This window comes from Pristiophorus japonicus, chromosome 3 (genome assembly GCF_044704955.1).
Source record: "Pristiophorus japonicus isolate sPriJap1 chromosome 3, sPriJap1.hap1, whole genome shotgun sequence".
NCBI classification, from domain to species: Eukaryota; Metazoa; Chordata; class Chondrichthyes; family Pristiophoridae; genus Pristiophorus; species Pristiophorus japonicus.
The window spans coordinates 219,543,879-219,832,236 of record NC_091979.1 but is presented as its reverse complement, the minus strand read 5'-3'; the positions used below and the strand labels follow the sequence as shown (position 1 = coordinate 219,832,236).

The 288,358-nt window shown below is 46.8% G+C and overlaps 1 protein-coding gene across 1 annotated transcript; it reads right to left on the bottom strand.

Moving 5' to 3' along the window:
- Positions 1-76,374: 76,374 nt before the first annotated feature.
- LOC139255231 (SH2 domain-containing protein 4B-like) lies at positions 76,375-244,464 on the bottom strand. Its single transcript, XM_070873892.1, has 11 exons — positions 244,287-244,464; positions 235,420-235,438; positions 231,032-231,181; positions 162,202-162,349; positions 157,940-158,087; positions 143,071-143,240; positions 138,944-138,979; positions 133,718-133,722; positions 132,011-132,141; positions 84,421-84,641; positions 76,375-76,482 (listed from the first exon to the last, which is right to left on the bottom strand). Exons 1-11 carry the CDS (start codon positions 244,462-244,464, stop codon positions 76,375-76,377), a joined length of 1,314 nt encoding a protein of 437 aa, XP_070729993.1.
- Positions 244,465-288,358: the final 43,894 nt, after the last annotated feature.

Below are 288,358 nucleotides of genomic sequence, written 5' to 3'. Positions count from 1 at the left end.
GGGTCAGTGAGCATGGATGATTAGGGTCAGTGAGAATGGAGGACTGGGGTCAGTGAGAATGGAGGACTGGGGTCAGTGAGAATGGAAGACTGGGGTCAGTTAGAATGGAGGACTTGGGTCAGTTAGAATTAAGGACTGGGGTCAGTGAGAATGGAGGACTGGTGTCAGTTAGAATGGAGGATTGGGGTCAGTAAGAATGGAGGAATGGGGTCAGTGAGAATGGAGGATTAGGGTTAGTGTGAATGGAGGACTTGGGTCAGTGAGAATTGAGGAATAGGTTCAGTGAGAATGGAGGACTGGGGTCAGTGAGAATGTAGGACTGCGGTCAGTGAGAATGGACGATTAGGGTCAGAGAGAATGGAGGACTGGGTTCAGCGAGAATGGAGGATTAGGGTCAGTGAGAATGGAGTATTGGGGCCAGTGAGAATGGAGGATTGGGATCAGTGAGAATGGATAATTGGAGCCAGTGAGAATACAGGATTGGGGTCAGTAAGAATGGAGGATTGGGTCAGTGAGAATGGAGGATTAGGGTCAGTGAGAATGGAGGATTGGGGCCAGTGAGAATGGAGGACTGGGGCCAGTGAGAATGGAGGATTGGGGTCAGTGAGAATGGAGGATTGGGGTCAGTGAGAATGGAGGATTGAGGTCAGTGAGAATGGAGAATTGAGTTCAGTGAGAATGGAGGATTGGGGTCAGTGAGAATGGAGGATTGGGGTCAGTGAGAATGGAGGATTGGGGTCAGTGAGAATGGAGGATTGGGGTCAGTGAGAATGGAGGTTTGAGGTCAGTGAGAATGGAGGATTGGGGTCAGTGAGAATGGAGGTTTGAGGTCTGTGAGACTGGAGGATTGGGGTCAGAGAGAATGGAGGATTGGGGTCAGTGAGAATGGAGGATTGGGGTCAGTGAGAATGGAGGTTTGAGGTCAGTGAGAATGGAGGATTGGGGTCAGAGAGAATGGAGGATTGGGGTCAGTGAGAATGTAGGTTTGTGGTCAATGAGAATGGAGGATTGGGGTCAGAGAGAATGGAGGACTGGTGTCAGTGAGAATGGAGGATTGTGGTCAGAGAGAATGGAGGACTGGGGTCAGTGAGAATGGAGGATTGGGGTCAGTGAGAATGCAGGACTGGGGTCAGTGAGAATGGAGGTTTGGGGTCAGTGAGAATGGAGGATTGGGGTCAGTGAGAATCGAGGACTGGGGTGAGTGAGAATGAAGGATTAGCGTCAGTGAGAATGAAGGACCGGGATCAGTGAGAATGGAGGATGGGGTCAGTGAGCATGGACGATTGGGGTCAGTGAGAATGGAGGACTGGGTCAGTGAGAATGGAGGACTGGGGTCAGTGAAAATGGAGGATGGGAGTCAGTGAGCATGGAGGATTAGAGTCAGTGAGAATGGAGGATTGGGGTCATTGAGCATGGAGGATTAGGGTCAGTGAGAATGGAGGACTGAGTCAGTGAGAATGGAGGACTGGGGTCAGTGAAAATGGAGGACTGGGGTCAGTCAGAATGGACGATTGGGGTCAGTGAGAATGAAGTACTGGGGTCAGTGAGAATGGAGGATTAGCATCAGTGAGAATGGAGGACTGGGGTTAGTGAGAATGGAGGACTGGGGTCAGTGAGCATGGATGATTAGGGCCAGTGAGAATGGAGGACTGGGGTCAGTGAGCATGGAGGATTAGAGTCAGTGAGAATGGAGGATTGAGGTCAGTGAGCATGGAGGATTAGAGTCAGTGAGAATGGAGGATTGGGGTCATTGAGCATGGAGGATTAGGGTCAGTGAGAATGGACGACTGGGGTCAGTGAGAATGGAGTATTACAGTCAGTGAGAATGGATGATTACGGTCAGTGAGAATAGTGACCTGGGGTCAGTGGGAATGGAGGATTAGCGTCAGTGAGAATGGAGGAGTGGGGTCAGTGAGAATGGAGGACTGGGGTCAGTGAGAATGGAGGATTAGTGTCAGTGAGAATGGAGGACTGGGGTCAGTGTGAATGGAGGACTGGGGTCAGTGAGAATGGAAGACTGGGGTCAGTTAGAATGGAGGGCTTGGGTCAGTTAGAATTAAGGACTGGGGTCAGTGAGAATGGAGGACTGGTGTCAGTTAGAATGGAGGATTGGGGTCAGTAAGAATGGAGGAATGGGGTCAGTGAGAATGGAGGACTGGGGTCAGTGAGAATGGAGGATTAGTGTCAGTGAGAATGGAGGACTGGGGTCAGTGTGAATGGAGGACTGGGGTCAGTGAGAATGGAAGACTGGGGTCAGTTAGAATGGAGGACTTGGGTCAGTTAGAATTAAGGACTGGGGTCAGTGAGAATGGAGGACTGGTGTCAGTTAGAATGGAGGATTGGGGTCAGTAAGAATGGAGGAATGGGGTCAGTGAGAATGGAGGATTAGGGTTAGTGTGAATGGAGGACTGGGGTCAGTGAGAATTGAGGAATAGGTTCAGTGAGAATGGAGGACTGGGGTCAGTGAGAATGGAAGACTGGGGTCAGTTAGAATGGAGGACTTGGGTCAGTTAGAATTAAGGATTGGGGTCAGTGAGAATGGAGGACTGGTGTCAGTTAGAATGGAGGATTGGGGTCAGTAAGAATGGAGGAATGGGGTCAGTGAGAATGGAGGATTAGGGTTAGTGTGAATGGAGGACTGGGGTCAGTGAGAATTGAGGAATAGGTTCAGTGAGAATGGAGGACTGGGGTCAGTGAGAATGGAGGACTGGGGTCAATGAGAATGTACGATTAGGGTCAGAGAGAATGGAGGACTGGGTTCAGCGAGAATGGAGGATTAGGGTCAGTGAGAATGGAGTATTGGGGCCAGTGAGCATGGAGGATTGGGATCAGTGAGAATGGATAATTGGAGCCAGTGAGAATGCAGGATTGGGGTCAGTGAGAATGGAGGGTTCGGTCAGTGAGAATGGAGGATTAGGGTCAGTGAGAATGGAGGACTGGGGCCAGTGAGAATGGAGGATTGGGGCCAGTGAGAATGGAGGACTGGGGCCAGTGAGAATGGAGGATTGGGGTCAGTGAGAATGGAGGATTGAGGTCAGTGAGAATGGAGGATTGAGGTCAGTGAGAATGGAGAATTGAGTTCAGTGAGAATGGAGGATTGGGGTCAGTGAGAATGGAGGATTGGGGTCAGTGAGAATGGAGGATTGGGGTCAGTGAGAATGGAGGTTTGAGGTCAGTGAGAATGGAGGATTGGGGTCAGAGAGAATGGAGGATTGGGGTCAGTGAGAATGGAGGATTGGGGTCAGTGAGAATGGAGGTTTGAGATCAGTGAGAATAGAGGATTGGGGTCAGAGAGAATGGAGGATTGGGGTCAGTGAGAATGGAGGTTTGAGGTCAGTGAGAATGGAGGATTGGGGTCAGAGAGAATGGAGGACTGGTGTTAGTGAGAATGGAGGATTGTGGTCAGAGAGAATGGAGGACTGGGGTCAGTGAGTATGAAGTATTGGGGTCAGTGAAAATGGAGGATTGGGCTCAGTGAGAATGGAGGTTTGAGGTCAGTGAGAATGGAGGATTGGGGTCAGAGAGAATGGAGGATTGATGTCAGTGAGAATGGAGGATTGTGGTCAGAGGGAATGGAGGACTGGGGTCAGTGAGAATGGAGGATTGGGGTCAGTGAGAATGCAGGACTGGGGTCAGTGAGAATGGAGGTTTCGGGTCAGTGAGAATGGAGGATTGGGGTCAGTGAGAATGGAGGACTGGGGTCAGAGAGAATGAAGGATTAGCGTCAGTGAGAATGGAGGACCGGGATCAGTGAGAATGGAGGATGGGGTCAGTGAGAATGGACGATTGGTGTCAGTGAGAATGGAGGACTGGGTCAGTGAGAATGGAGGACTGGGGTCAGTGAAAATGGAGGACTGGGGTCAGTGAGAATGGACGATTGGGGTCAGTGAGAATGAAGTACTGGGGTCAGTGAGAATGGAGGATTAGCATCAGTGAGAATAGAGGACTGGGGTTAGTGAGAATGGAGGACTGGGGTCAGTGAGCATGGATGATTAGGGCCAGTGAGAATGGAGGACTGGGGTCAGTGAGCATGGAGGATTAGAGTCAGTGAGAATGGAGGATTGAGGTCAGTGAGCATGGAGGATTAGAGTCAGTGAGAATGGAGGATTGGGGGTCATTGAGCATGGAGGATTAGGGTCAGTGAGAATGGACGACTGGGGTCAGTGAGAATGGAGTATTACAGTCAGTGAGAATGGATGATTACGGTCAGTGAGAATAGTGTCCTGGGGTCAGTGGGAATGGAGGATTAGCGTCAGTGAGAATGGAGGAGTGGGGTCAGTGAGAATGGAGGACTGGGGTCAGTGAGAATGGAGGATTAGTGTCAGTGAGAATGGAGGACTGGGGTCAGTGTGAATGGAGGACTGGGGTCAGTGAGAATGGAGGAATGGGGTCAGTGACAATGGAGGACTGAGGTCAGTGAAAATGGAGAACTGGAGTCAGTGAGAATGGAGGATTAGCGTCAGTGAGAATGGAGGACTGGGGTCAGTGAGAATGGAGGATTAGTGTCAATGAGAATGGAGGACTGGGGTCAGTGAGAATGGAGGATTATGGTCAGTGAGAATGGAGGACTGGTGTCAATGAGAATGGATGATTAGGGTCAGTGAGAATGGAGGATTAGGGTCAGTGAGAATGGAGGACTGGGGTCAGTGAGAATGGAGGATTAGCGTCAGTGAGAATGGAGGACTGGAGTCAGTGAGAATGGAGGATTAGGGTCAGTGAGAATGGAGGACTTGGGTCAGTGCGAATGGAGGATTGGGGTCAGGTAGAATGGAGGATTAGGGTCAGTGAGAGTGGAGGATTGAGGTCAGTGAGAATGGAGGATTGGGGTCAGTGAGAATGGAGTACTGGGGTCAATTAGAATGCAGGATTGGTGTCAGTTAGAATGGAGGATTGAGGTCAGTGAGAATGGAGAATTGAGTTCAGTGAGAATGGAGGATTGGGGTCAGTGAGAATGGAGGATTGGGATCAGTGAGAATGGAGGATTGGGGTCAGTGAGAATGGAGGATTGGGGTTAGTGAGAATGGAGGATTAGGGTCAGTGAGAATGGAGGATTGGTGTTAGTGAGAATGAAGGATTCGGGTCAGTGAGAATGGAGGATTGGTGTTAGTGAGAATGGAGGATTAGGGTCGGTGAGAATTGAGGACTGGGGTCAGTGAGAATGGAGGACTGGGGTCAGTGTGAATGGAGGACTGGGGTCAGTGAGAATGGAGGAATGGGGTCAGTGACAATGGAGGACTGGGGTCAGTGAAAATGGAGAACTGGAGTCAGTGAGAATGGAGGATTAGCGTCAGTGAGAATGGAGGACTGGGGTCAGTGAGAATGGAGGATTAGTGTCAATGAGAATGGAGGACTGGGGTCAGTGAGAATGGAGGATTATGGTCAGTGAGAATGGAGGACTGGTGTCAATGAGAATGGAGGATTCGGGTCAGTGAGAATGGAGGATTAGGGTCAGTGAGAATGGAGGACTGGGGTCAGTGAGAATGGAGGATTGGGGTCAGTGAGAATGGAGGACTGGGGTCAGTGAGAATGGAGGATTAGCGTCAGTGAGAATGGAGGACTGGAGTCAGTGAGAATGGAGGATTAGGGGCAGTGAGAATGGAGGACTGGGGTCAGTGCGAATGGAGGATTGGGGTCAGGTAGAATGGATGATTCGGGTCAGTGAGAGTGGAGGATTGAGGTCAGTGAGAATGGAGGATTGTGGTCAGTGAGAATGGAGTACTGGGGTCAATTAGATTGCAGGATTGGGGTCAGTTAGAATGGAATAATTGGGTCAGTGAGAATGGAGGATTGGGGTCAGTGAGAATGTAACAATAGGGTCAGAGAGAACGGAGGACTGAGGTCAGTGAGAATGGAGGACTGGGGTCAGTAAGAATGGAGGTTTGGGGTTAGTGAGAATGGAGGATTAGGGTCAGTGAGAATGGAGGATTGGTGTTTGTGAGAATGAAGGATTCGGCTCAGTGAGAATGGAGGATTGGTGTTCGTGAGAATGGAGGATTAGGGTCAGTGAGAATGGAGGACTGGGGTCAGTGAGAATGGAGGACTGGGGTCAGTGAGAATTGCGGACTGGGGTCAGTGAGAATGGAGGACTGGGTCAGTGAAAATGGACGATGAGGGTCAGTGAGAATGGAGGATTAGGGTCAGTGAGAATGGAGGACTGGGATCAGTGAGAATGGAGGACTGGGGTCAGTGAGAATGAAGGATTGGGATCGGTGAGAATGAAGGTCTGGGGTCAGTGAGAATGGAGGACTCGGGTCAATGAGAATGGAGATCTGGGGTTAGTGAGAATGGAGGACAGGGGTTAATGAGACTTCAGACCAGTTTGTTTGATGTAGTAATTGACACAGATGGAGTACCAATGTTTTATATGGTGCAAATGACATTGGCTCGTTTACTCTAGCGCTGGCAGTCACACACTTCTTTACATTGGTCCTGGCGATCTGGTCCACTGTGCCCTTGTTCTGGTTATGATTTGGAGTTTGTCAGCAAATGGATCTGAAGCCACAATTGATGATGGCAGCTTCCGACCATTGCTTTAGTTCACCATGTTAGCTGCACATCATATAAGTGAACTTGATCTCCATTGTATTCGAAGCTCCAAAATCGCTTAAAATCTGATTTAAAGAATTCATTAAATTGGATTATCTTGTTCAATCAGACTTGTAAACACGCAGAAAGCTCCCAATTTGTTGGGAGCGTTACATTGGAGAACCCTAGTTTTTAGCTCGTATTAGTGGATAGGTTTGAGAAATCATTGTTCCAGAACAGTTACATGTCAACACTTTTATACATAATGATAATGCCTAAATCAACTACTTGCATAACCCAGTCTGCAAGATATTGGGTATTAACCAAGCAGATTGTTCACAGGCCATGTCATGTATGTATGCTTGGGGCTACTAGCCACCAGGTGGTGTGACTGTCGGAGGTCATTGGACTGTATGCACATGTGTGCAGCCCAGGTATAAAAGGCAAGCCATCATGTCATGTAATCACTTTGGGCCCTAATTAAGCAGAGCCAGGTTTGTACCTGTGTGAGTTTACAGTATTGGTGACGAGGTAACTTAAGAACCTTCGCATGCAAAAATGAGCACAATTGGAATTCTGGAGGGATTCGTGGAGGGAGAGGACTGGGCAGATTTTGTAGCTCGCCTGGACCAGTACTTCGTCGCTAACAAACTGGAGAAACCCACTGACGCAGGGCGGTCTTCCTCACGGTTTGCGGTCCGAAAATCTATGGACTCATAAAGAATCTTCTCTCGCCTGCAAGTCCAATGGACAAGGACTATGAGGAATTGTGTGCTCTTACCGTGACCATCTCAAACCAGAAGAAGGCATCATCATCTCACGATATTGATTCTACAAGCATGTTCGGTCTGAGGGCCAGGATGTATCGGAATTTGTTGCCGTCCTAAGACGTATAGCTGGACCGTGAAAGTTCGAAAACGCTTTGGGAGACATGCTGCAGGACTTCTTTGTAATCGGCATCAACCACGAGGTGATCCTGTATAAGCTACTGGCGGTGGAAACGCTGGACTGGAACAAGGCCATCACGATTGCCCAGGCATGCATGACGATGGACATACACTTAAAGCAAATATCATCGGAAAATCGGAAAATCGGAACTCGGCAAGTACTGTAAACATGATTGCATCGTTGTTTGGCAGAGCTGCATATGGCAGGGCCTACTCGACTGCGTATGCGAAACCTGTGGTTGCTCAAAGTCCGCCAATGGGAATGAATCCGATTTCACCGTGTTGGCATTGTGGGGGCAATCATCGGCCTCATCAGTGTCGGTTTAAACAGTATATTTGTAAAGGCTGTTTGAGACAGGGGCATCTCCAGCGCATGTGTCCGCAACTGAGCAAGCGTGCTGTGACACACCACATGGAGGATGATGACCAGTATAGCACGAATCCGGATATGCAATCCGAGATACCAGAGGAGGAAGTGTATGGACTGTATTCTTTCCTAACAAAGAGCCAACCGATAATGATTAATGTGAAACTTAACGGTGTGCCGGTACCGATGGAATTGGACACGGGTGCGAGTCAATCAATAATGAGTCAGAGAACATTCGACAACCTATGGGACACTAAGGCTGTGAGGCCTAAGCTGAGTCCAGTCAATGCCAAGTTGCGTATGTACACTAAAGAACTCATAACGGTGATTGGCAGTGCAGTAGTCCGGGTGTCGTATGATGGTGCGGTTCATGATTTACCGTTATGGATTGTTCCAGGCAATGGTCCAAGGCTGTTCGGCAGGAATGGCTCGAAAAAATCAAATGGAATTGGAACAATATCAAAGCTTTGTCATTGGAGGATGATACTATTATGTTCCTAATACAGATGAGGCTGCACACAGGGAGGTTAAAGTAACAGTGACTTCAGTCTTTATTAAGACACACCAGAGTGAGGAACAGGCCTTAGGAGCTGGCTTATATACAGTGCTCCCAAGGGATGCTGGAATCCCTTGGGACTTCAGAGGATGCGCTCCCTGGTGGCGGAACATGGGAGTGCATGCTTTACAGATCCACATCACTCTCCCCGCCAAAGTCAAAGTGAAAACTATTTACAAGGTGAGGCGGTCGGGAGCCTTTCTTTCCCTGGTGGACCGCCTCGGTACAAATATCTGTTCTGGTGTGTTGGCTGTGCCCTCGCTGGGCTGGCGTGTTGTTGGCCCTGCAGGGCTGCTGGGTGAGCCTGGCCTTGCTGGGCTGTTGGGCGTGATGGGTTCAATTCCCTGGTCCGGGGTGGTGTCGTTGATCCTTTGGGTGTGTGTTGTGGGCTCGAAAAAGGTGGTGTCTACTGTGGGTTGTTCAGGACAGTCTGTGAACCGCAGCCTCGTTTGGTCCAGGTGCTTTCTGCAAATTTGTCCATTGTCTAGTTTGACTACAAACACCCTACTCCCTTCTTTAGCTACCGTGCCCGTGATCCACTTGGGACCATGTCCATAGTTTAGCACATACACAGGGTCATTCAGATCAATTTCCCGTGACAGAGTGGCGCAACCATCGTTTACATTTTGTTGCTGCCGCCTGCTCTCTACCTGATCATCCAGGTTGGGGTGAAGCAGCGAGAGTCTGGTTTTAAGTGTCCTTTTCATGAGTAGCTCAGCCGGGGGCGCCCTGTGAGCGAGTGGGGTCTCGTGTTGTAGCTGAGCAGTACTCGGAACAGGCGGGTTTGGAGTGAGCCTTCTGTGACTCGTTTGAGGCTCTGTTTGATTGTTTGTACTGCCCGCTCTGCCTGCCCATTGGAGGCTGGTTTAAACGGGGCCGAGGTGACATGTTTGATCCTATTGCGGGTCATGATTTCTTTAAATTTGGCACTGGTGAAACATGGCCCATTGACACTGACCAGTGTGTCAGGCAGGCCGTGGGTGGTAAACATGGCCCTCAGGCTTTCAATGGTGGCGGTGGTGGTGCTTCCCGACATTATTTCACATTCAATCCATTTTGAAAAAGCATCCACCACCACCACCAAGAACATTTTACCGAGAAACAGGCCCGCATAGTCGACATGGATCCTCGACCATGGTCTGGAGGGCCAGGACCACAAACTTAGTGGTGCCTCTCTGGGCGCGTTGCTCAACTGAGTGCACACATTGCATTGCCGTACACAGGACTCTAAGTCAGAGTCGATACCGGGCTACCACACGTGGGATCTGGCTATCGCTTTCATCATTACTATACCTGGGTGTGTGCTGTGGAGATCGGAGATGAACGCCTCCCTGCCCTTTTTGGGTAGCACTACGCGGTTACCCCAAAACAGGCAGTCTGCCTGAATGGACAACTCGTCCTTTCGCCGCTGGAACGGCTTGATTAGCTCTTGCATTTCAATGGGGATGCTGGCCCAGTTCCCATGCAGTACACAGTTTTTTACTAGGGTCAGCAGAGGATCTTGGCTGGTCCAAGTCCTAATCTGGCAGGCCGTGACAGGTGATTTATCATTTTCAAACGCTTCCATGACCATCAACAAGTCTGCGGGCTGCGCCATCATCAACAAGTTTGCAGGCTGCGCCATTTCCACCCCCGTGGTGGGCAATGGCAGCCGACTGAGAGCATCCGCACAGTTCTCGGTGCCTGGCCTGTGGCGGATGGTATAGTTATACGCTGATAACGCGAGTGCCCACCTTTGTATGCGGGCTGAGGCATTAGTGTTTAGCCCTTGTTTTCAGTGAACAGGGATATGAGGGGCTTGTGATCGGTTTCCAGCTCAAATTTGAGGCCAAACAGGTACTTATGCATTTTTTTTACCCCGAACACACACGCTAATGCCTCTTTCTCAATCATGCTGTCGGCTCTCTCGGTCTTAGACAAGCTCCTGGAGGCATAGGCAACAGGTTGCAACTTCCCCGCAACGTTAGCTTGTTGTAACACTCACCCGACTCCGTACGACGACGCATCACATGCTAGCACAAGTCTTTTACACGGGTTATAAAATACAAGCAGCTTGTTGGAGCATAAAATGTTTCTGGCTTTCTTAAAAGCCATTACTTGGTTTTTTCCCCATACCCAGTTCTCACCTTTATGCAATAACACATGTAGGGGCTCGAAGAGGGTGCTTAACCCCAGTAGGAAGTTACCAAAATAGTTGAGGAGTCCCAGGAACGACCGCAGCTCCGTGACATTCTGTGGCCTGGGCGCATTCTTGATAGCCTCTCTCTTGGCATTTGTGGGCCGAATGCCGTCCGCCGCAATCTTTCTCCCCAAAAACTCCACTTGTATTGCCATGAAGACGCATTTCGATCTCTTCAGCCGCAGCCCTATGCGATCCAGTCGCTGGAGGACCTCCTCCAGGTTTTGTAGGTGCTCGACGGTGTCCTGACCCGTGACCAATATGTCGTCCTGAAAAACCACCGTGCGTGGTACCGACTTGAGTAGGCACTCCAAGTTTCTCTGGAAGATCACTGCAGCCGACCAAATTCCAAATGGGCATCTGTTGTAGATGAACAGTCCCTTGTGTGTGTTGATGCAGGTGAGGCCCTTCGAAGACTCCTCCAACTCCTGCGTCATGTAGACCGAAGTCAAGTCGAGCTTGGTGAACATCTTGCCTCCTGCCAGCGTCGCAAATAGGTTGTCTGCCTTAGGTAGCGGGTATTGGTCCTGTAGTGAAAAATGATTAATAGTTACTTTATAATCGCCGCAAATCCTGACCGTGCCATCACTTTTGAGTCCTGGAACAATCAGGCTGGCCCACTCGCTGAATTCCACTGGGGAGATGATGCCCTCGCGTTGCAGTCTGTCCAGCTCAATTTTCACTCTCTCCCTCATCATGTGAGGTATCGCTCGTGCCTTGTGGTGGATCGGTTTTGCCTCTGGGATCAAGTGGATCAGCACTTTCGCCCCGGAAAAATTTCCAATGCCTGGCTCAAAAAGGCAAGGAAATTTGTTGAGACCATGGGTACATGAGGCCTCATCGACATGTGATAGCGCTTGGATGTCATCCCAGTTCCAGCGGATTTTGCCCAGCTAGCTCCTTCCAAGCAGTGTGGGGCCATCGCCCGGGATAATCCAGAGTGGCAGTTTGTGCACCATGCCCTCGTAGGTGACCTTGACTGTGGCGCTGCCCAGGACAGTGATAAGCTCTTTGGTGTGCATTCTCAGTTTCATGTGGATGGGGTTCAGGGCTGGTCTGAGTGCCTTGTTTCACCACAGTCTCTCAAACATCTTTTTACTCATGATGGATTGGCTAGCACCAGTGTCCATTTCCATGGCTACGGGTAAGCCATTTAATTTTACATTTAGCATTTTAGGTGGACATTTCATCGAAAATGTGTGCACCCCGTGTACTTCAGCATCTGCCTCCTCTCTCTGAGGCTCGAAATTGCTTTGATCCACTATGGACTGATCTTCCTCTGCCACGTGGTGGTTAGCAGGTTTTGCAGAGCTTGCAGCTCATTGCAGCTCATCTGCAAGCTCGTTGGAGGTGCCCCATTGTTCCACAGCTCTTGCAAACATACCCTTTGAAGCGGCATGAATAGGCTGACTGAAAGCCTCCACAACGCCAACAAGGTGCGAATTGCCTTGCATTCATCCTTTGTTGCGGGCTCTGAGTCATATGGGTCACCTGAGGCCTGTTGGCAGTTGCAGACTCATGGTTTCTGCATGTACATTTCTGCTCGCAAACACAGTTCCAGTTAATTCATGAACATTGCGAGCACTTGTATGTTGAGAGATTTGTTTGGTGTTATCACTGGTGGACATAAACGCCTGTGCTATCGCAATGGCCTTACTGAGGGTCGGTGTCTTTACAGTCAAAAGTTTTCATAGGATGGTCTTGTGGCCAATGCCCAGTACAAAAAAGTCTCTGTGCATTTGCTCCAGGTAGCCATCAAACTCACATTGTCCTGCAAGTCGCCTTAGCTCGGCGACATAGCTCACCACTTCCTGACCTTCAGATCGCTGGCACCTGTAGAACTGAGACCTCGTCATCAGCATGCTCTCCCTCGGGTTAAGATGCTCCCAAACCAGTTGACACAGCTCCTCATACAACTTATCTGTGGGTTTCACCGGAGCCAGAAGATTCTTCATGAGGCTGTAGTTCGGTGCCCCGCAGACCATGAGGAGGACCGCTCTCCTTTTTGCAGCGCTTCCTTCTCTATCCAGATCGTTGGCTACAAAGTACTGGTCTAGCTGTTCGTCATAGGCTTCCCAATCCTCACCCTCCAAGAACTTCTCCAGGATGCCCACAGTTTGCTGCATCTTTGCGTTGGATTCATATCCTCGTCGCCAGTTATTGTGTTCCTATCATAGATGAGACTGCACACAGGGAGGTTAAAGTAACAGTGACCTCGGTCTTTATTAAGACACTCAAGAGTGAGGAACCAGCCTTAGGGGCTGGCTTATATACTGTGCTCCCAAGGGATGCTGGGATCCCTTGGGACTTCAGGAGATGTGCTCCCTGGTGGCGGAACATGGGAGTGCATGCTTTACAGATACACAACAGATACTCCATGTGCTGAGCAAGTTCCCCTCGCTGTTTAACCAGGCATCGGCAAATTCACGGGAGCCAAGTTGCAAGACCCATCCATCATAAAGCTCGGGCAGCTCCGTACATAATGAGGGAGAAGGTCGAAATCGAACTGGACAGACTCCAGCGTGAAGGGGTCATATCACCGGTTGAATTTAACGAATGGGCCAGCCCCATTGTTGCTGTGTTGAAGAATGATGGCACTGTCAGGATTTGTGGAGACTACAAGGTTACGATCAACCGAGTTTCGAAACAGGATCAATATCCGTTACCAAAGGCTGATGACCTGTTTGCAACGCTAGCCGGCGGGAAGTCATTCACTAAACTGGATCTGACGTTAGCCTACATGACACAAGAGCTGGTCAAGACGTCGCAGATACTTACGTGCATCAACACTCATAAAGGACTGTTTATGTACAACAGGTGTCGTTTCGGAATTCGCTCGGCTGCAGCCATATTTCAGAGGAACATGGAGAGTCTACTGAACTCCGTCCCTGGAACTGTCATGTTCCAAGATCACATCCTGGTGACAGATTGTGACACTGCCGAATGTCTGAACAACCTGGAAGAGGTTCTATATCGTCTGGACAAAGTGGGACTCAGACTGAAACGTTCAAAGCGCATCTTCATGGCAACGGAAGTCGAATTCCTGGGGAAGAAAATTGCTGCTGACGGCATCAGGCCGATGGACTTAAAAACCAAGGCCATCAAAAATGCACCCAAGCCTTAGAATATCACGGAGCTGCGTTCATTCCTTGATCTACTCAACTACCTTGGTAATTTCCTATCTAGATTGAGCACTTTATTAGAGTCACTGCACAAGCTACTAAGAAATGGCGACAACTGGGTTTGAGGTGCGTATCAAGACAGAGCTTTTGAGAAAGCTACTAATCTGCTTTGCTCTAATAAGCTGCTGGTACATTATGATCCATGTAAGCGTCTAGTATTGGCCTGTGATGCTTCGTCATATGGAGTTGGTTGTGTGCTCCAACAAGCTAATGAGTCGGGTAAACTACAACCTGTTGTGTATGGTTCTAAAAGGCTGTCAAAGGCGGAAAGAGCCTACAGCATGTTAGAAAAAGAAGCATTAGCCTGTGTGTATTGGGTTAAAAAGATGCATCAGTACCTGTTTGGTCTTCGGTTTGAACTGGAAACAGATCACAAGCCACTTATTTCACTTGTTTTCGGAAAACAAAGGTATCAATACCAATGCATCGTCCCACATCCAGAGGTGGGCACTGACATTATCTGCCTATGATTATGTCATTCGCCATAGACTTGGCACCGAGAATTGTGTTGATGCACTGAGCCGTCTGCCGTTGCCCACACCGAGGTGGAGACGCTACAACCTGCAGACCTACTGTTAGTTATGGATGCTTTTGAAAGTGAAGGAACCCCTGTCCTGACTCAACAAGTTAAGATCTGGACCAGCCAGGACCCGATATTATCAGTTGTGAAACATTGTGTCCTTAGTGCTGATTGGTCTGCCATACCCAAGCAAATGGGTGATGAAATCAAACCTTACAACTGTCGCAAAGACGAACTATCCATTTATTCAGATTGTTTACTGTGCAGTAATCGTGTTGTTATGCCTAAGAAAGTCAGAGAGAAATTTGTACATGACCTAAATAGCACTCATCCTAGTATTGTCATGATGAAAGCCATTGCCAGGTCTCATGTATGGTGGCCTGGAATTGACTCTGATCTGGAATCATGTGTGCATCAGTGCAACACTTGCATGCAGTTAAGTAAAGCACCAGCGGAATCGCCGCTGAGTCTTTGGTCATGGCCATCCAAACCATGGTCCAGGATCCACATCGACTTTGCAGATTCCTTCCTGGGAAAGATGTTTTTAGTTGTGGTGGATGCATATTCTAAGTGGATAGAGTGTATAATCATGTCATCTAGACATCCACAGCTACCATTGAGAGCCTTTGTGTCATGTTTGCCATTCATGGTCTGCCCGACATCGTTGTAAGCGACAACGGACCTTGCTTCACTAGTCTGGAGCTTCAAGAGTTCATGAAACTCAATGGTATCAAACATGTGAGGTCAGCACCATTCAAACCTGCATCTAATGGTCAAGCAGAGCATGCTGTCCAAACCATCAAGCAGAGTATGAAACGTGTAATTCAAGGTTCACTGCAGACTCGCTTGTCACGCATATTGCTTAGTTACAGGACAAGACCCCACACACTTACCGGAGTCCCCCCTGCTGAACTATTGATGAAGAGAGGTCTCAAGACCAAGCTCTCTCTTGTCCACCCTGACTTGAACGATCATGTTGAATACAGACGTCAAAGTCAGCAGTGGTATCATGATCGCGCTGCCGTGTCACGCGATATTTCTGTTAACGATCCTGTGTATGTACAAAATTATTGTCAAGGTCCCAAGTGGATCGCCGGTATTGTTACAGCCAAGGAGGATAACAGAGTGTTTATTGTCAAGCTCAAGAATGGGCAATCATGCAGGAAACATGTTGATCAGATAAAGCTGCGGCCCATGGATGAACCGGAACAGTCTGAGGAAAACACAATCAGTGACCAACCAACCTACCCCCAGTCATCAGAGGACTCCGTTATCATCAATGAATCTGGACTTTCAATCCCTGAAATGGTCATTGCCACTCCCATCAGATCGGCTATCCAGCCCTCAGTCATAACTGGACTTTGGACTTCCGTGGCTAACTAAAGAAATAAAGGATAGTATTCAATTAAAAACAAGGGCATACAAAGTGGCCAAAACTAGTGGGAGGACAGAAGACTGGGAAGCTTTTAAAAGCCAGCAAAGAACGACTAAAAAAATGATTAAGAAAGGGAAGATAGACCATGAAAGTAAACCAGCACAAAATATAAAAACAGATAGCAAGAGTTTCTATAGGTATATAAAAAGGAAAAGAGTGGCTAGAGTAAATGTTGGTCCCTTAGAGGACGAGACCGGGGAATTAGTAATGGGGAACATGGAGATGGCAGAAACTCTGAACAAATATTTTGTATCAGTCTTTAAGGTAAAGGACACTAACAATATTCAAACAATGAATAGTCAAGGGGCTATAGCGGGGGAGGAACGTAACACAATCACAATCACTAAGGAGGTGGTACTCAGTAAGATAATGGGACCAAAGGCAGATAAATCCCCTGGACCTGATGGCTTGCATCCTAGGGACTTAAGAGAAGTAACGGCAGGGATTGTGGATGCATTGGTTGTAATTTACCAAAAATTCCCTGGATTGTGGGGAGGTCCCCTCAGATTAGAAATCTGCAAAAGTAATGCCCTTATTTAAAAAAGGAGGCAGACAAAAAGCAGGAAACTATAGACCAGTTAGCCTAACATCTGTGGTTGGGAAAATGTTGGAGTCCATTATTAAAGAAGCAGTAGCAGGACATTTGGATAAGCAAAATTCGGTCAGGCAGAGTCAGCATGGATTTATGAAGGGGAAGTCGTGTTTGACAAATTTGCTGGAGTTCTTCGAGGATGTAACGAACAGGGTGGATAAAGGGGAACCAGTGGATGTGGTGTATTTGGACTTTCAAAAGGCATTTGACAAGGTGCCACATAAAAGGCTACTGCACAAGATAAAAGTTCACGGGGTTGGGGGTAATATATTAGCATGGATAGAGGATTGGCTAACTAACAGAAAACAGAGAGTTGGGCTAAATTCTCTGGTTGGCAACCAGTAACTAGTGGGTGCCGCAGGGATTAATGCTGGGACCCCAACTATTTACAATCTATATTAACGACTTGGAAGAAGGGACCGAGTGTAACATAGCCAAGTCTGCTGACAATACAAAGATGGGAGGAAAAGCACTGTGTGAGGAAGACACAAAAAATCTGCAAAAGGACATAGACAGGATAAGTGAGTGGGCAAAGATTTGGCAGGTGGAGTATAATGTTGGAAAGTGTGAGGTCATGCACTTTGGCAGAAAAATCAAAGAGCAAGTTATTATTTAAATGGAGAAAGATTGTAAAATGCTGAAGTACAGCGGGACCTGGGGGGTACTTTTGCATGAAACATAAAAGGATCTAATGCAGGCACAGCAAGTGATCAGGAAGGCCAATGGTATCTTGGCCTTTATTGCAAAGGGGATGAAATAGAAAAGCAGGGAAGTCTTGCTACAACTATACAAGGACATTGGTGAGGCCACACCTGGAATACTGCATGCAGTTTTGGTTTCCATATTTACAAAAGGATATACTTGCTTTGGAGGGAGTTCAGAGAAGGTTCACTAGGTTGATTCCGGGGATGATGGGGTTGACTTATGAGGAAAGGTTGAGTAGGTTGGGCCTCCACTCATTGGATTCAGAAGAATGAGAGGTGATCTTATCGAAATGTATAAGATTATGAGGGGGCTTGACAGGGTGGATGCAGAGAGGATGTTTCCACTGATGGGGGAGACTAGAACTAGAGGGTATGATCTTAGAATAAGGGGCCGCCCATTTAAAACAGAGATGAGGAGAAATTTCTTCTCTCAGAGGGTTGTAAATCTGTGGAATTTCCTGCCTCGGAGAGCTGTGGAAGCTGGGACATTGAATAAATATAAGGCAGAAATAGACAGTTTCTTGAGCGATAAGGGGATAAGGGGTTATGGGGAGTGGGCGGGTGGGGAAGTGGAGCTGAGTCCATGATCAGATCAGCCATGATCTTATTGAACGGTGGAGCAGGCTTGAAGGGCCGTATGGCCTACTCCTGTTCTTATTTCTTATGTTCTTATAACAGACTCAGAACGCTTGCCCGAGGCTGGAGTTGAACTGCGATGATCAACTCTGGAGCGGAAAGCCCAGGACCGTCTCAATTTGTAAAGAGTATGTTACTAATATCTTAAAGGGGCATATTGTCATGTATCAGAGACGATTCACTAGGCTGATTCCGGAGATGAGGGGGTTACCTTATGATGATAGATTGAGTCTTTACTCGTTGGAGTTCAGAAGGATGAGGGGTGATCTTATAGAAACATTTAAAATAATGAAAGGGATAGACAAGATAGAGGCAGAGAGGTTGTTTCCACTGGTCGGGGAGACTAGAACTAGGGGGCACAGCCTCAAAATACGGGGGAGCCAATTTAAAACTGAGTTGAGAAGGAATTTCTTCTCCCAGAGGGTTGTGAATCTGTGGAATTCTCTGCCCAGGGAAGCAGTTGAGGCTAGCTCATTGAATGTATTCAAATCACAGATAGATAGATTTTTAACCAACAAGGGAATTAAGGGTTGTGGGGAGCGGGCGGGTAAGTGGAGCTGAGTCCACGGCCAGATCAGCCATGATCTTTTTGAATGGCGGAGCAGGCTTGAGGGGCTAGATGGCCTACTCCTGTTCCTAATTCTTATGTTCTTATGTATGCTTGGGGTTACTAGCCACCAGGTGGCGCCACTGTCGGAGGTCATTGGGCTGTACGAACGTGTGTGCGGCCCAGGTATAAAAGACAAGCCATCATGTAATGTAATCACTTTGGGCCCTAATAAAGTAGAGCCAAGTTTGTACCTGTGTGAATTTACAGTATTCAGTTTATCGAGTTATTACAGACATAACTGGCCAAGCACAGTGTTTGCAATGAGTGAATTGCAGCTTAGCCTTTACCTGTCAGATCAAGGTATCACAGAGCTGGGCACAGATCTCTGCAGCTCAATATAATCAGCAGCTTACTAGTTCACCGTCCCAGTAAAATGAGGTGGAAGCTTTAACACAGTCATTAGAATCTCATGCATCAAAACCTCAATAACTTTGCAATTGGGCTACATTTTGCTGAGTGGGGCATCTATCGACGCCCATCATTAGTTACCCTTGCCCAGCACCCTTCAGCTCAAAACATTTTTGCCCACAAAGTGCGAGCTGGGCATCTGGGACCTGGGTGACCAGGGAAAGCAGCAGGATATCTCCTTAAGCAATCAGATTGAAGGATTGAGAAATAAACACAGGAAGGACTGAGAAGGAGGGTATATTAGAGTGGATAAATTCAATGTCGAAACAGGTAAAGAAAGCAAAATAAAAAGAGGGAATGGCCTCTTGCGCATCTCCAGTTTTAATCGCTTCACCATCAGCTGCCTAGGCCATACGCATTGGAATTCCCTCCCTAAACCTCTCCACCTCTCTCTCCTCATTTAATAAGAACATAAGAATTAGGAACAGGAGTAGGCCATCTAGCCCCTCGGGCCTGCTCCGCCATTCAACAAGATCATGGCTGATCTGGCCGTGGACTTAGCTCCACTTACCCGCCCGCTCCCCGTAACCCTTAATCCTCCTTAAAACCTACAACTTAGACCAAGCTTGTGGTTCAGTGTCAAATTTTGTTTGGTAACCACTACTATGAAGCTCCTTGTGACTTTTTATTATGTTAAAGGCGGTATATAAATACAAGTTTTTGTTGTTGAAAGAAAGATTGGATTCAGATTGAAAAAAAGAGACAGAGAGGAAAAGTAAGATATTAAAAAAAATATATACAACATGTTTAAAATCTCCCCCAAAAATTCAAAACCTGATGGAATGAGACTCCACACTGATGATAATTAATCTTCAGTGCCAGAGAGGTTGATTGGCAGCCATTAACATTATTACATTGTTAAGAGGGTACTTATGCTTGTAATTACTAGCCCCAAATATTTGCGGCGAGTTTAGTTTGTGCCTACTGTGCAAATACAGCAACTTCACACCATTCAATGCATGTCAATGGTGAGGCAGTCAGTGAGATGCTGTTTTCGCAAAGCTAATGGTGGATTGACGCAACTCGGACAGCAACTTTTAGATATTTGGATTTTTCCATGAAACTGCCCCTCGCCTGAAATTGCTGTAGGATTCATTCATAAATAATGGCGAACTATTATTTTAACAGCAGAATCTGGCCCAATATCTTCAAAATCAGCTGGATTTCACTGAATAGCAGAATTCTGTGAGATATCCAGGGCTACAGTGCAATCTCACTCAGTTTATATCCTAACTCTTTATTCATGGTGTATCGCAGCTCAACCTCTCGTATTCATTTCGTTAGTAGGGAACATGAGCAGAAACTATAGAATTATAGAATGATACAGCACCGATGGTGGCCATTTGGCCCATCATTCCTGTGCTGGCCCTTTGGTAGAGCTATCCAATTAGTCTCACTTCCCTGCTCTTTCCCCACAGCCCTGTAATTTTTTTCCCATCAAGTATTTATCCAATTTCCTTTTGAAAGTTACTACTTAATCTGCTTTCACCACTCTATCAGGCAGCGCATTCCAGATCACAACAACTCACTGTGTAAAAAAATTTTTCCTCATGTTACCTCTGGTTCTTGCCAATCACCTTAAATCTATATACTTTTGTCCTCTACAGGGCACAGCAGACATGATTTTTGCAGTGCGACAGCTACAGGAAAGATGCAGGGAACAGCGCCAGCCTTTCTAAATGGCCTTCTTTGACCTTACAAAGGCCTTTGACACTGTCAACCGCGAGGGTCTATGGAGGGTCATCCTGCGTTTCGGATGCCCCCAAAAGTTTGTCACCATCCTCCGCCTGCTCCACGACGACATGCAGGCCGTGATCCTCACCAACGGATTCGTCACAAGGGAGTTAGATGAAGTCCTTACTACTCGGGGGATCAAGGGGTATGGCGTGAAAGCAGGAAGTGGGTACTGAAGTTTCATGTTCAGCCATGAACTCATTGAATGGCGGTGCAGGCTAGAAGGGCTGAATGGCCTGCTCCTGCACCTATTTTCTATGTTTCTATGTTTCTATGTTTCTATCACAGACCCAATCCACGTCTGGGCCGGGGTCAAACAGGGCTACGTCATCACCTCAACCCTCTTCTCAATCTTTCTCACCGCCATGCTCCACCTCACAGTCAACAAGCTCCCCGCTGGAGTAGAACTCGACTACAGAACCAGTGGGAACCTGTTCAACCTTCGCCGTCTCCAGGCCAGATCCAAGACCACCCCAACCTCTTTCGTCGAGCCTGCATCTGCGCACATACAGAGGCTGCACTCCAGGACATAGTCAACATATTTACTGAGGCGTACGAAAGCAAGGCCTTATGCTAAACATCCGTAAGACAAAGGTCCTCCACCAGCCTGTCCTCGCCGCACAGCACTGCCCCCAGTCTTCAAGATCCACGGTGTGGCCCTGGACACCGTGGACCACTTCCCTTATCTCGGGAGCCTCCTATCAACAAGAGCAGGCATCGACGATGAGATCTAACACCGCCTCCAGTGCGCCAGTGCAGCCTTCGGCCACCTGAGGAAAAGAGTGTTTGACCAGGCCCTCAAAACTGCCATCAAGCTCATGGTCTACAGGGCTGTAGTAATAATATCTGCCCTCCTGTATGGTTCAGAGACATGGACCATGTACAGTAGACACCTCAAGTTGCTGGAGAAATATCACCAATGATGACTCCGCAAGATCCTACAAATCCCCTGGGAGGACAGGCGCACCAACATCAGCGTCCTCATTCAGGCTAACATCCCCAGCATTGAAGCACTGACCACACTCGATCAGCTCCGCTGGGTAGGCCACATAGTCCGCATGCCAGACACGAGACTCCCAAAGTAAGTGCTCAACTCGGATCACCCTCATGGCAAACGAGCCAAAGGTGGGCAGCGGAAATGCGACAAGGACACCCTCAAAGCCTCCCTGATAAAGTGCGACATTCCCACCGACACCTGGGAGTCTCTGGCCCAAGACCGTCCTAAGTGGAGGAAGTGCGTCCGAGAGGGCGCTGAGCACCTCGAGTCTCAGCGCCGAGAGCATGCAGAAATCAAGCACAGGCAGCGGAAAGAGCATGCGGCAAACCAATCCCACCCACCCCTTCCCTCAATGACTATCTGTCCCACCTGTGACAGAGTTTGTGGCTCTCATATTGGACTGTTCAGCCATCAAAGAACTCAATTCAGGAATGGAAGCAAGTCTTCCTCGATTCCGAGGGACTGCCTATGATGATGATGTACTTTGGTTACAACCCTTCTGCCACTGAAAGCAGTTTCTCTTTATTTACTCTATCAGAACTATTCATGATTTTGAACGCAACTATCAAATCTTCTCTTAAACTTCTCTGCTTTAAGGAGAACAATCCCAGCTTCTCCAGTCTCTCTACTTATGCCTCATCCCTGACACCATTCTGGTAAATCTCTTCTGCACCCTCTCTAACGCTTTAACATCCTCCTGAGGTGTGATGCCAAGAATTGAAAACAATACTCTAGCTGAAGCCTAACCAGTGATTTATATACCACTGCTTTTGTACTCTATGTCTCTATTACTAAATCCAAGGATCCCATATGCATTGTGAAATGTGTTCTCAACTTGCCCTGCCACTTTCAAAGATTTGTGTATATATGCCTTGGGGTCTCTCTGTTCCTGAACCTCCTTTAAAATTGTACCATTAATTTATATTGCCTTTCCTCATTCTTCCTACTAAAATGTATCACTTCACACTTCTCTGCGTTAAATTTCATCTGTCCATTTCACCAGCCTGTATATGTCTTCTTGAAGTCTGTTACTATCCTCCTCATTGTTTACTACATTTCTGAGTTTCATGTTATCTGCAAACTTTGAAATTATGCCCTGTATACCCAAGTCCAGGTCATTAATATATATCAAAAACAGTAATGGTCCTTATGTGGACCCCTGGGGAACACCACTGCGCACTTCCCTCCAGTCTCAAAACCAACCGTTCACCACTGCTCTACTTTCTGTCCCTTAGCCTATTTTGTATCCATTCTGCCACTGTCCCATTAATCCCATATACCATCTATCCTTTCAGTACCAGCCTGACCCTGGTATCGTTCGAGGGAGGGAGCGAGAGATCGGTGCTTGGGGGGAGGGTGGGACCTTAAACAATTATTTTGCTTCGGTCTTCACAGTGGAAGACACAAAAACCATGCCAAAAATTGCTGGTCACAGGAATGTGGGAGGGAGGACCTTGAGACAATCACGATCACTAGGGGGGGTAGTGCTGGACAGGCTAATGGGACTCAAGGTAGACAAGTCCCCTGGTCCTGATGGAATGCATCCCAGGGTATTAAAAGAGATGGCGGAAGTTATAGCAGATGCATTTGTTATAATCTACCAAAATTCTCTGGACTCTGGGGAGGTACCAGCGGATTGGAAAGCAGCTAATATAACGCCTCTGTTTAAAAAAGGGGGCAGACAAAAGGCAGGTAACTATAGGCCGGTTGGTTTAACATCTGTAGTGGGGAAAATGCTTGAAACTATCATTAAGGAAGAAATAGCGGGACATCTAGATAGGAATAGTGCAATCAAGCAGGCGCAGCATGGATTCATGAAGGGGAAATCATGTTTAACTAACTTACTGGAATTCTTTGAGGATATAACGAGCATGGTGGATAGAGGAGTACCGATGGATGTGGTGTATTTAGATTTCCAAAAGGCATTCGATAAGGTGCCACACAAAAGGTTACTGCAGAAGATAGAGATACGCGGAGTTAGAGGAAATGTATTAGCATGGATAGAGAATTGGCTGGCGAACAGAAAGCAGAGAGTCGGGATAAATGGGTCCTTTTCGGGTTGGAAATTGGTGGTTAGTGGTGTGCACAGGGATCGGTGCTGGGACCACAACTGTTTACAATATACATAGATGACCTGGAAGAGGGGACAGATTGTAGTGTAACAAAATTTGCAGATGACACAAAGATTAGTGGGAAAGCGGGTTGTGTAGAGGCTGCAAAGAGATTTGGATAGGTTAAGCGAATGGGCTAAGGTTTGGCAGATGGAATACAATGTCGGAAAGTGTGAGGTCATCCACCTTGGGAAAAAAATCAGTAAAAGGGAATATTATTTGAATGGGGAGAAATTACAACATGCTGAGGTGCAGAGGGACCTGGGGGTCCTTGTGCATGAAACTCTTGCATGAATCCCAAAAAGTTAGTTTGCAGGTGCAGCAGGTAATCAGGAAGGCGAATGGAATGTTGGCCTTCATTGCGAGAGGGATGGAGTACAAAAGCAGGGAGGTCCTGATGCAACTATATAGGGTATTGGTGAGGCCGCACCTGGAGTACTGCGTGCAGTTTTGGTCACCTTACTTAAGGAAGGATGTACTGGCTTTGGAGGGGGTACAGAGATGATTCACTCGGCTGATTCCGGAGATGAGGGGGTTACCTTATGATGATAGATTGAGTAGACTGGGTCTTTACTCGTTGGAGTTCAGAAGGATGAGTGGTGGTCTTATAGAAACATTTAAAATAATGAAAGGGATAGACAAGATAGAGGCAGAGAGGTTGTTTCCACTGGTCGGGGAGACTAGAACTAGTGGGCACAGCCTCAAAATACGGGGGAGCCAATTTAAAACCGAGTTGAGAAGGAATTTCTTCTCCTAGAGAGTTGTGAATCTGTGGAATTCTCTGCCCAAGGCAGTTGAGGCTAGCTCATTGAATGTATTCAAATCACAGATAGATAGATTTTTAACCAATATGGGAATTAAGGGTTATGGGGAGCGGGCGGGTAAGTGGAGCTGAGTCCACGGCCAGATCAGCCATGATCTTGTTGAATGGCGGAGCAGGCTCGAGGGGCTAGATGGTCCTACTCCTGTTCCTAATTCTTATGTTCTTATGTTCTTATCAGCTGGAACGAGAGAGAGGCCACGGTCAGTGAGGGTCGGGGGGGCGTGGGGAGGTGGGGGAAGGCCAAAGGCTTTCTTGAGGGGTCGAGAGAAGCACTCCCACTCCTCCTGGCCTGCAAGGAGTAAAATTCACTTACCTTCTTGAGTCAGCAGTTCCCTCTTCCCTTTCAATGCTGGGTTTCCCAACCCCTGGGAAACCAAGCAGCAACTGTTAAATTTAAATCAGGCTCCCAATTGCACTGTGGGAGCCTAATTTACATATGTTAATGAAACATCCCACATCTCGACAGCAGGACACTCGTACAGCACGGAAACCACTGCTGTAAATATGGCAAGGGGTGCCCCGCTGCAACCTTCTCCTGCCCATTGAGGGGGGGTGGTGGGGGGGTGGGTAATATAAGAACATAAGAAATTGGAGCAGGAGTAGGCCATGTGGTCCCTCGAGCCTGCTCCGCCATTCAATACAATCATGGCTGATTCGATCATGGCCTCAGGTCCACTTCCCCGCCCGCTCCTCATAACTCCTTATTCCCTTATCATTTAAGAAACTGTCTATTTCTGTCTTAAATTTATTTAATGTCCCAGCTTCCACAGCTCTCTGAGGCAGCGAATTCCACAGATTTACAACCTTCTGATAGAAGAAATTTCTCCTCATCTCAGTTTTAAATGGGCGGCCCTTTATTCCAAGATTAAGCCCCCTAGTTCTAGTCTCCCCTATCTGTGGAAACATCCTCTCTGCATCCACCTTGTCAAACCCCCTCATAATCTTATACGTTTCAATAAGATCACCTCTCATTCTTCTGAATTCCAATGAGTAGAGGCCCAACCTACTCAACCTTTCCTCATAAGTCAACCCCCTCATCTCCGGAATCAACCTAGTGAACTTCCTCTGAACTGCCTCCAAAGCAAGTATATCCTTTCGTAAATATGGAAACCAAAATTGTTATGTATGCAACCCTATGTAACCTGTATCACACTGTCACCAGAGGGCATACCTGTTGGAGTCCCAAGGATCCCAGCATCCCTTGGGAGCACTGTATATAAGCAGGCCTCACATGCTATACCAGCACTCTGGAGTTTGAATAAAGGAGCTAAGGTCACACTTACTCATGGCTACAGTACTCAGTCACATTAATTTATTATGAACATAACAACTGGCCTTGAGATAATGAACAATCACGCGAAAATGCAGCGAACTGTTGGTATCCTGGAGAAATTCTCAGAAGGGGGCGATTGGGAGGCCTCCGTGGAGAGACTCGACCAATACTTGGTGGCCAACGAGCTGGAAGGGGACGAGAATGCTGCCAAACGTGGGGCAACAACCTTTCATGAAGAATCTTCTTGCTCCGGTGAAACCAACAACCAAATCATATGAAGAACTGTGTACGCTGGTCCGAAGGAAAGCAGTCTGATGGCAAGGTATCGATTTTACACATGTCAACGGTCTGAAGGCCAGGAAGTGGCGAGCTAAGTCGCCGAACTAAGGCACCTTGCAGGACATTGCGAATTCGATGGATTCCTTGAGCTTGGCACTGGCCATGAGGTTAGCCTTCACAAAACATTGACTGTTGAAACACCGAACCTGAGCAAAGCTATAACGATAGCCCAGGCATTTATGTCCACCAGCGATAACACCAAACAAATTTCGCAGCATAAAGAGGTTTCGATAAGTACTGTACACAAAGTAACATCGTTTTCAGGCAGGAATGCATATGGCAGAACGTACACGCCTGCAGCTGCACGACCTCAGATGACCCAGAGTCCGCCATCAAACATTAATGCGACGCAGTTAACACCTTGTTGGTGCTGCGGAGGTAATCATCGAGCCCATCAATGCCGCTTCAAACACTATGTGTGCAAAGGCTGTGGAACAATGGGACACCTCCAGTGAATGTGCAGACGAACTGCAAGTCCTGCCAACCACCACGTTGCAGAGAAGGATCGATCCATGGCGATCAAACTGAACTAGAGACTCGAACCGAGGAGGCAGAAGTGTACGGGGTACACACCTTCACCACGAAATGTTCACCAATCATGCTAAAAGTCGAACTGGACGAAATTCCAGTATCCAGGGAACTGGACACGGGTGCGAGTCATTCTATCATGAGCAAAAAGGCCTTCGACAGGCTGTGGTGCAACAAGGCACACAGGCCCAAGCTTAGCCCCATTCACACCAAGCTAAGAACTTACACCAAAGAGCTGATCCCTGTAATTGGCAGCGCAGCAGTAAAAGTCTCCTATGATGGAGCAGTGCACGAACTCCCACTATGGATTGTACCAGGAGATGGCCCCACACTGTTCGGCAGAAGCTGGCTGGAAAAAATCCGCTGGAACTGGGATGACATCCGAGCACTCTCGTTCGTCGACGCCGCCTCATGTGCCCATGTTCTGAGCAAGTTTCCGTCATTATTTGAGCCAAGCATCGGAAGTTTCTCGGGGGCGAAGGTGCAGATCCACTTGGTTCCCGGTACACGACCCATCCACCACAAGGCAAGGACGGTGCCATATATGATGCGAGAGAAAGTGGAAATTGAGATGGACAGGCTGCAACGAGAAGGCATCATCACACCAGTGGAACTCAACGAGTGGGCCAGTCTGATTGTTCCGGTCCTCAAAGGTGATGGCTCGGTCAGAATTTGTGGGGACTATAAAGTAACGATTAACCGTTTTTCGCTACGGGACCTGTACCCATTACCCAAGGCAGACGACCTATTTGCGACCCTGGCTGGAGGAAAGACGTTCCCCCAGTTGGACCTGACCTCGGCCTACATGACGCAGGAGCTGGCGGAATCTTCGAAAGGCACCTGCATCAACACGCACAAAGGTCTGTTCATCTACAATAGATGCCTGTTTGGGATTCGATCGGCCGCGGCTATTTTCCGAAGGAACATGGAGAGCCTGCTAAAGTCGGTTCCACGAACCGTGGTTTTCCAGGACGACATATTGGTCACAGGTCGGGACACCATCGAACACTTGAAGATCCTGGAAGAGGTTCTAAGTCGGCTAGATCGCGTGGGACTCAGGTTGAAACGCTCGAAGTGTGTGCTCCTGGCACAAGAGGTCGAGTTCTTAGGGAGAAGAATCGCGGCAGACGGCATCAGACCCACCGACGCCAAGGTGGAGGCCATCAAGAACGCGCCGAGACCACAGAACGTGACGGAGCTGCGGTCGTTCCTGGGACTCCTCAACTATTTTGGTAATTTCCTACCCGGGTTAAGCACCTTGCTAGAACCCCTACATGTGTCCCTACGCAAGGGAGATGACTGGGTATGGGGAAAATCACAAGAGGCTGTCTTTGAGAAAGCCAGAAATCTGTTGTGTTCAAACAAACTGCTTGTTCTGTATGACCCATGTAAACGTTTAGTGCTAGCTTGCGATGCGTCTTCGTATGGGGTCGGGTGTGTGTTACAACAAGCAAATAGGGAATAGGGAATAGGAAACATTGCAACCGGTCGTCTATTCGTCCAGGAGTTTGTCCAAGGCCGAAAGGGCCTACAGCATGATTGAAAAAGAAGCTCTGGCATGCATTTACGGGGTAAAAAAAATGCACCAGTATCTATTTGTTCTCAAGTTTGAGTTAGAAACTGACCATAAGCCGCTCATATCGCTATTCTCAGAGAGCAAAGGGATTAATACCAATGCCTCTGCCCGCATCCAAAGATGGGCGCTCACGCTGTCTGCATATAACTATGTAATCCGCCACAGATCAGGCACAGAGAATTGCGCTGATGCTCTCAGTTGGCTACCATTGCCCACCACCAGGGTAGAAATGGCACAGCCTGCAGCTCTTGGTGATGGATGCATTTAAAAACGAAAAGTCACCCGTTACGGCCCTCCAGATCAGGACCTGGACCAGCCAGGATCGTTTCCTGTCACTTGAAAAAAACTGTGTCCTCCATGGGGGCTGGTCTAGCGTCCCAGCAGAGATGCATGAAGAGATCAAACCGTTCCAGCGGCGCAAAGACGAAATGTCCATACAGGCGGACTGTCTTTTGTGGGGTAATCGCGCGGTTTTGCCTAAGAAAGGTAGGGAAACGTTCATATGTGACCTACACAGTACCCACCCAGGCATAGTAATGATGAAAGCTATAGCCAGATCCCATGTGTGGTGGCGCGGCATCGACTCAGATTTGGAGTCTTGCGTGTACCAATGCAACACTTGCTCTCAACTGAGCAATGCACCCAAGGAGGCACCACTAAGTTTGTGGTCATGGCCCTCCAAACCGTGGCCTAGGATCTACGTTGACTTCGCTGGCCCGTTTCTAGACAAAATGTTGTGGATGCTTATTCAAAATGGATTGAGTGTGTAATAATGTCTGTAAGCATGTCCACTGCCACCATCGAAAGCCTACGAGCCATGTTCGCCACACACGGCCTGCCTGATGTCCTTGTCAGTGACAATGGGTCATGCTTCACCAGCGCTGAATTCAAGGAATTCATGACCCGCAATGTGATCAAGCACGTCACATCTGCCCCATTCAAGCCCACATCCAATGGCCAGGCAGAACGGGCAGTCCAAACCATCAAGCAAAACTTGAAACGCGTGTCGGAAGGCTCCCTGCAGACCTGCCTGTCCCGAGTCCTGCTCAGCTACCGCACCAGACCCAACTTGCTCACCGGGGTTCCCCCAGCCGAGCTGCTCATGAAAAGGGCGCTCAAAACAAGGTTCTCTCTTGTCCACCCTGATCTCCATGATCTCCATGATCACGGCGAGGACAGGCGGCATCAACAAAGCATGTACCATGATCGCGCAAACTAGTCACGCGATATTGAAGTCAATGACCCTGTATTTGGACCCAACTATGGGCATGGTCCCACATGGCTTGCTGGCACCGTCATAGCCAAAGAAGGGAGTAGGGTGTTTCAGGTCAAACTTTCTAATGGACTAACTTGCAGAAAGCATTTGGACCAAACCAAACTGCGATTCACAGAGAGCCACGAGCAACCCGAAGAGGACCACCAACTTCGACCCTCCAACATACACACAAGTGGCAACCGACATCACGATTGACCACAAAGCTGAACTCACCATGCCCAGCAGCCCAGCAAGGCCAGCTGCCCAGCAGCCCAGCGAAGAACCAACCAACTCATCCACACCTGCATGAGATGATCGACAAGGGAGCGAAAAGCTCCAGATCGTCTTACCCTGTAAATAAGTGTACTATTGGCTTTGAGAGGGAGTGATGTTATGTATGCAACCCTATGTAACCTGTATCACACCGCCACCAGAGGGCGTACCTGTTGGAATCCCAAGGGATCCCAGCATCCCTTGGGAACACTGTATATAAGCAGGCCTCTCATGCTGTTCCAGCACTCTAGAGTTTGAATAAAGGAGCTAAGGTCACACTTACTCATGTCTACAGTACTCAGTTACATTACTTTATTAAGAACATAACAAAAACTGCACGCAATATTCCAGGTGTGGCCACCAATACCCTGTATAACTGTAGCAAGACTTCCCTGCTTTTATACTCCATCTCCTTTGCAACAAAGGCCAAGATACCATTGGCCTTCCTGATCACTTGCTGTACTTGGATACTATCCTTTTATGTTTCATGCACAAGTACCCCCAGGTCCCGCTGTACTTCAGCATTTTACAATCTTTCTCCATTTAAATAATAACTTGCTCTTTGATTTTTTTCTATCAAAGTGCATGACCTTCCAACATTATACTCCATCTGCCAAATTTGCCCACTCACTTAGCCTGTCTATGTCCTTTTGCAGATTTTTTGTGTCCTCCTCACACATTGCTTTTCCTCCCATCTTTGTATCATCAGCAAACATGGCTACGTTACATTCAGTCCCTTCTTCCAAGTCGTCAATATAGATTGTAAATACTTGGGGTCCCAGCACTGATCCCTGCGGCACCCCACTAGTTACTGATTGCCAAGCAGAGAATTAACCATTTATCCCGACTCTCTGTTTTCTGCAGGCAAGGAAGTTATACTAAATCTTTATAAGTCAGTGGTTCGGCCTAAGCTGGAGTATTGTGTCCAATTCTGGGCACTACACATTAGGAAGCATGTCAAGGTTTTGGAGAGGGTGCAGAAGAGATTTGCTAGAGTGGTACCAGGTATAGGGGACTTCAGTTATGTGGAGAGACTGGAGAAGCTGGGGTTGTTCTCCTTAAAGATTCCTGGCTACAATGTATTCGGGAAGGATATGTAAGAAAACATACAAGGGGTGGGGAGGGGGCGGGGCCGGTGAGAGGGGCGGGGTGGCAGTATTGATTAGGGTAATATTGCAATTCTACACAGGGATGATATACTAGAGGCTCAAAGACTGAGAGGGCGAAATTTGGTAGCACCCAGGTTTGGGGCATTAAGTTTTAACTTTTTGAACAATTAGCACCCGACGAGATAGACTGCAAAATTGTGGGAAATTGGGCATTTTCGCCTCAGAAGTGAAGTGAGGCTGTATCTGAGGTGCTAATTGTCTCAGTGGGGTGCTGCAGGAGCGCTATTACCAGAGCTGCAACCAATTTCAGGTGACTTTCACTAAGCTATAATCAACCTCCTGCTCATTCCAGTTCATAAAGGGATGTCGTTTCAGGCAGCACCTAGTCATTTTCATCATTGCCGGACTTCACTGAGAGCTGGAAGGAAGTTCTGAGATGGCTGCTCCATATCCTCTTAGAAGATCCACTTGGTTCAATTACCTGGTATTGGAGACATTAGTGGGGGCAGTGGAGAGAAGGAGGGATGCACTGTTCCCTCCTTCTGGGAGAAGGCCAACGCCACAGTTTTTTAGGGCCATGTCGACAGAAGCCCACCACAGTGCTGGAAGAAATACAACAACCTCAGTCGGGTGATCAAGGTGAGTACATGTTTGCACAACTCTTACATACCAGCCTCTGAGCCACTAACTGTGCACACCCTGCAAACCAGCATTTAACCCAACAAGCACAGTCAAATTCTCATTTCATGCCTTGCCTACATTCACAGCTATTCAATCACCGAAGGCATATCTTCCACATACACAACTGGACTCAGATTCCTTTCTTTTGCAGGCCGAGACGGCACATAACAGAATAGAGCAGCAGCAGATTAGAGGCGGGGGGTGGGGGGGCTGTGGCAGGCAGCGGGGGAAGCTGAACTGCACCAGCTGACTGACTGGGAGGAGCAAGAGCTGTGGCTCATTGACCCGCAGGTGGTGGGCTCCGTGGCATGCAGAGACGTCAAGCCCGCTGGCGACGACAATGATATCTTTATCCTCTCTACTCATCCCATTTCCCCATTAAATCAGAAGGCTTTATCAGTTCCTCATACTGTCTGCCTTACTTGCTCCATTCCTGCTCCCCTGCACTCACCTTAACATGACTCTTGACCAATTTAAGCTTTCAGATAACCATGCAGCAGTTGACCAGCCTGTACCTGAGGCTCCCCAACTGAATCACGAGGGAGAAGAAGAGGGGGATGAGGATGAGGAGGGGGAGGAGGAGGAGGAGCCAAGCACTGCCTCACTGCTTCTCTCACCCGCAGACACCAGCTCAGATACTGGCACTACGCGGTCCTTAGAGGTTAGGTTAGTAGAGGGCTCTGCACTGGGTGATGCATCTGGGCCTAGCAGGCTGCAGCACGGTGAAGGGGAAAGGGAACCTCGGGAGTATCTCCCCGGAGGGCGAGTTTGCACGCGAGTTCTGTTGCACAGGTCTCAGATGAGGACCTCACTGGGGAGGTGTTCACACAAAGGGCGATGGCCATGCACTCCGCTGTGATAGGTGCAACGGCAAGGGTGACTGAGTGCCTGTTAGCAGTGGTAACGAGTGTGGAGGAGTCCGCCTCCTGCATTGTACAGATCTCTGTGCACACCATGGAGCCCATCATTGCCAGTGTGCAGACGATGGTGGATTCCCAGAAAGCCTGTGCAGATCCAGACCTCAATGACGTATGTTATGGGCAATGTGGCAGCTTCCATTGCAGCACAAGTGGAACCAACACAGCGTCTTAGTGCTGTAATGGAGTCAATGGTTGCTTGCATGGAAGCTCAGCCTACTTTCATACAGTCTCAGCTGGATGCCACGCAAGCTCTGACTGCTGCCATCGCTGCTGGGTCCACCACAGTCGGCCGGGGATCTCACGGTGTCGCAGCAGCCCAGCAATCTGTCCTGCAGCAGATTAGTGGGGATGCTGAGATGCTGCCCCGGGGGAGTGGCAGTGGGTCAGTGGAGCAGGAATCTGCTGTTCTCTCTCAGGGTGACAGCATTTCTGATCCCACCACTGCCGCTCCGCCATTGCCCATGTCACTGCCTGTCACCCAACCAGCCCAAACTGCCGCCGCCAAGCCTGTGGTGGTGCAGTCTACAGCTGAGCCTTCCATATTGCAAGACCATCTGTAATCTCTGGCCCTGATACACAGCTGCCTTCCGCCAGCCATGCTGTAGCGGAGGAGTAATAGAATAGGTCAACGAAGGAGCGGATATATGGAAATGCACATCCATCATAGGCAGTCCCTCGGAATCGAGGAAGACTTGCTTCCACTCTAAAAATGAGTCCGTAGGTGGCTGAACAGTCCAATACGAGAACCACAGTCACAGGCGGGACAGATAGGCGTTGAGGGACGGGGAGGGTGGGACAGATTTGTCGCATGCTCATTTCGCTTCCTGCGCTTGATCTCTGCATGTTCTTGGCGATGAGACTTGAGGTGCTCAGCGCGCCCCCCCCCCCCCCCCCCCCGGATGTACTTCCTCCACTTAGGGCGGACTTTGGCCAGGGACTCCCAGGTGTCGGTGGGAATGTTGCACTTTATCAGGGAGGCTTTGAGGTTGTCCTTGTAACATTTCCTCTGCCCACCTTTGGCTTGCTTGCCATGAAGGAGCTCCGAGTAGAGTGCTTGCTTTGGGAGCCTCGTGTCTGGCATGCGAACGATGTGGCCTGCCCAGCGGAGCTGATCAAGTGTGGTCAGTGCTTCAATGCTGGGAATGTTGGCCTGGTCAAGGAAGCTTACGTTGGTGCGCAGAAGGGTGATAAATAAATACACATTTATACATTATATTGTTGTTTTATAAATGTTGATTGGTATGTTTAATGTATGCTGTTGACTCTCATTTCATTATTGGTGCTTTGGTATGGAAAGGCAAATTGATGTGGTGATGGGAATGTCCAGAGGAGCCGGGAAGTGGAATTGAAATCAATGGAATCGAGCTCTGATGAGACTATCGCGGACCTCTCTTGCAGGATCGCGATGGAATTGCTGTTGTTGTATATGTATAATATAAGTATACTCCCTGTACGCTCAAGACTATTGGATGTACTGGATGTACCTTCACACTGTATATACTATGCTTGTACCACCAAAGGGTGCAACTGGTGGAGACCTAGGGGTCACCTGTACACGACAGGTAACCAGGTATAAAAGGGAACTCATTATGCTGTACCCTCACTCAGGAGCTGCAATAAATGGACTAAGGTCACAACAGTTTAAATACAATATCTTACCTCATGGAGTTATTACTAGAGTGCTTACAGACACAATAACTGGCAATGAGATTACGAACTTCCACGGAAAATGGCTAACCTTAGCATGTTTCAACAATTTGCCGATGGGGAAGATCGAGATGCCTTTGTGGAAAGGCTCGAACACTTCTTCATTGCGAACGACCTGGCGGGAGACACACCGACCTTGCTGGCAGATAAGTGCAGAGCTATCCTGCTCAGCAGCTGTGGGCCCACCGTCTATGGCCTCGTCAGGGACTTACTAACCCCAGCGAAAACAATGACCAAAATATATGATGAGCTCGCAACGCTGATACAGGAACAACTCAAACCTAAGCGGATGATTCATCTCCAGGACTCTAACCCGGCAAGTCCTGTGAACCGTCTAGCGCCTTTTAGACGCAAGGCTGCTGCAAGCAGTCTCTCTCAGGGAAGAGAGAACAGAACCCCGAGTCCCGCAACCCTGAGTCTGCCACATGGGGCCAACCAGCTAACCCCATGCTGGCACTATGGGGGAAATCACAGGGCCCACCAGTGCCGCTATAAAGACTATACATGCAAAGGCTGTAACACGAAGGGCCTCCTCCAGCGAATGTGCAAGAGAAATTGTACTCACCGAGTCGATGAAGAGAGAGTCCATGAGGCAGCTCAGCCCCACGATGAGGTGTACGGAGTGTTTACCTGCACCACCAAGAGTTCCCCATTAAATGGAAGTTGAAATCAATGATGTTCCAATCACGCTGGTGGTGGACACCAGGGCGAGCCAGTCACTGATGAATCAGGCGGCCTTTGAGAAACTCTGGGACAATCCAGTCGCACGACCTAAAATGATCCCGATCCAAGTGAAGCTGCTCACCTACACAAACGACACCAGCCCAGTCGTTGGCAGCATGGATGTCCAGGTGTCCCATGACGGCGCTTTGCACAAGTTATCTTTGTGGACCATTGCTGGTGATGGTCCAACTCTGCTAGGAAGAAGATGGATGACAAAGATCAGATGGATCTGGGAAAACCTCCAGTCTCCGGCGATCGACGTCCTCCTGAAAAAGATCCGTTGGAGCTGGGAAAACCTCCAGCCTCTGGCGATCGACGTCCTACGCGGCCCCAAATTTGGATCCAGCACAACACCTGAGAAACCAGCCGCTCAACTCGACTGCGTGGAGACAACACAGACCGCTCAACCCAACGGTGAGATGATCCAGCCCAAATGACCCGACATCACCTCCCAGGCTCCAGTGGCAGGACTCCGGAGGGGGAAAATTGGCGCAGAAGGCTACTTCCCTGCTTCCATGGCAGAACCTGGGGAGAAAAGGATCACCGCAGCCTACCTCGTGGAGAGAAAGAAGATGGTGCCCGCACCATGAGGTGAGGCGCCTGAAGTAAAGATGGCGGTGGCCGGACCACGAGGGGCAGCGTTGATGGAGCAACACATGATGCCGAGCAGTGAACCAGATTGGGGTAAAGATTGCAAGACCCTCTTAAAGGAGACAGTTAAAGGGACAGTTCCACTCTTTATACAGCGATGCCGGTGATACATATGTAAGTGATGTAATTGACAAATGCAAGTATGTAAATGTAACTAACCGTGTTAAGTCGGGCAATTGCGGTCGGAAACAATGTATTATGACAGTAAATGAAGTAATGATGTGCGATGCCGGGTTCTACATGTACGCCAACAAAACCAAGGGCAACCTCCCGTCGGAAGTACCCAGGTCCAATGAGCTACCCGATCATGTAACCTGCGCCTCCGGGACCAATGTGATGCCCCAGGGAGCGTGGCCACACACAGAGGGAGCATACCAGCTGCAGGGCCAGCGATCAGCGGACGGCAAAGGCACCATTACCGGTACCCTGTCCCTGATCAGCTCTACCTCTCTGGTCAACAAGGCCAGTACTGGGAGCAAGAGGCTCGCACCCTCCAGCTCTCCCAATGGGACCTGGGATGACCAGGCTCCCACTATCGCTGAAGGGCAGCAGGGAGACACCACAGCCCTCAAAGGAGGGCAGGGAGGTCACACATTCCTGTGGCTGTGCCCACCATTAGGCAACGGCAAAGGCCCTGAGACGCAGCCAGGTGAGTGATCCGAGCCCACCCAGCAGGCAGGGGGCGCAGCGCCGCCATCAGACAAGCTGGACACAGTCCGGTCACTTTGGAACTCGCGTCCTCACCCATCTGCACCTACACAACCCAGGGGCAAGAGTGTGATACCACGTATGTACCTTACCTGAAAAATGTACTTGTTCTACTACTGCAGAACCCAAACAGTGATATAATTAATCCTATGTTTTTTTTTGTTCTTTCTTTCTGTACATGTATGCACATGCAGGTGTTGAGCCACACACATGGTCTATGTATGGAGGGGTGGGGGGATGGATGTATGTAGCCATGGACACACAAGGATCACACCCAGAACCCACTCAACCCCCACTGCAACATCAAACCGTCCACTGCTGACCATTTCCCAATGTTGTGGCAGAAAGGACTTGGGGATCAACAGGGAGAGAGCCAAGCCAAAGCATAGACAAGGTGCAAGGGCTTTGGGCATTCATTTGGGCTAGGGCCAGAGCACACAATGCAAAGGCCAGTGGCACAAGACTTAGGGGAGAGTGATGTTGTGTATGTATAATATAAGTATATTCCCTGTACACGCAATGTACAGTTACATAAGACTACTGGATGTACCTTCACACTGTATATACTATGCTTGTTCCACCAGAGGGTGCAACTGGTGGAGACCTAGGGGTCACCTGTACACGACAGGTAACCAGGTATAAAAGGGAGCTCACTATGCTGTACCCCCACTCAGGAGCTGCAATAAATGGACTAAGGTCACCACAGTTTAAGTACAATACCTTACCTTGTGGAGTCATTACTAGAGTGCTTACAGACACAATAGCTGTCTCCTCCGTCACGGCTGTTGCTGCTCCTGCTCCTCCTTGTCCTCCTGCTGTTGCTCCTTCTCCTCCTCCTCCTGAGCTGGTGTGGCTATACCTGGTGGCAATGGCTGTGCCCTCATGATGGCGAGGTTGTGCGGTGTGCAGCAGACGATGACGAGTAGGGACATTTGCTCAGGCTGTGGTTATCCCTGACCTGCTGCCTGTCTTTGTCTGTGCCTCTCCCTGTGCCTTGCTTCTTGGGCATCTCCCTGGGCCTCTCCTCGGGCCTCTCCCTGAGGTGCTCCCTCTCTTTGTCTATGCCTTTTACTCTCCCTCTCTTATGACTTTCTCTCTGTAATTGTCGCCGCCTTTATCTTTGCCTAAGCATCCTCTGAAGAGAGGGAGCATCACAGGGAGAGGCACAGGGAGAGGCACAGACAAAGACAGGCAGTATGACCTTGAGAACCAGAGGCAGCATGACAGGGAGAACCAGAGGCAGCAGCACAGGGAGAACCGCAGCAACATGTTGCCAGAGGAAGAAGGTGCCACGGGGCTGGCAACAGGAGCCCTTACTCTCCCAGGGTATTCCAGCAGCAGTTCTCCTACATCAATTTCACTGAGGAACAGTGTGTGCAAAGGCTGCACTTCAGCAAGGAGGTGGTCACAGAGCTCTGCCATCTGCTGCAACCAGACCTCGAGCCTCACACCAGGGTGAGGATGGCTCTCTCAGTGGCAGTCAAGGTCACCATCGTGCTCAACTTCTACGCCAATGGATCTTTCCAGGAAGCAACAGGTGAGATCTCCAATATCTCCCTGTTTGCCATCCATTGCTCCATCCACAAGGTCACAGATGCTCTGTACAGAAGAAGGAGGGACTACATCTCCTTCCCCATGAGCAGAGAGAAGCAGCACGAGCTTGCAGGGTACCATTGCCTACACCCACGTTATTATGTATGTAACCCTTGGCAACCTGTATCACACAACCACCAGAGGGCCTACCTGTTGGAGTCCCAAGGGATCCCAGCATTCCTTGGGAGCACTGTATATAAGCAGGCCCCCCACGCTGTACTAGCATTCTGGAGTTTGATTAAAGGAGCTAAGGTCACACTTACTCATTGCATACAGTACTCAGTTGTATCACCTTATTATGAGCGTAACACACATCACTTTGAGGGCACCACATCACAATCCTGAGATCTTCCGTAACTGCAAAGTCTACCACTCACTGAATGTCCAGTTGGTGTGCGACCACTCACCATCAGTGCCTGCTATCCTGGCAGCAGCCGTGATGCCTTTTTCCTGCACCTGGGCCAGCTCTGTTCCAGCCCCCAAATGAAACTGGCTGCTCGGAGACAAGGGCTATCCGCTATCTACCTGGCTCATGACTCCCCTCCGCATCCCCACCACTCCTGCCCAGTACTCGTACAATGAGAGCCATGCCACCGCCAGGAACATCATTGAGCAGACCATCGGAGTGCTGAAGCAACGGTTCCGCTATCTTGACCGCTCAGGAGGAGTCCTCCGGTACTCGCCTGAGCAGGTGCCCCTATTCGTCGTCGTCTGCTGCATGCTGCACAACCTCGCCATCATGAGGCACAGCCATTGCCACCAGACATAGACACACCACCTCATGAGTAGGAGGAGGACCAAGAGGAGGTACAGGAGGAGGAGCAACAGCATGAGGAGGAGGAGGAGCAGGAGCAGCAACAGCTGCGTCGGAGGAGGCCACTAATCCATCGCGATCTTGCAAGGGAGGTCCACGACTGTTTCATCAGAACTCATTTTCACTGATTTCCATCCTACTTCCTGGTTCCTCTGAACGTCCCCATTACCTTATGTTGCCCTTCCATGCCAAAGCCCCAAGACTGAAATGAGAGACAACAGCAAACATTAAACATTCCAATCAACATTTATCGAACAACAATAAAATGTATAACTGTGTATTTATTCATCACCCTTATACATTTCCTTATATCCCTTTTTTCGTTGACCTATTCTAATACTCCTCCGCAGTGTGTCCCCTGTGGTTGCAGCATGACTGGTGGAATGTTGCTGGGTGTCATGGCTAGAGACTACAGATGGCCTTGCAGGATGCCCTCGACCAGCTCTGGGCCTGGAAGGCTTGGCTGTAGACCGCACCATCACAGGCTTGGCGGCGGCAGTTTAGGCTGGCTAGGTGACAGGCAGCGACAAGTGCAATGGCGGAGTGGCAGTGGTGGGATCAGGAATGCTCCACTGACCCACTGCCTCTCCCACCGGGGCAGCATCTCAGCATTCCCACAAATCTGCTGCAGGACAGATTGCTGGGCTGCTGCGACATCGTGAGATCCCCGGTCAACTGTGGTGGACCCAGTGGCAATGATAGCAGTCAGAGCTTACGTGGCATGCAGCTGAGACGGCATGCTTCTGTCTGTGCTGCAATGGAAGCTGCCACATTGCCTGTGACACGCGTCATGAGGCCTGGATCCGTACAGGTTCTCTGGGAGTCCACCATCATCTGCACACTGACAATGATGCGCGCAGAGCTGAGTACAATGTGGGTGGCATACTTCTCCACGCTCCTTACCACTCCTGACAGGCTCTTGGGCACCCTTGCCATTGCACCTGTCATATCGGAGTCCATGGCCATCACCCTTTGTGTGAACGAGGTCCTCATCTGAGTCCTGTGCAGCAGACCTCGCGTGCGAACTCACCCTCCGGGGAATTGGCTTCCAAGGTTCCCTTTCCCCTTGACCATGCTGAATGAAGTGCGTCTTCATGGCACCAAAGGTCGAATTCCTCAGGAGAAAATCGCCGCTGATGGCATCAGACCTACTGACATGAAAACTAAAGCCGCAAAACGTGACGGAGCTGCGTTCGTTCCTGGGTCTATCCAACTACTTTGGTAACTTCCAACATAAATTGAGCACCTTACTTGAACCACTGCACATGCTATTGAGAAAAGGCGAAAATTGGGTGTAGGGCGCATTGCAAGACAGAGCTTTCGAGAAAGCCACCAATCTGCTTTGCTCGAACAAGCTGCTGATGCATGCATACTTCCTGTGGTGTATGTAGCACACAAATCACTGACTCCACACGGTCTGGTGTTAATCTAACTGCTGTGACCTTCGTCCTTGAATGAACAGCTCCAGAGTGACTCTCAGGTGTGGTGGTCAGCCTTTTATATTGCCGCTTGCAGGTACTTGCAGGTCTCCCACCACAGCGCCCTCTGTGGTGTATGTCATGTATCTTACATTATTATATATAACTGTATCCTAACATGCTATACATGACTGTAATAAGATATGACCTGTATCCACCAGCATACCTTACCACCAGGGGTGCACTTGCAAGAGACAGGTATATAAGGACAGGTCTCAGGTAAGTGCAGCATTCCAGAGCTGTGAAATAAAGGTGCAGGTCCAGAGTGACCTTGACTTCACTACATGCCTCGTGTGAATCTGTACTGAGGGGACAGGACTTTACAGTGGCGATGAGTTACGGGATTACAGAATCCACAGAATGGCGAACAACGGATCAGATGAAAAGTACAATGCTGGAGACAATTGGGAGGCCTTTATAGAAAGGCTCCAGCAAAACTTTGTAACCAAAGACTGGTTAGGAGATGACAAAGCAGACAAGAGAAGAGCCCATCTCTTGACCAGCTGTGGCTCGAAAACATATGCTTTAATGAAGGATCTGCTGGCACCCGAGAAACCAGCAAGCAAGTCGTTTGAAGAATTGAGCATACTGGTAAGAGACCACCTGAAGCCAGCGAGCAGCCTACACATGGCCAGACACAGGTTCTACAACTACAGACGCTGTGTGGGCCAGAGCATACCTGACTTCGTGGCGGAAATTCGGAGGTTGGTTAGTTTATGTGAGTTCTCCGATGAACTGAGGAGAGAAATGCTGAGAGACTTTTTCATTGAAGGAATAGGCCACGCAGGCATATTCCAAAAGCTCATAGAGACCAAGAACCTGACCTTAGAGGCAGCAGCACTGGTTGCACAGACATTCTTGTTAGGGGAAGAAGAAACGAGGTTGATTTACAATGCAGGTACGACAACTAACGAAATATCGGAACAAGAAGTTCACAGCACTAAACAAGCTGCTACCCCCATACACAGACAAAACCAGGAGAACAGGCTCTCGACAGCAGGCAGTGGCACCAGAAGCCATCAAGGGCCACAGGAACAGCCGTTCACACCTCATCAACTCACAATGTGAGCAATCAACTACAAACTGAGAGAAGCTCAAGAGAGATCAGCCAGACGCAGCTCATTCTTTGGGAACACTTTGAACAATGGAACCGGTCTGTGCTGGAGATGTGGGGGTGGGCACTCGTCAAGGGGATGTCGATTTCAGCAGGCTGTTTGCAGGAACTGTGAATATACAGGGCATTTGGCCCGCATGTGCAAAAAAACGGCAGCTCGGCTGGTACACGAATTGGATGGGTCGGAAAGCGGACCAGAAGACGGTGGGGACAGTACCCGGGACACCGATGTACAGCGGGTCAACACGATCAATGGCCGCTGCTCCTACAACAGGATGCCTCCTATAATGACGAGGATCCTACTCAACGGGATACCTGTCAAAATGGAGCTGGATACGGGAGCGAGTCAATCTCTCATGGGCGCTCAACAATTTGAACAACTGTGGCCGCATAAAAGAGACAGACCAAAACTCACAAGGGTCGACACCACACTAAGGACCTATACCGAAGAAATCGTACCAGTCCTCGGCAGCGCCATGCTCTATGTCACACACAAAGGGACAGTGAACCGACTTCCCCTGTGGATTGTCCCCGGAGACCCCCCAGCACTGCTCAACAGTTATAAAGTGATTTGAACATCTCTTTCAACCAGGTGTGGGCACTTTCAAAGGGGCCAAAGTCAAAATCTACATCACACAGAATGCTAGACCGGTCCATCACAAGGCCAGAGCTGTACCCTATGTGATGAGGGAAAAGATTGAACACAAACTAGACAGGCTTCTGCGGGAAGGCATTATATCACCTGTGGAATTTAGCGGCTGGGCAAGTCCCATCGTCCCAGTCATGAAGCCTGATGGATCCGTACGAATCTGTGGGGACTACAAATCTACTATAAACAGAGTCTCCCTACAGGACCAGTACCCGCTGCCCAGAGCGGAGGACTTATTTGCCACATTGGCTGGAGGTAAACTTTTCTCAAAATTAGACCTCACATCTGCGTATATGACGCAAGAATTGACCGAGGAATCCAAGCTACTCACCACCATCAACACATACCGAGGCCTTTTCATGTACAATCGATGCCCATTCGGCATCAGGTCGGCAGCTGCCATATTCCAGCGCAACATGGAGAGTCTGCTCAAGTCCATCCCGGGGATGGTTGTATTTCAAGACGACATACTTATCATGGGCAGGGACACCAACTCCCATCTCCGTAATTTGGAGGAAGTACTAAAGCGGTTGGATCGGGTAGGCCTACGAGTCAAGAAATCCAAGTGTCTGTTTCTTGCACCCGAGGTTGAATTTTTGGGCAGAAGGATTGCCGCTGATGGAATCCGCCCAACAGAGTCCAAAACAGAAGCAATTCGCCTGGCACCCAGGCCCTAGAATGTCTCAGAACTGCGCGCCTTTCTCGGGCTACTCAATTACTTTGGGAACTTTATGCAGAACTGAAGCACGCTGCTGGAGCCTCTCCACGTGCTACTCAGGAAGGGGGAAGGGGTGCGATTGGTTTTGGGGGGACGCCCAGGAACGCGCCTTCAATAAGGCACGCAACCTTCTGTGTTCCAACAGTGTTTTGACTTTCTTTGATCCAGGCAAAAAGCTAGTTCTCACATGCGATGCGTCAGCGTATGGGGTCGGGTGCGTTTTGCAACATGTCAATAGTGCGGGCAAATTACAACCCATAGCTTATGCCTCCAGGTCACTTTCGCGGGCGGAGCGCGGGTACGGAATGGTAGAGAAGAAGGCGCTCGCGTGCGTGTACGGTGTCAAAAAGATGCACCAATAAATTTTCGGGGCCAAGTTCGCTTTAGAAACTGACCACAAGCCCCTCACGTCCCTCCTATCCGAGAGCAAGGCAATAAACGCCAACGCCTCGGCGCGAATTCAACGGTGGGCACTCATGCTGGCGTCCTACGACTATACCATAAGGCACAGACCAGGCACAGACAACTGTGCCGACGCGCTCAGCAGGCTACCCCTGGCGACCATGGAAGGGTCTGATGAACAGTATTGTGAGATAGTCATGGCAATCAATGCTTTGAGTCCACAGGTTCGCCCATGATGGCTCGCCAAATCAGAGCCTTGACGGCCAGCGACCCCACGTTATCCTTAGTAAAAAGATGTGTCCTAACCGGTGACTGGGCAGAGGCTCGCGATGCCTGCCCCGAGGAATTAAAACCCTTTCACAGGCGCATGCATGAGCTATCACTACAAGCAGACTGCCTGATGTGGGGCAGCCAAGTAGTCATGCCTCTGCGAGGCAGAGAGGCATTTGTCCGGGAGTTCCACCGCGAGCACCCGGGGATTGTTCTCATGAAGGCCATAGCCAGATCCCACATCTGGTGGCCTGGTATTGACGCGGACTTGGAGCTCTGCGTCCGAAGGTGCACCATTTGTGCCCAACTCAGCAATGCCCCCAGGGAGGCTCCACTGAGCCCCTGGCCCTGGCCTACCAAACCGTGGTCGCACTCATTGACTGGGATCCCCCCCGCGCAACTGTTGATGAAAAGGACTTTAAAAACAAGGCTCTCATTAATCCTCCCAGACATGCACAAAATTGTTGAGGCAAAGCGCCGTAAGCTGACTGAGTACCATGACAGAAATTTGAGGGGGAGGTGGAATGAGATAGGGGACAAAGTGTTTGTACTAAACTATGGCAGGGGTCCCAAATGGCTTGCAGGGACAGTAACGGGCAAGGAAGGAAACAGGCTACTGGTAGTTCAAATGGACAATGGCAAAACCTGCCGGAGGCATGTAGACCAAGTAAAAAGCAGATTTACCAACAACACTGCCGAACCAGAGGCAGACTACAATGTGGAACTCGCACCACAAATGGTGGACAGACAGAGGGAACAACCTGAGGAAAGGGCAGACAGCCCAGGCGAGTCAACAACAATCACACCAATTGAAACAGACAGCCCAGGCGAGATACCAGCAACCACACCCAAAGAACAACAGACACCAAGGCAAACAACTGAACCACAACTCAGACACTCCACGCGAGAGCGTAGACCACCTGAGAGACTGAATCTAGAAAGACAATAAGACCTTGGGGGTGGCTGATGTCATGTATCTTACATTATTATATATAACTGTATCCTAACACGCTATACATGACTGTAATAAGATATGACCTGTAACCACCAGCATACCTTACCACCAGGGGTGCACGTGCAAGAGACAGGTATATAAGGACAGGTCTCAGGCAAGTGCAGCATTCCAGAGCTGTGAAATAAAGGTGAGGTCCAGAGTGACCTTGACTTCACTACATGCCTCGTGTGAATCTGTACTGAGGGGACAGGACTTTACAGTGTACCATTGTGCTTATTATACATTTAAGGTACCAGGATGATATACACATCAAAACATAACATCTCACTTCCCCCCCCCCCAGGACGCAGGGCGATACACACATTGATACATAACATCTCACTTCCCCCCCCCAGGACGCAGGACGATACACACATTGATACATAACATCTCACTTCCCCCCCAGTCCCGAAGCCGTTGCCAGGGATCTCGACCTTGATTGTCCAATGGAAGGCAGGTATACATAGATAATGCATTTATATGGTACATGTTATCTGGTACAGATGTTGCGTCAACGAGTTGCGGGTACACTGAGCAGTTACATTAAATAGTTATTAACTGGTAACGGATCCCTGATTTCCTTATTAGCTCTTATCATTAATTGTACTTCATATCCATTATTGTACACAAACACAGTGACCATTCAGCGTTAAAATATTAATTCTTATTATAAATCCGTCATCTCACATTAACATAGCTCATTTTAGACTCGCTCTTGCCTTACAGAAGTCACTTTGTGGGGACCACCATGTGATAAGGCCCTTTTAAGACTCCCGGGTGCATTTGCTTTTTAAGGCGCCACCTTTGATGCAGCAGGATTCCACGAGGCTTCTCCTTGGGCACCGCCATCTTTGATGCTCTGCTGCTCTGGACACAAGGCCGCCGCCATCTTGCTCTCCGCCGCTCCGGATGCCCTCCACCACTGCAGCTTCTGCTCCCCTCCGCTGCCACCTGACTTGCCGCCTCTCCTGTGGCCGTCGTCATCGCTTCTCCGGTGGCCACCGTAGCCGCCTCCTCTGCGGCCGTCGTGGCCTCTCCAGCCGCCGCTCTTGCTGCCTTCCCTGCGACCTCCGTAGCGGCCTCCTCTGCGGCCGTCGTGACCGCCGACCTCCAGCTGCTGCCGCTGCCCGACTCTCCCTCTACGTGGGCCCCTCCGATCCGCTGGCCATCCTGGATCCCTCGCACCCAGCCCGCAGCGCCTCGCCGGCTCACCCCCCCCCCCCCCCAACCCCACTGGACCCGCCTCTGCAGGGCTGCTTGCCTGTGGGGGCTAAGGCTGCAGGATCTCTGTGGCTTGAGGTCCGGGGCTGGGGCTTGCTCTGCTTGCCTGTGGGTGGATTGAGGCTGCAGCTCCAGCTCGGTCGGCGCTGCTCTCTGGGGACCCGGGGCACGGCAGCACCCTGGGGAGCAGCAGCCTGTGGAGTGGTGAAGTCTTCCCAGCTCCCATGGACCGCCCCATCCGCCTCCGGCCGAGGAGCGTCAGCCCATCGCCTGCAATGACCCACAAAGGTAAACCGTGCGTCTCGTCCCCGTGGGATACCTGCACCATCGCTCTGCCAAGAACAGATATCAGTTCCCTGGTGTAGGTACGCAGCTTCGCCGTGACCGGGACCAGCTTGGGTCGTGCAGCTGGGTTAATCCACAGTTTGTCAAAAGTTCTCCGACTCATCAACGACGGACCCGAGCCCGTGTCCGCTTCCATATTTCACAGGGACTCCGTTGATTTTTACTTCCATTATCACTGGGGGCGAATCGTCGGTGCACGTATACAGTCCCAACTTCTTCTGCCTGCTCCTCGCTGAACAGTGGATCATCCCCCATCTCCTCAGCCACATGGTGAGTCCAATTTCTTTTACACATATGCTGAAGGAGGCCTTTCAGGTGGCAGATATTGCACATATACTCCGCAAACCTGCACCGGTGAGCCCCATGGCTTCCTCCGCAGCGCCAGCATGGTGCTGCTTGATTGGCCCCCCTCAGTGGACTCTGAGTTCCAGGACCCCGAGGTCTGTGCTCTCTGCCCCGGGCAGAGCCACGTTCTGCAGTTTTGTCCGTGGTGGGCGCTATCCTGTGGACAGTGGCTGCCGGGTTTGAGACTGTGTGGATCATTTGTTTGGTGCTGCAAGTCGAGGTCATATATGCCCGGCTGATGGTGATGGCCTTTGTCAGGGTGACTGTGGGTTCCGTGGCTAGCAGCTTGTGAAGGAGTCCCTCGTGGCCAATCCCCATGACGAAAACGTCCCGCACAGCCTCGTCAAGGTGTGCACCAAAATCACACAGCGCCGCGAGTCTCCTGAGGTCCGCAGCATATTTGGTGACATCCTGGCCCTCGGGTCTGCAGTGATGGTAAAATTTGTATCTGGCCGTGAGGATGCTCTCCTTCGGTTTCAACTGGTCACGAATGAGTTCAGTCAGCTCCTCGTATGACTTGTCCCTGGCGCTCCCGGGTGCCAGCAAATCCCTGACGAGACAGTAAACCTCATCGCCACAACTGGAGAGCAATATCGCCTTACGCTTCTCTCTCATTGCGTATGTGTCCTTCGTCAGGTCATTTGCTGTGAAGTAGTACTTGAGCCTTTCCATAAAGGCCTCCCAATCATTGCCCACAGTAAAATCCTTTAGCGAGCCCAGAGTAGCCATGGTTGCGTGGAGTTCGTCCACTTCCTTGTCGCCAATGTGGTGTATGTAGCACACAAATCACTGACTCCACACGGTCTGGTGTTAATCTAACTGTTGTGACCTTCGTCCTTCATTGAACAGCTCCAGAGTGACTCTCAGGTGTGGTGGTCAGCCTTTTATACTGCCGCTTGCAGGTACTTTCAGGTCTCCCACCACAGCGCCCTCTGTGGTGTACCATTGTGCTTATTATACATTTAAGGAACCAGGACGATACACACATCAATACATAACACTTCCAGCTCAGAATCAATTCCTGGCCACCATACGTTGGACCTGGAGATGGCTTTCATCATCACTATACCAGGATGTGTGCTGTGTAACTCACGCACAAACTTCTCTCTCCCTTTCTTAGGCATTACAACTCAATTGCCCCACAATATGCAATCTGCTTGAATAGACAGTTCGTCCTTGCGACGAATGTACGGTTTGGCCTCCTCACACATTTGTTTAGGTATGGCAGACCAACCCCTTTGAGGATGCAACCCTTTACCACTGATAATATCGGGTCCTGGCTGGTTCAGGTCTTAACTTGTTGAGCTATGACAATGGTATCTTCACTCTCAAAAGCATCCATGATTAACATTAAATCTGCCGGTTGTAGCGTTTCCACCTCTGGTGTGGGCAACGGCAATCGGCTCAAAGCATCGGCACAATTCTCTGTGCCAGGTCTGTGGCGAATGACATAATCATAGGCAGATAATGTCAGCGCCCACCTTTGGATGTGGGATGAAGCGTTGGTATTGATAACTTCGCTCTCGGAAAACAACGAAATGAGCGTCTTGTGATCGGTCTCTAATTCAAACCTCAGACCGAACAGGTATTGATGCATTTTTTTAACACCGTACACACAAGCTGAAGCTTCTTTTTCTACCATACTGCAGGCTCTTTCTGCTTTAGACAAACTTTTGGATGCATACGCAACAGGTTGAAGTTTCCCCGACTCATTGGCACGTTGTAACACGGAACCAATTCGATATGACGATGCGTCACAGGCCAAAACTAAACATTTACATGGGTCATAATGCAGCTCAGCAAAGCATCAGCAGAATCGCCGCTGAGTCTTTGGTCATGGCCATCCAAACCTTGGTCCCGGATCCATGTAGATTTTGCAGGCCCCTTCCTAGGCAAGATGTTTTTAGTGATGGTGGATGCTTATTCGAAGTGGCTAGAATGCATAATCATATTATCCAGTATGTCCACGACAACCATAGAGAATCTCAATGTCATGTTCGCGACACATGGTCTGCCTGACGTAGAGGTGAGCGACAAGGGGTCGTGCTTCACCAGTCAGGAGTTTCAGGAATTTGTAAAACTTAACGGCATAAAAGATGTCAGGTCAGCACCGTTCAAACCTGCGTCCAAGCAGAATGTGCAGTCCAAATTATCAAGCAAAGCACGAGGAAATAACCCAAGGATCATGTAAAGTCCTTACTCTACAGCATGAAACCACACGAGGCACATTCCAGGGACAAGGCCACTCAGTGACCTTAACTCTTTATTACAGCACTCCAGAAGTGATGACCCTGCGTGGGACCTCCCTTTATATTCCTGAGTGATCAGGTAAGGAGTGTCTCCCACAAGTTCACCCCCTGTGGTCAAGGTGTGCATCTGTGTTGAGTGTATACAGTAATACAATGGTGTTACACTGTAGTTACAAACATGACAGGTCACTGCAGACCCGCTTGTCTTGCATACTGCTGAGTTACAGGACAAAACCTCACACTCAGAGGGGTCTCGCCTGCTGAACTCATGATGAAAAGAGGTCTTAAGACCAAGTTATCTCTTGTACACCCGGATTTAAGTAATCATGTTGAATACAGAAGACAGTCAACAAGGTTACCACGATCGCGCAACTGTGTCACGCGAGATTTCGGTTAATGATCCTGTATATGTGTTGAATTATGGTCAGGATCCCAAATGGATCACTGGTACGGTCATGGCCAAGGAGGGCAACAGAGTATTTGTTATTAAGCTCAAGAATGGGCAAACTTGCAGGAAACACATGGATCAAACAAAGCTGAGGCAAACAGACGAGCCAGAGCAGTCGGACGAAGAAACCGTCGACGACCAACCAACCTACCAGCAGTCTTCAGTGGACTCAAGGGTCATCACTGAACCCGGAATTTCCATCACGGATTTGTTCAATAAAAATGGACTTGCAATTCCTGACACCCCCAACAAGTCAGCCATCCAGCCACCAGCCACAACAGACTCCGCACATTCACCCAAGGCCGGAATCGAACTGAGACGGTCAACCCGGGAACGTAAAGCACCGGACCGTCTCAACCTGTGAAAGACTGTGATAAGATCTTAGAGGAGGGTATTGTCATGTATGTACATTCTGTTTGTAGCCACCAGATGGTGTCATTGTTGGAGGCCACTGAGCAGCATGCACATGGTGCTGCTCTGGTATAAAAGGCCAGCCATTTTGTGAGTCAGGCACTTTCGGTCTAAATAAAGCAGAAGCAAGGTTGTACCTTGCTTAGTTAAACAGTACTCAGTTTGAACCTTTATTGCATATATAACAGTTCCAGATATGAATCACTCTGTGTGAAGCTAACATTCCTCACCTAGGTCCTGAATTTGCCTTTGCTCACTTTGTTGCAGATGTGGTTTCATTTGAAATAGTGATTCCCCATCTCCTTCTGTTTAGCAACTCCAGATAGTGGGTCTGCCATATCTTTGAGTCTTTCCAAATCTCTGAATCTTAGATTGTTTTGGCTTTGATATTTCAGATCGAGCTCATGGGCGATCCAACTCCAAAAGCCTTCGAGAATGTCTTTCCTTGTTTGGAAGGTTTCAGCAGGGACTGGATTCTCTGATGTTGCAATATGATTTTCATTTAGTATTCAGAAGTTAATAGAGACTCACAGCAAGACTTTTTTTTAAAGTATAAAATATGAAATGAATTTATGAAATAAACAATGAACCAGTGAGTGATATAATAGAGTGCCAGCTGTACTGAGTTAGACATTTCCTCCAAAACGTTTTGCCAGGGATAACATCCTTTCCAAACAATATCAGGCAGCTATAGATGCGCACAAAAGTCCTCTTGCTCAGGGACAGAGTTTTAAAATGATAGTTACAGAACAACTTTAGACAAAAATGCTTCTCTTTTTATCACGGCACCCATATTTAGACCTGACGGTGGGGACAGAGGGACCAGAACTACTCGAGTGCTCAGACCTGACGCAGAAGGAGCAGCACTAGGAATATAGCAACAGAGGAACAGGAGTAGGCCTTTAAGCCCCTCTAGCCTGTTCCGTCATTCAATAAGATCATGGCTGATCTGTATCTTAATTCCATCCACCTGCCTTGGCTCCATATCCCTTCGTACCCCTGTCTAGCAAAAATCTATTTGAAATTATTACTTGAGCTAACATCTACTGCTTTTTGTGGGAGAGTGTTCCACACTTCTACCACTGTTTATGTGAAGAAGTGTTTCTTTCCTGAATGGCCTGGCTCTGATTTTAAGGTTATGTCCCCTTGTTCTGTGCTCCCCCACCACCGGACAAAGTTTCTCTCTGTCTACACTATCAATTCCTTTCAAAATTCTAAAAACCTCAATAAATTACCCCTTAATCTTCCATATTCCAGAGAATGCAGGCCCAGTTTATTAATCTCATAATCTAATCCTTGGAGCCCTGGTAACATTTTGGTGAATCTGTGCTGCACACCTTCCAAGGCCAATATATCCTTTCCTAAGTACAATGCCCAGAACTGTACAGAGCACTCCAGAGGCTACAAATTTTATCTCTGTAGCGCCCAGTTCGTCAGCGCTACAGGTGCCGCTATGTGTCCAAAATGGTGTCCGAGCAGCGCATGCACACTTCTGATGTGGGCTGCGCCGGACGCCATTTTGGTGCAGCGTTAGTGTTGGCACTGGAAGCGTGCGCTGTAATTATGCAGAGTAGGCAGATCATGATGTCACTCAGCGTGTAACCCTGATTTGACTCCAGCGCTGCCATTTTCGATCGCAACGCTGCAGCTAATGCCCTGTTTTAACCTCGCACAGCTAAACATGCATTCAGCAGCAGGAAGGACCCCTCACCAGCGCTATTTAAAGAGATCATCACCTACTTACAGGTTAGTTATTTCTTCTAGCTGTTGCTGAGTTTCTAGAAGTGTTTGGTGGTTTCTAGACTTCTTTAAAGTTACCTAAAGTCTACAAGGAGTGGTGTGGCACGTGCTCAAGGATTAGTACTGACTTGCAAGGGGTCTGCTCAGACCAGTTGCTCTCAGACATGGTTGCAGTAATTTGTATCCCCCGCGGCCTGCAGCAAGACGGGGGGAATGAACAGAGGCAACACCGAGCAGGACAAACTGTTAGAAGAGGCAGGAGGAGGAGGGGGAGAAGGGATTTCAGCAGGCGGATATATTCACCCAGAGTCTTCAGGGGAAGCAATTCTCCTACCTCAACCTCAATGTCGAACAGTGTGCGCGACGTGTCCTTTTTATTAAGGAGGTGCTCACTGAAATCTACCACCTGGCTATAAAGGTGACCATGGCCTTGAAATGCTTCGCATTGGGCTCCTTCAAGGCTGGAGCAGGCGACATCTGTAACAACGCCCAGTTCGCCATGCACTCCTATATAAGGGAGGTGAGTGAGGTTCTGTATGTAAGAACTGCGTGAGAACACCAGCGGCAGGTCGGGGCCATAAAAGAAGCGGAGGTGCAGTGGCCCGGGAGCAGCGCGGAGGCATACTACTCCAGAGAGCAGCACGAGCTGGTGCAGGAGGGCGACGGCAGCGAAGAGTGACGTCATCAAGGTCCAGGTCGGTGATTGGAGCGCGGGCAGGTACAGCAGGAGTGGCAAGGTCGGGGCGAAGGAGCGGCGAGAGATTGTAGAGGGATGTGATCGGGGCCCAGGGGAGGTGTGAGTTCGGGGCCAGGGGCCCAGGGACAGCACCGGCCAGCCCACACTGCAATATGGGTGCGCACTAAGTCAGTGCAGCAGAGCAGGTGTCCAGTCGTCTTGGATAATCCTTGCCACTGGACCAAGACCTAGCTCTGTCAAGCCTGTGTGGTGGCTGGTGTGCAAAGGCCACTACACGTTAAAAAAATCCACGCACAGGCATCTTCCACCCTTGAGGATGTTGTTCGGGTCCTTCTTTCGAAACACTTGTGAACTCATCCTTTTTTGGCATGGAAGCAAGTCATCCTCGTTTCGAGGGACCACCTATGATGATGATGTAAGAACATAAAAACATAAGAACATAAGAAATAGGAGCAGGAGTAGGCCATTTGGCTCCTCGAGGCTGCTCCGCTATTCAATAAGATCATGGCTGATCTGATCATGGACTCAGCTCCACTGCCCTACCCACTCCCATAACCCTTTACTCCCTTATCGCTCAAAAATCTGTCTATCTCCGCCTTAAATATACTCAATGACCCAGCCTCCACAGCTCTCTGGGGTAGAGAATTCCACAGATTTACAACCCTTTGAGAGAATAAATTTCTCCTCATCTCAGTTTTAAAGGGGTTGCCGCTTATTCTAAGACTATGTCCCCTAGTTTTAGTTTCCACTATGAGTGGAAATATCCTCTCTGCCTCCATCTTGTCGCGTCCCCTCATTATCTTATATGTTTCAATAAGATCACCTCTCATTCTTCTGAACTCCAGTGTGTATAGGCCCAACCTACTCAACCTATCCTCATAAGTCAACCCCCTCATCTCCAGAATCAACCTAGTGAACCTTCACTGAACAGCCTCCAATACAAGTAAATCCTTCTTTAAATACGGAGACCAAAACTGTACGCAGTACTCCAGGTGTGGCCTCACCAATACTCTGTACTGTTGTAGCAGGACTTCTCTGCTTTTATACTCTATCCCCCTTGCAATAAAGGACAACATTCCATTTGCCTTTCTGATTACTTGCTGTACCTGCATACTAACTTTTTGTGTTTCATGCACAAGGACCCCCAGTCCCTCTGTACTGCAGCACTTTGCAATTTTTCTCCATTTAAATTATACTTTTCTTTTCTATTATTTCTGTCAAAGTGGATAACCTCACATTTTCCCACATTATACTCCATCTGCCAAATTTTTGCCTGCTCACTCAGCCTGTCCATATCCCTTTGCAGATTTTTTGTGTCCTCCTCACAATTTGCTTTCCCACCCATCTTTGTATCATCAGCAAACGTGGCTACATTACACTTGGTCCCATCATCGAAGTCATTAATACAGATTTAAATAGTTGCGGCACCTCACTAGTCACTGTTTGCCAACCGGAAAATGACCCATTTATCCCGCCTCTCTGTTTTTTGTGAGTTAACCAATCCACTATCCATGCTAATATATTACTCCCAACCCTGTGAGCTTTTATCTTGTGCAGTAACCTCTTATGTGACACGTTACTGAATGCCTTCTGGAAATCCAAATACACCACATCCACTGGTTCCCCCTTATCTACCCTGCTCATTACATCCTCAAAGAACTCCAGCAAATTTGTCAAACATGATTTCTCTTTCATAAAACCATGCTGATTCTGCTTGATTGAATCATGCTTTTCCAAATGTCCCGCTATTGCTTCCTTATTAATGGACTCCAGCATTTTCCCAATGACAGATGTTAGGCTAACTGGTCAAAGTTTCCTGCTTTTTGTCTGCCTCCTTTTTTAAATAGGGGCGTTACATTTGCAGTTTTCCAATCTGCTGGGACCACCCCAGAATCCAGGGAATTTTGGTAGATTACAACCAATGCATCCACTATCTCTGCAGCCACTTCTCTTAAGATCCTAGGATGTAAGGCATTAGATCCAGGGGACTTGTCCGCCTTTAGTCCCATTAGTTTATCTAGTACTACTTCATTAGCCCCTTGATTATCCACCATTGGGATGTTTTTAGTGTCTTCTGTCTTGAAGACCAATACAAAATATTTGTTCAATGTCTCTACCAAAGTGCGCTAATGGATCGGCCCACCTCTTCCACACTATAAAGGATGGACTCCAAGCTTGGCGCAAAGCCCTGTACAAGGTCGGTGCTGGATTCCTCCATGCTCCTTGACATTGCATTCAGGCTTTCTGGCAGGCCTGCCAATGCATCAAATATTTATTGTGTACACCCATCAGCATTCTTCTGTAGGCCGCCCTGTTGTGTATCTGTAAAGCATGCACTCCCATGTTCCGCCACCAGGGAGCGCATCCCCTGAAGTCTCAAGGGATCCCAGCATCCCTTGGGAGCACTATATATAAGCCGGTCCCTAAGGCCTGTTCCTCACTCTGGAGTGTCTTAATAAAGATTGAGGTCACAGTTACTTTAACCTCACTGTGTGCAGTCTCATCTGTGTTGGGATCGCAATGCGTCCCACCGGAGTTCTCATCTGAGTCCTTTGCAGCCGAACTCGTGTACAGTCTCACCATTCAGCGAGTTGTCACCTGTTCTATCCTTTCCCCCTGCTCTGGCTCCATGCCACTCGTGCAGATCCCATGTTTAACATATCCTCTAACTACGTCAGTATCTGAGCTGGTGTCTGAGAGTGTGAAATGAAGTGACGGTGCTGTGCGTTCTGCATCACTGCAGTTTTCCTCTTGCATTTCGTGCTCCTGCAGTTTGCCAGGTTGCAGTCTGAAAGGAGAAATGATCAAGGGTAAAGTTGTGATGAGGGGAGGGGTGGAAAGCAAGAGATACAAGCTTACAACATCTGCAGCTTGTAAATCAGAAGAGATTGTGGGATGAGGGGGAAGTGGGATGTGAGAACGAAGATTAGGTATGAGGATATCTTCATCTTCAGTTGATTCAACGCCGCCGCTGGCCACAGGCTCAGCACTGTCCCTCCCAATAATGGCCAGCACCGTCTCCTCCATTGGGTTAAAGTTATGCAGCTGCGCCTGTGACCCTGCGGGTAGCCCCAGCTGCCTACTGTTATGAGCCACCTGGTCCTGCAAGAAAGAGGGAAGTGTGTCAGTGAGTGTGGTGCAATGTGTTTGGGTGATGTGCCTGTTATGTTTGAATAGCTGGCAGTGTGTTAAAGCTGTGAGAAGTGGGTGTGAGCCCTGCTTTAGTGCTAAGTGTGTGAGTCTGTGTGGCTGATGTGAAGGTTTAAGTGTTTTGTATAGGTCATGATTAATAGAGATTGTTGGTAGGTGAGTGAAGGGATTTGGTGAATGGAGCAGTGTTTGAGCCTAGTGGTTCAGTTTTAAGGATATGGCTTTTGAAGATGAGTTCACTGATCTTGACCACTTGTGTGGGGTTATTAAACTTCTTGCAACACTGCATCCGGGTCCTCGGGCTACAGTGCTCCCATTAACCGTGATGGCTATCTGGTCCCATGCCTTCTCATAGTATGTCTGCTGGGCCTCCTGGCCCCCTATGGATAAAGGACCTCTCTTCTCCTGTGCACATCCCACACCAAGGCGTCTGAAAATCTGAGAGCTCTCTCTCTGGCATGTTGCACCATCAGTCAGTTTTCCTGCTCCTCAGTCTGTTTCCCAGCCACTTCCACCACCTACTGAAACCAGAATGCACCTTCCTTGAAGAGGTGCAGGCTGCCTTTAAGAAGTGCAGGCTAGCTTTAATTGGTGCTAGCCTCGCACAAAGTTGGGACCCCTGCTGAGGCGCTAAGCCACTGAACAGAGCATTTAGTGCATCCTTACCACTGCAATCATTTTAATTAGACAGCACAAAGTTTGCGTGGTGCATGCATCAGACTCAATGGGCATGGGTTAACCGTGCGTCGCAATACCCACTCCCGTTTTCAGGCCATATCCAATTTCTAGCACCAGATACGGGCTAACCAGGGCTTTGTATGGCTGTAGCAGAATTTCCTTCCCTTTATGTTCTAGCCCTCCAGTTAAAAAGGCTAACATTCCATTAGCCATTTTGATTATTTTTTTGTATCCGACCACTACATTTTAGTGATCTGTGCACATGAACCCCTAAATCTCTTTGGACCTCCATTGTTCCTAGCTTTTTACAATTTATAAAACACTTGTATCTATATTTCTTTGGTAAAAAATTGATGACCTCATACGTATCCTACATTGAAATCTATCTGCCATAGTTTTGCCCACTGACTTAATCTAGCAATGTCTCTTTGTAATTTTGTGCTCCCATCTACGCTACTTACTGAGCCACTAATCTGTATGGACCATATACAGTAGACACCTCAAGTCGCTGGAGAAATACCACCAACGATGTCTCCACAAGATCCTGCAAATCCCCTGGGAGGACAGCCACACCAATGTTAGCGTCCTCGATTAGGCCAACATCCCCAGCATCGAAGCACTGACCACGCTCGACCAGCTCCGTTGGGCGGGCCACATTGTTCGCATGCCTGACACAAGACTCCCAAAGCAAGCACTCTACTCGGAACTCCGACACTGCAAGAGAGCCACCGGTGGGCAGAGGAAACATTTCAAAGACACACTTAAAGCCTCTTTGATAAAATGCAATATCCCCACCGACATCTGGGAGTCCCTGGCCAAAGACTGCCCTAAGTGGAGGAAGAGCTTCTGGGAGGGTGCTAAACACTTTGAGTCTCGTCACCGAGAGCATGCAGAAAGCAAGCGCAGGTAGCGGAAGGAGCATGTGGCAAACCGGACTCCCCACCCACCCTTTCCTTCAACGACTGTCTGTCCCGCCTGTGACAGAGAGTGTAATTCCTATATTGGACTGTTCAGTCACCGAAGAATTCACTTTTAGACTGGAAGCAAATCTTCCTTGATTTCGAGGGACTGCCTATGATGATGATGATGATGATGAATCTTTGTTACCAACAAACTGGGATATATGACTCTCTACTGCATTATATAAGTCACTAATAAATATAGTGAATAATTTAGACCATAACACAGATCCTTGTGGACATCACTAGTCACATCCTTCCAACGGCAGTAAGCATGGGGATTTTAAACTACATATCGATTGGTCAAATCAAATCGCACGGGGTAGCCTGGAGGAGGAATTCATAGAATGCATACGGGATTGTTTCTCAGAACAATATGTTACAGAACCTACAAGGGAGCAAGCTATCTTAGATCTGGTCCCGTGTAATGAGACAGGAATAATAAACGATCCTCTAGTAAAAGATCCTCTCGGAATGAGTGATCACAGTATGGTTGAATTTGTAATACAGATTGAGGGTGAGGAAGTAGTGTCTCAAACGAGCGTACTATGCTTAAACAAAGGGGACTACAGCGGGATGAGGGCAGAGTTGGCTAAAGTAGACTGGAAACACAGACTAATCGGTGGCACAATTCAGGAACAGTGGAGGACTTTTAAGGAGCTCTTTCATAGTGCTCAACAAAAATATATTCCAGTGAAAAAGAAGGGCGGTAAGAGAAGGGATAACCAGCCGTGGATAACCAAGGAAATAAAGGAGAGTATCAAATTAAAAACCAATGCGTATAAGGTGGCCAAGATTAGTGGGAAACTAGAAGATTGGGAAAATTTTAAACAACAGCAAGAATGACTAAGAAAGCAATAAAGAAAGGAAAGATAGATTATGAAAGTAAACTTGTGCAAAACATAAAAACGGACAGTAAAAGCTTTTACCGATATATAAAACGGAAAATAGTGACTAAAGTAAATGTTGGTCCCTTAGAAGATGAGAAGGGGGATTTAATAATGAGAAATGTGGAAATGGCTGAGCCCTTAAACAATTATTTTGCTTCGATCTTCACAGTGGAAGACACAAAACCATGCCAAAAATTGCTGGTCACGGGAATGTGGGAAGGGAGGACCTTGAGACAATCACTATCACTAGAGGGGTAGTGCTGGACAGGCTAATGGATCTCAAGGTAGACAAGTCACCTGGTCCTGATGAAATGCATCCCAGGGTATTAAAAGAGTTGGCGGAAGTTATAGCAGATGCATTCGTTATAATCTACCAAAATTCTCTGGACTCTGGGGAGGTACCAGCGGATTGGAAAGCAGCTAATGTAACGCCTCTGTTTAAAAAAGGAGGCAGACAAAGGGCAGGTAACTATAGGCCGGTTAGTTTGACATCTGTTGTGGGGAAAATGCTTGAAGCTATCATTAAGGAAGAAATAGCGGGACATCTAGATAGGAATAGTGCAATCAAGCAGACGCAACATGGATTCATGAAGGGGAAATCATGTTTAATTAATTTACTGGAATTCTTTGAGGATATAACGAGCATGGTGGATCGAGGTTTACCGATGGATGTGGTGTATTTAGGTTTCCAAAAGGCATTCGATAAGGTGCCACACAAAAGGTTACTGCAGAAGATAAAGGTACACGGAGTCAGAGGAAATGTATTAGCATGGATCGAGAATTGGCTGGCTAACAGAAAGCAGAGAGTCGGGATAAATGGGTCCTTTTTGGGTTGGAAATCGGTGGTTAGTGGTGTGCCACAGGGATAGGTGCTGGGACCACAACTGTTTACAATATAAATAGATGACCTGGAAGAGGGGACAGAGTGTAGTGTAACAAAATTTGCAGATGACACAAAGATTAGTGGGAAAGTGGGTTGTGTAGAGGACACAGAAAGGCTGCAAAGATATTTAGATAGGTTAAGCGAATGGGCTAAGGTTTGGCAGATGGAATACAATGTCGGAAAATGTGAGGTCATCCACCTTGGAAAAAAAAACAGTAAAAGGGAATATTATTTGAATGGGGAGAAATTACAACATGCTGCGGTGCAGAGGGACCTGGGGGTCCTTATGCATGAATCCCAAAAAGTTAGTTTGCAGGTGCAGCAGGTAATCAGGAAGGCGAATGGAATGTTGGCCTATATTGCGAGAGGGATGGAGTACAAAAGCAGGGAGGTCCTGCTGCAACTGTACAGGGTATTGGTGAGGCCACACCTGGAGTACTGCGTGCAGTTTTGGTCACCTTACTTAAGGAAGGATATACTAGCTTTGGAGGGGGTACAGAGACGATTCACTCGGCTGATTCCGGAGATGAGGGGGTTACCTTATGATGATAGATTGAGTAGACTGGGCCTTTACTCGTTGGAGTTCAGAAGGATGAGGGGTGATCTTATAGAAACATTTAAAATAATGAAAGGGATAGACAAGATAGAGGCAGAGAAGTTGTTTCCACTGGTCGGGGAGACTAGAACTAGGGGGCACAGCCTCAAAATACAGGGGAGACAATTTAAAACCGAGTTGAGAAGGAATTTCTTCTCCAAGAGGGTTGCGAATCTGTGGAATTCTCTGCCCAAGGAAGCAGTTGAGGCTAGCTCATTGAATGTATTCAAATCACAGATAGATAGATTTTTAACCAATAAGGGAATTAAGGGTTACGGGGAGCGGGCGGGTAAGTAGAGCTGAGTCCACGGCCAGATCAGCCATGATCTTGTTGAGTGGCGGAGCAGGCTCGAGAGGCTAGATGGCCTACTCCTGTTCCTAATTCTTATGTTCTTATGTTCTAATTCGAGTCTGTACCTATTATCCCTACTCTCTATCTTCTGTGCTGTGGGGGAGGGTTTAGTGTTAAACCTTTAGATGCTCTGATAATGACTCACAAGGCAATGTATTGTACTTGAACTGCAGTGACCTTAGTCCATTTAATATAACTCCAGAGTGAGGATCACACATGGTGGCCTGCCTTTTATACTCGGCCTGGCACACCTGTACAGGTAACCTATAAGTCTCCCGCTGCAGTGCCCTCTAGTGGCACACCTTAGTGACCATAGAGCTAGTGTACAAGTTTCCCATATTAGTGCCCTCTGGTGGCACATCATATGTAATAGTACAAGCAGTAAACATGTTTGGATACATGACATCACTTTCCCCCAAGTCCTAAGTGCAAATCGCCTTCATGCGTTGAATGTGCTCTGGGCTTAGCTCTATTTGGTTGACCCTTGGAGGGTCGTTTCCATCTTGAGTGAGTTGTTGGCAGTAGAGGTGCTGGTGGTTTCTGTTTGTGAGTCCATGACCACTCTATTCTCTCCCCCCACATATAGGTTATGCCGGTAGCTCATTACATTCATATACATTCAAGTGCAGAAAAAAAAAATTGCATTTACATCATTACATTTGAGGTACAGTTGTGAGGCAACTGCATTTGACTGGTGAGGTACATTCTTGACACATACTTGGAATCAGTACGGTGCATGAGGACAAACTAGTACCAGAAGTGTTGGATGGTGTCCAGGTAGTCTGGTGGCGGTGCCCCGTGCTGGCAGTGGGAACCCGGTAGGCTCAAGTTGCCTGCTCTCGGGGCCTTTGCCATTGCTCCTAGTGTCGGGTAGGTTCACAGATGGCCTGTGACCTCCCTGTCCTTTCCTTGTGCCCCGTGTTGCTGCTGCTCCCTGAGGAGCAGTCATCTGGCAGTGCACAGGGAACTGCTGACTCGCTAGTCTGGGCGTTATTTGGTTTGGATCCTGGCTGATCCCGATCCCATTTGGGAGAACCATTGCGGGTGACCCTTCATTCCCGGGTGTAGCCTTGGTGGCGATAGAGTCTGGGGGCTGCGCCTTAGCGTGGTTTGCTCTTTCAGGCTCGTGACGGTTGGTGCCATCGGGTGCCTGAGAGGTGGAGCCGATCAGGGGCAGGGTATCGATACCAGTGCTGTTGCCCTCCTAAGATCGCTTGCTCTGCAGCTTGTCTATATTAGTTGCTTGTGACCACACTCCGTGCTGCATCACTCTGGTCCCAGGGACGCAGGCTACAGCATTGGGTAGTTCGCTGGACCTGTGTGCCCCCGGTGGGTGTTTACCCGCTACATTAACTGAATGGAGTTGAAATCCTGCATCGCACAATGTTTCATTACTTATTGTAGATAAACTATAGCTCCGGTCGCAATCGCACGACTTTTCTTTGCTTATTACATGTAAAAATAAAAAAGGGAAGGTGGCTCAACCATGGCTATCAAGGGAAATCAGGGATAGTATTAAAGCCAAGGAAGTGGCATACAAATTGGCCAGAAATAGCAGCGAACCCGGGGACTGGGAGAAATTTAGAACTCAGCAGAGGAGGACAAAGGGTTTGATTAGGGCATGGAAAATGGAGTACGAGAAGAAGCTTGCAGAGAACATTATGACGGATTGCAAAAGTTTCTATAGATATGTAAAGAGAAAAAGGTTAGTAAAGACAAACGTAGGACCCCTGCAGTCAGAATCAGGGGAAGTCATAACGGGGAACAAAGAAATGGCGGACCAATTGAACAAGTACTTTGGTTCGGTATTCACTGAGGAGGACACAAATAACCTTCCGGATATAAAAGGGGTCGGAGGGTCTAGTAAGGAGGAGGAACTGAGGGAAATCCTTATTAGTCGGGAAATTGTGTTGGGGAAACTGATGGGGTTGAAGGCCGATAAATCCCCAGAGCCTGATGGACTGCATCCCAGAGTACTTAAGGAAGTGGCCTTGGAAATAGTGGATGCATTGACAGTCATTTTCCAACATTCCATTGACTCTGGATCAGTTCCTATGGAGTGGAGGGTAGCCAATGTAACCCCACTTTTTAAAAAAGGAGGGAGAGAGAAAACAGGGAATTATAGACCAGTCAGCCTGACATCGGTAGTGGGTAAAATGATGGAATCAATTATTAAGGATGTCATAGCAGTGCATTTGGAAAGAGGTGATATGATAGGTCCAAGTCAGCATGGATTTGTGAAAGGGAAATCATGCTTGACAAATCTTCTGGAATTTTTTGAGGATGTTTCCAGTAGAGTGGACAAGGGAGAACCAGTTGATGTGGTATATTTGGACTTTCGACAAGGTCCCACACAAGAGATTAATGTGCAAAGTTAAAGCACATGGGATTGGGGATAGTGTGCTGACATGGATTGAGAACTGGTTGTCAGACAGGAAGCAAAGAGTAGGAGTAAATGGGGACTTTTCAGAATGGCAGGCAGTGACTAGTGGGGTACCACAAGGTTCTGTGCTGGGGCCCCAGCTGTTTACACTGTACATTAATGATTTAGACGAGGGGATTAAATGTAGTATCTCCAAATTTGCGGATGACACTAAGTTGGGTGGCAGTGTGAGCTGTGAGGAGGATGCTATGAGGCTGCAGAGCGACTTGGATAGGTTAGGTGAGTGGGCAAATGCATGGCAGATGAAGTATAATGTGGATAAATGTGAGGTTATCCACTTTGGTCGTAAAAACAGAGAAACAGACTATTATCTGAATGGTGACAGATTAGGAAAAGGGGAGGTGCAAAGAGACCTGGGTGTCATGGTACATCAGTCATTGAAGGTTGGCATGCAGGTACAGCAGGCGGTTAAGAAAGCAAATGACATGTTGGCCTTCATAGCGAGGGGATTTGAGTACAGGGGCAGGGAGGTGTTGCTACAGTTGTACAGGGCCTTGGTGAGGCCACACCTGGAGTATTGTGTACAGTTTTGGTCTCCTAACCTGAGGAAGGACATTCTTGCTATTGAGGGAGTGCAGCGAAGGTTCACCAGACTGATTCCCGGGATGGCAGGACTGACCTATCAAGAAAGACTGGATCAACTGGGCTTGTATTCACTGGAGTTCAGAAGAATGAGAGGGGACCTCATAGAAACGTTTAAAATTCTGATGGGGTTAGTCAGGTTAGATGCAGGAAGAATGTTCCCAATGTTGGAGAAGTCCAGAACCAGGGGACACAGTCTAAGGATAAGGGGTAAGCCATTTAGGACCGAGATGAGGAGGAATTTCTTCACCCAGAGAGTGGTGAACCTGTGGAATTCTCTACCACAGAAAGTTGTTGAGGCCAGTTCACTGAATATATTCAAAAAGGAGTTAGATGTAGTCCTTACTACTAGGGGGATCAAGGAGTATGGTGAGAAAGCAGGAATGGGGTACTGAAGTTGCATGTTCAGCCATGAACTCATTGAATGGCGGTGCAGGCTAGAAGGGCCGAATGGCCTACTCCTGCACCTATTTTCTATGTTTCTATGTTTCTATGTATAAAAGTCTGATCATCAATTACAAGCTTTACATTTAATTCACAGTTGCTATTATATTGATTGAGAATGTGGACCTGTCCCTTTAAGTGTGGTGGGTTGCTGGCCTGCTTTAAGAGAGCCTTGCTATCTTTACCCCAATCCTCTTCTCCGTTTGGTGCCACGTGTTGTTCCATCAGCGCTGCACCTTGTGGTCTGGCCGTCGCCATCTTTTTCTTCAGTGCTTCTCCTCGTGGTTTGCACGCCATCTTTCTTCCTTCCACGAAGTCGACTGCTGTGATCCTCTTCTCCGGGTTCTGCCACCGAGGCTGGGAAGTCTTTTTTTCCGATTTTCTTCCTCCTGAGTCCTGCCACTGGAGCCTGGAAGGTGCGTTCGGGTCGTCTCAGCTGGATCATCTCCACGCAGTCGTGCTGAGCGGTCTGTGCCTCGGGTGCTGTGCTGGTCTGCTCTCTGGTGCCAGATCCAACTTCAGGTGGGGGCTTGCTTTGCCTCTGAGCGCAGGGGACGTCGATCGCTGGAGGGATGAAATCTTCCCAGCTCCAATGGATCTTCTCCATCCACCTTCTTCCGCGTAGCGTTGGTCCATCACCTGCAACAATCCACAGTGGTAACTTGTGCACCATGCCATCATGGTGCACATCTTTACATCCGCACTACCAACGACTGGGATAAGTTCATCGGTGTAGGTGCGCAGCTTTGCCTGAACCAGGACCAACTTGGCTCGTTCAGCCTGATTGTCCCATAGCCTCTCAAAGGCTTCTTGATTCATTACTGACTGGCTCGCCCCTGTGTCCACTTCCATGAAGACTGGAACGCCGTTTATCTCGACTTCCATTCTCAACGGGGAACATTCTGTGATGCAGGTAAACATGCCATACACCTCATCGTGGGGCTGAGCTGCCTCTCTATCACTTCAGAATCCGTGCTGGATTCATGGCCATCTGCAGACTCTTCATCAACACAGTGAGCCATATTTCTTTTACACATTTGCTGGAGGTGGCCCTTTGTGCTGCAGCCTTTACACACATAGTCCTTAAAACGGCACTGGTGAGCCCTGTGATTCCCTCCACAACGCCACCATGGTGCACTCGATTAGTCCCACCTCGGCAGACTCTGAGTTAAGGGACTCGGGGACCTGTTCTCTCTCTCCTGATGAGATTCACGATCTAGTCCAGCCTCTAAAAGGCGCCATTCTGTGCACAGTACTTGCCGGGTTTGAGTCCTGAGGATGAGTCATCCGCCTAGAGCCGCAGGTCGAGGTCATGAATGCTTGGCTCACGGAGATGGCCTTCTGCAGTGTGACTGTGGTATCAGCAGATAGTCGCTTATGAAGAAGGCCCTCGTGGCCGATTCCGATGACAAAGATATCCCGCAGCGCTTCAGTGAGGTGTTCGCCGAAATCACACGGTGCCGCCAGCCTCCTGAGGTCTGCAGCATATTTAACGATTTCCTGGCCTTCGGGCCGTCGGTGGGTATAAAACTGGTGTTTGGCTGTGAGGATGCTCTCTTTGGGCTTGAGTTGTTCTTGGATCAGCGTTACAAGCTACTCGTACGTCTTGGTCATTGTCTTCACTGGTGCCAGCAAGTCCCTGATGAGGCCATAGACAGTGGGCCCACAACTGGTTAACAGGATTATTCTGCGCTTATCAGCCAGTGTGGCTGGATTATCGCCTGCCAGGTCGTTTGCTGTGAAGAAATGGTCTAGCCTCTCCACAAAGGCGTCCCAATCATCACCATCGGCGAACTGCTGCAACGTACCAAGGGTAGCCATTTTCGCGTGAAAGTCCGTAATCTCATCACCAATTGTAGTGTCCTTAGATGCTCTGATAATGACTCCACGAGGCAATGTATTGTACTTGAACTGTAGTGACCTTAGTCCATTTAATATAACTCCAGATTGAGTATCGCACATGGTGGCCTGCCTTTTATACTAGGCTTGGCACATCTGTCCAAGTAACCTACAATTCTCCCACTGCAGTGCCCTCTGGTGGCACACCTTAGTGACCATACAGCTGATGTACACGTTTCCCATAGTAGTGCCCTCTGGCGGCACATCATATGTAATAGTACAAGCAGTGAACATGTTTGGATACATGGCATTTAGCAAATTTGGCAGGGAGAGGGGTACCAGGACATAGCAGCAGAGAGGACAGACAAGGTGCACAGAAAACTAGGAGGGACAAACAGCAACAGAACAAAGAATAGTGTAGAAAGAGCAGGAATTAGATGGAGAAAAAAAGCAACGCTAACTAGCGTGTTGTTGCAATGTATGTGTATTAATGCGAGGGGCGTTGCAAATAGGGTTGGTGAGCTACAGGTGCTAGTTGCCATATGGGGGTATGATATAGTGACTATAATGGAAACCTGTATTAAACATGGGCAGGAATGGGAACTAAATATTCCTGACTACAATTTATTCAGGAGGGAGATGGAAGGAAAAAATAAAAGGGAGGAGGAGGGTGTGGGGTGGCAGTATTGATCAGGGTAATATTGCAGTTCTACACCGGGATGATATACTAGAGGGTTCAAAGACTGAATCTATTTGGTTAAAGTTAAGGAAGAGAAAAGTAACTGTTACATTGCTAAGCATTTATTATAGACCCTCAAATAGGGAGAATGAGCTAGAAGAGCAAATCTGTGGACAAATTTGAGACAAATGCAAAAATGGAGCAGTAATAGTAGGGGACTTCAATTACCCTAATATAGACCAGGGGAAAACAGAGTAAAGTGTAAGGAGGGTGAATAATTTCTAAAACATGTAGAGGAGAACTTCCTTAATCAGTGTGTTTCTTGCCCAATGAGGAAGGAAGCAGTGCTGGATCTAGTTCTGGGGAAGGAGGTAGGGCAAATGGAGTGTGTTTCAGTGGGAGAACATCTGGGTAATAGTGATCATAATATAATTAGATTTAAAGTAGTCATGGAAAGGGACAAAGAAAAATCGATGATGATAATACCCAACTGGAAGAGAGCTAATTTCAGTGATTTGAGAAGGGATGTAGCACAGGTGGACTGGAAACAAAGATTGGCCAGGAAAGCAGTAAATGAGCAATGGCAGGCCCTCAAGGCGGAAAAAGTTTGGGTACAAACCAAACACATTCCCATAAGGAGGAAAGATGGGGCATCCAAAGCTAGAGCTCCCTGGATGACAAAGGAAATAGAGGTTAAAATAAAACAGAAAAGGAGGTTGATGACAAATGTCAGGTACAGAATACGATAGAAAAACAGGCAGCAGATAAGATTGCAGGGGGAAATTTGAAAACAGGGTACAAGAAGGACAAATAGAGAGTATAATAAAAGATTAGCAGGTAACATAAAACGGAATCCAAAAATCTTTTAGAAACATATAAAAAGGATAGTTAATGGTGTAGCTGATTCGGGGAAAAAAGGAAATCTTCTTGTGGAGGCAGATGGCACAACTGAGGTATTGAATGAGTACTTTGCATCTGTCTTCACAAAAGTAGAGGATGAAATTAATGTTGCAGTAGACAACATAAGATCTCGGAGCAGGAGTAGGCCATTCAGCCCCTTGAGCCTGCTCCACCATTCAATGAGATCATGGCTGATCTTCTATCTTAATTCCACTTTCCTGCACTTCCCCATATCCCTTGATTCCCTTAATATCCAAACATCTAGCGATCACTGTCTTGAATATACTCAATGACTGAGCCTCTACAGCCCTCTGGGGTAGAGAATTCCAAAGATTCACCACCCTCTGAGTGAAGAAATTTCTCCTCATCTCAGTCCTAAATGGCCGACCCTTTATTCTGAGACTGTGACCCCTGGTTCTAGACTCCCCAGCCACGGGAAACATCCTTCCTGAATCGACCCTGTCAAGTCCTGTAAGAATTTGTATGTTTCAATGAGATCACCTCATTCTTCTAAACTCTAGACAATATAGGCCTAGTCTACTCAATCTCTCCTCACAGGACAATCCCTCATAGGAATCAATCTGGTGAACCTTCGTTGCACTCCCTCCAAGGCAAGTATATTCTTCCTTAGGGAAGGAGACTAAAACTGTACACAATACTCTAAGTGTGGTCTCACCAGGGCCCTATATAATTGCATTAGGATGTCTTTACTCTTATACTCAAATCTTCTTGTAATAAAGGCCAACATACCATTTGCTTTTCTAATTGCTTGCTGTACCGGCATGTTAATTTTCAGTGATTCGTGTACAAAGCCAGCCAGGTCCCTCTGAACACCAACATTTCCCAATCTCTCACCATTTAAAAATACTCTGCATTTTTACTTTTCCTACTAAAGTGCATAACTTCATATTTCTCCACATTATATTCCATTTGTCATGTTCTTGCCCACTTACTTGGCCTCTATCTCCCCTTGACACCTCTTTGTATACTCTTTACAACTTACATTCCCACCTAGCTTTGTATCATCAGCAAACTTGGATATATTACGTTTGGTCCCCTCATCTAAATCATTGATATAGATTGTGAATAGCTGAGGCCCAAGCACTGATCCTTGCAGCACCCCACTAGTAACACTCTGCCAACCCGAAAATGATCCGTTTATTCCTACTCTCTGTTTTCTGTCTGTTAGCCAATCCTCAATCCATGCTAATATATTGCCCCCAATCCCATGAGCCCTCATTTTGTTTAATAACCTCTTGCGTGGCACCATATTGAATGCTTTCTGAAAATCCAAATACACCAGATCCGCTGGTTCTCCCTTATCTATTCTGCTAGCTACAACCTCAAAAATCTCTAACAGATTTGTCAAACATGATTTCCCTTTCATAAATCCGTGTTAACTCTGCCCAATCCTATTATTATTTTCTAAGTGCCCTGTTACCACATCCTTAATAATAGATTTTCCCTACAATTGATGTCAGTAAATAGTGAGAGGGATAGTAGCCGACTTCAGGAGGACATTGACAGACTGATGAAATGGGCAGATGCAATAATGTGGATAAGTGTGAAGTGATGCAGTTTGGGAGGAACAACATGGAGAGGCATTATAATGTAAGTGGTACTGTTTTGAGTTGGGGGGTGCATATATACAAATCTTTGAAGGTGGTAAGGAATATTGATACGGCAGTTAAGAAAGCACATGGGATACTTAGCTTTTTAAATAGGGGCATTGAATACATAAATAAGGAGGTCACGCTAAACCTTTTGCAAAACTGGTTAGGCTTCAGCAAGAGTATTGTGTACAATTCTGGCACCACACTTTAGGAAGGATGTTAAGAAATGTTCCCTCTTTTTATTGAGTGCGTGGCCCCTTTAAGAGATGGTGTGGCCCATTCAAAGTTTTATGCCTGTGCGGAACTTTACCTTGAAAAAGTGGGCTATGTGGGACCGGCAGAGAGGTGTGCGGCCGTACACCTTATAGGGAGCACTGATGTAAAGCCCTTGGAGAGGGTGCAAAGGAAGTTTACCAGGATGAAACCAGGGATGAGGGACTTCAGTTATGTGGAGAGGTTGGAGAAGTTGGGATGTACCCTTAGAGTAGAGAAGGTTAAGGGGTAAACTAATAGAGATATTTAAAATAATGAGAGGTTGTGAGAGAGCAAGTAGGAAGAGATTGTTTCATCTGGCAAGTGCGTCGGTAACCAGAGGTCATTGATTTAAATTAATTGGTGAAAGAATGAAGAGCATTTTTTTCACAGAGAGGATTGTTAAGATCTGGAATGCTCTTTCAAAAATCTGGCACAGGAATAATGGGCCAAAGGGCCTCTTTCTGAACTGTACCAAACTCTTAACCAGGTCAATAATTTTTGTTGAATTCCATGAGCTTTAATTTTGGATAACAATCTCTAATGTGGAACATTATCGAAAACTTTCTGGAAGTTCATATAAACTACATCCATAGACATTCTCCTGTCTACCACTTTAATTATTTCCTCAAAAAAATTAATTAGGTTATTTGGACTTGACTTACACTTTACAAATCCATGTTGGCTCTCTCTAATCAGCTCAAATTTTTCTAAGTGCTCAGTCACTCTGTCCTAATAGATTCCAATAACTTCCCCACAATAGATGTTAGACTGCCAGGTGCTTTGTTTCCTGTTCACTCTCTCTCAACTTTCTTAAATAATGCAGTTATAGTTGCAACTTTTGAATCTAAAGGAACAATTCCTGAATTGAGAGAGCTTTGGAAGATTATAGCTAAAGCATTTACAATTTCCTCACCTACTTCAGATAAATCCTAGGATGGAAACCATCAGGTCCTAGGGGTTTGTCAGTCTTTAGTGCCATTATTTTTTCGAATACTGTTTTCTTGCTTATGTTAACTTTAGTGAGTTCCAGTCCTTGATTCGTTATAAGTTTCCCTGGAATGTCAGGAATATCCTCTTCCTCTACTGTGAAGGCTGACACAAAGTAATTATTCAACAAATCTGCAATTCCTTATTTTCATTTGTGATATCACCCACATTTGTTTTTAAAGGGCCCACATAATCCTCGACAACCTTTTTTATAATATAATTGTAAAAACTTTTTGTTTTAATATTGATAACCCTTGCAAGTTTCTTTTCATATTTCCTTTTTGCAGCTCTTATTATCTTTTTTGTCATCCTTTGCTGTTCTTTCTATCTCTCCCAGTTCCCTGAATCTATGCTTTTTGCACTTTTCTGTGTCCCTTCCTTTAGTTTTGTCTTAACTCTGAGCTCTTTTGTTGACCACAGCTGTTTTATTTGGTAGGTAGAGCTCTTGTCCCTTAAAGGTATATATTGGTCCTGGATTGAGCTAAATTCTCTTTCGAACAGCTCCCACTGGTCATCTGTTGTTTTACCCAAAATCTAGAATCTTAGTAACTGTGTTAAGTTTCTCCTTTTCAAACCTCTCATTGAATTTGATCATATTATGATCACTATGAGATAAATGTTCCCTTACTGTTGGATTGACTAAGTCTGGCTCATTACTCATTACTAAATCTAGTATGACCTGCCTACTTGTTGGTTCTAGAGTAAACTATCTTGAATGCACTCAAGATATTCACGACCTCTCTGATTTGAGCTACTCTGCTCTTCCCAATCTATGTGAAAATTAAAGTCTCTCATTAAAACAACTTTGCTTTTGCTTCAAGCCTTTCTAATCTCTGAATTCATACATTTGGCCACTTTATTGCTGCTATCAGGAGGCCTGTATACAACTCCTATGACAGTGTTAAGTCCTTGCTTATTCCTCAATTCTAAGGTCTTAGCTGATTACATTCTCTTACCTATATCCTCTCTTACTAGTCCGATGTTCAGACCTGACGGAGTGGGAACAGAGGGGCCAGTGTTAGTTCAATGTTCAGATCTGACCAAGTTTCTTTTTATTCGTTCATGGTGTAAAGGGTTAATATTTCCACAGAAAGCAATAGTCACAGAAGCCACCTCTGTTAAAGGCTTCTTTCGTGTAAAACACAGATACCAGCTTCTGAGATTGCTTCCTTCCTGTGAAACACAGACACTAGGTTCGCTGATGGCTTCAAACAGAGGCCTTGCCTTTGAAGCTAGACTTGTCAATGGTTTCAGGGAGTCGGCCATTGTAATTGTTTTCGCTAGTTAATGGCTTCCTTACTGTGAAATACAGATACCAGTTTCTGTAAATGGCTCTATACAGACACCTTGGGCTGGAAGTTCCCCAATCGTGTGCTGGGTTTTTTGGTGATTTTTCGCCGTTTTTGGCGTAAAACGATGCGGCGGGAAATTCCCCGAAGTCTTGCGCCGTCGGTTTTTAAATACCTCTGGGGAGCGGACCGCCGGTGTGCAAGACTGGAAAAAGCACTTTCGCCTGATATTTGGCTCACAGTGCACCCGTAGATTGGACCAAAAAAACCACCGGGGAAAAACCTGGGTTGCAGCCCTTGGAATGGCGGTAGAACATAAGAACATAAGAATTAGGAACAGAAGTAGGTCATCTAGCCCCGCGAGCCTGCTCCGCCATTCAACGAAATCATGGCTGATCTGGCCGTGGACTCAGCTCCATTTACCCTCCCGCTCCCCGTAACCCTTAATTCCCTTATTGGTTAAAAATCTATCTATCTGTGATTTGAATACATTCAATGAGCTAGCCTCAACTGCTTCCTTGGGCAGAGAATTCCACAGAGTCACAACCCTCTGGGAGAAGAAATTCCTTCTCAACTCGGTTTTAAATTGGCTCCCCCATATTTTGAGGCTGTGCCCCCTAGTTCTAGTCTCCCTGACCAGTGGAAACAACCTCTCTGACTCTATCTTGTCTATCCCTTTCATTATTTTAAATGTTTCTATAAGATCACCTCTCATCCTTCTGAACTCCAACGAGTAAAGACCCAGTCTACTCAATCTATCATCATAAGGTAACCCCCTCATCTCCGGAATCAGCCTAGTGAATCGTCTCTGTACCCCTCCAAAGCTAGTATATCCTTCCTTAAGTAAGGTGACCAAAACTGCACGCAGTACTCCAGATGCGGCCTCACTAATACCCTATACAGTTGCAGCAGGACCTCCCTGCTTTTGTACTCCATCCCTCTCGCAATGAAGGCCAACATTCCATTCGCTTTCCTGATTACCTGCTGCACCTGCAAACTAACTTTTTGGGATTCATGCACAAGGACCCCCAGGTCCCTCTGCACCTCAGCATGTTGTAATTTCTCCCCATTCAAATAATATTCCCTTTTACTGTTTTTTTTCCTAAGGTGGATGACCTCACACTTTCCGACACTGTATTCCATCTGCCAAACCTTAGCCCATTCGCTTAACCTATCTAAATCTCTTTGCAGCCTCTCTGTGTCCTCTACACAACCCGCTTTCCCACTAATCTTTGTGTCATCTGCAAATTTTGTTACACTATAATCTGTCCCCTCTTCCAGGTCATCGATGTATATTGTAAACAGTTGTGGTCCCAGCACCGATCCCTGTGGCACACCACTAACCACCGATTTCCAACCCGAAAAGGACCCATTTATCCTGACTCTCTGCTTTCTGTTAGCCAGCCAATTCTCTATCCTGCTAATACATTTCCTCTGACTCCGCGTACCTTTATCTTCTGCAGTAACCTTTTGTGTGGCATCTTATCAAATGCCTTTTGGAAATCTAAATACACCACATCCATCGGTACACCTCTATCCACCATGCTCGTTATATCCTCAAAGAATTCCAGTAAATTAGTTAAACATGATTTCCCCTTCATGAATCCATGTTGCGTCTGCTTGATTGCACTATTCCTATCTAGATGTCCCGCTATTTCTTCCTTAATGATAGCTTCAAGCATTTTCCCCACTACAGATGTTAAACTAACTGACCTATAGTTACCTGCCTTTTGTCTGCCCCCTTTTTTAAACAGAGGCGTTACATTAGCTGCTTTCCAATCAGCTGGTACCTCCCCAGAGTCCAGAGAATTTTGGTAGATTATAACGAATGCATCTGCTATAACTTCCGCCATCTCTTTTAATACCCTGGGATGCATTTCATCAGGATCAGGGGACTTGTCTACCTTGAGTCCCATTAGCCTGTCCAGCACTACCCGCCTAGTGATAGTGATTGTCTCAAGGTCCTCCCTTCCCACATTCCTGTGACCAGCAATTTGTGGCATGGTTTTTGTGTCTTCCACTGTGAAGACCGAAGCAAAATAATTGTTTAAGGTCTCAGCCATTTCCACATTTCCCATTATTAAATCCCCCTTCTCATCTTCTAACGAACCAACATTTACTTTAGTCACTCTTTTCTGTTTTCTATATCGGTAAAAAGCTTTTTACTATCTGTTTTTATGTTTTGCGCAAGTTTACTTTCGTAATCTATCTTTCCTTTCTTTATTGCTTTCTTAGTCCTTCTTTGCTGTCGTTTAAAATTTTCCCAATCTTCTCGTTTCCCACTAACCTTGGCCACCTTATAGCATTGGTTTTTAGTTTGATACTCTCCTTTATTTCCTTGGTTATCCACGGCTGGTTATCCTTTCTCTTACCGCCCTTCTTTTTCACTGGAATATATTTTTGTTGAGCACTATGAAAGAGCACCTTAAAAGTCCTCCACTGTTCCTCAATTGTGCCACCGTTTAGTCTGTGTTTCCAGTCTACTTTAGCCAACTCTGCCCTCATCCCACTGTAGTCCCCTTTGTTTAAGCATAGTACACTCGTTTGAGACACTACTTCCTCACCCTCAATCTGTATTACAAATTCAACCATACTGTGATCATTCATTCCGAGAGGATCTTTTACTAGGGGATCGTTTATTATTCCTGTCTCATTAAACAGGACCAGATCTAAGATAGCTTGCTCCCTTGTAGGTTCTGTAACATACTGTTCACAGAAACAATCCCGTATGCATTCTATGAATTCCTCCTCCAGGCTACCCCGTGCGATTTGATTTGACCAATCGATATGTAGGTTAAAATCCCCCATGATAACTGTCGTTCCTTTTTCACATGCCTCCATTATTCCCTTGATTATTGCCTGCCCCACCGTGAAGTTATTATTTGGGGGCCTATAAACTACGCCCACCAGTGACTTTTTCCCCTTACTATCTCTATCCTCCACTCACAATGATTCAACATTTTGTTCATTAGAGCCAATATCGTCTCTCACAACTGCCCTGATATCATCCTTTATTAACAGAGCTACCCCACCTCCTTTCCCTTCTTGTCTATCTTTCCGAATTGTCAGATACCCCTGTATGTTTAATTCCCAGTCTTGGCCACCCTGCAACCACGTTTCTGTAATGGCCACCAAATCATACTCATTTGTAGGTATGAAGACCTGCAAAAAAGGTAAGTTAATGTTTTTAGTTTTGAATTCTTTTGCAGCGATTCAATAGAAAAAGGTCTTGTGAATGTTTTGTGATTTTAAATTTTTTGTTTTTTGGAAATTTTTGTTTGGTGTTTCCCCCCTTGCAGCGGTATCGGTCTCGGAGAAAAGTTGCAGAAAATTTGCGGTTTGCACCACGAATCCTCGTGCAAAGTCAATTTTTACCACTGGACACTGTTAGGCCTCGAAATCATAGCAGAGTCATAGCGGTATTGTTGGCGGAAAAATACCGCTGTGACCAAAAATGGAATTTCTGGCCCCTTGTCTTTCGTGTCAGATATGTTAATGAACTTATGAAAACGGCTATTGTAATTATGTTTACTGGTTAATGCTCCTTGACTGGAAGATAGTCACAAAAGAAGAGGAGATGGGAACAGATTATAAGATTGGAACATGATAATTCAATCATCAACAGAACGAGGCAACGCTCAGACGGTTAAAGATTAAGAATGTGACGATCGTATATTGAAAGAGGGTATAAGAACCTTGACTTCCAAACTCCAAGGAGGAGGCGACTTCAAGGAAGGAAGAGAGGGTGTCCAGCAAAGCCTCCCTTGTCAATGCATTCCGTGCCCTTGGTTATATGGGAAGTAAAACCTGTAAGACGTCACTGTCCAAGTTTGTGTAATGCATGTGTGGGTGTGTTTAATAAACTGTTCTGGCTTACTAAAGCGAGTAACCTTATCGTCACCATTTATGCCAGTTGAATCTAAGTAAATAAGGGCATTTAAAAATACCCTACTATGGGATGTGGGCGTCGCTGGCAAGGCCAGCATTTATTGTCCATCCCGAATTGCCCTTGAGAAGAAGGTGAGCTGCCTTTTTGAACCGCTGCAGTCTGTGTGGTGAAGGTGCTCCCATGGTGCTGTTAGGTCCGTCCGGTTTTATTCTTAGTATACCTCTTTTTAGCAGTCAACCACATTGCTGTGGGTTTGGAGTCACATATAGACCAGACCAGGCAAGGACGGCAGATTTCCTTCCCTAAAGGACATTAGTGAACCAGTGGGATTTTTACGACCATCCAGCAGTTTCATGGTCACTATTACTGATACAAACTTTTTATTTCGGATTTATTTAATTAACTGAATTTGAATACCCCAGCTGCCGTGATGGGATTTAAACTCATGTCCAGGTCTCTGTATTACTAGTCCAGCAACATAACCACCATGCTACTGTACCTGACGTTGTGGGGAGGGGCTCGGTCCTCTTTTATGTCAGACTTCATCCTTGTTTCTTTTATTTTCAATGTGACCCTATTGACATTCTGATTACTGTTACTCAAGTGTTCTCCTAGCTTTAGGTCCCCAATACCACAGCTCGCCCTACTTCTCTCCTTTCTGTTCTCTTTTATTGGGCCATAATTTGTGACCCCTGTGGGTGGGTACGAGGTGTGCACACACTTGTAGGGGCCGGGCACATTCCAGGCTTAGGCAAGCGAAACGCATGTGCCAAAATCCAGAACTTGCGATCTGTCAAGAATCTTTTATAAATATTTAAATATTTAATCAAATGCTATTTTGATTAATTTTAAAATGAGATTTTTGAAAAATTTATTTGAAGTGTACGTCTAAAGCACTGAACTGGCCAAAGAGATTGCCTGAACCTCATTCCTTATAGGATTCTTACAACTTAACACATCATTCACGAGCAAGGTGCCCCATTAATATTTGCGATGGAATAGAGTGAAAAATCAGGATTAACCGATTATCAGTGAACACAAACAGGTTTGGGGAGAATATTAATTAGTTTTATTTTAGACCAGCAAAACTTGTAAAATAATTGTTTTGGTGTTTAATTTCTGTACAGAACTTTGCGAACTCTTTTCTGCTGGGGCCTGGTTCGATTTCCTGCTGGGTCCTCGGCCCAGTTCCTACTGCGGTCCAGTCCATGGGTAGAGAATTCCTGGGCCCATTTTCTGCTGGACTCTGGTTCCATTTCTTGCTGGGTCTGGGCCCAGTTCCTGCTGGGATCTGGGCACATGGGCAGTGGGTTCCTGGACCCATTTCCTGCTATGGTCTGGGCACATGGGCAATGGGTTCCTGGGCCTATTGCTTGCTGGACTATGGTCCCCTTTCCTGCTGGGGCCTGGGCCCAGGGGAAATGAGCTCCTGAGGACTCATTGTCTGCTGGTGTGGGTCCAGTTCTTGCTGGTGTCTGGTCCCATTTGCTGCTGGGATCTGGTTTTTTGGGCAGTGGGTTCCTGGGCCCATTTTCTACTAGGCTTTGGTTCTATAGCCTGCTGGGTCTGGACCCATTTCCTGTCGGACTCTGGTCCTGTTTCCTGTGGGGGTCTGTGTCTATTTCCTGCTGGGGCATGGTCCCATTTCCTGCTTGGGCCTGGGCCCATTTACTGTTGGGGCCTGGGCCCATGGGGCTTGACTTTCAGAGTGCTCACTGCCTGGTGGGGCCTGGTCCCATTTCCTGCTGGACTCCATGCCCAGTTCCTTCTGGGATATGGTCCCATTTCCTGCTGGGATCTGGTCCCATGGACAGTGGGTTTGGGGCCCATCTCCTGCTGGGGTCTGGTCCCATTTGCTGCTAGGGTATGATTCAATTTCCTACTGGATCCTGTCCCATGGGAAGTGACCTCCTGAGGGCCCATTTCCTTCTGAACTCTGGTCCCATGGGAAGTGGGCTCCTGGCTCCATTTTCTGCTATGGTCTGGGCCCATTTCCTGCTGGGGTCTGGGCCCTTCCTGTGGCCCATTCTCTGTGTGTGAGCCTGAACAGTGAACGCTGGCAGATTAATTGATTATGAAGGCTGGGCAATGCAGACAGCCAATCCTAACCCTGTTCTCACCAAACAAGCAAAGGTATAGTTTCCAGCAGGTGTCACTGAACCAGGAGCAGGACTAGGAAGCACCGATGATCATAGGTATCTCAACGCAAATCAGTGATTGAGCCTGGGATCGTCAAATCTGGATTAGATGGTTCTGTACCACATTGTGTATTTACTTATGAGGCCATCAAGGAGCAATTCAACACTGATCTTTGAGATCTTGGATTCTAACAAGCTAATGCTACAAGTATTAAGAATTGGGACTTGAAGGTGCTGCTGACCCATCCATTCTTAGGTGCATGTAGTTGTGTGGAAGAGCTCACTGTAGTCAGGTGGGCTCCTTCGCTGACCACAAGCTTCATGGAGTAGCTCGTTCCCAGAGGTGGTGATCACTTCTTCCTGCAACAAAGAAATGTCTGTCATGATTCCAATATCATGTTGAATCAAGCCTAACCGTCAGCATAGATCACACAACATTTTCGAAGCTATTGAAGATCTGAGCTAACCTTGGGTACTTGTGCAATATCACCAATTGTCTCTGCAATCTATGACACATTGTACTCTTTTGTTGCATTGCTGTGTTATATTATCTCTGTATAATATTGCTGCTTTCTTAGCTGTTTGGAATATTGGAAGCATGCTTTCCAATATTTGGCATGCGTGGAGCTATAGTGTTGTAGCTTCACCAGGTTGGCATCTCATTTTTAGGAATGCCTGGTGCTGCTCCTGGCATGTTCTTTTACACTCCTCATTGATCCAGAGTTGGTCCTCTGGCTTGATGGTAATGGTAGAGTGAGGGATATGCCGTTCCATGAGGTTACAAATTATGGGGAATATAATTCTGCTGCTGCTGATGGCCCACAGCACTTCATGGATGTCCAGTTTTGAGCTGCTAGATGTGTTCTGAATGTATCCCATTTAGCACGGTGGTAGTGCCACACAACACGATGGAGGGTGACGTCAGTGGAATTTGCTCTTGTGTTGATTCTCTCACCACCTGTCGCAGGCTCAGTCTGGCAGCTATTTCCTTCAGGGCTTGGCCAGCTCAGTCAGTACATAAACATAAGAACATAAGAATTAGGAACAGGAGTAGGCCATCTAGCCCCTCGAGCCTGCTCCGCCATTCAATAAGATCATGGCTGATCTGGCCGTGGACTCAGCTCCACTTACCCGCCCGCTCTCCGTAACCCTTAATTCCCTTATTGGTTAAAAATCTATCTATCTGTGACTTGAATGGTGATGGACATTGAAGTCCCCCACATACAGTAGATTCTGTGGTTGTGCTACTTCCAAGTGGTGTTCAACATGAAGGAGTACTGATTCATCAGCTGAGGGAGGCTCGTAGGTGGTAATCTGCAGAGGTTTCCTTGCCCATGTTGCCATGAGACTTCATGGGGTCCGGGGTCACTGTTGAAGATTCCCAGGGCCGCTCCCTCCCGATAGTGATGCCACCTCTGATGGGACTGTCCTGAGGGTGGTATGGTGATTAAGGAATCTGGGACGTTGGCTTAACATATGACTATGTCAGGCTGTGGGACAGTTCTCTCATCTTTCCTGCATTTCCATGTTTGAATCCTTCCAATCAGGTTTCTGGCCCGGCCACAATACTGAAACGGACCTTGTCAAAGTCACAAATGACACTATGTGACCATGAAACTATTTCTCCTCATCCTTCTCAACCTGTCTGCAGCCTTTGACACAGTTGACTACACCAACCTCCTCCAATGTCTCTCCTCCATTGTCCAACTGGGTGAGACTGCACTTGTTTGGTTCCATTCTTACCTATCTAATCATAGCCAGAGAATCACTTGCAATGGCTTCTCTTCTCACTCCTGCACCGTTACATCTGGGGTCCCCCAAGGATCTATCGTTGGGCTCATTCTATTTCTCATCAACATGCTACCCCTCGACGACATCATCCGAAAACATATCAGGTTCCACGTGTATGCCGACAACATTCAACTCTGTCTCACTACCACCTCTTTGAGCCCCACCTCTGTCTCTGATTTGTCACACTGCTTTTCCTACATCAAATGATGAGCAGAAATTTCCTCCAACTACATATTGGGAAGACTGAAGCCATTGTCTTTGGTGCCAGCCACAAACTCCGTTCCGTAGCCACCGACGCCATTCCTGGCAACTGTCTTAAGCTGAGCAAGATAGTTCGCAACCTTGGTGTTGTGTTTGACCCCAAGATGAGTTTCCAACCACATATCTGTTCTATGACTAAGACCGCCTACTTCCACCTCTATAACATTGTTTGATTTTGATGCTGCCTCAGCTCATCTGCTGCTGAGACCCTCATCCAAGCCTTTGTTACCTCTAAACTTGACTATTCCAATGCTCTCTTGGCCGACCTCGCATCTTCCACCCTACATTTAAAACTGCTGGCTGTATCTTAACTCGCTCCAGATCTTGTTCACCCATCACTCTTCTGCTTTCTGACCTTCACTGGCGCCTGGTCCAACAACGCATCAATTTTATAATCCTCATTCTTCTTTTCAAATTCCTCCATGGCCTCGCCCCTCCCTATCTCTGTAGCCTTCTCCAGCCTAACAAGCCTTCGAGATCTCTGCACTCTTTCAATTCTGGCCTGTTGTACATCCCTGATTTAATCGCTCCACCATTGGCAGCCGTGCCTTCAACTGGCTTGGCCCTACGCTCTGGAAATCCCTCCCTAAACCTTTATACATCTCTTTCCTCTTTTAAGATGTTCTTTAAAACTGTGTCAAAAATGTTTTGTAATTGATATCGTTCTTAATAAGTGCCTTGGAATGATTTACTGTGATAAATGCTCTATATAAAAGTAAGTTGTAGTTGCTGTTCAGGTACATTTAACATCAGAGGATCCAGTGAAGCTGCATTTAAGATCAGAGGATCCAGATACAATGTTCCCTGTAATTTCTATTTGGGATTGTGGACCCTTTAACTAGCTTGCTGCCCATTCAATTTTTTGCACGCGTGATTATTTTCATTGTAAAGCCGGTGATTTAACATCCATCATCATCATAGACAGTCCCTCGGAGTCGAAGAAGACTTGCTTCCACTCTAAAAGTGAGTTCTCAGGTGACTGAAGAGTCCAATGCAGGACCTACAGTCTCTGTCACAGGTGGGGCAGACACTGGTTGAAGGAAAGGGGTTTGGGGAGCCTGGGTTGATGCACGCTCCTTCCGCCGTCTATGCTTGGTTTCTGCTTGTTCTCGGCACTGAAACTCGAAGTGCTTAGCGCCCTCCTGGATGCTCTTCCTCCATTTTGGGCAGTCGTGGGGCAGGGATTCCCAGGAGTTGGTGGGGTTGTTGCACTTTATCAAGGAGGTTTTGAGGGTATCCTTGAAATGTTTTCTCTGTCCACCTAGGGCTCGCTTGCTGTGTCGAAGCTCCGCATAGAGCGTTTGCTTTGGGAGTCTCGTGTCAGGCATGTGGACGAAGTGGCCCGCCCAACGGAGCTGATCGAGTGTGGTCAATGCTTCGATGCTGGAGATGTTGGCCTGAGCGAGAACAGTGACGGTGTGTCTATCCTGCCAATGGATTTGCAGGATCTTGCGGAGGCAGCACTGGTGGTACTTCTCAGCGTTTTGAGGTGTCTGCTGTATATAGTCCACGTCTCTGAGCCATATAGGCGGGTGGGTATCACTACTGCCCTGTAGACCATAAGCTTGGTGCCCGATTTGAGGTCCTGGTCTTAAAACACTCTCTTCCTCAAGAAAGCTGCACTAGTGCACTGACGGTGGTGTTGGACCTCGTTGTCAATGCCTGCTCTTGCTGACAGTAGGCTCCCGAGGTATGGAAAATGGTCCACATTGTCCAAGGCCTCGTCATGGATTTTGATCATTGGAGGGCAGTGCTGTGTGGTGGGGTCAGGTTGGTAGAGAACCTTTGTTGTACGGATGTTTAGTGTAAGGCCCATACTCTCGTACGCCTCGGTGAAAGTGTTGACGCTGGCTTGGAGTTCAGCCTCTGAGTATGCGCAGACGCAAGCATCGTCTGCGTACTATAGTTCAATGACAGGGGATGGGACGACCTTGGATCTGGCCTGAAGGCGGTGAAGGTTGAACATATTCCCATTTGTTCTATAATTTAGCTCCACTCCAGCAGGGAGCTTGTTAAGAGTGAGATGAAGCATTGCAGCAAGGAAGATCGAAAAGAGCGTTGGTGCGATGACGCAGCCTTGCTTGACCCCGGTCCGGACGTGGATTGGTTCAGTGGTGGATCCACTGGGCAGGATCACGGCCTGCATGTCATCGTAGAGCAGATGGAGGATGGTGACAAACTTTTGAGGGCAGCCGAAATGGAAGAGGATGCTCCATAATCTCTCATGGTTGAGAGTGTCAAAGGCCTTTGTGAGATCAAAGAAGGCCATGTACAAAGGTTGGTACTGTTCCCTACTTTTCTCTTGTAGTTGTCATGCGGTGAAGATTATGGCCATTGTACCCCTTAGTAGACGGAATTCGCATTGCGACTCTGGGAGGAGCTCTTCAGCCACAGAGAGAAGACGATTGAGCAAAATTCTTGTGATGACTTTCCCTGTGGTCGACAGCAGGGAGATTCCTCTGCAGTAATCGCAGTCGGATTGTCCCCTTTTTTGAAGATGGTCACAATTACAGTGTCCCTGAGATCTCCTGGCATACTCTCCTCCTTCCATATAAGAGAAATGAGGTCATGTATTCGTGCCAATAGTGGGGCACAATGGACATGATTTTCACGACAGCTGCAGGAAAAATGCAGGGAGCAGCGCCAGCCCTTATACATTGCCTTCTTCGACCTTACAAAGGGCTTTGACACTGTCAACCGCGAGGGTCTATGGAGTGTCCTGCTACGTTTTGGATGCCCCCAAAAGTTCGTTACCATCCTCCGCCTGCTCCACGATGACATGCAGGCCGTGATCCTTACCAACAGATCCATTACAGACCCAATCCACGTCCGGACCGGGGTCAAACAGGGCTGCATCATCGCCCCAACCCTCTTCTCAATCTTCCTCGCTGCCATGCTCCACCTCACAGTCAACAAGCTCCCCGCTGCAGTGTAACTAAACTACAGAACCAGTGGGAACCTGTTCAACCTTCGCCGTCTCCAGCCAGGTTCAAAACCACCCCAACCTCTGTCATCGAGCTACAGTACACGGACGACTCCTATGTCTGCGCACATACAGAGGCTGAACTCCAGGACATAGTCAATGTATTTACTGAGGCGAACTAAAGCATGGGCCTTACGCTAAACATTCATAAGACAAAGGTCCTCCACCAGCCTGTCCTCGCCGCACAGCACTGCCTCCCTAGTCATCAAGATCCACTTTGTGGCCCTGGACAACGTGAACCACTTCCCCTATCTTGCGAACCTCTTATCAACAAGAGCAGGCATTGACAACGAGATCCAACACCGCCTCCAGTGCGCCAGTGCAGCCTTCGGCCACATGAGCAAGAGAGTGTTTGACGACTAGGCCCTCAAAACTGCCACCAAGCTCATGGTCTACAGGGCTGTAGTAATACCCGGCCTCCTGTATAGCTCAGAGACATGGACCATGTACAGTAGACACCTCAAGTCGCTGGAGAAATACCACCAACAATGTCTCTGCAAGGGAGAACAGACGCACTAACATTAGTGTCCTCAACCAGGCCAACATCCCCAGCATTGAAGCACTGACCACACTTGATCGGCTCCGCTGGGAAAACCACATTGTTCGCATGCCAGACACGAGATTCCCAAAGCAAGCACTCTACTCGGTATTCCTTCACGGCAAACAAGTCAAAGGTGGGAAGAGGAAACATTACAAGGACACCCTCAAAGCCTCCCTGATAAAGTGCAACATCCCCACTGACACCTGGGAGTCCCTGGCCAAAGTGGAGGAAGCACATCCGGAAGGGCACTGTTCACCTCGAGTCTCATCAACGAGAGCATGCAGAAATCAAGCACAGGCAGCGGAAAGAGCGCGCGGCAAACCTGTCCCACCCACCCCTTCCCTCAACGACTATCTGTCCCACCTGTGACAGGGACTGTGGTTCTTGTATTGGACTGTGCAGTCACCTAAGAACTCATTTTTAGAGTGCAAGCAAGTCTTCCTCGATTCCGAGGGACTGCCTATGATGATGCTTCTCCGCCATGCTTTAGTGCTTCGGCGGAAATTCCATCTGCTCCTGTTGCCTTGTTATTCTTCAGCTGACGGATGGCCTTTTCTATTTTGGGCCAGGCTGGGGTTGTGCTGCGATGGTGGCGGGTAGCATGCGGGTAGATGGAGTCGAGGACACTCGCGTCGAAGACAGAATCTCGGTTAAGGAGATCTTCGAAATGCTCCTTCTAATGGGCACTGATTGCATCTTTGTCCTTGATGAGTACCTCACCGTTCTTGGCTAGCAGTGGGGTAGGGCCTTGGGTACTTGGGCCGTAGGTGGTCTTGACTCCACGCATTTCGTGGTTGTCGGCTAACTGCTGGATCTCCTGTGCTTTCTCCACCCACCTGTTTTTTAGGTTGCGCGTTTTTTGTTGGACCTCGGCCTTCAGCTGCTTCCTTGCTCTCGTGTTAAATTCAGAAATGCCTTGCGCTTGCGGCTAATTGTTCCTGGATCTCCTGGTCATTCTCGTCAAACCCGTCTTGGTGTTTTCTGGTCGAGTGACTGAGCGTCTCTTTGCAGGAGTTGATTATGGAGGCCTTGAGGGCAGACCAGACACTGTGGGCACTCTGCATCTCTGGGTCATCGAGGGTCACCAGGTTGGCAGTGAGGTGCTGGCTAAATAGGGCTTTCTTATCAGGGTGTTTGAGTGCCTCTGCGTTGACTTTCCTTCAGCATTGTTTCTGTTGCCATTGCTGTTTCGGGGCTCATCATAGGCAATCCCTCGTATCGAGGATGACTTGCTTCCATGCCAAAAAGGGATGCGTTCACAGGTCTTCCAATGAAGGATGTAATATTCCAGGTCCCAAACTGCATGTTGAAGGGTGGAAGATGCCCTTGCATGGATTTTTTTAACGTGTAGTGACCATTGCACACTAGCCACCACACTGGCTTGACAGAGCTAGGTCTTAGTCCAGTGGCAAGGATTAACCAAGACGACTGGAGACCAGCTCTGCTGCACGGACCCAGTGCACACACATGTTGCAGTGTGGGCTGGCCCGTGCTGCCCCTGGGCCCTCGCCTCTTCTGGGCCCCGAACTAACACCTCTCCTGGGCCCAATCACGTCGCTCCATGATCTCTTGCCGCTCCTGCGCCCCGACCTCGCCGCTCCTGCTGTACCTACACACGCTCCTATCAGATCGTGGCTATATTGATGTTAATGACGGAGCGGATTAGGCGGTGGTTCGTCCAACAGTTGTCAGTTCCTGTCATAGCGTGGGTGATGCTCGAACGATGACATAGTCGAACAGATGCCAGTGCTTGGAGCGAGGGTGTTGCCATGGTGCCTTGTACTTGATAGAACAAGGTGTTGGTAATGACAAGGCAATGTTCTTGGCATTTTGTCAGGAGCAGGGTACCGCTGGAGTTGGTTTTCCCTATCCCCTCTCTGCTGATCACACCTCCCAAGAGGTCTGTGTCCTTTCCTACTCTGGCGTTGAAATCTTCAAGAAGGATCAGCTTGTCGTCCGTTGGGACTCCGGACAGGAATTGTTTGAGGCTGGCGCTCATCTGTAGCATTTAACATCCAAGGATCCAGTGAAGGTACATTTAACATCTATGGACCCAGTGCCGATGGACAGGATCTCCTCATCCTTTTGCGTTGTTAATGACTAAGGGTAATGACAGGCATTAAATGTAAATTGGTGTGTGAGAGAAGGTCACAGGGTGGAGTGAGGGCCTGATAGATTGTGCTAACCTGAAAGCTTTGTCACTATCAGGCCAGTCAGAGAGCATACGGGTAGTAAAGGAGCTCACCTGGAAATAAGTACCACACCCTCCCTGTATTTGCCTGTCACGGCAGCAGACAGGTGTTGGCGAATGTAAATTTGGATTAGGTCTGTGCTATTGCTGTTCTTTATTATTGGTGTGATTTCATAGAGATTGTGAACTGAGAGTAAACCCTGCTGCGATTGGCCCAGAGACTGCAGTTATTGGCTGGTGAAGATGTAACTCATTCCTGCCCACGCCACTGGAGCCACAAAACCATTCAAGAGAAAGACCTGCAATGAAACAGTGTTACAGAATGCAAGGGTCATTATTTCTGTGCCCATGCTCTACACACACTACGCATCGCCCATCCCTACCCTGCCCACCCTGCCACCCTCAGGAGGACGGGTTAGCTCACTGTGACCAACATGGTTGTGCAGAGGAATACCCTATGAAGATGCTGGGTGCACCCGCCCTTCTGTCTGTTGTTTCATTATCTCTGGTTTACACACTGATCACACTTACCTTGTGAAAGTTGACAAGATGAGCCAGCGTGGTGTGACGAAGCTGATCAACTCCCAGGAAACTGTAGTAATCCCCAGAGGCATCGACAAGGAAGTGCTTGAACCCAATCTGCTGGCGGTAAGACAGGGTGTAACCCCAGATCAATTCACTGACACGGAGCAGGAATGATCCCTCACCCATGTTCATTAATAACTCTTCTGCCTCGTGTCTTGAGATGATCCCTGCGGAGTGACACAAAAATGGATGACACTGCAGCGACCAACCTCGTCAATGAGTGACATGGGGCTAGAACCTCCGCTTTTTTTGCCTGCTTAACGCCCACTTAATGCCCATTTAACCCTGAAATGACGTATAACGCCCAGATATCGCCCATTTTGGCACAAAGTGGAAATTGACGGGCTTTTTTAGGAGACTTATTGCCGAGCGTTACTTTTCTCATGGACTTAATGCTGAGATTCAATAATAATGCCTGGCAACTGTTTTTTGTCGTAAAGAGCATATTTACCCAAACTAGCAGCCATGGAGATTGCCCACCACCAATTTCACCACCTCGCACACATATCGCCCAGAATATCGCCCGCTCAAAAAATCGCCCATAAAAAGTGGAACTAACCGGGACGGACGCCAGCGGTGTGGCTGGCATTTGTTAAATCCCACTCTTACGAGAGGAGCTGATATCGGAAAGATTTGCCTGAAAGAGCATTGATGTGAGTGACAACACTGACACACTGCTGTGTGTGTGCAGCTCAGACATCAATGGTGCCCATCAGCTTGGTGCCAGCTAAAGTTTACATTGATTGATGTTAAGTTGTATTTAACCCTTTCACGTTAAGGAATCACCAGTGTGTAACGGTCCAGCTATCTGAGACAATAGGTACTTTTTGTTTGCCTACTTGCTGTGAAGCTCTAAAGTCTCCCTCCTTCCTCCCAAAGCAGCCACACCACATCCAGACACGCCTTCAGTCCCTCTGAGCTCCCTCTCTCTCTGTTTCCTCTTCTGCGCATGTCATGATGACCCTTGAACTCCTGAATCACGGGAATCAAGCGTTGCCAAGCCGTTGCTAAGGACGGCCACACTTTATGGCAGAAGGTCAGGAAAATTTAACGCTACCGCCCATTTAATATCGCTCAAGGTAACGCCCATTTTCAAAAATGTAAACTTGGTGTTTTGAGAATGGGTGAGAAGCCAACGATCTGAAAACCCTTTTTTACCGCCCAGGCCGGAAATAATGCCCATTTTTGAGCGATAAGCTCAAAAGTGGAGGTTCTAGCCCATGGTGTCAGAGACCAAGTACAGCAAGTCTTAAATGTGTGATTTCAATCTGTGCCAATTTTTCCCGAACATTCCTCTCCAACTTCTCTACCTACCTATCTTCACCCAATCTTAACATTCACGTAACCTCCGTGACCACCAAATACATAGTGCTGTCCTCCATCTCACCAGCTCGATGGCCTCTCCACTGCTCATGCCTTGACCATCTCTGATCACCGCATAGTCACGAACACCATTTGGACTCCCATCCCCTCGTCCTATCCTCATGCCATTTACACCTCTCTCCCCTCGCGCCATCACCATATCATTCACACCATCTCCTCTTTCCCCATCCCCACCCATTTCACATCCCCTTCCCTCGCCCCATACCATTCACAGCCTGCTCTTCACACCCCATACCATTCACATCTCCGTCCCTTGCCCCATCCCCATATCATTCACAACCCACGGGCCTCGCCCCATCTCCATACTATTCACGCCCCCTCACCTTGCCCAATCTCCACACATTCCACATCTACTTCCCTCAACATATCGCATTCACATCCACACCCCTTGCCTCATCCCCATACCATTCACATCCCCTCCCCTCGCCCTATCCCCAAACCATTCACATCTCCTCGCTTCGTCCCATACCATTCACACCCCCTCCCTCCACTCCATCCCCATTCCATTCGCACACCATACCCTCCGATCGTTCCATCTCCATACCATTCACATTCCCTTCCCCTTGTCCCATCCCCATACCATTAAGACACCCCTCCCCTACCCCCATCTGCACACATTTCACATCCCCTCCTCTCGACTCATCCCATTCACATATGCCTCACCTCGCCCCATCCCCATACCATTCACACCCACTCCCCTCCGCTTGTCCCATCCCCATACCATTCACATCTCCCACCCCGCCTCCCATTCCATACCATTTAACATCACCCTCTCATCGCCCAATACCGCTCACACCCTCTCCCCTCGCCCCATCCCCACACATTTGTCATTCTCATCCCATCGACCCACGCCATCCCATTCATTTACGCATCCCTTGACCCATCCCCATACCATTCACATGCCCGCCCTCCACCCCATCCACATACCATTTACATCCCCCTCCCCTCGCCCCAGCCCCACACATTTCACATCCTCTTCCCTCAAACCATGGCCTTCACAGCCCCTCCCCTTGCCCCATCCCCATCCCATTCTCAAACATCTCCCTTCACCCGATCCGCATACCATTCACACCCCCTCCCCTCATCCCATCCCTTTCCAATCACACCCACCTTGCCTCACTCCATCCCCATACCCTTCACACCCCCTAGCCTCGTCCCATCCCTATACCATCCACAACCCGTTGCCCCATCCCTGTACCATGCCCCGCCCCCTCCCCTTGCCCCATCCCCTTGCCATTCATACCCCCTCCCATCGCCCCATCCCCATACCATTCGCATTCCCTCACCTTGTCCCATCCTCACACATTTCATATGCCCATCCCTTCAACCCATCCCCATCTCATTCATATAATGCTTCCCTTGCCCCATCCGTGTATCATTCACGTCCGCTCCCCTCGCCTCATCCCCATACCATTCACACCTCCTCCCTTCACCGCATCGCGATATCATTCACATTGCCCTCCTCTCGCCCTCACCCCCACGCCTCGTCCTATCAGAATACCATTCACAACCCCTCACCTCGCCGCATACCATTCACATCGCCTTCCCTTGTCCCATCTCAATACCATTCACAACACCCTTCCCTTGCCTCAACCCCACATATCTCACATCCTCTCCCCTCGTCCCAACACCATCCCATTCACTTACCCCTGCCCTCACCCCATCCCCATACATTCACATCTTCCCCGTCACCCCATCCCCATCGCATTCACAGCCCCGTTTCCTCGCCCCACCTGCACACATTTCACATCCCCATCCCATCATAGAAACATAGAAAATAGGTGCAGGAGTAGGCCATTCGGCCCTTCGAACCTGCACCACCATTCAATATGATCATGGCTGATCATGCAACTTCAGTACCCCATTCCTGCTTTCTCTCCATACCCCTTGATCCCTTTAGCCATAAGGGCCACATCTAACTCCCTTTTGAATATATCTAACGAACTGGCCTCAACAATTCTCTGCGGTAGAGAATTCCACAGGTTCACAACTCTGAGTGAAGAAGTTTCTCCTCATCTTGGTCCTAAATGGCCTACACCTTATCCTTAGACTGTGACCCCGGTTCTGGATTTCCCCAACATCGGGAACATTCTTCCTGCATCTAACCTGTCCAATCCCGTCAGAATTTTATATGTTTGTATGAGATCCCCTCTCATTCTTCTAAACTCCAGTGAATATAAACCTAGTCGATCCAGTCTTTCTTCATATGTCAGTCCTGCCATCCCGGGAATCAGTCTGGTGAACCTTCACTGCGCTCCCTCAATAGTAAAAATGTCCTTCCTCAGATTAGGAGACCAAAACTGTACACAATATTCAAGGTGTGGCCTCACCAAGGCCCTGTACAACTGCAGTAAGACCTCCCTGCTCCTATACTCAAATCCTCTCGCTATGAAGGCCAATATGCCATTGGCCTTCTTCACTGCCTGCTGTACCTGCATGCCAACTTTCAATGACTGATGTACCATGTCACCCAGGTCTCATTGCACCTCCCCTTTTCTGAATCTGTCACCATTCAGATAATATTCTGCCTTCCTGTTTTTGCCATCAAAGTGGATAACCTCACATGTATCTACATTATACTGCATCTGCCATGCATTTGCCTACTCATCTAACCTGTCCAAGTCACCCTGCAGCCTCTTAGCATCCTCCTCACAGCTCACACTGCCACCCAGCTTAGTGTCATCTGCAAACTTGGAGATATTACATTCAATTCCTTTGTCTAAATCATTAATGTATATTGTAAATAGCTGGGGTCCCAGCACTGAACCTTGTGGTATCCCACTAGTCACTGGCTGCCATTCTGAAAAGGATCCGTTTATTCCTACTCACTGCTTCCTGTCTGCCAACCAGTTCTCTATCCATGTCAATACATTACCCCCAATATCATGTGCTTTAATTTTGCACACTAATCTCTTGTGTGGGACCTTGTCAAAAGCCTTTTGAAAGTCCAAATACACCACATCCACTGGTTCTCCCTTGTCCACTGTCCTAGTTAAATCCTCAAAAAATTCTAGAAGATTTGTCAAGCATGATTTCCCTTTCATAAAACCATGCTGACTTGGACCGATCCTGTCACTGCTTTTCAAATGCGCTGCTATTATATCTTTAATAATTGATTCCAACATTTTCCCCATTACCGATGCCAGGCTAACCGGTCTATAAGTCCCTGTTTTTTCTCTCCCTCCTTTTTTAAAAAATGGGGTTACATTAGCTACCCTCCAATCCATAGGAACTGATCCAGTGTCAATAGAATGTTGGAAAATGACAACCAATGCATCCACTATTTCTAGGGCCACTTCCTTAAGTACCCTGGAATGCAGACTATCAGGCCCTGGGGATTTATCGGCCTTCAATCCCATCAATTTTCCGAACATAATTTCCTGACTAATAAGGATTTCCTTCAGTTCCTCCTTCTCGCTAAACCCTCGGTCCCCTAGTATTTCCGGAGGGTTATTTGTGTCTTCCTCAGTGAAGACAGAACCAAAGTATTTGTTCAATTGGTCTGCCATTTCTTTGTTCCTCATTATAAATTCACCTGATTCTGACTGCAAGGGACCTACATTTGTCTTCACTAATCTTTTTCTCTTCACATATTTATGGAAGCTTTTGCAGTCAGTTTTTATGTTCCCTGCAAGCTTACTCTCATACTCTATTTTCCCCCTCCTAATTAAACCCTTTATCCTCCTCTGCTGAATTCTAAATTTCTCCCAGTCTTCAGGTTTGCTTCTTTTTCTGGTCAATTTATATGCCTCTTCCTTGGATTTAACACTATCCCAAATTTCCCTTGTTAGCCATAGTTGAGCCACCTTCCCCGTTTTATTTTTACGCCAGACAGGGATGGACAAATGTTGAAGTTCATCCATGTGATCTTTAAATATCTGCCATTGCCTATCCACCATCAACCCTTTAAGTATAATTTACCAGTCTATTCTAGCCAATTCATACCATCGAAGTTACCTTTCCTTAAGTTCAGGACCTAGTCTCTGAATTAACTGTGTCACTCTCCATCTTAATGAAGAATTCTACCATATTATGATTGCTCTTCCCCAAAGGGCCTCGCACAACAAGATTGCTAATTAATCCTCTCTCATTACACAACACCCAACCTCGGATGACCAGCTCTCTAGTTGGTTCCTCGACATATTGGTCTAGAAAACCATCCCTTATACACTCCGGGAAATCCTCCTCCACTATTGCTACCAGTTTGTTTAGCCCAATCTATATGTAAATTAAAGTCACCCATGATAACTGCTGTACCTTTGTTGCATGCATCCCTAATTTCCTGTTTGATGCCATCCCCAATCTCACTACTACTGTTTGGCGGTCTGTACACAACTCCCACTAGCGTTTTCTGCCCTTTGGTGTTCCGCAGCTCTACCCATACAGATTCCACATCATCCAAGCTAATGTCCTTCCTTACTATTGTGTTAATCTCCTCTTTAACTAGCAACGCTACCCCACCTCCTTTTCCTTTCTGTCTATCCTTCCTGAATATTGAATACCCCTGGATGTTGAGTTCCTAGCCTTGGTCACTCTGGATCCATGTCTCCGTAATCCCAATTACATCATATCTGTTAACAGCTATCTGCGCAGTTAATTCAGCCACCTTATTACGAATGCTCCTCGCATTGAGACTCAGAGCCTTCAGGCTTGTTTTTTTAACACTCTTTGTCCTTTTAGAATTATGTTGTAATGTGGCCCTTTTTGATTTTTACCTTTGATTTCTCTGCCCTCCACATTTCCTTATGTCCTTTCTACCTTTTGCTTCTGTCCTCATTTTACTTCCCTCTGTCTCCCTGCATAGATTCCCATCCCCCTGCCATATTAGTTTAAACTCTTCCCAACAGCACTAGCAAAAACTTTGCCCACGACACCAGTTCCGGTCCTGCCCAGGTACAGACCGTCTGGTTTGTACTGGTCCCACCTCCCCCAGAACCGGTGCCAATGTCCCAGGTATTTGAATCCCTCCCTCTTGCAGCATTCCTCAAGCCACGTATTCATCGTAACTATAGCTATTTCTACTCTGACTAACACGTAGCACTGGTAGCAATCCTGAGATTACTACCTTTGAGGTCCTACTTTTAAATTTAATTCCTAGCTCCCCAAATTTAGCTTGTAGGACCTCATCCCGTTTGTTACCTTTATCGTTGGTACCTATATGCACCACGATTACTGGCTGTTCACCCTCCCCCTCCAGAATGCCCTGCAGCCGCTCTGAGACATCCTTGACCCTTGCACCAGGGAGGCAACATACCATCCTCACCCCATTCATATACCCCTCCCTTCGCCCCATCCCCATACCATTGACACTCAGTCCCCTGGCCCTATCCCCATACAATGCACACGCTCTCCTCATGACCCATCCGCATACATTTCACATCGCCCCATCCCCAAATTATTCCCACGCCCCTCCCCTCTCCCCATCTCCATACCATCCACACACCCTCGCCTTGTGCCATCCCCATACCATTCACATCACGTCCCCTGGCACCATCCCCAGACATTTCACATCCCCTCCTCTCGATGCATACCATTCACAACCCTTCTCCTCGCCCCATCCAATTCACATACCCCTCCCCTCGCCGCTTCCCCATACCATTTACATATTCCTCCACTTGCCCCATCCCCAGACCATCCACACGATCTCACCCCATCCCCGTACTATTCACACCCCCTCCACTCGCCCCCATCCCCACACATTTCTCATCTCCATTGTATCGACCGATCTCCATCCCATCCATATACCCCTCCCCTCGCCCATCCTCATACCATCCACACCCCCTTGCCTCGCCCCATCTCCTTACCATTCCACATCACATCTCCTCACATTTCATATCGTCTCCCCTCAGCCCATAGCCTTCACAACCTCTTCCCTCGTCCCATCTCCATCCCATTCACATACCCCTCCCCTCAACCCATCCCACACATTTCATATACCCCTCCCCTCGCCCCATCCCCGAACCATTCACACCCCTCCCCTTGCCTCATACCACTCACATCCCCTCACTTCGCCCCATCCCCATACCATTCACACATCCCCCACTTGCCCTGCCCCATTCCATTACAGTCCCTCCCCTCACCCATCCCCATATCATCCCCTTCCCCTCGCCCCATCCCCACACATTTCATATCCCCATACCATCGACCCATCCCCGTCCCATTCATTTACAGCTTCCCCCGTCCCATTCATTTACAGTTCCCCTCACCCCATACCATTCACACCCCCTCCCCTTGCCCCTCCCTACACCATTCACAACCCCTCCTCTCATCCTATCCCCATACCATTGACACTCCTTCCCCTGGTCCTGTCGCAATACCATTCACAGCTCCACCCAATGCCCCAAACCTACACATATCACACCTCCACCCCACGCCCCATCCCCACACATTTCACAGCTCCAACCTATCGACCCATCACCATCCCATTCACTCCCCTGTCCTCGTCCCATACCATTCACATCTCCTCCCATCGCATCACCCTCGTGCCATTCAACCCTCTCCTTGCCCCATCCCCATACCATTCACACCCCTCCCCTCACCCCATCCCCATACCATTCACATGCCCCTCCCCTCGCCCCACCCTCATACCATTCACACTCCTCCCCTCGCCCCACCCTCATACCATTCACACCCCTCCCCTCGCCCCATCCCCATACCATTCACACCCCTCCCCTCGCCCCACCCTCATACCATTCACACCCTCCCCTCGCCCCATCCCGATACCATTCACACCCCTCCCCTCGCCCCATCCCCATACCATTCACACCCCTCCCCTCACCCCACCCTCATACCATTCACACCCCTCCCCTCGCCCCACCCTCATACCATTCACACCCCTCCCCTCGCCCCATCCCCATACCATTCACACCCCTCCCCTCGCCCCATCCCCATACCATTCACACCCCTCCCCTCGCCCCACCCTCATACCATTCACACCCCTCCCCTCGCCCCATCCCCATACCATTCACACCCCTCCCCTCACCCCATCCTCATACCATTCACACCCCTCCCCTCGCCCCATCCCCATACCATTCACACCCCTCCCCTCACCCCATCCTCATACCATTCACACCCCTCCCCTTGCCCCATCCTCATACCATTCACACCCCTCCCCTCGCCCCATCCCCATACCATTCACACCCCTCCCCTCGCCCCATTCCCATACCATTCACATCCCTCCCCTCGCCCCATCCTCATACCATTCACACCCCTCCCCTCGCCCCATCCCCATACCATTCACACTCCTCCCCTCGCCTCATCCCCATACCATTCACACCCCTCCCCTCGCCCCATCCCCATACCATTCACACCCCTCCCCTCACCCCAACCTCATACCATTCACACCCCTCCCCTCGCCCCACCCTCATACCATTCACACCCCTCCCCTCGCCCCATCCTCATACCATTCACACCCCTCCCCTCGCCCCATCCTCATACCATTGACACCCCTCCCCTCGCCCCATCCCCATACCATTCACACCCCTCCCCTCACCCCATCCTCATACCATTCACACCCCTCCCCTCACCCCATCCTCATACCATTCACACTTCCCTCCCCTCGCCCCATCCACAGACCATTCACATCACCATCACCTCCCCTCAATCCATCATAGACAGTTCCTCGAAATTGAGGAAGACATTCTCCATCTAAAAGTGAATTCTCAGGTGACTGTACAGTCCAATACGGGAATTACAGTCTCTGTCACAGGTGGGACAGACAGTTGTTGAAGGAAAGGGCCCTATCCCATACCATTCACAACCCCTCCCCTCGCCACATTCGCATCTCATTCACACAGCCTCCCCTCGCCCAATTCCCATACCATCCACACCTCCTCCCCTCGCCCCATCCTCATATCATTCACTTCACCCTCTCCAGTTGTCCCCTCCCCAAACCATTCCCACCTCATCCCCTCGCCCCATCCCCATACCATTTACACCCCATCCCCTCGCCCCATCCCCATACCATTCACACCCCATCCCCTCGCCACATCCCCATACCATTCACATCCCCAACCCCTTGCCGCATCCACATACCATTCATATCACCTTCCCCGCGCCAGATCAGATACATGCGTAGATCAGATACATGCGTAGGTCAGACACACACGTAGATTGGGTACACGCCTAGATTGGGTACATGTGTGGATCGGGTACATGCATAGCTCGGGTACACGTGTAGATCAGAGGCATGCGTAGATCGGGTACACGCATAGATCGGGTACACGCATAGATCGGGTACACGTGAAGACCAAGTACACGCATAGATCAGGTACACGCATAGATCAGGTACAAGCGTAGACTGGTACACACTTAGATCAGGCAAACATGTAGATTTCGCAAACTCGTAGATCAGATACATGTGTAGATTGGATACATGCGTAAATCGGCTACACGCGTAGACTGGGTACACCTGTAGATTAGATACACATGTAGATCGGGTACACATGTAGATCGGGTACACATGTAGATTGGGTACACGCGTAAATCAGATATATGCATAGATCAGGTATATGCGTAGATCCGGTACACGTAGATCAGATACACGCGTAGATCAGATACACGAGTAGATCCGATACATGAGTAGATCGGGTACACGTGGAGATCGGGTACACGTGTAGATTGGATACAGGCATACATCGGGTACATGCATAGATCAGATATACGTGTAGATCGAGTTAACGCATAGATCAGATACATGAGTAGATCGGGTACATGAGTAGATTGGGTACACGTAGATCAGATACACGCGTAGATCAGATACACGAGTAGATCTGATACATGAGTAGATCGGGTACACATGTAGATCGGGTACACGTGTAGATCAGATACATGCATAGATCAGATACACGCGCAGATCAGATACATGTGTAGATCGGGTACACGTGTAGATCAGCTACGCGCGTAGATCGGGTACACGTGCAGATCGGATACGCGGGTAGATCGGGTACATGTGTAGATCAGGTACAACCGTAGATCAGCTATACGTGTAGATCAGATAAATGTGTAGATCGGGTACAGGCATACATCAGGTACATGCATAGATCAGATATACGTGTAGATCGAGTACACGCATAGATCAGATACATGAGTAGATCGACTACAGGCATAGATCAGGTACAGGCATAGATTAGGTACACACATAGATCGGGTACATGCATAGACCAGGTACACGCATAAATTAGGTACACGAATAGATCGGGTACAAGCGTAGATTGGTACACACTTAGATCAGGGAAACATGTAGATTTCGCAAACTCGTAGATCAGATACATGTGTAGATCGGGTACATGTGTAAATCGGCTACACACATAGATCGGGTACACCCGTAGATCAGATACACATGTAGATCGGATATACACATAGATCAGATACACATGTAGATCAGATACACGCGTAGATCAGATACACCAGTAGATCCGATACACGAGTAGAGCGGATACAAGTGTAGATTGGGTATACATGTCGATCAGATAGATACATAGATCAGGTACATGCGTAGATTGGGTACACGTAGATCAGATACATGCGTAGATCAAATACACGAGTAGCTCCGATACATGAGTAGATCGGGTACACGAGTAGATCGGGTACATGTGTAGATCGGGTACACATGTAGATCAGGTACTCGCGTAGATCAGATACACGCGTAGATCCAATACATGCGTAGAACAGATACACGCACAAATCGGGTACATGTGTAGATCGGGTGCACGTGTAGATCGAGTACACGTGTAGATCGGATATGCGTGTAGATCAGGTACACGTGTAGATCGGATACATGCGTAGATCGGGTACATGTGTAGATCAGGTACACGTGTAGATCAGATAAACACGTAGATCGGGTACACACGTAGATCGGGTACACGCGTAGATCAGGTACTCGCGTAGATCGGATGCACGTGTAGATCCAATACACGCGTAGATCAGATACACGCACAGATCGGGTACATGTGTAGATCGGGTACATGTGTAGATCAGGTACAAGCGTAGATCAGTTACACGTGTAGATCAGATAAACGCGTAGACCGGGTACACGCGTAGACCAGGTGCATGCATAAATCAGGTACACGAATAAATCGGGTACAAGCGTAGATTGGTACACACTTAGATCAGGAAAATGTGTAGATTTCGCAAACTCGTAGATCAGATATATGTGTAGATCGGGTACATGTGTAAATCGGCTACACCCGTAGATCGGGTACACTCGTAGATCAGATACACGTGTACATTGGATACACACGTAGATCGCATACACATGTAGATCAGATACATGCGTAGATCAGATACACCAGTAGATCCGATACACGAGTAGAGCGGATACAAGTGTAGATCGGGTATGCATGTCGATCAGATAGACGCATAGATCAGATACATGCGTAGATTGGGTACACGTATATCAGATACACGCGTAGATCAGATACACGAGTAGCTCCGATACATGAGTAGATCGGGTACACGTGTAGATCGGGTACACGTGTAGATCGGGTACACATGTAGATCAGGTACTCGCGTAGATCAGATACACGCGTAGATCCAATACACGCGTAGATCAGATACAAGCACAGATCGGGTACATGTGTAGATCAGGTACACATGTAGATCGGATACATGCGTAGATCGGGTACATGTGTAGATCAGGTACACGTGTAGATCAGACACACGTGTAGATCAGATTCATGCGTAGATTGGTTACATGCATAGATCGGGTACACGCATAGATCGGTTACACTCAGATCGGGTACACGCATAGATTGGGGTAACACCTAGATCAGAGACACGCGTAGATCAGATACACGTGTACATCGAGTATACTCATGGATCAGCAACACACGCACATTGGGTACACACGTAGATCGGATACACTCGTAGATCAGATACACGCGTACATCAGATACACCAGTAGATCCGATACACGAGTAGAGCGGATACAAGTGTAGATCGGGTATGCATGTCGATCAGATAGACGCATAGATCAGATACATGCGTAGATTGGGTACACGTATATCAGATACACGTGTAGATCAGATACACGAGTAGCTCCGATACATGAGTAGATCGGGTACACGTGTAGATCGGGTACACGTGTAGATCGGGTACACATGTAGATCAGGTACACGCGTAGATCAGATACACGCGTAGATCCAATACACGCGTAGATCAGATACAAGCACAGATCGGGTACATGTGTAGATCAGGTACACATGTAGATCGGATACATGCGTAGATCGGGTACATGTGTAGATCAGGTACACGTGTAGATCAGATAAACGCTTAGATCGGGTACACACATACATCGGGTACACGCGTAGATCAGATATACGTGTAGATCGAGTAAACGCATAGATCAGATACATGAGTACATCGGGTACAGGCATAGATTGGGTACATGCATAGATTAGGTATACACATAGATCGGGTACACGTGTTGATCAAGAACACATGTAGATCAGGTACACGCATAGATACTCGTAGATCAAACACACGCGTAGATCGGGTACACGCGTAGATCATATACACGCTGTCGATTAGATAGATGTGAAGATCGGGTACACGTGCTGCTCAGATACACACGTAGATCGGGTACACCTGTAGATTGCGTACAAGCGTAGATCGGATACTCGCGTAATCGAGTACACGTGTAGATCGGGAACAAGTGTTGGTTAGATACATGCGTATATCGGGTACACGTGTAGATCTGGTACACGCGTAGATCGGGTACACGTGTAGATCAGACACACGTGTAGATCAGATTCATGCGTAGATTGGTTACATGCATAGATCGGGTACACGCATAGATCGGTTACACTCATAGATCGGGTACACGCATAGATTGGGGTAACACCTAGATCAGAGACACGCGTAGATCAGATACACGTGTACATCGAGTATACTCATGGATCAGCAACACACGCACATTGGGTACACACGTAGATCGGATACACTCGTAGATCAGATACACGCGTACATCAGATACACCAGTAGATCCGATACACGAGTAGAGCGGATACAAGTGTAGATCGGGTATGCATGTCGATCAGATAGACGCATAGATCAGATACATGCGTAGATTGGGTACACGTATATCAGATACACGCGTAGATCAGATACACGAGTAGCTCCGATACATGAGTAGATCGGGTACACGTGTAGATCGGGTACACGTGTAGATCGGGTACACATGTAGATCAGGTACTCGCGTAGATCAGATACACGCGTAGATCCAATACACGCGTAGATCAGATACAAGCACAGATCGGGTACATGTGTAGATCAGGTACACATGTAGATCGGATACATGCGTAGATCGGGTACATGTGTAGATCAGGTACACGTGTAGATCAGATAAACGCTTAGATCGGGTACACACATACATCGGGTACACGCGTAGATCAGATATACGTGTAGATCGAGTAAACGCATAGATCAGATACATGAGTACATCGGGTACAGGCATAGATTGGGTACATGCATAGATTAGGTATACACATAGATCGGGTACACGTGTTGATCAAGAACACATGTAGATCAGGTACACGCATAGATACTCATAGATCAAACACATGCGTAGATCGGGTACACGCGTAGATCATATAAACGCTGTCGATTAGATAGATGTGAAGATCGGGTACACGTGCTGCTCAGATACACACGTAGATCGGGTACACCTGTAGATTGCGTACAAGCGTAGATCGGATACTCGCGTAATCGAGTACATGTGTAGATCGGGAACAAGTGTAGGTTAGATACATGCGTATATCGGGTACACGTGTAGATCTGGTACACGCATAGATCGGGTACACGTGTAGATCAGACACACGTGTAGATCAGATTCATGCGTAGATTGGTTACATGCATAGATCGGGTACACGCATAGATCGGTTACACTCAGATCGGGTACACGCATAGATTGGGGTAACACCTAGATCAGAGACACGCGTAGATCAGATACACGTGTACATCGAGTATACTCATGGATCAGCAACACACGCACATTGGGTACACACGTAGATCGGATACACTCGTAGATCAGATACACGCGTACATCAGATACACCAGTAGATCCGATACACGAGTAGAGCGGATACAAGTGTAGATCGGGTATGCATGTCGATCAGATAGACGCATAGATCAGATACATGCGTAGATTGGGTACACGTATATCAGATACACGTGTAGATCAGATACACGAGTAGCTCCGATACATGAGTAGATCGGGTACACGTGTAGATCGGGTACACGTGTAGATCGGGTACACATGTAGATCAGGTACACGCGTAGATCAGATACACGCGTAGATCCAATACACGCGTAGATCAGATACAAGCACAGATCGGGTACATGTGTAGATCAGGTACACATGTAGATCGGATACATGCGTAGATCGGGTACATGTGTAGATCAGGTACACGTGTAGATCAGATAAACGCTTAGATCGGGTACACACATACATCGGGTACACGCGTAGATCAGATATACGTGTAGATCGAGTAAACGCATAGATCAGATACATGAGTACATCGGGTACAGGCATAGATTGGGTACATGCATAGATTAGGTATACACATAGATCGGGTACACGTGTTGATCAAGAACACATGTAGATCAGGTACACGCATAGATACTCGTAGATCAAACACACGCGTAGATCGGGTACACGCGTAGATCATATACACGCTGTCGATTAGATAGATGTGAAGATCGGGTACACGTGCTGCTCAGATACACACGTAGATCGGGTACACCTGTAGATTGCGTACAAGCGTAGATCGGATACTCGCGTAATCGAGTACACGTGTAGATCGGGAACAAGTGTAGGTTAGATACATGCGTATATCGGGTACACGTGTAGATCTGGTACACGCGTAGATCGGGTACACGTGTAGATCAGACACACGTGTAGATCAGATTCATGCGTAGATTGGTTACATGCATAGATCGGGTACACGCATAGATCGGTTACACTCATAGATCGGGTACACGCATAGATTGGGGTAACACCTAGATCAGAGACACGCGTAGATCAGATACACGTGTACATCGAGTATACTCATGGATCAGCAACACACGCACATTGGGTACACACGTAGATCAGATACACTCGTAGATCAGATACACGCGTACATCAGGTACATGTGTAGAATGGGTGCATGCGGAGATCGGGTACACACGTAGATCGGATACACATGTAGATCAGATACACGCACAGATCAGATACACCAGTAGATCCGATACACGAGTAGAGCGGATACAAGTGTAGATCGGGTATGCATGTCGATCAGATAGACGCATAGATCAGATACATGCGTAGATTGGGGACACGTAGATCAAATACACGCGTAGATCAGATACGCGAGTAGCTCCGATACATGAGTAGATCGGGTACACGTGTAGATCGGGTACACGTGTAGATCGGGTACACATTTAGATCAGGTACTCGCGTAGATCAGATACACGCGTAGATCCAATACACGCGTAGATCAGATACACGCACAGATCGGGTACATGTGTAGATCAGGTACACGTGTAGATCGGGTACACGTGTAGATCGGATATGCGTGTAGATCAGGTACACATGTAGATCAGATACATGCGTAGATCGGGTACATGTGTAGATCAGGTACACGTGTAGATCAGATAAACGCGTAGATCGGGTACACGCATACATCGGGTACACGCGTAGATCAGATATACGTGTAGATCGAGCAAACGCATAGATCAGATACATGAGTAGATTGGGTACAGGTATAGATCGGGTACATGCATAGATTAGGTACACACATAGATCGGGTACACGTGTTGATCAAGAACACATGTAGATCAGGTACACGCATAGATATTCGTAGATCAAACGCGCGCGTAGATCGGGTACACGCGTAGATCATATACATGCTGTTGATTAGATAGATGTGAAGATCGGGTACACTCGCTGCTCAGATACACGTGTAGATTGGGTATGCCCGTAGATTGCGTACAATTGTAGATCGGATACTCGCGTAATCGAGTACACGTGTAGATCGGGAACAAGTGTAGGTTAGATACATGCGTAGATTGGGTACACGTGTAGATCTGGTGCGCGCGTAGATCGGGTACACGTGTAGATCAGACACACGTGTAGATCAGATTCATGCGTAGATTGGTTACATGCATAGATCGGGTACACGCATAGATCGGTTACACTCATAGATCGGGTCCACGCATAGATTGGGGTAACACCTAGATCAGAGACACGCGTAGATCAGATACACGTGTACATCGGGTACACTCATGGATCAGGAACACACGCACATTGGGTACACATGTAGATCAGATACACTTGTAGATCGGGTACACGTGTGAATCAGATACACACATAGATCGGATACAAGCGTAGATCAGATACACGCGTACATCAGGTACATGTGTAGAATGGGTGCATGCGGAGATCGGGTACACATGTAGATCAGATACACGCGTAGATCAGATACACCAGTAGATCCGATACACGAGTAGAGCGGATACAAGTGTAGATCGGGTATATATGTCGATCAGATAGAGGCATAGATCAGGTACATGCGTAGATTGGGGACACGTAGATCAGATACACGCGTAGATCAGATACGCGAGTAGCTCCGATACATGAGTAGATCGGGTACACGTGTAGATCGGGTACACGTGTAGATCAGGTACACATGTAGATCAGGTACTCGCGTAGATCAGATACACGCGTAGATCCAATACACGCGTAGATCAGATACACGCACAGATCGGGTACATGTGTAGATCAGGTACACGTGTAGGTCGGGTACACGTGTAGATCGGATATGCGTGTAGATCAGGTACACATGTAGATCGGATACACATGTAGATCAGATACACGCGTAGATCAGATACACCAGTAGATCCGATACACGAGTAGAGCGGATACAAGTGTAGATCGGGTATACATGTCGATCAGATAGACGCATAGATCAGATACATGCGTAGATTGGGTACACGTAGATCAGATACACGCGTAGATCAGATACACGAGTAGCTCCGATACATGAGTAGATCGGGTACACCGTGTAGATCGGGTACACGTGTAGATCGGGTACACGTGTTGATCGGATAGGCGTGTAGATCAGGTACACATGTAGATTGGATATATGCGTAGATCGGGTACATGTGTAGATCAGGTACACGTGTAGATCAGATAAATGCGTAGATCGGGTACACGCATACATCGGGTACACGCGTAGATCAGATATACGTGTAGATCGAGCAAACGCATAGATCAGATACATGAGTAGATTGGGTACAGGTATAGATCGGGTACATGCATAGATTAGGTACACACATAGATCGGGTACACGTGTTGATCAAGAACACATGTAGATCAGATACACGCATAGATATTCATAGATCAAACACACGCGTAGATCGGGTACACGCGTAGATCATATACATGCTGTCGATTAGATAGATGTGAAGACCGGGTACACGCGCTGCTCAGATACACGCGTAGATCGGGTACGCCTGTAGACTGCGTACAAGCGTAGATCGGATACTCGCGTAATCGAGTACACGTGTAGATCGGGAACATGTGTAGGTTAGATACATGCGTAGATCGGGTACACTTGTTGATCTGGTACATGCGTAGATCGGGTACACGTGTAGATCAGACACATGTGTAGATCAGATTCATGCGTAGATTGGTTACATGCATAGATCGGGTACATGCATAGATTAGGTACACACATAGATCAGGTACACGTGTTGATCAAGAACACATGTAGATCAGGTACACGCATAGATACTCGTAGATCAAACACACGCATAGATCGGGTACATGCGTAGATCATATACACGCTGTCGATTAGATAGATGTGAAGATCGGGTAAACGCGCTGCTCAGATACACACGTAGATCGGGTATGCCCATAGATTGCGTACAAGTGTAGATCGGATACTTGCGTAATCGAGTACACGTGTAGATCGGGAACAAGTGTAGGTTAGATACATGCGTATATCGGGTACACGTGTAGATCTGGTACACGCGTAGATCGGGTACACGTGTAGATCAGACACACGTGTAGATCAGATTCATGCGTAGATTGGTTACATGCATAGATCTGGTACACGCATAGATCGGTTACACTCATAGATCGGGTACACGCATAGATTGGGGTAACACCTAGATCAGAGACACGCGTAGATCAGATACACGTGTACATCGAGTATACTCATGGATCAGCAACACACGCACATTGGGTACACACGTAGATCAGATACACTCGTAGATCAGATACACGCGTACATCAGGTACATGTGTAGAATGGGTGCATGCGGAGATCGGGTACACACGTAGATCGGATACACATGTAGATCAGATACACGCACAGATCAGATACACCAGTAGATCCGATACACGAGTAGAGCGGATACAAGTGTAGATCGGGTATGCATGTCGATCAGATAGACGCATAGATCAGATACATGCGTAGATTGGGGACACGTAGATCAAATACACGCGTAGATCAGATACGCGAGTAGCTCCGATACATGAGTAGATCGGGTACACGTGTAGATCGGGTACACGTGTAGATCGGGTACACATTTAGATCAGGTACTCGCGTAGATCAGATACACGCGTAGATCCAATACACGCGTAGATCAGATACACGCACAGATCGGGTACATGTGTAGATCAGGTACACGTGTAGATCGGGTACACGTGTAGATCGGATATGCGTGTAGATCAGGTACACATGTAGATCAGATACATGCGTAGATCGGGTACATGTGTAGATCAGGTACACGTGTAGATCAGATAAACGCGTAGATCGGGTACACGCATACATCGGGTACACGCGTAGATCAGATATACGTGTAGATCGAGCAAACGCATAGATCAGATACATGAGTAGATTGGGTACAGGTATAGATCGGGTACATGCATAGATTAGGTACACACATAGATCGGGTACACGTGTTGATCAAGAACACATGTAGATCAGGTACACGCATAGATATTCGTAGATCAAACGCGCGCGTAGATCGGGTACACGCGTAGATCATATACATGCTGTTGATTAGATAGATGTGAAGATCGGGTACACTCGCTGCTCAGATACACGTGTAGATTGGGTATGCCCGTAGATTGCGTACAATTGTAGATCGGATACTCGCGTAATCGAGTACACGTGTAGATCGGGAACAAGTGTAGGTTAGATACATGCGTAGATTGGGTACACGTGTAGATCTGGTGCGCGCGTAGATCGGGTACACGTGTAGATCAGACACACGTGTAGATCAGATTCATGCGTAGATTGGTTACATGCATAGATCGGGTACACGCATAGATCGGTTACACTCATAGATCGGGTCCACGCATAGATTGGGGTAACACCTAGATCAGAGACACGCGTAGATCAGATACACGTGTACATCGGGTACACTCATGGATCAGGAACACACGCACATTGGGTACACATGTAGATCAGATACACTTGTAGATCGGGTACACGTGTGAATCAGATACACACATAGATCGGATACAAGCGTAGATCAGATACACGCGTACATCAGGTACATGTGTAGAATGGGTGCATGCGGAGATCGGGTACACATGTAGATCAGATACACGCGTAGATCAGATACACCAGTAGATCCGATACACGAGTAGAGCGGATACAAGTGTAGATCGGGTATATATGTCGATCAGATAGAGGCATAGATCAGGTACATGCGTAGATTGGGGACACGTAGATCAGATACACGCGTAGATCAGATACGCGAGTAGCTCCGATACATGAGTAGATCGGGTACACGTGTAGATCGGGTACACGTGTAGATCAGGTACACATGTAGATCAGGTACTCGCGTAGATCAGATACACGCGTAGATCCAATACACGCGTAGATCAGATACACGCACAGATCGGGTACATGTGTAGATCAGGTACACGTGTAGGTCGGGTACACGTGTAGATCGGATATGCGTGTAGATCAGGTACACATGTAGATCGGATACACATGTAGATCAGATACACGCGTAGATCAGATACACCAGTAGATCCGATACACGAGTAGAGCGGATACAAGTGTAGATCGGGTATACATGTCGATCAGATAGACGCATAGATCAGATACATGCGTAGATTGGGTACACGTAGATCAGATACACGCGTAGATCAGATACACGAGTAGCTCCGATACATGAGTAGATCGGGTACACCGTGTAGATCGGGTACACGTGTAGATCGGGTACACGTGTTGATCGGATAGGCGTGTAGATCAGGTACACATGTAGATTGGATATATGCGTAGATCGGGTACATGTGTAGATCAGGTACACGTGTAGATCAGATAAATGCGTAGATCGGGTACACGCATACATCGGGTACACGCGTAGATCAGATATACGTGTAGATCGAGCAAACGCATAGATCAGATACATGAGTAGATTGGGTACAGGTATAGATCGGGTACATGCATAGATTAGGTACACACATAGATCGGGTACACGTGTTGATCAAGAACACATGTAGATCAGATACACGCATAGATATTCATAGATCAAACACACGCGTAGATCGGGTACACGCGTAGATCATATACATGCTGTCGATTAGATAGATGTGAAGACCGGGTACACGCGCTGCTCAGATACACGCGTAGATCGGGTACGCCTGTAGACTGCGTACAAGCGTAGATCGGATACTCGCGTAATCGAGTACACGTGTAGATCGGGAACATGTGTAGGTTAGATACATGCGTAGATCGGGTACACTTGTTGATCTGGTACATGCGTAGATCGGGTACACGTGTAGATCAGACACATGTGTAGATCAGATTCATGCGTAGATTGGTTACATGCATAGATCGGGTACATGCATAGATTAGGTACACACATAGATCAGGTACACGTGTTGATCAAGAACACATGTAGATCAGGTACACGCATAGATACTCGTAGATCAAACACACGCATAGATCGGGTACATGCGTAGATCATATACACGCTGTCGATTAGATAGATGTGAAGATCGGGTAAACGCGCTGCTCAGATACACACGTAGATCGGGTATGCCCATAGATTGCGTACAAGTGTAGATCGGATACTTGCGTAATCGAGTACACGTGTAGATCGGGAACAAGTGTAGGTTAGATACATGCGTATATCGGGTACACGTGTAGATCTGGTACACGCGTAGATCGGGTACACGTGTAGATCAGACACACGTGTAGATCAGATTCATGCGTAGATTGGTTACATGCATAGATCTGGTACACGCATAGATCGGTTACACTCATAGATCGGGTACACGCATAGATTGGGGTAACACCTAGATCAGAGACACGCGTAGATCAGATACACGTGTACATCGAGTATACTCATGGATCAGCAACACACGCACATTGGGTACACACGTAGATCAGATACACTCGTAGATCGGGTACACGTGTGAATCAGATACACACATAGATCGGATACAAGCGTAGATCAGATACACGCGTACATCAGGTACATGTGTAGATTGGGTGCATGCGGAGATCGGGTACACGCGTAGTTCTGATAGACACGTAGATCGGGTACAGGCGTAGATCGGGTATACGCGTAGATTGAGTACACGCGTAGATTGGGTACACGCATAGATCATATAAACACGTAGACCCGGTACACACAAAAACCGGTACAAACATACATCAGACACACGCGTAGATCGGGTACACGTGTAGATTGGGTACAAGTGTAGATTGGGTGCACGTATAGATCGCGTACACGCCTAGATCGGGTACATGCCTAGATCAGATACACGCATAGATCAGATAAACGTGTAGATCGGTTACACGCGTAGATCGGGTATACATGTAGATAGGGTACAAGATTAGATCAGATACACACATAGATCGGGTACAAGAATAGATCATATAGATGCACAGATCAGATACACGTGTAGATCAGATACACGTGTAGATCGGGTGCACACGAAGATCGGGTACAAGATTACACCAAATAAACATGTAGATCGGGTACACGTGCAGATCGAGTACACACATAGATTGGGTACGTGCGTAGATCGTGTACACGAGTAAATCGGATTGATGCATAGCTCACATACACGTGTAGATCGGGTACAAGCGTAGATCGGGCATGCGCATAGATCGGGTACACAGATGGATCAGATACACACGTAGATCGGGTACACGTGTAGATCTGGTCCCCGCGTAGATCAGGTACCCGCGTAGATCAGGTACCCGCATAGATCGGATACACGCGTAGATCGGTTACACGTCTAGATCGGGTCCATGCGTAGATCAGATACATGCATAGATTGGGTACACGTGTAGATCGAGTATATGTGTAGATCAGATACAAACGTAGATCAGGTACAGGCAAAGATCAGATACATGCGTAGATCAGATACACGCGTAGATCAGATACAAGCATAGATCAGATACACGCATAGATCGGGTACAAATGTAGATCAGATACACGTGTAGATATGGCTACACGCCTAGATCGTATACAAGCGTAGATCAGATACACATGTAAATCGTGTACAAGCGTAGAGCGGGCACACGTGTTGATCAGATACAAGCGAAGATCAGATAGATGCGTAGATGAGATAGAGCGGGTGCACGCGTCGATCAGATACACATGTAAATCGTGTACAAGCGTAGAGCGGGCACACGTGTTGATCAGATACAAGCGAAGATCAGATAGATGCGTAGATGAGATAGATCGGGTGCATGCGTAGATCAGATACACGTGTAGATCGGGTACACGCATAGATCAGATACACGTGTAGATCGGGTACGTGCGTAGATCGTGAAAAAGCTTAGATCAGATACTCGCGTAGATTGGGTACACATGTAGACCGGGTACAAGCATAGATGAGATGCATGTGTTAATTGTGTGCATGCATAGATCGGGTCCACGCGTAGATCAGATACACGCGTGGATTGGGTACACGTGTAGATTGGATAGACGACTAGATCAGATAGACGCATAGATCAGAGACACTGTAGATCGGGTATACATGTCGATCGGGTACAAGCATAGATCAGATACACGCGTAGATTGGGTACACGTGTAGATCGGGTATACAGATAGATTGGGTACATGCGTAGATCGGGTATACGCATGGATCAGATAGATGCTGCCGATCAGATAGACGTGAAGATCGTGTACATGCGTAGCTCACACACACATGTAGATCGGGTAGACACGTAGATCAGATGCACGCGTAGATCAGGTACCCGCGTAGATCAGATACACGCGTAGATTAGGTACACTCGTAGATCGGGTACACTCGTAGATCGGGTACACACGTAGATCAGATACATGCATAGATTAGGTACACTCGTAGATCGGGTACACGCGTAGATCGGATACACGCGTAGATCGGTTACATGCCTAGATCGGGTCCATGCGTAGATCAGATACATGCATAGATTGGGTACAGGTGTGGACCGGGTATATGTGCAGATCAGATACAGACGAAGATCAGGTACAGGCATAGATCAGATACACGTGTAGATCAGATACACATGTAAATCGGGTACAAGCATAGAGCGGGTACACGTGTAGATCAGATACACGCGAAGATCAGATAGATGCGTAGATGAGATAGATCGGGTACAGGTATAGATCAGATACACGTGTAGATCGGGTACGTGCGTAGATCGTGAAAAAGCTTAGATTAGATACTCGCGTAGATCGGGTACACGTGTAGACCGGGTACAAACATAGATGAGATGCATGTGTCAATTGTGTGCCTACATAGATCGGGTACACGCGTAGATAAGATACACGCGTAGATCGGGTACACGCGTAGATCAGATACATGCGTAGATCGGGTACAAGCGTAGATCAGGTATGCATGTAGATCAGATACACGCATGGATCGGGTACACACGTAGATCGTGTAGACGACTAGATCAGATACACGCATAGATCAGAGACACGTGTAGATCGGCTACACGCATAGATCGGGTATACATGTCGATCGGGTACAAGCATAGATCAGATACACGCATGGATCAGATAGATGCTGTCGATCAGATAGATGTGAAGATGATGTACATGGGTAGCTCACCCACACGTGTAGATCGGGTACACACGTAGATCAGATGCACGCGTAGATCGGGTACACGCGTAGATCAGATACAGACGTAGATCAGGTACAGGCATAGATCAGATACACGCATAGATCGGGTATATATGAAGATCAGGTACACGCGTAGATCAGTAACACACGCACATTGGGTACACACGTAGATCAGATATACTCGTAGAACGGGTACACGCGTGAATCAGATACACGCATAGATTGGGTACAAGCGTAGATCAGATACACGCATAGATCAGGTACACGTGTAGATTGGGTGCATGCGGAGATCGGGTATACGCGTAGTTCTGATAAACGCGTAGATCAGGTACAGGCGTAGATCAGGTATACGTGTAGATCGAGTACACGCGTAGATCGGGTACACGCATAGATCAGATACATACGTATCCCCGGTACACACGTATATCGGGTAGAAACGTACATCAGTCATATCCGTAGATCGGGTACACGTGTAGATTAGGTACAAGTGTAGATTGGGTGCACGTATAGATCGCGTACACGCCTAGATCGGGTACATGCCTAGATCAGATACACGCATAGATCAGATACACGGGTAGATCGGTTACAAGCATAGATCGGGTATACATGTAGATAGGGTACAAGATTAGATCAGATACACACGTAGATCGGGTACACGCGTAAATCGGGTATATGAATAGATCAGATGCATAGATCAGATACACGTGTAGATCAGATACACATGTAGATCGGGTGCACATGAAGATCGGGTACAAGATTACACCAAATAAACATGTAGATCGGGTACAGATGTAGATCGAGTACACACATAGATTGGGTATGTGCATTGATCGGCTACACAAGTAGATCAAATTGATGCTGTCGATCAGATAGACGCGAAGATCGGGTACACGCGTAGATCAGATACACGTGTAGATCGTGTATAAGCGTAGATCGGGCATGTGCATAGATCGGGTACACAGATAAATCAGATACATGGAGATCGGGTATACGTGTAGATCCGGTACACGTGTAGATCTGGTCCCCGTGTAGATCAGGTACACTCGTAGATCAGGTACCCGTGTAGATCAGATACACGCGTAGCTCAGGTACACTCATAGATCGGGTACACGCGTAGATCGGATACACGCGTAGATCGGCTACACACCTAGATCGGGTCCATGCGTAGATCAGATACATGCATAGATTGGGTACACGTGTAGATCGAGTATATGTGTAGATCAGATACAGACGTAGAACAGGTACAGGCATAGATCAGATACACGCGTAGATCGGGTATACATGTAGATTGGGTACACGCGTAGATCAGATACATGCGTAGATCGGGTATACATGTAGATCAGATACACGCGTAGTTCGGGTACAAGCGTAGATCGGGTATGCACGTAGATCAGATATATGCATAGATCTGGTACAAATGTAAATCAGATACACGTGTAGATCGGGTACAAGCGTAGAGCGGGTACACGTGTAGATCAGATACACACGAAGATCAGATAGATGCATAGATGAGATAGATCGGGTACACGCATAGATCAGATACACGTGTAGATCGGGTACACGCATAGATCAGATACGCGCGTAGATCAGGTACAAATGTAGATCACGTACACTTATAGATCGGGTACACGCCTAGATCGGGTATACGTGTAGATCGGGAACAAGTGTAGGTTAGATACATGCGTAGATCGGGTACACGTGTAGATCTGGTACACGCGTAGATCGGGTACATGTGTAGATCAGACACGCGTGTAGATCAGATTCATGCGTAGATTGGTCACATGCATAGATCGGGTACACGCCTAGATCGGTTACACTCATAGATCGGGTTCACGCATAGATTGGGTTAACGCCTAGATCAGATACACGCGTAGATCAGATACACATTTTCATCGGGTACACGCGTAGATCAGGAACACTCGCACATTGGGTACACACGTAGATCAGATACACTCGTAGATCGGGTACACGTGTGAATCAGATACACGCCTAGATTGGATACAAGCGTAGATCAGATACACATGCAAATCGGGTACAAACGTAGAGCGGGTACATGTGTAGATCAGATACACGCTAAGATCAGATAGATGTGTAGATGAGATAGATCGGGTACACGCGTAGATCAGATACACGTGTAGATCGGGTATAAGCGTAGATCGGGCATGTGCATAGATCGGGTACACAGATAAATCAGATACACGGAGATCAGGTACACGTGTAGATCCGGTACACGTGTAGATCTGGTCCCCGCGTAGATCATGTACACTCGTACATCAGGTACGCGTGGAGATCAGATACAAGCGTAGATTAGGTACACTCGTAGATTGGGTACACGCATAGATCGGGTCCATGCGTAGATCAGATACATGCATAGATTGGGTACACGTGTAGATCGGGTATATGTGTAGATCAGATACAGACGTAGATCAGGTACAGGCATAGATCGGATACACGCGTAGATCGGGTATACATGTAGATCGGGTACATGCGTAGATCAGATACATGCGTAGATCGGGTATACATGTAGATCAGATACACGCGTAGTTCAGGTACAAGCGTAGATCGGGTATGCACGTAGATCAGATACACGCATAGATCTGGTACAAATGTAAATCAGATACACGTGTGGATCATGTACAAGCGTAGAGCGGGTACACGTGTAGATCAGATACACACGAAGATCAGATAGATGCATAGATGAGATAGATCGGGTAAACGCATAGATCAGATACACGTGTAGATCGGGTACACGCATAGATCAGATACACGCGTAGATCAGATACACGCGTAGATCGGGTACAAATGTAGATCAGGTACACGTGTAGATCGGGTACACGCCTAGATCGGGTACACGTGTAGATCGGGAACAAGTGTAGGTTAGATACATGTGTAGGTTAGATACATGCGTAGATCGGGTACACGTGTAGATCTGGTACAAGCGTAGATCGGGTACATGTGTAGATCAGACACACGTGTAGATCAGATTCATGCGTAGATTGGTTACATGCATAGATCGGGTACACGCCTAGATCGGTTACACTCATAGATCAGGTTCGCGCATAGATTGGGTTAACGCCTAGATCAGATACACGCGTAGATCAGATACACGTGTTCATCGGGTACATGCGTAGATCAGGAACACACGCACATTGGGTACACACGTAGATCAGATACACTCGTAGATCGGGTACACGTGTGAATCAGATACACGCATAGATTGGGTACAAGCGTAGATCAGATACACGCATAGATCAGGTACACGTGTAGATTGGGTGCATGCAGAGATCGGGTACACGCGTAGTTCTGATAGACGCGTAGATCAGGTACAGGCGTAGATCGGATATACGTGTAGATTGAGTACACGCGTAGATCAGGTACACACATAGATCAGATACACACGTAGACCGGGTACACACGTATATCAGGTACAAACGTACATCAGACATACGCGTAGATCGGGTACACGTGTAGATTGGGTACGAGTGTAGATTGGGTGCACGCATAGATCGCGTACACACCTAGATCGGGTACATGCCTAGATCAGATACACGCATAGATCAGATACAGGTGTAGATCGGTTACATGCATAGATCGGGTATACATGTAGATAGGGTACAAGATTAGATCAGATACACACGTAGATTGGGTACACGTGTAGATCGGGTACATGAATAAATCAGATAGATGCATAGATCAGATACACGTGTAGATCAGATACATGTGTAGATCGGGTGCACATGAAGATCGGGTACAAGATTACAACAAATAAACATGTAGATCGGGTACAGGTGTAGATCGAGTACACACATAGATTGGGTACGTGCATAGATCGGGTACACGAGTAGATCAGATTGATGCTGTCGATCAGATAGACGCGAAGATCGGGTACATGCGTAGCTCACATACACGTGTAGATTGGGTATAAGCGTAGATTGGGCATGTGCATAGATCGGGTACACAGATAGATCAGATACACACGGAGATCGGGTAAACATGTAGATCCGGTACACGCGTAGATCTGGTCCCCGCGTAGATCATGTACCCGCGTAGATCAGGTACCCGCGTAGATCAGATACATGCGTAGATTAGGTACACTCGTAGATCTGGTACTCTCATAGATCGGTTACACGCGTAGATCAGATACACGCGTAGATTGGGTGCACTCGTAGATCAGGTACCCGTGTAGATCAGATACACGCGTAGATTAGGTACACTCATAGATCGGGTACACGCGTAGATCGGATACACACGTAGATCGGTTACACGCCTAGATCGGGTCCATGCGTAGATCAGATACATGCATAGATTGGGTACACGTGTAGATCGGGTATATGTTTAGATCAGATACAGACGTAGATCAGGTACAGGCATAGATCAGATACACGCGTAGATCGGGTATACATGTAGATCGGGTACACGCGTAGATTAGATACATGCGTAGATCAGATACATGTGTAGATCAGATACACGCGTAGATCAGGTACAAGCGTAGATCGGGTATGCACGTAGATCAGCTACACGCATAGATCGAAAACAAATGTAGATCAGATACACGTGTAGATCGGCTACATGCCTAGATTGGATACAAGCGTAGATCAGATACACATGTAAATCGGGTACAAACGTAGAGCGGGTACACGTGTAGATCAGATACACGCTAAGATCAGATAGATGCGTAGATGAGATAGATCAGATACACGCGTAGATCAGATACACGCGTAGATCAGATACACGCATAGATCAGTTACACTCATAGATCGGGTTCACGCATAGATTGGGTTAACACCTAGATCAGATACACGCGTAGATCGGGTACAAATGTAGATCAGGTACACGTGTAGATCAGGTACACGCCTAGATCAGGTACACGTGTAGATCGGGAACAAGTGCAGGTTAGATACATGCGTAGATTGGGTACACGTGTAGACCTGGTACACGCGTAGATCGGGTACACTTGTAGATCAGACACACGTGTAGATCAGATTCATGTGTAGATTGGTTACATGCATAGATCTGGTACACGCATAGATCGGTTACACTCATAGATCGGGTTCACGCATAGATTGGGTTAACACCTAGATCAGATACACGCGTAGATCAGATACAGGTGTACATCGGGTACACGCGTAGATCAGGAACACTCGCACATTGGGTACACGTGTGAATCAGATACAACCATAGATTGGGTACAAGCGTAGATCAGATACACGCATAGATCAGGTACAAGTGTAGATAGGGTGCATGCAGAGATCGGGTACACGCGTAGTTCTGATAGACGCGTAGATCGGGTACAGGCGTAGATCGGGTATACGTGTAGATTGAGTACACGCGTAGATCGGGTGCACGCATAGATCAGATACACACATAGACCCGATACACACGTATATCGGGTACAAACGTACATCAAACATACGCGTAGATCGAGGAACTCGTGTAGATTGGGTACAAGTGTAGATTGGGTGCACATATAGATCGCGTACACGCCTAGATCGGGTACATGTAGATAGGGTACAAGATTAGATCAGATACACACGCAGATCGGGTACACGAGTAGATCGGGTACATGAATAGATCAGATAGATGCATAGATCAGATACACGTGTAGATCAGATACACGTAGATTGGGTACAAGTGTAGATTGGGTGTACATATAGATTGCGTACATGCCTAGATCGGGTATACATGTAGATAGGGTACAAGATTAGATCAGATACACACGTAGATCGGGTACACGTGTAGATCGGGTACATGAATAGATCAGATAGATGCATAGATCAGATACACGTGTAGATCAGATACACGTGTAGATCAGATACACGTAGATTGGGTACAAGTGTAGATTGGGTGCACATATAGATTGCGTACACGCCTAGATCGGGTATACATGTAGATAGGGTACAAGATTAGATCAGATACACACGTAGATCGGGTACACGTGTAGATCGGGTACATGAATAGATCAGATAGATGCATAGATCAGATACACGTGTAGATCAGATACATGTGTAGATCAGATACACGTAGATTGGGTACAAGTGTAGATTGGGTGCACATATAGATTGCGTACACGCCTAGATCGGGTATACATGTAGATAGGGTACAAGATTAGATCAGATACACACGTAGATCGGGTACACGTGTAGATCGGGTACATGAATAGATCAGATAGATGCATAGATCAGATACACGTGTAGATCAGATACACGTGTAGATAGGGTGCACACAAAGATCGGGTACAAGATTACACCAAATAAACATGTAGATCGGGTACATGTGTAGATCAATTACACACATAGATTGGGTACATGCGTAGATCGTGTACACGAGTAAATCGGATTGATGCTATCGATCAGATAGACGCGAAGATCGGGTACATGCGTAGCTCACATACACGTGTAGATCGGGTATAAGCGTAGATCGGGCATGTGCATAGATCAGGTACACAGATAGATCAGATACACACAGAGATCGGGTACACATGTAGATCCGGTACACGCGTAGTTCTGGTCTCCGCGTAGATCTGGTCCCCGCGTAGATCAGATACACGCATAGATTGGGTACACTCGTAGATCGGGTACACTCGTAGATCGGGTACATGCGTAGATCAGATACACGCGTAGATTGGGTACACTCGTAGATCAGGTACCCGCGTAGATCAGATACACACGTAGATCGGTTACACACCTAGATCGGGTCCACACCTAGATCGGGTCCATGCGTAGATCAGATACATGCATAGATTGGGTACACGTGTAGATCGGGTATATGTGTAGATCAGATACAGATGTAGATCAGGTACACGCGTAGATCGGGTACAAGCGTCGATTGGGTATGCACGTAGATCAAATACACGCTTAGATCGGGTACAAATGTATATCAGATAGACGTGTAGATCAGCTACATGCCTAGATCGGGTACAAGCGTAGAGCGGGTACACGTGTAGATCAGATACATGCTAAGATCAGATAGATGCATAGATGAGATAGATCGGGTACACGCGTAGATCAGATACAGGTGTAGATCGGGTACACGCGTAGATCAGATACATGTGTAGATTGGGTACACTCGTAGATCAGGTACCGGCATAGATCAGATACACGCGTAGATTAGGTACACTCGTAGATCGGGTACACGCGTAGATCGGATACACGCGTAGATCGGTTACACGCCTAGATCGGGTCAATGCGTAGATCAGATACATGCATAGATTGAGTACAGGTGTGGATCGGGTGTTTGTGCAGATCAGATACAGACGAAGATCAGGTACAGGCATAGATAAGATACACGCGTAGATCGGGTATACATGTAGATCGGGTACACGCGTAGATCAGATACATGCGTAGATCAGATAAACGTGTTGATCGAGTACAAGCATAGATCGGGTATGCACGTAGATCAGCTACACGCATAGATCGGGTACAAATGTAGATCAGATACACGTGTAGATCGGCTACATGCCTAGATTGGATACAAGCGTAGATCAGATACACATGTAAATCAGGTACAAACGTAGAGCGGGTACACGTGTAGATCAGATACACGCTAAGATCAGATAGATGCGTAGATGAGATAGATCGGGTACACGTGTAGATCAGATACATGCGTAGATTGGGTACAAGCGTAGATCGGGTATGCACATAGATCAGATACACGCATAGATCGGGTAAAAATGTAGATCAGATACACGTGTAGATTGGCTACACGCCTAGATCGGATACAAGCGTAGATCAGATACACATGTAAATCGGGTACAAGCGTAGAGCGGTTACACGTGTAGATCAGATACACGCTAAGATCAGATAGATGCATAGATGAGATAGATCAGATACACGCGTAGATCAGATACAGGTGTAGATCAGGTACACGCGTAGATCAGGTACCCGCGTAGATCAGATACACGCGTAGATTAGGTACACTCGTAGATCGGGTACACGCGTAGATTGGATACACGCATAGATCTGTTACACGCCTAGATCGGGTCCATGCGTAGATCGGGTCCATGCGTAGATCAGATACATGCATAGATTGAGTACACGTGTATATCGGGTATATGTGTAGATCAGATACAGACGTAGATCAGGTACAGGCATAGATCATATACACGTGTAGATCGGGTATACATGTAGATCGGGTACACGCGTAGATCAGATACATGCATAGATTGGGTATACATGTAGATTGGGTACACGCGTAGATCAGATATATGCGTAGATCAGATACATGTGTACATTAGGTATAAATATAGATCAGATACACATGTAGATCGGGTACAAATGTAGATCAGATATACGCGTAGATTGGGTACACGCGTAGATCAGATACACATGTAGATCGGGTAGAAGCGTAGAGTGGGTACACGTGTAGATCAGATACACGCGTAGATCGGGTACACGCGTAGATAAGATACACATGTAGATCAGGTAGAAGACTAGAGTAGGTACACGTGTAGATCAGATACACGCGTAGATCGGGTACAAGCATAGGGCAGGTACACGTAAAGATCAGATACAGGTGTAGATTGGGTACACGTGTAGACCGGGTACAAGCATAGATCAGATACATGCGTAGATCGTGTACAAATGTAGATCAGATACACATGTAGATTGGGTACACGTATAGATTGGAGACCCACGTAGATCGGGTGCATGCGTAGATCAGGTACATGCGTAGATCAGGTACAAGCATAGATCAGATACACGTGTAGATTGCCATGTAGATTGGGTACACATGTAGGTCAGATACATGCTTAGATCAGATACACGTGTACATCGGGTACAAATGTAGATCGGATACACGCGTAGATCGGGTACAAATGTAGGCCAGATACACGTGTAGATCGGGTACACGCCTAGATCGTGTACAAGCTTGGATCAGATACTCGCATAGATCGGGTACACGTGTAGACTGGGTACAAGCATAGATGAGATACATGTGTCGATCGGGTGCATGCATAGATCGGGTACACGTGTAGATCAGATACATGCGTAGATCGGGTATACAGGTAGATCAGATATACACGTAAATCCGGTACACGAGTAGATCGGGTACAAGCATAGACCAGATACACGCGTAGATTGTGTACACGTGTAGATCAGGTGCAAGCGTAGATCGGGTACACGCGTAGATCAGATAAACGCATAGATCAGATACACGCGTAGATCAGATACATGCATAGATTGGGGACAGGCATTGATCGGGTGCATGCGTAGATCAGATATACGCATAGATCGGGTACACGTGTCGATCCGGTATATGTGTAGATCAGATCCAGGCATAGATCAGGTACAAGTGTAGATCAGATACACGTGTAGATCGAGTACACGTGCAGATCAGATACACGCGTAGATCAGATACACGCGTAGATCAGATACATGCGTAGATCAGATCGATGTGTAGATCAAATAGACGCATAGATTGGAATACGCGTATATCAGATAGACGTAAAGATCGGGTACACGCGTAGATCAGATACACGTGTAGATCGGGTACGTGCATAGAGCGTGTACAAGCTTAGATCAGATACTCGCGTAGATCGGGTACACGTGTAGACTGGGTACAGGCATAGATCGGGTACACACATAGATCAAATACACGTGTAGATCGGGTACGTGCGTAGAGCGTGTACAAGCTGTCGATCAGGTAGACGTGTAAATGAGGTACACGTGTAGATCAGATACATGTGTAGATTAGATATACGCATAGATCAGGTATATGTGTAGATCGGGTACAAGCATACATCGGGTATGCGCGCAGATTGGGTACAGAGGTAGATCACGTGTAGATTGGGTACACACGTACATCCAGTACACGCTTAGATCTGGTCCCCGCGTAGATCAGGTACCCGCGTAGATCAGATACATGCATAGATTGGATATACACCTAGATCAGGTATACGCCTAGATGAGGTATATGCATAGATCACATACACGTGTCGATTGGTTACATGCGTAGATCGGGTAAACATGTAGATCGGGTACAAGCATAGATCAGATACACGCGTAGATCAGGTACACACGTAGATCGGGTACAAGTGTACATCAGATACACGAATTGATTGGGTACAAGTGTAGATCGGGTACATACATAGATTGGGTACACGTGTAGATCGGGTAAATGCGTAGATCAGATAGATGCTGTCGATCAGATAGATGTGAAGATTGGGTACATGCGTAGCTCACATACTCATGTAGATCGGGTACACGCATAGATCAGATAGATGCTGTCGATCAGATAGATGTGAAGATCGGGTACATGCGTAGCTCACATACTCATGTAGATCGGGTACACGTGTAGATCAGATAGACGCGTAGATCGGGTACACGTGTAGATCAGATACACACGTAGATCAGATACATGCATAGATCAGGTACATGTGTAGATCAGATAAAAGCATAGATTGGGTACACAGGTAGATCCGGTACACACATAGATCGGGTACACGTGTAGATCGGGTACAAGCATAGACCAGATACACGCGTAGATCGGGAACACATGTAGATCGGGTACAAGCATAGATTGGGTACATACGTAGATCAGATACACGCGTAGATTAGATTGATGCAGTCGATCAGATATACATGTAGATTGGGTGCACGCATAGATTGGGGACATGCATTGATCGGGTGCATGCATAGATCAGATAGACGCGTAGATCAGATACACGCGTAGATCGGGTACATGTGTAGATCAGGTATACACATAGATTGAGTACATTCGTAGACCGGGTACACGCATAGATCAGATAGATGTTGTCGATCAGATAGATGCAAAGATCGGGTACATGGGTAGATCGGGTACACGCATAGATCAGATACACGCGTAGATCGGGTACACGTGTAGATCCGATACACGCGTAGATCAGATACATACATAGATCGGGTGCATATGTAGATTGGGTACAAGCATAGATCGGGTATGCGGGTAGATCAGTCACACAGGTAGATGAGATGTACGCGTAGATCGAGTACACGCGTAGATCAGGTACACACGTTGATCAGATGCATGGGTAGATCGGGTTCAAATGTAGATCAGATACACGCGTAGATTGGGTATACACACCTAGATCGGGTACACGTGTAGATCAGATACACACATAGATCAGATAGATGCGTAGATCAGATAGTCGCGTAGATCGGGTACGCGTGTAGACCGGGTACAAGCATAGATCCGATAAACGCGTAGATCGGGTATACATGTAGATCGGGTACACGCATAGATCAGATGCATGCATAGATCAGAAACATGTGTAGATCGTGTACAATCGTAGATCATATACAGGCGTAGATCTGGTACAAGCATAGGTCAGATACATGTGTAGATTGGGTACACGCAAAGGCATTCATAGATCAAACAGACGCATAGATTGGGTCCACATGTAGATCGGGTACAAGTGTAGATCAGATACACGCTTAAATCGGGTACACGCGTAGATCAGATAAACACGTAGATCAGGTACACGCCTAAATCGGCTACACGCGTAGATCAGATACACATGTAGATCGGCTACAAGCGTAGAGCGGTTGCACGTGTACATCAGACACACGCGTAGATCAGATAGATTAATAGATCAGATAGACACGTAGATCTGGTGCACGCGTAGATCAGATACAGGCATACATCTGGTACAAGCATAGATCAGATACATGAGTAGATTGGGTACGTGTGTAGAGTGGGTACATGCATAGATACTCATAGATCAAACAGACGGGTAGATTGGGTCCACGCGTAGATCAGGTACATGCCTAGATTGGGTACAAGCGTAGAACAGATACACATGTATATCGGCCTCAAGCGTAGAGCTGGTACACGTGTACATCAGATACACATGTAGATCGGCTACAAGCGTAGAGCGGGTGCACGTGTACATCAGACACACGCGTAGATCAGATAGATTAATAGATCAGATAGACACGTAGATCGGGTGCACGCGTAGATCAGGTACAGGCATACATCTGGTACAAGCATAGATCAGATACATGCGTAGATTGGGTACATGTGTAGATTGGGTACATGCATAGATACTCATAGATCAAACAGACGGGTAGATTGGGTCCACGCGTAGATCAGGTACACGCCTAGATTGGGTACAAGCGTAGAACAGATATACATGTATATCGGCCTCAAGCGTAGAGCTGATACACGTGTACATCAGATACACATGTAGATCGGCTACAAGCATAGAGCGGGTGCACGTGTACATCAGACACACGCATAGATCAGATGGATTAATAGATCAGATAGACGCGTAGATCGGGTGCACGCGTAGATCAGATACAGGCATACATCTGGTACAAGCATAGATCAGATACATGCGTAGATTGGGTACATGTGTAGAGTGGGTACATGCATAGATACTCATAGATCAAACAGACAGGTAGATTGGGTCCACGCGTAGATCAGGTACACGCCTAGATTGGGTACAAGCGTAGAACAGATACACATGTATATTGGCCTCAAGCGTAGAGCTGGTACACGTGTACATCAGATACACGCGTAGATCAGATAGACGCGTAGATCGGGTACACGCGTAGATCAGATACATATGTAAATCGGGTACGCGCATAGATCGTGTACAAGCTTAGGTCAGATACTCGCGTAGATCGGCTACACGTGTAGACCGGGTGCAAGCATAGATCGGCTAGCCACGTAGATCAGATAAACGCATAGATCGGGTACACATGTAGATAGGGTACACGCGTAAATCAGATACACGCATAGATCGGGTACATGTGTAGATCAGATACACACATAGATCGGATACACATGTAGATCGGGTACACGCGTAAATCAGATACACGCATAGATCGGGTACATGTGTAGATCAGATACAGGCATAGATCGGGTACATGTGTAGATTGGGTACAAATGTAGATACTCATAGATCAAACAGATGCATAGACTGGGTCCACGTGTAGATCGGGTACAAATGTAGATCAGATACACCTGTAGATCGGGTACAAATGCAGATCAGATACACACCTAGATCAGGTACAAATGTAGATCGGGTACACGCATAGATCAGGTACCCGCATCGATCAGATACATGCTTGGATCGTGTTGTGTATCTGTAAAGCATGCAGTCCCAGGGTTCACGCGTAGATTGGGGACACACATTGACCGGGTGCATGCGTAGATCAGATAGACAGGTAGATCGGATACACGTGTAGATTTGGCATATGTGGAGATCAGATACAGGCGTAGATCAGGTACAAGCATAGATCAGATACACGTGTAGATCGGACACACGCATTGATCAGATACACATGTAGATCGGATACACGTGTAGATCGGGTACACGCGTAGATCGGGTACACGCGTAGATCAAATAGACGCGTAGATTGGGTACACGTCTAGATCAGGTACACGTCTGGATCAGATACACGCATAGATCAGATGCACGTGTAGATCGGGTACACGCGTAGAGCAGATACATGTGTAGAATCTTGTGGCTCCGGTGAAACCCACAGATAAGTCGTATGAGGAGCTGTGTACACTGGTTCGGGAGCATCTTAACGTGCCAGCGATCTGAAGGTCAGGAAGTGGCGAGCTACGTCGCCGAGCTAAGGCGACTTGCAGGACAATGTGAGTTTGATGGCTACCTGGAGCAAATGCTCAGAGACATTTTTGTACTGGGCATTGGCCACGAGACCATCCTTCGAAAACCTTTGACTGTAGAGACACCGACCCTCAGTAAGGCCATTGCTATAGCACAGGCGTTTATGTCCACCAGTGATAACACCAAACAAATCTCTCAGCACATAAGTGCGAGCAATGTTCATAAATTAACTGGAACTGTGTTTGCGAGCAGAAATGTACAGGGCAGAACCCATGAGTCTGACCCAGATGACTCAGAGTCCCGAAGAAAGATGAATGCAAGGCAATTCACATCTTGTTGGCATCCATTCAGCCTGTTCATGGCGCTTCAAAGGGTATGTTTGCAAGAGCTGTTGAACAATGAGGCACCTCCATTGAGCTTGCAAATGAGCTGCAAGCTCTGCAAAACCTGCTAACCACCACGTGGCAGAGGAAGAACGGTCCATGGTGGATCAAAGCAATTTCGAGCCTCAGAGAGAGGAGGCAGATGCTGAAGTACATGAGGTGCACACATTTTCGATGAAATGTCCACCTATAATGCAAAACATAAAATTGAATGGCTTACCTGTAGCCATGGAACTGAACACTGGCGCTAGCCAATCCATCATGAGTAAAAAGATGTTTGAGACTGTGGTGCAAAAAGGCATTCAGACCAGCCCTGAGCCCCATCCACACGAAACTGAGAACGTACACTAAAGAGCTTATCACTGTCCTGGGCAGCGCCATGGTCAAGGTCACCTACGAGGGCACGGTGCACGAACTGCCACTCTGGATTGTCCCTGGCGATGGCCCCACACTGCTTGGAAGGAGCTGGCTGGGCAAAATCCGCTGGAACTGGGATGACATCTGAACGCTATCACATGTCGATGAGGCCTCATGTACCCAGGTTCTTAACAAATTTCTTTCTCTTTTTGAGCCAGGCATTGGAAACCTTTTCGGGGTGAAGGTGCAGATCCACTTGGTCCCAGAGGCACAACCCATTCACCACAAGGTGCGAGCGGTACCTCACATGTTGAGGGAGAGAGTGGAAATCGAGCTGGACAGGCTGCAACGCGAGGGCATCATCTCCCCAGTGGAATTCAGCGAGTGGGCCAGCCCGATTGTTCCAGTACTCAAAAGTGATGGCACAGTCAGGATTTGTGGCGATTATAAAGTAACTATTAATCGTTTCTCGCTACAGAACCAATACCCGCTACCTAATCGAGACGACCTATTTGCGACGCTGGCAGGAGGCAAGACGTTTACCAAGCTCGACCTGACTTCGGCCTACATGAAGCGAGAGCTGGAGGAGTCTTCGAAGGGCCTCACCTGCATCAACACGCACAAGGGACTGTTCATCTACAACAGCTGCACGTTTGGGATTCGGTCAGCTGCAGCGATCTTCCAGAGAAACATGGAGAGCCTACTCAAGACGGGACTACACACGGTGGTCTTTCAGGACGACATATTGGTCACGGGTCGGGGCACCGCCGAGCACCTACAAAACCTGGAGGAGGTCCTCCAGCAACTGGATTGCGTAGGGCTGCGGCTGAGGAGGTCGAACTGTGTCTTCATGGCAACAAAAGTGGAGTTTTTGGGGAGAAAGATCGCAGCGGACGGCATTCGGCCCACAGACGCCAAGACAGAGGCTATCAGGAAAGCGCCCAGGCCACAGAATGTCACGGAGCTGCGGTCTTTCCTGGGACTCCTCAACTATTTTGGTAACTTCCTACCGGGGTTAAGTATCCTTTCAGAGCCCCTACATGTGTTATTGCGCAAAGAGAACTGGGTATGGGGAAAAAAAACAAGTAATTGCTTTTGAGAAAGCAAGAAACATTTTATGCTCCAACAAGCTGCTTGTATTGTATAACCCGTGTAAAAGACTTGTGCTAGCATGTGACACATCGTCGTATGGAGTCGGGTGTGTATTACAACAAGCTAACGTTGCGGGGAAGTTGCAACCTGTCGCCTATGCTTCCAGGAGCTTGTCTAAGGCCGAGAGGGTCTACAGCATGATTGAGAAAGAGGCATTAGCGTGTGTGTTCGGGGTAAAGAAAATGTATCAGCACCTGTTTGGCCTCAAATTTGAGCTGGAAACCAATCACAAGCCCCTCACGTCCCTGTTCGCTGAAAACAAGGGGATAAATACTAATGCCTCAGCCCGCATACAAAGGTGGGCACTCGCGCCATCAGCGTATAACTATACCATCCGCCACAGGCCAGGCACCGAGAACTGTACGGATGCTCTCAGTCGGCTATCATTGCCCACCACGGGGATGGAAATAGCGCAGCCTGCAAACTTGTTGATGGTGGCGCAGCCCGCAGACTTGTTGATGGTCATGGAATCGTTTGAAAATGATAAATCACCTGTCATGGCCCGCCAGATTAGGACTTGGACCAGCCAAGATCCTCTGCTGTCCCTAATAAAAAACTGTGCACTGCATGGGAGCTGGGCCAGCATCCCTGTTGAAATGCAACGGCCAATCAAGCCGTTCCAGTGGTGAAAGGACGAGCTGTTGTGGGGTAACCGCGTAGTGCTACCAAAAAAGGGCAGGGAGACATTCATCTCGGATCTCCACAGCACACACCCGGGTATAGTAATGATGAAAGCGATAGCCTGATCCCACGTGTGGTGGCCTGGTATCGACTCTGACTTAAAGTCCTGTGTACGGCAATGCAGTGTATTTGCTCAGTTGAGCAACGCGCCCAGAGAGGCAGCACTAAGTTTGTGGTCCTGGCCCTCCAGACCATGGTCGAGGATCCATGTCGACTATGCGGGCCCGTTTCTCGGTAAAATGTTGCTGGTGGTGGTGGATGCTTTTTCAAAATGGATTGAATGTGAAATAATGTCGGGAAGCACCGCCACCGCCACCATTGAAAGTCTGAGGGCCATGTTTGCCACCCATGGCTTGCCTGACACACTGGTCAGTGACAACGGGCCATTTTCACCAGTGCCGAATTTAAAGAATTCATGACCCGCAATGGGATCAAACATGTCACATCGGCCCCGTTTAAACCAGCCTCCAATGGGCAGGCAGAGCGGGCAGTACAAACCATCAAACATAGCCTTAAACGAGTCACAGAAGGCTCACTCCAAACCCGCCTGTCCCGAGTACTGCTCAGCTACCGCACAAGACCCCACTCACTCACAGGGGTGCCCCCGGCTGAGCTACTCATGAAAAGGACACTTAAAACCAGACTCTCGCTGGTTCACCCCCACCTGCATGATCAGGTAGAGAGCAGGCGGCAGCAACAAAATGTAAACGATGGTCGCGCCACTGTGTCACGGGAAATTGATCTGAATGACCCTGTGTATGTGCTAAACTATGGACATGGTCCCAAGTGGATCGTGGGCATGGTGATAGCTGAAGAAGGGAGTCGGGTGTTTGTAGTCAAACTAGACAATGGACAAATTTGCAGAAAGCACCTGGACCAAATGAGGCTGCGGTGCACAGATTGCCCTGAATAACCTCCAGCAGACCCTACTTTTTTTGAGCCCACAATACACACCCAAAGGATCAACGACACCATGCCAGACCAGGAAATCAAACTCATCACACCCAACAGCCCAGCAATGCCAGGCTCACCTAGCAGCCCTGCAGGGCCAACAACACGCCAGCCCAGCGAGGGTAGAGCCAACACACCAGAACAGACATTTGTACCAAGGCGGTCCACCAGAGAAAGAAAGGCTCCCGACCACCTCACCTTGTAAACAGGAATCTTTGCAGGGAGAGAGAGGGAAATAAAATGGAGGCAGAAGCAAAAGATAGAAAGGAGAATAGTAAAAGTGGAGGGCAGAGAAACCCAAAGCAAAAAACAAAAAGGGCCACATTACAGAAAAATTCTAATGGGGCAAAGTATGTTAAAAAGACAAGCCTGAAGGCTTTGTGCCTCAGTGCGAGGAGTATTCAGAATAAGGTGGACGAATTAACTGCGCAGATAGCAGTTAACGGAAATGATGTAATTCTTTATTAAGAAGGAGACATGGCTCCAGGGTGACCAAGGCTGGAATCTCAACATCCAGGGGTATTCAACATTTACGAAGGATAGACAGAAAGGAAAAGGAGACGGGGTGGCGTTGCTGGTTAAAGAGGAAATTAATGCAATAGTAAGGCGGGACATTAGCCTGGACGATGTGAAATTGGTATGGGTGGAGCTGTGGACTACCAAAGGGCAGAAAACGCTTGTTGTGTACAGATCACCAAACAGTAGTAATGAGGTTGGGGATAGCATCAAACAAGAAATAAGGGATGCGTGCAATAAAGGTACAGCAGTTATCATGGGTGACTTTAATCTACATATTGATTGGGCTAACTAAGCTGGTAGCAATGCGGTGGAGGAGGATTTCCTGCAGTGTATTATGGATGGTTTTCGAGACCAATATGTCGAGGAACCAACTAGAGAACTGGCCATCCTAGACTGGGTGATGTGTGATGAGAAGGGACTAATTAGCAATCTTGTTGTGCGAGGTCCCTTGGGGAAGAGTGACCATAATATGGTAGAATTCTTTATTAAGAAGGAGAGTGACACAGTTAATTCAGAAACTAGGGTCCTGAACTTATGGAAAGGTAACTTTGACGGTATGAGGCGTGATTTGGCTAGAATAGACTGGCAAAGGATACTTAAAGGGTTGACGGTGGATAGGCAATGGCAAACATTTAAAGATCATATGGATGAACTTCAACAATTGTACATTCCTGTCTGGAGTAAAAATAAAACGGGGAAGGTGGCTCAACCATGGCTAACAAGGGAAATTATGGATAGTGTTAAATCCAAGGAAGAAGCATATAAATTGGCCAGAAAAACCAGCAAACCTGAGGACTGGGAGAAATTTAGAATTCAGCAGAGGAGGACTAAGGGTTTAATTAAAAGGAGGAAAATAGAGTATGAGAGGAAGCTTGCCGGGAACATAAAAAATGACTGCAAAAGCTTTTATAGATATGTGAAGAGAAAAAGATTAGTGAAGACAAATGTAGGTCCCTTGCAGTCGGATTCAGGTGCATTTATAATGGGGAATAAAGAAATGGCAGACCAATTGAACAAATACTTTTGTCTGTCTTCACGAAGGAAGACACAAATAACCTTCCGGAGGTACTAGGGGACCGAGGGTCTAGTGACAAGGAGGAACTGAAGGATATCCTTATTAGGCGGGAAATTGTTTTGGGGAAATTGATGGGATTGAAGGCTGATAAATCCCTGGGGCCTGATAGTCTGCATCCCAGAGTACTTAAAGAAGTGGCCCTAGAAATAGTGGATACATTGGTGATCATTTTCCAACAGTCTATCGACTGTGGATCAGTTCCTATGGACTGGAGGGTAGCTAACGTAATACCATTTTTTGAAAAAGGAGGGAGAGAGAAAACAGATAATTATAGACCGGTTAGCCTGACATCAGTAGTGGGGAAAATGTTGGAATCAATCATTAAGGATGAAATAGCAGCGCATTTGAAAAGCAGTGACTGGATCAGTCCAAGTCAGCATGGATTTGTGAAAGGGAAATCATGCCTGACGAATCTTCTGGAGTTTTTTGAGGATGTAACTAGCAGAGTGGACAAGGGAGAACCAGTGGATGTGGCATATTTGGACTTTTAAAAGGCTTTTGACAAGATCCCACACAAGGGATTGGTGTGCAAAATCAAAGCAATGGGGGTAATGTACTGACGTGGATAGAGAACTGGTTGGCAGATAGGAGGCAGCGAGTCGGGATAACCGGATCCTTTTCAGAATGGCAGGCAGTGACTAGTGGAGTGCCGCAGGGCTCAGTGCTGGGACCCTAACTCTTTACAATATACATCAATGATTTGGATGAAGGAATTGTGTGTATTATCTCCAAGTTTGCAGATGACACTAAACTGGGTAGAGGTGTGAGCTGTGACGAGGACGCTTAGAGGCTGCAGGTTGACTTGGACAGGTTAGCTGAATGGGCAAATGCTTGGCAGATGCAGTATAATGTGGATAAATGTGAGGTTATCCTCTTTGGGGGAAAAAACACGAAGGCAGAATATTATCTGAATGGTGGCAGATTAGGAAAAGGGGAGGTGCAACGAGACCTGGGTATCATGGTTCATCAGTCATTGAAAGTGGCAAGCAGATGCAACAGGCGGTGAAGAAGGCAAATGGTGTGTTAGCCTTCATAGCTAGGGGATTTGAGTATCAGAGCAGGGAGATCTTAATGCAGTTTTACAGGGCCTTGCTGAGACCTCACCTGGAATATTGTGTTCATTTTTGGTCTCCTAATTTGAGGATGTTCTTGCTATTGAGAGAGTGCAGCGAAGGTTCACCAGACTGATTCCAGGGATGGCTGGACTGACATATGAGGAGAGACTGGATCAACTGGGCCTTTATACACTGGAGTTTAGAAGGATGAGAGGGGATCGCCTAGAAACATATAAGATTCTGACGGGATTGGACAAGTTAAATGCGGGAAGAATGTTCCCGATGTTGGGGAAGTCCAGAACCAGGGGACACAGGATAAGGGGTCGGCCATTTAGGACTGAGATGAGTAGAAACTTCTTGACTCAGAGAGTTGTTAACCTGTGGAATTCCCTGCCGCAGAGAGTTGTTGATGCCAGTTCATTGGATATATTCAAGAGAGAGTTAGATATAGCCCTTACAGCTAAAGGGATCAAGGAGTATGGAGAGAAAGGGGTACTGAGGGAATGATCAGCCATGATCTTATTGAATGGTGGTGCAGGCTCGAAGAGCCGAATAGCCTACTCCTGCACCTATTTTCTATGTTTCTGTGTAGATCAGATACACATGTAGATAGGGTATACATGTAGATCGGGTACACGCGTGGATCAGATACATGCGTAGATCAGATACATATGTAGATCGGGTACATGCGTAGATCAGATACATGCGTAGATCGGGTACACATGTAGATCAGATACAAGCTTAAATTGGGTACAAGCGTAGATCAGATTCATGCATAGATCAGGTACATGCCTAGATCGGGTACACGCGTAGATCAGATACACATGTAGATCAGCTACAAGTGTAGACCGGGTACAAGCATAGATCGGGTACATGCGTAGATCGGGTAGACGCGTAGATCAGATAAACGCGTAGATCGGGTATACATGTAGATCGGGTACACGAGTAGATCAAGTATACGCGTAAATCAGATACACGCATACATCGGGTACACGTGTAGATCGGGTACAAGTGTAGATCAGGTACATGCCTAGATCGGGTACACGTGTAACTACTCATAGATCAAATAGACGCGTAGATTTGGTACACGTGTAGATCGGGAGCATGCGCAGATTGAGTACACATGTAGATCGGGTACAAGCGTAGATCGGGTACACAGGTACATCAGATACAAATGTAGATCTGGTACACGCGTAGATCGGGTACACGCATAGATCAGATACACGCTTAGATCGGGTACACGCGTAGATCAGGAACATGCATAGAACAGGTACAAGCGTAGATCGGGTCCCTGCGAGGATCAGGTACATGCTTAGATCAGATATACGCATAGATTGGGTACACTCGTACATTGGGTACACACGTAGATCAGATATATACATAGATCGGGTACACGCATAGATCGGTTACAAGCCTAGATCAGTTACACACGTAGATCGGGTATACGCGTAGATCGGGTACATGCATAGATCAGGCACAAACGTAGATCAGATACACGCGTAGATCGGGTATACATGTAGATCGGGTACACGTGTAGATCAGATACACACATAGATCGGGTACATGTGTAGACCAGGTACAAGCATAGATCAGATAAACGCATTGATCGGGTACAAGCATAAATCAGATACACGAGTAGCTCAGACTGATGCGTTGATCGGTTACACGCATAGATCAGATACACGCTTAGATTGGGTACACATGTAGATCAGATATATGCTTAGATCGGGTACACATGTAGATCCCTTACCCTCAATGACTATCTGTCCCACTTGTGACAGTGACTGTGGTTCTCATATTGGACTGTTCAGCCACCTAAGGACTCATTTTAAGAGTGGAAGCAAGTCTTCCTCGGTTCCAAGCGACTGCCTATGATGATGATGATGTAATCAGATACACGCTGTCGATCAGATACACGCGAAGGTCGGGTACATGTGTAGATCAGATCCACACGTAGGTCGGGTACACGTGTGGCTCAGATACACGCGTAGATCAGATTCACGCGTAGGTCGGGTACACGTGTAGATCAGGTACATGCGTAGTTCGGGTACAATTGTAGATTGGGTACATACGTAGATACTCGTAGATCACACACACGCATAGGTCAGGTACACGTGTAGATCGGGTACACTTGTAGATCGGGTTTCTCGCATGTCGGGGCCTCCACGCCGCTCCCTGGGCTGCACGCCGCTCCTTTTATGGCCCCGACCTGCCGCTGATGGTTTCTCACAGGTCGGGGCCATAAAAGGAGCGGCGTGCGGCCATGGGCAGCGTGGCAGTGTACCACTACAAGGTACAGCGCGAGCTGGTGCAGGAGGGCAACGGCAGCGAAGAGTGACATCAGCAAGGTCCAGGTCGGTGATTGGAGCGTGGGCAGATGCAGCAGGAGCGGTGAGAGGGGCGAAGGAGCTGTGAGAGACTGTAGAGGGATGTGATCGGAGACCAGGGGAGGCGTGAGTTCGGAGCCAGGTGCGGAGGGGCAGCATAAGCCAGCCCACACTGCGATGTGTATGCACACTAGGTCCATGCAGCAGAGCAGATCTCCAGTTGTCTTGGGTAATCCTTGCCACTGGACCAAGACCTAGCTCTGTCAAGCCCATGTGGTGGCTGGTGTGCAACGGCCACCACACGATAAAAAAATCCACGCACAGGCATCTTCCACCCTTCAAGATGTAGTTCTGGACCTAGAGTATTAGGTTCTTCATTGAAATACACACATAAATCAGATACAGGTGTACATTGGGTACACGTGTAGATCAGGTACACGCATAGATCGGTTACACGTGTAGATCAGAGGCACGCACAGATCAGATACACGAGTAACTTGGGTACACACGTAGAGCAGATAATGCATAGATTGGGTACTCACATAGATCAGGTAAATGAGTAGATCGGGTACACGCGTAGATCAGGTACATGCATAGATCGGGTACTCGCATAGATCAGATAAACGCATAGGTCGGGTACACGCATAGATCGGGTACACGAGTAGATCAAGTACATGCATAGATCTGGTACTCGTATAGATCAGATACACGCATAGATCGGGTACATGCATAGATCGGGTACACGAGTAGATTGGGTACATGCATAGATTAGATTCACGTGTAGATCTCTTACATGCCTAGATCGGGCACGCATATAGATTGGGTAGACGTGTAATTCGGCTACACACGTAGATCGGGTACACGGTTAGATCGGGTACACTTGAAGGATGGGTACTTGCATAGATCAGGCAGATGCATAGATCAGGTACATTTAGAACGGATACAACAGTACAATGTTTACATCAATACGTTACTGGCAGAATAACGTATAGATGAAAATCTATAGATGCTAAATATGTACATACCGTGAAACCAAGGTGCAATGGAATTGCTGTTCCTCTCTAAGCCTGCACACAGAGCTATTTGCTCTTCTCTGAACCATCTAATGATCATGTCATGGGATACTGGCCGGACTGGACGTTCCCAAGTCTTGTCACTGCGGGAAAGAGAAAATTCAGTTAAAATTTATTTGAGCTCCTTAAAGAAATAACTGAGTAAGTTTGAGGCAATCACATTTATTAAAATATTCTTTCCTAGGATATGGGTGTTGCTGGCCAAGCCAGCATTTATTGCCCATCCCTAATTGCCCCTGAGAATGTGCTGGTGACGTGCCTGCTTGAACCGTTGCTGTTCGTGTGGTGAAGGTGCTCCCTCAGTGCTGTTGGGGAGGGAGTTCCAAGAATTTGACCAAGTGACGATGAAGGAACGGCGATATACTCCCAAGTCAGAATGGTGTGTGACTTGGAGGGGAACTTGCAGGTGGTAGTGTTCCCATGTGCCTGCTTCCTTTGTCCTTCTAGGTGGTGGAGATCGCGGGTTTGGGAGATGCTGTCGAAGAAGCCTTGGCGAGTTGCTAAAGTGCATCTTGTAGATGGTACACATTGCAGCCATGGTGGAGGGAGAAAATATTTAAGGTGGTGGATGGGGTGCCGATCAAGTGGGCTGCACTCATCCAGCCAAGTGGAAAGTATTCCATCACACTCATGACTTGTGTCTTGTAGATGATGGAAAGGCTTTGGGGAGTCAGGAGGTGAGACACTCACCGCAGGATACCCAGCCTCTGACCTGCTCTTGTTGCCACAGTATTTATGTGGGTGGTCCAGTTAAGTTTCTGGTCAATGGTGACCACCAGGATGTTGATGGTGGGGGATTCGGTGATGGTAATGCCATTGAATGTCAAGGGGCGGTGGTTAGACTCTCTTTTGTTGGAGATAGTCATTGCTGGGCAATGTGTGGCACAAGTGTTACTAAACATTTATCAGCTCAAACCTGAATGTTGCATAGGTCTTGCTGTATGCAGGCATGGACGGCTTCATTATCTGGGAAGTTGTGAATGGAACTGACACTGTGCAATCATCAGTAACATCCCCACTTCTGACCTTATAATGGAGGGAAGAACATTGATAAAGCAGCTGAAGCTGGTTGAGCCTAGTACACTGTCCTGAGGAACTCCTGCAGTGATGTCTTGGAGCTAAGATGATTGACCTCCAACAACCACAACCATCTTCCTTTCTGCTGGGTATGACTCCAGGCCGTGGAGCATTTTCCTTCTGTTTCCTATTGACTTCAATTTTACTCGGGCTCCTTGTTGCCACATTCGGTCAAATGCTGCCTTGATGTCAAGGGCATTCACTCTCACCTCAATTCTGCAATTCAGATTCTTTGTCCATGTTTTTACCAAGGTTGTAATGAGGTCTGGATCTGAGTGGTCCTGATGGAACCCAAACTGGACATCGGTGGACAGGTTATTGGTGAGAAAGTGCCGCTTGATAGCACTGTTGATGACACCTTCCATCACATTGTTGAGTGACAGAGGTGTCGGTACAGTGAGCTGTATAAGAACATAAGAACATAACAAATAGGAGCAGGAGTAGGCAATTTGGCCCCTCGAGCCCGCTCCGCCATTCAATAAGATCATGGCTGATCTTGTCATGGACTCAGCTCCACTTCCCTGCATAGATTTACAACCCTCTGAGGGAAGAAAATTCTCCTCATCTCACTTTTAAATGGGCGGCCCCTTATTCTAAGATTATGGGCTAGAACCCCCACTTTGTTTGCATGCTTAACTCCCACTTAACGCCCATTTTACCGCTGAAATGACGTAGAACGCCCATATATCGCCCATTTTGGCACAAAATGGAAACTGACTGGCATTTTTAGGAACCTTATCGCCGAGCGTTACTTTCCCCATGAGCTCAATGCCGGGAAAAAATATTACCGCCTGCCCACTTTTTTTGGGCGGAATCAGCAGAATGGGTGAAATCAACGGCCATAATATCACCCAGCATTAATTTCCGCACTGATTTAATCCCGAGATTCAATAATATCGCCCGCCCACTTTTTTTTGTCGTAAAGAGCATATTTATCGAAACTAGCGGTCTTGAGATAGCACCAGTGTCAATTTCACCACCTCATACACATATCACCCACAATATTGCTCGCCCAAAAAAAACGCCCAGAAAAAGTGGAACTAACTGGAACTAATCACAGCATTATGGACGCCATGTTCTACATCACATGTCACATCCTTTAAAAAGCTGCTGTGCTTCAACCTCGGTGGAGTTTGGATGTACTCTGCAGGTCGTTGGAGTTGAAATGAACAACTCTACAAACATCTTGACCATACTGTGACCGATTGGAATTGAATAGGTGTCTTCGTCGGGACATTCCTTGTTTGTGACCAATCGGTGGAAAACAGAGAGCTATTGCAATGGGACCTGTCCTTTCTCACCCTCTCTTGGTGACCAATTACATGCAACAGACTCGAGGTCGCCGAAGGTACGCTCCACAGCATTATGTGCCCAATGTAAGATGTGCCAGACTGATGAGGAGGACCAGACGTTACACCCCCCGCAAGTACAGGGAGAAGTATTCTTACCTCGACTTGCCTGACACCACCTGCCTTCAGAGATTGCACTTCCACAAAGAGGTTATCACTGAGGTATGCCAGTTGATAAGGGCAGATCTGCAGCCTGCCAGCACCATCAGTACTGCACTGTCCGTCGAAGTCAAAGTCACCGCGGCACTGTCGTTTTACGCCTCGGGTTCTTTTCAGGCTACAGCTGGAGACATCTGCGGACTTTACATAGAAACTTAAAAACAAAGAAAATAGGTGCAGGAGTAGGCCATTCGGCCCTTCGAGCCTGCATCACTAATCAATAAGATCATGGCTGATCATTGACCTCAGTACCCCGTTCCTGCTTTCTCTCCATACCCCTTGATCTCTTTAGCCATAAGAGCCATATCTAACTCCCTCTTGAATATATCCAACGAACTGGCCTCAACAACTCTCTGCGGTAGGGAATTCCACAGGTTAACAACTCTCTGAGTGAAGAAGTTTCTCCTCATCTCCGTCCTAAATGGCTTACCCCTTATCCTTAGACTGTGTCCCCTGGTTCTGGACTTCCCCAACATCGGGAACATTCTTCCTGCATCTAACCTATCAGAATTTTATATGTTTCTATGAGATCCCCTTTTATCCTTCTAAACTCCAGTGAATAAAGGCCCAGTTGATCCAGTCTCTCCTCATATGTCAGTCCAGCCATCCCGGGAATCAGTCCAGTGAACCTTCGTTGCACTCCCTCAATAGCAAGAACGTCTTTCCTCAGATTGGGAGACCAAAACTGAATACAATATTCCAGGTGAGGCCTCACCAAGGCCCTATAAAACTGCAGTAAGACCTCCCTGCTCCTATACTCAAATCCCCTAGTTATGAAGGCCAACATACCATTTGCCTTTTCCATCACCTGCTGTACCTGCATGCCAACTTTCAATGACTGATGTACCATGACACCGAGGTCTCGTTGCACCTTCCCTTTTCCTAATCTGCCGCCATTCAGATAATATTCTGCCTTCATGTTTTTACCCCCAAGTGGATAACCTCACATTTATCCACATTATACTGCATCTGTCATGCACTTGCCCACTCACCTAACCTGTCCAAGTCACCCTGCAGCCTCTTAGCATCCTCCTCACAGCTCACACCGCCACCCAGTTTAGTGTCATCTGCAAACTTGGAGATATTACACTCAATTCCTTCATCCAAATCATTAATGTATATTGTAAATGGCTGGGGTCCCAGCACTGAGCCCTGTGGCACCCCACTAGTCACTGCCTGCCATTCTGAAAAGGATCCGTTTATCCCGACTCTCTGCTTCCCGTCTGTCAACCAGTTCTCTATCCATGTCAGTACATTACCCCCAATACCATGTGCTTTAGTTTTACACACCAATCTCTTGTGTGGGACCATGTCAAAAGCTTTTTGGAAGTCCAAATACACCACATCTATTGGTTCTCCCTTGTCCACTCTACTAGTCAGATCCTCAAAAAATTCCAGAAGATTTATCAAGCATGATTTCCCTTTCATAAATCCATGTTGACTTGCTTTCCAAATGCGCTGCTATTTCATCTTTAATAATTGATTCCAACATTTTCCCCACTCCTGATGTCAGGCTAACCAGTCTATAATTACCCGTTTTCTCTCTCCCTCCTTTTTTAAAAAATGGTGTTACATTAGCTGATCCAGAGTCGATAGACTGTTGGAAAATGATCACCAATTCATCCTCTATTTCTATGGCCACTTCCTTAAGTACTCTGGGATGCAGACTATCAGGCCCCGGGATTTATCGGTCTTCAATCCCATCAAATTCCCGAACACAATTTCCCACCTAATAAGCATATCCTTCAGGTCCTCCTTCTCACTAGACCCTCGGTCCCCTAGTACTTCCGGAAGGTTATTTGTGTCTTCCTTCGTGAAGACAGAACCAAAGTATTTGTTCAATTAGTCTGCCATTTCTTTGTTCCCCATTATAAATTCACCTGAAACTGATTGCAAGGGACCTACATTTGTCTTCACTAATCTTTTTCTCTTCACATAGCTATAGAAGCTTTTGCAGTCAGTTTTTATGTTCCCAGCAAGCTTCCTCTCATACTCTATTTTCCCCCTCCTAATTAAACCCTTTGTCCTCCTCTGCTGAATTCTAAATTTCTCCCAGTCCTCAGGTTTGCTTCTTTTTCTGGCCAATTTATATGCCTCTTCCTTGGATTTAACATATCCTTAATTTCCCTTGTTAGCCACAGTTGAGTCACCTTCGCCGTTTTATTTTTACTCCAGACAGGGATGTACAATTGTTGAAGTTCATCCATGTGATCTTTAAATATTTGCCATTGCCTATCCACCGTCAACCCTTTAAGTATCATTTGCCAGTCTATTCCAGCCAATTCACGCCTCATACCATCGAAGTTACCTTTCCTTAAGTTCAGGACCCTAGTCTCTGAATTAACTGTGTCACTCTCCTTCTTAATAAGGAATTCTACCATATTATGGTCACTCTTCCCCAAGGGGCCTCACACAACAAGATTGCTAATTTGCCCTTTCTCATTACACATCGCCCAGTCTAGGATGGCCAGCCCTCTAGTCGGTTCCTCGCCATATTGGTCCAGAAAACCCTAATACACTCCAGGAAATCCTCCTCCATCGTATTGCTGCCAGTTTGGTTAGTCCAATCTATATGTAAATTAAAGTCGCCCATGATAACTGCTGTACCTTTATTGCGCGCATCCCTAATTTCTTGTTTGATGCTGTCCCCAACCTCACTACTACTGTTTGGTGGTCTGTACACAACTCCACGAGCGTTTTCTGCCCTTTGGTATTCCGCAGCTCCACCCATACAGATTCCACATCATCCAAGCTAATGTCCTTCCTTACTATTGCGTTAATTTCCTCTTTAACCAGCAACACTACCCCACCTCCGTTTCCTTTCTGTCTATCCTTCCTGAATGTTAATTACCCCTAGATGGTGAGTTCCCAGCCTTGGTCACCCTGGAGCCATGTCTCCTTGATGTCAATTATATCATATTCATTAACTGCTGCCTGTGCAGTTAATTCGTCCACCTTAGTACGAATACTCCTTGCATTGAGGCACAGAGCCTTCAGGCTTGTCTTTTTAACACACTTTGCCCTTTTAGAATTTTGCTGTGTTGTGGCCCTTTTTGATTTTTGCCTTCTCAGCATGCCACACATCGCTGCGTTCGACAGTTCACTGAAGCCCTGTATGCACACAGGCGGGACTTGATCAGCTTCCCTATGACCAGGGAGGCACAGAGTGAGAGGACTCTAGGTTTCTCCAGAATTGCAAACTTCCCCAAGGTGCAGGGCGCAATAGACTGTATGCACATCGCGATGCGGGCACCTTTTCAGTATGCAGAGGTTTTTAGGAACCGCAAGGGATTCCACTCCCTGAATATCTAACAGGTTGTCGACCATCAGCAAACTATACTGGCAGTGAATGCTCAATTTCCGGCCAGCATCCATGATGCTCACATCCTGCATATATATGACTTGTTTGACAATCAGCCACAAGGTCAATGCTGGATGCTTGGTGACAAAGGATATGACCTCGCCACCTGGCTGATGACACCCCTGTGTGACACCCACATCGAAGCCGAGAGGCGATACAATGAGAGCCACAGAGCGACAGAGCAACTCGCAATTTCGTGGAGAAAACCATTGGAATGCTGAAGCAGCACTTCAGATGCCTGGACCACTCAGGAGCCGAGCTCTAATACCATCCTGAGCAGGTAGCTCAATTCATGGTGGTGTGCTCCATGCTGCACAACTTGGCTATCAGGAGGGGACAAGGATTGCCTGATGAATCTGACAGTCCACCTTACCAGAGAGAGGAAGAGGAGGATGAGGAAGCAGACGCTGACATTGGCCCAGACAATCAGGCTGAGGCTGAAGCCATGCCCCCGCCCCTCTGTGGACAGCATGAAAGGGCCCATGGTGGCATGATAGCAGCAAGAGCCTTACGTCAGGAACTCATCAATGATCGCTTTGCCTGAAGTGTTATTTCCAAGGCTGGCACATTGCTGGGTGTGCAGGTCATACATCAATGGTGGGCATCATCTTGGTGACAGTTAAAGTTTAAGTTGATTGAAGTTAAGTGCAATTATACTCTTTGATGTTGAGGAATCACCAGTGTGTAATGGTGCAACTATCTAAGCCAATGTGCTGCAAGATTTTGTTAAATAAAAAACATTTAAACCGAACATTAGTCTGAAATCATCAGTATTTCTATACAAACCAAACGTTCCCCCCACCCCACCCTCCCCGCTTCTCCTCCCGACTTCTACCCCTTCCCCTTCCCCACCTGACTCCAAGCCACCTGGCCGAGGAGCTCCTCAGGTGATGCTTCATTTGGGGGGGGGGGGGGTGATGGCCGAAACGCTGATTGGACGGATACGGGAGAGGACAGTCTCGAGGTCGGAATGTGCTCCGAGCCAGTAGCAAGATATTACCGTTGCTCCTGGCTCTCATGTGTCATTGGCAATGGGGGTGCGGCACCTTGGGGTGCAGTTCCGTGCTCCGGGACCACTGGGAGCCCTCTGCCACCAGTGTTCCTGGCTACCAGCTCCAGGGCCTCCTCCATCCCTTCCATGTTATATCTTATTTGTTGGATAAAAACTCGGTGTCAACTATGTTCTTGGTGCTTAGTAGGCTTTTTGCTGCTGGTGAATCTCCCTCGTGCCTCCCACAACAGCCACACAAGCAAACACTACAGCTGCACACGCTTTCAGTGCCTCTGAGCTCCCTCTCTCTCTGTCTCCTCTTCTGAAATGTCATGATGACCCTTGACCTCCTGAATCGTGGGAATCGAGTGTTGCCATGCCGTTGCTAATGACTGCGACACTTTACAGCAGAAGGTCAAAAAAATTTTATGCTAAGACCCAATTGATATCGCTCGCAGTAATGCCCATTTTCAAAAATGGAGTCTAGGTGCTTTGAGATTGGGCGCGAAGCCGGCGATCTGAAAACCCTTTTTTATCGCCCAAAAGTGGAAGTTCTAGCCCCCTGTCCCCTAGTTTTAGTTTCTCCTATGAGTGGAAATATTCTCTCTGCATCCACCTTGTTGAGCCCCCTCATTATCTTATCGGTTTCAATAAGATAATTTCTCATTCTTCTGAACTCCAATGTGTATAGGCCCAACCTACTCAACCTATCTTCATCAGTCAACCCCCTCATCTCCAGAATCAACCTAGTGAACCTTTTCTGAACAGCCTCCAATGCAAGTATATCCGTCCTTAAACACGGAGACCAAAACTGTACGCAGTACTCCAGGTGTGGCTTCACCAATACACTGTACAGTTGTAGCAGGACTTCTCTGCTTTTATACTCTATCCCCCCTTGCAATAAAGGCCATTATTCCATTTGCCTTCCTGATTACTTGCTGTACCTGCATACTAACTTTTTGTGATTCATGCACAAGGACCTCCAGGTCTCTGTACTGCAGCACTTTGCAATTTCCCTCCATTTAAATTAACATTTGCTTCTATTATTTCTGCTTCACATTTTCCCACATTATACTCCATCTGCCAAATTTTTGCCCACTCACTTAGCCTGTCTTTATCCCTTTGCAGATGTTTTGTGTCCTCCTCACAATTTGCTTTCCCACTCATCTTTGTATCATCAGCAAACTTGGCTACATTACACTCGGTCCCTTCATCCAAGTCATTAAAATAGCTTGTAAATAGTTGAGGACCCAGCAGGAGATCCCTGCGGCACCCCACTAGTCACTGTTTGCCAACCGTAAAATGATCCATTTGTCCCGGCTCTCTGTTTTCTGTTAGTTAGCCAATGCTCTATCCATGCTAATATATTATCCCAACGCCATGAGCTTTTATCTTGTGCAGCAACCTCTTATATGGCACCTTATCGAATGTCTTCTGGAAATCCAAATACACCACATCCAATGGTTCCCCCTTATCCACCCTGCTTGTTACATCCTCAAAGAACTCCAGCAAATTTGTCAAACATGATTTCCCTTTAAGTGGATCGGTGCAGCGAGCTGTGTGACAGTGGATCCATGCAGTGAGCTGTGTGACAGTGGATCTGTGCAGTGAGCAGTGTGACAGTGGATCTGTGCAGTGAGCTGTGTGACAGTGGATCCATGCAGTGAGCTGTGTGACAGTGGATCCATGCAGTGAGCAGTGTGACAGTGGATCCATGCAGTGCGCTGTGTGACAGTGGATCTGTGCAGTGAGCTGTGTGACAGTGGATCTGTGCAGTGAGCTGTGTGACAGTGGATCTGTGCAGTGAGCAGTGTGACAGTGGATCTGTGCAGTGAGCAGTGTGACAGTGGATCCATGCAGTGAGCAGTGTGGAAAGAGGATCTGTGCAGTGAGCAGTGTGACAGTGGATCCATGCAGTAAGCAGTGTGACAGTGGATCCATGCAGTAAGCAGTGTGACAGAGGATCTGTGCAGTGAGCAGTGTGACAGTGGATATGTGCAGTGAGCAGTGTGGCAGTGGATCCATGCAATGAGCAGTGTGACAGTGGATCCATGCAGTGAGCAGTGTGACAGTGGATCCATGCAGTGAGCAACGTGACAGTGGATCCATGCAATGAGCAGTGTGACAGTGGATCCATGCAGTGAGCTGTGTGTCAGTGGATCCATGCAGTGAGCAGTGTGGAAAGAGGATCTGTGCAGTGAGCAGTGTGACAGTGGATCCATGCAGTAAGCAGTGTGACAGTGGGTCCATGCAGTAAGCAGTGTGACAGCGGATCTGTGCAGTGAGCAGTGTGACAGTGGATCTGTGCAGTGAGCAGTGTGACAGTGGATCCTTGCAGTGAGCAGTGTGACAGTGGATTCATGCAGTGAGCAGTGTGACAGTAGATCCATGCAGTGAGCAGTGTGACAGTGGATCTGTGCAGTGAGCAGTGTGACAGTGGATCCATGCAATGAGCAGTGTGACAGTGGATCCATGCAATGAGCAGTGTGACAGTGGATTCATGCAGTGAGCTGTGTGACAGTGGATCTGTGCAATGAGCAGTGTGTCAGTGGATCCAATGCAGTGAGCAGTGTGGCAGTGGATCTGTGCAGTGAGCAGTATGACAGTGGATCCATGCAGTGAGCTGTGTGACAGTGGATCTGTGCAGTGAGCAGTGTGACAGTGGACCAGTGCAGTGAGCTGTGTGACAGTGGATCCATGCAGTGAGCTGTGTGACAGTGGATCAGTGCAGTGAGCTGTGTGACAGTGGATCCATGCAATGAGCAGTGTGACAGTGGATTCATGCAGTGAGCTGTGTGACAGTGGATCTGTGCAATGAGCAGTGTGTCAGTGGATCCATGCAGTGAGCAGTGTGGCAGTGGATCTGTGCAGTGAGCAGTATGACAGTGGATCCATGCAGTGAGCTGTGTGACAGTGGATCTGTGCAGTGAGCAGTATGACAGTGGATCCATGCAGTGAGCTGTGTGACAGTGGGTCCATGCAGTGAGCAGTGTGACAGTGGATTCATGCAGTGAGCAGTGTGACAGTAGATCCATGCAGTGAGCAGTGTGACAGTGGATCTGTGCAGTGAGCAGTGTGACAGTGGATCCATGCAATGAGCAGTGTGACAGTGGATTCATGCAGTGAGCTGTGTGACAGTGGATCTGTGCAATGAGCAGTGTGTCAGTGGATCCATGCAGTGAGCAGTGTGGCAGTGGATCTGTGCAGTGAGCAGTATGACAGTGGATCCATGCAGTGAGCTGTGTGACAGTGGATCTGTGCAGTGAGCTGTGTGACAGTGGATCTGTGCAGTGAGCAGTGTGACAGTGGATCAGTGCAGTGAGCTGTGTGACAGTGGATCCATGCAGTGAGCTGTATGACAGTAGATCGCTGCAGTGAGCTGTGTGACAGTGGATCCATGCAATGAGCAGTGTGACAGTGGATCCATGCAGTGAGCTGTGTGACAATGGATCAGTGCAGTGAGCTGTGTGACAGTGGATCCATGCAGTGAGCAGTGTGACAGTGGATCCATGCAGTGAGCTGTGTGACAGTGGATCAGTGCAGTGGGCTGTGTGACAGTGGATCCATGCAGTGAGCTGTGTGACAGTGGATCAGTGCAGTGAGCTGTGTGATAGTGGGTCCATGCAGTGAGCAGTGTGACAGTGGATCCATGCAGTGAGCTGTGTGACAGTGGATCGGTGCAGTGGGCAGTGTGACAGTGGATCCACGCAGTGAGCTGTGTGACAGTGGATCTGTGCAGTGAGCTGTGTGACAGTGGATCCATGCAATGAGCAGTGTGACAGTGGATCCATGCAGTGAGCTGTGTGACAGTGGATCCACGCAGTGAGCTGTGTGACAGTGGATCTGTGCAGTGAGCTGTGTGACAGTGGATCCATGCAATGAGCAGTGTGACAGTGGATCCATGCAGTGAGCTGTGTGACAGTGGATCCACGCAGTGAGCTGTGTGACAGTGGATCTGTGCAGTGAGCTGTGTCACATTGGAACCATGCAATGAGCTGTGTGACAGTGGAGTTGATGTAGTGAGCTCTGAGACAGTGGATCTGTGCAATGAGCTGTGATATACTGACTTGCTGGCGATGGCGGTCTTTGGCTCCTGGAATTTGTCGATTCTGATGTTCTGGAACAGTGTACTAAGTCCAGCTACCTTCCCTTTCTCAATGGCACGAAGAGATTGGCGATGATATTCATCCCGGGCCCGACGTGCTTTGCGAGTCCGGTCCTCATCAGCAGCTTTGGACCTCCGCACTGAAACCACAGAATAAAGTAAGATATTTGAAAGCATTGGGCCAGATTTTTCTGGATCTCACAGCATGCCCTGATAGTTCGACTTGTTCCTGCACGTTTAGATTTAACATTTTTTGCCCTGCAAGATGCTGAAGGTTCGAGCTGATAACAGAGCAGCGAGGAAACAGGGTATCTGGGACCCAGACAACAATGGGTTAAACAGGATATCTCCTTAATCAGTGAGATTGAAGTATTGAGAAATAAGCAGAGGCAGGACTGAGAATGATGGTGAATTCAAGTGGATCATTTCAATGTCAAATCAGGTACAGATAGAGAATAAAGAGAGGGAAAGAAAGTTTGAATTAAGAGAGAGAGAAAAAAGAGAATGGAAATATAAAATTACATTTTTAAAATTATCAAAAACAATTCACAGCCTGAGGGAATGAGACTTTTAATTGTTCCCTTTCTGGGCCAGAGAGATTGATTGGCATTGTTAACAGCAACTTGCGGTGATTCGCAATTCACAGGGAAACACTTCCTCGCTACAAGTTGCTGCCGATTTGTTCATTAATAATGGTGTATGTCGTTCACACACTGTTATTTGTTCATCATAATCTGTCCCTGTTATGTATGCAACACCTTGTAACCAGTGCAAAAACTTCTATAAATATGTGAAGAGGAAAAGATTAGTAAAGACAAAAGTAGGTCCCTTGCAGTCGGATTCAGGTGAATTTATAATGGGGAACAAAGAAATGGCAGACCAATTGAACCAATACTTCGGTTCTGTCTTCACGAAGGAAGATGCAAATAACCTTCCGAAGATACTAGGGGACAGTGAGTCTAGTGAGAAGGAGGAATTGAAGGATATCCATATAAAGCTGGAAATTGTGTTAGGGAAATTGATGGGATTGAAGGCCGATAAATCCCCGGGGCCTGATAGTCTGCATCCCAGAGTGCTCAAGGAAGTGACCCTAGAAATAATGGATGCATTGGTGATCATTTTCCAACAGTCTATCGATTCTGGATCAGTTCCCATGGACTGGAGGGTAGCTAATGTAACACCATTTTTTAAAAAAGGAGTGAGAGAGAAAATGGGTAATTATAGACCGGTTAGCTTGACATCAGTAGTGGGGAAAATGTTGGAATTGATCATGAAGGATGAAATAACAGCGCATTTGGAAAGCGGTGACAGGATTGGACCAAATCAGCATGGATTTATGAAAGGGAAATCATGCTTGACGAGTCTTCTGGAATTTTTTGAGGATGTAACTAGTAGAGTGGACAAGGGAGAACCAGTGGATGTGGTGTATTTGGACTTTCAGAAGGCTTTTGACAAGGTCCCACACAAGAGATTGTTGTGCAAAATCAAAGCTCATGGTATTGGGGGTAATATACTGACGTGGATAGGGAACTGGTTGGCAGACAGGAAGCAGAGAGTCGGAATAAACGGGTCCTTTTCAGAATGGCAGGCAGTGACTAGTGGAGTGCCGCAGGGCTCAGTGCTGGGTCCCCAGCTCTTTACAATATACATTAACGATTTGGATGAAGGAATTGAGTGTAATATCTCCAAGTTTGCAGATGACACTAAATTGGGTGGCGGTGTGAGCTGTGAGGAGGACGCTAAGAGGCTGCAGGGTGACTTGGACAGGTTAGAGTGAGTGGGCAAATGCATGGCAGATGCAGTATAATGTGGATAAATATGAGATTATCCATTTTGGGGGCAAAAACGCGAAGGCAGAATATTATCTGAATGGCGGCAGACTAGGAAAAGGGGAGATGCAATGAGACCTGGGTGTCATGGTTCATCAGTCATTGAAAGTGGGCACGCAGTTACAGCAGGCGATAAAGAAGGACAATGGTATGTTGGCCTTCATAGCTGGGGATTTGAATACAAAAGCAGGAAGGTCTTACTGCAGTTGTACAGGGCCTTAGTGAGGCCTCACCTGGAATATCGTGTTCAGGTTTGGTCTCCTAGTCTGAGGAAGGATGTTCTTGCTATTGAGGGAGTGCAGCGAAGGTTCACCAGATTAATTCCAGGGATGGCTGGGCTGTCATATGAGGAGAGACTGGATCAACTGGGCATTTATTCACTGGAGTTTAGAAGGATGAGAAGGGATCTCATAGAAACATATAAGATTCTGACGGGACTGGATAGGTTAGGTGCAGGAAGAATGTTCCCGATATTGGGGAAGTCCAGAACCAGGGAACATAGTCTTAGGATAAGGGGTAGGCCATTTAGGACTGAGATGAGGAGAAACTTCTTCACTCAGAGAGTTGTTAACCTGTGGAATTCCCTGCTGCAGAGAGTTGTTGATGCCAATTCACTGGATATATTCAAGAGGGAGTTAGATATGACTCTTACGGTTAAGGGGATCAAGGGGTATGGAGAGAAAGCAGTAAAGGGGTACTGAAGGAATGATCAGCCATGATCTTATTGAATTGTGGTGCAAGCTCGAAGGGCTGAATGGCCTACTCCTGCACCTATTTTCTGTGTTTCTATGTTTCTATATTCTACCGCCACCAGAGGGCACATCTGTTGGAGTCCAAAAGGATTCCAGCATCCCTTGGGAGCATTGCATATAAGCAGGCCTCCCATGCTGTGCCAGCACTCTGGAGTCAGAATAAAGATACTAAAGTCACACTTACTCAAGTCTACAGTACTGAGTCACATGCTTTATTTGAGACTTAACAACTGGCGACGAGCAATTGATAATGAACCATCATGCAAAAATGCAGAAAACTGTTGGTATCCTGGAGAAATTCTCAGAAGGTGGTGATTGGGAAGCCTTCATGGAGCGACTCGACCAATACTTCGTGGCCAATAAGCTGGAAGGGAATGAGAACGCTGCCAAACAAAGGGCGATCCTCCTCACCATCTGCAGGGCAACAACCTATGACCTCATGAAGAATCTTCTTGCTCTGGTGAAACCAACAACCAAATCGTATGAAGAACTGTGTACACTGGTCCGGGAGCACCTAAATCCAAAGGAGAGCGTTCTGGTAGCAAGCTATCGATTTTATGCATGTCAACTGTCTGAAGGCCAGGAAGTGGCAAGCCACATCGGCGAACTAAGGCGCCTTGCAGGACATTGCAAATTCGGTGGATTCCTGGAGCAAATGCTAAGAGATTTTTTTGTGCTTGGCAGTGGCCACGAGGTTATCCTTCGCAAACTATTGACTGTTGAAACACCGAACCTGAGCAAAACCATAACGATAGCCCAGGCATTTATAGAAACATAGAAAACATCAAAAATAAGTCCAGTAGTAGGCCATTCAGCCCTTTGAGCCTGCACCACCATTCAATAAGATCATGGCTGATCATTCCCTCAGTACCCCTTTCCTGCTTTCTCTCCATATCCCTTGATCCCTTTAGCCGTAAGGGCCATATCTAACTCCCTCTTGAATATATCCAATGAACTGGCCTCAACAACTCTCTGTGGTAAGGAATTCCACAGGTTAACAACTGTCTGAGTGAAGAAGTTTCTCCTCATCTCAGTCCTAAATGGCCTACCCCTTATCCTAAGACTGTGTCCCCTGGTTCTGGACTTCACCATCATCGGGAACATTCTTCCCGCACCTAACCTGTCCAGTCCCGTCAGAATCTTATAAGTTTCTATGAGATCCCCTCTCATCCTTCTAAACTCCAGTGTATAAAGGCCCAGTTTATCCAGTCTCTCCTCATATGTCAGTCCCGCCATGGGAATCAGTCTGGTGAACCTTCGCTGCACTCTCTCAATAGCAAGAACGTCCTTTTTCAGATTATGAGACAAAAACTGAACGCAATATTCCAGGTGAGGCCTCACCAAGGCCCTGTACAACTGCAGTAAGACCTCCCTGCTCCTATACTCAAATCCGCTAGCTATGAAGGCCAACATACCATTTGCCTTCTTCACCGCCTGCTGTTCCTGCATACCAACTTTCAATGACTGATAACCATGACACCCAGGTCTCATTGCACCTTCCCTTTTCCTAGTCTGCCGCCATTCAGATAATATTCTGCCTTCGTGTTTTTGCCCACAAAGTGGATAACCTCACATTTATCCACATTATACTGCATCTGCCATGCATTTGCCCACTCACCTAATCTGTCCAAGTCATCCTGCAGCCTCTTAGCGTCCTCCTCACAGCTCACACCGTCATCCAGTTTTGTGTCATCTGCAAACTTGGAGATATTACACTCAATTCCTTCATCTAAATCATTAATGTATATTGTAAAGAGCTGGGGTCACAGCACTGAGCCTGCGGCACCCCACTAGTCACTGCCTGCCATTCTGAAAAGGACCCGTTTATTCCAACTCTCTGCTTCCTGTCTGCCAACCAGTTCTCTAACCACGTCAGTACATTACCCCCAATACCATGTGCTTTGATTTTGCACACCAATCTCTTGTGTGGGACCTTGTCAAAAACCTTTTGCAAGTCCAAATACTCCACATCCACTGGTTCTCCCTTGTCCACTCAACTAGTTACATCATCAAAAAATTCCAGAAGATTTGTCAAGCATGATTTCCCCTTCATAAATCCATGTTGACTTGGACCGATCCTCTCACTGCTTTCCAAATACGCAGCTATTTCATCTTTAATAATTGATTCCAACATTTTCCCCGCTACTGATGTCAGGCTAACCGGTCTATAATTACCCGTTTTCTCTCCCTCATTTTTTAAAAAGTGGTGTTACATTAGCTACCCTCCAGTCCATAGGAACTGATCCAGAGTCGATAGACTGTTGGAAAATGATCACCAATGCATCCACTATTTCTATGGCCACTTCCTTAAGTACTCTGGGATGCAGACTATCAGGCCCCGAGCATTTATCAGCCTTCAATCCCATCAATTTCCCGAACACAATTATGTCCACCAGAGATAACACCAAACAAATTTTGCAGCATAAAGATGCATCAACAAGTATTGTGCACAAATTATCATCGTTTTCAGGCAGGAATGCATATGGCAGAACATACACGCCTGTAGTTGCACGACCTCAGATGACTCAGAGTCCACCATCAAGTGTGAATGCGAGGCAATTAACACCTTGTTGGCGCTGCGGAGGTGATCATCGAGTCCATCAATGCTGCTTCAAACACTATGCGTGCAAAGGCTGTGGAACAATGGGACACCTCCAGATAATGTGCAGACGAGCTGCAAGCCCTGCAAACCACCACATTGCCGAGGAAGACTGATCCATGGCGGATCAAACTGAACTAGAAACTTGAACCGAGGAGGCAGAAGTGTATGGGGCACACACCTTCACCACGAAATTTTCACTGATCATGTTAAAAGTTGAACTGAATGGAATTCCAGTATCCATGGAATTGGACACGGGAACGAGTCAGTCTATCATGAGCAAAAATGCCTTCGAGAGGCTGTGGTGCAACAAGGTACAAAGGCCCAAGCTGAGCCCTATTCATACCCAAGCTGAGAACTTACACTAAAGAGCTGATCCCTGTAATTGGCAGTGCAACAGTAAAAGTCTCCTATGATGGAGCGGTGCACGAAATACCACTATGGATTGTACCAGGAGATGGCCCCACACTGTTCGGCAGAAGCTGGCTGGGAAGGATCCTCTGGAACTGGGACGACATCCGAGCGCTTTCGTCCATCGATGATGCCTCATATGTCCAGGTTTTGAGCAAGTTTCCGTCGTTGTTTGAGCCAGGCATCGGAAATTTCTCTGGGGTGAAGGTGCAGATCTACTTGGTTCCAGGTACACGACCCATCCACCACAAGACACGTGCGGTGCCATACATGATGAGAGAGTAAGTGGAGATCGAGTTGGACAGGCTGCAACGAGAGGGCATCATTGCGCCGGTTGAGTTCAATGAGTGGGCCAGTCCGATTATTCCGGTTCTCAAGGGCTATGGCACGGTCAGACTTTGTGGGGACCATAAAGTAACGATTAACCGTTTTTCGCTGCAGGACCAGTACCCATTACCCAAGGCAGATGACCTATTTGCGAAGCTGGCAGGAGGAAAGATGTTCACCAAGTTGGACCTGACCTTGGCCTACATGATGCAGGAGCTGGCGGAATCTTCGAAAGGCCTCACCTGCATCAACATGCACAAAGGTCTGTTCATCTACAATAGATGCCCGTTTGGGATTCGATCGGCCGCGGCCATTTTTCAAAGGAACATAGAGGGTCTGCTAAAGTCGGTTCCGCACACCGTGGTTTTCTAGGACGACATATTGATCACAAGTCGGAACATCATCGAGCACTTGAAGAACCTGGAAGAGGTTCTAAGTCAGCTAGATCATGTGGGACTCAGGTTGAAATGCTCAAAGTGTGTTTTCCTGGCGCCGGAGGTCGAGTTCTTAGGGAGAAGAATTGCGGCAGAAGGCATCAAACCCACCAACGCCAAGACGGAGGCCATCAAGAACGCGCCGAGACCACAAAGCGTGATGGAGCTGCAGTCAATCCTGGGACTCCTCAATTATTTTGGTAGTTTCCTACCCGGGTTAAGCACCTTGCTAGAACCTCTACATGTGTTGCTACGCAAGGGAGATGACTGGGTATGGGGGAAATCACAAGAGACTGCTTTTGAGAAAGCCAGAAATCTGTTATGTTCCAACAAACTGTTTGTTCTGTATGACCCATGTAAACGTTTAGTGCTCGCTTGCGATGCGTCTTCGTACAGGGTCGGGTGTGTGTTGCAACAAGGGAATAGTACAACCGGTCGCTTATGCGTCCAGGAGTTTGTCCAAGGCCGAAAGGGCCTACAGCATGATTCAAAAAGCTCTGGCATGAGTTAACGGGGTGAAAAAAATGCGGCAGTATCTGTTTGGGCTTAAGTTTGAGTTAGAAACTGACCATAAGCCGCTCATATCGCTATTCTCAGAGAGCAAAGGTATTAATACCAATGCCTCTGCTCGCATCCAAAGATGGGCGCTCACGCTGTCTGCATATAACTATGTAATTCGCCCCAGGCCAGGCAAAGAGAACTGTGCTGATGCTCTGCTACCATTGCCCACCACCGGGGTGGAAATGGCACAGCCTGCAGATTTGCTCTTGGTGATGGATGCATTTGAAAACTAAAAGCCTGCCAGATCAGGACCTGGACCAGCCAGGATCCTTTACTATCCCTTGTAAAAAACTGTGTCCTCCATGGGAGCTGGTCCAGCGCCCCAACGGAGATGCATGAAGAGATCAAGCCATTCCAGTGGCGCAAAGACGAAATGTCCATACAGGCGGACTGTCTTTTGTGGGGTAATCGGGTGGTTTTGCCGAAGAAATGCAGGGAAATGTTCATACGCGACCTACACAGTACTCATCCAGGCATAATAATGATGAAAGCTATAGCCAGATCCCATGTGTGATGGCCCGGCATTGACTCAGATTTGGAGTCTCGCATGCGCCAATGCAACACTTGCTCTCAACTGAGCAATGCACCCAGGGAAGCACCACTAAGTTTGTGGTCATGGCCCTTCAAACCGTGGTCTAGGATCCACGTTGACTTCGCTGGCCCGTTCCTAGGCAAAATGTTTTTGGTTGTTGTGGATGCTTATTCAAAATGGATTGAGCGTGTAATAATGTCTGTAAGCACGTAAACTGCCACCATCGAAGAATGTTCGCCATGCACGGCCTGCCTGATGTCCTTGTCATCGACAATGGGCCGTGCTTCACCAGCGCTGAATTCAAGGAATTCATGACCCGCAATGGGATCAAGCACGTCACATCTGCCCCGTTCAAGCCCGCATCTAACGGTCAGGCAGAACGGGCAGTCTAAATCATCAAGCAAAGCTTGAAATGCGAGTCGGAAGGCTCCCTGCAGACCCGCCTGTCCCGAGTCCTGCTCAACTACCTCACAAGTCCCCCTGCCAAACTACTCATGAAAAGGGAACTCAAAACAAGGCTCTCTCTAGTCCACCCTGATCTCCATGATCATGTCGAGGGCAGGCGGCATCAACAAAGCATGTATCATGATCTCGCAAATTTGTCATGCGATATTGAAGTCAATGATCTTGTATTTGTACTCAACTATGAACATGGTCCCAAATGGCTTGCTGGCACTGTCGTAGCCAAAGAAGGGAGTAGGGTGATTGAGGTCAAATTTGCAAATGGACTAACTTGCAGAAAGCCACAAGCAACCTGAAGAGGACACTGTAAAGTCCTTACTCTACAGCATGAAACCACACGAGGCACATTCAGGGAACAAGGTCACTCTGTGACCGTAACTCTTTATTCACAGGACTCCAAAGACGATGACCCTGCGTGGGACCTCCCTTTTTATACCTGTGTGATCAGGTAAGGAGTGTCTCCCACAAGTTTACCCCTTGTGGTCAAGGTGTGCATCTAGGTTGAGTGTATACAGTAATACAGTGGTGTTACATTGTGGTTACAAACATGATATCACCTTCCCCCCCAAAGTCTTATTGGGATCATAGGTTTAGTCTTTCAGGTGTTCTACACTCCCTCGTGGAGTGCCACAGTTGGGGCTCTGGTTGTTGGACACTGACGTGAGTGTCTGTCACCTGTGGTGATTCCGGCCTGTCCGGGCTGACCGCAGGGACTGTGCATTCTTCTGATTGCTCTTGTTGTTCGTTCACTGGCGGTGTTGTGAGCTCCATCTCATGGTCTTCTTCAGGTTCCTCCGTGTCGATGCTGAACCTTTTTTTTACTTGGTCCAGATGCTTACGGCGCATCTGACCATTGTTGAGTTTTACCGCGATGACCCTATTCCCCTCTTTGTCAATTACAGTACCCTCAAGACATTTGGGCCCCATAGCGTGATTGAGGACGAATACAGGATCATTTATTTCTATACATCTCCCCCTCGAATTACGGTCATGGTACTCGTTTTGTGACTTGCGTTTGCCCTCAACTATGTCGGTCAGGACTGGGTGAATGAGGGACAACTGAGTTTTGAGTGTCCGTTTCATTAGTAGCTCTGCGGGCGGGACCCCCGTGAGCGAGTGCAGTTGGGATCTATAGGCCAGCAGGAGACGCGATAGGCGGCATTGTAGGGAGGGTCCTTGAATCCTGAGCATACCTTGCTTAATGATTTGGACCGCACGTTCCGCCTGGCCATTGGAGGCCGGCTTGAACGGCGCAGTCCTGACGTGGTTAATGCCATTGCCCGACATAAACTCTCGGAATTCGTGGCTTGTGAAACATGGGCCATTATCACTAACCAGGATGTCCGGCAAGCCATGGGTTGCAAAGATCGCACGTAGGCTTTCCACGGTGGTGGATGACGTGCAAGAATTCAGAATGATGCATTCGATCCATTTCGAGTACACATCTACCACAATAAGGAACATCTTACCCATGAACGGGCCCACGTAGTCAACATGAATGCGTGGCCATGGCCTGGTGGGCCAGGGCCACAGGCTGAGCGGGGCCTCCCTGGGGGAGTGTTCCAGGTCTCAATCAATTCCAGGCCACCAAACGTGTGACCGGGCAATGGCCTTCAACAGCACAATGCCTGGGTGCTCGCTGTGGAGTTCCCTGATGAATGCCTCCCTGCCCTTCTGGGGCATAACTACCTGGCTGCCCCATAGTAGGCAGTCGGCTTGGATGGAGAGCTCATCCATCCGTCTGTGGAACGGTCTGACCTTCTCAGGGCATGCTCCGTGTGCGGGCGCCCAATCCCCAGTCAGGACACATTTCTTAATCAGGGATAGGAGGGGATCTCTGTTTGTCCAGATTTTGATCTGGCGGGCTGTGATGGGGGAGCCTGCGCTGTCAAAGGCATCGACAGCCATGACCATCTCGGCGTATTGCTCCGCTGCCCCCTCAGTGGTGGCCAGTGGAAGCCTGCTGAGTGTGTCAGCGCAATTTTCAGTGCCGGGCCGGTGCCGGATGGAGTAGTCATAGGCAGCCAGCGTGAGGGCCCATCGCTGTATGCGAGCTGTTGCGTTGGCATTGACAGCCTTACTGTCAGATAATAGGGATGTTAATGGCTTGTGATCCGTCTCTAACTCAAACTTCCTACCAAAGAGGTACTGATGTATTTTTTTTACACCATAGACACATGCAAGCGCTTTCTTCTCGACCATCCCATATCCCCGTTCTACTTGAGAGAGCGACCTGGAGGCATAAGCCACAGGTTGTAGCTGACCCTCAGCATTGTCCTGCTGCAACACGCACCCAACCCCATAGGACGATGCATCACATGTCAGAACCAATTTTTTACGAGGGTCGTACAGTGTCAACAACTTGTTTGAACAAAGTAGGTTTCGCGCCCGATCAAAAGCCTGTTCCTGACAGTCCCCCCAAAACCAATCGCAACCCTTTCGCAGGAGCATATGTAGCGGCTCCAACAACGTGCTCAAGTTTGGCAGAAAGTTCTCGAAATAGTTCAACAGTCCCAGGAAGGAACGCAACTTCGATGTGTTGCAGGGCCTGGATGCGCGTTGAATCGCCTCTGTTTTGGATTCGGTGGGCCGAATCCCATCTGCAGCCACCCTCCTGCCCAGAAACTCAACCTCAGGGGCTAAAAACACACATTTAGACTTCTTGAGTCGCAGGCCTACCCGGTCCAGGCGGTGTAGCACCTCCTCCAGATTGTGGAGGTGTTCCTCGGTGTCTCGACCCATGATGAGGATGTCGTCCTGGAATACGATCGTTCCAGGAATGGATTTAAGCAGGCTTTCCGTGTTTTGTTGAAAAATCGCGGCCGCTGATCGCATGCCAAATGGACAACTGTTATAAACGAACATCCCTTGTGCGTGGTGATGGTGGTCAGTAGTTTGGATTTGTCAGCAAGTTCCTGGGTCATATAGGCTGAAGTGAGGTCCAACTTGGTGAACAGCTTGCCACCTGCCAGCGTGGCGAAAAGGTCCTCCGCTCTTGGGAGCGGGTATTGATCTTGTAGGGACACCCAATTGATGGTGGCCTTGTAGTCGCCACAGATCCTGACAGTGCCATCCACTTTTAGGACGGGAACGATGGGGCTCGCCCAGTCACTGAATTCAACAGGCGAGATGATGCCCGCTCTCAACAGCCGGTCCAATTCGCTCTCGATCTTTTCCCGCATTACATACGGCACCGCTCTGGCTTTGTGGTGCACTGGCCTGGTGTCCAGGGTGATGTGTATCACTACTTTAGTGCCTTTGAAAGTCCTGACGCCAGGTTGGAATAGTGAATCGAATTGTTGCAGAATTTGTGAGCATGAACTTCGCTCCACAGATGACATTGCGTGAACATCCCCCCATTTCCAGTTCATCTCGGCTAACCAGCTCCTCCCCAACAGTGCGAGACCATTGCCCGGGACAATCCAGAGCGGCAGCCGATTCACTAACCCATTATGTGCGACAGCCAACATTGCACTGCCTAGCACCGGAATGATTTCTTCAGTGTAAGTCCGTAATAGTGTCTCAACACGTGCTAATTTTGGTCTACTGGCTTTAAATGGCCATAGCTTCTCAAATTGCTGAATGCCCATGAGTGACTGGCTGGTCCCAGTGTCCAGCTCCATGCATACTGGGATTCCGTTTAATAAAACCCTTATCATCATTGGTGGCCTTTTGGTGTATGAACTGTGAATATTCACCACATGGACCCGCTGAACCTCGGCGTCCATTGATTTGCCCCAAAAGTCATCCTGCCTCAAAGAACCCTCTTCTGGTCCATCCGCCTCATATATTAGTCTGGTTGCAGGCTTCCTGCACATTCGAGCTAAATGGCCACTGGGATTGCAGTTCCTGCAAACTGTTGAAATCTGCAAGATCTGGCTGGGTGTTTTCCCCCACACCTCCAGCATGAGTTAAAATTTCCATTGTTGGGAACAAAGGGACTATGGCTAGGCATTCCGCGCTGACTGTCCCTTTGACCGCTCTTAAGTACCCTATTAGTGGGTGTCAATGGCCCCATCCCGGGCCACATTGTCCACTGTGATGGCGTGAATGTCTGTTCAGCCTGCCATTGTCTCTGTTGAAGTCCTACTCTGGGGTCTATTGCTACCTGGAGAGTGTCGGACTGCCCCTGCCTGCCTGCAGGGTTCTGAGCCACATTGATGATGTTGACTCCCTGATCCCTCGCCGCGTTAGAAGCAGAATTGCGTGCGTATATTATTTTCGTCTCTTCCTCTCCCGCCATGAAAGTTTGAGCTATCAACGCCGCCGCTTCCAAGATCAAATCCTTGGTCTCAATTAACTTGCGGAAAATCTCCACATGACCGATGCCCTCGATAAAGAAGTCCCTTAACATCTCCCCCCTGCAGGCATCTGTGAACTTACAGATGCTGGCCAAATGCCGGAGGTCCGCTGCGAAGTCCGGTATGCTCTGTCCTTCACGACGTCGGTGGGTGTAGAATCTGTGTCGGGCCATATGTATGCTACCCGCTGGTTTGAGGTGCTCCCCGATCAATTTGCTAAGTTCTTCAAAGGTTTTGTCCGCCGGCTTTTCGAGTGTTAGTAAGTCCTTCATGAGCGTGTAAGTCTTTGGTTCACAGCTGGTCAAAAGATGAGCCCTTCGCTTGTTGGCCGCTGCATCCCCCAGCCATTCTTTCGTAACGAAGCTTTGCTGAAGCCTCTTGACAAAATCGTCCCAGTCTTCCCCAAAACAGTACCATTCCTCTGTGCTACCGGTGGCCATTCTCGTGGGTCGTGAATTCTCGTTTCTCGTCGCCAATGTAAAGTCCCCGAGGCACATTCAGGGAACAAGGTCACTCTGTGACCTTAACTCTTTATTCACAGGACTCCAAGGGATGACCCTGCGTGGGATCTCCCTTTTTATACCTGTGTGATCAGGTAAGGAGTGTCTCCCACAAGTTCACCCCTTGTGGTCAAGGTGTGCATCTAGGTTGAGTGTATACAGTAATACAGTGGTGTTACATTGTGGTTACATACATGACAGACACCACCAACTTCGACCCTCCGATACACAAACAAATGGTAACCTACAATCATGGTTGACCACGAAGCTGAACTCATTATCCCCAGCTGTACAGCAGTCTAGCGAAGGCCCAACCAACTCACCTGTACCTGTGTTTGTACTGAGACGATCACCTAGGGAGCAGAAAGCCCCAGATCGTCTCACCCTGTAAATAAGTGTACTATTGACTTGGGGGGGGGGGGGGGAGTGATGTTATGTATGCAACACCTTGTAACCAGCATTCTACCGCCACCAGAGGGCGCATCTGTTGGAGTCCCAAGGGATCCCAGCATCCCTTGGGAGCATAGCACATAAACGTGCCTCCCCTGCTGTACCAACACTCTGGAATCAGAATAAAGAGACTAAAGTCACACTTACTCAAGTCTACAGTACTCAGTCACATTGCTTTATTTGAGACTTAACAGTCCCAAAGTCATTTAAAATATATGGAGCATTGTGGTATCAGTGACACGGTATGTGTAATCTGAACTATTGATCACTGCTTACAGACCTGGGACAACTGGAGAGAGATGCTCAAGGCTCAGGACACACTGGGCTGGGGTTACAGGTGTGTAAAGTGTTAATGAATCTTGCAAGCAACCCATGCCCATTCAGAGGACTGGGGGCAGCACGCAAACTTTGTGTTGATTAGCATGATTGCGGGGTCCCAAGTTCGTGCGAGGCGAGCTCTAATTAAAGCTGGACTGCACAACTTAAATGCAGTCTGCATTTCTGAGAGAGCTGGTGCATTCTGCCTGCAGCAGATCATGTTGAGACGCCACCCTGGGGGAGTGGCAGTGGTTCCATGGAGGACCAACATTCCATTGAGAAATAAAAACTCTACGGAAAAAGTAATGCATCCATGGCTAACTAAAGAAGTTAAAGATGGTATTGGATTAAAAGAAGATACTTATAATGTTGCGATGAATAGTAGTATGCCTGAGGATTGGGAGAGCTTTAGAAACCAGCAAGGGATGACCAAAAAATTGATAACAAGAGACAAAATAAAACATGAGAGTAAACTAGCTAGAAATATAAAAACAGATTGTAAGAGCTTCTACAAGTATGTAAAAAGGAAGAGAGTAGTAAAATAAGTGTTGGTCCCTTAGAGGCTGAGACAAGTGAAATGAAATGGGGAATAAAGAAATGGCAGAGAATTTAAATGAATATTTTGTATAAAGACATATACAAAATATTCATTTAAATTCTCTGCCATTTCTCATATGTCTTTACAGTAGAAGACAGAAAAAGCATACCAAAAGTAGTGGGGAACCAAGGGAATAATAAGAGTGGAGAACTTAAAGTAATTAATGTCAGTAGAGAAAAAGTACTTGAGAAACTAATGGGAACTGATGACCTATATCCTAGGCTTCTAAAAAAGGTGGCTGCAGAGATAGTGAAAGAAGAAAGACATGCATTTATATAGCGCCTTTCACGACCACCGGACGTCTCAAAGCGTTTTACAGCTAATGAAGTACACTCGTTCACACACACACACTCATTCACACACACACTTGCTCACACACACACTTGCATACACTCGCTCACACACACTTGCACGCACACATACTCGCACATACATTCGCTCATATACACACTCACAAACACACACTCGCACACACACTCGCTCACATACACCCGCATACATACACACTCGCTCACACACACACTCGCACGCACACACACTCGCATGCACACACTTGCACACACTCGCACGCACACACACTCGCATGCACACACACTTGCACATACACTTGCACTCACACATACACTCGCTCACACACACACACACACTCGCACTCACATGTACACTCGCACACACACTCGCTCACACACACTCACATGCACATAAGCTCGCTCACGCTCTCGCTCGCGCACACATACTCACATATACTCGCGCGCTCACACTCACACATTTCCTGCCACTCATGTTCATCCTTCTCACTGCGCTGGTTTTCCTGATGGGCCTGTTTCAGGCTGATGTAGAGTTCCTTTGCCCGTTTCACCTCCTGTTGCCGGATTTCTTCCTCTCCCTGCTGCCTCTCCTCATCTTCTCTTTTCTAAGAGAGAAAAGTATAATTTTAATTAATTTTTTCAATACATTTTAGGCCTGTTGGGTGATTTGTACAGTCCAGTCACCAGCACACTGCGTACCTCCTTAAATTATAAGAACATAAAAAATATAAGAAATAGGAGCAGAAGTAGGCCACCTGGCCTCTCGAGCCTGCTCCGCCATTTAATACGATCATGGACTCAGCTCCACTTCCCTGCCCGCTCCCCATAACCATTTATTCCCTTATCGCACAAAAATCTGTCTATCTCCGCCTTAAATATATTCAATGACCCAACCTCCACAACTCTCTGGGGCAGAGAATTCCACAGATTTACAACCCTCTGAGAGAAGAAATTGCTCCTCATCTCAGTTTTAAATGGGCAGCCCCTTATTCTGAGACTATGTCCCCTCGTTTTAGTTTCCCCTATGAGTGGAAACATCCTCTCTGCGTCCACCTTGTCGAGCCCCCTCATTATCTTATATGTTTCGATAAGATCACCTCTCATTCTTCTGAACTCCAATGGGTATAGGCCCAACCTACTCAACTTAACTTTCTAAGTCAACCACCTCATCTCCGGAATCAACCTAGTGAACCTTCTCTGAACAGCTTCAATGCAAGTATATCCTTCCTTAAATACAGAGAACAAAACTGTACGCAGTACTCTAGGTGTGGCCTCATCAATACCCTGTACAGTTGTAGCAGGACTTCTCAGCTTTTATACTCTATCCCCCTTGCAATAAAGGCCAACATTCCATTTAATTTCCTGATTACTTGCTGTAACTGCATACTAACTTTTTGTGTTTCATGCACAAGGACCTCCAGGTCTCTCTTTACTGCAGCACTTTGCAGTTTTTCTCCATTTAAATTATAATTTGCTTTTCTATTTTTTCTGCCAAAGTTGATAACCTCTCATTTTACCACATTATACTCCATCTGCTAAATTTTTGCCCACTCACTTAGCCTGGCTATATCCCTTTGTAGATTTGTTGTGTCCTCCTCACAATTTGCTTTCCCACCCATCTTTGTATCATCAGCAAACTTGGCTACATTACACTCGGTCTCTTTATCCAAGTGATTAATATAGATTGTAAATAGTTGAGGCCCCAGCACTGATCCCTGCTGCACCCCACTAATTATTGTTTGCCAACCGGAAAATGACCCATTTACCCCAACTCTCTGTTTTCTGTCAGTTAGCCAATCCTCTATCCATGCTAATATATTACCCCCAACCCCGTGAACTTTTATGTTCTGCAGTAACCTTTTGTGTGGCACCTTATCGAATAACTTGTGGAAATCCAACAACACCACATCCACTGGTCGCCCTTATCCATGCTGCTCATTACATCCTCAAAGAATTCCAGAAAATTTGTTAAAATCTACAGCAACAAAATGATGGATTTTACATTTCACACAATCCGTCAAGGGCACTGAGGAGGTGGGGTAATCGGTGGCAGTGAGGGGGGCACGATAATCGAGGGGAGTTAGGGGGCGGGGAAATCGAGGGGAGTGAGGGGCGGGGAAATCGAGGGGATTGAGGGGGTGGGGAAATCGAGGGGAGTGAGGGGCGGGGAAATCGAGGGGAGTGAGGGACGGGGAAATCGAGGGGAGTGAGGGGGTGGGGAAATTGAGGGGAGTGAGGGACAGGGTAATCGACGGAAGTGAGGGGCGGGGTAATTGAGGGGAGTGAGGTGCGGGGAAATCGAGGGGAGTGGGTGGAGAAATTGAGGGGAGTAAGGGGCGGGGAAATCGAGGGGAGTGAAGGGGCTGCATACTCAAGGAGTGAGGGGATTGGGTAATTGAGGTGTCTGAGGTGGCTGCGTAATTGAGGGGACTGAGGGGGTGGGGCAATCGAGGAGAGTGAAGGGGCAGGGTAATTGACAGGAGTGAGGGTTGTGGAAATCGAGGGGAGTGTTGGGGCAGGGTAATTGAGGGGAGTGTGAGAGTGGGGTATTCGAGGGGAGAGAGGGGGCGCGATAATCGAGGGAATGAGGGGGTGGAATAATCGAGTGGAGTGAGAGGGCGGGGTAATTGAGGGGGATGGAGGGAGCGGGGTAATTAAGGGGAGCAAGGGGCGATGTAATCGAATGATGTGAGGGGACTGTGTAATCCACGTGAGTGAGGGAGCAAAGTAATCGACGGGGGAGTGAGGGGGCAGGACAATCGAGGAGAGTGAGAGGGTGGGGTAATTGAGGGTGATGGAGGAAGTGGGGTAATTGAGTGGAATGAGAGGGCGGGGTAATCAGGGGCGAGAGGGGTCGCCGAATCAAGGAGTGAGGGAGCTGGGTAATTGAGGTAGGTAATTGAGACGGCAGGGTAATCGAGTGGTGTGAGGGTCTGGGGTAATCGGGGAGAGTGTGGGGGTGGCTTAATCGAGGGGAGTGAGTGGGTGGTGTGATCGAGGTGAGTGAGGGGGCGGGGTAATAGACGGGAATGAGGGGATGGGGAAATCGAGTGGAGTGAGGGGGTAGAGCAATCGAGGGGAGTGAGGGAGCGCGGTAATCGGGTGGAGTGAGGGGCCTGGTTGTTGAGGGGATGTAGGGAGCAGAATAATTGAGGGGAATAAAGGCTGGGTGCTAGAGGGAAGTGAGGGGGCGGGGTAATTGAGGGGAGTGAGTGGCTGGGGTAATTGAGGAGAAGTGAGGTAGCTGGGTAATTGAGGCGAGTGACAGGGCGGAGTAATCGAGTGGTTTGAGGGTGCGGGATAATCGAGGGGAGTGAGGCGGCCTGGTTATTGAGGGGATGGAGGGAACGGGTAATCGAGGACAATGAAGGCTGGGTACTGGAGGGTAGTGAGGGGGAGGGGTAATCGAGGGGAGTGTGGGGCCAGGGCAATTGTGGGGATGGAGGGAGCGGGGTGATCGAGGGGAGTGAAGGGGCAGGGTAATTGAGGGGAGTGAGGGGGAGGGGTAATCGAGGGGAATGTGGAGGCAGAGTAATCGAGAGAAATAACGGGGCAGGGTAATCGAGATTTGTGAGGGGGCGGGGTAATTGAGGGGTGTGATGGTGCCGGGCAATCGAGTGGAGTTAGAGGGTTGGGAAATTGAGGGAAGTGAGAGGATGGGTAATCAAGGGGTGTGAGGGAGCAGGATACTCGAGTGGTATGAGCCTAGGGGCAATCGAGTAGACTGAGGGGGTGGGGTAATCCTGCGGAGTGAGGGCTGGGTAATTAAGGAGAGAGGGGGCGGGGTAATTGAGCGGATGGAGGGAGCAGGGTAATTGAGGTGTGTGAGGTGGCTGCGTAATCGAGGGGAGAGGCGGCAGGGTAATCGAGTGGTGTGAGGGGTCGGGGTAATCAAGGACAGCGTGGGTGCTGCGTAATCGAGGGAAGTGAGTGTGCGGGGTAATTGAGGGGAGTGAGGGTGTAGGGCAAACGAGGGGAGTGAGGGGGTGGGGTAATCGAGGGTAGTGAAGGGGCCTTGTAATTGAAGCGATGAAGGGAGCGTGAAATCGAGGGGAATGAGGGCTGGGTAATCGAGGGTTGTGAAGGGACGGGGTAATTGTGGGGTGAGATGTTGCAGGGAAATTGAGTGGAGTTAGAGGGTCGGGTAATTGAGGAGACTGAGGAGGCGGTGTATTTGAGGGGAGTGAGGGGGCTGCATAATCAAGGAGTGAGGGGCAGGGTAATTGAGGGGACAGGGTAATTGACGGGAGTGAGGGGGTGGGGTAATCGAGTGGAGTGAATGGGATGGGTAATTGAGTGGAGTGAGGGAGCATGGTAATTGAGGGATGTGAGATTGCGGGGTAATCGAGGCCAGTGAGAGGGTGGGGTAATCGAGGAGAGTGACGGGACGGGGTAATCGAGGGAAGTAAGGAGGTGAGGCAATTGAGTGGACTGAGGGGATGCGTGATTGAGTGGAGTGAAGGAGCTGGGTAATTGAGGGGAGTGAGGACACTGAGTGATGAAGGGGAGTGAGGGTTTGAGATCCAGTGGCTGGGGTGTCTAGTGGATGAAGGGTCCAGTGGATGAAGGGTTCAGTGAATGAGAGGATCATGGATGAGTGATTCAGTGAATGAGGGGTTTGGTGAATCAGGGGTTTTGTGGATGAGGATGTGACTGTCGAAATCCCATATATAAATTGTACCTCTGATGAGGCTCGCACCCACAGCACAGAGCACTGACCTGAAGCTCCTCCTGGATCCTTTCTTCCTCCAGTTTTGCAGCTCTCCGATCCTCTGCCTCTTCTTTCCACTTTCCTGCCACAGAACGGGCTTTTTCCTTCATCATTGCATCACGGAACTTTTTCTTAATCTCTGCTTCTCGCTCCTTCCTGTGAGGGGGGTGGAAAGCAGGAATATGTGACATGGATCCCTGAGAGTGCGCATCGAATCCAAACCTGACTTTCCGAACACAAGCCCCAAAGAGAACTTCAGGGACCCTGCTTCGAGCACCGTTTGTCAGCCACATTATAAAATCCGCAGCAGGAGTCACCATGCTCCAAAAGTTCGGACTTGGGTTTAGTAGGAAAATAAAGAAACAATAATTTGCCGAAAACGACTCAATCAGACGCAAAGCTCAAACCCTAAAAAAAATAAGACAAAACTCAGTTCACCCTTGATTAGTGCATCAAAGGATATTTGGTGGTGTCAATCATGCAAAATGTTGACAAGGGCCTTTTTATATTGATGGGATTTTTGGTTGAATCTACTGTCAGTTCATTAGATTTTTAGTTAGTCAGATTATTGGTTGATCGGATTGGAAGTCAATTGCATCGACAGCTCATTGGATCATTAGCTGATTGAAATGGAAGTTAAATCGATCATTAAGTGATTGGATCGGCAATTGCTTGGATCATTAGATAACTGGATCGGTAATTGATTTGATAAATAGGTGATTGGATCATTAGGTGATTGGATCGACAGCTCATTGGATCATTAAGTGATTGAATCGGTTGTTGATTGATCTTTATTTGATTGGACCATTAAGTGATTGGATCATAAGCTGATTGGATCTGTAGTTGATTGCATCATTAAATGATTGGATCGGTAGTTGAATGGCGCATAAATGATTGGATCATTAGGTGATTGGATCATTAGGTAATTTGATCGGTAATTAATTGGATCATTAAGTGATTGGATCGTTAGTTGATTGGATCGGTAGTTGATTGGATTATTCGGTGATTGGATCAATAAGCGATTGGTTCGGTAGTTGAGTAGATTGGTAGTTGATTCGATTATTAAGTGATAGGATCGGTAGTTGATTGGATTGGTAGTTGATTCGATGATTAGGTGATTGGATCATTAGGTGATTGGATAATTAAGTGATTGGATTGGTAGTTGATTCGATTAAGTGATTGGGCCAGTAGTTGATTGGATCATTAGGTGATTGGATCAGTAAGTGATTGGTTCGGTAGTAGAGTAGATCAGTAGTTGATTGGATTATTAAGTGATTGGATCGGTAGTTAATTTGATCATTAGGTGATTGGATCAGTAAGTGATTGGTTCGGTAGTAGAGTAGATCAGTAGTTGATTGGATTATTAAGTGATTGGATCGGTAGTTAATTTGATCATTAGGTGATTGGAACATTAGGTGATTGGATCATTAAGTGATTGGTTCGCTATTTGATTGGATCATGATGTGATTGGATCATTAGGTGATTGGATCATTGTGATTGTATGGGTAGTTGATTGGATCGGTAGTTGATTAAATCGGTAATTGATTCGATCATTAAGTGATTGGATCATTGTGATTGGATCATTAGGTGATTGGATAATTATGTGATTGGATTGGTCGTTGATTGGATCGGTAGTTGATTGGATCATTAAGTCATTGGATCGGAAGTTGATTGGATCGTTAGTTGATTCGATGATTAGGTGATTGGATCATTAGGTGATTGGATCGGTAGTTGATTGGAATGGTAGATCATTGGATCAGTAGTTGATTGGATTATTAGTTGTTTGAATCAGCAGTTGATTAGATCAGTAGATGATTGGATCATTAAGTGATTGGGGCATTTGGTGATTGGATCATTAGGTGACTGGATCGGTTGGTGATTGGATCGGTAGTTGATTGAATCATTAAGTGTTTAGACCATTAGATGATTGGATCGGTCGTTGACTGGACCATTAAGTGATTGGATCGGTACTGGATTGGATCGGTAGTTGATTGAATTAAGAAATGATTGCATCGGTAGTTGATTGCATCATTTGATCATTCGATCGGTAGTTGATTGAATTATTAAGTGATTGGTTCGGTAGTTGATTGGATTATTAGGTGATTGGATCATTAATTAATTGGTTCGGCAGTTGATTGGATCAGTAGTTGATTGGATTATTAAGTGAATGGATCGATAGTTGATTGTACCATTAGGTGACTGGATAATTATGTGATGTTTCGGTAGTTTATTGGATTGGCAGTTGATTTGATTATTAAGTGATTGGATCGGAGGTTGATTGGATCAGTAGTTGGTTGTATTATTAAGTGATTGGATCGGTAGTTGCATGCATCAGTAGTTGCTTTGATAATTAGGTGATTAGTTCATTAGGTGATTGGATCGGTAGTTGATTGCATCATTAAGTGACTGGATCATTAGGTGATTGGAACGGTAGTTGATGGGATCATTATGTGATTGGGTCGATCATTAGTTGATCATTAATTGATTGGATTAGTAGTTGATTAGATCATTAGTTGATTGAATCAGTAGTTGATTGGATCAGTACATGATTGGATCGATAGTTGATTGTACCATTAAGTGACTTAATCGGTAGTTGATTGGAACGGTAGTTGATCGGAAGATTATGTGATTGGATCGGTTGTTGATTAGATCGATAGTTGATTGGATCATTAAAAGTTTGGATTGGTAGTTGATTGGATCATTAAGTGATTTGATCAGAATTTGATTCGATTGGTAGTTGACTGGATCATTAAACGATTGGATAGGTAGTTGATTGGATCATTATTTGATTGGATCGGTAGTTGTTTAGATCATTATATGATTGGATCATTAGTTGCAAGATAATTAAGTGATTGAATCAGTGGTTGATTGGATCATTAAGGGATTGGGTCGCTACTTGATTGTATCGGTCGTTGATTAGATTGGTAGTTGATTGGATTGGCAGTTGATTGGAACATTAAGAGATTGGATTGGTAGTTAATTGGATCATTATGTGATTGGATCGGTAGTTGATTGAATCATTCATTGATTGAATCGGTAGTTGATTGGATCAGTAATCGATTGGATCATTAAGTGATTGGATCTGTAATTATTTGGTTCATTAAGTGATTGGATCGGTATTTGATTGTTTCATTAGGTGTTTGTATCAGTCTTTGATTGGATCATTAGGTGATTGGATTTGTAAATGATTGGATCAGTAATTAATTGGTTCATTAAGTGCTTGGATTGATAGTTGATTGGATCATTAGGTGATTGGATCATTAAGCATTTGGATCAGTAGTTGATTTGATCGCTCGTTGATTGGATCGGTAGTTGATTGGATCAGTAATCGATTGGATCATTAAGTGATTGGATCTGTAGTTGATTGGTTCATTAAGTGAGTTTATCGGTCGTTCATTGGATTGGTTATTGATTGGATCAATAGGTGATTGAATCATTGTGATTGGAATGGAATTTGATTGGTTCATTAAGTGATTGGATCGGTCGTTCTTTGGATTGGTTATTGATTAGATCATTAAGTGATTGAATCAGTAGTTGATTATATCATTAAGTGATTGGATCGGTCATTGATTGGATCATTAGGTGATTGGGTCGGTAGTTGAATAGATCGGTAGTTGGTTGGATCAATAAGTGCTTGGATCATTGTTTGATTGGATCAGTTGTTGATTGGATGATTAAGTGATTGAATCGTTAATTGATTGTATCATTAAGTGATTTAATCGGTAGTGGATTGGAATGGTAGTTGATTGGATCATTAAATGATTTCATCGGTTGTTGCTTGGATCGGTTGTTGATTGGATCATTAAGAGATTGGATTGGATCATTAATTGATTGCATCGGTAGTTGATTGGATCAGTTGTTGATTGGATCATTAGTTGCAGGATAATTAAATGATTGAATCGGTATTTGATAGTATCATTAAGTGGTTGCATGGGTAGTTGATTGCATCGGTAGTTGATTGGATCAGTAGTTGATTAGATCATTAAGAGATTGGATTGGTAGTTGATTGGATCAGCCGTTGATTAGATCATTAAGTGATTGGATTGGTTGTGGATTGGATCATTAAGTGATTGGATCGGTCATTGATTGGATCATTAAGAACATAAGAACATGAGAAATAGGAGCAGGAGTAGGCCATACGGCCCCTCGAGCCTGCTCCGCCATTTAATATGATCATCACTGATCTGATCATCAACTCAGATCCACTTCCCTGTCCACTCCCCATAACCCCTAATTCCCTTATCAGTTAAGCAACTGTCTATCTCTGTCTTAAATTTATTCAATGACCGAACTTCCACAGCTCTCTGAGGCAGCGAATTCCATCCACTATCCCTGCCGCTACTTCTCTTGATCCTAGGATGCAAGCCATCAGGTCCAGAGGATTTATCTGTCTTTAGTCCCATTATATTACTGATGAAGTAATTAGATTCATTGATTGGATTATTAGTTGATTGGATCGGTAGTTGATTGGATTGGTATTTCAATGGATCATTAAGTGACTGGATCGGTACTTGATTGGATCGGTCGTCAATAGGATTGGTAGTTACTTGGAGCATTAGGTGATTGGATCATTATTTGATTGGATTGGTCGTTGATTTTATCATTATGTGATTGGAATGGCAGTTGATTGGATTGGTCGTTGATTGGATCTGTAGTTGACTGGATCATTAAAAGATTGGACCGGTAGTTGATTGGATCATTAAGTGATTGGATCGATAGTTGATTGGATAGCTCATTGATTGGATCGGTAGTTGATTGATCAATAGTTGATTGGATCATTAAGGGATTGGATCTATAGGTGATTGGATCATTGGCTGATTGAATCATTAAGTGATTGGTTTGGTAGTTGGTTGGTTCATTAAGTGATTGGATTGGTAGTTGATTGGATCAGTTATTGATTGGATCCTTAAGTGATTGGACTGGTAGTTGTATCATTAAGTGACTGAATCAGTATTTGATTGGATAGCTCGTTGATCGGATCGGTAGTTGATTGGATCAGTAGTTGATTGGATCATTAAGTGATTGGATCTGTAGTTGATTGGATCATTAGGCGATTGAATCATTAAGTGATTGGTTCGGTATTTTGTTGGTTCATTAAGTGATTGGATCAGTAGTTGCTTGGATCGGTTATTGGTTGGCTCCTAAAGCGATTGGACTGGTAGTTGATTGTATCATTAAGTGACTGGATCGGTGGTTGTTTGAATCTATAATTGATGAGATTGGTAGTTGACTGCAGCATTAGGTGATTGAATCATTAGTTGATTGGATTAGTAGTTGATTGGATCATTATTAGATTGGACCGGTAGTTGATTGGATCATGACGTGATTGAATCACTAGTTGATTGGATCGCTCGTTGATTGGATCGGTAGTTGATTGGATCATTAATCGACTGGAACATTAAGTGATTTGATCTGTAGTTCATTGGTTCATTAAATGATTGTATCGGCAGTTGATTAGATCATTAGGCGAGTGAATCATTAAGTGATTGGATCGGTCAATGATTGGCTCAGTAGTTGATTGGATCAGTAGTCGATTGGTTAATAAATTGATTGGATCTTTAGTTGATTGGTTCATTAAGTGATTGGATCAGTAGGTGATTGGATCATTAAGAGATTGGACGGGTAGTTGATTGGATCATTAATTGATTGGATAGCTCGTTGAATGGATCTGTAGTTGATTGGATCAGTAGTCGATTGGATCATTAAGTGATTGGATCTGTAGTTGATAGGATCATTAGGTGATTGGATCGTTAAGTGATTGAATCGATAGTTGATTGGATCGGTTGTTTTTGGATCGTTGTTGATTGGATCCTTAAGTGACTGGACCGGTAGTTGATGGGATCGGTAGTTGATTGGATCAGCTGTTGATTGGATCGGTATTTGATTGTATCATTAAGAGATTGGACCGGTAGTTGATTGGATCATTAAATGATTGGATCTGCAATTCATTCGTTCATTAAGTGATTGCATCAGTAGTTAATTGGATCATTAGGCAACTGAATCATTAAATGATTGGATCGGTCAATGATTGGCTCGGTAGTTGATTGGATCAGTAGTCGATTGGATGATTAAGTGATTGCATCTGTAGTTGATTGGTTCATTAAGTGATTGGATCTGTAGTTAATTCAATCAGTACGTGATTGGATCATTAAGTGATTGGACCTGAAGTTGATTGGTGCATTAGTCATTTGGATCGGTATTTGATTGGATCATTAGGCTATTGGATCAGTAATTGATTGGATTGGTAGTTGATTGGTTCATTAGGTGTTTGGATCGGTATGAGATTGGATCGTTAAGTGTTTGGATCGGTATTTGATTGGATCATTAAGTTAAATTGGTAGATCATTGGATCAGTTATTGATTGGATTAATACTTCATTGAATCGTTATTGATTGGATAATGAATTGTTTGGATTGGTCGTTGATTGGATCATTAGGTGATTGTCTCATTAAGTAACTGACTCGGTAGTTGATTGTATCATTAAGTAATTGGATCATTAACTGATGGGGTCAGTAGTTGATTGGTTCGGTCATTGATTGGATCATAAAGTGATTGGACCGGTAGTTGATTGGAGCATTGGGCGTTTGGATCAGTATTTAATTGGATTATTAGGCTATTAGATCAGTAATTGATTGGATCGGTAGTTGATTGGTTCATTAGGTGTTTAGATTGGTATTTGGTTGAATCATTAGGCGATTGGATCAGTAGTTGATTGGATTGGTCGTTGATTGGTTCATTAGGTTAAATCGGTAGTTCATTGGATCGGTTATTGATTGGATTAATACTTCATTGAATCGATTATTGATTGGTTCATTAATTGTTTGGATTGGTCGTTGATTGGATCATTAGGTGTTTGGATCGGTATTTGATTGGATCAAACTATATATGTATACTATGTACAGACACCAGAGGGCTCATCCACTGGAGTCCCAAGGGATCCCATAATCCCTTGGGAGCACCGGTATTTAAGGAGGCCTCACAGGTTGGAGAGGCACTCTGGAGACCTGCAATAAAAGACCAAGGTCACACTTTACTTTGAGCTCACTGTATTCAGTCTGACTCTTTCTTCATATGTAACAACTGGCGACGAGATACAGATAATAAACCCAAAGATGCAGTGAATAGTGGTTATCCTGGAGAAATTCTCGGAGGGAGATGATTGGGAAACCTTTGTGGAGCGACTCGACCAATACTTCGTAGCCAACGAGATGGATGGAGAAGAGAATGATGCCAAACAAAGGGAAATTCTCCTCACCGTCTGCGGGGCACCAACGTATGGCCTCATGAAAAATCTGCTTACTCCAGTGAAACCTACAGAGAAATCGTACAATGATTTGTGCACACTGGTCCAGGAGCATTTGAACCCGAAGGAAAGCGTTTTGATGGTGAGATACTGGTTCTACACCTATAAAAGGTCTGAAGGCCAGGGAGTGGCGAGTTATGTCGCCGAGCTAAGACGCCTTGCAGGGCATTGCAAATTTGAAGGATATTTGGAGCACATGCTCAGAGAATTTTTTGTACTTGGCATTGGCCACGAAACCATACTTCACAAACTTTTGACCATAGAGACCCCAACCTTGAGTAAGGCCATAGTGATAGCCCAGACGTTCATTGCCACCAGTGACAATACGAAGCAAATCTCTCAGCACACAAGTGCTGCTACAAGTACTGTGAACAAAGTGATGTTGTTTTCAAAGCGCAACGTACAGGGCAGGTCACACGTTTCTGCAGCTGCACGTCCGCAGACGTCTCAGAATCCACCATCAAGGGTGATGAATGCAAGACCATTAACACCTTGTTGGCGCATTGTTTCCATTCATGCCGCTTCAAAGGTTACATTTGCAAGGGCTGTGGAACAATGGGACACCTCCAACTTATGTGCAGGCGTGCTGCAAATCCTGTTAATCCTGCAAACCACCATGTTGCAGAGGAGGACAGATCCATGGCGGATCATGATGAACCAGAGCCTCAGACCGAGGAGGCAGAGGTACATGGGGTGCACACATTCACCATAAAGTGTCCCCCGATAATGCTGAATGTGGAACCAAATGGACTCCCGGTGTCAATGGAGCTGGACACGGGCGCGAGCCAGTCCATCATGAGCAAAAAGACTTTCGAAAAATTGTGGTGCAGCAAGGCCTCAAGACCAGTCTTAACTCCAATTCGCACGAAACTAAGAACTTACACAAAGGAACTGATTCCCGTAATCGGCAGTGCTACCGTAAAGATCTCCTACGATGGAGCGGTGCACAAAGTACCACTCTGGGTGGTACCGGGCGATCATCCCACGCTGCTCGGCAGGAGCTGGCTGGGAAAGATACACTGGAACTGGGACGACATCCGAGCGCTATTGCCCGCTGATGACACTTCGTGTGCCCAGGTCTTAAACAAGTTCCCTTCGCTGTTTGAATCAGGCATTGGGAAATTCCAAGGAGCAAAAGTGCAGATCCACCTGATTCCGGGGGCGTGACCCATTCATCACAAGGTGAGAGCAGTACCGTACATGATGAGAGAAAGGGTAGAGATCGAGCTAGACAGGCTGCAAAGAGAGGGCATCATTTCACCGATCGAATTCAACGAGTGGGCTAGTCCGATTGTCCCAGTTCTCAAGGGAGATGGCACCGTCAGAATCTGTGGCGATTACAAAGTAACTATTAATCGTTTCTCCCTGCAGGACCAATACCCACTACCAAAGGCCTGGTGAGCGACAACGGGCCATGTTTTACCAGTGCCGAGTTCAAAGAATTCATGACCCGTAACGGGATCAAACATGTCACATCTGCCCCATTTAAACCAGCATCCAATGGTCAGACAGAGAGAGCAGTGCAAACCATCAAGCAGGGCTTGAAGAGGGTAACGGAAGGCTCACTGCAGACTCACCTATCCCGAGTCCTGCTTAGCTACCGCACGAGACCCCACTCGCTCACTGGGCTCCCACCTGCTGAACTCCTCATGAAAAGGTCACTTAAGACAAGGCTCTTGTTAGTTCACCCTGATCTACATGAACAGGTAGAGAGCAGGCGGCTTCAACAACGTACATACCATGATAGCGCAAATGTGTCATGCGAGGTTGAAGTCAATGATCCTGTATTTGTATTGAATTATGGACAAGGTCCCAAGTGGCTTCCCGGTAATGTTGTGGCCAAAGAGGGGAGCAGGTGTTTTGGGTCAAATTTTCAAATGTACTCATTCACCGGAAACATTTGGACCAAATCAAACTCAGATTCACGGACTATCCTGAGCAACCCACTTTGGACCCTACCTTCTTTGACCCCCCAACACACACACCAGTAGCAACCGACACAGAACCCGTCATCTACAGCAGCCCAGCAGGACTCACCACACCAGGCAGCCCAGCAAGGCCAGCTGCACAGCTGCACAGCAGCCCAGCAAGGGCCCAACAGACGATTCACCCATATCAGCATTTGCCCGAGAACATCAACCAGAGCAAGAAAGGCCCCAGATCGACTCACCTTGTAAATCGTTACACTTTTGACTTTGCGGGGGGGGGGGGGAGTGGGGGGAGTGTTGTTATATATGTAAACTTGTATATACTATGTATAGTCACCTGAGGGCTCATCCACTGGAGTCCCAAGGGATCCCATAAGCCCTTGGGAGCACAGGTATTTAAGGAGGCCTCACAGGTTGGAGAGGCACTCTGGAGACCTGCAATAAAAGACTGTCATGCTTTACTTTGAGCTCACAGTATTCAGTCTGACTCTTTCTTCATAACAAATACTTAATTGAGTCGGTTATTGATTGGATCATTAATTGTTTGGATTGGTTGTTGATTGGATCATTAAGTAATTGCAACATTAAGTAACTGGCTCAGTGGTTGATTGGACCATTAGCTGATTGGATCAATAAATGATTGGATCGATCATTGATTGAATGTTTAGTAATTGGATCAGTAGCTGATTGGATCATTAAGTGGTTGGATCAGTCGTTCATTGGATCATTAAGTAATTGGATCATCAAGTGATTGGTTCAGTAGTTGATTGGATCGGACATTGATTGGATCATTAAATGACTGGATCGGTATTTGATTGGATCATTAGGCTATTGGATCAGTAAACGATTGGATCAGTAGTTGATTGGATTGATCGTTGATTGGTTCATTAGGTTAAATCGGTAGTTCAATGGATTGGTTATTGATTGGATTAATACTTCATTGAATCGATTATTGATTGGATCATTAATTGTTTGGATTGGTCATTGATTGGATCATTAGGTAATTGCATCATTAAGTAACTGGCTCGGTAGTTGATTGGATCATTAGCTTTCAAATAATATTCCCTTTTACTGTTTTTTTTCCAAAGCGGATGACCTCACATTTTCCGACATTGCATTCCATCTGCCAAACCTTAGCCCATTCGCTTAACCTATCTAAATCATTAAATGATTGGATCGATCATTGATTGGATGTTTAGTAATTGGATCGATTGCTGATTGGATCATTAAGTGAATGGATCAGTTGTTCATTGGATCATTAAGTAATTGGATCATTAACGGATTGGTTCAGTAGTTGATTAGATCGGTTATTGATTGGATCATTAAGTCATTGGATCGGTAGTTGATTGGATTGGTTGTTGATTTGATCATTAATTGAATGGATCGATCGTTCATTGGATCATTCGATGATTGGATCCATAGTTGAATAGATCGGTTGTTGGCTGGATCAATAAGTGGCTGGATCATTAGTTGATTGGATTGGTTGTTGACTGGATCATTGTGATTGGATCGGGAGTTGATTTTATCATTAAGTGATTTATAAGAACATAAGAACATAAGAATTAGGAACAGGAGTAGGCCATCTAGTCCCGCGAGCCTGCTCCGGCATTCAAGAAGATCATGGCTGATCTGGCCGTGGACTCAGCTCCACTTACCGGCCCGCTCCCCATAACCCTTAATTCCCTTATTGGTTAAAAATCTATCTATCTGTGACTTGAATACATTCAATGAGCTAGCCTCAACTGCTTCCTTGGGCAGAGAATTCCACAGATTCACAACCCTCTGGGAGAAGAAATTCCTTCTCAACTCAGTTTTAAATTGGCTCCCCCGTATTTTGAGGCTGTGCCCCCTAGTTCTAGTCTCCCCGACCAGTGGAAACAACCTCTCTGCCTCTATCTTGTCTATCCCTTTCATTATTTTAAATGTTTCTATAAGATCACCCATCATCCTTCTGAACTCCAATGAGTAAACACCCAATCTACTCAATCTATCATCATAAGATAACCCCCTCATCTCCGGAATCATCCCAGTGAATCGTCCCTGTACCCCCTCCAAAGCAAGTATATCCTTCCTTAAGTAAGGTGACCAAAACTGCACGCAGTACTCCAGGTGCGGCCTCACCAATACCCTGTACAGTTGCAGCAGGACCTCCCTGCTTTTGTACTCCATCCCTCTCGCAATGAAGGCCAACATTCCATGCACCTTCCTGATTACCTGCTGCACCTGCAAACTAACTTTTTGAGATTCATGCACAAGGACTCCCAGGTCCCTCTGCACCGCAGCATGTTGTAATTTCTCCCCATTCAAATAATATTCCCTTTTACTGTTTTTTTTTCCAAGGCGGATGACCTCACATTTTACGACATTGCATTCCATCTGCCAAACCTTAGCCCATTCGCTTAATCTATCTAAATCTCTTTGCAGCCTCTCTGTGTCCTCTACACAATCCACTTTCCCACTAATCTTTGTGTCATCTGCAAATTTTGTTACACTACACTCTGTCCCCTCTTCCAGGTCATCTATGTATATTGTAAACAGTTGTGGTCCCAGCACCGATCCCTGTGGCACACCACTAACCACCGATTTCCAACCCGAAAAGGACCCATTTATCCCGACTCTCAGCTTTCTGTTAGCCAGCCAATTCTCTATCCTGCTAAGACATTTCCTCTGACTCCGTGTAGCTTTATCTTCTGCAGTAACCTTTTGTGTGGCACCTTATCGAATGCCTTTTGGAAATCTAAATACACCACATCCATCGGTGCACCTCTATCCACCATGCTCGTTATATCCTCAAAGAATTCCAGTAAATTAGTTAAACATGATTTTCCTTCATGAATCCATGTTGCATCTGCTTGATTGCACTATTCCTATCTAGATGTCCCACTATTTCTTCCTTAATAATAGCTTCAAGCATTTTCCCCACTACAGATGTTAAACTAACTGGCCTATAGTTACCTGCCTTTTGTCTGCCCCCTTTTTTAAACAGAGGCGTTACATTAGCTGCTTTCCAATCCGCTGGTACCTCCCCAGAGTCCAGAGAATTTTAGTAGATTATAACGAATGCATCTGCTATAACTTCCGCCATCTCTTTTAATACCCTGGGATGCATTTGATCAGGACCAGGGGACTTAATTGGTAGTTGGTTGGAATGGTAGTTGATATGATCATTAATTGTTTGGATCAGTTGCTCATTGGATCATAAGGTGATTGGATTGGTAATTAAACAGATCAGTAGTTGGCTGGATCAGTAAGTGGTCAGATCATTAATTGATTGGATCAGTTGTTGATTGGATCATTAGGTAATAGGATCATTAAATGATTGGATCGGTAGTTGATTAGATCATTAGGTGATTGGATTATTAAATGATTCGATCGGTAGTTGATTGGATCACTAGATGATTGGAACGGCAGTTGATTGGATCAGCACTTGTATTGGACCATTAGGTGATTGGATCATTAAGTTATTTTACCTTTAAGTGATTGCATCAGTAGTTGATAGGATCGTTACGTCGATAGGTAGTTGATTGGATATTAAATGATTGGATCGGTAGTTGATTGGATCAGCCATTGATTGGATCATTAATTGATTGGATCATTAGTCGATTGGACGATTAAGTGATTGTATCTGTAGTTAATTGGTTCATTAAATGGCTGGATCAGTAGTTGAATGGATCATTAGTTGATTCAATCATTAAGTGATTGGATCGGTAGTTGATTGAATCATTAAGTAATTTAATCAGCAGTTGATTGGAACGGTAGTTGATTGGTTTATTATGGATTGGATTGGTCGTTGATTGGATCGGTCGTTGATTGGATCGTTGTTGATTGGAGCATTAAGAGATTGGATCAATAGTTGATTGGATCATTAAATGATTGGATCGGTAGTTGATTGGATCGGTTGTTGATTGGATCGTTCGTTGCTGGATCATTAAGCGATTGAATTGGTATTTGATTGTATTATTAAGTGATTGGAGTGGTAGTTGATTATATTGGTAGTTGATTGGATCATTAAATTATTGGATTGGTAGTTGATTAATTCATTTGGTGTTTGGATCGGTATTTGATTGGATCATTAGGCGATTGGATCAATATTTGATTGGATCAGTCATTGATTGGTTCATTAGGTGAATGGATCATTAAGTGATCGAATCAGTAGTTTATTGGATCGGGTATTGATTGGATTGCTAGTGCACTGGATCGATTATTGATTGGATTTATCGTTGATTGGATCATTAGCTCATTGCATCTTTAAATAATTGGATCAGTCATTGATTGGATGATTAGTAATTGGATCGGTTGTTAATTGGGTCATTAAGTGATTTGATCGGTCGTTGATTGGATTCATCGTTGATTGGATCACTCGGTGATTAGAATGGCAGTTGATTGGATCGGCAGTTGTATTGGATCATTAATTGATTGGATCATTAAGTGATTTTACCGTTAAATAATTGCATCGTAGTTGTTTGGATCGTTAACTGATTGGATAGGTAGTTGATTGGATCATTAATTGATTGGATCGGTAGTTGATTGGATCAATCATTGATTTGATTGGTAGTTGATTGGATCAGTAGTCAATTGGATGATTAAGCGATTGGATCTGTAGTTGATTGGTTGATTAAGTGGATTTGAAGGACATCGTCAAAACTTCCTTGATAAAATGTAACATCCCCACCGACACCTGGCAGTCCCTGGCCAATGACCACCTCACGTGAAAGAAGTGCATCCGGGAGGCCGCCGAGCACCTCGGGTCACCGAGAGCATGCTGAAACGAAGTGCACGCAGCGGAAGGAGCCTGCGGCAAACCAGTCCCACCCACTCTTTCCTTCAACGACTGTCTGTATCACTAGTGGCAGTTACAGTAATTCCCGTATTGGACTGTTCAGTCACCTAAGAACTCACTTTTGGAGTGGAAGCAAGTCTTCCTCGATTTCGAGGCATTGCCTATGATGATGAGAAGTGATTGGATGGGTAGTTGATTTGATTATTAGGTGATTGGTTCACTAGGTGTTTGGATTGGTATCTGATTGGATCATTAGGTGATTGGATCAGTAAGTGATTCGATCAGTAGTTGATTGGCTTAATAGCTGATTGGATCATTAAATGATTGGATTGGTCATTGATTGGACGATTCGATATTGGAATTGGTGTTGATTGGATCATTAGGTAATTGAATCATTAAGTGATTGGATCGGTAATTGGATGGATCGGTCGTTGATTTGATTATTAAGTGATTGGATCGGTTGTTGATTGGATCATTAGGTGATTGGATCAGTAGTTGAATAGGTTGGTAGTTTGTTGGATCAGTAAATGGTTGGATCATTATTTGATTGGATCGGTGGTTGATTGAATCATTAAATGATTTAATCAGTAGTTGATTGGAACGGTAGTTGATTGGATCATTATGGATTGGATCAGTCGTTGATTGGATCGGTTGTTGATTGGATCATTGTTGATTGGATCATTAAGAGATTGGATTGGTAGTTGATTGGATCATTAAGTGTTTGGATTGGTAGTTGATTGGATCGGTTGCTGATTGGATCGTTAGTTGCTGGATCATAAGTGATTAAATCGGTACTTGATTGTATTATTAAGTGACTGGAGCGGTAGTTGATTGGATCATTAAGTGACTGGATCGGTAGTTGAATGGATCGGTAGTTGATTTTGAATCATTAATTGAATGGATCGGTCGTTGATTGGATCATTAGGTGATTGGATCGGTAATTGAAGAGGTCGGTAGTTTGTTGGATCAATAAGAGGCTGGATTATTATTTGATTGGATCGTTAGTTGATTGGATCATTAAGTGATTGGATAGGTAGTTGATTGAATCATTAAGTGATTTAATCAGTAGTTGATTGGATCATTATAGAAACATAGAAACATAGAAACATAGAAAATAGGTGCAGGAGTAGGCCATTCGGCCCTTCTAGCCTGCACCGCCATTCAATGAGTTCATGGCTGAACATTCAACTTCAGTACCCCATTCCTGCTTTCTTGCCATACCCCTTGATCCCCCTAGTAGTAAGGACCTCATCTAACTCCTTTTTGAATATATTTAGTGAATTGGCCTCAACAACTTTCTGTGGTAGAGAATTCCACAGGTTCACCACTCTCTGGGTAAAGAAGTTCCTCCGCATCTCGGTCCTAAATGGCTTACCCCTTATCCTTAGACTGTGACCTCTGGTTCTGGACTTCCCCAACATTGGGAACATTCTTCCTGCATCTAACCTGTCTAACCCCGTCAGAATTTTAAATGTTTCTATGAGGTCCCCTCTCATTCTTCTGAACTCCAGTGAATACAAGCCCAGTTGATCCAGTCTTTCTTGATAGGTCAGTCCCGCCATCCCGGGAATCAGTCTGGTGAACCTTTGCTGCACTCCCTCAATAGCAAGAATGTCCTTCTCAGGTTAGGAGACCAAAACTGTACACAATACTCCAGGTGTGGCCTCACCAATGCCCTGTACAACTGTAGCAACACCTCCCTGCCCCTGTACTCAAATCCCCTTGCTATGAAGGCCAACATGCCATTTGCTTTCTTAACCGCCTGCTGCACCTGCATGCCAACCTTCAATGACTGATGTACCATGACACCCAGGTCTCTTTGCACCTCCCCTTTTCCTAATCTGTCACCATTCAGATAATAGTCTGTCTCTCTGTTTTTACCACCAAAGTGGATAACCTCACATTTATCCACATTATACTTCATCTGCCATGCATTTGCCCACTCACCTAACCTATCCAAGTCGCTCTGCAGCCTCACAGCATCCTCCTCGCAGCTCACACTGCCACCCAACTTAGTGTCATCCGCAAATTTGGAGATACTACATTTAATCCCCTCATCTAAATCATTAATGTACAGTGTAAACAGCTGGGGCCCCAGCACAGAACCTTGCGGTACCCCACTAGTCACTGCCTGCCATTCTGAAAAGTACCCATTTACTCCTACTCTTTGCTTCCTGTCTGACAACCAGTTCTCAATCCATGTCAGTACACTACCCCCAATCCCATGTGCTCTAACTTTGCACATCAATCTCTTGTGTGGGACCTTGTCGAACGCCTTCTGAAAGTCTAAATATACCACATCAACTGGTTCTCCCTTATCCACTCTACTGGAAACATCCTCAAAAAATTCCAGAAGATTTGTCAAGCATGATTTCCCTTTCACAAATTGGATTCTTCATTGATTGGATCGGTTGTTGATTTGATCATTGTTGATTGATCATTAAGAGATTGGATTGGTAGTTGTTTGGATCATTAAGTGATTGTATCGGTAGTTGATTGGATCATTAGGTGATTGGATCATTAAGTGATTGAATCATTAGTTGATTGAATCAATCATTGATTAGATCATTACGTGATTGGATCTCTCATTGATTGGATCATTATGTGACTGAATTGATCATTTATTGGCCCATTAGTTGATTGGAACCATAGTTGATTGGATTGGTAGTCCATTAGATCATTAACTGACTGGATCAGCAATTGTTTGGATCAGTCATTGATTGGATTGGTAGTTGATTGGATCATTAAGTGATTGGATCGGTAGTTGATTGGATCGGTTGTTGATTGGATCGTTAGTTGCTGGATCATTAAGTGATTGAATCAGTATTTGATTGTATCATTTAGTGATTGGAGTGGTTGTTGATTGGATCGGTAGTTGATTGGATCATTAAGTGATTTGGTCAGTAGTTGATTGGACTATTTAGTGATTGGATCTGTAGTTGACTCAATTATTTCGTGACTGGATCATTCATTGATTGGATCAGTAGTTGATTTGTTCATTAAGTGTTTGTATCAGTATTTGATTGGATCATTAGGCAATTGGATCAGTAAGTGATTGGATCGGTTGTTGATTGGCTGATTAGATGAATGGATCATTAAGTGATCGAATCAGTAGTTCATTGGATCAGTTATTGATTGGATTGGTAGTTCATTGGATCGGTTATTGATTGGATTTGTAGTTCATTGGATCGATTATTGATTGGATCATTAACTGATTAGATTTATCTTTGATTGGATCATTAGCCAATTGCATCATTAAGTAAATGGATCGGTAGTTGATTTGATCATTAAGTGAATGGATCACTAAATGATTGGATCAGTTATTGATTGAATCAGTTGTTGATTGGATCATTAAGTGATTTGATCGGTCGTTGATTGGATTAGTTGTTGATTGGATCCCTAGGTGATTGGAAGGTCAGCTGTTTGAATCAGTCATTGACTGGATCGGTAATTGATTGGATCATTAAGAGATTGGATCGGTATTCAATTGGATTGGTAATTGATTGGAGCATTAGGAGATTGGATTATTCGTTAATTGGATCGGTAGTTGATTGAATCAGTAATCGACTAGATCATTAAGTGATTGGGTCAGTAGTTGATTAGACCGGATGTTGGTTGGATCAGTAGTTGATGGGATCCGTGGTTGGTTTATTAATTGATTGTATTAGCAGTTGATTGGATCATTAGGCGATTGAATCATTAAGTGATTGGATCGGTAGCTGATTGGATCATTACGTGATTGAATCATTAAGTGATTGGATCGGTAGTTGATTGGTTCATTAAGAGATTGGATCAGTAGTTGATTGCATCATTAATTGACTGGATCAGTAGTTGATTGGATCGCAATGTTGAAGGGATTCGTAGTTAATTGGTTCAGTAGTCGATTGGATGATTAAGTGATTGGATCTGTAGTTGATTGATTCATTAAGTGATTCGATGGGTAGTTGATTTGATCATTAAGGGATTGGGTTGGTGGTTGATTAGATCGGTCAATGATTGGATCAGTAATTGATGGGATCCGTGATTGATAGGTTCATTAATTGATTGTATCGGTAGTTAATTGGATCATTAGGCGATTGAATCATTAAGTGATTGGATTGGTAGTTGATTGGTTCATTAAATGATTGGGTTGGTGGTTGATTAGATCGGTCAATGATTGGATCGGTAGTTGATGTGATCCGTGGTTGATAGGTTCATTAATTGATTGTATCGGTAGTTGATTGGATCATTAGGTGATTGAATCATTAACTGATTGGATCGGTAGTTGATTGGTTCATTAAGTGATTGGATCAGTATTTGATTGCATCATTAATTGACTGGATCAGTAGTTCATTGTATTTGAATGTTGATGGGATTGGTAATTGATTGACTCATTAAGTGATTCAATTGAAAGTTGATTGGATCATTAATGATTGGATCATTAAGTGATTGCATCAGTAGTTAATTGGATCGTTAAGTGATTGGATAGGTATTTGCTTGGATCATTAGGTGATTATGATCAGTAAGTGATTGGATCAGAAATTAATTGGTTCAGTAAGTGATTTGATCATTAGGGGATTGGATCATTAGGGGATTGGATCATTAAGTGATTGGATTGGTAGTTGAATCGATCAGTAGTTGATTCGATCATTAAATGATTGGAATGGTCATTGATTGGATTATTAGGTGATTGGATTGGTAGTTGAATAGGTTGGTAGTTTGTTGGATCAGTAAGTGGTTGGATCATTATTTGATTGGATCGATAGTTGATTGAATCATTAAGTTATTTAATCATTAGTTGATTGGAACAGTGGTTGATTGGATCATTATGGATTGGATCAGTCATTGATTGGATCGGTTGTTGATTAGATCGTTGTTGATTGGATCATTAAGTGATTGGATTGGTAGTTGATTGGATCGGTTGCTGATTGGATCATTAAGTGATTGGATCATTAAGTAGTTGACTAGGTATTTGATTGTATTATTAAGTGACTGGAGTGGTAGTTGATTGGATCATTCAGTGATTGGATCGGTAGTTGATTGGATCGGTCATTGATTGGATCGGTAGTTGATTGTATCATTAAGTGATTGGGTTGGTAGTCGATTGGATCGGTTGCTGATTGGATTGTCAGTTGCTGGATCATTAAGTGATTGAATAGGTATTTGATTGTATTATTAAGTGACTGGAGCAGCAGTTGATTGGATCATTAAGTGATTGGATCCATAGTTGATTGGATCGGTCATTGATTAGATCGGTAATTGATTGGATCGGTAGTTAATTGTATCATTAAGTGGTTGGATCGATAGTTGATTGAATCATTAAGTGATTGGATCAGTAGTTGACTGGATCATTAGGTGATTGGATCATTAAGTGATTGGATCGGTAGTTGAATGGATCGGTAGTAGATTTGAGCATTAAGTGAATGGATCGGTCGTTGATTAGATCATTAGGTGATTGGATAGCTAGTTGAAGAGGTCGGTAGTTTGTTGGATCAGTAAGTGGCTGGATCATTATTGGATTGGATCGTTAGTTGATTGGATCATTAAGTGATTGGATAGGTAGTTGATTGAATCATTAAGTGATTTAATCCGTAGTTGATTGGATCATTATAATTGGATTTTTCATTGATTGGATCGGTCGTTGATTTGATCGTTGTTGATTGATCATTAAGAGATTGGATTGGATTGGTAGTTATTTGGATCATTAAGTGATTGTATCGGTAGTTGATTGGATCATTAGGTGATTGGATCATTAAGTGATCGAATCATTAGTTGATTGTATCAATCGTTGATTAGATCATTACGTGATTGGATCTCTCATTGATTGGATCATTATGTGACTGAATTGGTCATTTATTGGCCCATTAGTTGATTGGAACCATAGTTGATTAGATTGGTAGTCCATTAGATCATTAACTGACTGGATCAGCAATTGTTTGGATCAGTCATTGATTGGATTGATAGTTGATTGGATCATTAAGTGATTGGATCGGTAGTTGATTGGATCGGTTGTTGATTGGATCATTAGTTGCTGGATCATTAAGTGATTGAATCAGTATTTGATTGTATCATTTAGTTATTGGAGTGGTTGTTGATTGGATCGGTGGTTGATTGGATCATTAAGGGATTGGGTCAGTAGTTGATTGGACCATTTAGTGATTGGATCAGTAGTTGACTCAATCATTTCGTGACTGGATCATTCATTGATTGGATCAGTAGTTGATTTGTTCAATAAGTGTTTGTATCAGTATTTGATTGGATTATTAGGCGATTGGATCAGTAAGTGATTGGATCGGTTGTTGATTGGCTGATTAGATGAATAGATCATTAAGTGATCGAATCAGTAGTTCATTGGATTGGTTATTGATTGGATTGGTAGTTCATTGGATCGGTTATTGATTGGATTTGTAGTTCATTGGATCGATTATTGATTGGATCATTAACTGATTGGATTTATCTTTGATTGGATCATTAGCCAATTGCATCATTAAGTAAATGGATCAGTAGTCGATTTGATCATTAAGTGAATGGATCATTAAATGATTGGATCAGTCATTGATTGAATCAGTTGTTGATTGGATCATTAAGTGATTTGATCAGTCGTTGATTGGATTAGTTGTTGATTGGATCACTAGGTGATTGGAAGGTCAGCTGTTTGGATCAGTCATTGACTGGATCGGTAATTGATTGGATCATTAAGAGATTGGATCGGTATTCAATTGGATTGGTAGTTGATTGGAGCATTAGGAGATTGGATTATTCGTTGATTGGATCGGTAGTTGATTGAATCAGTAATCGACTAAATCAATAAGTGATTGGGTCAGTAGTTGACTAGATCAGTTGTTGATTGGATAAGTAGTTGATGGGATCCGTGGTTGGTTCATTAATTGATTGTATTGGTTGTTGATTGGATCATTAGGCGATTGAATCATTAAGTGATTGGATCGGTGGTTGATTGGTTCATTAAGAGATTGGATCAGTAGTTGATTGCATCATTAATTGACTGGATCAGTAGTTGATTGGATCGCAATGTTGATGGGATTGGTAGTTAATTGGTTCAGTAGTCGATTGGATGATTAAGTGATTGGATCTGTAGTTGATTGATTCATTAAGTGATTCGATGGGTAGTTGATTTGATCATTAAGGGATTGGATTGGTGGTTGATTAGATCGGTCAATGATTGGATCAGTAATTGATGGGATCCGTGATTGATAGGTTCATTAATTGATTGTATCGGTAGGTGATTGGATCATTAGGCCATTGAATCATTAAGTGATTGGATTGGTAGTTGATTGGTTCATTAAATGATTGGGTTGGTGGTTGATTAGATCGGTCAATGATTGGATCGGTGGTTGATGGGATCCGTGATTGATAGGTTCATTAATTGATTGTATCGGTAGTTGATTGGATCATTAGGTGATTGAATCATTAACTGATTGGATCGGTAGTTGATTGATTCATTAAGTGATTCGATGGGTAGTTGATTTGATCATTAAGGGATTGGGTTGGTAGTTGAATCGATCAGTAGTTGATTCGATCATTAAATGATTGGAATGATCATTGATTGGATTATTAGGTGATTGGATTGGTAGTTGAATAGGTTGGTAGTTTGTTGGATCAGTAAGCGGTTGGATCATTATTTGATTGGATCGATAGTTGATTGAATCATTAAGTTATTTAATCATTAGTTGATTGGAACAGTGGTTGATTGGATCATTATGGATTGGATCAGTCATTGATTGGATCGGTTGTTGATTAGATCGTTGTTGATTGGATCATTAAGTGATTGGATTGGTAGTTGATTGGATCGGTTGCTGATTGGATCATTAAGTGATTGGATCATTAAGTAGTTGACTAGGTATTTGATTGTATTATTAAGTGACTGGAGTGGTAGTTGATTGGATCATTCAGTGATTGGATCGGTAGTTGATTGGATCGGTCATTGATTGGATCGGTAGTTGATTGTATCATTAAGTGATTGGATTGGTAGTCGATTGGATCGGTTGCTGATTGGATTGTCAGTTGCTGGATCATTAAGTGATTGAATAGGTATTTGATTGTATTATTAAGTGACTGGAGCGGCAGTTGATTGGATCATTAAGTGATTGGATCCATAGTTGATTGGATCGGTCATTGATTAGATCGGTAGTTGATTGGATCGGTAGTTAATTGTATCATTAAGTGGTTGGATCGATAGTTGATTGAATCATTAAGTGATTGGATCAGTAGTTGATTGGATCATTAGGTGATTGGATCATTAAGTGATTGGATCGGTAGTTGAATGGATCGGTAGTAGATTTGAGCATTAAGTGAATGGATCGGTCGTTGATTGGATCATTAGGTGATTGGATAGCTAGTTGAAGAGGTCGGTAGTTTGTTGGATCAGTAAGTGGCTGGATCATTATTGGATTGGATCGTTAGTTGATTGGATCATTAGGTGATTGGATAGGTAGTTGATTGAATCATTAAGTGATTTAATCCGTAGTTGATTGGATCATTATAATTGGATTTTTCATTGATTGGATCGGTCGTTGATTTGATCGTTGTTGATTGATCATTAAGAGATTGGATTGGATTGGTAGTTATTTGGATCATTAAGTGATTGTATCGGTAGTTGATTGGATCATTAGGTGATTGGATCATTAAGTGATCGAATCATTAGTTGATTGAATCAATCGTTGATTAGATCATTACGTGATTGGATCTCTCATTGATTGGATCATTATGTGACTGAATTAGTCATTTATTGGCCCATTAGTTGATTGGAACCATAGTTGATTAGATTGGTAGTCCATTAGATCATTAACTGACTGGATCAGCAATTGTTTGGATCAGTCATTGATTGGATTGATAGTTGATTGGATCATTAAGTGATTGGATCGGTAGTTGATTGGATCGGTTGTTGATTGGATCATTAGTTGCTGGATCATTAAGTGATTGAATCAGTATTTGATTGTATCATTTAGTTATTGGAGTGGTTGTTGATTGGATCGGTAGTTGATTGGATCATTAAGGGATTGGGTCAGTAGTTGATTGGACCATTTAGTGATTGGATCAGTAGTTGACTCAATCATTTCGTGACTGGATCATTCATTGATTGGATCAGTAGTTGATTTGTTCAATAAGTGTTTGTATCAGTATTTGATTGGATTATTAGGCGATTGGATCAGTAAGTGATTGGATCGGTTGTTGATTGGCTGATTAGATGAATAGATCATTAAGTGATCGAATCAGTAGTTCATTGGATTGGTTATTGATTGGATTGGTAGTTCATTGGATCGGTTATTGATTGGATTTGTAGTTCATTGGATCGATTATTGATTGGATCATTAACTGATTGGATTTATCTTTGATTGGATCATTAGCCAATTGCATCATTAAGTAAATGGATCAGTAGTCGATTTGATCATTAAGTGAATGGATCATTAAATGATTGGATCAGTCATTGATTGAATCAGTTGTTGATTGGATCATTAAGTGATTTGATCAGTCGTTGATTGGATTAGTTGTTGATTGGATCACTAGGTGATTGGAAGGTCAGCTGTTTGGATCAGTCATTGACTGGATCGGTAATTGATTGGATCATTAAGAGATTGGATCGGTATTCAATTGGATTGGTAGTTGATTGGAGCATTAGGAGATTGGATTATTCGTTGATTGGATCGGTAGTTGATTGAATCAGTAATCGACTAAATCAATAAGTGATTGGGTCAGTAGTTGACTAGATCAGTTGTTGATTGGATAAGTAGTTGATGGGATCGGTGGTTGGTTCATTAATTGATTGTATTGGTTGTTGATTGGATCATTAGGCGATTGAATCATTAAGTGATTGGATCGGTGGTTGATTGGTTCATTAAGAGATTGGATCAGTAGTTGATTGCATCATTAATTGACTGGATCAGTAGTTGATTGGATCGCAATGTTGATGGGATTGGTAGTTAATTGGTTCAGTAGTCGATTGGATGATTAAGTGATTGGATCTGTAGTTGATTGATTCATTAAGTGATTCGATGGGTAGTTGATTTGATCATTAAGGGATTGGATTGGTGGTTGATTAGATCGGTCAATGATTGGATCAGTAATTGATGGGATCCGTGATTGATAGGTTCATTAATTGATTGTATCGGTAGGTGATTGGATCATTAGGCCATTGAATCATTAAGTGATTGGATTGGTAGTTGATTGGTTCATTAAATGATTGGGTTGGTGGTTGATTAGATCGGTCAATGATTGGATCGGTGGTTGATGGGATCCGTGATTGATAGGTTCATTAATTGATTGTATCGGTAGTTGATTGGATCATTAGGTGATTGAATCATTAACTGATTGGATCGGTAGTTGATTGATTCATTAAGTGATTCGATGGGTAGTTGATTTGATCATTAAGGGATTGGGTTGGTAGTTGAATCGATCAGTAGTTGATTCGATCATTAAATGATTGGAATGATCATTGATTGGATTATTAGGTGATTGGATTGGTAGTTGAATAGGTTGGTAGTTTGTTGGATCAGTAAGCGGTTGGATCATTATTTGATTGGATCGATAGTTGATTGAATCATTAAGTTATTTAATCATTAGTTGATTGGAACAGTGGTTGATTGGATCATTATGGATTGGATCAGTCATTGATTGGATCGGTTGTTGATTAGATCGTTGTTGATTGGATCATTAAGTGATTGGATTGGTAGTTGATTGGATCGGTTGCTGATTGGATCATTAAGTGATTGGATCATTAAGTAGTTGACTAGGTATTTGATTGTATTATTAAGTGACTGGAGTGGTAGTTGATTGGATCATTCAGTGATTGGATCGGTAGTTGATTGGATCGGTCATTGATTGGATCGGTAGTTGATTGTATCATTAAGTGATTGGATTGGTAGTCGATTGGATCGGTTGCTGATTGGATTGTCAGTTGCTGGATCATTAAGTGATTGAATAGGTATTTGATTGTATTATTAAGTGACTGGAGCGGCAGTTGATTGGATCATTAAGTGATTGGATCCATAGTTGATTGGATCGGTCATTGATTAGATCGGTAGTTGATTGGATCGGTAGTTAATTGTATCATTAAGTGGTTGGATCGATAGTTGATTGAATCATTAAGTGATTGGATCAGTAGTTGATTGGATCATTAGGTGATTGGATCATTAAGTGATTGGATCGGTAGTTGAATGGATCGGTAGTAGATTTGAGCATTAAGTGAATGGATCGGTCGTTGATTGGATCATTAGGTGATTGGATAGCTAGTTGAAGAGGTCGGTAGTTTGTTGGATCAGTAAGTGGCTGGATCATTATTGGATTGGATCGTTAGTTGATTGGATCATTAGGTGATTGGATAGGTAGTTGATTGAATCATTAAGTGATTTAATCCGTAGTTGATTGGATCATTATAATTGGATTTTTCATTGATTGGATCGGTCGTTGATTTGATCGTTGTTGATTGATCATTAAGAGATTGGATTGGATTGGTAGTTATTTGGATCATTAAGTGATTGTATCGGTAGTTGATTGGATCATTAGGTGATTGGATCATTAAGTGATCGAATCATTAGTTGATTGTATCAATCGTTGATTAGATCATTACGTGATTGGATCTCTCATTGATTGGATCATTATGTGACTGAATTGGTCATTTATTGGCCCATTAGTTGATTGGAACCATAGTTGATTAGATTGGTAGTCCATTAGATCATTAACTGACTGGATCAGCAATTGTTTGGATCAGTCATTGATTGGATTGATAGTTGATTGGATCATTAAGTGATTGGATCGGTAGTTGATTGGATCGGTTGTTGATTGGATCATTAGTTGCTGGATCATTAAGTGATTGAATCAGTATTTGATTGTATCATTTAGTTATTGGAGTGGTTGTTGATTGGATCGGTAGTTGATTGGATCATTAAGGGATTGGGTCAGTAGTTGATTGGACCATTTAGTGATTGGATCTGTAGTTGACTCAATCATTTCGTGACTGGATCATTCATTGATTGGATCAGTAGTTGATTTGTTAAATATGTGTTTGTATCAGTATTTGATTGGATCATTAGGTGATTGGATCAGTAAGTGATTGGATCGATTGTTGATTGGCTGATTAGATGAATGGATCATTAAGTGATCGAATCAGTAGTTCATTGGATTGGTTATTGATTGGTCATTGGATCGGTTATTGATTGGATTTGTAGTTCATTGGATCGATTATTGATTGGATCATTAACTGATTGGATTTATCTTTGATTGGATCATTAGCCAATTGCATCATTAAGTAAATGGATCAGTAGTCGATTTGATCATTAAGTGAATGGATCATTAAATGATTGGATCAGTCATTGATTGAATCAGTTGTTGATTGGATCATTAAGTGATTTGATCGGTCGGTGATTGGATTAGTTGTTGATTGGATCACTAGGTGATTGGAAGGTCAGCTGTTTGGATCAGTCATTGACTGGATCGGTAATTGATTGGATCATTAAGAGATTGGATCGGTATTCAATTGGATTGGTAGTTGATTGGAGCATTAGGAGATTGGATTATTCGTTGATTGGATCGGTAGTTGATTGAATCAGTAATCGACTAAATCAATATTTGATTGGGTCAGTAGTTGACTAGATCAGTTGTTGATTGGATCAGTAGTTGATGGGATCCGTGGTTGGTTCATTAATTGATTGTATTGGTAGTTGATTGGATCTTTAGGCGATTGAATCATTAAGTGATTGGATCGGTAGCTGTTTTGATCATTACGTGATTGAATCATTAAGTGATTGGATCGGTGGTTGATTGGTTCATTAAGAGATTGGATCAGTAGTTGATTTCATCATTAATTGACTGGATCAGTAGTTGATTGGATCGCAATGTTGATGGGATTGGTAGTTAATTGGTTCAGTAGTCGATTGGATGATTAAGTGATTGGATCTGTAGTTGATTGATTCATTAAGTGATTCGATGGGTAGTTGATTTGATCATTAAGGGATTGGGTTGGTGGTTGATTAGATCGGTCAATGATTGGATCAGTAATTGATGGGATCCGTGGTTGATAGGTTCATTAATTGATTGTATCGGTAGTTGATTGGATCATTAGGCGATTGAATCATTAAGTGATTGGATTGGTAGTTGATTGGTTCATTAAATGATTGGGTTGGTGGTTGATTAGATCGGTCAATGATTGGATCGGTAGTTGATGGGATCCGTGGTTGATAGGTTCATTAATTGATTGTATCGGTAGTTGATTGGATCATTAGGTGATTGAATCATTAACTGATTGGATCGGTAGTTGATTGGTTCATTAAGCGATTGGATCATTAAGTGATTGCATCAGTAGTTAATTGGATCGTTAAGTGATTGGATAGGTATTTGCTTGGATCATTAGGTGATTATGATCAGTAAGTGATTGGATCAGAAATTAATTGGTTCATTAAGTAATTTGATCATTAGGGGATTGGATCATTAGGGGATTGGATCATTAAGTGATTGGATCGGTAGTTGAATCGATCAGTAGTTGATTCGATCATTAAATGATTGGAATGGTCACTGATTGGATTATTAGGTGATTGGATTGGTAGTTGAATAGGTTGGTAGTTTGTTGGATCAGTAAGTGGTTGGATCATTATTTGATTGGATCGATAGTTGATTGAATCATTAAGTTATTTAATCAGTAGTTAATTGGGAAGCGGTTGATTGGATCATTATGGATTGGATCAGTCATTGATTGGATCGGTTGTTGATTAGATCGTTGTTGATTGGATCATTAAGTGATTGGATTTGTAGTTGATTGGATCGGTTGCTGATTGGATCATTAAGTGATTGGATCATTAAGTAATTGACTAGGTATTTGATTATATTATTAAGTGACTGGAGCGGTAGTTGATTGGATCATTCAGTGATTGGATCGGTAGTTGATTGGATCGGTCATTGATTGGAGCGGTAGTTGATTGTATCATTAAGTGATTGGGTTGGTAGTTGATTGGATCGGTTGCTGATTGGATTGTTAGTTGCTGGATCATTAAGTGATTGAATAGGTATTTGATTGTATTATTAAGTGACTGGAGCGGCAGTTGATTGGATCATTAAGTGATTGGATCCATAGTTGATTGGATCGGTCATTGATTAGATCGGTAGTTGATTGGATCGGTAGTTAATTGTATCATTAAGTGATTGGATTGGTAGATGATTAAATCATTAAGTGATTGGATCAGTAGTTGATTGGATCATTAGGTGATTGGATCATTAAGTGATTGGATCGGTAGTTGAATGGATCGGTAGTTGATTTGAGCATTAAGTGAATGGATCGGTCGTTGATTGGATCATTAGGTGGTTGGATAGCTAGTTGAAGAGGTCGGTAGTTTGTTGGATCAGTAAGTGGCTGGATCATTATTGGATTGGATCGTTAGTTGATTGGATCATTAAGTGATTGGATAGGTAGTTGATTGAATCATTAAGTGATTTAATCAGTAGTTGATTGGAACAGTAGTTGATTGATCAATAAGAGTTTGGATTGGTAGTTGTTTGGATCATTAAGTGATTGTATCGGTAGTTAATTGGATCATTAAATGATTCGATCGTTTGTTGATTGAATCATTAAGTCAAATGGTCTGTTGTTTATTGGATTGGTCATTGATTGGATTACTAGGTGATTGGAATGGCAGTTGATTGGATCAGCAGTTGCATTGAATCATTAAATGATTGGATCATTAAGTGATTTTATCATTAAGTGATTGTATCTGTAGTTGATTGGATCGTTAAATGATTGGATAGGTAGTTGATTCGATCATTAAGTGCTTGGATTATTAAGTTTTTGGTTCAGTAAGTGATTGGATCATTAGGTTGATTGGATCATTATTATTGGATCATTAAGTGATTGGATTGGTAGTTGATTGGATTGGTAATGGATTGGATGATTAAATGATTGAATCAGTCATTGATTGGATCATTCGGTGGTTGGATCGGCAATTGAATAGATCGGTCGTTGATTTGACTTTTAAGTGATTGGATCGGTTGTTGATTGGATCATTAAGTGATTGGACGGTAGTTGATTGTATTAAATCAGTGATTTAATTGATAGTTGGTTGGAACAGTAGTTGATTGATCATTATGTGATTGGATCGGTCATTTGGATTAGTTGTTGATGGATTGTTAGTTGCAGGATAATTAGGTGATTGAATCGGTATTTGATTGTATCGTTAAGTGATTGGATAGGTAGTTGATTGGTTCATTAGATGTTTGGATCGGCATTTGATTGGATCATTAGGAGATTGGATCAGTAAGTGATTGGATCGGCAGTTGATTGGTTCATTAAATGATTGGATTGGTAGTTGATTGGATCATTACATGATTGAGTCAGTAAGCGACTGGATTGGTAGTTGATTGGATCAGTAGTTGAATGGATTGGTCATTGATTGCTTCATTGGTTGAATGGATCATTAAGTGATTAAATTGGTAGTTCATTGGATTGGTTTTGATTGGATTGGTAGTTCATTGGATCTGTTATTGATTAGATCATTAATTGATTGGATTAGTCGTTGATTAGATCATTAGATAATTGCATAATTAAGTAATTGGATCGGTAGTTGATTGAATCATTAAGTGATTGGATTGGTCATTGATTGGCTCATTAGTTGATTGGATCTGCAGTTGATTGGACCAGTAGTTGATTGGATTGGTCGTTGTTTGGAGCATTAGGTGATTGGATCATAAGTTGATTTGATCAGTAGTTGATTGGATCATTATGTGATTGGACCGGTAGTTGATTGGATCGGTAGTTGGTTGGATTGGTATTCGATTGCATCATTAAGTGATTGGATCTGTCATTGATTGGTTCATTAAATGAAGAGATCAGTACTTGATTAGATCATTAGGTGATTGGATCATTAACTGATTGGATTGGTAGTTGACTGGTCTATTAGGTGTGTGGATCGGTATTTGATTGGATCACTGGGCGATTGGATCAGTAAGTAATTTGATAGGTAGTTGTTTGGATCATTAAGTGTTTGGATCATTAGGTTTTCGTTCAGTAAGTTATTGGATCATTAGGTGATTGGATCATTGATATTGGATTATTAATTGATTGCATCGGTAGTTGATTGGCTTGGTAGTGGATTGGATGATTAAATGATTGGATTGGTCATTGATTGGATAGGTAGGTGATTGGATCATTAGTTGATTGGAACATTAAGATATTGGATTGGTCGTTGATTAGATCGGTAGTTGATTAGATCGGTAGTTGATTGGATCAGTAGTTGATTGTTGCATTAATTGATTGTATCGGTAGTTGATTGGATCATTAGGTGATTGAATCCTTAAGTGAATGGATTGGTAGTTGATTGGATCGGTAGTTAATGGGATCAGTAGTTGATTGGAGCATTAGGTGATTGTATCATTTGTTGATTTGATCTGTAGTTGATTGGTTCATTAAATGATTGGATCGGTAGTTGATTCGATCATTAGGTGATTGGATCATTTATTAATTGAATCAGTAGTTGATTGGATTGGTAGTTGATTGGACCATTAGGTGATTGAACCTGTAGTTGATAGGTTCAGTAAGTGATTGGATCAGTAGTTGATTCGATCATTAGGTGATAGGATCATTAAGTGATTTGATCGGTAGTTGATTGGTTCATTAGGTGTTTGGATCGGGATTTGACTTGATCATTAGGCAATTGGATCAGTAAGTGATTGGATCGGTAGTTGATTGGATCATTAGGTGATTGGATTATTAAATGATTCGAGTGGTCGTTGATTGGATGACTCGGTCATTTGATTGGTCTTGATTAGATCATTAAATGATTGGATCGGTCGTTGATTGGATCGGTTGTTGATTGGTCATTTGGTGATTGGAACAGCAGTTGATTGGATCAGTAGTTGATTGGATCATTAAGTGATTGGATAGGTAGTTGATCGGTTCTTAAAAGTGATTGGATCATTAGGCATTTGGATTATTAAGTGATTGGATCATTAGGTAATTGGATCATGAGATGATTGGATCATTTTATTACTGGATCATTAAGTGATTGGATTGAGATGATTGGATGATTAAGTGATTATATCGGTCATTGATTGGATCAATATTTGATTGGATTGGTATTTGAATGGATCGGTCGTTGGTTGGATCAGTAAATGGTTGGATTATTATTTTATTGGTTCCATAGCTAACTGGATCGGTAGTTGATTTGATCATTAATTCATTGAATTGGTCATTGATTGCATTGGTAGTTGATTAGATTATTAAGTGATAGGAACGGCTGTTGATTGGATCTTTAGCTGATTGGATCGGTAGTTGATTCGATCATTAAGTGATTGGATCGGTAGTTGAGTGGAACATTAGGTGATTGGATCGGTAGTTCATTGTACCATTAAGTGATTGGATTGGTAGCTGATTGAATCATTAGTTGATTGTATTTGTAGTTGATTGGATCTTTAGGTGATTGTATCAGTAAGTGATTGAATCGCTAGTTCATTGGATCGGTTATTGACTGGATCATTAGGCGATTGGATCATTAAGTGATTGGATCGGTATTTGATTGGATCAGTAGTGGATTGTATGATTAAATGATTGGATGGCTCGTTGATTGGATAATTAGGTGATTGGATCGGTAGTTGATTGGATCATTAAGAGAATGGCTCGGTAGTTGATTGGAACATTAAGTGAGTGGATTGGTAAATGATTGTATCAGTCGTGTTTGGATCGGTAGTTGATTAGATCAGTAGTTGATTGGATCATTAAGCGATTGGATCGTTACTTGATTAACTTGGCAGTTGATGGGATTGGTAGTTTATTGGAGCGGTCATTGATTGGATGGGTAGTTGATTGGTCAGTAGCTGAAAGGATCATGAATTGATTGCATTGGTAGTTGATCATATCATTGAGTGATTTGGTGGGTAGTTGATTGGATTGGCAGTTGATTGGGATCGGTAGGTGATTGGATCAGTTGTTGATTGGATCATTAAGTGATTAGATCTGTAGTTGATTGGTTCATTAAATGGTTGGATCAGTAGTTGACTGGATGATTAGGTGATTGGATCATTAAATGATTGGGTTGGTAGTTGATTGGATTGCTAGGTGATTGGATCGGTCCTTGATTGGTTCATTCGGTGATTGGATCATGAACTGATTGAATCGGTAATTCATTGGATCAGTTATTAATTGGATCGGTAGTTCAGTGAATCGGTTATTGATTGGACCATTAATTAATTAGATTAGTCATAGATTGGATCATTAGGTAATAGGATCATTAAATGATTCGATCGGTCGTTGATTGGAGCACCGGTTCATTGGATCAGCAGTTGTATTGGATCATTAAGTGATTGGGTAAATAAGTGATATTATTGTCAAGTGTTGGATCATTAGGAGTTTGGATCATTAAGTGATTGGATCATTAGGTGATTGGATCATTATAATGGGGAACAAAGAAATGGCAGACTAATTGAATAAATACTTTGGTTCTGTCTTCACTAAGAAAGACATAAATAACCTTCCGGAAATACTAGGGGACCATAGGTCTAGTGAGAAGGAGGAACTGAACAAAATCCTTATTAATCAGGAAATTGTGTTAGGGAAACTGATGGGATTGAAGGCTGATAAATCCCCAGGACCTAATAGTCTGCATCCCAGAGTACTTAAGGAAGTGGCCCGAGAAATAGTGAATGCATTGGTGATCATTTTCCAACAGTCTATCGACTCTGGATCAGTTCCTATGGACTGGAGGGTAGCTAATGTAACACCACTTTTTAAGAAAGGAGGGAGAGAGAAAATGGGGAATTATAGACCAGTTAGCCTCACATCAGTAGTGGGGAAAATGTTGGAATCAATTATTAAAGATGAAATAACAGCGCATTCGGAAATCAGTGACAGGATCGGTTCAAGTCAGCATGGATTTATGAAGGGGAAATCATGCTTGACAAATCTTCTAGAATTTTTTGAGGATGTAACTAGTAGAGTGGACAAGGGAGAACCAGTGGATGTGGTGTATTTGGACATTCAAAAGGCTTTTGACAAGGTCCCACACAAGAGATTGGTGTTCAAAATTAAAGCACATGGTATTGGGGATAATGTATTGACGTGGATAGAGAACTGGTTGGCAGACAGGAAGCAGAGAGTCGGGATAAACGCGTCCTTTTCAGAATGGCAGGCAGTGACTAGTGGGGTGCCGCAGGCTCAGTGCTGTGACCCCAGCTCTTTACAATATACATTAATGATTTAGATGAAGGAATTGAGTGTAATATCTCCAAGTTGTAGATGACACTAAGCTGGGTGGCAGTGTGAGCTGTGAGGAGGATGCTAAGAGGCTGCAGGGTGACTTGGACAAGTTAGGTGAGTGGGCAAATGCATGGCAGATGCAGTATAATGTGGATAAATGTGAGGTTATCCACTTTGGTGGCAAAAACATGAAGGCAGAATATTATCTGAATGACGGCAGATTTGGAAAAGGGGAGGTGCAACAAGACCTGGGTGTCATGGTACATCAGTCATTGAACGTTGGCATGCAGGTACAGTCGGCGGTGAAGAAGGCAAATGGTATGTTGGCCTTCATAGCTAGGGGATTTGAGTATAGGAGCAGGGAGGTCTTACTGCAGTTGTACAGGGCCTTGGTGAGGCCTCACCTGGAATATTGTGTTCAGTTTTGGTCTCCGAATCTGAGGAAGGATGTTCTTGCTATTGAGGGAGTGCAGCGAAGGTTCACCAGACTGATTCCCGGGATGGTAGGACTGACATATGAGGAGAGACTGGATTACTGGGCCTGTATTCACTAGAGTTTAGAAGGATTAGAGGGGATCTCATAGAAACTTATAAAATTCTGACGGGACTGGACAAGTTAGATGCAGGAAGAATGTTCCCGATGTTGGGGAAGTCCAGAACCAGGAGACACACTCTAAGGATAAGGGGTAAGCCATTTAGGACTGAGATGAGGAGAAACTTCTTCACTCAGAGAGTTGTTAACCTGTGGAATTCTCTACCACAGAGAGTTGTTGATGCCAGTTCATTGAATATATTCAAGAGGGAGTTAGATATGGCTCTTACGGCTAAAGGGATCAAGGGGTATGGAGAGAAAGCAGGAAAGGGGTACTGAGGTGAATGATCAGCCCAGATCTTATTGAATGGCGGTGCAGGCTCAAAGAGCCGAAATGCCTACTCCTGCACCTATTTTCTATGTTTCTATGTTTCTATGCTTTTATTATATTACTAGATCATTATATTACTGGATCATTAAGTGATTGAATTGGTAGTTGATTGGATGATTCAGTGAGTGGATCGGTCGTTGATTGAATCAATATTTGATTGGATCAGTATTTGAATGGATCGGTAGATGATTTGTTCTTTAATAATTGGATCGGTCGTTGATTGGATCATTCGGTGTTTGAATTGGTAATTGAATAAATCAGTAGTTGTTGGATCAATAAGTGGTTGGATTATTATTTGATTGGTTCCATAGCTAACTGGATCGGTAGTTGATTGGATCATTAAGTGATTGAATCTTTAGGTGATTGGATCATTAGGTGATTGTATTTGTAGTTGATTGGATCATTAGGTGATTGGATCGCTAAGTGATTGGATCGGTAGTTCATTGGGTCAGTTATTGACTGGATCATTAGGCGATTTGTTCATTAAGTGATTGGATCATCGATTGGATCATTAATTGATTGGATCGGTAGTTGATTGGATCATTCGGTGTTTGGATCGATAGTTGATTGGATCGGTAGTTGATTGGTTCATTAGGTGATAGGATTGGTAATTGATTTGATCACTTGGTGGTTGGATCATTAAGTGATTAGATCAGTAGTAGGTTGGTTTGTTAAGTGATTGGATTGATCGTTGATTGGATCATTAGGTAATTGGATCATTAAGTGATTGGTTCAGTAGTTGATTGAATCAATCGTTGATTAGATCATTAAGTGATTGGATCGGTAGTTGATTGGATCATTCGGCAATTGAATCATGAAGTGATTGGATCTGTAATTGATTGGATCGGCCGTTGAATGATGTAATTGGGATTACGGAGACTTGGATCCAGGGTGACCAAGGCTGGGAACTCAACATCCAGGGGTATTCAATATTCAGGAAGGATAGACAGAAAGGAAAAGGAAATGGGGTAGTGTTACTGGTTAAAGAGGAGATTAATGCAACAGTAAGGAAGGACATTAGCTTGGATGATGTGGAATCAATATGGGTAGAGCTGCGAAACACCACAGGGCAGAAAATGTTAGTGGGAGTTGTGTACAGACCACCAAACAGTAGTGACATTTGGGATGGCATCAAACCAGAAATTAGGGATGCATGCAATAAAGGTACAGCAGTTATCATGGGTGACTTTAATCTACATATAGATTGGGCTAACCAAACTGGTAGCAATACTGTGGAGGAGGATTTCCTGGATTATATAAGGGATGGTTTTCTAGACCAATATGTCGAGGAACCAACTAGAGAGCAGGCCATCCTAGACTGGGTGATATGTAATGAGAGAGGATTAATTAGCAATCTTGTTATGCAAGACCCCTTGGGGAAGAGTGACCATAATATGGTAGAATTCTTCATTAAGATGGAGAGTGACACAGTTAATTCAGAGACTAGGGTCCTGAACTTAAAGAAAGGTAACGTCGATGGTATGAGACGTGAATTGGCTAGGATAGACTGGTGAATGATACTTAAAGGGTTGACGGCAGACATTTAAAGATTACATGGATGAACTACAACAATTGTACATCCCTGTCTGGTGTAAAAAATAAAACGGGGAAGGTGGCTCAACCGTGGCTAACAAGGGAAATTAGGGTAGTGTTAAATCCAAGGAAGAGGCATATAAATTGGCCAGAAAAAGCAGCAAACCTGAGGACTGGCAGAAATTTAGAATTCAGTAGAGGAGGACTAAGGGTTTAATTAGGAGGCGGAAAATAGAATATGAGAGTAAGCTTGCAAGGAACATAAAAACTGACTGCAAAAGCTTCTATAGATATGTGAAGAGAAAAAGATTAGTGAAGACTATTGTAGGTCCCTTGCAGTCAGAATCAAGTGAATTCATAATAGGGAACAAGAAAATGGCAGACAAATTGAACAAATGCTTTGGTTCTGTCTTCATTAAGGAAGACACAAATAACCTCCCGGAAATACTAGGGGACCGAGGGTCTAGCAAGAAGGAGGAACTGAGTGAACTGAGGGAAATCCTTATTAATCAAGAAATGGTGTTAGGGAAATTGATGGGATTGAAGGCCGATAAATCCCCAGGGCCTGATAGTCTGCATCCCAGAGTACTTAAGGAATTGTCCCTAGAAATAGTAGTTGCATTGGTGATCATTTTCCAACATTCCATGGACTCTGGATCAGTTCCTATGGATTGCAGGGTAGCTAATGTAACTCCACTTTTTAAAAAAGGAGGGAGAGAGAAAACAGGGAATTACAGACCGGTTAGACTGGCATCGGTAGTGGGGAAAATCCTGGAATCAATTTTTAAAGATGTAATAGCAGCGCATTTGGAAAGCAGTGACAGGATTGGTCCAAGTCAGCATGGATTTATGAAAGGGAAATCATGTTTGACAAATCTTCTAGAATTTTTTGAGGATGTAATTAGCAGAGTGGATAAGGGAGAACCAGTCGATGTGGTGTATTTGGACTTTCAAAAGGCTTTTGACAAGGTCCCACACAAGAAATTAGTGTGCAAAATTAAGGCACATGGGATTGGGGGCAATGTATTGACTTGGATAGAGAACTGGTTGGCAGACAAGAAGCAAAGAGTGGGAATAAACGGGTCCTTTTCAGAATGGCAGGCAGTGACTAGTGGGGTACTGCAAGGATCAGTGCTGGGACCCCAACTATTTAGATGATTTAGATGAAGGAATTGAATGTAATATCTACAAGTTTGCAGATGACACTAAGCTGGGTGGCAGTGTGAGTTGTGAGGAGGATGCTAAGAGGCTGCAGGGTGACTTGGACAGGTTAGGTGAGTGGGCAAATGCATGGCAGATGCAGTATAATGTGGATAAATGTGAGGTTATCCACTTTGGTGGCAAAAACATGAAGCCAGTTTATTATCTGAATGGTGACAGATTATTAAAAGGGGAGATGCAATGAGACCTGTGTGTCATGGTTCATCAGTCATTGAAAGTAGGCATACACGTACAGCAAACTGTTAAGAAAGCAAATGGCATGCTGGCCTTCATAGCGAGAGGATTTGAGTATAGGAGCAGGGAGGTCATGCTGTAGTTGTAGAAGGCCTTGGTGAGACCACACCTTGTGTATTATGTGCAGTTTTGGTCTCCTAATCTGAGGAATGACATTCTTGCTATTGAGGGAGTGCAGCAAAGGTTCACCAGACTGATTCCTGGGATGGCAGGACTGACATATGAAGAAAGACTGGATCGACTAGGCTTATATTCACTGGAATTTAGAAGAATGAGAGGGGATCCCATAGAAGCATATAAAATTCTGACGGGATTAGACAGGTTAGATGCAGGAAGAATGTTCCCGAAGTTGCGGAAGTCCAGAACCAGGGGTCACAGTCTAAGGATAAGGGGTAAGCCACATAGGATCGCGATGAGGAGACACTTTTTCATCCAGAGAATTGTGAACCTATGGAATTTCCTACCACAGAAAGTTGTTGAGTCCAGTTTGTTGGATATATTCAAAAGGGAGCTAGATGTGGCCCTTACAGCTAAAGGGATCAGGGGATATGGAGAGAAAGCAGCAATTGGGTACTGAAGTTGCATGATCAGCCATGATCATATTCAATGGTGATGCAGGCTCGAAGGGCTGAATGGCCTACTCCTATTTTCTATGTTTCTATGTTTCTATTAAGTGATTGTATCGGTTATTGATTGGATCGGTAGTTGATTGGATCATTAAAAGATTGGATCGGTAGTTGATTGGATCATTAAATGATTAAGTCTGTATTTGAGTAGTTCATTAAGTGGTTGGATCAATAGTTGACTGGATCATTAGGTGATTGGATTATTAATTGATTGGATCGGTAGTTGATTTGTTGATTAGGTGATTGGATCGTACTTGATTGGAACTGTTGTTGATTGGACCATTATGTGATTGGATAGGTAGTTGATTGATTATTTAGGTGATTGGATCTATAAGTGAAAGGAATATTAGTTGATTGGATCGGTCCTTGATTGATTCGTAAGGTGATTGGATCATTAAGTGATTGAATTGGTAGTTCATTGGATTGGTTATCGATGGGATCGGATTTCATTGAACCGTTTATTGGTTGGACCATTCATTGATTGGAATATTCGTACATTGGATCTTTAGGTAATTGGATCAGTAAATGATTGGATTGGTAGTTGATTGGATCATTAGGTGATTGGTTCATTAAGTGTTTCAATCGGTCGTTGATTGGATGCTTAGATCATTTGAACAGTCTTTCATTCGACCATTAAATGATTGGATCGGTCGTTGATTGGATCAGTCATTGATCGGATGATTCAGTGATTGGATTATTAAGTGATTGGATCATTAAGTGATATTATCGTTACGTGATTGGATCATTAAGTGATTGGATAGGTAGTTGATCGGATCTTAAAATAATTGGATCATTAAATTACTAAATCATTCAATGATTAGATTGGTAGATGATTGGATGATTAAATGATTGGATCGGTTGTTGATTGAATCAATATTTGATTGGATCAGTAGTTGAATGAATCGGTCAATGATTTGATCATTTAGTGATTGGATCAGTCGTTGATTGGCTCATTAGGTGATTGGATCGGTAATTGAATAGATCAGTAGTTGGTTGGATCATTAAGTGGTTGGATCATTATTTGATTGGATCGGTAGTTGCCTGGATCGGCAGTTGATTGGATCATTAAGTGATTGGATTGGTCATTATTGCATCGGTAGTTGATTGGATTATTAAGTGATAGGATCAGCAGTTAATTGGATCTTCAGGTGATTGAATCGGTAGTTGATTCGATCATTAGGTGATTGGATAGGTATTTGATTGGATCGGTAGTTGATTGAATCATTTGGTGATTGGTCATTAGGTGATTGGAACAGTAGTTGATTGTACCATTAAGTGATTGTTTTGGTTATTGACTGGATCATTAGGTGATTGGATCATTAAGTGATTGGATCATTGATTGGATCGGTAGTTGATGGGATTGGTAATTCATTGGAGCAATAGGTGATTGGATCCTTAGTTGATTGGATCATTTAGCGATTTGATTATTAAGTGATTGGTTCAGTATTTGATTGGAACGGTTGTTGATTGGACCATTATGTGATTGGATAGGTAGTTGATTGGATCATTAGATGATTGAATCATTAACTGATTGGATCGGCAGTTGAATGGATCGGTAATTGATTTGATCATTAAGTGATTGGATCGGTAGTTGATTGCATCATTAAATGATTTAATCAGTAGCTTATTGGATCAGTTATTAATTGGATCATTAAGTGATTGGATTGGTTGGTAATTGGATCATTAATTGTCGGATCATTAAGGGATTGAATTGGTATTTGATTGTATCATTAAGTGATTGGAGCGGTAGTTGATTGGATCGGTAGTTGATTGGATCATTAAGGGATTGGGTCAGTAGTTGATTGGATATGTTGTTGATTAGATCGGTAGTTGATTGCATCAGTAGTTGATTGGATCATTAATTGATTGGTTTGGTAGTTGATTCGATCATTAGGTGATTGGATCATTAAGTGATTGGATCGGTTGGTGATTGGATCATTAGTTGTTGGATCGTTAAGGGACTGAATCGGTATTTGATTGTATCATTATGTGATTGGAGCGGTAGATGATTGGATCAGTAGTTGATTGGATCATTAAGTGATGTTAGCTTTAAGTGATTGCATCGGTATTTGATTGGATCGTTAAGTGATTCGATAGGTAGCTGATTGGATCATTAAATGATTGGATCATTAGGTTTTTGGTTCAGTAAGTGATTGGATCATTAGGTGATCGGATCATTGTTATTGGATCATTAATTGATTGGATCAGTAGTTGATTGGATCGGTGGTGGATTGGATGATTAAATGATTGTATCGGTTGTTGATTGGATCGGTAGTTGAATGGATCAGTAGTTGATTTGATCATTAAGTGATTGGATTGGTCGTTGATGGGATCATTACATGATTGGATCAGTAGTTGAAATAGATCGGCACTTGGTTGGATCAGTAAGTGGTTGGATCATGATTTGATTGGATTGGTTGTTAATTTGATTGTTTGTTGCTGGATCATTAAAAGTTTGGATCAGTAGTTGATTGGATCATTAGGTGATTGAATTGGTAATTGATTGGATCGGTAATTGATTGAATAATTATGTGATTGGATCATTATATTACTGGATCATTGACTGGATCATTAGGCGACTGGATCATTAAGTGATTGGATCATTGATTGGATCATTAGTTGATTGGATCAGTAGTTGATTGGATCATTAAGCGATTGGATCGTTAGTTGATTGGATCATTAGGTGAGTGGATCATTGTTTGATTGGATCGGTAGTTGATTCATTCATTAGCTGATTGGATCGGTATTTGATTGGATCACTAGGCAATTGAATCATTAAGTGATTGGATCTGTATTTGATTGGTTCATTAAGTGATTGGATCATTAGTAGGTTGGTTGATTAAGTGTTTGGATTGGTCATTGATTGAATTATTAGGTATTTGGATCATTAAGTGACTGTTTCAGTAGTTGATTGGATCATTTGATGATTGAATCATTAAGTGATTGGATCGGTAGTTGATTGTATCATTAAGTGATTGGATTGATAGTTGATTGGATAGCAGTCGATTGGTGATTAAGTGATGGGATCTGTAGTTGATTGATTCATTAAGTGATTGGATCGGTAGTTCATTGGCTCGGTTATTGATTGGATTGGTAGTTCATTGGATCGGTTATTGATTGGATCATTAATTGTTTGGATTTAGCATTTGTTGAATCATTAGGTAGTTGCATCATTAAGTAATTAGATCGGTAATTGATTGGATCATTAGGTGATTGGATCATTAAATGATTGGATCTATAATTGATTGGATTAGTCGGTGATTGGAATTGCAGTTGATTGGATCAGCAGTTGTATTGGATCATTAAGTGATTAGACCATTACGTTTTTTGTTCAGTAAGTGATTGGATCATTAGGTTTTTGGTTCAGTAAGTATTTGAATGATTAGGTGATTGGATCCTTGTTATTGGATCATTAATTGATTGGATCGGTAGGTCATTGGATCGGTGGTGGATTGGATGATTAAATGATTGGATCGGTCATTGATTGGATCATTCGGTGATTGGATTGGCATTTGAATAGATCGGTAGTTGATTTGATCATTAAGTGATTGGATCGGTTGTTGATTGGATATGTCATTGATTAGATTGGTAGTTGATTGGATTGGTAGTTGATTGGATCATTAAGTGATTGGATCAGTAGTTCATTGTTTCATTAGGTATTTGGATCATTAGGCGATTGGATCAGTAAGTGATTGGATCGGTAGTGCATTGGTTCATTAAATGATTGGAATGGTAGTTGATTGGATCATTAGGTGATTGGATCATTATGCAATTTGATCGGTAATTGATTGAATCGGCCGTTGATTGGTTCATTAAGTGATTGAATCCATAGTTCTTTGGATCGGTATTTAATTGGATCATTAGATCATCGGATTCACGGCAACGAGTCCAAGGTGGGCAGAGGAAATGCTACAAGGACACCCTCAAAGCCTCCCTGATAAACTACAACATCCCCACTGACACCTGGGAGTCCCTGGCCAAAGACCGCCCCAAATGGAGGAAAAGCATCCGGGAGGGCACTGAGCACCTCGCCGAAAGCATGCAGAAATCAAGCGCAGGCAGCGGAAAGACCATGCAGCCATCCTGTCCCACCCACCCTTTCCCTCAACGACTTTCTGTCCCACCTGTGATAGAGATTGTGGTTCTCGTATTGGACTTTTCAGCCACCTAATAACTCATTCTAAGAGTGGAAGCAAGTCTTCCTCGATTCCGAGGGACTGCCTATGATGATGATGATATTGATTGGATTGGTTGTTCATTGGATCGGTTATTGATTGGATCATTAATTGATTGGATTTATCGTTGATTGTATCATTAGGTAATTGCATCATTAAGTAAATGGATTGGTAATTGATTGGATCATTATGTGATTGGATCATTAAAAGATTGGATTGATCATTGATTGGATCAGTCTTTGATTGGATCACTAAGTGATTGGAATGCCAGTTGATTGGATCAGCAGTTGTATTGGATCATTAAGTGATGTTAGCTTTAAGTGATTGCATCGGTATTTGATTGGATCGTTAAGTGATTCGATAGGTAGTTGATTGGATCATTAAGTGATTGGATCATTAGGTTTTTGGTTCAGTAAGTGATTGGATCATTAGATGATTGGATCATTGTTATTGGATCATTAATTGATTGGATCGGTAGTTGATTGGATTGGTAGTTGAATGGATCGGTAGTTGATTTGATCATTAAGTGATTGGATCGGTCGTTGATTGGATCATTACATGATTGGATCAGTAGTTGAAATAGATCGGTACTTGGTTGGATCAGTAAGTGGTTGGATCATTATTTAATTTGATCGTTTGTTGCTGGATCATTAAGAGTTTGGATCAGTAGTTGATTGGATCATTAGGTGATTCAATCGGTAATTGATTGGATCATTAGTTGACAGAATCATGAATTGATTAGATTGGTAATTGATTGCATCATTAAGTGATTGGATTGTTAGTTGATTGAATCGGTAGTTGATTGAATAATTACATGATTGGATCATTATATTACTGGACCATTGACTGTATCATTAGGCGATTGGATCATTAAGTGATTGGATCAGTAGTTGATTGGATCATTAAGTGATTGGATCATTAGTTGATTGGATCATTAGGTGAGTGGATCATTGTTTGATTGGATCGGTAGTTGATTCATTCATTAGCTGATTGGATCGGTATTTGATTAGATAACTAGGCGATTCAATCATTAAGAGATTGGATCTGTAGTTGATTGGTTCATTAAGTGATTGGATTATTAATAGGTTGGTTGATTAAGTGTTTGGATAGGTCGTAGATTGGATTATTAGGTATGTGGATCATTAAGTGACTGTTTCTGTAGTTGATTGGATCATTTGATGATTGAATCATTAAGTGATTGGATCGGTAGTTGATTTTATCATTAAGTGATTGGATTGGTCGTTGATTGGATCACTAGTTGATTGGATCTGTAGTTGATTGGATCATTAAAAGATTGGACTGGTAGTTGATTGGATCATTAAGTGATTGGATTGGTAGTTGATTGGATCATTTATTGATTGGATTATTAATTGTTTGGATTTATTGTTGAGTGAATCATTAGGTAATTGCATCATTAAGTAATTTGATCTATAATTAATTGGATCAGTCGTTGATTGGATCACTAGGTGATTGGAATTGCAGTTGATTGGATCAGCAGTTGTATTGAATCATTAAGTGATTGGATCATTAGGTTTTTGGTTCAGTAAGTATTTGGATCATTAGGTGATTGGATCATTGTTATTGGATCATTAATTGATTGGATCGATAGTTCATTAGATCGGTGGTGGATTGGATGATTAAATGGTTGGATCTATTGTTGATTGGATCATTCGATGATTGGATTGGCAGTTGAATAGATTGGTAGTTGATTTGGTGATTAAATGATTGGATCGGTGGTTGATTGCATCATTACATGATTGGATCGGCAGTTGATTGGATCAGTAGTTGATTGGATCAGGAGATGATTGGATCATTAAAAGATTGGATCGGTGTTGATTGCTTTGGTAGTTGATTGGAGTATTAATTGATTGGATCAGTAGTTGATTGGACCACTATGTGATTGGAACGACAGTTGATTGGATCATTAAATGATTGGACCGGTAGTTGACTGGTTCATTAAATGATTGGATCGTTAATTGATTCAATCATTAGGTGATTGGATCATTAAGTGATTGAAAGGTAGTTGATTGGTTCATTAGGTGTTTGGATCGGTATTTGATTGGATCATTAGTGTAAAGTCCTGTCCCCTCAGTACAGATTCACATGAGGCATATAGTGAAGTCAAGGTCACTCTGGACCTGCACCTTTTATTTCACAGCTCTGGAATGCTGCACTTGCCTGAGACCTGTGCTTATATACCTGTCTCTTACAAGTGCACCCCGGTGGTAAGTTATGCTGGTGGTTACAGGTCATACCTTATTACAGTCATGTATAGCATGTTGGGATACAGTTATATATAATAATGTAAGATACATGATATTATCCTCCCCCAAGGTCTTATTGTCTTTATAAGTTCAGTCTCTCAGGTGGTCTACGCTCTTGCGTGGAGCATCTGAGTTGTGGTTCAGTTGTTTGCCTTGGTGTCTGTTTTTCTTTGGGTGTGGTTGCTGGTATCTCACCTGGGCTGTCTGTTTTGATTGGTGTGATTGTTGTTGATTTGCCTGGACTGTCTGTTGGGATTGCCTTTTCCTCAGGTTGTTCACTCTGTCTGTCCACCAGGTGTGGTGCGAGTTCCACATTGTAGTCTGCCTCTGGTTCCGCAGTGCTGTTGGTAAATCTGCTTTTGACTTCGTCTACATGCCTCTGGCAGGTTTTGCCATTGTCCATTTGTACTACGAGTAGCCTGTTTCCTTCCTTGCCCGTTACTGTCCCTGCAAGCCATTTGGGACCCCTGCCATAGTTTAGTACAAACACTTTGTCCCCTATCTCTTTCCATCTCCCCTTCGAATTTCTGTCATGGTACTCAGTCAGCTTACGGTGCTTTGCCTCAACGATTTTGTGCATGTCTGGGAGGATTAATGAGAGCCTTGTTTTTAAAGTCCTTTTCATCAACAGTTGCGCGGGGGAGATCCCAGTCAGTGAGTGCGGACGAGATCTGTATGCCAACAGCAGTCGCGACAGGTGACCCTGCAGCGTGGGACCTTGGATTTTAAGCATGCCTTGTTTAATGATTTGCACTGCTCTCTCTGCCTGGCCATTGGAGGCCGGCTTGAACGGTGCCGTCTTGACGTGATTTATGCCGTGGTCAATTATAAAGTCTTGGAATTTTGCTCTGGGGAAGCATGGACCATCGTCACTGACCAATATGTCAGGGATTCCGTGCGTTGCAAACATGGTTGCGAGCTCTCCACAGTGGTGGAGGTTGTGCTCGAGTTTAAAATGGTGCATTCGATCCACTTTGAAAATGCATCTACAACTATGAGGAACATTTTGCCCATGAATGGGCCCAGATAGTCTACGTGCACCCGCGACCAAGGTTTGGTAGGCCAGGGCCAGGGGCTCAGTGGAGCCTCCCTGGGGGCATTGCTGAGTTGGGCACAAATGGTGCACCTTCGGACGCAGAGCTCCATGTCCGCGTCAATACCAGGCCACCAGAATGGGATCTGGCTATGGCCTTCATGAGAATGATCCCCGGGTGCTCGCGGTGGAACTCCCGGACAAATGCCTCTCTGCCTCGCAGAGGCATGACTACTTGGCTGTCCCACATCAGGCAGTCTGCTTGTAGTGATAGCTCATGCATGAGCCTGTGAAAGGGTTTTAATTCCTCGGGGCAGGCATCGTGAGCCTCTGCCCAGTCACCGATTAGGACACATCTTTTTACTAAGGATAATGTGGGGTCGCTGGCCGTCCAGGCTCTGATTTGGCGAGCCGTCATGGGCGAACCTGTGGACTCAAAGGCATTGATTGCCATGACTATCTCACAGTCCTGTTCATCAGACCCTTCTGTGGTCGCCAGGGGTAGCCTGCTGAGCGCGTCGGTCCAGTTGTCTGTGCCTGGTCTGTGCCTTATGGTATAGTCATAGGACGCCAGCATGAATGCCCACCGTTGAATTTGCGCCGAGGCGTTCGCTTTTATTGCCTTGCTCTCGGATAGGAGGGAGGTGAGGGGCTTGTGGTCGGTTTCTAATGCGAACTTGGCCCCGAAAAGATATTGGTGCATCTTTTTGACACCGTACACGTACGCGAGCACCTCCTTCTCTACCATTCCGTACCCGCGCTCCGTCCGCAAAACTGACCTGGAGGCATAAGCTATGGGTTGTAATTTGCCCGCACTATTGACATGTTGCAAAATGCACCCGACCCCATACGCTGACGCATCGCTTGTGAGGACTAGCTTTTTACCTGGGTCAAAGAACGTCAAAACACTGTTGGAACACAGAAGGTTGCGTGCCTTATTGAAGGCGCGTTCCTGGGCGTCCCCCCAAAACCAATCGCACCCCTTCCTGAGTAGCACGTGGAGAGGCTCCAGCAGCGTGCTTAAGTTCTGCATAAAGCTCCCAAAGTAATTGAGTAGCCCGAGAAAGGCGCACAGTTCTGAGACATTCCGGGGCCTGGGTGCCAGGCGAATTGCTTCTGTTTTGGACTCTGTTGGGTGGATTCCATCAGCGGCAATCCTTCTGCCCAAAAATTCAACCTCGGGTGCAAGAAACAGGCACTTGGATTTCTTGACTCGTAGGCCTACCCGATCCAACCGCTTTAGTACTTCTTCCAAATTACGGAGATGGGAGTCAGTGTCCCTGCCCGTGATAAGTATGTCGTCTTGAAATACAACCGTCCCCGGGATGGACTTGAGCAGACTCTCCATGTTGCGCTGGAATATGGCAGCTGTCGAATGGGCATCGATTGTACATGAAAAGGCCTCGATGTGTGTTGATGGTGGTGAGTAGCTTGGATTCCTCGGTCAATTCTTGCATCATATATGCAGATGTGAGGTCTAATTTTGAGAAAAGTTTACCTCCAGCAATGTGGCAAATAAGTCCTCCGCTCTGGGCAGTGGGTACTGGTCCTGTAGGGAGACTCTGTTTATGGTAGATTGGTAGTCCCCACAGATTCGTAAGGATCCATCAGGCTTCATGACTGGGACGATGGGCCCAGTCGCTAAATTCCACAGGTGATATAATGCCTTCCCGCAGAAGCCTGTCTAGTTCGTGTTCAATCCTTTCCCTCATCACATAGGGTACAGCTCTGGCCTTGTGATGGACCGGTCTAGCATCCTGTGTGATGTAGATTTTGACTTTGGCCCCTTTGAAAGTGCCCACACCTGGCTGAAAGAGATGTTCAAATTGCTTTATAACTGTTGAGCAGGAGGTCCATTCCTCTAATGACATGGCATGGACATCATCCCATTTCCAGTTTAGTTTTGCCAGGCAGCTTCTCCCCAGCAGTGCTGGGGGGTCTCCGGGGACAATCCACAGGGGAAGTCGGTTCACTGTCCCTTTGTGTGTGACAGAGAGCATGGCGCTGCCGAGGACTGGTACGATTTCTTTGGTATAGGTCCTTAGTTTGGTGTCGACCCTTGTGAGTTTTGGTCTGTCTCGTTTATGTGGCCACAGTGTTTCAAATTGTTGAGCGCCCATGTGAGATTGACTCACTCCTGTATCTAGCTCCATGTTGACAGATATCCCGTTGAGCAGGACCCTCATCATTATAGGAGGCGTCCTGTTGTAGGAGCAGCGGCCATTGATCGTGTTGACCCGCTGTACATCGGTGTCCCGGGTACTGTCCCCACCGTCTTCTGGTCCGCTTTCCGACCCATCCGATTCGTATACCAGCCGAGCTGCCATTTTTTTGCACATGCGGGCTAAATGCCCTGTATATTCATAGTTCCTGCAAACAGCCTGCTGAAATAGACATTCCCTTGACGAGTGTCCACCCCCACACCTCCAACACAGACTGCTTGCAAAGAATGAGCTGCGTCTGGCTGATCTCTCTTGAGCTTCTCTCAGTTTGTAGTTGATTGCTCACATTTTGGGTTGATGAGGTGTGAACGGCCGTTCCTGTGGCCCTTGATGGCTTCTGTTGCCACTGCTTGCTGTCGAAAGCCTGTTCTGCCGGTTTTGTTTGTGTGTGGGGGTAGCAGCTTTTCTAATGCTGTGAACTCCTTGTTCCATTATTTCGTTAGTTGTCATACCTGCATTGTAAATCAACCTCGTTTCTTCTTCCCCTACCAAGAATGTCTGTGCAACCAGTGCTGCTGCCTCTAAGGTCAGGTTCTTGGTCTCTATGAGCTTTCGGAATATGCCTGTGTGGCCTATTCCTTCAATGAAAAAATCTCTCAGCATTTCTCTCCTCAGTTCATCGGAGAACTCACATAAACTAGCCAACCTCCGAAGTTCCGCCACGAAGTCGGGTATACTCTGGCCCACACAGCATCTGTAGTTCTAGAACCAGTGTCTGGCCATGTGTAGGCTGCTCGCTGGCTTCAGGTGGTTTCTTACCAGTGTGCTCAATTCTTCTGTAGCTGATTGGTTCATTAAGTGATTCGACTGGTCGTCGATTCAATCATTAGGTGATTGGATCGGTATTTGATTGGATCATTAGGTGATTGGATCAGTACTTGATTGGATCATTAGGCGATTGGATCATTAGGCGATTGGATCAGTATTTGATTGGATCATTAGGTGATTGGATCATTAAGTGAATGGATTAGAGTTGATTGAATCGGTCGTTGATTGGTTCTGTCGGTGATTGGATCATTAAGTAATTGAATCAGTAGTTCATCGGATCAGTTATTGATTGGATCAGTAGTTTATTGAATCGGTTATTGACTGCACCATTAATCAATTAGATTAGTCATAGATTGGATCATTAGGTAATTGGATCATTAAATGATTGGATCGGTAGTTGATTGGATCATTATGTGATTGGATCATTAAATGATTCGATCGGTCATTGATTGGATGATTAGGTCATTAGATTGGTCTTTGATTGGATCATTAAATGATTGGATCGGTCGTTGATTGGATCATTAGGTGATTGGAACGGCAGTTGATTGGATCAGCAGTAATATTGGATCATTAAGTGATTGGATCATTAAGTGATATTATCGTGAAGTGATTGGATCAGTAGATTGGATCATTAAGTGGTTGGATAGGTAGTTGATTGGATCTTAAAAGTGATTGGATCACTAGAAGTTTGGATCATTAAGTGATTGGATCATTAGGTGATTGGATCATTATATTACTGGATCATTAAGTGATTGGATTGGTAGTTGATTGCATGATTAAGTGATAGGATCAGTCATAGATTGGATCAATATTTGATTCGATCAGAGGATACTTTGATCATTATGTGATTGGATCAGTCATCGATTCGATCATTAGGTGACTAGATTGGTAATTGAATAGATCGGTAGTTGGTTGGATCAGTATGTGATTGGATCATTATTTGATTGGATCAGTAGTTGCCTGGATCAGTAGTTGATGGGATCATTAAATGATTGGATTGGTCATTAATTGCATCGGTAGTTGATTAGATTATTAAGTGAAATGATCGGCAGTGAATTGGATCTTTAGGTGATTGGATCAATAGTTGATTTGATCATTAGGTGATTGGTTATTAGGTGATTGGATCAATAGTTGATTTGATCATTAGGTGATTGGTTATTAGGTGATTAGATCAGTAGTTGATTGGAACATTGGGTGATTGGAATCCATAGTTGATTGCATCATTAAGTGATTAGATCGGTAGTTGTTTGGATTGGTTATTGACTGGATCATTAGGTGATTAGATCATTAAGTGATTGGATCATTGATTGGATCGGTAGTTGATTGGATCATTAAATGATTGGATCATTAGGCAATTGGATCACTGAGTGATTGGTTCATTGATTGCATCATTGGCTGATGTTGATCGGTAGTTGATTGGATCATTAAGTGATTGGATCATTAGTTGATTGGATCATTAGGTGATTGGATCGGTAGTTGATTATATTGGTAGTTGATTGATTAATTTGCTGATTGGATCGGTATTTGATTGGATCACTAGGTGATTGGTTCATTAAGTGATTGGATCAGTCGTGGTTAGTTCATTAAGTGATTGGATTGGTCGTTGATTGGTTTATTAGGTAATTGGATCAGTAGTTGTTTGGATCATTATGGATCATTAGGCGATTGAATCATTAAATGATTGGATCGGTCATTGATTGTATCACAAAGTGATTGGATCGATCATTGAATTGATCAGTAAGTGATTGTATTGGTTGTTGATTGGATCGGTAGTTGATTGGATCATTAATTGATTGGATCATTAAATGATTGGATCCGTAGTTGATGGATCGGTCTTTGATTGGATCTTTAAGTAATTGGATCATTAGGTGATTGGAGCAATGTGAATAGATTGGTAGTTGAAGAGGTCGGTAGTTTGTTGGATCAGTAAGTGATTGGATTCGTAGTTGATTGGATCATTAGGTGATTGGATCATTAAGTGATTAGATCGGTAGTTGAGTGGATCTGTAGTTGATTGGATCGGTCGTTGATTGGTTCATTAGGTGAATGGATTATTGAGTCATTGTATCGATTATTGATTAGATTGGTAGTTCTTTAGATTGGTAGTTGATTGGATCATTGGAGATTGGATGATTAAATAATTGAATCGGTACTTCATTGGATTGGTTATTGATTAGATCATTAAGTTATTGGATCTGTCATTGAATGGTTCGGTCGTTGATTGGATCATTAGGTAATTGGATCGGTGGTTGATTGGTTCGTTAAGTGATTAGATCAGTATTTGATTGGATGATTAGGCAATTGGATCATTAAATGTTAGGACCGGTAGTTGATTGGTTCATGAGGTAATTGGATAGAATGTTGATTTTTTTCATTAGGTGATTAGCTCAGTATTTGATTGGATGATTAGGTGATTGGATCATTAACTGATTGGACCAGTAGTTGATTGGTTCATTAGGTGATTGTATCAGTATTTGAGTGGATCATTAATTGTTTGGTTCGGTAGTTGACTGGATCGGTCATTGATTGGATCATTAGATTATTGAATCATTAAGTGATTGAATCAGCAGTTCGATATATCAGTTATTAATTGGATCATTAATTGATTGCATAGATGGTTGTTTGGATCGTACGTTGATTGGACCGATAGTTCATTGGATCATTAGGTGACTGGATCATTATATGATTGAATTGGTAGTTCATTGGATCGGTTATTGATTGGATCATTAATTGATTGGATCGGTGGTTGATTGGATCAGTCTTTGATTGGATTAATAAGTGATTGGATCGGTAGTTGATTGGTTCATTATGTGATTGTTTCGGTAGTTGATTGGATCATTAGGTGATTCTATCATTAATTGATTGGATTGGTAGTTGATTGATTCTTTAGGTGATTGGATCGGTAGTTAATTTAATCATTAGATGATTGGATCATTAAGCAATTGGATCGGTAGTTGATTCGATCTGTAGTTAATTGGATCGGTTGTTGATTGGTTCATTAGATGAATGGATCATTGAGTGATTAAATTGGTAGTTCATTGGCTTGGTTATTGATTGAACTGGTATTTCATTGAATCGGTTATTGATTGGATCATTAATTGATTGGATTGGTCATATATTGCATCATTAAGTAATTGGATCATTAGGTGATTGGATCATTAAGTGATTAGATTGGCAGTTGACTGGATCGGTAGTTGATCGGATCATTAAGAAACCTTTGATGTTGCCAAATTAAGTTAATTTAAGGGTTAAGTCATGGCCGTAGAGCCCAGACTCGTGTCATGCTCCTCCTCATGCACTTCCAGTGTCCCTGATTACTATGTGTATGGGAAGTGTATCCAGCTGCAGCTCCTGTCAGACCACATTGCGGCACTGGAGCTGCGCCTGGATTCACTCTCGAGCATCCATGATGCTGAGGATGTCGTGAATAGCACGTTTAGTGAGCTGGTCACACCGTAGGTAAAAGTTACACAGGCAGATAGGGAATGGGTGACCATCAGGCAGAGCAGGAGTAGGAAGGTAGTGCAGGAGTCCCCTGTGGTCAACTCCATCCAAAATAGATATAACACTTTGGATACTGTTGGGGGAGATGGCTCATCAGGGGAAGGTAGCAGCAGCCAAGTTCATGGCACCATGGGTGGCTCTGCTGCACAGGAAGGCAGGAAAAAGAGTGGGAGAGCTATAGTGGTAGGGGATTCTATTGTAAGGGGAATGGATAGGCAATTCTGCAGCTGCAATCGAGACTCCAGGATGTTATGTTGCCTCCCTGGTGCAAGGGTCAAGGTTGTCTCGGAGCGGCTGCACGGCATTCTGGAGGGGGAGGGTGAACAGACAGTTGTCAAGGTGCTTATAGGTACCAACGATATAGATACAAAATGGGATGAGGTACTACAAGCTGAATTTAGGGAGCTAGGAGTTAAATTAAAAAGTAGGACCTCAAAGGTAGTAATCTCAGGATTGCTATCAGTGCCACGTGCTAGTCAGAGTAGAAATAGCGATAGTTAAGATGACTACGTGGCTTGAGGAATGGTGCAAGAGGGAGGGATTCAAATTCCTGGGAGATTGGAACCGGTTCTGGGGGAGGCGGGACCAGTACAAACCGGATGGTCTGCACCTGGGCAGGACCGGAACCGATGTCCTGGGGGAGTGTTTACTAGTGCTGCTGGAGATGGTTTAAACTAATATGGCAGGGGGATGGGAATCTATTCAGGGAAACAGAGGGAAGTAAATTGGGGTCAGAAGCAAAAGGTAGAACGGAGATAAAGAAAAGTGGAGGGCAGAGAAATCAAAGTTAAAAAGCAAAAAGGGCCACATTACAACATAATTCTAAAAGCACCAAGTGTGCTAAAAAAAAAACAAGCCTGACAGCTCTGTGTCTCAATGCGAGGAGCATTTGTAATAAGGTGGATGAATTAACTGCGCACTTAGCTGTTAACGGATATGATGAAATTATGATTACGGAGAATGGCTCCAGGGTGACCAAGGCTGGGAACTCAACATCCAGGGGTATTCAATATTCAGGAAGGATAGACAGAAAGGAAAAGGAGGTGAGGTAGCACTGCTGGTTAAAGAGGAGATTAACGCAATAGTAAGGAAGGACATTAGCTTGGATGATGTGGAATCTGTTTGGGTAGAGCTGCAGAACACCAAAGGGCAGAAAACACTCGTGGGAGTTGTGTGCAGACCAACAAACAGTAGGAGTGAGGTTGGGAATGGCATCAAACAGGAAATTAGAGATGTGTGCTATTGTGTTCCTAACACAGATGAGACTGCACACAGGGAGGTTAAAGTAACAATGACCTCAGTCTTTAATAAGACACTCCAGAGTGAGGAACAGGCTTTAGGGGCCGGCTTATATACAGTGCTCCCAAGGGATGCTGGGATCCCTTGGTACTTCAGGGGATGCGCTCCCTGGTGGCGGAACATGGAAGTGCATGCTTTACAGATACACATCACTCCCCCGCAAAGTCAAAGTGAAAACTATTTACAAGGTGAGGTAGTCGGGAGTATTTCTTTCCCTGGTGGACCGCCTTGATACAAATGTCTGTTCTGGTGTGTTGGCTGTGCCTTCGCTGGGGTGGCGTGTTGTTGGCCATGAAGGGCTCCTGGGTGAGCCTGGCCTTGCTGGGCTGCTGGGCGTGATGGGTTCAATTTCCTGGTCCGGGGTGGTGTCTTTGATCATTTGGGTGTGTGTTGTGGGCTCGAAAAAGTGGTGTTTGCTGTGGGTTGTTCAGGGCAGTCTGTGAACCGCAGCTTTGTTTGGTCCTGGTGCTTTCTGCAAATTTGTCCATTGTCTAGTTTGACTACAAACACCCTACTCCCTTCTTTGGCTATCACCATGCCCGCGATCCACTTGGGACCATGTCCATAGTTTAGTACATACACAGGGTCATTCAGATCAATTTCCCGTGACACAGTGGCGCGACCATCGTTTACACTTTGTTGCTGCCACGTGCTCTTTACCTGATCATGCAGGTTGGGGTGAACCAGCGAGAGTCTGGTTTTAAGTGTCCTTTTCATGAGTAGCTCAGCCGGGGGCACCCCTGTGAGGGGTCTCGTGCGGTAGCTGAGCAGTACTTGGGACAGATGGGTTTGGAGTGAGCCTTCTGTGACTCGTTTAAGGCTTGTTTGATGGTTTGTACTGCCTGCTCTGCCTGCCCATTGGAGGCTGGTTTAAACGGGGCCGAGGCGACATGTTTGATCCCATTGCGGGTCATGAATTCTTTAAATTCTGCACTGGTGAAACATGGCCCGTTGTCACTGACCAGTATGTCAGGCAGGCCGTGGGTGGCAAACATGGCCCTCAGGCTTTCAATGGTGGCGGTGGCGGTGCTTCCCGACATTATTTCACATTCAATCCATTTTGAAAAAGCATCCACCACCACCAGGAACATTTTACCGAGAAACGGGCCCGCATAGTCGACATGGATCCTCGACCATGATCTGGAGGGCCAGGACCACAAACTTAGTGGTGCCTCTCTGGGCACGTTGCTCAACTGAGCACACACGCTGCATTGCCGTACACAGGACTCTAAGTCAGAGTCGATACCGGGCCACCACACGTGGGATCTTGCTATCGCTTTCATCATTACTATACCCGGGTGTGTGCTGTGAAGATTCAAGATGAATGTCTCCCTGCCCTTTTTGGGTAGCACTACATGGTTACCCCACAACAGGCAGTCTGCCTGAATGGACAGCTCATCCTTTTGGCGCTGGAACGGCTTGATTAGCTCTTGCATTTCAACGGGGATGCTGGCCCAGCTCCCATGCAGTACACAGTTTTTTTACTAGGGACAGCAGAGGATCTTGGCTGGTCCAAGTCCTAATCTGGCGGGCCATGATGGGTGATTTATCATTTTCAAACGCTTCCATGACCATCAACTAGTCTGCGGGCTGCGCCACCATCAACAAGTTTGCAGGCTGCGCCATTTCCACCCCCGTGGTGGGCAATGGTAACCGACTGATTCCCGGGATGGTGGGACTGACCTATCAAGAAAGACTGGATCAACTGGGCTTGTATTCACTGGAGTTCAGAAGAATGAGAGGGGACCTCATAGAAACGTTTAAAATTCTGACGGGTTCAGACAGGTTAGATGCAGGAAGAATGTTCCCAATGTTGGGGAAGTCCAGAACCAGGGGTCACAGTCTAAGGATAAGGGGTAAGCCATTTAGGACCGAGATGAGGAGAAACTTCTTCACCCAGAGAATGGTGAACCTGTGGAATTCTCTACCACAGAAAGTAGTTGAGGCCAATTCACTAAATATATTCAAAAGGGAGTTAGATGAAGTCCTTACTACTAGGGGGATCAAGGGGTATGGCGAGAAAGCAGGAATGGGGTACTGAAGTTGCATGTTCAGCCATGAACTCATTGAATGGCGGTGCAGGCTAGAATGGCCTACTCCTGCACCTATTTTTCTATGTTCTATGTTTCTATGACTGACAGCAGCTGCACAGTTTTCGGTGCCTGACCTGTGGTATAGTTATACGCTGATAGTGCGAGTGCCACCTTTGTATGCGGGCTGAGGCATTAGTATTTATCCCCTTGTTTTCAGTGAACAGGGATATGAGGGGCTTGTGATCGGTTTCCAGCTCAAATTTGAGGCCAAACAGGTACTGATGCATTTTCTTTACCCCGAACACACACGCTAATGCCTCTTTCTCAATCATGCTGTAGGCCCTCTCAGCCTTAGACAAGCTCCTGGAGGCATAGGCGACAAGTTGCAATTTCCCCGCAACGTTGTTTTGTTGTAATACACACCCGACTCCATACGACGACGCATCACATGCTAGCACAAGTCTTTTACACGGGTTATACAATACAAGCATAAAATGTTTCTGGCTTTCTCAAAAGCAATTACTTGTTTTTTTTCCCCATACCCAGTTCTCACCTTTACACAATAACACATTTAGGGGCTCGAAGAGGGTGGTTAACCCCAGTAGGAAGTTACCAAAATAGTTGAGGAGTCCCAGGAACGACCGCAGCTCCGTGACGTTCTGTGGCCTGGGCGCATTCCTGATAGCTTCTGTCTTGGCGTCTGTGTGCCGAATGCCGTCCGCCGCAATCTTTCTCCCCAAAAGCTCCACTTCTGTTGCCATGAAGACGCATTCCGACCTCTTCAGCCGCAGCCCTACGCGATCCAGTCGCTGGAGGACCTCCTCCAGGTTTTGTAGATGTTCGACGGTGTCCCGACCCATGACCAATATGTTGTCCTGAAAAACCACTGTGCGTGGTACCAACTTGAGTAGGCTCTCCATGTTTCTCTGGAAGATCGCTGCAGCCGACCGAATTCCAAATGGGCATCTGTTGTAGATGAACAGTCCCTTGTGCGTGTTGATGCCGGTGAGGCCCTTCGAAGACTCCTCCAGTTCCTGCGTCATATAGGCAAAAGTCAGGTCAAGCTTGGTGAACGTCTTGCCTCCTGCCAGCATCGCAAATAGGTTGTCTGCCTTAGGTAGCGAGTATTGGTCCTGTAGCGAAAAACAATTAATAGTTACTTTATAATCGCCGCAAATCCTGACCGTGCCATCACTTTTGAGTACTGGAACAATCGGGCTGGCCCACTCGCTGAATTCCACTGGGGAGATGATGCCCTCGCGTTGCAGCCTGTCCAGCTCGATTTCCACTCTTTCCGTCATCAAATGAGGTACTACTCGCGCCTTGTGGTGAATGGGTTGTGCCTCTGGAAACAAGTGGCACCTTCGCCCCGGAAAAGTTTCCAATGCCTGGCTCAAAAAGGGAAGGAAATTTGTTAAGAACCTGGGTACATGAGGCCTCATCGACATGTGATAGTGCTCGGATGTCATCCCAGTTCCAGCGGATTTTGCCCAGCCGGCTCCTTCCAAGCAGTGTGGGGCCATCGCCCGAGACAATCCAGAGTGGCAGTTCGTGCACCATGACCTCGTAGGTGACCTTGACCATGGCGCTGCCCTGGACAGTGATAAGCTCTTTGGTGTACGTTCTCAGTTTCAGATGGGGCTCAGTGCTGGTCTGAGTGCCTTGTTGCACCACAGTCTCTCAAACATCTTCTTACTCATGATGGATTGGCTAGCGCCAGTGTCCAGTTCAATGGCTATGGGTAAGCCTTTCAATTTTACACTTAGCATTATAGGTGGACATTTAGTCGAAAACGTGTGCACCCCGTGTACTTCAGCATCTGCCTCCTCTCTCTGAGGCTCAAAATTGCTTTGATCCACCATGGACCGATCTTCCTCTGCCACGTGGTGGTTAGCAGGTTTTTCCGAGCTTGCAGCTTGTCTACAAACTCGTTGGAGGTGTCCCATTGTTCCACAGCTCTTGCAAACATACCCTTTGAAGCGGCATAAATAGGCTAAATGGAAGCCTCCACAATGCCAACAAGGTGTGAATTGCCTTGCATTCATCCTTTGTTGCGGATTCTGAGTCATCTGGGTCATCTGAGGCCTGCTGGCAGTTGCAGACTCGTGGTTTCTGCCCTGTACATTTCTGCTCGCAAACACAGTTCCAGTTAATTTATGAACATTGCTAGCACTTGTGTGCTGAGAGATTTGTTTGGTGTTATCACTGGTGAACATAAACGCCTGTGCTATCGCAATGGCTTTACTGAGGGTCAGTGTCTCTACAGTCAAAAGTTTTCATAGGATGATCTTGTGGCCAATGCACAGTACAAAAAGGTCTCTGAGCATCTGCTCCAGGTAGCCATCAAACTCACATTGTCCTGCAAGTCGCCTTAGCTCGGCGACGTAGCTCGCCACTTCCTGACCTTCAGATCGCTGACACGCATAAACCCGATACCTCGCCATCAGCACGCTCTCCCTCGGGTTAAGATGCTCCCGAACCAGTGTACACAGCTCCTCATACGACTTATCTGTGGGTTTCGCCGGAGCCAGAAGATTCTTCATGAGGCTGTCGGTCGGTGCCCCGCAGAGTGTGAGGAGGACCGCTCTCCTTTTTGCAGCGCTTCCTTCTCCGTCCAGCTCGTTGGCTACAAAGTACTGGTCTAGCCGTTCGACATAGGCTTCCCAGTCCTCACCCTCCGAGAACTTCTCCAGGATGCTCACAGTTTGCTGCATCTTTGCGTTGGATTCGTATACTTGTCGCCAGTTATTGTGTTCCTAACACAGATGAGACTGCACACAGGGAGGGTTAAAGTAACAATGACCTCAGTCTTTATTAAGACACTCCAGAGTGAGGAACAGGCCTTAGGGGCCGGCTTATATTCAGTGCTCTCAAGGGATGCTGGGATCCCTTGGTACTTCAGGGGATGCGCTCCCTGGTGGCGGAACATGGAAGTGAATGCTTTACAGATACACAACACGTGCAATAAAGGTACAGCAGTTATCATGGGTGTTTTTAATCTACATATAGTTTGGGCTAACCGAACTGGTAGCAATATGTTGGAGAAGGATTTCCTGGAATGTATAAGGGATGGTTTTCTAGACCAATATGTCGAGGAACCAACTAGAGAGCTGGCCATCCTAGACTGGGTGTTGTGTAATGAGAGAGGATTAATTAGCAATCTTATTGTGCAAGGCCCCTTGGGGAAGAGTGACCATAATATGGTAGAATTCTTCATTAAGATGGAGAGTGACAGTTAATTCAGAGACGAGGGTCCTGAACTTAAAGAAAGATAACTTCGATGGTATGAGACGTGAATTGGCTAGGATAGACTGACGAATGATACTCAAAGGGTTGATGGTGGATAGGCAATGGCAGACATTTAAAGATCACATGGATGAACTTCAACAATTGTACATCCCTGTCTGGCGTAAAAATAAAATGGGGAAGTTGGCTCAACCGTGGCTAACAAGGAAAATTAGGGATCGTGTCAAATCCAAGGAAGAGGCATATAAATTGGCCAGAAAAAGCAGCAAACGTGAGGACTGGGAGAAATTTAGAATTCAGCAGAGGAGGACAAAGAGTTGAATTAGGAGGGGGAAAATAAAGTATGCGAGTAAGCTTGCAGGGAACATAAAAACTGATTGCAAAAGCTTTTATAGATATGTGAAGAGAAAAATATTAGTGAAGACAAATGTAGGTACCTTGCAGTCAGATTCAGGTGAATTTATAATGGGGAACAAAGAAATGGCAGACCAATTGAACAAATACTTTGGTTCTGCCTTCATTAAGGAAGATACAAATAACCTTCCGGAGGTACTAAGGGACCGAGGGTCTAGCGAGACGGAGGAAGGAAATCCATTTTAGTCAGGAAATTGTGTTAGGGAATTGATGGGATTGAAGACCGATAAATCCCCAGGGCCTGATAGTCTGCATCCCAGAGTACTTAAGGAAGTGGCCCTAGAAATAGTGGATGCATTGGTAGTCATTTTCCAACCTTCTATAGACTCTGGATCGGTTCCTATGGATTGGCGAGTAGCTAATGTAACCCCACTTTTTAAAAGGAGGGAGAGAGAAAACAGGGAATTATAGGCTGATTAGCCTGACATCGGTAGTGGGGAAAATGTTGGAATCAATTATTAAAGATGTAATAGCAGTGCATTTGGAATGAAGTGACACGATTGGTCCAAGTCAGCATGAAAGGGAAATCATGCTTGACAAATCTTCTGCAATTTTTTGAGGATGGAACTAGTAGAGTGGACAAGGGAGAACCAGTGGATGTGGTGTATTTGGACTTTCAAAAGGCTTTTGACAAGGTCCCACACAAAGAGATTAGGTGCAAAATTAATGCACATGGTATTGGGGGCAATGAATTGACGTGGATAGAGAACTGTTTGGCAGACAGGAAGCAAAGAGTAGGAATAAATGGGTCCTTTTCAGAATAGCAGGTAGTGACTAATGGGGTACCTCAAGATTCAGTGCTGGGACCCCAGCTATTTCAATATACATTAATGATTTAGTTGAAGGAATTGAATATAATATCTCCAAGTTTACAGATGACACTAAGCTGGGTGGCAGTGTGAGCTGTGAGGAGGATGCGAAGAAGCTGCAGGGTGACTTGGTCAGGTTAGGTGAGTGGGCAAATGCATGGCAGATGCAGTATAATGTAGGTAAATGTGAGATTATGCACTTTGGTGGCAAAAACAGGAAGGCAGAATATTGTCTGAATGGTGACAGATTAGTCAAAGAGGATATGCAACGAGACCTGGGTGTCATGGTAAATCAGTCATTGAAAGTTGGCATGCAGGTACAGCAGGAGGTGAAGAAGGCAAATGGCATTTTGGCCTTCCAAGCGAGAGGTTTTGAGTATAGGAGCAGGGAAGTTTTACTGCAGTTGTGCAGGGCCTTGGTGAGGCCACACCTTGAATATTGTGTACAGTTTTGGTCTCCTAATCTGAGGAAGGACATTCTTGCTATTGAGGGAGTACAGTGAAGGTTCACCAGACTGATTCCCAGGATGGCAGGACTGACATATGAAGAAAGACTGGATCGACTAGGCTTATATTCACTGGAATTTAATGAGAGGGGATCTCATAGAAACATATAAAATTCTGATGGGATTGGACAGGTTAGATGCAGGAAGAATGTGCCCAATGTTGGTCACAGTCTAAGGATAAGGGGTAGGCCATTTAGGACCGAGATGAGGAGAAATTTCTTCACTCAAAGAATTGTGAACCTGTGGAATTCTCTACCACAGATTGTTTTTGAGGCCAGTTCATTAGATATATTCAAAAGGGAGTTGGATGGCTAAACGGATCACAGAGTAGGGAGAGAAAGCAGGAATGGGGTACTGAAGTTGCATGATCAGCCATGAACATATTGAATGGTGGTGCAGGCTCAAAGGACCAAATGGCCTACTCCTGCACCTATTTTCTATGTTTCTATGTTAAGTTAGTGGATTGGTCATTGATTGCATCGGTAGTTAATTGGCTTATTAAGTGATAGGATCGGCAGTTGATTGGATCATTAGGTGATTGGATCAGTAAGTGATTGAATCGGTAGTTCATTGGGTCGGTTATTGACTGGATCTTTAGACGATTGGATGATTAAGTGATTGGTTCATTGATTGCATCATTAGTTGATTGGATCAGTAGTTGATTGGCTCAATGATTCGATCATTAATTGATTTGATTGGAAAGTTAATTGGATTATTAAATGATTGGATCATTAGTTGATTAGATCATGAGGTGATTGGATTGGCAGTTGATTGGATCGGTAGTTGATTGGTCCATTTGCTGATTGGATCGGTTTTTGATTGGATCACTAGCCGATTGGATTATTAAGTGATTGGATTGGTGGTAGGTTGGTTCATTAAGTGATTGGATTGGTAGTAGGTTGGTTCATTAAGTGATTGGATTGGTCATTGATTGGATCATTAGGTAATTGGATCATTAAGTGATTGAAATGGTTGTTGATTTGATCATTAAATGATTGAATCGGTAGTTCATTGATTCATTAAGTGAGTGGATCATTAATGAATTTAATCATGAGGTGATTGGATCATTAAGCAATTGGATTGGTAGTTGATTGGATCTGTAGTTGATTGGATCGGTCATTGATTGATTCATTACGTGAATGGATCTTTGAGTGATTGAATCGGTAATTCATTGGCTCGGTTATTGATTGCACTGGTATTTCATTGGATCAGTTGTTGATTGGATCATTAATTGATTGGATCATTGAGTAATTAGATCGGTAGTTGACTGGACCTTTAAGTGATTGGATTGGTCATTGATTGCATCGCTCGTTGATTGGATTATTAGGTGATAGGGTCGGTAGTTGATTGGATCATTAGGTGATTGGATTTATAGTTGATTGGTTCATTAGGTGATTAGATCAGTAAATTATAGAATCGGTAGTTCATTGGATCGGTTATTTACTGGATCATTAGGTGATTGGATTATTAAGTGATTGGTTCATTGATTGCATCATTAGCTGATTAGATCGGTTGTTGATTGGATCAATGATTCAATCATTACTTGATTGGATCGGTAGTTGATTGGATCATTCGGTGATTGGATCAGTAGTTGATTATATCGGTATTTGATTGGTTCATTTGCTGATTGGATCGGTATTTGATTGGATCACTAGGTGATTGGTCCATTAAGTGATTGGATCAGTAGAAGGTTGGTTCATTAAATGGTTGGATTGGTCGTTGATTGGATCATTAGGTAATTGGATCGATAGTTGATTGGATAATTAGGCGATTGAATCATTAAGTGATTGGATCAGCAGTTGATTGGATCGGTCATTGATTGTATTACTAAATGATTGGATTGGTCGTTGAATTGATCATTAAGTGATTGTATCGGTTGTTGTTTGGATTGGTAGTTGATTGGATCATTAGGTGATTGGATCGTTAAGTGATTGGATCCGTAGTTTAAGAGGTCGGTCGTTTGTTGGATCAGTAAGTGATTGGATTCATAGTTGATTGGATCATGAGGTGATTTGATCATTAAGTGATTGGATCGGTAGTTGATTGGATCTGTAGTTGATTGGATCAGTCATTGATTGGTTCATTAGGTGACTGGACTATTGAGTGATTAGATCAGTAGTTGATTGGCTCTTTGGAGATTGGATGATTAAGCGATTGAATCGGTACTTCATTGTATCGGTTATTGATTGGATCATTAATTGATTGGCTCTGTCATTGAATGAATTGGTTGTTGATTGGATCATTAGATAATTGGATCAGTAGTTGATTGGTCCATTAGGTTATTAGATCGGGATTTGATTGGATGATTAGGCGATTGGATCATGAATTATTTGGACCGGTAGTTGATTAGTTCATTAGGTGATTGGATTGGCTGTTGATTGTTTTGTTATGTAATTAGATCAGTATTTGATTGGATGATTAGGTGATTGGATCATTAACTGATTGGACCATTAGTTGATTGCTTCATTAGGTGATTGAATCATTAAGTGTTTCGAACTGTAGTTGATTGTTTGATTAGGTGATTTTATCGATATTTGAATGGATCATTAGGTGATTTGATCAATAATTGTTTGGATCGGTAGTTGACTGGATTGGTCATTGATTGGATCATTAGGTTATTGAATCATTAAGTGATTGAATCAGCAGTTCGATGTATCAGTTATTAATTGGATCATTAATTGATTGGATCAATGGTTGATTGGATTGTACACTGATTGGATTGTTAGGTGATTGGACCGATGGTTGTTTTGATCCTTAGGTGATTGGATCATTATATGACTGAATCAGTATTTCATTGGATCGGTTATTGATTGGATCATTAATTGATTGGATTGGTCATTGATTGCATCATTAAGTAAATGGATCATTAGATGATTAGATCATTAAGTGATTAGATCGGTATTTGACTGGATCGGTAGTTAATTGGATCATTAAGTGATTGGATTGGTCAATGATTGCATCAGTAGTTGATTGGATTATTAAGTGATAGGATCAGTAGTTAATTGGATCATTAGATGACTGGATCAGTAAGTGAATGAATCGGTAGTTCATTGGATCGATTATTGACTGGATCTTTATGCAATTGGATCATTAAGTGATTGGTTCATTGATTGCATCATTAGTTGATTGGATCAGTAGTTGATTGGATCAATGATTCGATCATTAGTTGATTGGATCGGAAAGTTGATTGGATTATTAAGTGATTGGATCATTAGTTGATTATATCATGAGGTGATTGGACCAGTAGTTGATTGGATCGGTAGTTGATTGGTCCATTTGCTGATTGGATCGGTGTTTGATTAGATCACTAGCTGATTGGATCATTAAGTGATTGGATTGGTAGTAGGTTGGTTCATTAAGTGATTGGATTGATCATTGATTGGATCATTTGGATAATTGGATCCTTAAGTGATTGATTCAGTAGTTGATTGGAGAGGTCGTTGATTGGATCATTAAATGATTGGATTGGTAGTTGATTTGATTATTAAGTGATTGGATTGTTAGTTGGTTGGATCATTGGGTGATTGGATTGGTAATTGATTGGATCGGTAGTTGATTGGATCAATGATTCGGTCATTAGTTGATTGGATCGGTAGTTGATTGAATTATTAAGTGATTGGATCATTAGTTGATTGGATCATTATGTGATTGGATTGTTAATTGATTGGATCACTAGGCAATTGGATCATTAAGTGATTGTATTGGTAGTAGGTTGGTTCATTAAGTGTTTGGATTGGTCATTAATTGGATCATTGGGTAATTGGATCATTAAGTGATTGGTTCAGTAGTAGATTGGATCAGTCGTTGACTGGATCATTAAATGATTGGATCGGTAGTTGATTGGATCAGTAATTGATTGGATCATTAGGTGATTGAATCATTAAGTGATTGGAATGGTAGTTGATTGGATCAGACATTGATTGGAACATTAAGTGATTGGATTGGTGTTTGATTGAATGGTTAGGTGATTGGATTTTAAGTGATTGGATCGGTAGTTCATTGGATCATTAGGTGATTGGATCATTCAGTGATTGGTTTGGTAATTGTTGGATCTGTCTTTGATTGGATCATTAGGCGATTGTTTCGGTAGTTGATTGCATCTTTATATGATTCGATCATTAAGTGATTGGATCGGTATTTGATTGGTTCATTAGGTGCTTGAATCAGTAGTTCATTGGATCAGTTATTGATTGGATCATTAATCGATTGGATCGGTCGTTGATTGGGTCAGTCATTGATTGGATCAGTAGTTGATTGGTTCATGAGGTGATTTGATCGGTATTTGATAGGTGATTAGGCGATTGGATCATTAAGTGATTAGGCCGTTATTGGATTGGTTCATTAAGTGATTGGATCGTTATTTGGTTGGATCATTAGGTGATTGGATCATTAAGTGATTGAATCAGTAGTTGATTAGATCATCTAATGAACCAATCAAATACCGATTCAAACATTAGGTGATTGGTTTATTAAGTGATTGAATCGGTAGTTCATTGGATCTGTTATTGATTGGATCATTAATTGATTGAGCCAAAGAGGCGCTGCCACCAAACCAAGGCTGCAGAGATATATTTGGGATGTCTTGTCCTGAGCAGTACACGCTTAGGACGAAAAACCCCTCTCTAATGCATTACCTCACACTTCTCAGGATGAATTCCATTTGCTACTGTTCTGCCCACCTGACCAGTTCATTGATATCCTCTTGCAGTCTACAGCTTTCTTCTTCATGATCAACCACACAGCTGGCTCCAACTACAGGTTTGGGCCCTATCTTCACACCTTGCCCTCATGCACAAATCTTCCCTCCGGCGACATTCGGGCCTTCATCCCTCCGACGACATTCGGGCCTTCACTCCACCGGCGATGTCCTGGCCTCCATCCCACCAATGATGTTCTGGCCTTTCTTCCTTCCTCCAATGACGCTCTGGCCTTCCTTCCTTCCACCAATGATGTTCTGTCCTCACTCCGGTCGCTGGCCCCACTCAACGGCGGAGTCTCTGTTGAGCACGTGGTGTGCACAATGGCTGTGGTCACTCTGACCTATTTGACCTCTCCTCCTTCCTCAAAATGGAACTCTGACCATCCCAATGCCTGCCCTCAGCCAGGCCTTGGTTTTCTCACCACCTCACCGAAGAGCACTGCTCAGCGCCGAGCTTACGGCTCGCATCTCGCCATAGGCAACTAGGCTCATACAGCAGTGCCTGGTCTTCAGTCATCTTGGACCCCCTTGCCACTGGACCAAGACTTTGCTTTGCTAAGCCCAAGTGGTAGCCGGTGTGCAATGGCCACCCCACGTTAAAAGAACTCACGCACAGGCATCTTCCACCCTTCAAAAGGACCTGGAACGTCAGTACCCTCATGGACAACTCCAACAGGGACAGGCCGGAACGCTGCATCACCATAGTTGCCTGGGAACTTAGCTTAGAAGCAAGACACGGCAGGCATGGGAAGGCCAGCTCAAGGAATAAGGTGGAGGTTATACTTTCTTCTAGAAAGGCCTCCACGGAGTCGGTTTCGCCATCAAGAATGAGCTGGTTGACCGCCTCATAGACTCCCCGTGCAGAGTCTCATGACTCTCTAACTCACACTATCCCAGAACCAGTGCACCAGTTATCAGTGTGTATGACCCAACACTCGACGCAACAGATGAGGCCAATGAAGGATTTTACTCCAGCCTCGAACAATCCCTGGCCTACGGATGACAAATTGATCCTCCTTGGCGACTTCAATGCCAGAGTCGGTAAGGATATAGACCTTTGGGGAGGTGTGATCGGCAGAGAGGGGGTAGGGAAAACCAACTCCAGTGGTGCCCTGCTCCTGAAAAAATGCCTAGAATACGACCTTGTCATCACTAACACCTTGTTCCGCCAGAGGGACAAGTACAAGGCATCGTGGCAACATCCTTGCTCCAAACACTGGCACCTGCTCGACTACCTCATTGTTCGAGCGAGGGATCGCAAGGACGTGTGCATCACCCACGTATAACAGGAGCTGATGACTGCTGGATGGACCACTGACTAATCCGTTCCGTCATCAACATCAATATAGCCCCAAAGCGGCGATGGCAGCAGAAGCAGTGCCGCAGAAAAATCAACGTCGGGGCACTCAAAGACCCAGCTAAGAGAGCCCTATACAGCCAGCGCCTGACTGCTAACCTGGCGACCCTTGATGACCCCGAGGCGCAGAATGCTCACAGCACTTGGCCTGCCTTCCAGGCCACCATAACCAGTGCCTGCGAAGTGACGCTTGGTCACTCAACCAGGAAACACCAGGACTGGTTTGATGAGAATGACCAGGAGATCCAAGGGCTAATAATTAACAAGCACAGGGCATTTCTGAACCTAAAACAACAATCCAACTTGGGAGTAGCAAAGCAGCTTTACAGATGGCGTAAGGCCGAGGTCCAACAAAAAACCTGTGACCTAAAGAATAAAAAGTGGGTGGAGAAAGCACAGGAGATTCAGCAGCTGGCCGACAGCCATGATGTGCGAGGATTCTTCACCACAGTCAAGTCCACCTACGGCCCAAGCACCCAAGGCCCCACCACACAGCTGGCCAAGAAGGGAGAGACACTCATCAAAGACACCGAGGCAGTCAGGACGCGCTGGAAGGAGCACTTTAAAGATCTCCTTAACCAAGACTCTGCCTTTGACACGAGAGTACTGAACTCCATCTCGCAGCATGCTACCCGCCACCATCTCAACAAAACCTCAGCCCTGCACAAGGTAGAAAAGGCTATCCGTCAGCTCAAGAACAAGGCATCAGGAGTGGATGGAATCCCCACTGAGGCGCTAAAGTATGGCAGAGTGACACTATTGGCTCGAATGCATGACCTCATCTCTCTCATCTGGAAGGAGGAGAGCATGCCGGGAGAAATCAGAGATGCAGTAATCGTGACCATCTTTAATAAAGGGGGCAAGTCCGACTGCGGCAACTACAGAGGAATCTCCCTGTTATCAGCCACTGGGAAGGTCACCGCTGGAATCCTCCTCAACTATCTTCTCCCTGTGGCTGAGGAGCTCCTCCTGGAGTCACAGCAGATTCCGTCCACTACGGGGTACAACGGACATGATCTTTATGGCGCAACAACTGCAAGAGAAATGCAAGGAACAGCACAAACCTTTCTACATGGCCTTCTTTGACCTTACAAAGGCCTTTGACACTGTTAACCACAGGGACTATGGAGCGTCCTCCTTCATTTCGGCTGCCTCCAAAAGTTTTTCACCATCCTCCGCCTGCTCCATGACGACATGCAAACTGTGATCCTGACCAACGGAGTCACCATAGACCCAATCCACGACTGGACCAGGGTCAAGCAGGGCTGTGTCATTGCGCCAACCCTCTTCTCGATCTTCCTCGCTGCAATGCTCCACCTCACACTCAACAAGCTCTATGCAGGAGTGGAACTAAACTATAGAACCAGTGGTAACCTGTTCAACCTTCGTCGCCTTCAGGCCGGATCCAAGACAGTTCCATCCTCTGTCGTTGAGTTACAATAAACGGATGACGCTTGCGTCTGCACACAATTAGAGACTGAACTCCAAGTCATCGTCAACATCTTCACCGCGCATATGAAAGCATGGGCCTTACACATCCGTAAGACAAAGGTCCTCCATCAACCTGACCCTGCCACACAGCACTGCCCCCCAGTCATCAAGATCCATGGTGCGGCCCTGGACAAAGTGGACCACTTTCCATAGCTCAGAAGCCTATTATCAGCAAGGGCAGACATCAACGACAAGGTTCAACACCGCCACCAGTGCACCAGCACAGCTTTTGGCTGCCTGAGGAAGAGAGTGTTTGAGGATCAGGTCCTCAAATCTGGCACTAAGCTTATGGTCTACAGGGCTGTAGTGATACCCACCCTCCTGTATGGCTTAGAGATGTGGACCATATACAGTAGACACCTCAAATCGCTGGAGAAATACCACTAATGATGTCTCTGTAAGATCCTGCAAATCCCCTGGGAGGACAGACGCAACAACGTCAGTGTTTTTGATCAGGCCAACATCCCCAGCATCGAAGCACTGACCACACTCAACCAGCTCTGTTGGGCAGGCCACATTGTTCACATGCCTGACACAAAACTCCTAAAGCAAGCGATCTACTTGAAACTCCTACACGGCAAGCGAGCCCCAGGGGGCAGAGGAAACATTTCAAGGATACCCTCAAAGTTTCCTTGAAAAAGTGCAACATCCTCACCAACACCTGGGAGTCCCTGGCCAAAGACCGCCCTCAGCGGAATAAGTGCTAAGTGGGAGGGTGCTGAGCACCTCGAGTCTCGTCGCTGAGAGCATGCAGAAAACAAGTGCAGGCAGCGGAAGGAACGTGCGGCAAACCAAACTCCCCACCCACCCTTTCCTTCAATGACTGTCTGTCCCACCTGTGATAGAGACTGTAATTCTCATATTGGACTGTTCAGGCACCTCAGAACTCATTTTTCGAGTAGAAGCAAGTCTTCCTCAATTTCGAGGGACTGCCTATGATGATGATGAATTGATTCGATTGGTCTTTGATTGGATCATTAGGTAATTGAATCATTAGGCGATTGCATCATTAAGTGATTGGATTGGTAGTTGATTGGATTGGTCATTGATTGGTATGTTAGCTGATTGGATCAATAAGTAATTGAATCAGTATTTTCTTAGATTGATTATTGATTGATTCATTTTGTGATTGGATTATTAAGTGATTGGATCATTGATTGTATCATTAGTTGATTGAATCGGTAGTTGATTGGATCATTAAGTGATTGAATCGGTCATTGATTGGAACATTAGTTGATTGGATGTTTCGTTGATGGGATCAGTAATTGATTGGATCGGTAGTTGACTGGATTGATAGTTACCTACCATAGTTGTTGTGCTTCCAGCTGGGCCTGTTTCCTGGCCCTCTCTGCCATAATCTCCTCAGCAATCTGCTCATAGGGCTTGTCTCCAGGGGCGTCCCCCATCACCCAGACCCAAACTTCATCATCCACTCCACGGAGCCACTCCACATTCCTGACGTGCTCTTTAATGAGTAGAAAGGATCAAAAATTAAGAGAAACTCTATCAAATTAATGGATAATTTCTACATCTGTTCCACACTTTCACCGATTCCCTTTCAGTAGCATGTATATTCTACATTTCTAATGGTTGGGTGGCAACATTTTTAAAGGATTATGAGTAACAAACTAGGAATGGAGCGGCCATTGAACAGCAGAATTGTGTGCGGCTTATAATGCTGTTCACCTCAATGGTATGGACCTCAAACAATTAACAATTTGTGACATACACTCATTATGAAGAAGGGGCACTCATTCATCCACAACAGCATTATGGTCAGGCTGTAGCTGCAGCTGTCATTTAATATCCCACCGCCTGCTCATTCCTCATACCCTTTAACATACTACCCAGTCTAATCCCACTCTCCACACTTCCTATATCCTATAATATTCCACCGCCTGCTCATTCCTCATACCCTTTAACATACTACCCAGTCTAATCCCACTCTCCACACTTCCTATATCCTATAATATTCCACCGCCTGCTCATTCCCCATACCCTTTAATATACCACCCAGACTTATCCTACTCTCCTGATCACTCCCCACATTCTTTAATATTCCATCTAGATTAATTCCACTCTACTCACTCCCCATACTCATTATTATCGCAGTCAGACCAAGCACACTCCTTCTCACTCCCCATATTCTTCAATATCCCAACTAATCTAATCCCACTCTCCTTCTCTATCCTCATTCCCATTAATATCCCATCCAGTCTAATCCCACTCTACTCACTCCCCATACCCATTAATATCCCATCCAGTCTAATACAACCCTACTCATTACCCAAATCTTTTAATATCCCACCCAGTCTAATCCCACTCTCCTGCTCACTCCCCATACCCTTTAATATCCCACCCAGTCTAATCACACTTTCCCACTCACTGCCATAACCTTTAATATCCCACCCAGTCTAATCCCACTCTCCTGTTCACTCCCCAAACCCTTTAATATCGCACCCAGTCTAATCACACTTTCCCACTCACTGCCGTAACCTTTAATATCCCACCAAGTCTAATCCCACTCTCCTGCTCACTCCCCATACCCTTTAATATCCCACCCAGTCTAATCCCACTCTCCTGCTCACTCCCCATACCCTTTAATATCCCAGCCAGTCTAATCTCATTCTCTTGCTCACTCCCCATATCCTTTAATATCGCACCCAGTCTAATCACACTTTCCCACTCACTGCCATAATCTTTAATATTCCACCCAGTCTAATATTGTCTCCTGCTCACTCCCCATACCCTTTAATATTCCACTCAATAGTGTCCCACTCCCCTACTCACTCCCCTTATCCTTCAATATCGCTCCTAGTTTAATCTCATTCTCCTGCTCACTCCCCATACCTTTTAATCTCACCCAGTCTAATCCCCCTCTTCTGCTCAATCCCCTTTTTCTTTAATATCTCAGCCAGTCTAATACCACTCTCCTCACTCCCATATCCATTAATATCCCACCAGTCAAATCTCATTCTCCTGCTCACTGGCCACACACTTTAATATCCCACTTCCCTCACTCCCCTTATTCTTTAATATCCCACTCAGTCTAATCCAAATCTACCCTTTAATATTCCACCCAATCTAATTCCACCCCATACCCATCAGGTGACCTGACTGAGATCTTTACAATTATGAATGGTTTGGACAGGGTAGATGTGGAGATAATGTTTCCACTTGTGGCAGAATGCAAAACTCGGGGCCATATCTATGAGATACTTCTTAATAAATCCAATAGGGAAATAAGAAGAAATTTCTTTACTCATAGAATGATTAGAATATGGATACCGGAAGTGGATGAGGCAAATACCTTTGATGCCTTCATAGATTTATAGAATCATAGAATGATATAGCACAGAAAGAGGCCTTTCGGCCCATCATGCCTGTGCAGGTTCTTTGGTAGAACTATCCAATTAGTCCCACTCCCGTACTCTTTCCCACAGCCCTGTAAATTTTTCCCTTCAAGTATTTATCCAATTATCTTTTGAATGTTACTATTGAATCTGCTTCCACCACCCTTTCATGAAATACATTCTAGATCAAAAAAACTCTGCATAAAAAAATGTTTCCTCATGTCGCCTGTGGTTCATTTGACAATCACCTTAAATCTGTGCCCTCTGGTTACCGAACCTTCTGACACGGGAAACAGTTTCCCCTTATTTACTCTATCTAAACCCTTCATGACTTTGAATACCTCTATCAAATCTCCTCTGAACTGTCTCTGTTCTAAGGAGAACATAGATCATAGAAACTTACAGCAGAGCAGTCGTACTTAGTCCCACATCCCTGATTTTTGTCCAGAACCCTGCAAGTTCTTCATCCTCAAGTACCTGTCCAACTCCCTTTTTAGGGAATTAGTTTCCACCATCTTTTCAGGTACAGCATTCTAGGTCAGGCAACTCTGAATGAAAAAAATCTCATCTTCCCTCTAGATCTTTTGCTAATGATTTTAAATCTATGACCTCTAGTTATTGACCCACTCACCAGAGGGAATATTTTTTCCCTATTTACTCTATCAAAATTTCTCATCATCTTGTACAGCGCAGGTTAGATATAGAGTATAGCTCCCTGTACACAGTCCCATCAAACATATTAGGTCACTGCTTCACCTTAACCTATTTCAAGGAGAACAGTCCACCTTTTACAAGCTCTCCTCATAACCAAAGTCCCTCATCAATGGTAACATCCTGGTAAACCACCTCTGTACCCTTTCTAAGGCCTTTACATCTTGCCTGGTGTGGTGCCCACAATTGTCCACAATACTCCAGCTGAGGCCTAACCAGTGATTTATAAAGTTCTCTTTGCTTTTATATTCTATGCCTCTATTTATAAACCCAATATTTATATGCTTTTTTAACCACCTTGTCAATTTGCCCTGCCACCTTTAAGGATTTATGTGTATGGACACCAAGGTCTCGCTGCTCATCCACACTTTTCAAAATCATGCCATTTATATTATATTGCCTTGCCATATTAGTCCTCCCAAAGTGTATCACCTCACACTTCTCCACATTGAAGTCCATCTGCCATGCTTCTGCCCATTTCACCATCCTGTCTATCCTGAAGCCTATTTTTTTATTTATTCGTTTTACACGATGTGGATGTCGCTGGCAAGATTGGCATTTATTGCCCATCCCTAATTACCCTTCTTGAACCACTGAAGTTACTCCCACAGTGCTGACTTTGCCACAGCTGTTTGGTGCAACTGGATGGCTTGCGAGGCCGGTTAAGAGTCAACCACATTGCTGGGGGTTGGGAGTCACATATAGGCCAGACTGGGTAAGGGTGGCAGGTTTCCTACCCTAAAGAACATTAGTGACCCAGATAGGCTTTTACGACAATCCGATAGTTTCATGATCATCATTTCTGATACTGGCTTTTTTATTCCAGATTTATTTAATTAACTGAAGTTAAATCTCTCAGCTGCCAGGATTTTAACTCATGTCTCTGGAATTTTATTCCAGGCCTCTGGATTACTATTCCAGTAACAAAACCATCATGCTACCATACCCCTATAACTATCCTCATAATGATCATCTGCTTTGCCAAGTTTTGAATCATCTGCAAATTTTATAATGTTGTTCTCTACACCCGAGTATGGGTCGTTTATAAAAATTTGAAAGTGTAATGGACCCAAAACTGACCCTTGGGGAACACCACTGCAAACTACCTCCCAGTCTGAAAAACATCCATCCATCACCCTTTGCTTCCTATCACTGAGATAATTTTGTATCCATACCACCGGCATGCACGTTTTGGCCAAATGGCCTGTTTCTTTGTTGTAAATACATTTTGGTAGAAATAATAATAAGGCCGCTTACTCCTTGGAAAATAAGGGGGAGAAATTTGCGTTGTTTGCGCCTCTCGTTAGTGCTTACCCGAGGCACAAACAACTTCTCCCTCAGGGCGCTACTGCCTCCTGCAAGATTCCACAGGAGTTAGCGGAGGCACAAACCGGCAGCGCTCCGCTCCTGCCAGTAGTGGCCCGAGCCACTGTGCCGGCGATGACGACGTCATCACCATGCGCAGTGATCCGTTTTCACCCCAGAGCGAAAATTCTGTCGCGCCCCGTAAGGCCACCGCAGGCGATGCCAGCACCAGCTTCGCATGTTGCGAACCGGGACTCCACTCCATTTGCGGAGGTGAAAATTAAAGGGGAGGTGCGGTGCGCACTTTTAAAAAAAATGGCTGACTTGCCGGTCGCGGCCTTTCCTTTTCCAATTCGTAGGTTCATGCCATGATGTTGCAGCTTCTGTGCCGGGCTGCTGTCATGGCACCTCACTCCCCATTGGTGAAGTGGTGGCCCCTTCTCCCCGATACAGAGTCGGCAGCGTGCCCTCCCCTTTAACGGAAGGGGAAGATCCTGTGCTCCTGCCAGCACTATACAGTGCTTGGCATAGCACTGGAAAATTCCCGTGGTTAGCGCCCTAGTCCTGCCACCGAAAGGAAGTGAAGTGTGCAACATTACGCTATTCATTGGGGCAGTAACCCCAATTTCGCTGCCGGGGTGGGACTTCTGCACTAGGCCCTGGAAGTCCCATCTCGCAGTGGGTGCCCATGGGGCAGTGCCGAATTTTGCCCCCTAATGTCTAAATGGGGTAGAAGAACAGAGAGATCTAGGCGTATAGATACACAGATCATTAAAATGAATGATTCATCATTAGCAGGTTCATCAGGCCATTAAAAAAGCAAACAAATGATTTCTGGAGGGATAGAATTGAAAAGCAGTGAAGTTATGGTAAACTTGAATAGAACCATGGTTAGACCACACATAGGGCTCAAAATTGGCCAAGAGTTGCTCCGTTTTTTTTGGAGCAACTTGATTTTTCTGGAGTATCTTAAAAATCCCCATTTTGCACATTCAATTTGTGCCAGTGTAAGTGAGTTAGTTACGATTTTTTTAGTTTAGTTTAGTTTTTCTCAAAAGGGGGTGTTACCAGCCACCTACGCCAGTTTTGGCCATTTAAGCCACTTTGGCCAGCTAATAGTTACTCCAAATCAGGTCAGTGTATGTAGCCACTTGTGGCCACTTGTGAAAACCCTTGTGGAGAGTTGAGAAATCAGCGCAGGTAGGTACATCAGAGGCCAGCAGAACTTAATGACTGGATTGAAGAATGTGAATAAGATCAAACATCATATGACAAACTTTGCAAAGTTAATTTACTATACAATGATGAGTGGCGAGTGTTTGTGGCGAGATGTGGTGAATGTTTACGGGGGAGGAGCGGCGAGAGATCATGGCGGAGGTGCGACGGATGAAGGTACGGGCCCCAGAAGAGCCAGGGGCCAGGGGCAGCATGGACCAGCCCACACTGCGATACATGTGTGTGCTAGGTCCATGCAGCAGAGCAGGTCTCCAGTTGTTCTGGTTAATCCTTGCCACTGGACCAAGACCTAGCTCTGTCAAGCCCGTGTGGTGGCTGGTGTGCAGCGGCCACCACACGTTAAATAAATCCATGCACAGGCATCTTCCACCCCCTCAATTGGAGTTCAGGACTGGAACATCGGGTCCTTCATCGAACTCATGGAAGCAAGTCATCTTCATTCGAGGGACCGCCTATGATGATGATAATCATGGAAGCTTAAAACTACAAAAATAAAAGAAGTAAAAGACAGTTGAATTAAATTGCCCTAATGTCACAACTAATTTAAACAACTATTTGTTTGCAATGATTATGCTAGGCCAAAATTGAGCCCATATTATCTAAATAAAGTCTACTTCAATAAATAAGATATTCTCTCAGTGTTCCTCCATCACTTATGTTCTTTCACAATAGCACCAGTTAAATAGGCTTGACAAATGGTCACCACTATTCACAAGAGACAAAATATATTTATATAATTTTTTCAAAATATCTAAATAAAAAATTGAAGTAAGTAAGTCCTACCCTAACTTCATCTTCAGCCCGGGAAGGCAGTGGGCTGGCCTGTGCGGTAGGCCACTCGGCCTGGGATAGGGGCGGGGACGCACCAGCAGCCAGTATCATGATGATGATGATGATCGGGTCCCACGCTGCAGCACACACACTGAAAGGCTGGGGTGATGAGCTACTGCGCATGTGCGCACACTCCAACGCGCATGTGCAGATGTCCCGGCACTGTTTTCAGCGCGGGACGCTGGCTCCATCCCCGACCCGACTGGCCACACTGCGCGAAGACCCGGGAGAGGCCGGACAGTGGCCAAAGTGGGGAGCGATTTATTTCGGAGCACTTTTCAATGCAGAAAAGCGGCGCATCTCCGGTGAGTGCGCCGACAAAAGGGATGACCAATTTTGAGCCCAGAGAGTACTGCATACAATTCTGGTTTCCACAATATAAAAAGTATATAGAGGCACTGGAGAAAGTACAAAAAAGATGGTGAAGGATGATACCAGAACTGAGAGGCTATACCTATCAGGAAAAATTGAACAGGCTGAGGCTCTTTTCTAGAGAAAAGAAAAGACTGAGTTGTGACCTGATAGAGGTCTTTAAAATTATGGAAGGGATTGATAGATAAAATGTTTCCAGTTGCCGGCAAAACCAGAATTAGAGGCTATAAATATAATATAGGCACTACTACATCCAATAGGAAATTCAGGAGAAACTTATTTAGCAAGACAGTGGTTAGATTATGGAACTTGCTACCACAGGGAATAGGTGAGGCGAATAGCGTAGATGCATTTAAGGAGAAGCTAAATAAAGACATGAGGCTATGCCGATCGGTTTAGATGAAGAGGGGTTGGAGGAGGCTCATGTGAGCATAAACACTGGCCTGTTTCTGTGCTGTAAGTGTTTCATAAAACATTGTAATATTCCAACAGTAAAAACACCTTGGTTTATGTACAGAGTATAGCTCACTCTACACAGTCCCATCAAATATTCCCAGGTCAGGTACAGCATGGGTGAGATACAGAGTATAGCACCCTCTACACACTCCCATCAAATACTCCCAGATCAGGAACAGCACGGGTTACAAACAGAGTAAAGCTCCATCCACAATGTCCCACCAAATACTCCCAGGGCAGCTACAGCACAGGTTAGATACAGAGTAAAGCTCCCTCTGCACTGTCCCATCAAATACTCCCAGGGCAGGTACGGTACGGGTTAGATACAGAGTAAAGCTCCCTCTGCACTGTCCCATCAAACATTCCCAGGGCAGGTACAGCATGGGTTAGATACAGAATAAAGCTCCCTCTACGCTGTCCCATCAAACACTCCCAGGGCAGTTATAGCACAGGTTAGATAAAGAGTAAAGCCCCCAGTACACTGTACCAAATACACGCAGGGCAGGTGTAGCATGGGTTAGATACAGAGTAAAGCTTCCTCTACACTATCCCATCAAATACTCCAAGGTCAGGTACAGCATGGGTGAGATTCAGAGAACAGCTCCCTCTACACAGTCCCATCAAATACTCCCAGGTTAGGTACGGCACGGGTTAGATACAGAGTAAAGCTCCATCTGCAATGTCCCATCAAATACTCCCAGGGAAGATACAGCACAGGTTAGAAACAGAGTAAAGCTCCCTCTACACTGTCCCATCAAATACTCCGAGGGCAGGTACAGCATGGGTTAGATACAGCATATAGCTCCCTCTACATAGTCCCATCAAACACTCACAGGGCAGGTAGAGCGAGATTAGATACAGAGTAAAGCTCCCTCTGCACTGCCCCATCAAATACTGCCAGGGCAGGTACAGCACGGGTTAGATACAGAGTAAAGCTCCCTCTGCACTGCCCCATCAAATACTGCCAGGGCAGGTACAGCACGGGTTAGATACAGAGTAAAGCTCCCTCTGCACTGCCACATCAAACACATCCAGGGCAGGTACAGCACGGGTTAGATACAGAGTAAAGCTCCCTCTGCACTGCCCCATCAAATACTGCCAGGGCAGGTACAGCACGGGTTAGATACAGAGTAAAGCTCCCTCTGCACTGCCCCATCAAATACTGCTAGGGCAGGTACAGCACGGGTTAGATACAGAGTAAAGCTCTCTCTGCAGTGCCCCATCAAACACATCCAGGGCAGGTACAGTACGGGTTAGATACAGAGTAAAGCTCCCTCTGCACTGCCCCATCAAATACTGCCAGGGCAGGTACAGCACAGGTTAGATACAGAGTAAAGCTCTCTCTGCAGTGTCCCATCAAACACATCCAGGGCAGGTACAGTATGGGTTAGATACAGAGTAAAGCTCCCTCTACACTGTCCCATCAAATGCTCCCAGCGCAGTCACAGCACAGGTTAGATACAGAGTATAGCTCCCTCTACACAGTCCCACCAAACAATACCAGGGCAAGTACAGAATGGGTTAGATACCAAGTAAAGGCCCCACTACACTGTACCAATCACTCCCAGGGCAGGTACAGCATGGGTTAGATACAGAGTAAAGCTCTCTCTGCAGTGTCCCATCAAACTGTCCCAGGGCAGATACAGCACAGGTTAGATACAGAGTAAAGCTCCCTCTACACTGTCCCATCAAACACTCCAAAGACAGGTACAGCGTAGGTTAGATATAGAGTAAAGCACCATCAAACATTCTCAGTGTTATGTCTTTGGATACTCTGATAATGACTCCACAAGGCAATGAATTGCTCTTGAACGTAGTGACCTTAGTCCATTTAATATAACTCCAGAGTGAGGATCACACATGGTGGCCTAACTTTTATACTAGGCCTGGCACATCTTTACAGGTAACCTACAAGTCTCCCACTGCAGTGCCCTCTGGTGGCACACCTTAGTGATCATACAGCTGGTGTACAAGTCTCCCATAGTAGTGCCTTCTGGTGGCACATCATATGTAACAGTACAAGAAGTAAACATGTTTGGATACATGACATCACTTTCCCCCAAGTCCTTAGTGCATTGACTGTGCTCTGGGCTTAGCTCTATCTGGTTGACCCTTGGAGGGTCGTTTCCATCTTGGGTGAGTAGGTGGTGTTTCGTTGGCAGTAGAGGTGCTGATGGTTTCTGTTTGTGTGTCCATGACCACTCCATTCTCTCCCCCCCGCCACCCCCCCCACATATAGGTTATGCCGGTGGCTCATTACATTCATGTACATTCAAGTCTAGAAAAAAAAATTTTGCATTTACATTATTACATTTGTGGTACAGCTGTGAGGCAAGTACTTTTGACTGGTGAGGTACATACTTGACACATACTTGGAATCAGTACTAGTGTCAGCACTGGTGCGTGAGGACAAACTTGTGCCAGAGCTGCTGGCTGGTGGCGGCGCGGTGCCCCGTGCTGGCAGTGGGAACCCGGTTGGCTCAAGTTGCCTGCTCTCGGGGCCTTTACCGTTGCTCCTAGCGTCAGGCATGTTCACAGATGCCTGTGACCTCCCTGTCCTTTCCTTGCGCCCCGGGTCGCTGCTGCTCCCTGAGGAGCAGTCGTCTAGCAGTGCACAGGGAACTGCTGACTCGCTTGCCTGGGCGTTATTTGGTTTGGGATCCTAGCTGGTCCCAGTCCCATTTGGGAGAACCGTTGCGGGTGACCCTTTGTTCCCGGGTGTAGCCTTGGTGGCGATAGGGTCTGGGGGCTGTGCCTTAGCACGGTTTGCTCTTTCAGGCTCGTGGTGGTTGGTGCCATCGGATGCTTGAGAGATGGAGCCAATCAGGGACAGGGTATCGATACCAGTGTCGTTGCCCTCCTGAGATCACTTGCTCTGCAGCTTGTCTATATTAGCTGCTTGTGGCTACACTCTCTGGTGCATCACTCTGGTCCCAGGGACGCAGGCTACAGCATTGGGTAGCTCACTGGACATGTGTGCTCCCGATGGGTGTTTGCCCACTGCATTAACTGAATGCAGTTGAAATCCTACATCGCACAACGTTTCATTACTCATGGTAAATAACCTGTAGCTCTGATCACAATTGCACGACTCTTCTTTGCTTATTATATGTATAAAACTCTGATCATCAATTACAAGCTTTACATTTAACTCACAGTTGCTATTACATTAATTGAGAATGTGGACCTGTCTCTTTAAGTGTGGTGGGTTGCTGGCCTCCTTTAAGAGAGCCTTGCTATCTTTACCCCGATCCTCTTCTTTGTTTGGTACCACGTGTTGCTCCATTAGCGCTGTACCTCTGTGGTCTGGCCGTCGCCATCTTTTTCTTCAGTACTTCACCTTGTGGTTTGGGTGCCATCTTTCTTCCATCCACGGTGTCGACTGCTGTGATCCTCTTCTCCCCGGGTTCTGCCACTGAGGCTGGGAAGTCGCTTTTGGATCCGATTTTCTTCCTCCGGAGTCCTGCCACATTCATATACATTCATGTCCAGAAAAAAAAATTTGCATTTACATCATTACATTTGTAGTACAATTGTGAGGCAAGTACATTTGACTGGTGAGGTACATTCTTGACACATACTTGGAATCAGTACTGGGGTCAGCACCGGTGCGTGAGAACAAACTAGTACCAGAACTGCTGGATGGTGTCCAGGTAGTCTGGTGGCGGCACGGTGCCCCGTGGTAGCAGTGGGAACCTGGTTGGCTCAAGTTGCGTTCGGGTCATCTCAGCTGGATCATTTCCATGCAGTCATGCTGAGCAGTCTGTGCCTTGGGTGCTGTGCTGGTCTGTTCTCTGCTGCCGGATCTAACCTCAGGTGGGGGCTTGCTTTGCCTCTGAGTGCGGGAGACGTCGATCGCTGGAGGGATGAAATCTTCAGAGCTCCAGTGGATCTTCTCCATCCACCTTCTTCCGAGTAGCATTGGTCCACATCACCTGCAACAATCCACAGTGGTAACTTGTGCACCACGCCATCATGGAGTATCTTTACATCCGCACTACCAACGACTGGGATAAGTTCATTGATGTAGTTGCGCAGCTTTGCCTGAATCGGGTCCAACTTGGGTCGTTCAGCTTGATTGTCCCATAGCCTCTCAAAGGCTTCTTGATTCATTACTGACGGGCTCACCCCCGTGTCAACTTCCATGAAGACTGGAACGCCGTTTATCTCGACTTCCATCCTCAACAGGGAACATTCTGTGATGCAGGTAAACATGCCATACATCTCATCGTGGGGCTGAGCTGCCTCTCTGACTATCGCTTCAGAATCCGTGCTGGATTCATGGACATCTGCAGACTCTTCATCAACACAGTGAGTCATATTTATTTTACACATTCGCTGGAGGTGGCCCTTTGTGCTGCAGCCTTTACACACATAATCCTTAAAACGGCACTGGTGAGCCCTGTGATTCCCTCCGCAATGCCAGCATGGTGCTAACCGATTAGCCCCCCTCGGCGGACTCTGAGTTAAGGGACTCGGGGCCTGTTCTCTCTCCCCTGAGGAGATTCACGTTCTACAGTCCAGCCTCTAAAAGGCGCCATTCTGTGCACAGTACTTGCCGGGTTTGAGTCCTGAGGATGAGTCATCCGCCGAGAGCCGCAGGTCGAGGTCATGAATGCTTGGCTCACGGAGATGGCCTTCTGCAGTGTGACTGTGGTATCCGCAGATAGTAGCCTATGAAGAAGGCCCTCATGGCCGATTCCGATGACAAAGATATCCCACAGCGCTTCGGTGAGGTGGTCGCCGAAACCACACGGTGCCGCTAGCCTCCTGAGGTCTGCAGTATATTTCGTGATTTCCTGGCCTTCGGGCCGTCAGTGGGTATAAAACCGGTGTCTGTCTGGCTGTGAGGATGCTCTGTTTGGGCTTGAGTTGTTCTTGGATCAGCGATACAAGCTCCTCGTATGTCTTGGTCGTTGTCTTCGCTGGTGCCAGAAGTCCCTGACGAGGCCATAGACGGTGGGCCCACAACAGGTGAGCAGGATAGCTCTGTGCTTATCAGCCAGTGTGGCCGGATTGTCACCTGCCAGGTCGTTTGCTATGAAGAAATGGTCGAGCCTCTCCGCAAAGGCGTCCCAATCATCACTATCGGTGAACTGCTGTAACGCACCAAGGTTAGCCATTTTCGCATGAAAGTCCGTAATCTCATCGCCAATTGTTGTGTCTTTGGATGCTCTGATAATGAGTCCATGAGGCAATGTATTGCACTTGAACTGTAGTGACCTTAGTCCATTTAATATAACTCCAGAGTGAGGATCACACATGGTGGCCTAACTTTTATACTAGGCCTGGCGCACCTGTACAGGTAACCTACAAGTCTCCCACTGCAGTGCCCTCTGGTGGCACACCTTAGTGACCATACAGCTGGTGTACAAGTTTCCCATATTAGTGCCCTCTGGTGGCACATCATATGTAATAGTACAAACAGTACACATGTCTGGATACATGACATCTAGGGCAGGTACAGCGTAGGTTAGATACAAAGTAAAGCTCCCAGTGCACTGTCCCATCAAACACTCCCAGGTCAGGTACAGCACGGGTTAGATACGGAGTAAAGCTTGCCCTGCACTGCCCCATCAAACATTCCCAGGGCAGGTACAGCATATTTACTTACAGAGTAAAGCTCCTTCTATAGTGACCACACTTGATCAGCTCCACTGGGCACGCCACATAGTTTGCATGCCAGACACAAGACTCCCAAAGCAAGCACTCTACTCGGAACTCCTTCGCACAAATGAGCCAAACGTGGGCAGAGGAAACGTTACAAGGACACCCTCAAAGCCTCCCTGATAAAGTGCAACATCACCACTGACACTTGGGAGTCCCTGGCCAAAGACCGCCCTAAGTGGAGGAAGTGCATCCGGGAGGGCGCTGAGCACCTCGAGTCTCGTCGCCGAGAGCATGCAGAGATCAAGCGCAGGCAGCGGAAAGAGCGTGCGGCAAACCAGTCCCACCCACCCCTTCCCTCAACGACTATCTGCCCCACCTGTGACAGAGACTGGATTGGACTATTCAGCCACCTAAGAACTCATGTTAAGAGTGGAAGCAAGTCTTCCTCGATTCCGAGGGACTGCCTATGATGATACTGTCCCATCAAACACTCCCAGGGCAGCTACAGCACAGGTTAGATATAGAGTATAACTCCCTCTACACTGTCCCATCAAACAAACCCAGAGCAGGTTCAGAACAGTTAGATAGATTAAATCCCCCGCTACACTGTATCAAACAATATGTTTCAGAGTTCAAGTGTTTGTTAAAAATATACCTTTCATTTTGTTTATTCTTTAATGTTTTACCTGTTTTTGAGCTGTGTTTGTTTTGTGTCTTTCCGCTCTCCGCCTTATCTTCTCTCTCTCTCCATCTCCTGACCTGCTCCTCTCTCATCTTATAAAATAGAATTTGCTTCTGTTCATCATTCAGTTCTGCTAGAAGCTCCGGCTCGACGTACATTTCTCGCAGAATTTGCTGCAACATGTTGCTGAGTGCAGCTTATTGAAGAAGAAATATGATCCCTGCTAAAAGCAGTGTCGGGGTTTGGTGAGGAGTTCACACTGCGGACTGGAGCTGGATCTGCTGTACGCTCTCTGAGGGCGGAATGGTGTCCTGGAGGCTGAGCCTGCGCATTTTTCACTCTATCTGAAGGAAAAGTAACCAGCAGCTGGTTTCGGAAATACAAGTGCAATGTGACACTGAGGTGACAGTTAAACAGAGTTCTGATGAAAGGTCACCGGCCTGAAACATTAACTCTATTTCTCGCGTCACGGATGCTGCCTGACCCGCCGAGTGTTTCCTACATTTTCTGTTTTTATTTGCTGGGAAGCTTCACCTTATGAAAGGTTGACTGCTGTAGGAGTCTGGCTCCTCAGGGGATTACAGATGAATGGCACCTGGGCGCAGCCAGTTGCTCTCAGTTTCATTTTCCATTGTGTCCTTGCCTTTATTCCTTTGGGGCTTGTGTTTGTGTATCGGAATATCATGGTGAACACTCTTGTAATTACACCTGCAAACGCAGCTCAGATTTCTCCACATGCTGCTGCCGATCCCGGTCTCTTGTCCACACCACAGTGACTCAGGCTAACCCGTGAAATGGAATCTCACCTGAACAGGGTAATATCAGCCGTGCTCTAATGGTATTTTTTCATCTCTCTTTGATCTTGTATGTCTTGCTGGCTCCAGCTCTAACATCCTTCTCACAGGCTCCAAGACACCCTATATGTATTGGACAACTGACATTTGAGCCAGTGCACAATGCGCCCGATACTCAGCTTATCTAGATTAATGATTGTGACTGCAATCACCTCAACACACAGCGGCAGGGAATCGCTATATAGCAAATAATCAGCTGACCACTCTCCCCATGGCCCACTGCTCAACGCCCCAGTTGATACTCGGACCAACCGACCAATTCCTCAATGTAACTGAGGGTCAGGGGGACAAATATCAGGCATCGATAGGCTCACTCAAGCCTTTATCTCAGTATCCAAACTGGGAATCAGGTCATCAGTCCCAGGCCTGCCTTTGATATGCTCCATTGTGGAATAACCCGCGAATGCTCACTGTCTAGATGTTCACGTCAAAAATCTATAACTGTAAGAATATAGGAGAGGAACAGGTACCAGACAGAGAATACAGGAGAGGACACAGCACAGAGGGAGAGTACAGGAGGTCACAGCACAGAGGGAGAGTACAGGAGGACACAGCACAGAGTGAGAGTACAAGAGAGGACACAGCACAGAGGGAGAGTACAGGAGGACACAGCACAGAGTGAGAGTACAGGAGGACAGAGCACAGAGTGAGAGTACAGGAGAGGATACAGCACAGAGGGAGAGTACAGGAGAGGACACAGCACAGAGGGAGAGTACTGGAGGACACAGCACAGAGGGAGAGTACAGGAGGACACAGCACAGAGGGAGAGTACAGGAGGACACAGCACAGAGGGAGAGTACAGAAGGACAGAGCACAGAGGGAGAGTACAGGAGGACACAGCACAGAGGGAGAGTACAGGAGAGGACAGAGCACAGAGGGAGAGTACATGAGAGGACAGAGCACAGAGGGAGAGTACAGGAGGATAGAGCACAGAGGGAGAGTACATGAGGACAGAGCACAGAGGGAGAGTACAGGAGAGGACACAGCACAGAGGGAGAGTACAGGAGGACACAGCACAGAGGGATGTGTACAGGAGAGGACACAGTACAGAGGGAGAGTATAGGAGGACAGAGCACAGAGTGAGAATACAGGAGAGGACAGAGCACAGAGGGAGAGTACAGGAGAGGACACAGCAGAGAGGGAGAGTACAGGAGGACACAGCAGAGAGTGAGAGTACAGGAGAGGAAACAGCACAGAGAGAGAGTACAGGAGAGGGCACAGCACAGAGTGAGAGTACAGGAGAGGACACAGCACAGAGGGAAAGGAAAGGAGAGGGCACAGCACAGAGGGAGAGTACAGGAGAGGACAGAGCAGAGAGTGAGAGTACAGGAGAGGACACAGCACAGAGGGAAAGTACAGGAGAGGGCACAGCACAGAGGGAGAGTACAGGAGAGGACAGAGCACAGAGGGAGAGTACAGGAGGACAGAGCACAGAGGGAGAGTACAGGAGGACAAAGTGAGAGTATAGGAGAGGTCAGAGCACAGAGGGAGAGTACAGGAGGACAGAGCACAGAGGGAGAATACAGGAGGACAGAGCACAGAGGGAGAGTATAGGAGGATACAGCACAGAGGGAGAGTACAGGAGAGGACACAGCACAGAGGGAGAGTACAGGAGGATACAGCACAGAGTGAGAGTACAGGAGGACAGAGAGCACAGAGGGAGAGTACAGGAGAGGACACAGCAGAGAGGGAGAGTACAGGAGGACACAGCAGAGAGTGAGAGTACAGGAGAGGACACAGCACAGAGAGAGAGTACAGGAGAGGGCACAGCACAGAGTGAGAGTACAGGAGAGGACACAGCACAGAGGGAAAGTACAGGAGAGGGCACAGCACAGAGGGAGAGTACAGGAGAGGACAGAGCACAGAGGGAGAGTACAGGAGGACAGAGCACAGAGGGAGAGTACAGGAGGACAAAGTGAGAGTATAGGAGAGGTCAGAGCACAGAGGGAGAGTACAGGAGGATAGAGCACAGAGGGAGAGTACAGGAGGACAGAGCACAGAGGGAGAGTACAGGAGGACACAGCACAGAGGGAGAGTAAAGAAGGACAGAGCACAGAGGGAGAGTACAGGAGGACACAGCACAGAGGGAGAGTACAGGAGAGGACACAGCACAGAGGGAGAGTACAGGAGGACACAGCACAGAGGGAGAGTACAGGAGAGGATACAGCACAGAGGGAGCGTACAGGAGGACAGAGCACAGAGGGAGAGTACAGGAGGACAGAGCACAGACGGAGAGTACAGGAGAGGACAGAGCACAGAGGGAGAGTACAGGTGAGGACACAGCACAGAGGGAGAGTACAGGAGGGCAGAGCACAGAGGGAGAGTACAGGAGGACACAGCACAGAGGGAGAGTACAGGAGAGGACACAGCAAAGAAGGAGAGTACAGGAGGACAGAGCACAGAGGGAGAGTACAAGAGAGGACAGAGCACAGAGGGAGAGTACAGGAGGACAGAGCACAGAGGGAGAGTACAGGAGGACACAGCACAGAGGGAGAGTACAGGAGGACAGAGCACAGAGTGAGAGTACAGTGAGGACAGAGCACAGAGGGAGAGTACAGGAGAGGACAGAGCACAGAGGGAGAGTACAGGAGGAAAGAGCACAGAGGGACAGTACAGGAGGACACAGCACAGAGTGAGAGTACAGGAGAGGACACAGCACAGAGGGAGAGTACAGGAGAGGGCACAGCACAGAGGGAGAGTACAGGAGAGGACAGAGCACAGAGGGAGAGTACAGGAGGACAGAGCACAGAGGGAGAGTACAGGAGGACAGAGTGAGAGTATAGGAGAGGTCAGAGCACAGAGGGAGAGTACAGGAGGATAGAGCACAGAGGGAGAGTACAGGAGGACAGAGCACAGAGGGAGAGTACAGGAGGACACAGCACAGAGGGAGAGTAAAGAAGGACAGAGCACAGAGGGAGAGTACAGGAGGACACAGCACAGAGGGAGAGCACAGAAGGACAGAGCACAGAGGGAGAGTACAGGAGGACAGAGCACAGAGGGAGTGTACAGGAGAGGACACAGCACAGAGGGAGAGTACAGGAGGACACAGCACAGAGGGAGAGTACAGGAGAGGATAAAGCACAGAGGGAGCGTACAGGAGGACAGAGCACAGAGGGAGAGTGCAGGAGGACAGAGCACAGAGGGAGAGTACAGGAGAGGACACAGCACGGAGGGAGAGTACAGGTGAGGACACAGCACAGAGGGAGATTACAGGAGGACACAGCACAGAGGGAGAGTACAGGAGGACAGAGCACAGAGGGAGAGTACAGGAGGACAGAGCACAGAGGGAGAGTACAGGAGGACAGAGCACAGAGGGAGAGTACAGGAGGACAGAGCACAGAGGGAGAATACAGGAGGACAGAGCACAGAGGGAGAGTATAGGAGGCCACAGCACAGAGGGAAAGTACAGGAGGATACAGCACAGAGTGAGAGTACAGGAGAGGACAGAGCACAGAGGGAGAGTACAGGAGAGGACACAGCAGAGAGGGAGAGTACAGGAGGACACAGCAGAGAGTGAGAGTACAGGAGAGGACACAGCACAGAGAGAGAGTACAGGAGAGGGCACAGCACAGAGTGAGAGTACAGGAGAGGACACAGCACAGAGGGAAAGTACAGGAGAGGGCACAGCACAGAGGGAGAGTACAGGAGAGGACAGAGCACAGAGGGAGAGTACAGGAGGACAGAGCACAGAGGGAGTGTACAGGAGGACAGAGTGAGAGTATAGGAGAGGTCAGAGCACAGAGGGAGAGTACAGGAGGATAGAGCACAGAGGGAGAGTACAGGAGGACACAGCACAGAGGGAGAGTACAGGAGGACACAGCACAGAGGGAGAGTAAAGAAGGACAGAGCACAGAGGGAGAGTACAGGAGGACACAGCACAGAGGGAGAGCACAGAAGGACAGAGCACAGAGGGAGAGTACAGGAGGACACAGCACAGAGGGAGAGTACAGGAGGACAGAGCACAGAGGGACAGTACAGGAGGACACAGCACAGAGGGAGAGTACAGGAGAGGACACAGCAAAGAAGGAGAGTACAGGAGGACAGAGCACAGAGGGAGAGTACAGAGGGAGAGTACAGGAGGACAGAGCACAGAGGGAGAGTACAGGAGGACACAGCACAGAGGGAGAGTACAGGAGGACAGAGCACAGAGTGAGAGTACAGTGAGGACAGAGCACAGAGGGAGAGTACAGGAGAGGACACAGCACAGAGGGAGAGTACAGGAGGACAGAGCACAGAGGGACAGTACAGGAGGACACAGCACAGAGGGAGAGTACAGGAGGACAGAGCACAGAGGGAGAGTACAGGAGAGGACACAGCACAGAGGGAGAGTACTGGAGGACACAGCACAGAGGGAGAGTACAGGAGGACACAGCACAGAGGGAGAGTACAGGAGGACACAGCACAGAGGGAGAGTACAGAAGGACAGAGCACAGAGGGAGAGTACAGGAGGACACAGCACAGAGGGAGAGTACAGGAGAGGACAGAGCACAGAGGGAGAGTACATGAGAGGACAGAGCACAGAGGGAGAGTACAGGAGGATAGAGCACAGAGGGAGAGTACATGAGGACAGAGCACAGAGGGAGAGTACAGGAGAGGACACAGCACAGAGGGAGAGTACAGGAGGACACAGCACAGAGGGATGTGTACAGGAGAGGACACAGTACAGAGGGAGAGTATAGGAGGACAGAGCACAGAGTGAGAATACAGGAGAGGACAGAGCACAGAGGGAGAGTACAGGAGAGGACACAGCAGAGAGGGAGAGTACAGGAGGACACAGCAGAGAGTGAGAGTACAGGAGAGGAAACAGCACAGAGAGAGAGTACAGGAGAGGGCACAGCACAGAGTGAGAGTACAGGAGATGACACAGCACAGAGGGAAAGTATAGGAGAGGGCACAGCACAGAGGGAGAGTACAGGAGAGGACAGAGCAGAGAGTGAGAGTACAGGAGAGGACACAGCACAGAGGGAAAGTACAGGAGAGGGCACAGCACAGAGGGAGAGTACAGGAGAGGACAGAGCACAGAGGGAGAGTACAGGAGGACAGAGCACAGAGGGAGAGTACAGGAGGACAAAGTGAGAGTATAGGAGAGGTCAGAGCACAGAGGGAGAGTACAGGAGGATAGAGCACAGAGGGAGAGTACAGGAGGACAGAGCACAGAGGGAGAGTACAGGAGGACACAGCACAGAGGGAGAGTAAAGAAGGACAGAGCACAGAGGGAGAGTACAGGAGGACACAGCACAGAGGGAGAGCACAGAAGGACACAGCACAGAGGGAGAGTACAGGAGGACAGAGCACAGAGGGAGAGTACAGGAGAGGACACAGCACTGAGGGAGAGTACAGGAGGACACAGCACAGAGGGAGAGTACAGGAGAGGATACAGCACAGAGGGAGCGTACAGGAGGACAGAGCACAGAGGGAGAGTACAGGAGGACAGAGCACAGAGGGAGAGTACAGGAGAGGACACAGCACAGAGGGAGAGTACAGGTGAGGACACAGCACAGAGGGAGAGTACAGGAGGACACAGCACAGAGGGAGAGTACAGGAGGACAGAGCACAGAGTGAGAGTACAGGAGGACACAGCACAGAGGGAGAGTACAGGAGAGGACACAGCAAAGAAGGAGAGTACAGGAGGACAGAGCACAGAGGGAGAGTACAAGAGAGGACAGAGCACAGAGGGAGAGTACAGGAGGACAGAGCACAGAGGGAGAGTACAGGAGGACACAGCACAGAGGGAGAGTACAGGAGGACAGAGCACAGAGTGAGAGTACAGTGAGGACAGAGCACAGAGGGAGAGTACAGGAGAGGACACAGCACAGAGGGAGAGTACAGGAGGACAGAGCACAGAGGGACAGTACAGGAGGACACAGCACAGAGAGAGAGTACAGGAGAGGGCACAGCACAGAGTGAGAGTACAGGAGAGGACACAGCACAGAGGGAGAGTACAGGAGAGGGCACAGCACAGAGGGAGAGTACAGGAGAGGACAGAGCACAGAGGGAGAGTACAGGAGGACAGAGCACAGAGGGAGAGTACAGGAGGACAGAGTGAGAGTATAGGAGAGGTCAGACCACAGAGGGAGAGTACAGGAGGATAGAGCACAGAGGGAGAGTACAGGAGGACAGAGCACAGAGGGAGAGTACAGGAGGACACAGCACAGAGGGAGAGTAAAGAAGGACAGAGCACAGAGGGAGAGTACAGGAGGACACAGCACAGAGGGAGAGCACAGAAGGACAGAGCACAGAGGCAGAGTACAGGAGGACAGAGCACAGAGGGAGAGTACAGGAGAGGACACAGCACAGAGGGAGAGTACAGGAGGACACAGCACAGAGGGAGAGTACAGGAGAGGATACAGCACAGAGGGAGCGTACAGGAGGACAGAGCACAGAGGGAGAGTACAGGAGGACAGAGCACAGAGGGAGAGTACAGGAGAGGACACAGCACAGAGGGAGAGTACAGGTGAGGACACAGCACAGAGGGAGAGTACAGGAGGACACAGCACAGAGGGAGAGTACAGGAGGACAGAGCACAGAGGGAGAGTACAGGAGGACAGAGCACAGAGGGAGAGTACAGGAGGACAGAGCACAGAGGGAGAGTACAGGAGGACAGAGCACAGAGGGAGAATACAGAAGGACAGAGCACAGAGGGAGAGTACAGGAGGATACAGCACAGAGTGAGAGTACAGGAGGACAGAGCACAGAGTGAGAGTACAGGAGAGGACAGAGCACAGAGGGAGAGTACAGGAGAGGACACAGCAGAGAGGGAGAGTACAGGAGGACACAGCAGAGAGTGAGAGTACAGGAGAGGACACAGCACAGAGAGAGAGTACAGGAGAGGGCACAGGACAGAGTGAGAGTACAGGAGAGGACAGAGCACAGAGGGAGAGTACAGGAGGACAGAGCACAGAGGGAGAGTACAGGAGGACAGAGTGAGAGTATAGGAGAGGTCAGACCACAGAGGGAGAGTACAGGAGGATAGAGCACAGAGGGAGAGTACTGGAGGACACAGCACAGAGGGAGAGTACAGGAGGACACAGCACAGAGGGAGAGTACAGGAGGACACAGCACAGAGGGAGAGTACAGAAGGACAGAGCACAGAGGGAGAGTACAGGAGGACACAGCACAGAGGGAGAGTACAGGAGAGGACAGAGCACAGAGGGAGAGTACATGAGAGGACAGAGCACAGAGGGAGAGTACAGGAGGATAGAGCACAGAGGGAGAGTACATGAGGACAGAGCACAGAGGGAGAGTACAGGAGAGGACACAGCACAGAGGGAGAGTACAGGAGGACACAGCACAGAGGGATGTGTACAGGAGAGGACACAGTACAGAGGGAGAGTATAGGAGGACAGAGCACAGAGTGAGAATACAGGAGAGGACAGAGCACAGAGGGAGAGTACAGGAGAGGACACAGCAGAGAGGGAGAGTACAGGAGGACACAGCAGAGAGTGAGAGTACAGGAGAGGAAACAGCACAGAGAGAGAGTACAGGAGAGGGCACAGCACAGAGTGAGAGTACAGGAGAGGACACAGCACAGAGGGAAAGTATAGGAGAGGGCACAGCACAGAGGGAGAGTACAGGAGAGGACAGAGCAGAGAGTGAGAGTACAGGAGAGGACACAGCACAGAGGGAAAGTACAGGAGAGGGCACAGCACAGAGGGAGAGTACAGGAGAGGACAGAGCACAGAGGGAGAGTACAGGAGGACAGAGCACAGAGGGAGAGTACAGGAGGACAGAGCACAGAGGGAGAGTACAGGAGGACACAGCACAGAGGGAGAGTAAAGAAGGACAGAGCACAGAGGGAGAGTACAGGAGGACACAGCACAGAGGGAGAGCACAGAAGGACAGAGCACAGAGGGAGAGTACAGGAGGACAGAGCACAGAGGGAGAGTACAGGAGAGGACACAGCACTGAGGGAGAGTACAGGAGGACACAGCACAGAGGGAGAGTACAGGAGAGGATACAGCACAGAGGGAGCGTACAGGAGGACAGAGCACAGAGGGAGAGTACAGGAGGACAGAGCACAGAGGGAGAGTACAGGAGAGGACACAGCACAGAGGGAGAGTACAGGTGAGGACACAGCACAGAGGGAGAGTACAGGAGGACACAGCACAGAGGGAGAGTACAGGAGGACAGAGCACAGAGTGAGAGTACAGGAGGACACAGCACAGAGGGAGAGTACAGGAGAGGACACAGCAAAGAAGGAGAGTACAGGAGGACAGAGCACAGAGGGAGAGTACAAGAGAGGACAGAGCACAGAGGGAGAGTACAGGAGGACAGAGCACAGAGGGAGAGTACAGGAGGACACAGCACAGAGGGAGAGTACAGGAGGACAGAGCACAGAGTGAGAGTACAGTGAGGACAGAGCACAGAGGGAGAGTACAGGAGAGGACACAGCACAGAGGGAGAGTACAGGAGGACAGAGCACAGAGGGACAGTACAGGAGGACACAGCACAGAGAGAGAGTACAGGAGAGGGCACAGCACAGAGTGAGAGTACAGGAGAGGACACAGCACAGAGGGAGAGTACAGGAGAGGGCACAGCACAGAGGGAGAGTACAGGAGAGGACAGAGCACAGAGGGAGAGTACAGGAGGACAGAGCACAGAGGGAGAGTACAGGAGGACAGAGTGAGAGTATAGGAGAGGTCAGAGCACAGAGGGAGAGTACAGGAGGATAGAGCACAGAGGGAGAGTACAGGAGGACAGAGCACAGAGGGAGAGTACAGGAGGACACAGCACAGAGGGAGAGTAAAGAAGGACAGAGCACAGAGGGAGAGTACAGGAGGACACAGCACAGAGGGAGAGCACAGAAGGACAGAGCACAGAGGCAGAGTACAGGAGGACAGAGCACAGAGGGAGAGTACAGGAGAGGACACAGCACAGAGGGAGAGTACAGGAGGACACAGCACAGAGGGAGAGTACAGGAGAGGATACAGCACAGAGGGAGCGTACAGGAGGACAGAGCACAGAGGGAGAGTACAGGAGGACAGAGCACAGAGGGAGAGTACAGGAGAGGACACAGCACAGAGGGAGAGTACAGGTGAGGACACAGCACAGAGGGAGAGTACAGGAGGACACAGCACAGAGGGAGAGTACAGGAGGACAGAGCACAGAGGGAGAGTACAGGAGGACAGAGCACAGAGGGAGAGTACAGGAGGACAGAGCACAGAGGGCGAGTACAGGAGGACAGAGCACAGAGGGAGAATACAGAAGGACAGAGCACAGAGGGAGAGTACAGGAGGATACAGCACAGAGTGAGAGTACAGGAGGACAGAGCACAGAGTGAGAGTACAGGAGAGGACAGAGCACAGAGGGAGAGTACAGGAGAGGACACAGCAGAGAGGGAGAGTACAGGAGGACACAGCAGAGAGTGAGAGTACAGGAGAGGACACAGCACAGAGAGAGAGTACAGGAGAGGGCACAGGACAGAGTGAGAGTACAGGAGAGGACAGAGCACAGAGGGAGAGTACAGGAGGACAGAGCACAGAGGGAGAGTACAGGAGGACAGAGTGAGAGTATAGGAGAGGTCAGAGCACAGAGGGAGAGTACAGGAGGATAGAGCACAGAGGGAGAGTACAGGAGGACAGAGCACAGAGGGAGAGTACAGGAGGACACAGCACAGAGGGAGAGTAAAGCAGGACAGAGCACAGAGGGAGAGTACAGGAGGACACAGCACAGAGGGAGAGTACAGGAGAGGACACAGCACAGAGGGAGAGTACAGGAGGACACAGCACAGAGGGAGAGTACAGGAGGACAGAGCACAGAGGGAGAGTACAGGAGGACACAACACAGAGGGAGAGTACAGGAGTGGACACAGCAAAGAAGGAGAGTACAGGAGGACAGAGCACAGAGGGAGAGTACAAGAGAGGACAGAGTACAGAGGGAGAGTACAGGAGGACAGAGCACAGAGGGAGAGTACAGGAGGACACAGCACAGAGGGAGAGTACAGGAGGACAGAGCACAGAGTGAGAGTACAGTGAGGACAGAGCACAGAGGGAGAGTACAGGAGAGGACACAGCACAGAGGGAGAGTACAGAAGGACAGAGCACAGAGGGAGAGTACAGGAGGACACAGCACAGAGGGAGAGTACAGGAGAGGACAGAGCACAGAGGGAGAGTACAGAAGTACAGAGCACAGAGGGAGAGTACAGGAGGACACAGCACAGAGGGAGAGTACAGGAGAGGACAGAGCACAGAGGGACAGTACAGGAGGACACAGCACAGAGGGAGAGTACAGGAGGACACAGCACAGAGGGAGAGTACAGGAGGACAGAGCACAGAGGGAGAGTACAGGAGGACAGAGCACAGAGGGAGAGTACAGGAGGACAAAGTGAGAGTATAGGAGAGGTCAGAGCACAGAGGGAGAGTACAGGAGGATAGAGCACAGAGGGAGAGTACAGGAGGACAGAGCACAGAGGGAGAGTACAGGAGGACACAGCACAGAGGGAGAGCACAGAAGGACAGAGCACAGAGGGAGAGTACAGGAGGACAGAGCACAGAGGGAGAGTACAGGAGAGGACACAGCACTGAGGGAGAGTACAGGAGGACACAGCACAGAGGGAGAGTACAGGAGAGGATACAGCACAGAGGGAGCGTACAGGAGGACAGAGCACAGAGGGAGAGTACAGGAGGACAGAGCACAGAGGGAGAGTACAGGAGAGGACACAGCACAGAGGGAGAGTACAGGTGAGGACACAGCACAGAGGGAGAGTACAGGAGGACACAGCACAGAGGGAGAGTACAGGAGGACAGAGCACAGATGGGAGAGTACAGGAGGACACAGCACAGAGTGAGAGTACAGGAGAGGACACAGCAAAGAAGGAGAGTACAGGAGGACAGAGCACAGAGGGAGAGTACAAGAGAGGACAGAGCACAGAGGGAGAGTACAGGAGGACAGAGCACAGAGGGAGAGTACAGGAGGACACAGCACAGAGGGAGAGTACAGGAGGACAGAGCACAGAGTGAGAGTACAGTGAGGACAGAGCACAGAGGGAGAGTACAGGAGAGGACACAGCACAGAGGGAGAGTACAGGAGGACAGAGCACAGAGGGACAGTACAGGAGGACACAGCACAGAGAGAGAGTACAGGAGAGGGCACAGCACAGAGTGAGAGTACAGGAGAGGACACAGCACAGAGGGAGAGTACAGGAGAGGGCACAGCACAGAGGGAGAGTACAGGAGAGGACAGAGCACAGAGGGAGAGTACAGGAGGACAGAGCACAGAGGGAGAGTACAGGAGGACAGAGTAAGAGTATAGGAGAGGTCAGAGCACAGAGGGAGAGTACAGGAGGATAGAGCACAGAGGGAGAGTACAGGAGGACAGAGCACAGAGGGAGAGTACAGGAGGACACAGCACAGAGGGAGAGTAAAGAAGGACAGAGCACAGAGGGAGAGTACAGGAGGACACAGCACAGAGGGAGAGCACAGAAGGACAGAGCACAGAGGGAGAGTACAGGAGGACAGAGCACAGAGGGAGAGTACAGGAGAGGACACAGCACAGAGGGAGAGTACAGGAGGACACAGCACAGAGGGAGAGTACAGGAGAGGATACAGCACAGAGGGAGCGTACAGGAGGACAGAGCATAGAGGGAGAGTACAGGAGGACAGAGCACAGAGGGAGAGTACAGGAGAGGACACAGCACAGAGGGAGAGTACAGGTGAGGACACAGCACAGAGGGAGAGTACAGGAGGACACAGCACAGAGGGAGAGTACAGGAGGACAGAGCACAGAGGGAGAGTACAGGAGGACAGAGCACAGAGGGAGAGTACAGGAGGACAGAGCACAGAGGGAGAGTACAGGAGGACAGAGCACAGAGGGAGAATACAGAAGGACAGAGCACAGAGGGAGAGTACAGGAGGATACAGCACAGAGTGAGAGTACAGGAGGACAGAGCACAGAGTGAGAGTACAGGAGAGGACAGAGCACAGAGGGAGAGTACAGGAGAGGACACAGCAGAGAGGGAGAGTACAGGAGGACACAGCAGAGAGTGAGAGTACAGGAGAGGACACAGCACAGAGAGTACAGGAGAGGGCACAGCACAGAGTGAGAGTACAGGAGAGGACACAGCACAGAGGGAGAGTACAGGAGAGGGCACAGCACAGAGGGAGAGTACAGGAGAGGACAGAGCACAGAGGGAGAGTACAGGAGGACAGAGCACAGAGGGAGAGTACAGGAGGACAGAGTGAGAGTATAGGAGAGGTCAGAGCACAGAGGGAGAGTACAGGAGGATAGAGCACAGAGGGAGAGTACAGGAGGACAGAGCACAGAGGGAGAGTACAGGAGGACACAGCACAGAGGGAGAGTACAGGAGAGGCCACAGCACAGAGGGAGAGTACAGGAGAGGACAGAGCACAGAGGGAGAGTACAGGAGGACACAGCACAGAGGGAGAGTAAAGAAGGACAGAGCACAGAGGGAGAGTACAGGAGGACACAGCACAGAGGGAGAGTACAGGAGAGGACACAGCACAGAGGGAGAGTACAGGAGGACACAGCACAGAGGGAGAGTACAGGAGGACAGAGCACAGAGGGAGAGTACAGGAGGACACAACACAGAGGGAGAGTACAGGAGAGGACACAGCAAAGAAGGAGAGTACAGGAGGACAGAGCACAGAGGGAGAGTACAAGAGAGGACAGAGTACAGAGGGAGAGTACAGGAGGACAGAGCACAGAGGGAGAGTACAGGAGGACACAGCACAGAGGGAGAGTACAGGAGGACAGAGCACAGAGTGAGAGTACAGTGAGGACAGAGCACAGAGGGAGAGTACAGGAGAGGACACAGCACAGAGGGAGAGCACAGAAGGACAGAGCACAGAGGGAGAGTACAGGAGGACAGAGCACAGAGGGAGAGTACAGGAGAGGACACAGCACTGAGGGAGAGTACAGGAGGACACAGCACAGAGGGAGAGTACAGGAGAGGATACAGCACAGAGGGAGCGTACAGGAGGACAGAGCACAGAGGGAGAGTACAGGAGGACAGAGCACAGAGGGAGAGTACAGGAGAGGACACAGCACAGAGGGAGAGTACAGGTGAGGACACAGCACAGAGGGAGAGTACAGGAGGACACAGCACAGAGGGAGAGTACAGGAGGACAGAGCACAGAGGGAGAGTACAGGAGGACACAGCACAGAGTGAGAGTACAGGAGAGGACACAGCAAAGAAGGAGAGTACAGGAGGACAGAGCACAGAGGGAGAGTACAAGAGAGGACAGAGCACAGAGGGAGAGTACAGGAGGACAGAGCACAGAGGGAGAGTACAGGAGGACACAGCACAGAGGGAGAGTACAGGAGGACAGAGCACAGAGTGAGAGTACAGTGAGGACAGAGCACAGAGGGAGAGTACAGGAGAGGACACAGCACAGAGGGAGAGTACAGGAGGACAGAGCACAGAGGGACAGTACAGGAGGACACAGCACAGAGAGAGAGTACATGAGAGGGCACAGCACAGAGTGAGAGTACAGGAGAGGACACAGCACAGAGGGAGAGTACAGGAGAGGGCACAGCACAGAGGGAGAGTACAGGAGAGGACAGAGCACAGAGGGAGAGTACAGGAGGACAGAGCACAGAGGGAGAGTACAGGAGGACCGAGTGAGAGTATAGGAGAGGTCAGAGCACAGAGGGAGAGTACAGGAGGATAGAGCACAGAGGGAGAGTACAGGAGGACAGAGCACAGAGGGAGAGTACAGGAGGACACAGCACAGAGGGAGAGTAAAGAAGGACAGAGCACAGAGGGAGAGTACAGGAGGACACAGCACAGAGGGAGAGCACAGAAGGACAGAGCGCAGAGGGAGAGTACAGGAGGACAGAGCACAGAGGGAGAGTACAGGAGAGGACACAGCACAGAGGGAGAGTACAGGAGGACACAGCACAGAGGGAGAGTACAGGAGAGGATACAGCACAGAGGGAGCGTACAGGAGGACAGAGCACAGAGGGAGAGTACAGGAGGACAGAGCACAGAGGGAGAGTACAGGAGAGGACACAGCACAGAGGGAGAGTACAGGTGAGGACACAGCACAGAGGGAGAGTACAGGAGGACACAGCACAGAGGGAGAGTACAGGAGGACAGAGCACAGAGGGAGAGTACAGGAGGACAGAGCACAGAGGGAGAGTACAGGAGGACAGAGCACAGAGGGAGAGTACAGGAGGACAGAGCACAGAGGGAGAATACAGAAGGACAGAGCACAGAGGGAGAGTACAGGAGGATACAGCACAGAGTGAGAGTACAGGAGGACAGAGCACAGAGTGAGAGTACAGGAGAGGACAGAGCACAGAGGGAGAGTACAGGAGAGGACACAGCAGAGAGGGAGAGTACAGGAGGACACAGCAGAGAGTGAGAGTACAGGAGAGGACACAGCACAGAGAGAGAGTACAGGAGAGGGCACAGCACAGAGTGAGAGTACAGGAGAGGACACAGCACAGAGGGAGAGTACAGGAGAGGGCACAGCACAGAGGGAGAGTACAGGAGAGGACAGAGCACAGAGGGAGAGTACAGGAGGACACAGCACAGAGGGAGAGTAAAGAAGGACAGAGCACAGAGGGAGAGTACAGGAGGACACAGCACAGAGGGAGAGTACAGGAGAGGACACAGCACAGAGGGAGAGTACAGGAGGACACAGCACAGAGGGAGAGTACAGGAGGACAGAGCACAGAGGGAGAGTACAGGAGGACACAACACAGAGGGAGAGTACAGGAGAGGACACAGCAAAGAAGGAGAGTACAGGAGGACAGAGCACAGAGGGAGAGTACAAGAGAGGACAGAGTACAGAGGGAGAGTACAGGAGGACAGAGCACAGAGGGAGAGTACAGGAGGACACAGCACAGAGGGAGAGTACAGGAGGACAGAGCACAGAGTGAGAGTACAGTGAGGACAGAGCACAGAGGGAGAGTACAGGAGAGGACACAGCACAGAGGGAGAGTACAGAAGGACAGAGCACAGAGGGAGAGTACAGGAGGACACAGCACAGAGGGAGAGTACAGGAGAGGACAGAGCACAGAGGGAGAGTACAGGAGAGGACACAGCAGAGAGGGAGAGTACAGGAGGACACAGCAGAGAGTGAGAGTACAGGAGAGGACACAGCACAGAGAGAGAGTACAGGAGAGGGCACAGCACAGAGTGAGAGTACAGGAGAGGACACAGCACAGAGGGAGAGTACAGGAGAGGGCACAGCACAGAGGGAGAGTACAGGAGAGGACAGAGCAAAGAGGGAGAGTACAGGAGGACAGAGCACAGAGGGAGAGTACAGGAGGACAGAGTGAGAGTATAGGAGAGGTCAGAGCACAGAGGGAGAGTACAGGAGGATAGAGCACAGAGGGAGAGTACAGGAGGACAGAGCACAGAGGGAGAGTACAGGAGGACACAGCACAGAGGGAGAGTACAGGAGAGGCCACAGCACAGAGGGAGAGTACAGGAGAGGACAGAGCACAGAGGGAGAGTACAGGAGGACACAGCACAGAGGGAGAGTAAAGAAGGACAGAGCACAGAGGGAGAGTACAGGAGGACACAGCACAGAGGGAGAGTACAGGAGAGGACACAGCACAGAGGGAGAGTACAGGAGGACACAGCACAGAGGGAGAGTACAGGAGGACAGAGCACAGAGGGAGAGTACAGGAGAACACAACGCAGAGGGAGAGTACAGGAGAGGACACAGCAAAGAAGGAGAATACAGGAGGACAGAGCACAGAGGGAGAGTACAAGAGAGGACAGAGTACAGAGGGAGAGTACAGGAGGACAGAGCACAGAGTGAGAGTACAGGAGGACACAGCACAGAGGGAGAGTACAGGAGGACAGAGCACAGAGTGAGAGTACAGTGAGGACAGAGCACAGAGGGAGAGTACAGGAGAGGACACAGCACAGAGGGAGAGCACAGAAGGACAGAGCACAGAGGGAGAGTACAGGAGGACAGAGCACAGAGGGAGAGTACAGGAGAGGACACAGCACTGAGGGAGAGTACAGGAGGACACAGCACAGAGGGAGAGTACAGGAGAGGATACAGCACAGAGGGAGCGTACAGGAGGACAGAGCACAGAGGGAGAGTACAGGAGGACAGAGCACAGAGGGAGAGTACAGGAGAGGACACAGCACAGAGGGAGAGTACAGGTGAGGACACAGCACAGAGGGAGAGTACAGGAGGACACAGCACAGAGGGAGAGTACAGGAGGACAGAGCACCGAGGGAGAGTACAGGAGGACACAGCACAGAGTGAGAGTACAGGAGAGGACACAGCAAAGAAGGAGAGTACAGGAGGACAGAGCACAGAGGGAGAGTACAAGAGAGGACAGAGCACAGAGGGAGAGTACAGGAGGACAGAGCACAGAGGGAGAGTACAGGAGGACACAGCACAGAGGGAGAGTACAGGAGGACAGAGCACAGAGTGAGAGTACAGTGAGGACAGAGCACAGAGGGAGAGTACAGGAGAGGACACAGCACAGAGGGAGAGTACAGGAGGACAGAGCACAGAGGGACAGTACAGGAGGACACAGCACAGAGAGAGAGTACATGAGAGGGCACAGCACAGAGTGAGAGTACAGGAGAGGACACAGCACAGAGGGAGAGTACAGGAGAGGGCACAGCACAGAGGGAGAGTACAGGAGAGGACAGAGCACAGAGGGAGAGTACAGGAGGACAGAGCACAGAGGGAGAGTACAGGAGGACCGAGTGAGAGTATAGGAGAGGTCAGAGCACAGAGGGAGAGTACAGGAGGATAGAGCACAGAGGGAGAGTACAGGAGGACAGAGCACAGAGGGAGAGTACAGGAGGACACAGCACAGAGGGAGAGTAAAGAAGGACAGAGCACAGAGGGAGAGTACAGGAGGACACAGCACAGAGGGAGAGCACAGAAGGACAGAGCACAGAGGGAGAGTACAGGAGGACAGAGCACAGAGGGAGAGTACAGGAGAGGACACAGCACAGAGGGAGAGTACAGGAGGACACAGCACAGAGGGAGAGTACAGGAGAGGATACAGCACAGAGGGAGCGTACAGGAGGACAGAGCACAGAGGGAGAGTACAGGAGGACAGAGCACAGAGGGAGAGTACAGGAGAGGACACAGCACAGAGGGAGAGTACAGGTGAGGACACAGCACAGAGGGAGAGTACAGGAGGACACAGCACAGAGGGAGAGTACAGGAGGACAGAGCACAGAGGGAGAGTACAGGAGAACAGAGCACAGAGGGAGAGTACAGGAGGACAGAGCACAGAGGGAGAGTACAGGAGGACAGAGCACAGAGGGAGAATACAGAAGGACAGAGCACAGAGGGAGAGTACAGGAGGATACAGCGCAGAGTGAGAGTACAGGAGGACAGAGCACAGAGTGAGAGTACAGGAGAGGACAGAGCACAGAGGGAGAGTACAGGAGAGGACACAGCAGAGAGGGAGAGTACAGGAGGACACAGCAGAGAGTGAGAGTACAGGAGAGGACACAGCACAGAGAGAGAGTACAGGAGAGGGCACAGCACAGAGTGAGAGTACAGGAGAGGACACAGCACAGAGGGAGAGTACAGGAGAGGGCACAGCACAGAGGGAGAGTACAGGAGAGGACAGAGCACAGAGGGAGAGTACAGGAGGACACAGCACAGAGGGAGAGTAAAGAAGGACAGAGCACAGAGGGAGAGTACAGGAGGACACAGCACAGAGGGAGAGTACAGGAGAGGACACAGCACAGAGGGAGAGTACAGGAGGACACAGCACAGAGGGAGAGTACAGGAGGACAGAGCACAGAGGGAGAGTACAGGAGGACACAACACAGAGGGAGAGTACAGGAGAGGACACAGCAAAGAAGGAGAGTACAGGAGGACAGAGCACAGAGGGAGAGTACAAGAGAGGACAGAGTACAGAGGGAGAGTACAGGAGGACAGAGCACAGAGGGAGAGTACAGGAGGACACAGCACAGAGGGAGAGTACAGGAGGACAGAGCACAGAGTGAGAGTACAGTGAGGACAGAGCACAGAGGGAGAGTACAGGAGAGGACACAGCACAGAGGGAGAGTACAGAAGGACAGAGCACAGAGGGAGAGTACAGGAGGACACAGCACAGAGGGAGAGTACAGGAGAGGACAGAGCACAGAGGGAGAGTACAGAAGGACAGAGCACAGAGGGAGAGTACAGGAGGACACAGCACAGAGGGAGAGTACAGGAGAGGACAGAGCACAGAGGGACAGTACAGGAGGACACAGCACAGAGGGAGAGTACAGGAGGACACAGCACAGAGGGAGAGTACAGGAGGACAGAGCACAGAGGGAGAGTACAGGAGGACAGAGCACAGAGGGAGAGTACAGGAGGACAAAGTGAGAGTATAGGAGAGGTCAGAGCACAGAGGGAGAGTACAGGAGGATAGAGCACAGAGGGAGAGTACAGGAGGACAGAGCACAGAGGGAGAGTACAGGAGGACACAGCACAGAGGGAGAGTAAAGAAGGACAGAGCACAGAGGGAGAGTACAGGAGGACACAGCACAGAGGGAGAGCACAGAAGGACAGAGCACAGAGGGAGAGTACAGGAGGACAGAGCACAGAGGGAGAGTACAGGAGAGGACACAGCACAGAGGGAGAGTACAGGAGGACACAGCACAGAGGGAGAGTACAGGAGAGGATACAGCACAGACGGAGCGTACAGGAGGACAGAGCACAGAGGGAGAGTACAGGAGGACAGAGCACAGAGGGAGAGTACAGGAGAGGACACAGCACAGAGGGAGAGTACAGGTGAGGACACAGCACAGAGGGAGAGTACAGGAGGACACAGCACAGAGGGAGAGTACAGGAGGACAGAGCACAGAGGGAGAGTACAGGAGGACACAGCACAGAGGGAGAGTACAGGAGAGGACACAGCAAAGAAGGAGAGTACAGGAGGACAGAGCACAGAGGGAGAGTACAAGAGAGGACAGAGCACAGAGGGAGAGTACAGGAGGACAGAGCACAGAGGGAGAGTACAGCAGGACACAGCACAGAGGGAGAGTACAGGAGGACAGAGCACAGAGTGAGAGTACAGTGAGGACAGAGCACAGAGGGAGAGTACAGGAGAGGACACAGCACAGAGGGAGAGTACAGGAGGACAGAGCACAGAGGGACAGTACAGGAGGACACAGCACAGAGGGAGAGTACAGGAGGACACAGCACAGAGGGAGAGTACAGGAGAGGACACAGCAAAGAAGGAGAGTACAGGAGGACAGAGCACAGAGGGAGAGTACAAGAGAGGACAGAGCACAGAGGGAGAGTACAGGAGGACAGAGCACAGAGGGAGAGTACAGGAGGACACAGCACAGAGGGAGAGTACAGGAGGACAGAGCACAGAGTGAGAGTACAGTGAGGACAGAGCACAGAGGGAGACTACAGGAGAGGGCACAGCACAGAGTGAGAGTACAGGAGAGGACACAGCACAGAGGGAGAGTACAGGAGAGGGCACAGCACAGAGGGAGAGTACAGGAGAGGACAGAGCACAGAGGGAGAGTACAGGAGGACAGAGCACAGAGGGAGAGTACAGGAGGACAGAGCACAGAGGGAGAGTACAGGAGGACACAGAACAGAGGGAGAGTAAAGAAGGACAGAGCACAGAGGGAGAGTACAGGAGGACACAGCACAGAGGGAGAGCACAGAAGGACAGAGCACAGAGGGAGAGTACAGGAGGACAGAGCACAGAGGGAGAGTACAGGAGAGGACACAGCACAGAGGGAGAGTACAGGTGAGGACACAGCACAGAGGGAGAGTACAGGAGGACACAGCACAGAGGGAGAGTACAGGAGGACAGAGCACAGAGGGAGAGTACAGGAGGACAGAGCACAGAGGGAGAGTACAGGAGGACAGAGCACAGAGGGAGAGTACAGGAGGACAGAGCACAGAGGGAGAATATAGGAGGACAGAGCACAGAGGGAGAGTATAGGAGGACACAGCACAGAGGGAGAGTACAGGAGAGGACACAGCAGAGAGGGAGAGTACAGGAGGACACAGCAGAGAGTGAGAGTACAGGAGAGGACACAGCACAGAGAGAGAGTACAGGAGAGGGCACAGCACAGAGTGAGAGTACAGGAGAGGACACAGCACAGAGGGAAAGTACAGGAGAGGGCACAGCACAGAGGGAGAGTACAGGAGAGGACAGAGCACAGAGGGAGAGTACAGGAGGACAGAGCACAGAGGGAGAGTACAGGAGGACAGAGTGAGAGTATAGGAGAGGTCAGAGCACAGAGGGAGAGTACAGGAGGATAGAGCACAGAGGGAGAGTACAGGAGGACAGAGCACAGAGGGAGAGTACAGGAGGACACAGCACAGAGGGAGAGTAAAGAAGGACAGAGCACAGAGGGAGAGTACAGGAGGACACAGCACAGAGGGAGAGTACAGGAGAGGACACAGCACAGAGGGAGAGTACAGGAGGACACAGCACAGAGGGAGAGTACAGGAGGACAGAGCACAGAGGGAGAGTACAGGAGGACAGAGCACAGAGGGAGAGTACAGGAGGACAGAGCACAGAGGGAGAGTACAGGAGGACAGAGCACAGAGGGAGAATACAGAAGGACAGAGCACAGAGGGAGAGTACAGGAGGATACAGCACAGAGTGAGAGTACAGGAGGACAGAGCACAGAGTGAGAGTACAGGAGAGGACAGAGCACAGAGGGAGAGTACAGGAGAGGACACAGCAGAGAGGGAGAGTACAGGAGGACACAGCAGAGAGTGAGAGTACAGGAGAGGACACAGCACAGAGAGAGAGTACAGGAGAGGGCACAGCACAGAGTGAGAGTACAGGAGAGGACACAGCACAGAGGGAGAGTACAGGAGAGGGCACAGCACAGAGGGAGAGTACAGGAGAGGACAGAGCACAGAGGGAGAGTACAGGAGGACAGAGCACAGAGGGAGAGTACAGGAGGACAGAGTGAGAGTATAGGAGAGGTCAGAGCACAGAGGGAGAGTACAGGAGGATAGAGCACAGAGGGAGAGTACAGGAGGACAGAGCACAGAGGGAGAGTACAGGAGGACACAGCACAGAGGGAGAGTACAGGAGAGGGCACAGCACAGAGGGAGAGTACAGGAGAGGACAGAGCACAGAGGGAGAGTACAGGAGGACACAGCACAGAGGGAGAGTAAAGAAGGACAGAGCACAGAGGGAGAGTACAGGAGGACACAGCACAGAGGGAGAGTACAGGAGAGGACACAGCACAGAGGGAGAGTACAGGAGGACACAGCACAGAGGGAGAGTACAGGAGGACAGAGCACAGAGGGAGAGTACAGGAGGACACAACACAGAGGGAGAGTACAGGAGAGGACACAGCAAAGAAGGAGAGTACAGGAGGACAGAGCACAGAGGGAGAGTACAAGAGAGGACAGAGTACAGAGGGAGAGTACAGGAGGACAGAGCACAGAGGGAGAGTACAGGAGGACACAGCACAGAGGGAGAGTACAGGAGGACAGAGCACAGAGTGAGAGTACAGTGAGGACAGAGCACAGAGGGAGAGTACAGGAGAGGACACAGCACAGAGGGAGAGCACAGAAGGACAGAGCACAGAGGGAGAGTACAGGAGGACAGAGCACAGAGGGAGAGTACAGGAGAGGACACAGCACTGAGGGAGAGTACAGGAGGACACAGCACAGAGGGAGAGTACAGGAGAGGATACAGCACAGAGGGAGCGTACAGGAGGACAGAGCACAGAGGGAGAGTACAGGAGGACAGAGCACAGAGGGAGAGTACAGGAGAGGACACAGCACAGAGGGAGAGTACAGGTGAGGACACAGCACAGAGGGAGAGTACAGGAGGACACAGCACAGAGGGAGAGTACAGGAGGACAGAGCACAGAGGGAGAGTACAGGAGGACACAGCACAGAGTGAGAGTGCAGGAGAGGACACAGCAAAGAAGGAGAGTACAGGAGGACAGAGCACAGAGGGAGAGTACAAGAGAGGACAGAGCACAGAGGGAGAGTACAGGAGGACAGAGCACAGAGGGAGAGTACAGGAGGACACAGCACAGAGGGAGAGTACAGGAGGACAGAGCACAGAGTGAGAGTACAGTGAGGACTGAGCACAGAGGGAGAGTACAGGAGAGGACACAGCACAGAGGGAGAGTACAGGAGGACAGAGCACAGAGGGACAGTACAGGAGGACACAGCACAGAGAGAGAGTACATGAGAGGGCACAGCACAGAGTGAGAGTACAGGAGAGGACACAGCACAGAGGGAGAGTACAGGAGAGGGCACAGCACAGAGGGAGAGTACAGGAGAGGACAGAGCACAGAGGGAGAGTACAGGAGGACAGAGCACAGAGGGAGAGTACAGGAGGACAGAGTGAGAGTATAGGAGAGGTCAGAGCACAGAGGGAGAGTACAGGAGGATAGAGCACAGAGGGAGAGTACAGGAGGACAGAGCACAGAGGGAGAGTACAGGAGGACACAGCACAGAGGGAGAGTAAAGGAGGACAGAGCACAGAGGGAGAGTACAGGAGGACACAGCACAGAGGGAGAGTACAGGAGAGGACACAGCACAGAGGGAGAGTACAGGAGGACACAGCAGAGAGTGAGAGTACAGGAGAGGACACAGCACAGAGAGAGAGTACAGGAGAGGGCACAGCACAGAGTGAGAGTACAGGAGAGGACACAGCACAGAGGGAGAGTACAGGAGAGGGCACAGCACAGAGGGAGAGTACAGGAGAGGACAGAGCACAGAGGGAGAGTACAGGAGGACACAGCACAGAGGGAGAGTAAAGAAGGACAGAGCACAGAGGGAGAGTACAGGAGGACACAGCACAGAGGGAGAGTACAGGAGAGGACACAGCACAGAGGGAGAGTACAGGAGGACACAGCACAGAGGGAGAGTACAGGAGGACAGAGCACAGAGGGAGAGTACAGGAGGACACAACACAGAGGGAGAGTACAGGAGAGGACACAGCAAAGAAGGAGAGTACAGGAGGACAGAGCACAGAGGGAGAGTACAAGAGAGGACAGAGTACAGAGGGAGAGTACAGGAGGACAGAGCACAGAGGGAGAGTACAGGAGGACACAGCACAGAGGGAGAGTACAGGAGGACAGAGCACAGAGTGAGAGTACAGTGAGGACAGAGCACAGAGGGAGAGTACAGGAGAGGACACAGCACAGAGTGAGAGTACAGGAGAGGACACAGCACAGAGGGAGAGTACAGGAGGACACAGCACAGAGGGAGAGTAAAGAAGGACAGAGCACAGAGGGAGAGTACAAGAGAGGACAGAGTACAGAGGGAGAGTACAGGAGGACACAGCAGAGAGTGAGAGTACAGGAGAGGACACAGCACAGAGAGAGAGTACAGGAGAGGGCACAGCACAGAGTGAGAGTACAGGAGAGGACACAGCACAGAGGGAGAGTACAGGAGAGGGCACAGCACAGAGGGAGAGTACAGGAGAGGACAGAGCACAGAGGGAGAGTACAGGAGGACACAGCACAGAGGGAGAGTAAAGAAGGACAGAGCACAGAGGGAGAGTACAGGAGGACACAGCACAGAGGGAGAGTACAGGAGAGGACACAGCACAGAGGGAGAGTACAGGAGGACACAGCACAGAGGGAGAGTACAGGAGGACAGAGCACAGAGGGAGAGTACAGGAGGACACAACACAGAGGGAGAGTACAGGAGAGGACACAGCAAAGAAGGAGAGTACAGGAGGACAGAGCACAGAGGGAGAGTACAAGAGAGGACAGAGTACAGAGGGAGAGTACAGGAGGACAGAGCACAGAGGGAGAGTACAGGAGGACACAGCACAGAGGGAGAGTACAGTAGGACAGAGCACAGAGTGAGAGTACAGTGAGGACAGAGCACAGAGGGAGAGTACAGGAGAGGACACAGCACAGAGGGAGAGTACAGAAGGACAGAGCACAGAGGGAGAGTACAGGAGGACACAGCACAGAGGGAGAGTACAGGAGAGGACAGAGCACAGAGGGAGAGTACAGAAGGACAGAGCACAGAGGGAGAGTACAGGAGGACACAGCACAGAGGGAGAGTACAGGAGAGGACAGAGCACAGAGGGACAGTACAGGAGGACACAGCACAGAGGGAGAGTACAGGAGGACACAGCACAGAGGGAGAGTACAGGAGGACAGAGCACAGAGGGAGAGTACAGGAGGACAGAGCACAGAGGGAGAGTACAGGAGGACAAAGTGAGAGTATAGGAGAGGTCAGAGCACAGAGGGAGAGTACAGGAGGATAGAGCACAGAGGGAGAGTACAGGAGGACAGAGCACAGAGGGAGAGTACAGGAGGACGCAGCACAGAGGGAGAGTAAAGAAGGACAGAGCACAGAGGGAGAGTACAGGAGGACACAGCACAGAGGGAGAGCACAGAAGGACAGAGCACAGAGGGAGAGTACAGGAGGACAGAGCACAGAGGGAGAGTACAGGAGAGGACACAGCACAGAGGGAGAGTACAGGAGGACACAGCACAGAGGGAGAGTACAGGAGAGGATACAGCACAGACGGAGCGTACAGGAGGACAGAGCACAGAGGGAGAGTACAGGAGGACAGAGCACAGAGGGAGAGTACAGGAGAGGACACAGCACAGAGGGAGAGTACAGGTGAGGACACAGCACAGAGGGAGAGTACAGGAGGACACAGCACAGAGGGAGAGTACAGGAGGACAGAGCACAGAGGGAGAGTACAGGAGGACACAGCACAGAGGGAGAGTACAGGAGAGGACACAGCAAAGAAGGAGAGTACAGGAGGACAGAGCACAGAGGGAGAGTACAAGAGTGGACAGAGCACAGAGGGAGAGTACAGGAGGACAGAGCACAGAGGGAGAGTACAGCAGGACACAGCACAGAGGGAGAGTACAGGAGGACAGAGCACAGAGTGAGAGTACAGTGAGGACAGAGCACAGAGGGAGAGTACAGGAGAGGACACAGCACAGAGGGAGAGTACAGGAGGACAGAGCACAGAGGGACAGTACAGGAGGACACAGCACAGAGGGAGAGTACAGGAGGACACAGCACAGAGGGAGAGTACAGGAGAGGACACAGCAAAGAAGGAGAGTACAGGAGGACAGAGCACAGAGGGAGAGTACAAGAGAGGACAGAGCACAGAGGGAGAGTACAGGAGGACAGAGCACAGAGGGAGAGTACAGGAGGACACAGCACAGAGGGAGAGTACAGGAGGACAGAGCACAGAGTGAGAGTACAGTGAGGACAGAGCACAGAGGGAGACTACAGGAGAGGGCACAGCACAGAGTGAGAGTACAGGAGAGGACACAGCACAGAGGGAGAGTACAGGAGAGGGCACAGCACAGAGGGAGAGTACAGGAGAGGACAGAGCACAGAGGGAGAGTACAGGAGGACAGAGCACAGAGGGAGAGTACAGGAGGACAGAGCACAGAGGGAGAGTACAGGAGGACACATCACAGAGGGAGAGTAAAGAAGGACAGAGCACAGAGGGAGAGTACAGGAGGACACAGCACAGAGGGAGAGCACAGAAGGACAGAGCACAGAGGGAGAGTACAGGAGGACAGAGCACAGAGGGAGAGTACAGGAGAGGACACAGCACAGAGGGAGAGTACAGGTGAGGACACAGCACAGAGGGAGAGTACAGGAGGACACAGCACAGAGGGAGAGTACAGGAGGACAGAGCACAGAGGGAGAGTACAGGAGGACAGAGCACAGAGGGAGAGTACAGGAGGACAGAGCACAGAGGGAGAGTACAGGAGGACAGAGCACAGAGGGAGAATATAGGAGGACAGAGCACAGAGGGAGAGTATAGGAGGACACAGCACAGAGGGAGAGTACAGGAGAGGACACAGCAGAGAGGGAGAGTACAGGAGGACACAGCAGAGAGTGAGAGTACAGGAGAGGACACAGCACAGAGAGAGAGTACAGGAGAGGGCACAGCACAGAGTGAGAGTACAGGAGAGGACACAGCACAGAGGGAAAGTACAGGAGAGGGAACAGCACAGAGGGAGAGTACAGGAGAGGACAGAGCACAGAGGGAGAGTACAGGAGGACAGAGCACAGAGGGAGAGTACAGGAGGACAGAGTGAGAGTATAGGAGAGGTCAGAGCACAGAGGGAGAGTACAGGAGGATAGAGCACAGAGGGAGAGTACAGGAGGACAGAGCACAGAGGGAGAGTACAGGAGGACACAGCACAGAGGGAGAGTAAAGAAGGACAGAGCACAGAGGGAGAGTACAGGAGGACACAGCACAGAGGGAGAGCACAGAAGGACAGAGCACAGAGGGAGAGTACAGGAGGACAGAGCACAGAGGGAGAGTACAGGAGAGGACACAGCACAAGGGAGAGTACAGGAGGACACAGCACAGAGGGAGAGTACAGCAGGACAGAGCACAGAGGGAGAGTACAGGAGGACACAGCACAGAGGGAGAGTACAGGAGAGGACACAGCAAAGAAGGAGAGTACAGGAGGACAGAGCACAGAGGGAGAGTACAAGAGAGGACAGAGTACAGAGGGAGAGTACAGGAGGACAGAGCACAGAGGGAGAGTACAGGAGGACACAGCACAGAGGGAGAGTACAGGAGGACAGAGCACAGAGTGAGAGTACAGTGAGGACAGAGCACAGAGGGAGAGTACAGGAGAGGACACAGCACAGAGGGAGAGTACAGGAGGACAGAGCACAGAGGGACAGTACAGGAGGACACAGCACAGAGGGAGAGTACAGGAGGACAGAGCACAGAGGGAAAGTACAGGAGGACAGAGTACAGAGGGAGAGTACAGGAGAGGACACAGCACAGAGGGAGAGTACAGGAGAGGACACAGCACAGAGGGAGAGTACAGGAGGACACAGCACAGAGGGAGAGTACAGGAGGACACAGCACAGAGGGAGAGTACAGGAGGACAGAGCACAGAGGGAGAGTACAGGAGAGGACACAGCACAGAGGGAGAGTACTGGAGGACACAGCACAGAGGGAGAGTACAGGAGGACACAGCACAGAGGGAGAGTACAGGAGGACACAGCACAGAGGGAGAGTACAGGAGGACACAGCACAGAGGGAGAGTACAGAAGGACAGAGCACAGAGGGAGAGTACAGGAGAGGACAGCACAGAGGGATGTGTAGAGGAGAGGACACAGTACAGAGGGAGAGTATAGGAGGACAGAGCACAGAGGGAGAGTACAGGAGGACAGAGCACAGAGGGAGAGTACAGGAGAGGACACAGCACAGAGGGAGAGTACAGGAGGACACAGCACAGAGGGAGAGTACAGGAGGACAGAGCACAGAGGGGAGAGTACAGGAGGACAGAGCACAGAAGGAGAGTACAGAAGTACAGAGCACAGAGGGAGAGTACAGGAGAACACAGCACAGAGGGAGAGTACAGGAGAGGACACAGCACAGAGGGAGAGTACAGGAGGACAGAGCACAGAGGGAGAGTACAGGAGAGGACACAGCACAGAGGGAGAGTACAGGAGGACAGAGTACAGAGGGAGAGTACAGGAGGACAGAGCACAGAGGGAGAGTACAGGAGAGGACACAGCACAGAGGGAGAGTATAGGAGGACAGAGCACAGAGGAAGAGTACAGGAGGACAGAGCACAGAGGGAGAGTACAGGAGGACACAGCACAGAGTGAGAGTACAGGAGGACAGAGCACAGAGGGAGAGTACAGGAGGACACAGCACAGAGGGAGAGTACAGAAGGACAGAGCACAGAGGGAGAGTACAGGAGGATACAGCACAGAGGGAGAGTACAGGAGAGGACAGAGCACAGAGGGAGAGTACAGAAGGACAGAGCACAGAGGGAGAGTACAGCAGGACACAGCACAGAGGGAGAGTACAGGAGAGGACAGAGCACAGAGGGAGAGTACAAGAGAGGACAGAGCACAGAGGGAGAGTACAGGAGAGGACAGAGCACAGAGGGAGAGTACAGGGGAGGACACAGCACTGAGGGAGAGTACAGGAGGACACAGCACAGAGGGAGAGTACAGGAGGACAGAGCACAGAGGGAGAGTACAGGAGGACAGAGCACAGAGGGAGAGTACAGGAGGACAGAGCACAGAGGGAGAGTACAGGAGAGGACACAGCACAGAGGGAGAGTACAGGAGGACAGAGCACAGAGGGAGAGTACAGGAGAGGACAGAGCACAGAGGGAGAGTACAGAAGGACAGAGCACAGAGGGAGAGTACAGGAGGACACAGCACAGAGGGAGAGTACAGGAGAGGACAGAGCACAGAGGGAGAGTACAGGAGAGGACAGAGCACAGAGGGAGAGTACAGGAGGACAGAGCACAGAAGGAGAGTACAGGAGAGGACACAGCACAGAGAGAGAATAATCTTCATCATAGGCAATTCCTCAGAATCGAGGAAGACTGGCTTACACTCTAAAAATGAGTCCTTAGAACATAAGAACATAAGAAATAGAAGCAGGGGTAGGCCATACGTCCCCTCGGGCCTGCTCCGCCATTTAATACGATCATGGCTGACCCGATCATGGACTCAGATCCACTTTCCTGCCCGCTCCCCATAACCCCTTATTCCATTATCAGTTAAGAAACTGTCTATCTCTGTCATAAATTTATTCAATGTCCCAGCTTCCACAGCTCTCTGAGGCAGCGAATTTCATAGATCCGCAACCCTCTGAGAAAATAAATTTCTCCTCATTTCAGTTTTACATGGGCGGCCCTTATTGTAAGATTATGCCCCCTAATTCTAGTCTCCCCCATCAGTGGAAACATTCTCTGCATCCACCTTGTCAGGTCCCCTCATAAACTTATATGTTTCAATAAGATCACCTCTCATTCCAATGAGTAGAGGCCCAGTCTACTCAACCTTTCCTCATAAGTCAATCCCCCCATCTCCGGAATCAACCTAGTGAACCTTCTCTGAACTGCCTCCAAAGCAAATATATCCTTTCTTAGATATAGAAACCAAAACTGTATTCCAGATGTGGCCTCACCAATACCCCGGTATAACTGTAGCAAGACTTCCCTGATTTTATACTCCATCCCCTTTGCAATAAAGGCCAAGATTCCATTGGCCTTCCTGATCACTTCTCCAAATTAAATGCCATTTGCTACTGCTCTGCCCACCTGACCAGTAGATTGATATCCTCCTGCAGCCCATGACTGATGTTATGTATTTAACCCCTTGCAACCTGTATTACACTACCACCAGAGGGCCTATCTGTTGGAGTCCCATATATAAGCATATATAAGCAGTATATAAGCAAGCCACCCCCGAGGTACCTGCACTCTGGAGTCTTATTAAAGGAGCTAAGGTCACACTTGCTCAATGTACACAGTGCTCAGTTTCATCCTTTATTATGAACGCATCAATTGGCGACGAGGTAACGAACAACCGTGTGAAAATGCAAAGAACGGTTGGTATCTTGGAGAAGTTTTCAGAAGGGGACGATTGGGAGGCTTTCGTGGAGAGACTCGACCAATACTTTGTGGCCAACAAGCTGGAAGGAGACGAGAATGCTGCCAAATGAAGGGTGATCTTCCTCACCATTTGCGGGGCACCAACATATGGCCTCATGAAAAATCTGCTCGCTCCAGTGAAACCCACAGACAAGTCGTACGATGAGTTGTGCACACTGGTCCGGGAACATCTAAACCCGAAGGAAAGCGTTCTGATGGCGAGGTATCAGTTCTACACGTATAAGAGGCCTGAAGGCAAAGTAACTATCAATCGTTTCTCACTGCAGGATCAATACCCGCTACCAGAAGCAGACGACCTATTTGTGACGCTGGTGTGAGGGAAAACGTTCACGAAGCTAGACTTGACCTCAGTCTACATGACGCAGGAGCTGGAGGAATTATCGAAAGGCCTCACCTGCATCAACATGCACAAAGGTCTCTTCATTTACAACAGATGCCCATTTGGGATTCGATCGGCCGCAGCGATATTCCAGAGGAACATGGAAAGCTTGCTGAAGTCGGTCCGGCGCACCGTGGTCTTCCAGGATGACATCTTGGTTGCAGGTTGGGACACCGTCGAGCACCTGCAGAACCTGGAGGAGGTTCTTAGTCGGCTTAATCGTATGGGGCTCAGGCTAAAACGCTCAAAGTGCATTTTCCTGGCGGCTGAAGTGTTCCTGGGGAGAAGAATTGCGGCGGACGGTATCAGGCCCACCGATTCAAAGACTGAGGCAACGAAGAACGCAGCGAGACCACAGAACATGACGGAGCTGCGGTCGTTTCTAGGACTCCTGAACTATTTTGTAAGAAACATAGAAACATAGAAAATAGGTGCAGGAGTAGGCCATTCGGCCCTTCGAGTTTGCACCAATAGATTCAATAAGATCATGGATGATCATTCCCTCAGTACCCCTTGATCCCCTGAGCCGTAAGGGTCAGATCTAACTCCCTCTTGAATATATTCAATGAATTGGCATCAACAACTTTCTGCGGCAGGGAATTCCACAGGTTAACAACTCTCTGAGTGACGAAGTTTCTCCTCATCTCAGTCCGAAATGGCCTACCCCTTATCCTTAGACTGTGTCCCCTGGTTCTGGACTTCCCCAACATCAGGGACATTCTTCCTTCATCTAACTTGTCCAGTCCCATCAGAATCTTATGTTTCTATGAGGTCCCCTCATCATTCTAAACTCCAGTATATAAAGGCCCAGTTGATCCAGTCTCTCCTCACCAAAACCAGCATTTGCACCGTGATGATCAACCAGGGAAAGGAAGGCCCTAGATCGACTCACATTGTAAATAGTTACGTTACTGACTTTGGGGGGTAGTGTTGTTATGTACATAAACCTGTAAATACCATGTCTAACCATCAGAGGGCTCATCCCCTGGAGTCCCAAAGGATCCCACAATTCCTTGGGAGCACAAGTATATAAGGAGGCCTCACAGGCTGGAGAGGCACTCTGAGATCTGTAATAAAGGACTATGGTGTCACCTTACTTTGAGCTTGCAGTATCTAGTCTGACTCTTTATTCAAGACTTAACAGCCGAACTAAGGTGCCTCGGAGGACATTGCGAATTTGAGGGATTCCCAGAACAAATGCTTAGAGACATTTTTGTACTGTGCATTGGCCATGAGGTAATCCTTCACAAATTGTTGACTGTTGAAACTCAGAATCTAAGTAAAGCCATAACGATAGCCCAGGCATTTATGTCCACCAGTGACAACACCAAACAGATTTCGCAGAGCAAAGAAGTTTTGGCCAGTACTGTGCACAAAGTAACGTCGTTTTCGAGCAGAAATATACATGGCAGAACGTACACGCCGGCTGCTGCTGCATGACCTCAGATGACCCAGAGTCCGCCATCAATCAGTTAACAAGTTAACACCTTGTTGGCACTGTGGAGGTGATCATCGGCCCAATCAATGCCGCTTCAAGCACTATGCGCACAATGGTTGCAGAACATGGGACACCTCCAGCGAATGTGCAAGCGAGCTGCAAACCCTTCAAACCCTGCAAACCACCACGTTGCAGAGGAAGATCGATCCACTGTGGATCAGGCTGAACTGGAGACTCATAACGAGGAGGCAGAAGTGTACGGAGTCCACACATTCACCTCGAAATGTCCACCAATAATGTTGAAAGTTGAACGGAACGGAATTCTAGTATCTATGGAACTGGACACGGGTGCGAGTCAGTCCATAATGAGTAAAAGGGTCTTCGACAGGCTGTGGGGCAACAAGACACACAGACCCAAGCTCAGCACCATTCACACCAACTAAGGACTTACCACAAGGAACTAATCCCTGTAATTGGCAGTGCAGAAGTCAAAATCTCCTATGATGGAGCAGTACATGAACTCCCAATGTGGACTGTGCCAGGGGATGGTCCCACATTGTTTGGCAGAAGCTGGTTGGGAATAATCCACTGGAACTGGGACGACATCCGAGTGCTTTCGTCCGTCGACGACACCTCATGTGCCCAGGTTCTGAGCAAGTTCCGATCGTTGTTCGAGCCAGGCATTGGAAGCTTCTCGGGGGCAAAAGTGCAGATCCATTTGGTTCCCGGAACGCGACACATCCATCACAAGGCATGGGCGGTATCATATATGATGTGTGAGAAAGTGGAAATTGAGTTGGACAGGCTGCAGCGAGAAGGCATCATTGCACCGGTGGAATTCAATGAGTGGGCCAGTCCGAATGTCCTGGTACTTAAAGAGGATGGCACAATCAGAATTTGTGGGGACTATAAAGTAACGATTAACCGTTTTTCGCTGCAGGACCAGTACCCGCTACCCAAGACAGATGACCTATTTGCGACCCTGGCTGGAGGGAAGACATTCACCAAACTGGACCTGACCTCGGCCTACATGACGCAGGAGCTGGAGGAGTCTTCGAAAGGCCTCACCTGCATCAACACGCACAAAGGTCTGTTCCTCTACAACAAATGCCTGTTCAGGATTCGGTCGGCCGCGGCAATCTTCCAACAGAACATGGAGAGCCTGCTAAAGTCGGTTCCTCGCACCGTGGTTTTCTAGGACGACATACTGGTTACAGGTCGGGACACCATTGAGCACTTGAAGAATCTGGAAGAGGTTCTTAGTCGATTGGATCATGTGGGACTCAGGTTGAAACGCTCGAAGTGTGTCTTCCTGGCGCAGGAGGTCGAGTTCTTGGGAAGAAGAATCGCAGCAGACGGCATCAGACCCACCGACACCAAGACGGAGGCCATCAAGAATGCGCCGAGACCACAGAATGTGATGGAGCTGCGGTCATTCCTGGGACTCCTTAACTATTTCGGTAGTTTCCTACCTAGGTCAAGCACCCTGCTAGAACCCCTACATGCGCTACTGCGCAAGGGAGACGACTGGGTATGGGGGAATTCACAAGAGGCTGCCTTTGAGAAAGGCAGAAATCTGTTGTGTTCAAACAAACTGCTTGTCCTGTATAACCATTGTAAACGATTAATGCTAGCTTGCAATGTGTCATCATACGGGGTCAGGTGTGTGTTACAACAGGCTAACGAAGCGGGGATTTTGCAACCAGTCGCTTATGCATCCAGGAATTTGTCCAAGGCCGAAAGGGCCCACAACATGATTGAAAAAGAGGCTCTGGCATGCGTTTACGGGGTAAAGAAAATGCATCAGTACTTATTTGGCCTCAAGTTTGAGCTTGAAACTGACCACAAGCTGCTCATATCGCTGTTCTTTGCGAGCAAAGGGATTAACACCAATGCCTCTGCCCGCATCCAAAGATGGGTGCTCACGCTGTCGGCATACAACTATGTAATCCGCCAAAGACCGGGCACAGAGAACTGCGCTGATGCTCTCAGTCGGCTGCCATTGCCCACCACCGGGGTGGAAATGGCACAGCCTGCGGACTTGCTCAGGGTAATGGATGCATTCGAAAACGAAAAGTCCCTCATTATGGCCCACCAGATCAGGACCTGGACCAGCCAGGATCCTTTACTGTCCTTGGTAAAAAACAGTGTCCTCCATGGGAGCTGGTCCAGCGTCCCAGCGGAGATGCAGGAGGCAATTAAGCCGTTCCATAGGCACAAAGACGAAATGTCCCTGCAGGTGGACTGTCTGTTGTGGGGCAATCGCGTGGTCTTGCCCAAGAAAGGCAGAGATACGTTCATTTGTGAACTGCACAGCACCCACCCAGGCATTGTAATGATGAAAGCCATAGCCAGATCCCATGTGTGGTGGCCCGGCATCGACTCAGATTTGGAGTCTTGTGTGCGCCAGTGCAACACTTGCTCCCAGCTGAGCAATGCACCCAGAGAGGCACCGCTAAGTTTGTGGTCGTGGCCCTCCAAACCGTGGTCGAGGACTATGTGGGCTCATTTCTTGGCAAAACGTTATTGGTTGTCGTGGATGCTTACTCAAAATGGATTGAATGTGCAATAATGTCTGTAAGCACGTCCACGGCCACTATTGAAAGCCTACGAGCCATGTTTGCCATGCACGGCTTGCCTGATGTCCTAGTCAGCGACAATGGGCCGTGTTTCACCAGTGCTGAATTCAAGGAATTCATGACCCGCAATGGGATCAAACACGTCACATCTGCCCTGCTCAAGCCCGCATCCAACGGCTCCCTGCAGACCCGACTATCCCGAGTGCTGCTCAGCTACCGCACCAGACCCCACTCACTCACCGGGGTTCCCCCAGCCGAGCTGCTCATGAAAAGGGCGCTCAAAACAAGGCTCTCTCTCGTTCACCCTGATCTCCATGATCACGTGGAGGGCAGGCAGCATCAACAAAGTGTGTACCATGACGTGCAAATTTATCACGCGATATTGAGATCAATGATCCTGTGTTTGTACTCATTTTATGGACATGGTCCCAAATGGCACGCTGGCACGGATGTTTCAGATCAAATTGGCCAATGGACTAACATGCAGAAAACATTTGGACCAAATAAAATTGCGGTTCACCAACAGCTACGAACAATCTGAAGAAGACACCACGAACTTTGACCCTCCAACACACACACAAGTGGCAACCGACATCACGGTTGACCACGAAGCCGAACTCACCATCCCCAGCAGCCCGAAAAGGCCGGCTGCCCAACAGCCCAGTGAAGAACTGACCAACTCACCCACACCTGCATTTGTACCGAGACGATCGACAAGGGAATGTAAAGCCCCAGATCGTCTCTTATAGGGGAGTGATGTTCAGTATTTAACCCCTTGCAACCTGTATTACACTACCACCAGAGGGCCTACCTGCTGGAGTCCCAAGGGTTCCCAGCATCCCTTGGGAGCGCGGTACATAAGCAGGTCACCCACAAGGTACCTGCACTCTGGAGTCTTATTGGACTCCAGGAGCTAAGGTCACAATTGCTTATTGCACACGGTACTCAGTTTCATCCTTTAATATGAATGCATCAACTTTCCTCTTCATTATCAACCACACAGCTAATTTTAGTGTCGTCTGCAAACTTCTTAATCATACTCCCTATATTCGAATCTAAATCATTAATATATACCACAAAAAGCAAGGACCCAGTACTGAGCCCTGTGGAACCCCACTGGAAACATCCTTCCAGTCACAAAAATATCCATCAACCTTTACCCTACCTCTAAGCCAATTTTGGATCCAACTAGCCACTTTGTCCTGGATCCCATGTGTTTTTACCTTCGTGACCAGTCTGCCATGTGGGACCTTATCAAAAGCTTTGCTAAAGTCCATATACACTACATCGTATGGACTATCCTCATTAACCCTCCTGGTTACCTCTTCGAAAAATTCAATTAGGTTAGTCAAACACGATCTACCCTTAACAAATCCAAGCTGACTGTCCCTGATTAATCCTTGCCTTTCTAAATATAGATTTATCCTGACTTCAGGATGTTTTCCAATAATTTTCCCTCCACTGAGGTTAGGCTGACAGGCCTGTAATTACTTGGTTTATCCCTTTCTCCTTTCTTAAACAAGGGTACCACATTAGCAGTCTTCCAATCCTCCGGCACACTGCCTGACGCCAAAGAAGACTGGAAAATGATGGTCAAGACCTCTGCTATTTCCTCTTTTTCTTCGCTCAACAGCCTGGGATGCATTTCATCTGAGCCTGGGGACTTATCCTCTTTCAAAGCCGCTAAACCTTTTCATACCTCCTCTCTCACTATGTTTACTTCATCCAGAATTTCACACTCCTCCTTGATAGCAGTATCTAACATTGCCCTTTTCCTTTGTGAAAACAGACGCAAAGTATTCATTAAGAACCATACCAACATCTTCTGCCTCCACACACAGATTACCCTCATGTTCTCTAATAGGCCCTACCCTTTTTTTTAGTTATCCTCTTGCTCTTAATATATTTATAGAATATCTTTGGGTTTTCCTTGATTTTACTTGCCAAGAATTTTTCATGCTCTCTCTTAACATTCCTAATATCCTTTTTAATTTTACCTCTGAACTTTCTATATTTCTCCAGAGATTCTACAGTATTTAGCTGTCGGTATATGACATAAGCTTCCCTTTTTTTATCCTCCCCTGTAAGTCTTCAGATATCCAGGGGGCTCTAGAATTGTTATTCCCATCCTTTTGCTTTACAGGCACATGTTTGGCCTGAGCCCTCCTGATCTCCTCTTTGAATGCCTCCCACTGTTCCGACATTGGTTTACCTTCAATTAGCTGTTTCCAGCCCACTGTGGCCAAATCAATTCTCAACTTAGCAAAGTTAGCTTTTCCCCAATTTGAGACTTTTATTCCTGGTCTATCTTTGTCCTTATCCATAACTACCTTGAATCTGTCTGAATTATGGTCACTGGCACCCAAGTGCTCTCCCACTGATACCCCTTCCACCTGCCCAGCTTCATTCCCCAAAACGAAATTCAGAACCGCCCCCTCCCGTGTTGGGCTTGTTACATACTGGCTAAAAAAAGTTCTCTTGAATGCATTTTTGGAATTCCGCACTCTCTATACCCTTCACACTATATTTGTCCCAATCAATATTTGGATAGTTGAAATCCCCTACTATTACTGCCCTATGGTTTTTGGACTTCACAGAAATTTGCCTACATATTTGCTCTTCTATCTCCCTCCCACTCTTTGATGGTCTATAATACACGCCCAGCAGTGTGATCGCACTTTTTATATTTTTGATGATCCCTCTAACATATCATCCCCCCTCACAGCTGTAATAGTTTATTTAATCAATACCGCGACCCCCTCATCCTTTTTACCCCCCTCTCTGTCCAGTCTAAGAATCCTGTAACCAGAAATATTGAGCTGCCAAACCTGCCCCTCTTTATGAGGGACAGTATGAATCTTCATTTAGAAAGACACAAATCAATCAAGGACAGTCAGCATGGGTTTGTTAAGGGAAGGTCGTGTCTGACTAATTTGATTGAGTTCTTTGAGTCAGTAACAAGGAGAGCCAATGAGGGAAGTGCATTTGATGTAGTTTACATGGATTTTAGCAAGGCTTTTGACAAGGTCCCACGTGGTAGGCTGATCAAAAAAGTAAAAGCCCATGGGATCCAAGGGAGAGTGGCAAATTGGATCCAAAATTGGCTCAGTGGCAGGAAGCAAAGGGTACTGGTTGAGGGGAGTTTTTGTGACTAGAAGGCTGTTTCCAGTGGGGTTCCACAGGGCTCAGTACTCGGTCCCTTACTTTTTGTGGTATATATTAATGGTTTAGACTTAAATGTAGGGGGCATGATAACAACATTTGCAGATGATACAAAATTTGACCGTGTGGTTGACAGTGAGGAGGAAAGCTCTAGACTGCAGGAAGGTATAGATTAACTGGTCAGTTGGGCAGGAAAGTGGCAAATGGAATTCAATCCAGAAAAGTGTGAGGTAATGCATTTTGGGAGGGGGAGCAAGACAAGGGAATACACAATAAATGAGAGGATACTGAGAGGTGTGGAGGAACAGAGGGACCTTGGAGTACATGTCCACAGATCCTTAAAGGTAGCAGGACAGGTCAATAAGGTTGTTAAAAAGCATACAGAATACTTTCCGTTATTAGGAGAGGCATAGAATACAAGAGCAGAGAAGGTATGCCAGAACTGTATATAACACTAGTTAGGCCACAGCTTGAGTACTGCAATGCAGTTCTGGTGACCACACAATAAGAAGAATGTGATTGTACTAGAAAGTGTGTAGAAGAGATTTACGAGGATGTTGCCAGGACTGGAAAACTTTAGTTATGAGGAAAGATTGGATAGGCCGGGTTGTTTTCCTTGTAACAGAGCAGGCTGAGGGGAGATTTAATTGAGGTGTATAAAATTATAAGGGGCCTAGATAGAGTGGATAGGAAGGACCTATTTCTCTCAGCAGAGGGGTCAATAACCAGGGAGCAGATAGTTAAAGTAGTTGGTAGAAGGATTAAAGGGCAGATGAGGAAACATTTTTTCACCCAGAGGGTGGTAGGAGTCAGGAACTCACTGCCTGAAAGGAAGGTAGAGACTGAAACCCTCATCACACTTAAAAGGTACTTGGATATGCACTTAAAGAGCCGTAACCTACAGGGCTATGGACCTAGTGTTGGAAGGTGGGATTAGGCAGGGTTGCTCTTTTTCGACTGGCATGGACATGATAGGTCAAAAGGCCTCCTGTGTCAGAGTTTTTTAATGATTCTACGAAAGCACAGAGGATAAACACCAGAGGGTGAATATAAGAGGGGACACAGCACAGGGAGAGAGTACAGGAGAGCTCTGTGCTGTGTCCCCCTGTACTCTCCCTCTGTGCTGTGCCCTCTCCTGTACTCTCCCTCTGTGCTGTGTCCTCCTGTACTCTCCCTCTGTGCTGTGTCCTCTCCTGTACTCTCCCTCTGTGCTGTGTCCTCTCCTGTACTCTCCCTCTGTGCTCTGTCCTCCTGTACTCTCCCTCTGTGCTGTGTCCTCTCCTGTACTCTCCCTCTGTGCTGTGTCCTCTCCTGTACTCTCCCTCTGTGCTGTGTCCTCCTGTACTCTCCCTCTGTGCTCTGTCCTCTCCTGTACTCTCCCTCTGTGCTCTGTCCTCTCCTGTACTCTCCCTCTGTGCTCTGTCCTCTCCTGTATTCACCCAATGGGGTCGATGTGGGTTATGGCCATTTTTGAGGCGGTGTTAACGCCTGAGTGCTGATTTTAGTCCCAGGCGTTAAGTGCAGCCTCAAAATGCCAATTCAGTTTTTATGCCGAAAGATGAGCGAGCAGTGCTAAACGTGGCATTGCACACTCATCCTTGGGTGCCAACGGACTGGGAGCTCAGGGGGCCTACTCAATTTTGTGCTGGTATGCGAGCTGGAAAAACAGAAGAAAAAAACCCGAAAACTTCTCTGACCCACACACACACATCCCCATTGGTACAACTAGTAAATAAATGTTGAAATGAATACAGAAAAAAACTTACCTTGATCTCTGGGTGATTCTGCCCGAGATCCGCTTTGTTCACACCACTTTTTTCAGTCTGTACGAACGCCTGCCGGTAAAGCCACCATAGAAACGCAATATTGCGACAGCGGCGCCAAAGGGGCATTGCATGCTGGATGATGTCACCACATGGGTAGCATTAGAGGGCACAGCGTTATCTCTTGGCGCCTCCACCAAAGACCAACTCAATTTCGACAGAGGCATGGACACCGCTTACTGCCGACAGTAGGCCTTTTCTGCTCATCGCTGGCATTAACAGGCAGCGTAATCAGGGAATTTAGGCCCCTATGTGCTTTGTCCTCTCCTGCACTCTGCCACTCTGCTGTGCCCTCTGCTGTACTCTCTCCCTCAGTGCTTTGTCTTCTCCTGTACTCACCCTCTGTGCTCTGTCCTCCTGTGCTCTCCCTCTATGCTGTAAAGGGGGGTGTGGGTGGTGTGTCTCTATGAGAGGGTCAGGTTCCCTTCTGACCAATTTGAGCGGTTTGAATGGCTCCCACTCCTTTGGGTTCTGTACTCTGGATTTATTTGCGGGGGGGTGGGGGGGTGTGACAAAAGTGCAAAGGACACTGGTTTGGTGCAAAGAACTTGTTTTTATTAGTCAGGGTAATACAGGCTTATTACTCTAGTAAGAAAATACAAGGCCAAACTTACCATCACTCTAATAAAGAAGAATATTAGGAAAGGTACAAGGTCAAACTTAAAATCACTCTAATAAAGAACCATACAAGGAGAGGTACAAGGTCAAAGTTACAATCACTCTAATAAAGTACCATACACTACACATTCAAAGGGGTTTGCAGTAAAATTCTACCTGCCACCTCCCAAAGCCTAATTCTAGTTAGGTTAGACACCAGGGCAGGGACTTATGTTTACCAATCCTTTTGATAGTTAATGGTAGATGGTGATGTTCTTCCTTCCTTCAGGGCTTCAAGACTTCGAGGCTGGAGAAGTTAGTTTACAACTGTCACGATGGTTTCTCTCCTTGTCTTGAAGAGGTAGTAGCAACCACCTCTCTCCCCTCTAACCTCTGTTGAAAACAGTGACCAGTTATACAATTTCAATGTTTCTAATGTTGCCGCCCAATCTGTTCACAATCCTTTGTATAATTTTGGCGGGCTTGGTTCTTCTTTGTAATATTTTGTCGGGCTCGTTAAAGTTGATATGTCTTGGGTGGGTTGATGTTTGAAAACTGTTTCCATTTTGAAAACTGGAAATATTAGTTTGGTAATTGCAATGTCCTTTTGTGCTTAGTTTTTCACATACAGGCTGGATTTGGCCTCTTTGTGATGTATATGCTGAAATGGTTTGTCCAGACCCATGTTGATGGGGAGCTACCTCTGGGTGATTTTGTGATGGTAATGTCTCTTGTGGAGAAGGATTTTCAAATACTCATTCTTCCAGACAGGTTAACTCATTCTTCACACCCATACAATTCCAATAATCAAGTGGACTTCTTTTGTTCCCTCGGTCTGCCTACAGGCTTGAATTTGTCTTGTAAAAGTTCATAATTCTATTAAAGTTTGTAGTTTCTTCCATAAGCACTTTAGAGTTCCAGACTTTTCGGTAGATAGTCCCAAATTAAATTTCCTTTCTAATGAGCCCAAACACAGGGGTGGGGGCAGGTCTTGTGAATTTTGCATTCCTTCAGTGCTAAGTCCTCTCCTGAATTCACTGTCTGTGCTGTGTCCTCTCCTGTATTCTCGCTCTGTGCTGTGGCCTCTCCTGTACTCTCGCTCTGTGCTGTGTCCTCTCCTATATTCACCTCCTGTGCAGTACAGGAGGACAGAGCACAGAGGTATAGCACAGGAGAGGGCACAGCAGAGAAGGAGAGAACACAACGCAGAGGGTGAATACAGGAGCAGATACAGTACAGAAGGAGAACACAGGAGGACACAACGCAGAGGGAGAGCACAGGAGGACACAACACAGAGGGTGAATACAAGAGAGGACACAGCACAGAGGTTCCTTTGTCTTCCTAAAACTCACCATTGATACCAACGCAAGAAGAGAACAGCAACAATTCATGTGGCTCATTAAAAGTCAGACACACCAATGAATAGTCAGTGCTCACAGCTGCCTTCTCACCAGCCACTAGAAAAGGGTTTGTCGAGAGTACTTGTGGTAGGCTAATTTCTGCATTTTGGAAGTATTGAGACTCAGGATCAGGATAGGCGGCACCTCGGATGAGCAAAAAGATGACCATCAGCAGCAGCAACAGCCTGCTGTCAGAGAGCTGCAAGTGGTCAGCACAGAGGGGGAGCAGCGAGGAGGGAGCATCACAAAGGGGCAGAGAGACAGAGGGGCGTAAGACAGAGGGGAGCAATACAGAGGGGAGCAATACAGAGGGGAGCAAGACAGAGGGGAGCAATACAGAGGGGAGCAATACAGAGGGAGCAAGACAGAGGGGAGCAAGGCAGAGGGAAGCAATACAGAGGGGAGCAAGACAGAGGGGAGCAATACAGAGGGAAGCAAGACAGAGGGAAGCAAGGCAGAGGGAAGCAATACAGAGGGGAGCAAGGCAGGGGGGAGCAATACAGAGGGAGCAAGACAGAGGGGAGCAATACAGAGGGGAGCAAGACAGAGGGAAGCAAGACAGATGGGAGCAATACAGAGGGAAGCAATACAGATGGGAGCAATACAGAGGGAGCAAGACAGAGGGGAGCAATACAGAGGGGAGCAAGACAGAGGGAAGCAAGACAGAGGGGAGTAATACAGAGGGGAGCAAGACAGAGGGGAGCAATACAGAGGGGAGCAAGACAGAGTGAAGCAAGACAGAGGGAAGCAATACAGAGGGGAGCAAGACAGAGGGGAGCAATACAGAGGGGAGCAAGACAGAGGGGAGCAATACAGAGGGGAGCAAGACAGAGGGGAGCAATACAGAGGGAGCAAGACAGAGGGGAGCAATACAGAGGGGAGCAATACAGAGGGGAGCAAGGCAGAGGGAAGCAATACAGAGGGGAGCAAGACAGAGGGAGCAAGATAGAGGGAAGCAATACAGAGGGGAGCAAGGCAGAGGGAAGCAATACAGAGGGGAGCAAGACAGAGGGGAGCAATACAGAGGGAAGCAAGACAGAGGGAAGCAAGGCAGAAGGAAGCAATACAGAGGGGAGCAAGGCAGAGGGGAGCAAGACAGAGGGAAGCAAGACAGATGGGAGCAATACAGAGGGGAGCAATACAGATGGGAGCAATACAGAGGGAGCAAGACAGAGGGGAGCAATACAGAGGGGAGCAAGACAGAGGGAAGCAAGACAGAGGGGAGCAATACAGAGGGGAGCAAGACAGAGGGGAGCAAAACAGAGGGGAGCAAGACAGAGGGAAGCAAGACAGAGGGAAGCAATGCAGAGGGGAGCAAGACAGAGGGGAGCAATACAGAGGGGAGCAAGACAGAGGGGAGCAAGACAGAGGGGAGCAATACAGAGGGAGCAAGACAGAGGGGAGCAATACAGAGGGGAGCAATACAGAGGGGAGCAAGGCAGAGGGAAGCAATACAGAGGGGAGCAAGACAGAGGGAGCAAGATAGAGGGAAGCAATACAGAGGGGAGCAAGGCAGAGGGAAGCAATACAGAGGGGAGCAAGACAGAGGGGAGCAATACAGAGGGAAGCAAGACAGAGGGAAGCAAGGCAGAGGGGAGCAATACAGAGGGGAGCAAGACAGAGGGAAGCAAGACAGATGGGAGCAATACAGAGGGAAGCAATACAGATGGGAGCAATACAGAGGGAGCAAGACAGAGGGGAGCAATACAGAGGGGAGCAAGACAGAGGGAAGCAAGACAGAAGGAAGCAAGACAGAGGGGGGCAATACAGAGGGGAGCAAGACAGAGGGGAGCAATACAGAGGGGAGCAAGACAGAGGGAAGCAAGACAGAGGGAAGCAATACAGAAGGGAGCAAGACAGAGGGGAGCAATACAGAGGGGAGCAAGACAGAGGGGAGCAAGACAGAGGGGAGCAATACAGAGGGAGCAAGACAGAGGGGAGCAATACAGAGGGGAGCAATACAGAGGGGAGCAAGGCAGAGGGAAGCAATACAGAGGGGAGCAATACAGAGGGGAGCAAGACAGAGGGAAGCAAGACAGAGGGAAGCAAGACAGAGGGAAGCAATACAGAGGGGAGCAAGACAGAGGGGAGCAATACAGAGGGGAGCAAGGCAGAGGGAAGCAAGACAGAGGGAAGCAATGCAGAGGGGAGCAAGACAGAGGGGAGCAATACAGAGGGAAGCAAGACAGAGGGGAGCAATACAGAGGGGAGCAAGACAGAGGGAAGCAATACAGAGGGGAGCAATACAGAGGGGAGCAAGACAGAGGGGAGCAAGACAGAGGGGAGCAATACAGAGGGAAGCAATACAGAGGGGAGCAAGACAGAGGGAAGCAAGACAGAGGGAAGCAATACAGAGGGGAGCAAGACAGAGGGAAGCAATACAGAGGGGAGCAAGACAGAGGGGAGCAATACAGAGGGGAGCAAGATAGAGGGAAGCAATACAGAGGGGAGCAAGACAGAGGGGAGCAATACAGAGGGAGCAAGACAGAGGGGAGCAAGACAGAGGGGAGCAATACAGAGGGGAGCAAGACAGAGGGAAGCAGCGCATAGGGGA

Coding starts and splice junctions, on each gene's coding strand:
- LOC139255231 (XM_070873892.1), bottom strand. CDS start 244,464: ATGTTGCAGCAAATTCTGCGAGAAATGTACGTCGAGCCGGAGCTTCTA. Junction 158,088..162,201: donor GGATCCAGGAGGAGCTTCAG/GTCAGTGCTCTG, acceptor TTTCTCTCTTAG/AAAAGAGAAGATGAGGAGAG. Junction 143,241..157,939: donor ACATGAGTGGCAGGAAATGT/GTGAGTGTGAGC, acceptor CTGTGGTTTCAG/TGCGGAGGTCCAAAGCTGCT.